The sequence below is a fragment of the Nelusetta ayraudi genome, unplaced genomic scaffold, assembly GCF_046127955.1.
Source record: "Nelusetta ayraudi isolate G7.1 ecotype Tasmania unplaced genomic scaffold, CSIRO-AGI_Nayr_v1 ptg000094l, whole genome shotgun sequence".
Classification (NCBI taxonomy): Eukaryota; Metazoa; Chordata; class Actinopteri; order Tetraodontiformes; family Monacanthidae; genus Nelusetta; species Nelusetta ayraudi.
Window position 1 is genome coordinate 2,088,425 of NW_027466144.1, and position 215,633 is coordinate 2,304,057.

Genomic DNA, 215,633 nt, shown 5'->3' on the forward strand with positions numbered 1-215,633 from the left:
TCCACGGGTTGAGAGCGAATCGGCGTTGAGGATGTGCGGCGCTGCTGCTCGGCGACGATAAGATGGCGTGAAATCCTGGAGCCTGCAGCCTGGTCGCTCACACCTCCGTCACCAGTGTTTGCTCCACGGTGCCTAAATTATAAGATTCTGAGATTATAATTACACTAAGATGCAAATATAAATAAATCGATGGCAAATTTAGCGGTGAATGCAGAAGAAACTCGACTCTGCTCTGCTCTACAAGCATCCACACTGTTAATATAGTGCTCCACTAGCACTCACACACACACACACACAAATACACACACACGCATGCCACTAATAGCTCTTCAGCCTTTGCTCTACTAATCTTGCCATCACGTCACCTGAGACGGCGTCACACCTCTGCCCCACTCGTCGCTCCGCTGTTCAAAGGAGCCACGTGCAAAATTCAGCTGATCGCACTTCCAAGTCAAAGGCAGTTTTGCTACGTGGAGAATCAGTGGTCACCCCCACCGCCCTCCCACCACACCGAAGCAGGAAGTGACGACCGCCCCAGTTGAGCCGCCTGCCCGCTCTCATGACTGTGTCATTAAACAACAAGAGTCGCGTTTAAAGGCCGATGCTCACGATAACACGTGGCCTCAAACTGTAATGTACAGGAAAGACACAAAGGACTTTGTCAAGCCGACTTTGTCCATGGCGCCGTTACAGGCCGCCGTCCGCTCGGCGGAAGCTCGGCCAATGAAATCGCTTTGCACGGATCTTATTTAAAGCGTCTTCATGTCAATGTTGAATTGATTAGTGTTTTTGTCGCGCTCCCAGTTTGCTCTAGTCCGCATCAGTCATGTGTGATTCACTGCGTCACACACGTGCCGCTCCTGCTGCTGCTGCTGCTGGTGGTGGTGCTGCTGCTGCTGCTGCTGGTGAAGCCTTATCTCAACTCCTGACCTCCTGTCGGATTTATCTAGCCGGCCCATACGGGGGTGCCTTCCTCTCAGTTGGGAGCCACTGCTTTGAGGTCACAGCAAGCGGGTGGAGAGCATTTGAATCCAGTCACTTTCAAATATGATCCGCTGGTGCACACAGAGACGGGTTCGAGTGCAGGTTCTTTATCGCAACGACGTTTCATCCACACAGAATTGCGTTTTGGCTCGTCTGGAGTTTGGAGTCGGACGCTCAGATGGGTGGGGGTGGGTTGGGGTGAACCGGTTGACCCCAAAAAAGGACGGACGTTTGTTTATTTGCGGCTTCGGCGGCGGCGGCTCATAAATTAGCGACCGCGTCACTTTCCTCTCAGTTATTCTTGGAGGGCAGCTGCGAAAACACGGATTGTGACGACGGAAGAACAGAAGCTGGAGGCAGCTGACACTCGGCAGAGGCTCTAATGGAGACACAGTGAGAGGAGGAGGTGGAGGAGGTGGAGGAGGAGGTTTGGTTGGTGCCACTGCTGACTTGCCACTGTGGGCCCAGCAGGCCCATCCTGGTCCTGATTAATGAAGCTGTCGGCAGCGACTCGCTGGGGAAGAGCAGAGCTGTTTTCCCATTCACTGAAGCTGCACACGTTTATTTGCCCACGACAGATGGGCCCCCCGGGGCCCCCCGGAGCCCGCAGGGCTCATTTGCGCTCGGCATCCTTCGTCTTAATCAGCGAACAGGTTCCCGAGCGCCGTCACCCGACCTACAGGTGACCTTAGCTTTTTATCTTCTTCCAAAAGCCGTCACTATGTGTTGGTTGTTGGCCTTCTGCAGAGTTCTTGGACGTTTCTGCCGCCAACAAGACGATGGTTTTGTCGAGCGAAGGGCCGAGGGGGGAAAAAAAGTTCGTTCATTTAGCGTTTTCTTGGTCACAATGTTTACCAGTGATTTTTTTTTTTTTTTTCATGATTGTCTTGTCGGGGAAATGAATCAAGCGCTTGTGCAATACTTGTAAATCTTATCGTCGGGTTCCTGCCAAATGAGGAAAAAAAACCCCAACCAGACTGAGAGGCGGTGGGGGGGGGAGAAAGCGCCTCGTCCTCGAAGTGCCCGTGACTTGGCGACGTCTCGTCAGCTTTTCAGTCACGCAGCAGCAGATTGTCTTCATTTTGTCCCGGAGCCACAATGAATCCTCAGCCGCCTCACTGCTGCCGGCGCCGATTTGAAACTCCCCGTTAATTGACACGAACGTGCAAATTGAAATCCCTTTGTTTCCCCCCCCTCACCCCTCACCCTCTCCCCCCCTTTTTTTTTTGGGGGGGGGGGTTCCATCGTTATCCTCGACGCTCCTCTGCGGCGTGACGCTGGACATTGTTTCCTCTTCCTGCTGATGGCTGTTGTTCTTTTCACTATCAGGGAGAAGCAGCGCGGGACTTGTTCAGTTGCTGCTGATTCACCACAGATTAGATTGCACACACACACACACACACACACACACACACACACACACACTCACTTGCACCCCCCCCAACCCCACGAGTGTGGGAATGCTACGGGCTCCAGATGAACGCCACGGGGGTGTTCTGACCGCAGAAAACTGTACTTATGAAACTCGCAACGTGAGACCTGAAACTGTTGCGACCGCCTCGGTCCGACTGGTGCTGGTCTCCCCCTTCTGGCCCGGGACGCTTCGCCCCTCAGCCCAGCCAGCAGCCAAACAGACGCCTTGTTGGGGGGAATTAGCGAGCTCTCGCAATGTAAACTGATTAAGGATTAAGGGTGAGAGAACGCAGCCCCACCCCACCCACCCACCCGTCCCCTCCCCACCGGGCGGCCACAGCTCTTACTGCTCTACAACTCTCGGTTCTGCAGGTTTCTCACCAGAAGAGAGAAGAGAGAAGAGCCGGTTCAGAAATGACAGGCATTTGATTTTCACACCTGCGACACACCCATATCTCACTGGCTCGTTGTGAGTAACAAGTTGCTAGTTGCCTTTTCAAGGAATCTTCTCACCCCGATCTGGAGCATGCCAGACCAGCAGAGCTTTTACTACATTGCTTAGATTGACTTGGAGCTGGACAAACGTGTACATGCATAGATAAATATAGATAAATAAACACATGAATAAATAGGATTTGGTAAAAGGTTAAAAAGGTTCAAATGTATGTTTGTATGGTGTAAAACCGTAACGTAGCGTAGCGTAACGTAGCGTAATTTAGCGTGACTTAGCATGACTTAGCATGACTTAACGTGATTTAACGTGACTTGACTTGTGAACATGAACATGAATTTTGAAAACGTTAAAACTGCCCTTGTGTTTTATTTCATTTCGTTCGACTACAGTGTATTTATCTTGAAAGGATATTTTTCTAGAGAAACTCCACCTAGTCATAGGTTTTGTAAACAGTTGGTGTGTGTGTATGTGTGCACAAAAGGGAGGGAAGAAAAAGAAAAAGAAACAATCTTTGCGTATTTTTGGCAGTTGACCTTTGCTTGTGTTTGTTTTTATCGGGAGCACTTGTGTGGTGTTTTACGACGCGGCTTTGCCACGCACAGAACTTTCATTCTCTAGTTGTAGGAGGAGCGAGTTGTTTGGCGCGCAATTTAAAACTTAAAATCAAAAAGGCAGCGTTCCCCAGCGCGAGCTCGCAGCTGATCAGACGAGTCGTGTCTTTGTCTGCGCAACGCCCCCGACGTGCTGTCCCAGCTCACCTCCGTTTAATCTCTTTGGAGCGGAGCCAACTCTAAATGCACAGATCGCCTCTTTTCACAGCAGACAGCAGCGTCAGCAAGTCGCCGCCGCGCTTCTCGGCTGAGCCCCCCGACAGAAACCCCCCAGCCCACTCCGGCAGGGTCACTGTCTCCCATGCCCTGAAAAGGAGGTTGGACCTCCTGGTGGAGCCGGCGCTGCAGCCGAGTGGCCTGCTACTCATCAGCCACTGGAGGTGTTTTGCCCAAAGCTTTTTCACTCATTTACCCCGCCGGCGTTAGCGCCGCCTTTTACATTAAACAAGCGAGGGGCCGACGTGTAAATATTTAGCCCCGGTTTGCGTTCGGAGGGGAGTTCAAAGCGAGCGAGACCCCGGCGGGGTCCGGATAAAATAAGCGGGATTAAAACGGCCGCGAAAGAAACTTCACGGAGAAAACCTGCAGCCGCCCGGCGGTTAATCGAAAACCCGTCCTTGATGTGGGACAGTGAGTTTCCCACCGCGGGTTGCTGATTAATGCGGCCGCGGCTCCACCATCCTGTGAAACTAGGTTAGGTATTGCTCAGGACCGCGCGTGGGAGGCCGATGTCGACGGTTTTGTGCCGTGACGACCTTGTGGTGGCGGTGGAGGACGGTCGCCGGGACGCTTCCTCCGCCGGAGTCATTAAGTAATCGGAGGAGACGGTCTGGCACCGGACCAGCACCACCGGCACTCACTCGCCCGTGCCACTGATTTTTACAGCGTTTGAAGCCATCCCGGGCCAATCGCAGCCGCGTGCCTGAACCAATCGGAGCGTCTCGGCCCCAACCAGTCGGCCCCAACCATCGTCTATCCAGTCTCTGCATTCATCGGCGCTGCACCCTGAAACGTTTTTTTCATAATGGACTCGGACCGACTACATTCTGCGAACAAATGAAACCCGACAGATTTATTTAGTCGCAGGGGGAAAGTGGACACAATTGAATGATTTGTATCCGTCACTCGGTTCACCGGTGGGTGATGAGGCGACGACGGGGGAACAACGTCAAAATGTGTCAGTTTACTGGGAAAAAAAAGGGGAAACGTCGCAGACAAAGATAATTCTCGGCTAGCGTTGGGCTGCAAATTACAAGTAGGCATGTTGGAAAAACCCTAAAAAGAAAAAGCCAGATGCCCTGATTTTCCGATTTTCTCTTCCGGGGAGGGATAACGCCGCCTTTCTGACCACAGGAAATAATCTCTTCTCCATCACAAGGCTGATGTGAGGCCTGTTTGTTCATTTATTGGATTTGCGAAGGGATGTTTGCTCATGACTGCGGGAGAGTGGTGGGGGGGAAAAAAAAGGAAAAAGAAGGATAAACGGGTCCTTGAATTCCGCAGATGCCGCTTGGAACATTCTGTCTTATGTCACTCTGGGGGGGTGAAGTCACATGCCGGCTCGGCCGTGTCACACGGCCATTCTTCACGCAAATGTTCCAACTTTTTCAGCGGAAGTCGTTCAAGTGCGGTGCTTTTTTTCTTCTCCTTCGTATCCGTCACGCTCATCCGGTGACGCGTATATTTCCAGAAAAGTCGTTCCGGATGCGAAACATCCGGCTGCGTCCGCATTCCCTGCTGTTAGCGGCGCTGGCAAGTAAAGGTCATCAGAGATGCTTATATTTCAACGTCTTGACCTCCTCCGTGCGTTGACCCTCTCAGGTTGGATTCTTCCAGGAAAGAGGTGAAGATGCACCTCCCTGTGTGTTGCCGACCTCGTTTCTGACTTTTGGCCGGCTGCTGCAAGACGCGAGAGATCAGTCAAGACCCCCCCCCCCACCCCTTCCCTTCCCTTCCCTTCCCTTTTCTTCCCTTCCTTTCTCTTCCCTTCTCCTCCCTTCCCTTCCTTTCCCATCCATCCATCATCGTGAGCACTGAGTGGCCAATGAAACACTTCCACTGTTTGGGGCAGTTAAAGCGCCACAGAGCCCCCGACGCTCGTCTTCTTTCACCGCCCCTTCAGAGAGAGAGAGAGAGAGAGGGAAGAGGACGGGTGAGCTTTCATTCTGCGTCTGCACCTGTCGATCCGGGCGTATCCATCTCGCCTGCTTTGCGTCTTGGATTTACGGCGCTCAGCTGGAGCGGCGACCTTTCACTCGGCCTCCGAGGGCGGGCGGCCGGCGGCAGCTGCCACTTTCAGGGCCTCCTGCTGCAAGGGGACATTGAGGAGAGGAAGCTCTATCTTTCCATCTCACTCCATCTCTCTCCATCTCCCTCTATCTCCCTCTATCTCTCCACCTTGAACCTCCAAACGGATCCATTTCTGCTTCTGCTGCCATCCTCCGTGTCTTCATTCACAGTCGATCAAAGGGAGGCAGCAGAACGTCCCGCAGCCTCTTCACATGTTGTGTGGTCCCTGGCAAGTCGACGCGCACGTTTGTGCACGGCTGCCAGCTGCGCCTGGAGGAGGGGGATCAGGGGGAGGGGGGCATTAGCAACGCTGACTCATTACAAGGGCGAGCTGTGCCACTTCATGTCTGGCTTTGGCACACAGAAAGAGAGTGTGTGAGCAGAAAATCTCCCGCTTTTGTGACTCTGTGTGTGTGTGTGTGTGTGTGTGTGTGTGTGTGTGTGTGTGTGTGTGTGTGTGTGTGTGTGTGTGTGTGTGTGTGTGTGTGTGTGTGTGTGTGTGTGTGTGTGTGTGTGTGTGCGCGTGCGTCTGTGTGTGTGACGGTTTGAGGAAGTGCCCCATTACTGGCCGACGGCTCCTCTCCCTCTGGAGCAGCTGTCGGTCAGTGTGTCACGGGGAAAATCTGCGGAACTGCGTGGCTCGGAAGGGAAAAAAAAAAGAAGGAGAAACATTTTTAAGCGCTGAGCTTCTCCTCCGCCGGCGACGTCCGGGAAAACTCTCCCATCGTGACGAATAGTCAGGATTCAAAACACGAGGCGACTTTTAAGGCAGTGTTTTTTTCAACCATTGAGCCACAGGCACATTTTTGACATTGAAAAGCATCCCAATGGCACAACACCAAAAAGAAATATTTTCAAAAAATGATATTTTCTAGTCGAATAATGATAATGTAGCCTCTTGATTCATCGGGAAACTGGGAAACCTTTAGATGAACGTGAAGCCGATGTCCTGGAAGGAAAATAGACTCACATTCCTTTTAAAGCCCAGTCACTCCGCAATGGAATTATATTATTTTCAGACCAATTAAAATGAAATTGGATCATTTTTCTGACGTTATTTGACGGTACACTCGTGTGCCGCGGCCCAGTGGTTGAGAAACACTCTTTTATAGTGTCGAGATCTCATCCTGGTGGTCAAAGCGAGGAGATTCCTGAGGGTGGTCGGGTGAGACGCCCGAAACAGGTTTTGGGGGGGGGTCAGAACCTTTGACCTCTTGGCACAATACCCCCCCACACGCCTTCACTCCCAGTCGGTGCATTCGTGAGCGAGGTTGCTCCCGGTTAATGAGCGTGTTGCCGATGAGAGACGGGTCACAGATCGCTGCCATTCCCGCTGGTTTCGCGTTACAGCGGCGGAGATGCGGAGCAGCTGGACGCCGCCAGGATTAGTAACTGGTGACTCAAAGGGGCTGACGTTGCTCCCATTCAGCGAGTCGCAGGCGGCTCCGCCGGGATCCTCGCCGGGGTTTTTTTTTTTTCCCCAAAGAAGGAGATTCATCCGGGGGTGACGGTCGGAGCGCCTGCAGCGGGTCCATTGTGTCATTTTTAGATGTCGGGATCACGTTGCCGCTACATCACCACAAAGTCAATCTTTTTTTTGTAGTCGTATTTTAAAGACGATTTTTGGGCAAATATTAAGGATATCAGGGCTTGGACCTTGGACCTGGTTCCCAGTGTTTTTTTTTTTAGCGATGTCAGGGTGAGTGTATCACACCTGATGTCACATGATGTGGGATTTCTCACAAAAATCGAAAAGTCATAGTGCATAAAATGTCATACATGCTCCCTGAACGCAGCAGCAGCAGCAGCAGCAGTTCGCTCGCCGTGTATAAATAGTGCGTGGAAGAAAGTACAGCACTCTGCCCGCTTTAGATACAAGTGTGAAGCGCCTCCCACCCCATCCACCCACCCACCCACCCACACACATACACACACACACACACACACACTCAAATAGCGTGAGATCACGTGAGCCGGCACGGTGCCAGAGTGGTTGGGTCGGTTACAGCCTCGCCCACATTCTTTTAATTTGCTGTCAGCCCCCTGGAAATACATTTCCTCTGATACGTGGCGTCCTCACTGGCTGGCCGGCCCAGTCGCTGGAGGAGTCGCCCTCAGTTCAGAAACTGCACGGTGCACCCTTGAATGCACCAAACTGGTGGCAACTCTGCAGCAGGGCTGGCTGCACAGTCCCCAGTTTTTGTCTTTCTTTCGGCGGGAAATGGACGGGTTTAGCCGTTTTACTACTAGAGATTCATTCATTCATTCATCCATCCATTCATCCATTCATCCATTCATCCATTCATTCATACAGTTGTCAGTATCTCAGGCTGTCTTCTTGTGGCTAGTCGGCCACCGACGCCTGAAAGCAGAAGTGTCCACAGCCTCGGGCTGATTTTAGCTTCACTTCAGAATTTCCTCCATTCGGCCTCAAACTTCACTGCAGCCGATGCAAAGTCCTGTTCCAGACTGGACAGTCCACTGGCGAGGGGAACCTCACAGGAAGTTGCTTGTGCATGTTGACAGTCCGGTACGGTCCAGTCCGTGTCTGCTCCACGTCGTTCGTCGGTCTTTAAATGAGAAGTTGCAAGTCACGTCTGTCTGCAAGCAGCAACGTTCTTCCTGCCGCAGCGGCAAGTCACGCGTCTCTCTGTTCTCTCCACTCTGCAGGCGCTGTTGCAAGTGGGGTGCGTGACCACCCCCCACCTCCTTAACCCCACCCACCCCACGTCGACCTCGTCGCCCTCCCGACTCCTCAGCACAGTTGAGCTGCCGGCGCCTGAAAGCTGATTGACGACGCAGACCTGAATGGGAAGAACGCAAAGGTGGAAGCAGTCAAGTGTTGGATTCTGTTTCACTGGGGGCCTGAATGAATCGCTCACACACACACACACAGGCACGCGCACAGTCACACACACACTACACAGGGTTCTTTTTCAGTACTATCCACTTCCTCTTCTGCTTCGACCCTGGCTGGGCCCCTGCGGTGGCGTCCTCTGCGGATGGGAAGTACCTAGTGTTACAACCGTCACGCTCGCGAGCTCACAGCGCGGCGGGACACTCGAACCCTCAGACGCTTTCACTGCGAGCAGGCAGTGACTTCTTAAGACACGGTGGAAACTCCAGAGAGATGGAATGTTCAGATTGTCACATTATAAAACCGTGACCAAAGCGATGCTCGGAAGGCTGGTTTCCTGGAGTGCAGAGTGCAGAGGGAAACCGACCTGAAGACGGCTGCATACTGAGAAGCCTATGAAGCGCACTGAGTGAATGTCATGGCGCCATTATCAACATTATTGTGGGATGACATCCGAAGATGAGTCGAGGCAGCGTCTTGGCCTTCGAGAACCAGGTTGCCTTTGATATTTCTGACTCAGCCTCACTCAGAATGTCATCAGTGGCTCATCAGTGAGGGGAAATGGGCTCACTTTTGGTCGAGTTTGATGGGAACCAATGTTTTTTTTTTTTTATGTCTCTCTTCTGTTGCCCTTTTACTTTACTTTTACTTTAAGGCCGTCTTCTGATTTGAGAGAAAGTCCAAACTAAATGGAAGTCGTCGCTTCTGAGAAAACCCTCTTACCCAGTCACAAAAAAAAAAATCAGAAATCCAGTCACATATCAACAGGGTGTATTTATATTGTGTTCATGTGTACGGATGTATTTTTAATTTTTATAAGAAGTGAGGGATTTTTTTTTTTTAATATATATATAGTTTCAAACGAAATGCTTCTGTCATTTCCATGTGTGTGATGTTGGCTGTGTACAGTGACACCGCGCTGACGAATGTTATGGGGAAAGCCTGAATAAATTTTACACTCTGCCGAGCGTGCCTCAGTTTGTATTCTCGCTTCTTTCTATGGTGAGCGTCCCACCAGCGCGTGGTGGAGTGCACTCATCACACTGAGCCGCCGTCCCTCCAAGTGATCCGCATCGCTGGCTGACTGTTTACAGCTGCAGAGAGCCATGGCCTGCGAGCTCTCCCCGCTGCTAAATGACCCACACATTGCAGCAGCAGCAGCAGTAGTTGTGAAATCCCAGCCTGCATCACTGCATCACTGCATCACAGCCCCCATCGCCTGCACCACCCGTGTCATCACACCTCATCTGGGACACCTGCCCTCTCACCAGTGTGTGTGTGTGTGTGTGTGTGTGTGTGTGTGTGTGTGTGTGTGTGTGTGTGTGTGTGTGTGTGTGTGTGTGTGTGTGTGTGTGTGTGTGTGTGTGTGTGTGTGTGTGTGTGTGTGTGTGTCGCTCTCTTTTTTTTTTTTTTTACTTTAACTTTTTTGTTACTCCGTTGGCAGACAAATCCCAGCTCGGGAATCCTCCTGGTCCTCGGGACCTTCGGCACTGGCTGTGACAGCAGCAGGTGGAGGAGTGTAGTGCCTTGCTCAAGGGTAGCGGCCCCTCACTTCCTCTCTGGCTGCTGTTCAGCAGCGGAGAACCTTTCAGATGTGGTCAGCTGGGAGGTTCTGCCTAATGGGCCGAACATCCCTCGGCCGTGTAGTCAAATTGCACCGAGTCCGGCCTTCACACTTCCTCAGAATGAACCTTACAATGATTCACGCCAGCCAGTATTATAGGCACAATGACACACAATCCCGACGTGCACCTCTGCCCGGGGTTTTCTCTTTCATGTGCTGCCAGAGTTCAGCCAGGGGGAAACGAGAGGAGGTTAAACAAACAGAAAATCTCATTAAAAACAAACCTCTTCAAACTCCCACCTGCTTTTTTTCTCTCTTCGGGCTGAAGAATGCGGCGCTGCGTTCGGCCCCCGCACGCACATTTTTCTACACCACTTCAGGTAATGAATGAACCGGGTCGGGAGGGGGCGGAGGGGAGATACCCAGCTGCCAGGAAACACACTCCCACACTGGTGAAGGATGACTGCCTTTCCCAGCGACGTGCCACCTTCTCGCATGGGAATGTTTAACGCACAACGGCACGAGGTTGGCACGCAGGCGCAGGTGCAGGCGCCGCACTCATTTACTCCCAGTCGGCGCCTCAGAGCAACGCTTAAAGAGTGAAAAATTATGTTTTCTTTTTGCGTGAATCGCATTTTGAGGAGGGAAATCACCTCCGCTGCCTCGCAGGGGTTTTGTTTTACCGCCTATTGAGTCCTGAAAATGGCGCGTTGACCTTTTCGAGACGCTCGTTATCTGATTGTGCACTTTCACACCCTCGCGCACCGACATCGTTCTGATTATGACCGTCAGATTCAAGTGTTTCTTTCATGAATGAACGACTTGGAAATTCACACCGGGTCGCCGAAGTTGATTCCCGTTTGCTGACTCGTGAAAAAGGCTGTAAACTGTTTGAGTCCTTTCCAGCTCATCGTCGCACATTCGTTCAGTCGTTCAGTTTTTCTCTGCATTTCCAGAAGAAATGAAAAAAAACCAGAACCTTCCAGTGCCCCGACGGTCTGACCCCGCCTCCGCCGGTCCGGCCTGGGTTCCCACCCACCGCCTTTTGATGTGGCGGCTCTTGTTTGTTCACCAGCGCCGGCCGTCTGCTCTCCTCCATTCAGCGGGCCGTCGCTTGCTAACCCCGCTCGCCCTCGCCGGGTCTCCGCCGGCATTGTTTGTGTTTCACGCCGGGGTCGAGGCGAGAAAACGTCGCGCGGCAGCGCTGCGGAGATCAGGTGCGACTCCTCGCGTTGGACGTTAAAAACGTGGTGAAAACAAACCAACAAACAACAACAAAAACCCACAGTGTGGTCGCAAAGTGCACAGGAAATGCTCAGGAGCGTGTGCAGCGTCTCCTGAGCAGAATGAACCATCCTGGGGTGCACGAACACGAACCCCGAGGAGCCTCATTAGGAAGTCGTGAAACACAGGCAGGCTTTGAAGCCTCAGCGGGGCAGAGGGTTCGAGACCCTCGACCCTGAATTTCAATGGCAGAGCGCCGCAGTGAAAAGCCTCTCCCTCCCTTGGAGACGTGTGAGAGTGGAGCGGTGGAACAGCCACCCAGCGGTGGATGAAACCGTGAGTCATTTGGCGAACTGAACTGAAAAACGGGGAGCCAAGAGTCGCAGCGCTGAGAGTCGATCTTGTTTTGCAGAAGCGTTTCCAGCCACGTCGGCCTGAGAAACGACCCAGGGGTGCGATTCGTCATCAAGGTGGATTTTTCAAGACAAAGGGGAATTTCTTAGTGAAAATTATTCAACTCTTGACTCATAACAGGTGCATTAGGAGGCGTCAGCTCAGCTCAACTGCAAACAATTAACTATTTACATCTGTTACAGAGAGCTTATGAAGTGGCGCAGTGATTTTTTTTTTTTAAAACAAACATTTTTCCTTCAGAGGGAGACAACATTCGACAGTTGGCAGGAGGAAAGCGAGCACACCACCAGTTCCTCTGCCACCAACACCGTAAGAGGAAGCTCCATTCAGAAATTTGCAGCCGTGGACGCGATGGTATCGAGCAGCGCCGCAGTCGGTTGTGCAGGTTGCAAATGCAAAGTTTTTTTCTTTTTCTCTTTTGCAAATCCAATCAGGCAGAATCAGTTCCTGCAAATGCAAAAAATGTGACTTCTATCTATTGACTGCGACACACCAGCACTTGTCGGAGCGAAACCCTAATTCTGGCTTCAAGATATCGCGACAGTCCACCTGCTACTACTTCTCATTGTGTTATTTCTGTCTGTATTTCTGAAAATAAACTTATGTCCAACTGAGGCTCTATCGAGGAACAGCATTTTTTTTCTTTTACGGCAGAAGGTCGTAGAGGATGAAAATAGTCGAGGTTCTTCAGCATCTTTCAAACTGAAGCAGCAGTGAGCCTCTTTATTTCCAGCATCGGGGCTACATTCACGTGCACGTTGCTGTGTTGCGCCTGCAGCTATACATTATTATCTGATTGAGGAAATGTTACACAGCCACCTTCACTGCAGATGTTATCTTACATCAGTTGTTTTTTTTCTCTTTCCCCCCCTCTAGTTTTCTCAGCGCTCAAAGACGCCGTATTTTCCGTGACTCCCTGAAGCGGAGAGAGCCCGCAGATTAAAAAGTGTCCAGACATGCTGCAGGTGAGCGAGTCGCGCTGCTTTCCCAGGCTCTGCATTTAAAAAAAAAAAAAAAAAAAAAAAAGAAGAAGAAGAAGTCGTCAGACATCTGTGGGAGGTCCCTGAGTGCCTGTAACTTGGCAGGAGTGCGATTTGAAAGTATGCCCCCCTTCTAGTCAAACACCGGCGCAGGCTGCTACTTGCTCCTGTCCGACTAATCTGCCCGCCCACGCATGGGAATGCTCTCTTCAGGAATCGCTCGCTCCTCCTTTTCCCAGCGCTCGCTCTCTCCCCACAACCCGTGATTGGAAGACGCTGTGAGGGAGTGTGGCTGCGGTGGTGGTGGTGGTGGTGGTGGTGGAGGTGGGGAGCAGCATTTTAAACGACACGTGTCGCAGTTGAAAGGTCAAAGTTGACCCCCTGTGCTGCCGGGAGGTCGGATCGAGTCGAGCCGAGCCGAGCCGCGGCGCTGCTGAATCAGGTTCTGTCAGGGCCGAGTGCGGCGAACGCAGCACGGAAAGTAGCGACTCGTGTTATTTAGCAGGAGCCTCCAGGTATTTGGAATGTGAAGGACGTGCGTGAGTGTGGTGGTGGAGGATCAGCACAGGCTTTGGCACGGGTGAAAGTTTTATATCACAATGACAATCGGAAACACGTTTGTTGCAATTGTAGGTTTTACACTGACAAGGAATTTGCTTTTGTGTAGCTGGCGCTTAAAAAAACAACAGCAATACAAAAATGTATGTACAGGAGATAAAATTCACAAATTACAAATTCACGAAATAGCAGAAATAACATATAATGTGCAACATCAGACCGTTGTGCAAAGAAATGTGCAAGAGCTGAGCAGCTGTGTCTCAGTTGGCAAAGTGGGCTGCGAATTGACGATTGAAAGGTTGACGGTTCAAATCCCGCCTCCAACTGTCCACAAGACACTGAACCCTGAAGCCTTGTTCAGACTGCCAGCCAGAATCCCATTTTCAGCCCGTCCACGTTGAAACCGGATGGCTGTTATGTCGTCTGAACAGTCACAAATCACATGAAATCCGATTTTTGCAAAACGGATGGAAAGCACCTTCAGGAGGTCGTTTCCAATGCCATTTGGACAGATGAGTCTCAGTCAGTGTGAACAGCTCCATAATTGCTCCCAGTGCGGCATGCAGCGCCACCCATTGGTGTGTGAGTGAATGGGTGAATGAGAGACCATTGTAAGGTGCTCTGGGGTGTGAAGGTGCTGGAAAGAGCTCTGCAAGTGCAGTCCATTTACCATCTCCTCTCCAAAAGCACCATCTCCACTTGGCCCAAGATTCAAAGTGCAACTGAAAGAGCGGAGCGGCATGCGGGCGGGCTGGCGGGCGGGCCGCTGTATGTGTTAACAGATGCCTCCGGCAGCGAGCAGGGCTGCAGCGAGGATGACACTTTCACTATCATGTGGCCGTCCAGTCATTCCACTCCAGAGGCGGAGAAAGAGAGGCGACTGCCTTCTGTGTAAAAATGTCCGACAGGTGATTGTTAGCTTGTTAGCTTTCAGAGGTGTCCTGTAAACAAATCAACCGCTACCTATCACGCGTGGCAGCCGACACACAAGCAGGTGCTGCTGCTGCTGCTGCCTGATTGGCTCCTTCACACCTGCAGACGATTGGGCCTCGTCAGTTGGCCTGCAGTGCCGGCTGCTCCTGGGCTTCTCGAGAGGACTTTTCGAGAAGCCTCGCCGCTGCATGCGGAAAGTGCACAGCGCATATGGGTATTGAAATTTTCACATTTGCTTCATCTGCCTTTTTTTTTTCTTTTCTTTTTTTTAATGTTCATTCGCCTTCGCTCTTTGAGTCACCGCTCTCTCTCTCTCTCTCTCTCTCTCTCTCTCTCTCTCTCTCTCCCTGCATGTAAAAGTGCAGAGTTGCCGTCAGACATCACACTGTCCCGCCGGCGGGGGCCCCCCTCTCCTCAACCGCACCCCTCCTCCCCCCTCCGCCTCTCCCCTGGCCGCCAGTCACCTCAGTGAACCCTGTGACTCGGCGCTGGTGGAGGAAGAGTCTGACTTCCCGCGGCTCGTCGTCCACTTATCAGAGAGGCACCCTTTAAATGTCAGCCCCCCCCTCCAGCCTTCAGAAAAAGAACAGTAATTGTTGTTGTTTATCCTATCGTGATTTTTTTTTTTTTTTTTACCCCCTCCGTTATCTCACCATCGACACCAAACGGCGTTCGCAGTTAGCAGCTGATCTGGCCCCTCCCCCCTCCCCAACCTCCCGCCTCCCAAAGTTATGCGCTCGCACCTCTGTTCTTTCCACGCTGCTGACAACAGGGAGCCGAGACGAGTGAATTACCTTCGGCGTTTACACAGATGCTGACATTTAGATCGGGGCCATGAGAACGGGGCTGCGAGCGGGCCGATCGGGTTGCAGCCTGCGAATCGTCCGCCCCACCTCCTCAACTCCGTTGCATTTTTTTGTTTTTCTTTTACAACTGGAGCGCATTGCGTGACGTTGCGATGGGCTGACTCAACAAGTCGTCTCATCTGGGTGGGGGGGCGGTGAAACTGCTGGGGTTTTTCCTTTTTTCTTTTTTTTGCTGGTGGTTAATAAGGTTGTGGGTTCGATTCCGGGCCTGGGCCCTTTCTGCATGTTCTCCCTTGGGTCTGCCTGGGTTCTCTCCAGGTTCCCCCGGCTTCCTCCCACAGTCCAAGAACACGCATGTGAGATGAACTGGAAAGTCTAAATTGTCCGTAGGCGTGTATGTGAGTGTGAATGGTTGTTTGTCTGGATGCGGCCCTGCGATGAAGCGGCAACTTGTCCAGGGTGTCACCCTGCCTTCACCCTATGACAGCTGGCTTGGCTCCAGCACACCCCCGTCACCCAGGGCTCAGGAAGAAGTGTCTTTGAAGCCCCACCAGGGTGTTCAGCTCTTTATTGAAATCACTCCTAAAACACTGGGAAAATGGTTGTAATACGGCTATTTTATGACTTGAGTAGTATTAATATAATTAATTAAAAAGCTTAACAGGCCTCTTATGGCCCCCGGGCCACAGTTTGCCCACACCTGCACCAGCTCCAAACGGGCGTCAGTTTTCCAGGGCTGGAAACCGAGTCGTTTTTGCCGCCTTTTTTTTTTTCATTTTTTGTTTGTTTTTGCAGCTCAAACAAATATAAATACGGCAGACGTGAGGTTGCACAAGAGGAAATTGCTTCAGCAGAGAAGGCGAGCATGCGTGTGCGTGTGCTCTTTGCTATATGTGATGCGGTGAGCCGCTTTACTCTGCGAGCTGTAAAAATATCTTGACCGGGTGGGGGGTGGGGGGGGGTGGGCTTGCATGTTTATCACCCAGCCGACACTTCTAGGAACGACGGTTGTCACGTCTTCGCAGAATGTCGAGCTTCTTTCTTCTTCTTCTCCTTTCTTCTTCTTCTTCTTCTTCTTCTGGACCCAAAGTTGAAGAACTGCAGAACTTTCCGAGAGCCCCTGCAGCTCGGAGGTTTTACACACCGGCCGGCGGCTCGGCGTGATAATCCAGAGGGCCGATACGCAGGATTAGCCTCAATTCATTAACAAAGGTGCATAAAATATGCATCAGCAAAAAAAAAAAGAAAGAAGAAAGAGAGAGAGAGAGGGAGAAGGAGAGAGAAGGAGAGGAGCGGCGCAGACCAATTTGTTTGAGAATAATTTCGGGGATATTAGTGTGGATTCTGTGTGAAGTCCCCTGAGATGGAGCCGCTCCAGTGGCTGTCAGCACTTTTAGGGAGATAATTTGGTGAAGCGCCGAGGGGAAAACCCCCCCCCCCCCCCCCCCCACCGCCGCAGCCCCCTCCCCCCCACCTCCAGACCCGTCTGACTGACCCCACCTCCCGCCCTCTCCCGCCGCCCGGGCCGAGGAGATCAGAATTGCAAATGCGAACCCAAACCCTGAATCACAATTATTAATGAGCGGCCGCTTTAAGTTTTCAGGGAGGGAAAGGAAAAGAAAACTGCAGAGACGCAGGAAAGATTTCAGATTTTTTTTTTTTTTGGGGGGGGGGGGGGGGGGGGAGATTTTTGTGAAGTGTGGAAGTAAAGTTGAGATTCACGCGTTGGCCGAACCCCGAGTGATGCTTTAGGATCGACGACTGCTCGTAACGTTGCAGCTTGTTAATGTTTTCAGGCACGATTTGGTGAGCAAAGCTTCAAAGTGACGTTACCACAAGACTTTTGGGAAAAGTGCAAAGTTCTTGGCCAGGAAGTTTTGTGTGTGTGTGTGTGTGTGTGTGTGTGTGTGTGTGTGTGTGTGTGTGTGTGTGTGTGTGGCGGCGGGGTCTTTTCTGGTCCTGCTCGCAGACGCATCTCCAGTAAATTCTCTGCGGCTTCTGTCGTTTTCATCTGAGTGGGCTGCTGTGACTCACTCACACTTAACCTACTTGCACTCTGTGGCTCAGTGAAACACAATCTTTTCTTTTCTTTTTTCTTTTTTTACACTGCACGTACATACATGCATTCGTGACGTCACATGGCCTCCTCATTTTGACACGTGCCCTTGACTTGTGACGACAACGAATAGTTCAAAACTTTCCCACTCGCACACACACACACACACACACACACACACACACACACACACACACACACGCACGCACACAGCTGGGTCCAAGTGTGTAATTTGTGTTCTGTTGTTCAGCACAAAGTTGCGCCTAAAATGAGCAGCAGTTCTAAAATGAATTCACTGCTTCTTCTTCTAGGATCAAGTTATTGGATAGCGTCGGGTTGGGGGGGCATGACGGTCTGTTGGGGGCGGGGGGGTCAACTAAATAGCATCTTTTGATGATTCAACGCTGTGTGAGTGTCCGCAGCCGCGACCTTGACCCCATGAAGGAGACGCCTTCATCGCTGACGCTGAATAAGCCGATTGTCCCCTTTGTGCCCGACGTCCGTCCGTCTGTTAAGAGCAGCGCCGTGCGCGAGGGTCACGGTCATGTGCCGCAGTGTGACGGACGGACGGACGGACGGACGGACGGCGAATGACTGCGACTGTGTGTCCTCCACCCCGCACCCCCCTCCCTCCCTCGCCGTGCACATGAAGGGCCCCACTGTGTCTCCGCCGTGCACGCAAGCGCGCATCTCATTACCGGGACTGAAATAACTGCACAGTTTTGGTGCTTTTTTTTTTTTTTTTTTTTTCTTTCCTTGAAGCCGTCTGCAAACTTGACCCCGTGACGTCATGTTGTTGTTACCCCCCCCTCGCTCGCACCCCACCCCCAACCCCGGGGGAGACACGGGTGGTGAGGCGGGTGGGTGGTTGGGTTTGGGAGTTAAGTCGCAAGGTGATAAGTGGTTGGCATATTAGTGTCACGGGTAGATTACTTCATGGGTCACCAAGGAACAGCTTGTGTTGCCCCCCCACCCCACCACCACCTCCAGCTGCAGCTTCTGTGTGGAGACACCAGCTGCGTTTCCACGACAGTTTTTTTGCAAAATAAAAGCGATATTTCTAAAATTTCAACACCGTACTGTTGCGATTTGCAGGTGTTTGCATTGAAGCCGTAACTCTGGTAAGATCTCGTCCCGCGAGACCTCACTTTGAGGAGGATGGAGGTTCAAAACATTTTGCGTTTTGGAGCAGCTATTTGACGTGAATTGGTCATGTGACCCCGTATGTCACGTCCAGTGATGTGCAGATGTCAGAAGTGTTTCCGTGACACTTTTGCGATACACCTCTATATCGATACGTCTGGAAAAACCACCACATGAGAGCCACAAAACCTTTTTGGCCATATTTGAGAGGTTTTTTTTTCCAAGTTCTGGTGTTTCCATGACCAGGTTTTTATTGCGGTATTTTCGTTTTGCGCAATTCTATGGGTCACGGAAACGCAGCTACTGTTTGGCTCTCTGCAAGCAGATATTTTTGGAAGACGATGACAAAAGGACGCCAAATGAGAAGCTCCGCCACCGCGAGGCAAAGATCACGGCCGCGGCGCAGGGAGAGGATCCAGAATGTTTGCAGCCGCGGTCCAATCGGACTTGGCGACACGGAGCGGAACAGAGAGGAGCTGACGGTAAAAAAAACACGTCACCGTCGCCCCCAAAGAAAAGGGCTGAGAGATGAGCGGCACCAGAAAAGGGCAAACCAACACGGAGGTTTAGGGAAGGTTTAGTCAGGAGGAGAAGAAGAAAGTCACCCAGTATTTGTTTAGATGGGAGCCTTTGAAGACTTGAAGTGACCGCAGAGACGAAGATGGAGAAGACATTTACATGCACGCTCCCCGAGGTCAATCATTAACGCGGCTCTGAGGGAGGACGTGCCCTTGGAGGCCCTCAGAAGGTCTGCAGGTCTGAGGGCCTGATAATCACCAGCGCCAACCCCCCCACACACACACCCCATGCTTTTGCATTTCTCAGTTCTTTTTGAAGCCTCGTCAAATATTCATGCCGGGGCACAGCCGCCACCCCCCCCCCCCCCCCCCAACTACCACCACCATCTTCCCGTCAGTCCGCTGAAGGTGTTTCAAGGCGCTTTTGATCAGAAAGCATCCAAGTCCAAGATGCGATCGGCCCTGACCCACCGTCTGTCAACCTGATTATGCAGAGTTGAAATAAAGCCCGAAATAAAAGGCAAAAAAAAGGGGGGGAAAAATCCTTAAATTATGTCCTGCATTAATAAAGAAACAGTCTGTTTGATAATTGCCTGTTAGAAAACAGCCTCTCAGGTCAAATATCCCCCTGGTGCTTCTGCTGTCAAAGGCTGCCGAAGACTCCACTGTCACTGGTGTTTGCAAAGACAAAAGGTCACTTCCACTGTCCACCAAAATTTAGGGTAAAAAAAAAAGCAAAACAATTCACGAAACGCATCTGCAGCGGAAACGGAAAATCTTGATGAATCGCTGCAAGCGTGGATGACAAATCACAAAAGGCGGCGGTGAATAATTAGCCACCGCTGGCATTAACATTCATGCATGAAAACAGCCGTTCGTCATACTGTACAAAACAAATATGATGCATCGTTGGTGGAAGATGAATACGTTTTCGTCCAATTTGTTGGGGGAAAAAAAACGCAATTTTTGTTTTTTTGTTTTTTTTGCCTCCGACACGAAACTAGCGGCATTTTGTTGCCGTAATGCAAATATTTCCTCACAGTTTCATTTGGGGTTTTTTGACTTGTTCTTATCAGATGAAACACGTGAAACTTGCGGTTCTTAAATGAGTTCAGTAATGTTTCCTCTGCTTCGGCAAAAAAACCCCTTTGACAGACGGCCACAGCTGCCCAATGGACCCCCAGCTCCCCCTCCACCCCCCCGCCACTAGCCCCGCCTGCCCTCCGCTGTCACAACATGGCAGTGGGCCCAACGTGCCCATTCACTAGTGGCTCCTCACTACCTGGGAGAGCTGCCAGGCCAGGAGGTGGACACGATGTGGACACACTTGGCGGCTGTGACATTTGACCCTTGCACTGCTGTGAGCAGCAGCAGCAGCAGCAGCAGCAGCCTTTTTAGGGCTCTCTCTCTCTCTCTCTCTCTCTCTCTCCCTCTCCCTGTGCAAAGGTCATGTCATTTATGGCGCCTAATCTGGATGATTTATCTTCAGCGACCCGCTGGTTGGCCGCCTGCTCTGATTGCGGCGAGATGTGTGACGAGTGCGTCCCAGAGACCGACTGCGGTTTGCAGTGGCTCTTCTTCTTCTTGTCAGGTGGTGGGGGTTGGCAGGTAGATAAGATGATCAGGGGGCCAGCTGAGCAGCAGATCAAGTAGCGTGGAGGGCGAATAGGTCGAGTCGTAAAGGCCCTCTCATTATTATGGTCTGTTGTCTCTCTCGGAGGGTGAAATCCAATTCCGCTTGTGCGTTAGTGTGTTCGGTTCCGTCGTGTCGTCTCCTCCCGTGGCCGCGTTCTTCTCCTCTTTCTGGGGAATGTCCATGCGAGAAGAATCCCATAACGCTGTCATCGCGGCACTGCGGACAGGAAGAACAGGAGCCCCGACCCCCTCCCCCCCAGCTCCCTCCAACCCACTTGACCTCCGACCCCCTCCACCCCCGCTGCTGTTGTTGCAAAATTCCTGTTCAGCTGTTTGCAAGAAGGATAAAAGTTGCTAAATTTGGTCGAGCGAGAAGTTTTTCAACGCGACAGTAGCTGCGTTTCCGTGACCCCTAAGCCTAAATACAACAAACGGTGATGGAAATATGGGAATATTTTTTACAAGTAATCAAAGGGAAAAATATAACAACCATTCTTGACAGCAAACAAACGGGACGAGATTTTACGAGAATTACGGCTTACGCGCTTCACACCGTTCAGTGGAAACAGCTGCAAATCTCAATTTTGCTTTGTCGAAATTTTAGAAATATCGCTTTTATTTTGCAAAAAACTCTCATGGAAACGCAGCTATTTGCTATTCGCTCTCAGTACTCCCCCCCCCCCCCCTCCAAATTCCCAGGAAAACATTCTGGCCTCCTTCCTCTCCCTAGAAACACCAGTGCACATGTACTGGACGTGTCCTCGCTGCTGCTGCTGCTGCTGCTGCTGCTGCTGCTGCTGCTGCTGCGGCTGCTGCGGCTGCTGCGGCTGCTGCGGCTGCTAGTGGCAGCGGCAGGTGCGCAGGGCCGGATTCTATGGCTGAGCAACGTATGCATGCAAGGCTGGACTGGGGCCAGAGATAGGAGGGTCCGGGGGAGGGTCAGAGGGGGGATGGCTTCACGTGTAACCGCTCCATGTGACGTACCTGTTATTGACACTGAGCGTTCGGCAGGGCTCCCGCCGGGCTGGTGGTGGGTTGGAGGTGGAGGTGGAGGGGACCCTTGAACTTGAGCGGCTGTGCCTGGGAGCAGCGGCGGAGGGCCGCAGGGTTCAGCGCCGTTAATGTTTAGCGCCTTTGATCTCTGCCGAGAAGTCGCATTCCGCGAATTCCTCACCGCCGCCTCTGCGAGCGGCGGCGGTTGGCTGTGAGTGGCCTGACAGTGGGCCGTTCGCACTTCCCGACACCCCCCCCCCCCCCCCCCCGAAACCTTTCTGTTTTTTTTTCAAACTGTCACCTTGGGAGACGGCGCTGCTTTCGGCCAGTCGGCGTGCGTTGCTCCTCGCCCAGCGTCTTTTCCCGAGAACTCGCCGCTGCCGTTGATTTATCTGAAAATCGTTTTTTTTCCGTTCACTGGTCTCCCCCCTCCGACCTCCCAAACGGCAAAAACACCCCAACCAAGTTGTGTATCAGTGGGCCCCGGTCAGTGTGACCCACTGCTTTGAGCTGTGTGCTGGCTGCACTGGTTGAGTGATATCATCGTTATCAGCCCCGAGCAGAAAACTCTTATCCGGGCCGACGCAATCATGCCAAGTCCACGCTTGGACTTTTACTGCCCACCGAGTGCTAACAGCCCCCCCCACCCCCTCTCCACCCACCCTCCTTTTAAAACCTTTTTAATGACATTAAAGTGATCAGGCCGCCGGGTGGCGTGAGGGGGGGGGAGGGGAGTTTAGTAATTTGCTTAAAATGTCTGCGGTGGCGGCGAGGATCCGTGGGGGAAGCATATTCTCCCAGATAGAAAGCCGCAGATGTCGCAGCAGAGACGACCAATTTATCCGAGGTATGAATAATACGCCGGCGAGCCGCAGTGATCTCAGCGCCGTAAAAAAGTTAAAAAAAACAAAACGCTGATTGATTGCGTGGAGGGTCCCCCCCCCTTCTCCCTCACCCCCCCCCCCCCCCCCCGCCCCCCCCCCCCCAGCCGTCTCATTGTTATTATTGTTGGAGCGCCGGGCTTAGGGAGGTTTACTGCCAGTGATTAACTAATGGAAGAGGAGGAGGGGGTGGGGCGGGGCGGGGGTGCTAATCCCAGGTGGGGAGTCAGACGCTCCAGCCCAACGCTGAGTCGGCGGCAGAGGCCTCGCTCACCTGGTACACGCTGTTCTTTGCTGCCATCTGTGCAGAAGAGGGCGGTACTGGAGGAGAGGGGAGGTCAAAGGTCGACCGTCTGACCCTGACGGAGAGGGACGCACTTGGAGGGGACGTCGACTTCACTTCACTTTCAGCTGTGGGTGGAGGTGGGGGGGACCATGCAGGAAGTAGCTTCGGCGGTAGCTTCAGCAGTAGCGACAGCGCCGCTCGTATTTGGCCTTTGATCTCTTGGGGGGGCGGGGGGGTAAAAAAACAAATCAAATCCTAAACAGAGAGAAGAAACGCCGCCGCTCTGTCACTGCCGACTTCCTTCCCGTCGCCCAAACCGGCTCCTGGCGCTGGAGCCAAGGGTTCAACTCGAGGAAGCGGCAGTCTGCCAGAGGAATAACCACCTCAGCGCCTCAGTGTCAAGGAACAAATGGTTGGGAGCGGCGCCCCCTGCGTGGCACCTCACCCCCCCCCCCGCTCCCTGCGCCATATGGTCGATTGTTTCCTGCGACCGCAGTCGTCACTCCAAATGAAAGCAGCATCTGAGCAAGAGGTGCGGGAGACCCCCACCTTCGCCCCCACTGGCGACCTGAGGGGGGGGGGGACATTCCCAACCTGCGAGCTGTGATTGGTAGAAAGTGACGGCCGCCGCTGAGGAGTGGGGGTGGGGGGGTATTGCTGAGGCTCCCGGTGACATCAGAGGATTGCTGCTTTAATCCTCTTTACTTACTGTACCCTGCCTGCAGCCTGCAGACCTCCGGGGCTGCACTGGATGCCCACCTCTGACATACAGCAGCAGCAGCAGCAGCAGTAGCAGCAGCTGCAAACTTTATGGTGGTTTCCGCCGTTCCTCCCCCCCTGCCCCCACCTCCCCGCCCCGCCTCCTCTTCCTGCGGCCCTCATAACTCACCTGCGCTCTCACCGTTCTGGGATGAAACCTGTAATTTTTCCGCCCCCCCTCCTCCCCCGACTCTAAACGGCCTTGAGAGGCAGTTGCACCCGCTGTTTATCTATCGAGTGGAGTGCAATAATGTTTTATTAGCGCTCGTTACAGTACCCACACCTGACTCCCCGCGGTGCGGACGGCTCAGCCACCCGCGCTTAATGACCCCTGGTATTTATCGCACCTGTCGGGTGAAAATCAAGAGAAGAGGAGCGCTTGTTTGTTGTCTCTTTCGACGAGGAACCTCTGGCCCTCTTCAGGGACAAACTGGCAGCACATCAGAGGGCGCCGCGGATTAGCTTAGCGTAGCACAGGGGAGCGAGAGCGGAGGAGGAGGAAAAGCTGAAATCGGACGAGAAAATCCTTTTTTTTTAAAATACAGATTTTCTTTCGGTATTTCTCAACGACGGAGGACGAGGCTTCGGAGCGATGCCGGTGTCGCTCGCATCTTTTTCACTGGTGCAGCAGCAAATTCAGTTTGCGCCCATCCAGCATTTGGAGACCTCTGCCAGTCGAGAGCAAACTGAGAGGAGCTGAGAGTGCCGGAGGGGCTTCAACACGCTTCCACCTGATTGGCTGTGCACGCCGAGTGGCATCAGAGCACAAGAGGTGCCATCCACCCATCCATCCACCCATCCATCCATCCATCCATCCATCCATCCATCCATCCATCCATCCATTCATCCATCCATCCATCCATCCATCAGGGCAGATTTCATGCAGCCAGCGTCTGAGAGATGTGAGAGTGGTGTTGGTGGAGTGGGAGGCTAGAGAGGGTGAGGGGTGGGGGGGTGGGGAGGGTTCTTAATTCTGCCTATTTGAGCTCTCAGTGCTGCAACACCACAGCAGCAGCAGCAGCAGCTGCCCAAATTCTCACAGTAGCAATTTCAAGGACGCCACAATGAATTACGCATCGGGAGAGGCGGCGTTTGGTGAAAAAAAAAAAATCTCTCCACCTAATCCGCCCAATCCCGTCCTCCTCGGCTAATTCCACCATATCTGCTACAATTCAGAAAAGGGTGGGGGACTGTGGGGGGGGGCGAAATTGCTGCACACCCGCATGCATCGGCTCATTCGCCAATTCCATGATCCTCTCTCTCTCTCTCTCACTCTCTCACTCTCTCTCTCTCTCTCTCTCTCTCTCTCTTCCTCTCTCTCTCTCTCTCTCTCTCTCTCACTCCCTTTCACAAAATGTTTTGGCGAACCCTCGCTGATCTGTCGTTCGCCTGAGCAATAATTAGGAGGCTTGGGGATTTAAAAAAGAAAAAAGTGGCGGCTCACGCTCGGATATAAAGCAACTCGAGCCGCCCCGCGCCCGTTGTTGTTGTTGTTGTTGCTGCAGCAGCAGCAGCAGCAGCAGTGGAGGTGCAGTGGTGGTTTTCGCTTTGGAAGGGTGGAAATCAAGAAGAGTGGAAGGAAAAGGGAAAGAGGTCAGCGGACATCGGGGGGGTGTGAGGTGTGTTTCGAGGAGATTAATATTACCAGAGTGTGGCGTGTGTGTGTGTGTGTGAATCAGCAGCCTGCCTGCGTTTGCTCCATCCTTCACCCTGCTCTTATCCCACAAGGCCTCCACCCGCCAGCGCCAGCGCCACCACCACCACCACTGCGTCTCATCTGCTGCCGTCTTATCAGGGGGGACGGCTCGTCAGGGACACACGTGCCAACGTTCTGACACTGACCGCGGGTCATTGAAATGCAAACACCAGAACACACTAAACCAAATGGGGTCGAAGAGCAGCAAATATTTGGCCAGGACCGACCCTTTTTTCTCCCCCACCCCCCACCTCCACCTCCACCTCCACCCACCTCCGAGCTGCACGGATGGAGCCGGGTGCCTGTTTCTGGTCGATGGAACAAGGTTTCGCCCAGATGGCCATTTGGCGCACAGGGGCCTTCATTTGAACAGTCCTTCAAATCAAATAAGAAGGCCGCACCGCTCTGCTGCTGGCGAGGAGACAGGAAGGGGGGGGGGGGGGGGGGGACGCAGGAGCTGAGACCTCCCCCAATCTCCCGTCATTAAAAATTGAAGATGAGGAAGGTCGGGGGTGGCGGTGGAGGGCACACGTACCGCCAGCAGATTGACGGTGATGAAAGGATTCATTATAAGAGCGATGAAAGAGAACGATGGAAGATGATTTAACCGCTTTACCTCATTCAGGGACAAGAGAGACAGAGGGAGGGAACTCGGCCAGCGGGAGAAGCAGAGAGCGGGAACTTGTGGTTTTTTTTTTTCCTTCTTTTTTTCTCTTTAGCTGAGCGAGACTGACGGGACATTAGCACCCTCTATCTTCCAAAAGTGCAAGAGAGTCCACGGAAGCACAAACCCACACCGGCCTGGCTGGGTTCACGGTGTCAGCGTCCTGAAGTTGAGCTGCAGGGAGCCTCGGTGCAGCCAAGCACCTGAGACAGCTGGGGAGGAGGCAGGGAGCCAAAATAGAGAAGCGCTCGGCTCATTCACACTGGCTGCCTTTCAATTACCCCTAAAAACGTCAATATCGCAATAAAAAAAACTGGTCATGGAAACACCGAAAAAGTTTTTCAGACATATCCAGAGGTAGAGGTACATCGCAAAAGTGTCATGGAAGCCCTTTTTTTTGAATGAGAGCTCGTTTGCCAGACGGGCCGAGAGAGTGGCGGCGGCAGGAGACGGCTTGTCGATGCGCGGCCTCCGGCTGCGAGCAATCAGCCAATCATCATCAGGTTCCAACTGGACGCATTAGAGAGCCGCAAGCCGCTGTCTTTCCAATTGCGCCACCTGCGGAATTACGGGTGGAATTTCACACTTCTTTATGTGTTGTCAAACAAACAGACAGACGATGATAATGCAGTCCCAACAACTGCAGCACAGCCTTTCCTAGCATCACATTGGATCAATGGGTTTCAGTGTTTATTTTATTTCCTCCAGCAACATCAGAGTGAGAAAAGCATCATTTTCAAAGCTCCACTGTGTTCACACCAGGCTGAGGATGAGGAGTATTGACGCGCGAGGGAGGGGAGGACTCTCTCTCTCTCCGTCATCAGGCCTTTCATAATAATAATAATAATAATAATAGTAATAAATGCAACGAATGCAATTGATCAGAATTGTAATGGCTCACCGCTGTTGTCCATCCAGTCGATAGCATGTTTTCCCCCTGGATGGAAAGTGATGGTGATGTCAGCGGCCTGTGACGTGTCCTTCCATCACCGAGACGGACCCCCCCCCCCACCCCCCTCACCTGCCCCCCCCCCCCCCCCCCCCCAGCGGGAAGCGAAGCTGCTTTTGACATTTATAGCGCCGTCCCTGACGCACTCGCTGTTTGCTCTTTGTTTTATTGAGCGCGATGAGTCAGTCTTTCCCTTCCATCGTCCGGCGGCTGGCCGGCCGGCCGGGTGGACGACTCCGTTGCCACGGTGACGCATCCAGCAGCGGCAGCAGCAGCCGCTGCAGTCGCCCAGGTGGTGGACGTGGCCAATGGGCCAGCGCAGGGCCGACGTTCTCATCTCCAGAGGAAATAGAGTTGCAAAAAAAGGTGGAAAAGAAAAGAAAAGAAAAGAAAAAAGTTTTGGACAAAGATTTCAAGGATCTTCCCTTTGGATCATCAAGAACTCCCTTCATGTTTCTGGGTCGATTTCCACCAACCCCTCCCCCCCCTTTTTTGTGAAAAACATTTTCAGTGTTCAATCATCTCTGACGCTGCAGCTGCTGACGTGCCAATAAAGTTCTCTCCGCTCTGTCATGAGCTCTTTTTGACTTCTCCACCCGCTGAATCGATCTGCCTGCGGCTTCATAAATCAGCATCACTTCACAGAGGCGGAGGAGGAAGAGCACCGCGGTATCGAGTGGCTCTTCTTTCTTTCCTTTTTCTTTTTTGCAAAACCTCTTTTTCTTTACCTCGCCGACTTTACACAATGGTCCACGGAAACAATAGAGAATTTGGAAGAAAAGCCAGATTTATGAATGCAGTTCAAGTGCATTCAGCTGTCAGAAGCCTTCCAGACAAGTAGACAAGGTGGAGATTGTTAAGCTCCAGGCTTAACATGAAGCATCTTTCAAAACAAAATTTTGCCGGCTTGTATGTTACTGCTTTCACAGTCAACCAGTCGTCGTGGTTCCACTTCTTCCTCGCTTTCACACACGATGCAGACTGTTTACGACCGAATCACATCGTTGAAGCAGGTGCAATTTAACATTTGTCCCGTACCATCAGACTGTCAGGTTTTTTTTTTTTTTTATATGAATAAACATAGCAGATTAGCCAATCAGAAGAGGGTTGTTTCTGTAATAACGCCTCATTGTTTTTCCCTCTTAAAAAAATGTTGTTGTCTAATTGAGGTTTGGCTGGGGGTGGGGGGGTGCTGTCATGAAATTCAGAACGCCCGGCGTTTAATGCCGGCGTTATCGGCGTGAAGCGAGTGCCAATCAGGATTTACGGAGCGCTCAGCAGCGTAAAACCATCCGGCGTATTGAGCTGCTAGCCGAGCGGAGCGGCGGCTCATCTGACAGACGCCACGCTTACGTTTCAACGTTTACACATCGGCGGCCCGCAGACAGACGTGCCGCTAACCTGGCTAGATGCTCTCGACACGACGCGGCCATGTGACCGCAGCAGTCACACTGTCCCGCTTTGTTCTGTCTTAAGGGTCTTCTTCTTCTCCCCTTTTGTCTGTAATGAATGGCAACATCTTGTGAGCCGGGGCGACACTAATTGCACTTTGTTCTCCGTGAAGATGCTCTTTAGCCACCTAATTGATTCCTGTTTTATTAGCCGTGCAGCTAGCCGACCACCACCAGAGGTTCCCCCATTATGAGCTCGAGGAAGTGTGACGGAGACGTTCTCTCGAATGACATCTTATTGGTTTGCTCTTCTACTCTTTGACTACGACTCCATCAGAGATTTTGAATATTTGCAGTTTCCAGCCACTGGAATGTTTGGATTTATGCATCTTTTTATAGGATGAAATGAGAGGACTTTGGTTTTTAAACTGTATGGGTTACACCGAGATGAATGCCCTTTGGTTTTATTAAATTAAAGAATAATCTTGGCTTTGCAATAAACCATGACGGAAAGTGACAAATCTATTTTTAAAAAAGAAAAAAAAAAAAAAACTTGTGGCAGCTTTTCCCCCAAGCCGCTAGCCAAACAGCTTGGTAGTGTTAGTTCTTTCTGACCATACCAGTCACCTGTGTGAAAAAAATCTTTTTGAATAGAAGCGGCTGGTGACAGCTGAACGAGTCACAACATGATTCTGAATCATCAAGCTAAACTAAAAACGTGGCTGTTTTTTTTTCACAATGGGGAAGTAAAGATAAAGTAAACTTGTTTGTTTTTTTTGTTTTGTTTTTTTAACTAATGGTGTTTTTTATCTGAACCGCACCGCCGACCACGGCCGGGCCGGCAGTCTGGCAGGAGCTGCAACAGGTGTGACAGTTGGTCCTGATTCATCACGGCCTGAGCTGAGTGAAAAGCCAGCAGCCAATGGCGGCCTCGGAAAAACGCCTGCTGGGAAGCAGGTGGGCGTCAGCTGCTCTCATACATCACAGCGCTAACAGCCTCTTCTGCAGACAGTTCCGCGCCGAAAGTGAAGGTGGGGGTGGGGGGTGAGGGGGGGCAGGGGTGCTTGAGGCCAAAAAAGGGGGAAAATGTCAATGGAAAAGAGAGTGGGGGCCTCACAGATCAAACTTAGTGGAGGGGGAGGAGGGGAGAAACAAGAGAGCGGGTGATGTAAGGAGAAAAAACCGGCTGCGAGTCAAAAACAAAAGAGTCAGCTGCTGGAGTCGTGCAGCAAACAGCTGGTGCCAAAAACAGAGCGGGAGGACAAAGTGGGTTCTGTTTGGACTGGAGCCGGGCCAGAGCCAAAACCAGAGCAGGCCGACGGGAAGATCATTATATAACCCAGAGGAGGAGGGGTGGGCGGGGGGGGGGGAGCGGTGCGCTTGACTCCCTAATGATACGGCTCACTTTTAAAAACCGATGTCAAAGGAGGAAAGAAAGAAAAAAGAGAGACGTCTATAAAAAAGTCTCGGACTGGACGGAGAATCGAGCCCTTTGTCTCCTGCAGCCTCCCACTGCAGCAGCGTCGGGCCCAGACTGACTCACGCTCGCACGCTTGCGTTCGACCGTATGGAAAGTTCTGCTAAGCAGGTAGCCGGTGGAAATAACGTTCAAACCCAGAGCCATTCCCTGTGATTCACTTACAGTCTGCGCAGGGCCAACGTTGTAGTTTCATTTCCTCCTCGTGCTTCCTCCCCCTCCAGGTTTCAAAAAAAAAAGAAAAAAAAAAATAAGAGAGAGAGAGACGGAGAGAAAAAAATTCCCTTTTTTGTTTGTCACGAGTGTCGCTCACACACAGGTGTGGTTTCGTGGAAATAATGCGAATAGAAAGAGTAACATATTTTTTGTGGCTTGTGACATATTTTTCAAAGGCTTTTTATAGATTGTTAGGGTTTTGTTTTGTAGATGTGTATGTTTTTTTTTTTTTTTTGAAAAACGGAAAGTGAAAGAGCCTGATAGGAGCAACGGCCGAGTGAAGAGGAAGTCTCAAAACGCACGTTGACTCTGTTTGATAAGAACGTCTGCTTGCTAGTGGTGAATATTTCCAGGTTCTCTGGTGGAACCCAAACTCCACCCTGACGCTCCTGTGATGTCACCCAGGTGTCTTCAAACCCACGTGGCCGCACAGAAAAGAGAGACGGCAGCTTCCAGCTTTGCCCTCCGTGAACTCTGTGCGAGTGTCGAGGGACGCGCTTTCCCTTTTTACCAGATATTTGACAGCGTGCCAGGCCTCCCCGGTTGTGCTGCCAAGTTTGGGAGACGGCAAATTGCACAGGAGCACCTCTCCGCAGCCTCGGCTGTGGGCATCGCAAAAACCAGAAAGCCATTGTTTCGCCCTCCTCGTGGTTCCAGGACGAATCCAAGGCCCTGATTTTGTGGCAATTAACTGGTTTGTACGTGTGACGACTGGAACGTCTCTTCCCTGCAGGAAGGGCTATTTCAGTGGTCTCTTCGGGGGGCAGGGGGGTTGGGTTTGGTGGGGGTTGGGTGGGGCTGAGCGGTGGGGCAATGAGCCAAATGGCAAAGTGGAGAATTACACAAGAAGGTTTTGAGAAGCTGGATGCTTTGTTGTGTGATTGGAGTTTTTAGGGTGGAGAGATCAGTGGCTGCTTTGTGCACGGAAGACTTTTACGAGGGCCCCCAACCCCCCCCCCCCCCACCCCACCCCCTTCTTCACCCCCAAGCCCTCAGGCACAGTTATCTGAGACGACTTGTGCTCATCGCACATTTATGCTGGACGGCCAGTTGACCTGCTCCGCTGCCCTGCGGCCATGTGGAGATTAATATGGAGATAACTCAGTTTAAGGGGGTGGAAAAAAACTGGAAGTTTGATGGAAAAATTCAGGGAATTGTGATTTTTTTTTTTTCTCTCTCTCTCTCTCTTTGGTCACAAGATGGTTCATGATGTATCGGCTGAGGGAAGCCGTGTTTACAAACTCAGAAGTGGAGCTTCATTGAGTTCCACCAGAGTGAGGGGACCCTGGAGCTCAGAGACCATAACTGAAAAATCTGCGATAGAAAGATTTGCAATGAATCGCATTTCAGGTCACAGTCGTCCTGTCAGCCGTTTTAAAGGCCTTTATTTTTGTATTGCGGTCTTGGGGAAAATTGCTTTTTGGGCCCATGGGATTTTTTTGCTGCAGTACCTCGAGTGGCCACTGGGGAAAATCAGCGCGGCAGTTCTGATAATACACCCATGAGGCTCACTGGTACTACTGCTTAGATGGAAAAAAAAAAAAACCAAAAGTTTATTCGGCGTACTTGCTGGGTGAGCGACTCCATTGAAGTGAGTGGGCCGCCATGTTGGCTGCAGGGGGGGGGGGGGCGTGGCCTCTACTTGCACCTCCTGGTAGCACACGGCGCCGAATCTGTTTGGGAGCCCAAATCTGCCGCCACCGAGCGACCAGCTGCTCCTCTGGCACCGGCCGGGCCCAGCATTCCCATCGCCATGGAGATAACCAGTCCTGCCAGTTACACAGAAGGCCTGGCGGCCGGCCGAGCGAGGCGGGCGTGCACGCGCCGAGCGTGACTGGATAATGTTGCTTTTGTGTCGCTGGAAGTCGGGCCGTGTGCGCCGTCGACTGCCAGAGAGCGAGAGAGAGACGGGAGTGGGGGTGGGGGGGTGGGGGGGTTGGGGAAGGTTGTTGATTAACTGCCATTACCAGCTGTTTGTCAGTCTGAGCCGGTTAAGTGTCCACGCACAGCCGGGGCTCTGCGTCTGTACACAGTGAGCAGCAGCAGCAGCAGCAGCCAAAGTCAACTGGAGCTCCGCCGCCGCCACCGTCCTTTCATCCAGCACTCCAGTTGTAGGATGTGAAGTCCTGCTGCACCTGGTTGCTCAAACAAAGGTTAGGAGTGAGCCAGGCCCTCATTTGACACTATTTTACTGTTTTATATGATATGAGATATCACTCTTATTGTTATGATGACGCCTAAACAAACCGCTGTATTGTTCATCCAGAGCACCTGATTGGCTCAGACTTTCCTTCGATTGAGTGATCAAAGGGCAGAAGCCCATATGATGGTGTTTTTGTTCCCATTTCCCCCATTTAGAAACACAGCAGTTCACACCAGTGTGGTGTGACTTCCTTTCTCCCATTTTTTTATGAATCCATCTGATTACTTTTTTTTATTTATAGAGGGAAGTGGGGAGGTGGAGGGATCCAGCACTGTGAAAACCAGCTGGCTGGGCGACACTGGATGCACTGGAATTGTTTCCACTACTCCTAGAATTGTGCGAAACCTAAATATCGCAATAGAAAACTGGAAAAACCTCTCAAATATGGCGAAAAGGTCTCAACGCTCTTATGAGGTGGTTTTTCATTGTACTTCAATTGCACTTTGTAGAAATATTGAAAATATGTCTTTTATTTTGCAAAAAAAAAACCATCGTGGAAACGCAGCTGCTTCCTGTCGTATTTTGTACTCGCCTCCTTCATCTCGGCCTCTGACCCTGACCTCCCCTCTGCACGCTGCCTAATTAGTCGTCATCACGATGATGGTCTACACCTGTTACCTTGTGTGCGCGCAGTGTCTCTGCACTTTCCTTTTGTCGTGTTCTGCCAAGTTGTCGTCGTCGACTGAGAATTTTTTTTCATTTCATTTTCACTTTATTGCACTTTGCATCCTTGTTGAGGCTGTCTTTCTGCTGCAGTTGAGTCCGCTCCTGCCTCGTGTCCTACGACACCGCGTACGTCAGGGAGGGGCCCCCCCCGTGTTTTGTCTCCATCCTGTTTTGGCAACGCTCGTTCCAACAACAAGATGTGAGCTCCGCTGTCACTTCACAAGAAAGGCATCTGGGAACAATCAAACGGCACGGCTACCCGATCCCATTAGTCATTTTCCAGTGGTTTCCCCTGCCAGCCCAGAGGAGGGTCGTTAAGGAACCGTGACACTTGCTGTTGTTGCTATCAGTGTGCGACTCAGTCGTTTTTAGGCAAACATGTTTTGTTTTGTTTTTTTTTTATCTCATTTTTATTCTTTGAAAGAGCCTTCAGCTCCAAGATGCCTTTGATAACTCTCGAGCTGTGAGAGAGCAGCGCACAAAAAAAAAAAAGGCACGTTTTTGAGATTAAAGACGAGACGTGCTATTGTTGTGCACGCTGCCTGCGCTGCTCATTACCTTTTCCTGTGTGTTTTCTGAGTACGTCTGAGGTCTTTCACCCTAACACGTCCTGTTACACGAGCCGGGGAAGGAAACCGCTGTGCATAGTGTTCAAACCAGGTGAAAGTGTGTGTGTGTGTGTGTGTGTGTGTGTGTGTGTGTGTGTGTGTGTGTGCGCGCGCACACGTGTGTGTGAGAGATGGTTCCATGACGTCACTGAGAGGCGGCAGGAAGGAGGCAGGAGGTGTGAGGGGGGGCGGGGGGGAATCATGAATGGATGCGGTGGTTTTCAGCTCTCAGCTCCTCGCCAGAGGATTTTAAGGGCGAGAACACACAGAGGGAATTGATCCATATGCCCGCTATCATAAAGCACACATTTCAATTGAAGCCAGGTCGCTCACCTCCCACTTTTCAATGTGATCCAGCTCACAACTGTTTGCCGCCGTGAGATTTCCGAGCCCCAGTCCAAAGTATGTATAGCCGCTGTTACGTAAGCAATCGTCTCCCTTTGCTGTTGTGACATAGCAGGAAGTTGCGAGATGCCCTACAAAAAAAAAAAAAAAAAAAAGCCGCAGAAGATCGTACAGGAAGCGAGTGTACGCCGAGTTCCTGGTAGAGCGATAAGAAGGGATGCAGTCGTAGCAACCGCCGCATCCGTGCAACCAGACAGAAGAAGAGGGAGGCTCATCCAATCAGTTTGCTGGTTTCTCTTTAGACGGATAAGCCACGCGGTTTATCAGCAACACCGGTGTCCACAGGAAGGGGTTTCTCAATAATCAGGTGAATAGAACGCAATGATTCTCAGGTGCAGCGTGATTTCCAGCCGCCTTGCTCCTCACATGTGATGATTGAAGGTGCCGCTGGTCAACAGTGGTCAGGCAGACACGCCGACAGATTGCAGTTTCTCCCCCCCGCAGGTATCGCCGAGGGACGGGAAACATCCTAAGCTGCAAACAAAGAGGAAGCGGACGTCAGCGAGATGAGTCAACGCTCGACAGATCGACAGGAGGCTCGTCTGCGACCCCGAGGACGGAGCCGCAGGAGGAGACCTGCTCGGCAATTTACACCCTGATTAGCGCCCATGCACGGAAATAATGACCTGCGTTTTTTCTTTTTTCTTTTTTTTTTTTTTACCAGTGCCACTCTCTCACTCTCTCTCCTCCTCTCCCTCTCTCGCCCCGCTAATCCCGGCCGCTGGCTTCAGGCCACGGCGGGAATGTGCGCTGCTCCGAGGTGGAGGAGGAGGAGGAGGAGGAGGAGGAGGAGGTGTAGGAGGAGGAGGAGGAGGAGAGGAGCCGCGTGCCCTCTCTCTCTCAGCTGCCTCCTAATCTTACCTCACAGTCACCACCTCTCTCCGACCTCTCGGCCCTCTGCCTGTGCGGTCCAGCCAATCTCTCTCTCTCTCTCTCTCTCTCTCTCTCTGTCTCTCTCTCTCTCTCTCTCTCTCCCTCTGTTTTTTCCGTTTTCTCCCCTCCCTGGTTCTCTCCTGCCCCCTAAAGAACAGAAGCTAGAACTATACTCCCACTAACCCTCCAACTGGTAGCGAAACGGCGTCCAACTCGGACAATCGGCAACTCCCCCCCCCACCCCCCCACCCCCCACCCCCCAGAACGCTATATGACAGGCTTTACATTACAGTAAACGGGTTTGACTGTAAGCCTTCCGCATTGTTGCGTGAAGATGATGGAAGAGGGAGAAAACGGCGCTTGGCAATCAAATATTACCGTCTTTGAAGCTCCTTGATTCACACGCATTCCTCTCCCAATGGGAGCTGTCACTTTGTGTGGACATTGTCCACCACTCAGAGTGCGTGTGTGTGTGTGGCTATAGGGAAGCGTCTGATGTCCACTCTGGGCCGCTCGTCTCTGATGTGAATGGGAAGACAATGAGACCCCCGGCGGCTCCCTCTCGCCGTGACCCGGCCGGGCTCTGATTTGCCTTGGCAAGGGGGACAGAGGCCCAAAACAAAGCGGAGGAGAGTCTCCAGCGACGGGGGCGCAGAGGTCAGGCCCGACGCCCCGACTTAACAGGGCCTGTCCTCCTGGTTTTGCTCCTCCCCTCCCCAAAAAAAAGAGGGAGGAAAACAGGGGGACGGGAGACAGAGGCTGCGGAGACAATGGGATAAAAGGGAGCTCCAAAGCCATTAAACTCCCAGGAAGTGATGGCCGTGAATGATGACAGAGCGTGAATGGGCGCCGCTGAGGTGGGAGCTGCGCTCCGTTAATGACCGTGGATGCTCCATTATGGCGGCCCCGGGAGGTGGCGATGAGGTGGGACATTTTCTCCCATTAAGGCCTCTCGCTCCGGCCCCCGGAACCCAGGAGAGACGCGAGCAGATTGATGCAGGGACCCCGACAACGGAGCGTCGTAGTCAAGACGGCACCGACCGAGACCGAGACATTAATTATCAAGACCAGAGAGCACCGAGATCGAGATCGAGATCGAGACCAAGGCTGAATATATCAAAGAGAAATGAGCAGTATCTGCTTTGAATTCAAGTTTGCTTCTTAATCAAACAGCAACATTTTCAAAACAAACAACTTTGCTTCATAAAGTTAAAAAATGATGAGCTGGGAGTAAGGGTGTGTGCCACTCTGGGTGTCACAAACGGAGCTTAAACGGCAGCAGTTGGATTCTTTTACATTATTATCGTGTTATTACAGTGTTGGCTGAGTCTCGACCGGTCTGGAGTCCGCCCGGTGTGAGGCCGAGACAAGACCCAGTCAAAATGCCTCCGAGACCCTTGGTCTGGAGTCCAAGACCAAGCTCGAGTACCACAACACTACGACAACGTGACAACACCGCTCCCCCTCACCCCCCCACCCCCTCTTCCTCCAAGAGGTCCGACGAGTCAGATTACTGTTTGCAGCCACGTCACGCCTTTCAAGGCCCACCGCAGAGGACACTTTGATTGATGGCGCGGTCCCTCTGTGGCACTGACGGCCGGGGCCAGAGTGCGCCCGAGCAGTTCGCGGCCCCGCTGATGGATGCTCTCCTGGGATTGGCTCTTTGTCCGACCCTCCTAAAGAGCCAGAGCGCACATCCACGGCATTCACGGCGGCGGCACACTCGTTGCCCTCTGTCGCAGGCAGGAAGAGCGAGCGGGGGGTTGGGGGGGGTGGAGGAAGTCAGACACACTCCTCCAGCAGTGATGAAGAACCAACTCATCACTCATCTTCTCTGCGCTGCGAGAAAAAAAGAAAAAAAAACCTCTGATTTTCACCGCACAGTTTAACATTCACAACTTTTCCGTGATGCACCAGAGGCCCTTTCATGTTGCGACACATCAGATGTCTGTTAGTGGGAATCATAAGCTGTTTTTGTCCGGCTGCCAGATGCTGCAGCTCGAGGCACGAGGGGTGAATCCCAAAATCTAAAAATAATAAATTCTTCTTTTCTTTTCTCCGCTGCCCCGCGTCACTGCGTATTAGCAATTAGTGTGAGTAAGTCCAGATTCTTGTCGAAATGCAGAAGCACGTCTAGACAATAATTACATTGCCAAAAATAGCAGGATTTCAGGAAGGGAGCCACGGCGTTGTTGTCGTACAGTGCGAGCACTTAAAATAATAATAATAAAAAAAAAAACTCCTCTGCTGGCTGCACATTGCTCAACGTCGCTGTCAGAGGGAGGATTTTGGCTTCTGTCTTTTTTCTTTTTTTGAGGGTTTCCCCCCCCCGTGCAGAAAAATGCAGAAGCCCAAAATAGGCATTCCACACGGCGAGGAATTGCTTGCTGCACGATATTCTATAGCAGCTTCTCTAAAGCTGCACGTGGCTCCACATCTCGGCTCCGGCAAAACTTCAAAACCGAGCGGAGGAATGTTCCCGACTCAGAGCGGACGTCGGGCCCGCGTGTGGATCGGGGTCAAGAAAACAACCGAGCGCAAACAAGTGCACGGCCTGCCGACACGGCGCTCCGTGTGCGGGCACGTTGGAAGGCCGCATGCACCTTCGGCAGCAGGCGGAGGAGGAGGAGGAGGAGGTGGAGGAGGTGGAGGAGGAGGAGGAGGAGGAGGAGGAGATGAGAGACGAGATGAGGGGATGAGGAGAGAGTTTCTTGGGGGGGGGGGGTTTAAACCTCCAGTTTACCCAGAGCGCATTCAACGTCTTTAACCCCCGCGGATCAACGAGCGGAGGGCGTGGCGGCGCCCTCTATTGACACAAGGATTTATCTGATCAAAGGCAGCGCGCTGAACCTCTGGCGGAGGGAGCGGCCGCCGTCTGCGGCCGAGGATCCCAGCTGCTGACAGAGTTAAACAGGCCGCGCTGGGAGCGAGCAGCGCCGCCCTGACTGCTAAATACCCAGCGCTCATATGCTAATGCCCGTATGCTAATGGCAATTAGCTGGTTTGTGTGTTGGTAGGGGTGGGGGGGGGGGGTGGCGTTAGCGGAGGCAGGAGAAGCAGTTGAAAGGTGGTGGTGGTGGGGGGGGGGTGTCGTTGTTTCACCTCCGGGACACCGAGGCGCAGCGTCGAGGTCGAAGCCTCGTCGGCAGCGAATCTCTTCGAGCAGCCCATCGATCAGTTGGTCAGACTGGAAATCTGCCTCGACTGCGACGCCCTTCTCCTCCAAGACCCTCGAGTCGGAGGAGAAAATACCAGCAAAACGCCCAAACATACACTAGCAGTTCAACGGTTTGGACACACACTAAGAATTTAATGTCTTTTCTTTCATTCTCACGTCTATTGACATTGCAGTTTCTCACTGAAGGCATCAAAACTACGTGTGAACACACAAGGAATTTATGTAGGAAACAATAAAAGTGTAAAAAAAGAAAAGTCAAACGTTTTATATTTCATTTCTTCAAAATAGCCTCCTGTCATGAAAAGCAAGTTCAGAGTTAACGTTTAAAGTTTTTCTTTGCTGTATGATTTCATATATCTTGCTCATGTATTTGATGCAGTGTAGAAAGTTGTAAAGATAAAAAAAAAAAGAAAATGCATGAGAAAGTGAATCCCAACTTTTGACAGCTAGTGTCAGGTTGCAAACGAGCACAAACGACACTTTGAGCGGCCGCGAGCGTCCCATCGATCGGGCCGATTGATCTCCGGGTCACCCGACTCGTTCATTGTGTCAATATTAGCGGGCGGGAAAAAAAACACCCAACGACGACGGCGACTTTCTTTTTTTAAAAGGCTGTTAACGTGTTAAAGCATCCTCGTTAATTAAAGTTGGGACTGGTCCTTTTGTCGCCGGCTCGCAGCCGCATCCATAATTCAATTTTGCCCTCCCCCCCCTCCGCCCTGCGGCTGGTGCCCTCGGACTCACATGTAATCACATTGGACTGACAAACAATTAGTCTGGTCTAATTTCCAGGATGGCACTGGTCCGGTTCTCACCTTTGAACCGCGGGCCTCGACACCAGTCAGAGCCGCTCGGCTGCGTCCGCCAGACGACGGCGCCGGGGTCGGTGGGGAGGTCGTGCGTGCGTTGATTGGCCGCTGATTAGTCGGGCGGGGGTGGGGCGGGGGCGGGGCAGGAGGTGGGGGAGGAGCAGTTTGAGTGCCGTGGATGTGCGTTCGTGATGACAACTTTTAGGTAGATTTAGTTTTCGTATTTGTCCATAAAAGACAAAGGTGGATGATAATGACATTATTATTGTTAATAATAATAATAATGATAATAATAATGATGATGATGATGAACGATGTGTTTATGTCACGAGGTCCGAGAGTGGACGCCTGCTGATTCAACACAAAGACGACGACGCGACGAGCTCGTCTGCAAAATTGTTTCATATTCATGTTACTTTCAATTATGCAAAGGCCCCAATTAGCTTGCGGCTGCTCGGCGCTAATCTCCCCTCCGCTCGTAGGTCAACGGCTTTGATTAGAGCCGAGCTCCGGTCGTGCCCACTGCGAGCGGCGCTCCCATCAACTCGGCTAATGGTGTGAGTTTCAAAGGCCGCGGCGTGACTCCGCCATGCAAATGAGCGAGTCCCTCGTGTCGTCCCTTGGAGAGAAAAAAAAAAAGAGAAACAATGCCTTCTGACCGCTCGTCCATTGTTGGCCCACGCTGACCTATTTTTTTTGAAAGCGGCGTTGTTTGTTGGCCGCTCCAATTAAGGGGCTTCATGTCACCTCGCCTCCTCGTAAACAGACACTCGGGTTTGCGTGATGGTTTAATTAGGCCGGCGGTAACTGGAGGAGAGCTTCCCTGGTTGTTGCTCCTCCCTTCGTAAAAAATTCTCAAACTCTTGCCTGTAATCTGCTGTAAGTGCGTTTAAAAAAAATTGCGGCGATGTGATTTACACGCACGCGTGATGTGTTTTTGCGGCGGCCGCGTTTTTATTAGATTCCCCACGTTGGCAGTTTCACAAATGGCGGCGTAACAAGATCCAAGCAATTTCCCCTCGTGGATCAATAAAGTTTTCTGACTGTGCGTAAACGTGATTCATGTTTTAGTCTTATCTGACTTTATATGAGCCTCAATATTTCAGCTCACGTCTCTCTGGTGTGAAAACAAATCAGCTAATAGCGCTTTGACAGCCGACCGAAGCGCAATGTTTGTTTTTGATGGGTTGGCGAAATGTTTTTTTTTTTTGTTGCATCCGTAGACGCTAATAAGTTCAAAAAAATCAAATGTAAAAAGCACCAATAACAAAAAAGCAGGAGCAAATCTGAGCCGAGTCCAGACATGTGCCGCAACATCGTCTGTGGAATTTAATGACATCATGTGCAGCTTCTCCGAGTCTCTGGGTTGCGTCGCCTTCTGAGAAAAATGCATTGATGCTGCAGTTGCACATCTGGACCGCAGCAGCAGCAGCAGCAGCTACTCATCTGTTTCTGGGGATTAGCATGAGGGCCGAGGGTTGGAGCCAAAGGAGAGACATTTCTTTGAAAGTAAAGAGGATAAGGGGGCTTCACCCTCAATTTAGCGCTGGCTCTCAGAGGGGGCTGCGCTGATGTAAGCGGATGGATGTGTGTCTACGTAAAAGGTCCTGCAGGCGGTGGGAACCCGCTGCCAAACTCAACTCGGATACTCAAAACAAGAAGGGTCGAGGCGGACGAGCAGCGCCGGAGAAAAAGCATTTTATAGCGAGCGCGTCCGTTTCAACTGAGATAAAAATCTGTTTGTGTTTTTTTTTTGCCTATCAACTTGAAATGTGACCTTTTGAAATTCAATACCACCAATAGGCAATTGTTTAGTTTTTTTTCTCTGAGTAGGAAACTGTATACTTCAGCTAATATCTATAAGTCGCTTAATCTGTTTGCAAAAGAACCCGTAAAGTGAAAGAATCATAATGACCTGGCAGTGACGACAGCAACGACTCGTTAGCTGCGTTTCCTTCACAGGTTTTTTGCAAAATAAAAGCGATATTTCTAAAATTGGGTGAGTCGGAGTTCCTCTTCTTTCTGTGTGCAGCAGCAGCACCCATCCCACTCTCTCTGTCCCCCCTACCCCCCCCCCCCATCCCCTCCCCCACCTCCACCCCAGCGGCTCCGCCCGCTTCCCAGCGTCTAATTCCATTTGACAGACAATGCTTGTGTAGGATGTGGCCCTCGCATGTTCAGTTCAAACAGCGCGGCTCTGAGAAGCGGCCCTGTGTGTGTGTGTGTGTGCATGCGTGCGTGCGTGCACGCCGGCTGACAGCTGATTGCTCCGCGCGCTTTAATCTGGTTAGGGATTTCCAAAAGTGCTGCGTCCACTCAGATGTGGAGATAGGAAGCGCCGCGCCGCCTTTGTGTGCAAAAATTTCAACACCCCCCCTCCACCACCACCACTCCCCCCCCACATACACACATACAACAAAAAAGGAGGGGGGGGGACAAAAGCCCCCACCCACACCCCCTGGTGATGTCATACCGCTGTCAGCAAGCAGGAAGGGGGCCAGGACAGGACGTTCTGTGACCGTAGCGCCTCACCCTGACCACCGTGACCTCCCCACCTCACCCCCGCCCACCAGTGTGGCGTTCAAGAGCAGCAATTATCGGCGGCGGCAGCAAGTCAAATACCTGCTGGCTGCACCTGCACCTTCCGCATCTTCCTCTCACTTCATATTTTATTCTTCCCGCATTTCAGCTCATTGACTTGTGAGTGTGAGTGGGGGGGGGGGGTGCAGTGTGCAGTCTGCAGCTGCCCGTCTTTATCACAACACAGTGTCCCGGCACATGTGACATATGATGCAGGCGTGTGCGGTTGTTTAATGGTGCACATGAACGGCTGCTTCTCCTTCCAGGAACTTGGACTCCACTTCTTCTCCCCCTCCTCTTCCTCCTCCTCCCCCTCCTCCTCCTCCTCCTTCCCCTTCTTGCATACGACACATTGACTTTTGCCCCACTCGTGGGTCTTTTTTAACTCGTGGCACTGAGGAACTCGTTGAGCCATCTCCGCATTCCAGAAAACAGCTTCATAAATCTCTCTGCTGTGTGTGTGTGTGTGTGTGTGTGTGTGTCTGTGTGTCTGTGCGTGTGTGTCTACATGTGTGCACGTGTTGTGCGCGCACAAAGAGCCGAGCGCGCCAAGCAAAATGCAAAGACGGACAGATGTGTCCTACGTTAGCTCGCTGCGCTGCGCAGCAACTCCTGTTTCCTCCGAGCTGATGATGTCGCTGACTTTTTTTTTACATTTATTTAGCTCATTTTTTTTTAGCTGGAGAGCGAATCTGGAGACTGTGCGTAATATTATGTTTCAGCACATAGCGCGCGCGCACACACACACACACACACACGCGCAGAGTGACAGCTATACAGGGATGGCAGATATCTTACACCTAGTTTCAGATATAGCCTACACATCCAAACGTTTGTGGGTATTTATGGCCGCGAGTCGTGAATGTTCATCAGAACATCAGAACAGCCCCTCCCCCCCGTCCCTCCGCTACACACACACACACACACACACACACACACACCCTCACACTTGCACACATTCTATTCCTACTGGAAAACGTGTCGGCCCTCGTGCTCTCCCGTTTAGGTCCGATCTGTTCCCTCACTATTGTAAATCACGTCGACGGTCACCGTCAGCAGGTCGGGGGTAGGGCGGGGGGGGGGGGGGGGGGGGGGTCTGTTTCCACGTAGCCGCCGCTGCCGACGCCGCTGCTGCCGCTGCTGCTGCTGCTGCTGCTGCTGCTGTGAAAATATGGAGGCTGACAGATCGAAAGACAAACATCCCATGGGGCCACAGGGCTCGGCTAGTGAATGACCCCGGTGTGTTTAACAGGCACTCAGACTATAGATCAGCAGCGGCGGCAGGGGAAGATTTAGTTTGGGCTGCCGCGGCTGAGTTTGTGCATGTGTGTGTGAGTTTGTGTGTGTGAGTTTGTGTGTTGCTGGCCGTCTACATCGGCAAAACTAGAAAGAAAAAACAGCAGCGCGAACAAAACGGGCCGTGTTCTGAGCGCAGGTCGTCCACAAGGGAAGTCTGATGTCTTCAGTTCCTCCCACAGCGACGGAGCGGAGAGCAAAGAGCAGCTGGAGATGAGCGAAGTCAACTGAAGTCAACCGAAACCTATTTAGCAGAGAATAGCACGACGACACAGAACGCACAATCAGTTGAGCAATAAAAGAAAACCTCCCTGGTGTCATCAGGTGTTTATTTTCCTTTCTCCTTCTCTGTGTTTACTAGCGTGGTCGATCAGAGAGGAAGTCTGACCAGATGAAGGAAGTTCAGATTCGAGCTGCCGCCGCCACTGTGGAAAGCCTGCGCACGTGTGAGCTCGCAGGAAGTCGAGACGCTGCCATGACGTGGGCGAGACAGACAGACTGACAGACCACCGACCGGTGAGAGCGTCCGCTGGCGAATGACTTCACGGCACCTCCAAGTCAGAGGAGCTAATGGGAAATCCATCGTGGGTAGATGGAAAAGAAAAAAAACCCTGAGTGGCCTCGACGCCTCCTGCGAGCGAGAGCCGAGCGTCAGAGGTGAGAAGGAGGAGAAGAAGAAGGTCCACTGTGGGCGTGTGAAAGCCCACCTGGAGGGAGCAAAGAGCAACACAGCGGTCGGGTGTTAACGCTTTAAATCCTGAGTTAGGAGGGCAGAGAAGAGCAGATAGATAGATAGATAGATATATAGATGGATAGATAGATATAGAGATGGATAGATAGATATATAGATATATAGATAGATAGATAGATAGATAGATAGATAGATAGATAGATAGATAGATAGATAGGCAGGCAGGCAGGCAGGCAGGCAGGCACCAACTTGGACTTCCAGATGGGTCAGTACATGTACAAGAGGAGAAGCAATGGTATTTACAACATCAACTTGAAGAGGATCTTTATTGATCTCCAGGAGAAATTTGCATCTGGGGCAGGGGTGGGCAAACTATGGCCCAGGGCCCATATGCAGCCCATTAAGCTTTTTTAATCTGGCCCGACGAACTTGAAGAAGTTTTATTAATATGAAGGAAGTCATAAAATGGCTGCTTTGCATCCTTTTTTCAGTGTTTCGAGAGAGATTTCAATAAAGAGCTATTTCATACTGTGGGGCTTCAAAGACACTGATTTTGTTGTCAGGCGTTAGTTCATTTTTAATAGACATTAAAGCAACATGTTTCCTACTTATCCCATGATGTATTTTTTTCCTCCTATGAGGTGGCTCACCAAAGCACTCCATCCATCTGCTGCTGCTCCGGCCCCCCCTAAGTTCTAGAACCCATTGTGGCCCCGCCAGTCAAAGAGTTTGCCCACCTTTGCTCTGGAGTGACCGTCTGGATTCAATGATGACGCACGTTAGTTTGATGCACGGAGACTAAGGAACCCTGCAGTAAGTGCCTTTCATTTGTTGCAGAGGGTAAATAAAACACCACCTAAGTAGTAAAAAAAAAACAAAAAAAAAACAATTAGACCCCCGAGCTGGAAGTCCATCATCTGTGGGAAGTCATGTGGCCGAGGTTGAAAGGCGGACCCCTGCGCTGCGCCGTCGGCCTCCTCAAAGGAGCCTGGGCGCTGAGAAAGTTGGGGCCGCGAGTTTCCCCCCCATAAATACGTGAATTCGGGCCCCCGTTAATGACGCCGCGAGTCGATCGGCCGCTTAATTTACAGGCGGCGCAGATCAAACGGGCCGCCGCGCGTCGCACCTTGGCTGCAGTGAATCGGGCGACCCCGCGACCTTCGCAGAGAGGTCCCGGAAGAGAGGAAAAGCCCCCGAGGGTGGGAGTAGGGGGGGGGGGGGCACTGGAGGTCCGTGCACAGTTTGGCTTCGTATGATGTTTGCGAGGGAGGCCAGTAAATCAGCCGGTGAGAAAATCTTGTGCACGGTAGCAGGCGGGACGGCGCAGCGGCGCACGTGACTCACAGATGCGTCTGCGCCGCATTAGCGTCCAGGCTCCGTCCAGCTTTAAGACTCGTGTAACATGGTTAACTGCGTGTGCAGTTTAGTGTTTCTGCGCCCCGAGCGCTGAGGGGTTCTAGGGGGGGGTGGGGGTGAATGTGATGTTGCAGTAAAAAAAATGACGTTAAAATCAATGAGATTAAATGTGCTGGGTTGTTTGGACAATAGAGCTGATTGGCTCTTTCATCCACATGTGGGAATTGAACCGACGCTTATTTTTGCTCTGGTTTGCCCTGTTGTGGACCAGGTTATTGTGCAACAGGTTCGGACCATTGAAGCGGGGGAGATGATGGAATATATTGCGTCCTGATCTTTGGAATTCTTCCTAAGGCCTCCGTCTCTGGAGGAATAATAAAACTCTTCTTATGGCAACTTTAATTTGGTGTCATGTCCAGCGTTTTGCAGGGCACCGCTTTCATAACGAGGCCGCTTTTATGAGCAGGTAAAGGGCTCCGGGTTCCCAGCGCTGCAACATATGAGGAGGATTTAGTCGGGCTCTTTTGTTCTCCACATGAAACGGCCGCGTTGTTAACGCGCCGGCCCCGAAGGCAGAGCCAGCTAGAAAAGTGCACGACAAGAGGTTGGAATCGCTGCCTCGTGCAGCAGTTTGATTTTACAGCAGCACCAGCAGCTCAATTGAAGACAGCGTTGGCACAGACGGTAAAAATACAAGCAAAGTGTGTCGGGTCGCGCTGCAGCCTGTCAGGACCTTTCAGCGGCGGGTCAAGCGGCTCGGCCCGATGAAGAAGTGAGGAGGCGCAGCAGCCTTTGAAGGCGGCGGAAGCAGCTTCAGTCATTATTGGGCCGTTTGTCCGCACGTCCTCCACTTTCCCCCGCAGTTTCTCTTTTTTTTTACCCCGTCGACTTGAATTGACAGTCAGCCGTCAACGCAGCACGCGACCTCTGCCTGACCTCCGCCTACTTTATAGGGGCGCACGCGGCCGTCCATTCTCTCCCCCCCCGGTGTCCATAAAGACATTATAACGACGGGCCTCTCGACGATGCTTAAAGAGAGGAAGAGAGGAGAAAAAACAGTGAAAGCCTCTTTGTGGATGTCAACCACCGTGTGTTTGTCTGCAGTTTTTTTTGTTGTTTCTTTTTTTTTTGATGGGGGTGAATGTGTCAGGGTCACAGTCAGGAGGTCTCTGCCCCCCCCCAGCCATGGAGCCCATTGTTCACGGACCCCCCTCTGAGTCATTGAGACACGCCGCTCTTCTCCTTTATGACGTGTAATTAGGTTGTTGTGCTTATTAACTCCCATTATGGCAGCGGCTTGGAGACGTCTGCACGCTGCCGGCGGCTGCTGGTGCTGCTGGTGCTGCTGGTGGCGGCACGGCCTCACACTCGGCCCGTAAATCCACCAACGAGCAGAATCGTTATTTTTGCGCCGCTGTACTTAGCCCGGTGTTTACGGCCTGGTGCACAAAACACAAAAACGCCCAGTTTCAGCGCTTGAACTACAAGCTGATGATTTGTTGTGCTGTTGTTCTGTAGTTTTGTTGTTTTTTGGAGTTCAATGACCCCTGACCTCTGACTTTGCTCTTCTGCTTGTTTCTAGCGTTGCTTCCATGGATGTGTAATAAGAACCGGCTACCGGATGCCGATTCTTCCCAGTGGTCACTCGAAGTACTGCAGCAAAAACATCCCATTGGTCCAAAAAGCCTTTTTCCCATAGACTGCAATACAAAAATAAAGGCCTTTCAAACAGGACGACTGTGACCTGAAACGCGATTCATAGCAAATCCTTCTATTGGTCTTTTAGTCATTTAAAGAAAATGATAAAGGCCAGAAAATCAGCAGAAAAGAGTTTATTCTGAGCTCGTTCTGATTGGCTGCGTCCTGAAGTGTCTGTAAGTGACCTTCTCCAGGATGGTTCTGATGAGTGAAATAGATCACGTGCGTTACAGAGTCATGCTTTTTTGGCATATGCGCTGGATGAGCAACTTCATTGAAATTGATGTGCCGCCGTCTTGCATTCTGGGGTCCTGGTTGTTGAGCCAGTGAGGATATTGGCTTTGCCCTCCGACAACAACGGTTCCGCAGGCTGAATTCACGCCATGTCCCGTCGACTCAGCGGGGCGAAGACGGCCGCTGACCTCGCTGGAAGCCCAGGAATGAGGAGCCGCCTGGCAGGTGAGGAGCTGAGCGCACGAGGGCCCCCGAATACGGCGTGACAGTTGCAGGGGAATGCGCGGCAGCCTTGACACACCCTGCGAGGCGGCGGTAACACGAGAGCGTCTGCTTATATAGTCCCACTCCATCCAGAACCTGCGTCCCGGATGGGACGGAGCTGGTTTTTTTAGATTTTGCGCCAAGTCGGAGCTGAATCGTGTCTCAGGGGAACACAGGAACAACTGAAGAGACATTTCAAAATAAAAGAACAGGAAACCAAAAAAGTCTTAATATCCATCAATGAAAGTCCTGTCCTGATAGATGTGAAAATACCAGCAGGGCATTCTGGGATTTGTTGTATTAGCGTACATATTCTGTATAATAGTGGCAGACCAGTTGTAGTAGTGATTTTGTATTGCCTTGCAGGCCAAATATCATCACACTGCCCGCCAAATTTGGCCCGCGGGCCAGAGTTCGACACCTGATGTTTTAAAGGATCAATGTTGTGACGTTCAAGTTGCGCAGCTCGTTGAAAGACGCGTGCGGCGGCGTGAACTTGTGCCCTTGAAAAAAATTGTCTTCTGCTCCTTTGCAGGATGAAAACGAAACAGAAGAAACAAACGTCTTGAGTTTCTGAAAGCAAGACATGGTGTTTCGAACCGAAGCCAGTCTCTCGGTGCGCCGTTGATCCGCTGCTGCTGTTGCTGCTGCTGCTGCTGCTGCTGCTGCACGCTGCTGCTTGAGTGTGAGTTTTCTTTCTTTCTTTCTTCTGTGAAAGGCCTCTTCTGGCAGGAAGAGGGAGATTGATGGTGACATCAGTGCAAACCACCGGGGCACTCTGGTGCCGTCTGATGGAAATACTGTTTAGTGTGGAAGAGGGCCGGGTTAAAAGGCTGCCGCCACCGAGGGAGTCGGGGACGTGGGCGTGGCAGCTCGACAACAAGCCCTCCTCAGTGTTTCGCAGACGGGCGCCGCCTCTTTTGACGGCGCTGATCTTTTGGTTTGCCGAGCGCCGTCCGTCCCCGAGGTTCAGGCCCTGCATGCTAATGTCAAGTGGAGGCTCCGCTTGATTGAGCAGCCTCCTCAAAACCCGCTGCAGATGTTGTCATTGACGCGCTTGTGCTGCCGGTGTCATTTGATGAGCAGATTTTTGGAATTAAAAATTCTTCTGTGATTTTTGCAGATTTTGCACGTTCAATGAACTAACAAATGGGTCTCAGAGATTGAAAGGATGGCACACATGGAAAAAAAAAAAACTCTTTTCCGACTCTTTTTTTCACGTATTCAAGGCGGCAGAATATTTCCTCCAAGGCGCTTTTGAAAATGTGGGCGGGGACAAATTAAGAGCCATTCTGGATCCTGCCACATGCCACTCACGGCCCGTATTTACACTGGGCTGCAGCTGTGGTCTGCTAGGGGGCACGTTCAAGGTTGTAATTTTCTCCTTTACCTCCCTTCAGCCCGGATTGTTATTGCAAATACATGAAGTCGTTGGGGCTTCAGAGCTGTGTGGGGTTTTTTTTTGTTTGTTTTTTTCACTCTGAGCTACTTAGCAGTCTTTCCTCACCGCCTGGACGTTTTGTATGACAACTACCATCCCTTCCTGTTTGCTCTATCAACTGGTGGTGACCGGCAGGGTCGAACCCAGCAACACATTTTGACTCTCGTCACACTTGCAATAAGCATTAATTTGGGTTTAAATTAGGGCTGTCAGTTCATTAAATTTTTTAATCGCGATTAATCGCATTAGTGTCTTGAGTTAACTTGCGATTAATCGCAAATTGGAAATTGTTTACCCTGCTCTATATGTAACTTAACAAGATATTTGACAGGTGTTTTGTATACTCTGTGTGTGTGTTTGTAGGTTTGTTCTGAAACTAGATACTGACAAATATAACGTACACGAACATACACAATTGTCAATTGCGGTATTTTATTTTTGAAAATAGCTTTTATTTTGAAAATCAACCAGATTCTCCTGTGTTTCTTTGAGTGACTTCCTGTCCAGCTTACTTGCAGATTGCTCGCGCACAAAACAGACCAGACGCCGAAACGATCGCTGCACGTTTCGTTAGCGCCTTAACTTCGACAGCTCGAGTTTAAATACATAAATTATATGTGGAGAGATATGGATTGATAAAGATTCATCTGTGCCATGCTTTTGCTTTACAGGACCACCCCTCCCCCACATCCCCTACATTCCCCCATCAGTCCATTACAGATGGAGGCCCTGGAGAGGTGGACAGACTGGGTAAAATGAGTCTGAAGCTCCAGGCGCTCTTATCTGTCTCACTCTGCCTCCTTAGCCCCGATAAGCCTGCACACATCAGCACTGGGGGGAAAAATAAGACCCCAAAAACCCCACTGATCATCAGTCGGTGCTCCCAAAAACTAGGGAACCAAACCGCCAGTGGGCCCAACGCACCTCAAGCAGCGTCCTGGCCGCCCCAGACAGACGCATCAAAGCGGCAGAGCGGATGAGGATTGATGGACTGTTACTGTCCTCACACTCCACCTGCCTGGCTGAGCAGCTCGCAGGGCAGCTGCCCACTGACCCGAGCGGGTCGCCGTCATGTGTTTTAGAGGTGAGTTCCCCGAGAGGTAAGAGTTTCTCCAGGATGACCCCCTTTAACCTCTCTCTCTCAGAGCTGGGCGTGGCCCTGCACAGTTTTGCCCATCTTGTTTATTTAGTTGAGTTGGAGCTATTTATCATTTGTGTTATATTTAATGGTTTTGTTTTGTTTGGCTTGATAAATACACCTTTGGTTTGATCATAATATTTAGCATTATTTGAGTTAATGTGAATGCTCATTAATACTTTTATTTTGGAGGTATTTTATAGCTCTGGAACACTCGGTTTTCTATGTATATTTGGGGCTGCTGGCATAGGGGGCAGCACTGGGAAGGGTTATGTTTTTTTTACCAGGGCAAGAGAAGTGGCTGCAGCCATTGTTTTCATTTGTTTCAAGTAGAAGAATAAATCTCCAAAAACCTTCAATTCTTCACCTGGACGACAGACGCTGTCGTATCCCTGCGTGAATTCACTCCCTCGGGGCCTTAGTGGTCGAAGGACAAAAGCAAAGACAAGGACAAATTATAACTACAGTTTTTAACGCTGCAAATGCAATGTGTGCGGGGCAAACGATTGGAGAACCGAGAACATTGATGACCCCAAATTTATTTTTGGTGCAAAATAACTAAGTTACAGATTTTTAAATATATATACTGTCTTGTAACAAGGCCACTAGGTCGGCTTCACTCATCTATATTAATGAAGGGAAAAACAGTGTTAAATATGGCCTGGCGGCTCCCGCTGCTCAGTTTGGCGCTGGCGCCCACGTCGTCCAGGCCAGCATCAGCCAGAAGGTCACAGCCTGCAACGGAGGCCGTGTTTAAAATATGCCCGTGTTCGGCCTAATGACCCACAGCACAATTAACACTCTGCGGCTCAGCGGGTCGGCGTGCGTACGCGGGGCCGCGTTTATTGGCCGTTGGCCCTCGGTATCCCCGGCGCACCCCGCCGCGGCCAGCTGATCATCTTCCAGATTGGAGCTGGAGGCTCTCCAGGCAGACACATGCACCGAGCAGCAGCAGCAGCAGCAGCAGCAGCAGCCACACGGCAGAGGCTGACACAAACTGCAGGGCTGTTTTAAACCTCACGTGATGGACGTTTAGTTGCTATGTATCTTCTCAGATTCATCAGGTAAAAAAAAAATCTATTTTCAGCATGAAGAAAATGCCTGAAACAGACTTGCAAGCTGGTGTTTTTATCCCAATGATCCCAGTATTGCTCCAGTATGGCTCATCTCGATCCCCTCAGCGTCGCTGCTGATGATTGTTCGGAGGCTTTAGATTTACAAGCACGTGTTTTATGCTTTTTTTTCGTTACCGCCAGTGCGTTGCAGTGCTCCTCATGACCCTCTCTCGTTTCTCCTTCCATGTTTTACAGTCACGACAGAGTCGAGCGGTGAAGTGGATGTGGCTGCTTTCAGAGAGGATGCTCTGCTTCCTCCTCAAGAGCACAAGAGCCGCGTGATGCTTAATTCCCTTTTGTCCTCTGTCGGCTTTGAGAAGTCGAACTGTTTACTTGTGAAAGACGGAGGAAGGGCAATTTGTAGTTTTGGAGAAGCACATTTTAGCTGCAGTGCACACACACACACACACACAGAGACCCGTCCCTGATGATTTGACCCCACTCAGCTGGCTTATCTAATCGCATGAAGCAAGACAGAAAAAAGCAGGAAAATTCCCCCAAGATCGCCGCGGCTCCGTTCACTTCTCCCTCTCGTGCTTCCAGAGTGCCGACGCCGAGCGTGCCAGGCCCGCCGAAGCAGGTGCACCTTGTCAAAGCCAGATTTCAGATCCGCCGTCTCCTAGCAACAGCACCAAAAGAGGAGCGCCACGGACTCGACGGTAGCTGACCAATGTTTTGGGGGGGTTTTTTGGTTGTTTTTTTTACCAAAATGTCCTCCGGCTGCTTTGTTTGACTGCTTTCGGTTGAAAACTAGGCCACCAGACTGAACTGGCCGTCGGCAAGCCACTCTGAAGTATTAATGAGTGGAGCACGGCGGTCGGTGCGATTAGCAGGTGATGAGCGAGTCGGGAGGCCGCTGAGTGAAACGTGTCCAGAGCTAATATCCTGCTGACCGCCTCCAGCCGGGCTGGTAATGGGCGCAGGGCGCTCGGCCACCACCGCACCGTTTACATTACATCTGTTGCGCACACCGACAGCCACAGTCGCAGCGCGCGCGCTAACACGGCCCAATTGAAAAAGGGCATTTTGGAAATAATGACAATTATTTCCAGCAGTTACAAAGCAGCAGTGCCAAAGGCATCGTCAAGGTGATTTATTTTTTAATTTGCCTTGATTTAAATCTAAAGTGGATAAAAGTCAACTAATATTAAAAAATTTAATTTTTTTCCAATGCGCTTTGAAAACATCGGTGAACTCTAGAGTGTGAAAAGTTCCTGTGTGTGTCGTGGAATGCTGTCCGTTGTGGCTCTGCCTTATTACAGAGTCCAGCGCTGGCTGTGAGTGCCTGCCTGCCTTCCCTTGTCATTGTGGGCCGTCCCGGCAGAGATTAGAGGCCAACGCTGCTGAATGGAGGCGAGAGGCACCGCTCTCCTTTTTTTTCTTCTTTTTTTTTTTTACCCCCCCTCTTTTTTTTCTTTCCCCCACTGGATGCTTTCACCCATCATGAATGAGTGTAATTCTGGGAAATGTGCCCCCGTGAACAGTGAAGGAAGCTCGTAAATCCTAGCGCAGCTCCTGAGGGGATCCGCCTTTGACAAACGACTTCCCACTGCGAGGAGAACGCGGCTCGCCGAGTGTCCCCCCCACCCGCACCCCTCACCCCAACACCACCCACTCCAGTTCCAGGGAGAGTGAAAGCCTGAGCTCCAGCGCCGGCACCGTGAAGGCCCCGGATTCATCCCTCGATTTCAATCTGAAAAGGAGGGTCAGTGAAAAGTGACGCTGCCGTGTCGTTTATCTGCAGCTCGCTGACAATGCGGTGGAGGGAGTCGCGTCGCTCCCTCCTAGCGGAGGAAGAGCGACGGCTGAAGAGGAGGAGAAGAAAAATATACACTGTGTTTGCAGTTTTAGAACGTGTTCACCTCCCAGGTTCAGGAAGCTGCTGATTGAGTGGCAATGACAGATGTTGTCGACTGTGGAGATGGTGAGGTGGTTCGGAGAGGCAACAGCTGAGGGCCTCGGCTCGGACACGGAGAAGGAAAACAGCCTCTGGGACCCCTGGTGCGAACACTCCGACTCTCCCTCCGAAGGAAGCCATTACCCAAATCTCCACAGAGTCCACAGAAAGCATGAGAGCATGCAGAGAAAAAAAAAAAAAGAAAGCAGCAACGGCGGCTCACACAAAGCACTTAGATACCAGCCGTGCAGCCTCAGAATAAACGAGGGGAAGAAGAAGAAAGAAAGAAAAACAACATCAACAGACGGGAGGCTTTGCGCTGCACCTGGCAAAGACCAAAAAAAAAAACGATGGCCAACCGCCGCACACTATCGCACTCTCTCGCCTCTCGCAGCAGTTGCACAAACAGATATCTTGCACTTTGCCAGGGGTCAGATTAGACAGCGCAGCGGCGCGGTATCGCGGGACGTTTGAGTCGAGGCGGGGGTTCCTCCTAGCGGCGCTCTCGGGGCTGAGTTCCAGAGTCGCTCAGGAATGCTAAAAGCTCTGAGACGTACTTCACGATCCGGCCATCAAACAGGGAAGCCGGACGGCACTCGAATGCTCGGCGCTTTCATCTTCCACTCTGCTGGTTAAGTAAGCTCGCAGTGAATGATGGGGACACTCCACGTAGGGGTAGGAGGAGTGGGGGGGTGGGGGTAGGGGGCACAAGTAGGAGCGCTCGATGCACAGGAGCAACAATTTAAGATGGGTTTTGCACTGGCGAAGCACGGAAATTATGTCTTTCTCTCTCTGTGAGTGAAGCCCTCCCTCGCTAGTGACGCTAAAACAGCCGTTTTCACACCTACAAACAGGGGCCTGCAGGTGGGGTGTGAGTGACCCCAGGGCTCCCCTGACACCCACCCATCCTGCCCACCTGCGCACAGTAACTCACCCGGGGTCAAGTCAGGCGCTCGGCTCTCCGTCAATGCTCTCGCTGCACAACATGACCTCCGGTGGCCACCGCCGCCGTGAGCTCACCAACCCCTCCCGCCCCCCAACTCCCTTCACCCCTCCACCACACACCCCCCACACCCATCCGAGAGCAGCAACATCTGTTTCCAGGTTGTATTTGCTGGATACAGACAGGAGCAGATTGCCGGGCTCCCACGGTGCTGCATGTTGAATGTCCTCGTCGGCTCGGTTACTCTTGCTCAGGATATATTAACATGAGGAAAAAAAAATCTTTATTAACTTTTCTCAATTACCACACAATTTTTTTTTTTTTTTCATTTTTGAGCAATCCCCCAGCTGCTCTGCTGATTTATGAAGAAAAAAATTTTTTGATCATTATTTTTGTCATTATTTTCTCTCTTTGTTAGATTTCTTCTGCATCCTGTGAACCACAAAGGACCAAATCTGCAAAAGGCCATCTGAACTGAAACAGACTGTGTGTCTCTCAAGGGGGCGCAGTCAAATTAGTTTTTTTTTTTTTTTTTTACGGATCTATGAAACAAAGATTTCCCAGAGAACTGCAACTTTTCAAATATCTCACCAACTCATGGGAACAAATGTGCGATGCAACTGCTTGTGTTGTTTCCCCTGCAGCTCTTCCATCAGAGACTGAAGCACTCGTGCACTGCACGTGCACTGAGCACACACTGTACACTGAATAAACATTTTCGACCACCTCGTTGTGTATTTCATCTTTTCACTTGATTTAAGTGACACTTCTTCTTGTCTTTGGCGCTTGTGAGCATTGGTGCCCAGGTCCCCAGTGACTAATGCGGATGAGGTCAGTTAAACGCACAGAACCATCGCGATCTGGATTACTTGACACACGACATGACACATGGCTGCAAACGCAGCACTATTCAGTTTATTGAGCATGCGTGTGCTTCAGCGCCCCTAGTGGTCAGTGGCAGAACGCTGAAACTGCGACGCCCACGCTGACGTAAAAAGGCGTGGTGACGCCATGAGGCAACGACTGGACGATCCGGGAAGAAACAAACAGCGGCAAACTAAACCTCCTGAAGGCTGAATGTTCGGAATTAACTGAGAAATTCTTAAGACGCAACAAGTGGACAAGTTTGGACTGTTGTCGTGACCCAGGAAGCGGCGGACGTGAAGAACTTTGCTCTGGGACGTAGGCCAGGTAAGAACACCAGCTGCCGCGCATCGCAATTAACGAGCCTCACCTCGCCTCGACGCAAATTTGCGTATTTTTCTTAAATGTCATTCGTAGGTAGCGCTCACTCGCAAGAGTATTCGCTGTGGTAGATGTGGGCCTCGGCAGTGAAATCGTCAGTAATATGTTGCGTACGTTTGTTAATTTCTGAGCAATCCGCTGACGGTGTCGAAGCACATGTGCAGCAGTTCGGCGAGGAAACTCGTTAAATTGAAGAGCAGTATGGACATTAAACTGGTGTTGTATCGCGCTCCAGTTGTTGTTGTTATTGGGCGACGAAGGAGGTTAAGCGAAAGTTAACACGCTGAAAAGACTGATATCGCCCCCTAGTGTGGGGGAGGTGGACGCGTTCCCGTCACTCGATTTTCTCAGCTGCACGTAAACTGGGACAAGGAGAGAAGACGGAATTATGTAGTCACTGACAAGACACCATTAAGCAACGTTTGACTTTATCTGAAACTTTTTCATGTTCCTGAAGCGAAGCACCGTAGATTTGTTTTTTCAGAAAGAGTGTTTTTTTTACGTATTAAATGTGAGAAATGTGGGTTTATTGAACCAAATTGGCAGGAAACAACACTGACGACGAGAAGTTGTTGTTAGCCTCCCTGACTCTTACTACTGAGATATTTTATATATACAGTGCTAGAAAAGGCTTTTGAACACTGCATGTATTTGTTGTTTTGCATTATGGAGCAGCCTCCAAATGCACTTTATAATAATAGTTTCTTTTCTTTTTTTTTCATGCGTGTCTGTTGCCAAACCTTTTGAAACGCACAAAAACATCAGTCGAATATTTAATGACAATGTCTGGTACTGAGTTAAATTTGAAGGATAGTCAATAGACAGAAATGTTGTTCCGTCCTCCATTTAAAGCTGTAGTGATTCAAATGTCCTGCAGTAACCAGGAAGAAAATCAAAACGTAAATAAATATATACATCTGTGCAGTTATCTAAATGGTTTCACAAAGTTATGCTTTTTATGGTGTGAAACAGTAGGGTCTTGGATATATATTTAATTTATATGGATACGTGTTGACATTGGCAATGTTTCTGATAGATTGTCTGTTGGTCTTTGTGTTCCCAGCATCCTCAACAGCCAGCTCTGCCTTTTTGGTGTGAATGAAAGAAATGTTTAATAATAATGCTGCTGAAGTTTGTTCTGTTCTTGTGTGGAAAAAAAAATATTCACATCTCAGAACATGACATGATTTAATTTGAGCTCAGGCTATAACCAGGAGTCCTTTGACTGAGAAAGACACTATTGTGACGTTACATTTTCACTGGTCTCTGGTCTGTACCAGAGGGCTTCGGGTTCCAACCACTCACAAGCTGGTCCAAACCTGTTTGGGTTTTTTGTTTGTTTGTTTTCAAGCTCCGTTACTGGTAGATATCACTGTGACATGCCAGAGAACATTTGGCCCCAGTCACTAAAGCAGCTGATCATAACCTGTGCCTTTAGCACCCCTAGTGGTGGAAACCACTGGCCTGTACCAGGGAGCTCTCAGGAGCTGGTTAGAAACAATATCTCTCACACTCCAAGTGGTATGAAGGGTCTACACCACTAGAGGTGTGAAAGATGCAGATTCTGACCAGCTTGTCAGGGCTTCCTCCCTCAGAGTCTTTTCTTTTGCAACCCTGGTGGGAGGGACAGCACACTTGTTCCTACTAACTGTGCACTTTAAGATTTGCCCACTTTTGCCTTATAAATAAAATCTATTATTATTATTATTATTATTATTATTATTATTATAACAACTAACAACTAAGTACTTATACTTCATTAATTAATTGCTACATTTACTTTGTTTCATTTTTGTTTATTTTGCCCATTGTTCCATCATTATGAAGTGATTCAAAACTTCTTATCTCCTGTCTCCTCTGCTGTTGAGACTTGGTGGAGGGACTCGGCGGATGAGTGGGTTCTGTAGCTGTCAGTCACTGGTTGCCTTTCTTTCCGACAATAAATGACCTACACAGAGATGTATGAATAATGGTTGATTTGTTTGTTCTCTTTCTTTGTTATTTCAAGCCTGTGTCTGTGCTGAATTGGTGCACTGAGGTTTGCTGCAGGATGTGGGGTTCCTTGTGGAGCTGCTGAAGAGATTTAAATGGTGAGACATCAGTCACTCACTCATTTCACTGCTCATGTTTTCAAGTTCAGTTTGTACCTCACATGATTCAATTTCTTTATGATGATAGTTTAATTTTCACTCACTTAAGCTGACTGACTGAAATATCTTATTTCAAGGTGCAGTGTGTAAAGTTTCTCAGGAAGCTTGTCTTACAGCGCGTTTAGTATTTAGGACACTGCCAGTTGGGTTTCCTTATAAAAATGGTAGTGCAAGGTGGCAGCTAACTAGAGGCAAGACCCTTGCTCTATGTATATTCTTATATATGTATGTTCTAATGGTCGGAAAAGCAAATTACTTATGAACGTATTTATGGGCAGTATGTCGAGCTTTTACCAGTATAAAAATCATAAGTCAAGCCAGATTTTACACACTGGACCTTAGTTACTTATTAAGTGATGTTAGCCACACTCATTTAAGTGACTTGCGTGCATAAGTATCTTATGTTCTTTTGACTTTTTTGTTAATTTGTAAGTTTGAATTTTTTTTTTTTAAAAAACAGTTCAGGAAGTTGGAACCTGCATCTTTAGTGCCCCTAGTGGTAGATACTATTGATCAGTGCCAGGAACCTTTCTTCCCAACTGCTGCAAAGCTGCTGAGAACCTGTGTTCTTAGTGCCCCTAGTGGTAGAAACTGCTGGTCTGAATACAAAACCTGCATCTTTTGCTCCTCTAGTGGCAGAAATCATTGATCAGTGCCAGGTAACTTTTGTTCCCAACTGTGTCAGAGCTGCTAACCTGTATCTTTTGCACCCCTAGTGGTGTGATTCTGACTGATTTGTTTGTTTTCTCTTCATCTTTTTTTTAGGTCATTATCCATGCTGGATTGGAGACAAATTGACTTTGGGCCTCCAACTGTGAAGCTTGTAACTTTAGCACCCCTTGTGGTTGAGACCGCTGGTCCACGCCATGGAGCACTGAACAGTTTGTGAGAACCCCTGTCCTTGGCCCCCCTAGTGGTAGACTTATGGTACCATGCCTTTGAGCTTTTCCTCCCAGCCACTGGCAAAACTGGTTATAACCTGTCTCTTTAGCACCCCTAGTGGTTCAGACCAGGTATCTGTGTCACGGAGCACAGTGGTCTCGACCACTAGGGGTGCTAACGATACAGGTCGTGATTAGCTTGACACTAGCAGGTACCCATTGGCTCTTTTGTTTGGACCCCTTGAAGAGTCTTTTATGTGAGTCATTTGCTGTTTAAAGTTCAATAAAGCTTTTGCACAATGTCAATAAGGTGTCAAACTCTCTGTTCCCTCTTCTGTCCAATAGAAAACTAGTATTTGCCAGGTCACGCCCACTTTTGCTACCATTTTGTGTAGAAATGGGCGTATCCATTAAAACCACGCCCACTTTGCAAAACGGTGTTGGAAAGCTGGGCGTGTCTTCCAAACCACGCCCAGCTTTATGCAAATATTTGCTAATTTATGTTAATTTCATCCCTGCCAAGTGCTGGTGTGGCAAAAGTGGGCCTGGTTATTGTGCACACAATGATTATGGAAAAAAGGTGGGCGTGGCATCAACAAAAAAAAAACTCATTTTTTTTGCACCCTCACCTACCGGGTCTGCCTGCAGTGCCCTCTACTGCCACCTTTTGACAGCAGTTCCAGTTGCATACTGGATGTGCCGTTTTGTCCCAGGTGGTCTCGCTCCTTGGCCCCGCCCCTTGGCCCCACTTCATTGTCCCAGGTGATCTCGCTCTCTGGCCCCGCCCCTTGGCCAGTTTCATTGTCCCAGGTGATCTCGCTCTCTGGCCCCGCCCCTTGGCCAGTTTCATTGTCCCAGGTGGTCTCGCTCTCTGGCCCCGCCCCTTGGCCAGTTTCATTGTCCCAGGTGGTCTCGCTCTCTGGCTCCCTGGCCAGTTGTTCAGGTCCGTGTTTCATCTGCTCTTGGTTCTGGATTCGAACCAGGTTCAGGCTGTACCAGGCTCGTCCACAGGTTCATATTAGCGGATTAACCATTACGCCACCAGAGCTCACAGGAGGAGTCGTTCTCAGGACGCCTTCATTTTTGGCCAGTGGACATTAAAAATAAAAAAAGCACCGCCTGAGGCTGGATTTGAACCGTCAGTCTTTGGCTTTGCAGCCAGATTTTTAAAGGTTGAGCTAAACGCTCAGTGAAAAGAGCAGTTCTCATTGCACATTTATCTTTCTTTTTTGGCCATCACACAGTTTCTTTTAAGTTTTGTAAAGTTAAGTAAAAATGTTTTCTTTTGTGTCATGTTTAACAGGATTTGGTGGAAAAAGTGACGATGGACTGTGGTCAGATTTGAACCAGCGACTCTGGCGTTCAGAGTCCACGTCTTAACCTCTGAGCTATTCTTCAGGTGTTTGCTTGGCTTCTCCTGGTGCTTTCATCCTGCTTCTTTGACCATTGCACTTTAAAACGTGTCACTGTCTGTCTTAAGATTTGAACCACCAACTTTGGGATTCAGAGTCTGTCTTTTAACCGCTGAGCTATCTGCCCTGAGTGCACGGCAACTTTCCTGGTGCTTTTATCCTTCTATTTCAGCCTTTGGATGGAAAAGAATCTTTGCCAGCTCCAGATTCGAACCAGTTCCCGGCTGTACCGCAGGCTCATCCACAGGTTACCTGGACTTACCTGGTACGCCACCAGAGCTCACAGGAGGAGCAGTTCTTGGTGCGCCTTTGTCCTTCGTTTTTGGCCAGTAGACATTAAAAAAAAAACACTGCTTGCTGCAGGATTTGAACCTGTGATCATTAGATTGTCAGCCCAGCTCTTAACCTCTGAGCTATATGTCATGAGCTTAATTTACATCAGTTGGATTTACAGCTATCTTGGTCAGCACCTTTCAACTGAAAAACAACCAACGGGCAAGTTCAAGCCGCAAGCAAATTCTCGAAATTGAAGGTTGAGATACAGGTCAAGTCCAGAGCAACAAAAAAAAATAATAATAATGAATGAAGTCCTTCAATTTGATAAGATTGAGAAATGCACCATCATTTGCACTTTCTGCAGTCCAGTTGGGTGACAAACGGCCCATCAGGCCAATGTGTTGCACGCTGCACCACAAGATAACAAGCAGAGGCGATGGGTGCGCTCGATAAGGGTGAAAAACTCTGATGTGGCAACACCGTCCGCGAGGAGGAGCGGGTTGTTTTCACAACATCACGGCACCGTGACGGGACCGTACGCGTGCAAGTGACGCACAAAACGTGTGCCCCCCCCACCCAAGGAAGCAAAATACATAAATAAATAAATAAGCAGGTGCATTTCATGACACTAAAATTGTTTCAGCGTCCTGTCAGATCTCTTGTGTGCTTGAAGGCAGCCGGGAGTCAAAGCACACACGTGGAAAAAACAAAGAAAGGAGGAGGTTCAGAGGGAGAACTGGTGTCCCCCCCCCCCCCCCCCATCAGGCACTGTCAATCAGAACCGACACGTTATTATCGTCACTCACCTGAAAGTGTGTGCCCTTTGTGACATCACAAAGAGAGTTGGGGTTCCATCGAGGTGGCACGGCGGTTGGAGCATCCTCGGCATCTGTCACCGAGATGTGTTGCTGTAAAGCAGCACGCGTGAGCAAGGGCTTCAAAGTTCAAAGCTGAAAAGACTCAAAGACTCAAAAAGAATCAGAGAAAGACTTGGAGAAGACTGGTGTCTATCTCTCTCTACTTGATTTTAATAATCTGAAGGGGTTTTTATAGCCATTTAAAAAATTATTTTAAGATCATAAATACCTCGTTGTTTGGTCACACATGATCCACAAAGGGCTTCCGAAAGGTCAGAGGTCAGATGTCCTGGGGAATATCATGAGTTAAGGACCCAAACAGTCATAAATAAATGAAAGCATTAATAACCATCGCAGGCACTTTAATGGACTGACAGTCAAGAGGGAGGATGATTTTCATGCTCATCCGGTGTGTGTGTGTGTGTGTGTGTGTGCGTGCATCAGCGGCTGTTGTCAGCAACTCCACCTTAGAAAAAAAAACAGGAAAACCTGAATCAAACGGAATGGAAACCACAAGCAGCATTTTATCTTCGTCCGGATGTGACGGACCAGACAGGATCAAACCCAAATATTGACCCGCCACGCTGCGCTTCCCATAAATTAAATTAAAATAAAAAAAAATTAAAAAAATGGGGCGGCTCTGTCGGGCGGACGGGTCAAGGAGACATTGTGGTCGTCTGGGCCAAAGCGAGGAGGAGGAGGAGGAAGACGAGGAGGAGGAAGAGAGCCGTCTGAGTCTGGCGTGAATAAAACATGTCATGGCATGTTGGTGGCGGCGGCGGCGGAGGCCTGCTGCATTATTCATGAGTGGGGAGGGTGCTACTCACCCCACCACCCAAACCCCACCCACACCCACCTCCCACCTCCAGGCTTCTGAGAGGATCAAACTCCCGGTAAGAATAACAGCGGGGAAATAAGAATCCAAGGCACATCTGTGTAGTGAAGGGGGGCGGGGCCAAGGATGTTCGACACGGCCCCCCCCCTCTCCGACCCTACCCCACTCCGACTCACCCCCCCCCCCCCACACTCCCAGACCCTGGAGACCTGCAGGCTTCTCCCATAAGAGCTGAATCAGTGTTTTCAGCCTCCTTGTGCAGAGGCGAGCGCAGAGCGAAATGTGTTCCAGTCAGCAGCTCCTCGCCTGGTGTCAGGGGGAGGACGACAGGCAGCCAGGCAGCCAGGCAGCCGGGCAGACAGACAGACAGGCAAAGCTGATGCGACTGCACCACCTGCAGGCTCATGACAACACTGTGTGTGTGTGTGTGTGTGTGTGTGTGTGTGTGTGTGTGTGTGTGTGTGTGTGCAGCAGACAGGTGTGAACAGATCCAAAAGAATCTCTGGCATGAGAGAGTTGTTGTTTTTTTGGGTTTTTTTTTTGTCTTTTATCAAGGAGCAATTAATTAATTAAAATTAAAATAATACATATATGTGCAAATTAATTCATGCAATAGTGCAAAAGCCAAAGACCAAACTAAATGGATGTATCAGATGATCTGAGTGAAGTACAAGAAACCCGGTTCTTTTGTTCTACGACACATCCTGCAGAACACCAACGAGGCCAATTAGTCTATTATTATGGGCTGTCACCAACCAGAGATCTCTAAAGTCAAGCAATAAATTCTCATCAGTTCATCCATCAATTCGCTGGTCAATGAAAAAAAAACAAGTTGTGCTGCTCCCACTTCTGACTATCGTCCTTTTTCTGCCCTCTCTGTCCTCCTTCCACCACTTTCAGATTCTGGCCGCCCGCCGATGATTTACCGCCTCACGTGCAAAAATATGCTCACCTCTGAAGTCTTTATTTAAGCCGGCTATCTATCTAAAGCGCCCTTTCTAGTAATGAAAGATAATCCCGGGGCCGGGTGCTGGCAGTGAGGGCGGGGCTGGGGACGGCGGGGGGAGGGGACCTCAGCCGACGGGAGCTCGGCTACAGTAACGGGAGCAGCTGGTGGAGTCAGCTGCACCCCCGCAGACACACACACACACACACACACACACACACACACACACACACACACACACACACACACACACACACACACACACACACACACAGACTGATTATTAGATCAATGGGAGCAGAGAATCCATCGAGGCCCTCTGGGGTTGAGAAGTGCTTTATATCCTGAATCCAGCTTGATTTATAATCTGAGACGCCGGCGTTTGAGGGTTTAATCGGTGACATTTTGAAAATCACGCCGTCATGTTGGAATCCCCCCCGCCCCCCTGCCACCTCCCCGCCCTCGCCCCTCTTTTTCTGTTCTGACATTTATTGGGTGTCACGAGATAAAAGCATCGCGGCCGTAAAATCTAAAGAAAAAGGGCGCATCAAACGCACTCCTTCTTCTTTCCGTTATCGTCCTCGAACACACTTTAACCGACTCGATCTGCTCTGTTGTGCCTGTGGAACTTCAGTGCAGAGCAAATCATATTATCATAAAAAATTCAGAGTGAGTTTTCTTTTCCATGTCACCTGGCTCTGCGGGTTCACACTCGGCTGAAGCCGAATGTCGTGCATTTGATGGGTGTTGCGTTTAGAAGTGACACATTTTCACTCTCGAGGGTCTCGAGTATTTTTCACGCCTTTGCACAAAGACTTCCTGTTACTGAGGGACCAAAGAAAGTTTTTTTGGTTTTTTTTCACATTTCCCCCATTTGGCCCAAAAAGAAGACTGACTTGGTGAGACCACACACCAGCGGCTTTCTCTCTTTCTCTTTACCCCCCCACCCCACCACCACCACCACCACACACACACACATTCACACGGGCCTCTTGACTTCACATGCTGTGCCACACAGTGGGATATTACGCAGTGACAGGATGGCTGCAGACGGCGGAGACACTGACCACAGTTGCACAGTCATCAGGCCTCCGAGCCGCAATTTATGGCGCGGCGGAGAAGACAGAAAACGGTCGCCTCCCTTCAGAACCTCCATCGAGAGGAAATTGCAAAAGACAGGAGAGATGCGGGGGAGGGGGGGCGGGGGTTGCATCAGAGCTGATAGTGGAAGTGGATGTGAAAAGAGAATCAGGCCACGCTTGTTGTGTCTGCCCCCCCCCCCCCCCGAATGGAAGTCGAGCGAAACGACGGGAAAGAAGCTCAAATAAAGGAGCCGTTCAGCCGCTAATTAAACGTACACTACATTACTCAGCAGTTAATCGCTGCGTTTTCCATGGCAGTTTTTTCTTTACAAAATAAAAGCGATATTTCTAAATTTTCGACAAAGTACAATTGAGATAGGCAGGTGTTTCCATTGAACGGTGTGAAGTGCATAAGCCGTCGTTCTCGTCCCGTGAGATTTGAAGAGAATCACGTTTTCTTTTGTTTGCGGTCAAGAATGGTTGTTTATATTTTCCTCTTTGATTAAAATGTCCCGTCTCTTCCTTCATCCAAACATAACGCGGCATTTTCACTTGAAGTGAACTGGCCTCGTGACCCCTACGGTGTACAGTCACCTCATGACTTGGTTGTGCGCGAGCTCTTATTTGTGGCTTTCGCTATCCAGCACTATTTGTTGGCGGTCAACAAAGAATTTATCGCGACAGGATTTCTTCTTACAACTTCCAACACTGAACATGACTTGCAAAGTAAATTGGTAAAGTCATTCGTAACAGCCAATATCAAGCTAGTTTTTCATGCCCCCCCCCCCTCGTTTTCAAGGACGTAGAATATTAGGAGAAAAACAACAGCGAGTTCAACGTCGCTACTCTGGAGGAAACTCGGCCGCTCTTTCATGGACTTGGCGGCGCTGATAAAGACCACCAGACGAAGATTACAGCCCCTCCGATGCCATGTAACACAATCCCGCATGAGCCGTTGATGTTTTGACACGACTGATTAACTAAGACTCCCCCGATTAAGGCAACGTACAGGAGGAAGTGGGATTGTGGGGGGAGGGGGCCGGGGGGTTGCATCTGTGCCAGTGTGCGGGTGTGTGTGTGTGTGTGTGTGTGTGTGTGGGGAGAGGGGGGGGGGGTCGTCGAAGAGGTCTCAGAGGGCGGCCGTTGTCTTTCTCGGAAAATAAGAAACAGTGAATTTGCTCTCTTGCACCCAAGAGACAGATGAGCAACGTGCCGGGGCCTTGCGGTTTCTGGACAGGGCGCGCTTCTCAGGCTGCCGGAGGGGGTTTTCACTGGAATAAAAGAAGAAACTCTTTATGCAGAACTAACTGACGGTTGTGCCACTTCACAGTCACACAGCAACAGCCGCCCCCCTCTCTCCTCACCCCCCGAAAAAAAAAAAAAAAAAATCAAACTGTCAAGCAACGTGAGAAAAGAGGGGCCCTCGGCACGAGGAGGGAAATTAGAAAAGAGGAAAAGTCAAAATGTTTGAAAAGTTGCACTTGTGACCACCGTACAGCCGTCATGTTCCACAAGTTCAGCTGCTTTTTTTTTTTTTTTGACCAAAGTGTGAGAGCACACGCAGGCCACGGTTCACAGTTCACAATTGAATTCAAAAACTGTGAATCAGCACGAGCAGTCGCAGGCGGGAGGGTCGCTGCGGCCCGGCTGAACCACGACAGCGTTGAACACATTCACCAATTCACCGGCTCAAAATGGGATAGAAAACACAGACTGGATGTTTTCAGTCGCTCGGAGCCACCGAAACATGGGTTGTTGTTTGCATCCTTGCAGCATCCAATCATTCTCCACCACAGCAGAGCCGCAAAGTGCGAAGGTGTTCATTGCAGTTGGCATGAATAATGTAAAAACAGCGTTTTCACAGAAGGAAGACGTGCCGTCAAGTCTCACACAGTGCACGGCGTCGCGTCCTCGCAGTCTGCACGCCTGCCTCGTCTGAACCGCGTAGCGGCGAGGATTTAATCTGTTGGAATTGATTAAGCGTAAATAAATTCTCTATAAAATCTAAAAAATAAACGCACCTCGGTGGAGTCGAGGGCGATTCAGAGGTAAGAGTGATACCGACAGGAGGCGGTGAAGCCTGCCGTCTGCCCCGCTTCAGTATTTCTGCAACAGTTCGCGCTCAGCTGAATGTATGTCGCCTATTTACATTTTGTTTGTGCAAACTCTCGACTTGGGGTGCCAGAGGTAGAAACTGGAGCACAAAGGCAGAGCGTTCGTCTCCAGACTAAAAAAAAAAAATAGACAAGAAAAATCACACTTGAGCTGGTGAGAGTGAGAGCGGGCTCAGCGTGGGCTCGGCGTGGCCACGCCTCAAAACTGCACACTTGCCACTCTGACTGAGGTGTGAAACACTCGCTGGCTCGCTGCCTCCTCAGGAACCAACTCGTATCAACTGGATGCTGGTTCCTGCGAGAACAGAACCGTAAAAGTCAGGCATGGACAAACTACGGCCTGGGGGCCATATGCGGCCCATTGAGCTTTTTAATCTGGCCCACCAAACTAGGAGAAACGATATGAATAGTCATGAAATCATAAAATAGCTGTATTTTGACATTTTTTGATTGAAGAGTCTTTTTCAATAAAGAGCTGAACACCGCTGGTTTTGTTGCTTTTGTTCATTTTCAATTGGCATTAAAGCATGCCTCTATCCATCTGCTGCTGCTCCAGCCCCTCTGTCAAATTTTAGAACCCATTGTAGCCCCACCAGTGGAAAGCTCTCCCATCCCTGGTCTAAGTGATGAGCCTGAGCACCTGGGAGCTGCATCGTCTGAGCAAAGTGCAGCACAGACGACAGGCAGCGTCTTCCTGGGCAAATCCCAGCCCAGGAATAAACACTTTACCAGCAGTCCACACCCACTGGTGCCCACCAGCCTCCTCCTCCTCCTCCTCCTCCTCCTCCTCCTCCACCGCTTCTTTCCTTCCCACTGTCTCCCGGCGCTGCGATGCTGCAGAGGACACGCCCATCCCACTCTGCAGCCTCTCGCTTTGACCCTGACAAGTTCTCCGGCGCACTGCCGATGGAGCTGCAGCTGAACAGGATGAACACAAGAGCCACAATGTCACATTTGGCAGGTTAAAAAAAAAAAAAGAGTTGTTATCTTATTACTTCATGTACAGCACTTCTGTCAACCGTTTTAAAATGTGCTCTAAAAATAAATTTGACTTGTTTGGATGTATGAATCATAATCTTTTCTTTGAGGAGAAAATATATATTATGTTTTTATCTAGAATATTTTCAATGCTTTTAACTGTTGTTATTAAAATATCAGGATTCAACAGCGTCTGGAATAAATTCAAGATGAATTTGTGGATCTTTGTCGAGATTTGAAAAATGGGACCGAACCTCCATCGACTGCTTGGCGCAGGTGGGCGGGGCCGCATCCATCCCTCCGGTGGAAGCGGGCGGAGCCACTTCATCTCTGCTCAGTGACTCCAGCAGATCACAGAGGAAAGCCAGACGAGACGTGTAGGAAACAACGTTCTCCTTTTTTAATTTCCAGCCATGACAAACACTGTCCGTTTACAGCAACGACTCCAAAAATGTCGGACTCATATTTCTCTCCCCCCCCCGAACCCCTCTGCACACGTCACAGTTTAAAATTTTCAACTGAAAAATGAACATTACAACCATGAAAAAGGGACATATGCACAAATTTAAAACCTATAAAAAATATAAAAGAACAGTACTCGTAAAATCTCATTTCACGTACCATTTCAATAACAAAAACATTTAACAATAATAACAACAATAATGCTGCACAACGGAGCAGACAAACTGAACTGAACCATTCGTTTTAAATAGAAGCAAAAGACATTTTCATCATGCAGAAGATGTAATATTAAATAACGAATCAAACAAAAATAATATATATACTTCTCGATATATATATATATAATATATCTCTCTCTCTATTTTTTTTCATTTATTTTTTTCTCATTTTCAAGTCAAAGCCCTCCTGTCCCTTAACTCAAGGAAAGCGAACATGTTCCAGAACAGCAGAGAAACCTCTTTGCTTTCGTTAGCTGCCACCGTGTCATGGCCTCTTCCTCGGAAACATTTACATCTCAGCAAAACATCTTTTTGGCACAGAAAAAGACGTTCATCATGGCAGTAGCATTTTGCAATAGAAAACAAAAGAAAACAATAAAAAGGTGTGGCAGAGTGGCAGCTCTTTAACCGTATTCAAAATAATAAGAACAATTCATTTAAGAACAACAAAAAAAAAAAAACAAGGGAACAAGTTCTGTGCACCAACATCAGTGGGGAGAGCGGCGTCTCCCCCAGCAGGGTGTGAGGCAAGCAGTTGTAGCAGCGGCGGCGGCGGCGGCGGCAATGGCGGCAGCTCGGTCCTACTGCAGCATGCTCTTGATAGTCTTGTTGGTCGATTCGTCATTCAGATGCTTGGTTGTGTACCTGTGGGGGACAACGAAGGCAACCTGAGTGCGTGCGGGCGCTGCCAGCGCATGATGAAATCTAGTCAAGTGCACACCGGAGCATCGCAGAGCGGGAAAAATGAATGAAAGTGAATTACAATGGTATTAAGGCCTCCTCTCTGGCAGTAGAGGCATGAGGGCACGGCACCAATCACAGTGTCTGACACTCAAATAAACAGATCAATCAATCAATCAATCAATCAATCAAGACATCCAGAGCGCAGGGCTGATAGACTAAACGCAGTGGAAACAACCTCAATTTATTATTCTCCTGTTTGTAATGAGACTCATTTCCCAAAAAATAAATCTATTTGATATTGAATGAAATACTTGCTATAAATACTACGAAGACGATGAACGAATCTCACATTTTAAAAGCATCGGGGCAGAAAATATCAAATAGAATCACCAATAAATAATGACCTAAAGCACCGCTGCACTGGCTAGTTCAGACTGGATCAATGTCACGTGACTGTTTGTGCCACTGGAATAATCTTAAATCAACCTAATCTCACGTTAAAAAAACAACAACAACAAAAAAAAAAAAAACATGAATCCTCAGTCACAGAAATCGCTTGACATCCGAATGCCTTCCCGTCACTGGCAGCCCCTCCTCCCCCTCTTCCCCCTCCTCTGCCTGCCTGGGGGGGCCGGCGCGGAGCCAGAGACGCGGACGTGAGGTCACGACAGCCGCAGCAGCTGTGAGCGCGGCGGCGGCGGCGGCGGCGGCAGCAGTGAGGGCGGCGGGATCGGGGACGAGGAAGAGGAGGACGGAGTGTCACAAGCAATCCCGCCTTCCCGCAGCGGCGCAGGCACCAAACCCGAGCGTGACCGGGATGAGTCAACGCCGCCCGCCGTCTGCCGCGCACGACTCACTCCAAATGTCGGCGGCGGCCGGAGGGCCCGGGGAAGCTGGCCTCGGCCGCCAGGTCGCCATCGCCTGAGCGCACGGCGGAGGAAGAGGAGAGAAAAAGCAAAGGCGGAGCCTCACCTGAGAGCGTTGAGGAGGCCTTCCACGCTGCTGGGAGGCTGCTCCTTCAGCACCTTGATGCAGCCTTTCATCTGCGGGCACAAAGGGAGACTGATGGTCGGTCCAGCACTCACCCGACTCGGTGTCAGTCAGCGGCTCGTACTCACGTCGATTTTGGAAGACTTTGCGAAGGCGCCCACGGGGTGCACGTAGTCGTAGAGGATGATGACGCCGACCATGACCCGCAGGCAGAAGGACACCGTCTCCTCGCTGGAGAAGCGGCTGCGGTACTCCCTGAGCGCGGGGGGGGGCAGACAAATCAGATGTTTTTCTCAATGAGAGTTCAGCCAGGGAGCAACGGTTTGAGGCTTCCTCAATCAAACTGAGGCGGGACTTCAATAAAATCATCAAATTATAAAAGCTGGTGAAGAGGCTTATAATTTGGTGAAAGAGAGTCTTTTGTCTGTAGTGGAGAGAGACATCCGGGTGCGTGGGTGCGTGTGTGGGTGGAGAGTTGGAGGGAGGGGTTGTTCTCTTGAATCTGGAACTGTGTAACTAAGAATTGATCCAAAAATGAAAATCATCAAATCCGTCAAGGTCAACATTTTCATGGTCATTTGTTGCTATTTTGCAGCAAAAACGCAGTTAAAACTGCCTCCAGTGCAGCATCCACTTTTCTCTTCTTCTTCTTCTTCTTCTTCTATGCTTTTTAAAAAGGCAGCTCGCTGCAGCTGCTGTTTGTTTTTCCCTCCCCGGTGCAGCTCAGGCGGTCGGCGGTGCTGAGACCAGCTGAAAACACGACGGCCTGCCTGCAGTTTTAACTGGTGAAGTGCGCGGCCACCCAGGGGCAGCAGGGTTGGACTCTCACTCACGGTGTTTCCAGCATGACTTTGCACACAGTGGCCATGGTACTCAAGCAGTCCGTCGTGTTCTCGATGGGCAGGTTCTTGTTCTGTCGGGTAAAGAAAGAAAGAGCAAGAGTGAGAATGGAGTTCGATCCGCTCCGGGCTCAGACGTCACTCCCGCCCGCCTCACCTCCGACACAAACTTGGTGGTGCCGTCGCTTAATGTCTTCAGCATGGGCGTGGCGTCGGCGTAGAACAGGGATATCCGGTTGGCCAGTTCGTTGTTGACCTCGTTCTCGCCCTCCGCCTGGAAACAATCGCAGAGAAAACACTTCTGATGATAAAACACTCCTTTGTTTTTGAACTGCACCAGAGCGACGCGTCTGCCCATTTATCAACTTTTATTTTTCAACGTCTGTGTGAACGGGACAGTAACTGACTGACTGACTGACTGAAGCTGCGTCTTCCTCTACTCGGGGTCGGAGCCGTGCGACTAATTTGGGATGAGCCTCCATCATCATCCTCCTCCTCCTCCTCCTCCTCCTCCTCCTCCTCCTGCACCGCCGCTCTCTAATTAGCGCCGCAGCTCCCGCTGTAGCTTTTTGTCTTCCTGTTGCGAAGAGGGCTCCCCTGCTCCCCTGCTCTCCTGCCACCCTCTGCCCGTCACCTCACCACCTTCCCACTGAAGCCGCCCGCACTCAGACGGGATCGGAGTATCTCCAGACTCTGACTGGAGGCCTTAATGGTCATCAGATGAGCGGAGGAGCGACACTCTTGGAGGAAAATGGGGCTGCTTGATACACAGAACGAAAAAAAATGCTGCAAACTCTGCCTCTGGGATTTCGTGAAACAGGTGGAGGCTCAAGTCTTTCGCGGCTTCAAGGCCGTGAAGCCAGAACGAGCAGCAATCCTCTGCGAGTTTGTCCCCTCGGGAAGCCGTTTAACAAACTAAATAATTATGCAAACCACCGCCAGCGCCAAAGCGTGGACTCGGTAGCCTCGTTACGGCGGCTGGAGCGTCTTTAATTAGTGGAGCCTGGGGGTGAGGGAGTGGGGGGGGGGCATGGTGTACTCACCGGCACGTTGTTGATCCGCATTCGGCTCAGAGTTCTCCTGTAATAGCTGAAGTCGTTCTGAATGGCAGGATTAGTCATCTGTTGGCAGGGAGGAAAGAAGAGCTTTTTAATGGAAGGAAGAGCATTTGTGTGCGTGTGTGTGTGTGTATGTTATGTGTGTATGGATGTATGCAGGTGGGCCAGCCTGCAGCAGGACATTCAGCCTGGGATCAAACATGATGGGAGGCTTCATTCACTCTCATTTTCTTTAGCGCTGGCCGACTGGACGGGCTCTAGCAGGTCCGTCCAGGTCGGCCAGCGGGCAAATGACACCGTCAAGCAGTTCACATCTTTACGTCTTGAAAACAAGAGCAAATCTATCAACGAAGACAAAATGAACATTTTTGGTCGAATTCATGGGAGGCTTCAGCCCACAAGCCAGAAACTCAGAGCTCAGTGGGGGCGGACACGACGGGAAAAGAGAAAGAGAGCGCAGCTAAGATGACATTTTCATTTGCTCAAGTGGATTTGAATTCCCTGACACTCAACCAAACCCCCGGGCCCAGCCAGGCCCCGCCCCCTCCCACCCTGTCAGGAGAAATTTGGCGCTTTTCGGGTTAAGGCCGGGCCTTTGCGTGGCCAGGCCCTCATTAGAACGAGGTGAGACGACGGAGATCCAACGCCTGCGCAGCTTCCCCCCCCAAAAAATAATGAAGCGTCCAGTTTCATCCCTGCAATGGAAGACGTCTCTCTTTGAAGCGCCAGCGCCAGCCGTCACCCGGCCAATTACCAACAATCGTGCGCCATCAACCACGACGATGGCGGACTGACGGACGGACGGTGGTCTAATCCCGCCACAATGGGGGCGGGTGCTCGCTGCGTGGCCACCGAGGGGAGGGGCCACCGCCGCCGCCACAGCACAAACACTTTAAACTAGGTCAGAAGCCCTCGCGCACGGGTGTGAAAGATTGATGAATGGGCCCGGCGTGCCACCTTGCACCCCCCCACCTACCAACCCTGCCAGTCTGGGCCAGTGGGCACTAATTGGGACGTGGCAGGGAGACGGCGCCCCCCGGGGGCTTCGGTCGGCTGTGTTTTTTTAAGTTTTGGTATGTAAGGAGTGGGGGGGGTCTCAGATCCCCCTGTCCATCCAGATGAGTGCACAAGTGGTTATATGTTTGACAATGGGCCACCGCTGAGCTCCCTGTGTGTGTGTGTGTGTGTGTGTGTGTGTGTGTGTGTGTGTGTGTGTATGTGTGTCTTCTTCTTCTTCTTCTCCTCCTCCTGGGGTTGTGTCTGAATGCAGGCTGGCTGGATCTTTCAAAGTTTCTCTAACGTTTGGGGGGGGCGGGGGGGGGGGGGGGGGGGGGAACCCAGCGCAACACAAAACCTGAGACCTGCCACATTCTGCTGGAGGCTGCTCTGCTCAGGGCAACAACAATTTGCAAGCCTGCCGTCCTCCCCCGGCCAAAGCCCTCATTAGCCATTCGACTGACACCGCCGCTCCTGTCCAAACAGCCGAGCAGGAGCGGGATTCTAATTAAATGCTAATCACGCTGCGGCGGCGGCTGGGCTTCAAATTGCACGGCGGCAGAAATCAATTCGGGGGGCATCAGCAGTTTGCAAGAAGGGGGGTCGAGAACTCGGCCTGCTCGCATTAACACTTCTTTCTTCTTCTTCTGTTTTCCTAAAGTGGTGGTGGTGGGGGTGCGGGGGGGAGGCGGGGGGCGGTCGTTACCTTGAGCTCGTCAAAGCGCAGCGTGAAGTGCAGGATCTCGGCGAACTGCTTGGCCAGCGCCTGCTCTCGCTCCAGGTGCTGAGTGGTGTTGTCGTAAGTCTCGCTGGTCAGAGATCCCAGCAGGCTGTGCAGCGCCGCCTCTGCATGGAGGTGCACAACCATGGATGTATTATCACAACTGGATACTTACTGGACTGGCGATATGGTGGCGTGCCAAATTTTTCTTTCCCCAGTGGCCACTCGAGGTACTGCAGAAAAAATCCCATGGGCCCAAAAAGCATTTTTCCATTTTTGCAATACAAAAATAAACGCCTTGAAAACGGCTGACGGGACGACTGTGACCTGAAACACGATTCATAGCAAATGCTTCTATTGTAGATTTTTCACTTGTGGTCTTTTAGTCCTGATAAAGGCCAGAAAATCAGCAGAAGAATTTATTCCCAACGTGACGTCACAACGTTGAACGTGCAGCTGCCTCAGCTCGCTCTGATTGGCCCGCATCCTGACGTGTCTGTAAGTGACGTTCTCCAGAACCATTCAGAACATGAGAGTTACAGAGGCATGATGGGAAGGGACACAACTGCACATGCTCTATGGGCCCATTAAGTCAAAAACTTTAGAGGGGGAGAACATGCAGCAAGTTCACAGGTTTTTCTTAGATTAAGCATTGCAAGGTTGGAACAACTACTTTTTTCTTATTATTAATTAAAGCAACTGCCGGATCGTGATGTCTAATGCTGGAATTCAGCAGAGCCTCACAGGATTAACTGTGGAGAAAAAAACGGCTCATGCAGCTCCGCAGCCGCCTACACAAACACTCGCTTTCGGCTTCATGCTTTCAAAAAAAAAAAAAAAAAAAAAACGACAAAAAGAAAAACAGCGCTTCACCAAGACCTCCCACGTTTGGACGGGGGACACAAGCAGGTCTTTGTGACATCACAAAGGGACGATTTCCAGACCGAACTGCATGCTTGGGCGCACACTTTCGGAAAAGCGGAGCGAGCGGTTGAAGACGGACGGGCTCTCTGCATATTTTCCAGAAGGGGGGAAAAAACTCATTGGTCAATTGAACTTTATGTATAATATGCAAGATTCATCCACTAATGTGCGTAACTTACTTTTTGTTTTGTTTTGTTTTGTTTTAACTAAAATGAGGTTGCAAGCTGAACTCATTCCGACGCTAAACTTCAGACTGTGCAACCACGGCCGAGGTTCCTCTTTGTGTTTGACGGCCGAGGACAATAAAAAACGGGTCTTAAACTGGACCACGGCGGGGATACGTGAGCGGTGCCCCGTGTCAGCCCGCACAAACATCCTGATTAGGACGGAGCAGGAGGAGGAGGAGGAAGAGGAGGAGGAAGAGGAGGATAATGGGGCGTCGGTGGCGCCCAAAAACGCCCGGAGGTCCTCGCTGGCTGTTTGGGGTTGTGGGGGGTTTCCTGCTCAGATGCAGATGAGACACGGGGGCTAATTATCTCATTGGCATGAAAAACGGGGGAGGGGAGGGCAGGGGGATTGGGGGGGGTCATTCAAACAGGATTACACTCATTGTTTTGACAGTAAGTAAATACAAAGCCTGTGCCACGGCTGGACATGGAATACCCTCAGACCCTCAGAGTGATCATTAGGAGGAGCAGCGGATGGAGAAATGTGAACATGGTGAACGTCCACCCGAGTGGCACGGCGGGGAAATAAAATATAGGCAGCTCGCTCAGACAGGCAATTTAAAACGTATTGGAATCTTGCAATTTATTCCTCGAGGTCGACTCCGGTTCAGAGCTCAGTCTAGACGCAGCAGAGACTCTCCGCGATGACATAACCTCCAGGAGATCAGCAGCTGATGCTGCAAAGCCCAGCACTTTGCACAGATTTACGCGGCTGAGCGTCCTTTGCGGTTCTTGTTGATTACATGTGACCATTAGTCTGTCAACGCAGCCCGGGGAAAAAAAATCTGGATTAGCAGCAGACGTGAGATGAACTGAGAGCGACTGGAGGAAGATGGACGGAGGTGCAGCAAACTTTACACGAGCCAGGAACACGACGAGCGAAGACGGAGCAGCTCCCAGGCCTTCAGAAAGGGGGCGCTGCAGTGTGCAAGAGCACAGCGCACGTCGGATCCCATCAGGTCACCGCCGAGGCGCGGCGCCACCGAGGAGGAGGAGGGGCCGGGGGACGGAACCAAGAGCCCAGGAAGACTGGGAGGCAAACCAGGATGACTAAACCAGACCGGTTAATATAATGATAATTACAATAATAATTATTATCATTACAATATTCCATATGGATTATGAGAAGCCGAGTGCCTTTTCTAAGAAAACTTGCACTCTGTTCAATAACCTAAATTTTCCATTACTGCTTCTCTTGCAAAGTAACATTCAGCAATGTCAATGCTGTAGGAAGTGAGCAAGTCTTGGGGAGGGACCTGAGGGTTGGTGGGGGTCTCAATGCTGGACCTTCATGTGGGGTCAAAAGGTGCGCAGGTGCTCCAGCGGCCGACAGAGATGAAGAAAAGCATTTCCTTTGCACAACACAATTACATAATCTCCCTTCATGATGTTTTCCGCCCTCGCTGCTGCTGCTGCTGCTGCTGCTGCTGCAGCGAAGGTCTCCTCGCTGTGGACGTTGGCCCAGCGCACGGCGGCTCCCGGAGCCCCGGAGTCCAGGCGGGGAAGTGGAGCAGCAGTCGTGGCTGGGAGGGAGGTGGCCTACTTTATTACATAACCACCGCTGCCGCCGCCGCCGTCGCTCCCATTGACTACCTTCTCCAAGCCCACTGGGATTACTCATTTGTAGGCGCCGAGGCATGGCAGACTCAGCTCCTCCTCCTCCTCCTCCCCCAAGCCCAGGCAAAGCCTCGGGGTCACAAGGAGGGAAGCGGCGGGCCCGCTGACTCCTCCCCCTTCGCCCCACCCTACCCTCCCCCGACGCTCGTGCTAATTAAACAACCTATAGCGGCGGCTCGGCGCAGAGGTCAGCGCGCAGTGCTACGCAAGCAACATGTTGAGCGATGCACGGCTGAGAGCGTTTTCAAGGCGCGTTTATGTAAGACTGGCGCGCGCGTGCCACTCGCACGAGTGTGCGTGCGTGCGTGCACGCCCGTCGCATGTCTGTTGACTTTTGCAGCTCAGCAGTCAATATCACGGATGCACATGCAAACAATTAAGGTCATGCGTGGCGGCTGTGTCTGCGCGGCGGCGCCGGCCTCTCAGAAAGACCTTTTAGCGCACGGGAGGACATCTGTCGGCCCCCGTGGTGGTGGTGGGGAGGAGGGTGCGGGGGTTGGACACCCAGTCGCGTAAGAAATAAAAACCAACACGTCCCAACGACGAAGGTTCCAGCAGGGTTGCGTACCTAGTCTCTGGGAGAACTCGTAGAATTTTTTCAGCTTCCCCACCAGGGGAACCACGGCCGCCCACGCCTGCTCCTGCAGCGCCTCGTCGCTTGGGTTCTGGATGGCCTAAGAGAACAGAGAGAAAAGATCAGTGGTCGAAATATTACACTCAAACAAACGTTTTCAGATTTTATCCCACATATTATTAATACAGAGCTGGGCGCTGGTCCGCTGACGTTAAATTAACGTTTCAAAGCTGTCGAAGCTCCTTCTGAAGTTTCTTTTTTCACCCTGAAATGCGCCACTTGAGACCGTGTCCGCTGAGGCGCGAGATTAAAAGGTTAGAAATCAAAGTCTGCAAGCAAACGGTTCATACAAAGTCACATTACAAGAGTTTCGCAGCTTTGAGCGAATCTCCAATTACGAGTATTGATGCTGTGGACTTCATGATTTTAATGGTCTGTGCGCGTTTGTCGCCTTCAAAAACACATCAACTGCATAAGTGTTTTCTTCAAGTTACATCTCACTGCTTGGATGCTTGGACACACAACGTGGCAGCATGAACTCTCTGCGGACGAGTGCAGCGCTCCCTCCCTCCCTTCCTCCCTGCCTGCGACAACTGGGCTCCCCGCATCTGGACCACCGAACTGGGATGTTTTTTCAGGGTGTACCTCTCTGATCTCCGCACCGGCTCCTTTGTACGCCTGCAGCTCATCCAGGATGCCCTTTGCATCCTTCAGCACCACGTCCACCTGCTCCCACACCTCCCGCTCTGCTTCTGTGGGCTGGGCGTCTGCAGGAAAAGGACAAAAACAAGAACAAAAAGGAGGTCAAGACGGGGCACATGTGACTGGAGCATAGTCCAGAATTTACCAGATAAAAGCCAACGATGGAAATTTAAATTTGCTGTTGCGAGAGAGAAAAGGAGAGATGTCTTTCTTTGGTTGCTTTCAAACATTGTTTTCTATTTATATCCATTTTAAAATTCTAATGAATGCAATAATGTAATGGCATCCTGGGATTTTAAATGAAGTTGTACCAGCTTTGAAACCAAATTCATCAGAAGAAAGCCCCAATACAAACAAATGCAGGTATTTGCTGTGATGTTCAGTTCGTCTCCAAAAAATGTTTTACCTAGAAACAGTGCGGTGCGTATGAGCCGCTGATTTCTCCAAAGGTGCAACTCTGTGAGTGTCTGGGTTTGCCAAATGTGAGAACACAAGTGCACAGGATCAAGCTGCGCTGAGGGCCTCGGGCTACCCAGCAGCTGAACTTAGCTGCTTTATATTTTGGGTAAGGGGTGTGTGTGTGTGAGTGTTGCAGCTCTCTTCTGATTGATATTCCACACACAGTTCGGTGTAGAAGAGGCAGGTTGAAGGAAAGTGCAGGGGCTTCAACAGCAGATTTGGGTTCTTTCGCCGCTGGGAAGAACAGAGGGTGCGCGCGTGTGTGTGTGTGTGTGTGTGTGTGTGTGTGTGTGAGTGTGAGTGTGAGTGTGTGCATTGCTGAGGTGAGAAGAGTCGGGGGTGCTGTGGGTGATGGGTGAGGCGCACCTCCGATCGATATTTAAAGAAGAAGCAATTATTAAAAAGGGAAACTCACTCTCGAAATCCAGGAAAAAATTGGGCTCCTGTTCCAGGTCTGTGCAAGTTAGAACTTTCAGTAGGTTCCCCATGTTGGAATACCTGCTGAGGGAAAACAGAGAGGAGGATTAAGAAAAAAAAAAATCAATAAATGAGGGGAAGGATTGGAGTGAGTAGGCGGCGGTGTATCCAAGTCACCTCACTCCTGTTGTGCTTCACTGCTCGGGTGTGTCAGTGTGTGTGTGTGTGTGTGTGTGTGTGTGCGTGTTTGTGTTTGTGTGCTCTGCCGTGGCCCAGATGTGCCCGCAGACACCATGACCGAGTTCTCCTTGGACACCCTTCCCTCAACATGTGTTTCCTGTGGCCATGCTCTCAACAAAACACATGCCAGCAGAGAGAGAGAAGGAGTCTCCAAAAATAAATCAAACGAAAAAAAAACCTCCTCCATCCTTTTTTGTTTTTCGTATTTTTTTCTGCTTTGTTGAGTTTCTTCCCGGCAACCGCGCAGGTTTTACGGGCGGCATGCAAAAGCGATCCGCTGAGCACACGCAGACGCGGGCGAGCCGCAACTTTGATGTCGGCGCGCGACAAATCTGCACGCAAAGACCTGCAAGGTGTGCGTCTGCATTGGTGATGACGATGAGGTTCGAGTCGTCGACGGGAGCAGAAGCACGTCGTCAATATTTAACGCGGCTTAGTAATGCATAAGTACCTTGCGTGCGGCAGAGTGAACCGGTCGCAAAATGCAGCGGCCGACAGACGAGACGGGACAAATGCACTACTGTGCAACGATATACGTGCACATACGGCTTGTTGTTGAATGGCTACCATAAAGGTTCTCATGCCGTCTGCAGCCCTCCACTATACACACACACACATTATAGACCAGGGGTGGGCAAACTTTTTGACTGGTGAGCAACAATGTGCTCTGGAATTTGACAAAGGGGGCCGGAGCAGCAGCAGATGGATGGAGTGATATAGATATACATCATGGGATGTGTAGAAAACATGTGCTTTAATGCCTATTGAAGCCCCAAGGTATTAAGGTCTTTATGGAAATGACTCTTAAAACACTGAAAAACTAATGAAATACAGCTATTTCAGGTCTTACTAACTATCAATACAATTTCTTCAAGTTCAACAGGCCGGATTAAAAAGTTTAACAGGCCGCATGTGGCCCCCGGGCCGTAGTTTGCCCCACGCCTGCTCTAGACCCTGTCCACCTGTACTTATCGTGCACCTCGGCTTTGACCTGCACAGGATGCGACAGACATGTGGAACCCTCTCCATCCTGGAAATCACACAGCTGATCCGTCTCTCGTGGGGGTGGGGGGGCCAAAGGTCAACAGGCATATGACAAATTGCAGCAGAGTCCGTCAGGGGCGACGCGTTTGACAACCACCTCCCTTACCCCCCACCCCACCCAATGGGGAAGATGAGTGATGGAGCTGCGGCTGGTGACAAGGCGTGTCACGCCGTGGCAGGTAATGCGTGCAGACAAGGGAGGTGGCGCCCAAAGAGCAGAGCAACGAGTCAGCAGTCGCAGGCCGAGCATGGCATGTAGCGGCTTTAAAATGCATGAATCGCAGCAGGGGGGCCGGGGTAGGGGGGCGAGCTGGGAGGGGGGAGAGTGCCAGTAGTAGTTTTGAAAAACCTTGACTGGGGTCGTGTCCTTGTTGAACTGGAGGTTGGAGACGATCGGCCAGTTTGTGACCCGACAGAGTAGAAATGTTGCAATTACACAGTACTAGCAAGCCATCAAAGAACTGTTACTAGTGTTCTTTATCAGTATAGAGTAATATAATATATAAAGACTAATAATATATAGAGAGTAATGAAATATAGAGTAATGAAATATGGAGTAATAATAGACAGACAGATAGATAGCAATGCTAATCATTATTATTGTTAGCGCTCATCCTTCCCACCACTAGTCAATGAATGACTGAAGGTCACCACAGGGACTTTAAAGTGGCCTTTCAATAAAAACCATTTGTTTTTCATTTTATTTCTTATAAAAAAATTGCATTTCCTGGCATCTATTTAGAGGCCTTTCATCCACATCATCCCATCATCCACATCTGCGATTGTGTTTGTCCGTTTGTCTGTTTGTCGGATCCGCGCGGCCGCTCCAGCCGACCACCTGCCCTGCACGGCCTCGTCTCATTAGCGCCCCCTAATGTGATGTGAAGGTCCAGGCGCTGGCTGTGGCTGCGCCGGGCAGCCGCCACCTTGCTGACTGTGGGAAGGCGGCACCTGCTCCGACCTCAAAGGAGGAGGAGGAGGAGGATGAGAGCGGTGGGTGCCTTCGCTGCCAACGGCGCCCTCTGTCGGCCGGGACCTCTCACGCCCTCTCGCCGCATGGCAGAGTCTCCGTGTGGACGCTGGCAGCCGTCGCAGGGCCGCAGCGGGCAACACGAAATGAGGTCATTTTAAGGACGGGGTGGGGGGGGAGAGAGAATTTGAGGATGGGCAGGGATTTGTTTGGCAGCGCATCACAGTCTGACAGAGAAACTTCAGCAGGGCAGATAAATGTGTTTATGATCAAAGACAGTCCTTTAAAAATGATTTCCTCCAAAAATATCGACACATCAGTTGTTGGCGAGCTCCCACTTTGAGGCATTTCATCATTTCTGATCATCATCTCGTTGGTTCCTTTATCTCAGACATAGACTCCTGACGTGTTTCGCTGTGTTCTTCCACCTTCATCAGAGCGTCACATGGTGCTGCTGTGTGACTCGTCTTTATCAGCTGATGTTTATTTGCTTATCAAGACGAGTCACACGCCAACGTCATGTGACACTCTTCACTGATGGAAGAACACACCACAACACGTCAGGTAAATACACCTTAAAAGCGATGTCTCATAGATTTTAAACTATATTCTTAAATGATATAGTGAAATTAGATATCACTAATATTTGTTGTTTATGTGACTGATCCTGTGTTGTTTATATTTTGAAACTCATAAAGACCATTCTTGATTGATTGTCTTATAACCTTTTTTTTTTTATCTTTAGTTTTATTCACTTCAGAAAAAAACGGTTTTATTTTAACCATTATTATTTTATTTATTTACTTAGTTTTTTTATATATTATTTTTTATATACGTATCATCACTATTATAGGGTTAGGGTTTACATATTTGTATGTATACTTCTATAGTTATCTTTGTAATTGTGACCTAGGTTGTTTAATGGTACAGTAATATTGTTGCAGGGACGGGGCTCTATTGGAGCAAGGGGAGTTATGATGCTTATATTTGTGATATTTCTGTTCAATTTTGCTTCTGAATGAAGTTACTTCATACACTATCTCTCTGTGAAGAAAAATCAATTAAAAAAAAAAAAAGACTTAAAAAAAAATCTTTGTCTGAGATAAAAGAACCAACGAGATCAGTTGTAAGAAAAGACAGAGTGAAGTTAATGAACTTAATTTAGTCACTTCTTCTGATGACAACATGAAAAGATAAGATTAAAAAGAAGAGGCTGCAGTGAGTGATTGAGTGAGTGAGTGGCTTCCTCATCCTATGGCAGCAGCCGGGCAGGGAAGAGGGACGCGAGGCGCCGTCTGCACAGATAATCTATCAGGGGGAGATTGAGAGGTTCCTGGGTCACACCCAGCCAGCGCCGCCACGTCCTGCCCACTGCAGAGCCCTGTTGTTATTTTGAACCCCCCCACCAGGCCATCGCGTGCTGGCGGCAAGAGAGGGTGGGTGGGGGAGGGGGGAGGTGAGGGAGGGGCCGCCTGCGAGGGGCCGGGGGGGGGGGGGGGTAGAATCTGACGAGCGGGAGCCCGCGCAGCCCTCTCATTGGACAAGCCGATCTACCCAACAGCTTCGCTGTATCCATGGAGGCAAAAAAAATTTTGGTGCCATTGAAAACACGGCGGGCCAGCCAATGGGAGGCGAGGAGCCGGGGCGAGGAGCGAGTAGCGTAGTAGTAACACTCGAGAAGCGCATGAATATATTAATACAGATGAGGTAATGCAGCAAAAACAGCAGATTAGCCGCGACGTGAAGTCAACTGGAGACGGTGGAGAATATTTAATTCCACGACTGGGCACTTTGTGATTAATCAGGGTTTATCTTTTTTTTTTTTTTTTTTTTTGCATAGCTCAGCAAATCCTTCTAATATTATTTAAATATAATTTAAATATTAAAAAGTAAACCAGGGAGCGCTAGAGTTGCAGTTCTAATGCAATGCGTGTTGTCCCTGTTTAGTTTGGCACAATTTGAGACAAATGATTGGATATCCTTGAATTACAATCTAATGGCATTTCATCACACAGATATTCTTTATTAGAGTAGATTTCCAGGCTGCACAGACAGCGGCACGGCTGAGGCTTGTTTTGCTGAAAAGGCACCATAACAGTGCCACGCCCATGCAGCAGCCTGACCTCTGCATGGCACCGCCTGCCGGTGCCTCCCTGCCCGGAGCAGGGCACCGCTCACACACGCCACTGCGGCAGCGTCAAAGAGAGGAAAAAAGAAAAACAGGGTGGGGTGGGGGTGCAGCAGCTCCACCGCTAGTGGGCAACCAGTGCGGAGGGGTAGGGGGCGGGAGGAAGGGGGCGCCGCTGACATTCCGCTACTCGGCCGCAGCGTGACGATCCACGTGCCCCGCTGCTTTTACTACGAGAGGGAGGGAGGAGAGAAAACGCAACGCCCTCCCCTCCCCCCGACGCGCCGTCACGTGGGCTCCGCCGTGGACAGGCTGAGAGCTCGCCCCGGGTGCGGAGGAGAGGGAGGGGGCTGTGCGATGGGGATTATGCGCGTGTGTGTACAAACAGGACAATCTTATTCGTATGTATCCACGACATTTAGATGAAGAAGGAGGGGGGAAAAAATTGTAGATGAATTTTCACAGATATTCTCGGGGTGGAGATGCCGACTGGGCGTAGTGGAGGAGGAGGAGTAGGCGTGTGCTCATGTGTGTCTGTGTGTGAGTACAAACAAGACGCAATCTTATTCTTATGTTTCAGCGACATTTAGTGGAAAAATGAGGGGGAAAATGAATTTTCAGAGATATTTTGAGGGTGGAGATGCCGACTGGGCGTCGAGGAGGAGGTGGGGGCGTGTGCTCATGTGTGCGTGCGTGTGTGTGTGTGTGTGTACAGGCGTCACACTGCAGCAGTGGGTGGGGCTCCGGCTCGGCTCAGCTTTAAACTTGACCTACATTCCCCGAGTGACACGCCACATCCCATTAGCCCAGCCGGGCGGAGCCGGGTGGAGCCGGGCGGAGCCGGGCCCGCCGGAGCTCCCTGACACTGGCTGGATACGACAGGCAGAAAATGGGGGAGCACTTCAACCCCCCAAAAGGGTGGGGTGGGGGGATGGCAGGCATGTACCCCCGCCCCCCAACACACACATGCACGCACAACCATCCTTCCCGCTCGCCCCCCCACACTTCCACCCTCCCATCACTCCCATCACTCCCATTCCGTCTCCTCCCAACCCTCTCCAGCTGACTAAACAGGTTTTTTTTTCTTCTTCTTTTAGGGGGGGGGGGGGGGGGGGGGGGGGGTCTTTTTGTTTATTTATGCGGGTGAACTCCACTACCTCGTAGCCACGCCCCTTCTCCTGTGTTATTGTACCCTGTGTAAACATCAGCTTACGCCCCCCCCTGTCCTCCGCCGCCGCCCTCCTTTAGCCAGATTTCGGGAAAATCATAACAAACCTCGCGGAGGAACGCGAGCGGCTGCACGTGACCCCTCGCTTCGCCGCTGCTTCCACCTGCCTTCACCTGGGAGACAAGAAAACCCAACCACAAGCTCTCGCCAATTAAAAAACAAAACAAAATGAGGACGGACGGAGGGAGAGAAACGCCGGGCGAAAGAGGCTGATGGTGCAGGAGGGGAGCAGATGAGAGGTGGGATGAAAGAGGGGACACCCGCCTCATCCACAGCTTAGAGCCCCCCCCCCCAGCATCCTCCTCTCTTTGGACAGTACCTGATGAAAGTTGGAAACCATGGCAACAGGCACGTACACAAGAGTCAGCTAAAAAAAAAAAAAGAAAGAAAGGGAGAAAAAAAATTAACGCCGGCTCCACTCGAAGGGAGCGCTGGCGCTCACATCCGGTCATTTGTCTGGGAAATCAAAAAAATATGTATCATTAAAAAATAAATAAAAAAATGTAAAAAAATAAAAAATCAAAAAAATATAAAAAAAAGATGAACTAATTGATGCATCAAAAGAAAAAAAAGCTGCAAGTATATTGTGAATAAACAAAGTCATTGGGTTCTAAAGCCACCACGGTGGTGGTGGTGTGTGTGTGTGTGTGTGTGTGTGTGTGTGTGTGTGTGTGTGTGTGTGTGTGTGTGTGTGAAGATCCGTCCACACCCTGCCTGCCCTTGGGAGTCCTCTCTGCTCTCTGCTCGTCATTTATTTGATTTTTTTTTTTTACATTTCTTTCCAGGGCATGACGGCGACGGCGGCAGCCTTCAGGGCAGCCGCTTCCTGCAAAACCCATTGCCCCACGCCGAGATTCAGATAAAACTGCCCCCCGAAACCATCATTATTCCTTTGACCTTTTGACTCGCGGTGACGTCGGTGAGTCACCGCGGCGTCCGCCAGCCTCCCTCCTTATGACAACACAGTGCAGTGTTCAGGGCCTCACTCGCAGCCTTGGCGATTATACTTCGAAAACAGCGATTAGAAAAATGCAGGAATAAAGTCAGTTGCAGTGTAGGGTTTTTTTGGGGGGATTTTTTTTTTCTGGCTCAGCACAGCTCTGCCAAAATTAGGGTGGGGCACCCAGAGCATTTTGGAAGGATGAGGCTTAACAGACTGAGGAGTGGCAGCGTGTTCAGTCTGTGAGTCAAGAGCGCCATCTGGGGGATGGAAACAGGATTGCTGGTCGGGCAGTGAATAGAGGAGAGGAGGGACCACTCCCAACCTTGTTGTTTGTTGTTGTTGTTGCCTCACACGCAGCCTTCATCAATGCTGAAATCCTCAAATTAATCAAGAAATCAAGCGACAGCAATTTGGACAATAAATCCACGTTTCAGAAGAAACCCCAGGGAAATTTGTCAATTTCCTGCAAAAACAACAAGAGGCATGTCTGATGCGAGAGCGCCACCCAGTGTTCACACAAAGTCCTTCAGAAAATAAACCTCTCGTTCTGCCAAAAAGGAAACGAAGCCATTTAGGCAACGAAAAAGTAACTTCAGTTTCAGAAGGAAGGAAAAAAACAACAAATGCTCATTGTTTAACATTCTGAGGGATTTGAGGACGGCAGCATGGTGTCTTTTACCTCCTGAGGCGACGCTGAGACACAATTATGTAACACTGTATACACTGTATCCAGTGTCTCACAGGGCAGGTTCCGCTGATGCTGAATTTCCACGTTCAAAATGCTCCAGAACCAAGGAGCCAGTTTGAAACGCCGACCTGCAGCCGTGCCATGCAGGCAGTGTGTGTGTGTGTGTGTGTGTGGGGGGGGGGGGGGGTTCTTCCACTGTAGTGACAATGTGACAGCCAGCGCAGAGCGACAGCAGCAGGCCGACGTGCTCCTGGAGGGGCGACCCGGGAAGGAAGCTGCGCGGCGGCCGCCGCATGAATAATAGACGGCCCGTCGGGAGGAGCCGGGAGCTTTTAGCTGACATAACAAACCACTCTGCACATCACACCCACTCAGACGGATCATCTCAAATGAGCCGCCTGGCGAGGGCCCGAGCGGCCGCCATATGCTGAGTCAGGACATGAGACATCAGCGGGGGAGGGGATTCATCGGGTATGCTGGTTATAAAGGCTGTGTACACACGGGTACAAAGGTGTACAAAGGTGTACACACCAAACCAACTCATCCCTCCAGGGGCGTTTGGAACAGCGGTGGGCAAAGTCTTGGCCTGGTGGGTCACAATGGGCTGTGAAATGTGACGGAGGGGGCCGGAGCAGCAGCAGATGGATGGAGTGTTTTGGTGAGCCCCCTCATAGGAGGAAATAATGTACCATGTGATAGGTAGAAAGCATGTACTTTAAGGTGTATTGAAAATAAACCACAGCAAAGTGACAACACAATTTGTGTCTTTGAAGCCTGATGCCATTTAGCTCTTTAAAACTATTTATCTATTTAAGACTTACTCACTATTCAGATCATTTCTTAAAGTTTGGCAGGCCGGATTAAAAAGCTTAACGGGCCACACATGGGCCCCCCCCCCCCACCGTAGTTTGCCCATGCCAGGTTTCAAAGGACTAAACAGCTGCACGAGGATCCCTGGCAACATTTGGCCTTCGATGCAGGTGAACTCCGCCAGCTGGGGGCGCTGTTGATCCAGCAGAGGCGAGATAAGCGTCACCTCGGGCTGCTCCCAAACACCTTCCAGTGGGCTTAGCGAGGCTAATCCATCCTGCAGGCACAGTCACGGCAGCCTGGGCACCGCAGCACCGACGAGGCTCCGCTCTCGGCGCAACAAAGAGGCAAAGTCTGCAGCTGCGTGCCGACTGAAATAGCAGCGCGGCGCTCGCAGGGGCTATTTCAGTGAGTGGATGGAGGCAAAGCTCCAGTGAGGTGCTACAGCAGGTTGACCCGGCACTGACACGGGCACGCTTGGAGACCTTGTGCACGAACCACCTGAGGATCAACCGTCAGGAAATAGAAAGAGAGAGAGAAAATGGCTCGGGGGTAGCCAATGGAGCGAGGGCGGGGTGTTCATGGTAACAATCTCCAAGGAGACAATGTGTGTGTGGGGAGCGGGGGGCACATCAGCTGACGGGAGGGTGCAGTTCTCCCTGAAAGCACAACTAGCTGAAGTCACCTCGGACCTGGTCTGACTTCCTCTTCTTGCGACTTGTGTCAGCAAGTGAAGGGAGCCGGCGGTCTGGAGGTTCTCAACTCTGGACCAGAGGGACACGCGTGTGTGTGTGTGTGTGTGTGTGTGTGTGTGATGACGACACGGCACAGTCACGGTACAATAATAGGCACGGATGCACCATAATGACAGGTCACCTCCAGCACGGTGCGCCGACCTACCGCAGCTCTGCAGCCGACTTGGGTTGTGTTCCACCACCACACACACCGGCTCCAACATAAAAAAAAAAGAAGCTGTAGCTGCATTAAGATGAGGAAACTTCACTTTTCCTTCAGTACAAACTAGAAAGAGAAAAAGTGACCAGGCAACTTAAATACGTCAATTTACACGACCAGTCAAAAGTTTGGACACACCTTCCCATGCAATTTCTTCTACTTTCTACACTACAGATAGATACTGAAGACATCGAATACATGAGCAAACTTTTGACTGCTAGTTTATGTTTTGCCTTGTTGAATTGTGATTCTTAAGAGTTTCAGAAGTGGCAGCATTGGTTCATTTTGAGCCACCTGGGCAACAGGGACCCGACTCCTAATGATAGTCACCTAAAAACGCCTCTTTTCTAGATTCTGGACCTTAAAAAAAAAAAAGTCACTTGGCCGACTTAACAGAAGGAACATTAGTGTGGAGTTTCCACCAGTGGAGAGAAAACACAGTTAGTGACTCAGCTGCTATTTATAGCTCATTTCTGCACTAATTTGCTTGAAACAATAGACGCCCCAAACTGGACGTTGCTTCGACAACACCGCTGCTCCGGTGCGGCCGGCGTGCGCTCATTCAAATCTGCCCTGAGCACATCACGCCCTGGAGCGGCTATAAATAGACCTGGAAAAACCTGAGATAAAGAGTCCCACCCTGCAGCGTGCAAGCTGACAAACGGTGATTTGTGCCATGCAGACGCGCAGCCTATTGACTTCAAGTAGATTCAGCTTCCCGTAATGAATGCATTCTGCCGTGGGACTCACAAGTGTTTCTGACCGGCGATACAAGCGTCTCTTTCTCGCGGACGTACCGGCAGTGGTGCTGCTGCTGGAGTGTCGGGGGCAGGGAGTCCCGGCCGGGCAGGTGTTCGCCGGGTCACTGTCCTCCAGCAGAGGTCAGCCTCTGAAACACAGGGCGGCATCATATGTACAAGTCTCCCATATTCTGTATATTGAGTCTGTATCCATCCATAGAACCCATATATTATATCTAACTGTATAGAATGTTCACAGCACCAAATCTGTGTATATATCAACTGTAAATGATTGTATTGCACTTCTGGTTCGACGCTAAACGGCATTTTGTTACCTTGTACTTGTACACGTAATGACAATAAAGTTAAACTGAACTGAAAAAGAGATTCACAACAGTTTTCTGCACAAGATGGCGCAGCAGCAGCAGCTCTGAGAGAAGAAAAATAACGCTGAACAAAAGAAAGAAATAGGGGAGGAAAAAAACACAACACACAACACTCACACCACTTCCGTTTGAGCAACACTTCCTCTGATTCACCTCGGGGCTCCCGGCCAGCTACAGCAGAAACTACAACGCGGCCGAGCTCGTCCCGCCGAGCCGCTTCGTCAAACTGCGAGCGGCTGAACAAATCCCCGGTTTGTCAGCTAAGACCTCACAGCGCAACAAACGCTCTTCACGTGTTGTGAAAGCCCAGTTTGTTGGTGTTAGGGTCGAGGTGGGTGCCGGGGGGGGGGTTAATGGAAACTCTTTCTTCAGCAACCTTTTCACAAATGCGCGGCTGTGGCGGGAGTGTTAGTCACGCACGGCTGTGATCAGACTACAAACGTGAAAACCTTCGCAGAGTGAGAGGACTGAGGACCAATGAAAGTAATTATTTTAAACGAAAGTCAACAAGTAGCATTCTTTGCATCTGGCGTCTGGTCTCGTTCCGGCTTCCAGCAGAGACTTTCCCCTCACCCCCCCCCCTTCGCACAAACTGACCACAGGAGCGACTCCCAGCGAGCCGCCGGGTCCTCCAGGGGCATTCTGGGTGACATCTGCGGCCCGGCCGGGCGTCTCGGGAGGCAGCCATGCATCACGGCTGCAGCTGGGGGCCGTGACATGAGGCCAGATCATCAGTTGAATAAGCACACGGGGTTATATGTGGGATACAGTCAGGCCGACGGCATGCGGAGGAGCTCGCAACTCGCCCGTCTGTCTATTTATTCATTCAGATTTTTTTTTTTTCTCCCGAAATGGCAGCCGTTTGTCTTTGCAGAGGTTCTCCGGTGGAACGGAGAAAGAGGCGTCGCCTTTTGTCCCGCTCGAAAGCGGTGTCATCACTTGTGCGACTAATCCCACCATCAGCTGACGGCTGATCTGATTATCTGCTATAAATTCTATTGGCCATTATCACTCAGCATCTCTTGCGCTTAAGCCGCTTAGAGCTGCTTAATCTCCCCGGTGCGCACCGCGGGCCTGGTCGCCCACCTTCGCCCCCGGCCGCATCTTTCCCACGTGTGTGTAACTTCAGGCCCGAGTGTTTCCTCCGAGGCCCGTAGAAGGACACGGAGCGTGACCTCCACAGGGCCCACCGGCGCTCAGCGTGACTCCATGCAAATGAGAATACGAGAGATAATCTGCTGAAAGTGGAAGTGCTGATTAACATTTACCCAGATTTGCTTTAAAAGATAAAAAAAAAAAGAAGCTCGTGCCAATACAGAAACCCTCAGATTCAGAGCGCTGATCTGCTATCGTTGCTGTTTAAACCACAGGAGCTGCGACAGCTTTTTCCAGAGGAGGCTTCCAACGCTCTGACCAAGTCAGTGTGAAATGTAATGAAGCAGTTAAGCAACCTAATTAAGACTTTTATTCAGCTAAAATAGGAAAAACCTATTTCAGTCACAGCGGTGTTGTTGTTGCTGAAAATATTACAATGCTCATGATTAGGCGAGTGACTCAGAGGAAAACCGTGACCGAGACCGTGGCGTGGTGGGAGGGGGCAGATTACGCAAAGGCGCGAGTGTGTGCGCGCAACCTTTGAGCCACAATTAAAGCGAAGGAAATGAAGGGAGGGCCAGGGTCAACTCCCGGCAGGCAGCCCCGACATCAAACGACGGCAAAAAGTCAAAGAAAGCAGGTCCGATAAATCTGAACTAGGGATGCAAATTATTGATTAATTCATTAATAACCTTAGCGATCGATTAACGATTAATTGATAAGCGGCGATTTTTCCTGAGAACCTAAATTTCACAATGAAAAATGTGTGAGGAACACATTATTCAACCCTTAGTTAATGTTGAGGGTCAAATTGTGGCCCATTTTTACATTCATTCAATTAATTGCTAATAATTGCTACTAATTTAATCAATTAAATTCTTAATCAACAATTATCGATAATCAATTAATTGTTAACATCCCTAATCTGAATTCAGGTTTCCTTCGAGTCGCACCAGTTGTGATCTGGTCACATTCAACTCCACCTGTTTCCATTCATTCACCAGGCCATTAGCAATAAAACAATACAGCACGAGTAAACGCATACAAACACACACTTCCTGTTGTTTTAAAGATGCATTTGCTTGGTTCTGATGCCCTCCTCCCTGAGCTGGACCGCACTGCAGCGCCTTTAAAAAACTATTTCTTGGGGGCTTTCACACTTGGCAGCGCCTCCTCTCTTTCTTCAGAATAACGTGCTCGACCACATGAAGGAGTCCACAGAAACGGGGCCGGCGTGCGTGGGCGGCGGATGCGGCTGATCAATAACTCTGCTTGTGCAGCGTGTCCTCTGTCACGCACACACCCGCTCCCATCGCCGATAAAGTCGCGTCCGTGAGGTGCAAAAAACGTGCCGCCATATTGCAACCTGCAAAAAAGTTGTGGCGTGGTCAGGAGCTTTCAACAACTCGGAAGGACGAGCGGTCGCTGCGTGGGATGCAGAGCTGCATGTTGCTTTTTTTTTTTTTTATTTATTCAAAGAGAAAAAATTTCTCGCGTGCTGATGGGCCATCTGTAGCCGCTCCCCTGCTCTCTGGTCTCATGTCTGCCGGCTGCAACACGCCGGAACGCGGTCGACGTCAGCGCGGGGGGGGGGGGGAAGAATAAATCTTGTTTCTTTTTCAGTTGACACTGTGTGACCGAATGCGATGCGTTCACGGTCCGCGTGGCAGTCAAAGGGGGAAATCCTTTCAGCCGTCCAGATTTTTCTCTTTTTTACTCCAAAGCCTGGAGGCGGGTTTCGTGTGCCTGTGGTGTGAAAGGAGTGGGGGTGGGGGCGCTAAGTGACAGCTTGGGACTCTATAGTGGCCCGAGGTATTAATAGAGACTCAGCGCCATTCAAAGTTCCATTTCTGTTGCCTGCTTTTTATTTCACACAGCGATGCTGCTTCATACGGGGAGCATCATTTGCAATAAATAAATAAATAAATAAATAGTGCCCTTTAAGCGAGCATTATGAGTTGGATGTGAGGAAGTGGAGAGCCGACCAGCCGGCCTGCGCCAAACCAACAAAGTGGGAAATAAATCCGTCCCGCGAGCCGCCGGCACCACTTGACTCGCACTCCTTCTCCCACTGGCTCCATAATGACGGACGGACGGGGGGGGGGGGATTTAAAGGGTTCTACCAACACCACCACTGAGTGACTCAGGCGCGTCGTCATCGCAGCCGCGCTCTGCAGACGGACGTGAGCAGACATGCAGATGTGACGGAAAGCCGAACAGCGCTCGTAAAACAGGCCGCTTGTTTGCGTCGTCGCTCTGAATCAACCGGCGAAAAGCTTCGACTTTCAGTCTCGTGGAGGCTCGACGAGGACGACGAGGGAGAAGCGACGCGTGTTTGAGCGACATCGACGTAGTGACGTGTTGACGTCGCGTGACCTGCGACGCTCAGACTTTCAAATGCACTGTGGAAACTATGTTTTTATGCATTGCTGTTCACACAGAAGAACAGCGAAGGCACCCTCACACCTTTGCTGCGTCCGGCGACACAGCGAGGTGTTGAGATTTCAATCCAAACAGTTGAGACAAAAACCTGCAGCGGCGATGGGTTCGAGCAGAAACGCTCGGCAGGTCAAACCACTCACGTGAACTTGATCCAAACAACTGGGCAAAAAGCATTAAGCCACAGGGAGGGATCGATGCCTTTCCATTGTGAGTACAGTGAAGTGAGAGAGAGAGAGAGAGAGAGAGGGGCACTCGGCCGGGCTGCCAGTTAGTCTATAGAACAGAGGGTGGACACACACACACACGTATGTACGATTTTTTTGAAACAGATTTCAATATTCTTTGTGTTTAGGTTCCGACTGTGCATCCAAAATAACTTCAGTAATATAGCAAAAACACGTAATAGTAACTGGGGATGCACAATGTGTTTTTTCAAGTCGATACCTTCCAGCTTTTCAAGACCGATACCGATAACCCATTTATGTTTATTTTGAAATCTAGATTCACCTGTAGTTTGTGCACACCTGGAAGTAAGAAAAAAGGAATCTAACAAATTTTTACCTGTAGATTTGTCCAATACAAATGTCAAGAGCTCACTACTTCATCAGACCTAGAATCAGTGTAACCCAAACCTAAAGCTGGCAGCTCGGTGGCGCTGGACGTGTCCAGGGTGGCAGCTTGCATGTGGACCTCTTGGTGACTTTGACACATTCCACAGAAGCTGACAATTCATCGGTGAGGGGGTGACACGTGTTCGTTGCACTCTCGAGGCGACCCGTCTTCGTCTGGCATCGCCTCTAAGGTGCCACAAACCAGATTTCACTTTCTTGTTGCAGCAGGGAGTCTTTTTCCCTGACTTGCACAAACCTAACTGCTGTCTGAATGTGACGCAACTCTAAATGAGGAAATATCAGCTGTTGTGTGCAACTCCCTCAGAAGACACGGCGCACACAACAAGTTGCACCACGTCCTTCCTACAGTGGAGCCTACTGCTGCTGCTGCTGCTGCCGCCACTGCCACTGCCACTGCAGCAGCAGCAGCACACACAGACAGACACACACACACACACACACACGTGTTAGCGACGCCGCTCTCCGGCACTTCACGCTGGAGGGGCTGAAAGGCGCATAGTTGCATTCCTCCCTCAAAGAAAACGGCAACACCGGGTGAAAGACGATACTTCCTTCTCTGAGAGTGAATACAGGCCGATGTGATGAAGACCGGTTTCAAAATAGGCCAAGCTCAGTAGCCTGCAGGCACGTTATTACAGATAGTAAAGCCGTGTCTGCAATAAAGGGCCCGCACTATTTCCTACTGAATCCAGGTTAAGTGACACAACACAGTAATATGCATGCCTGGACTTCCTATTGTGGACTTACGTACGAGTCTCAAGTCTGGTGCACCTAACTGGAGCAAGACTTGACCTCATTGGCATCAGCATTGACGGTTTGCCATTTAAAAAAAGGAGGAACACATAAAACTCAGCTGATATGACGCTGGGAAATGCCGATTTGTGCAGAGCGCGATGGCATCAGCTGCACAGCGGCCCAGTGGTGACGTGCCGGCGCCGCTTTGTAGTGGAGGGACAAAATTTTGGATCCCAATCAATTTAACTTGAGTCAGAGCCCATCAAATCTGGTTTCCAGGATCTCCCACTTCCACTTTCAGAACCAATGCAAAGGTTAAGCGCAAGGAAGGAAATGAAGAAAAACCACAAGTGGATGTATGCTGAGCTGTGTAAACATGTGATGTAGAGACCCAAAAACAAATGGAGAAGTGCAGGAATTTTCAGCAAAGTCACAGGCTGATGAAGGCGGGTGTGTGTGTGTGTGGGGGGGGGGATATGGCCCTGTAAAATTGATCGATGACATTGCTAACATTAAACAAAACAAAATAACTACTTTTCATGCAACAGTTAAAACGTAAATTATTCAGCACTATGACTGTGACATAGAGTTCACCAACAGTGGCAAAAACTGAGATCTCAGAGATTGAATGACGTGAATTGGTGGTGAATGTTCCCGTTTATACTTTTGAACACCATGCCACGTTTTGATGCAGGCGTACTTCTATGTTCCAGCAGTAGCATTTCCACTACGCTAATTAGCATTGTCCACCGAACCGACAGCAGCAAGCACAAAAATACGCAGAATCGGGGGAAGAATTAGAGGAGAAACCAGCTGTGGCCGTGCCAAATCCGCCACATGCATGTGACCCTTTCTTTAAAAGGCAGTCAGTCAGTCGGTCCATGAACGCATCACGCTGCATAACTGACTGCTAGCGAGCCAGCGCTCTTAATCCCTGTCATCGGGTTAGATTTACAGTGTTCCAGCCTCCCCGGATCTCCGCTGCGGACAGAGGCAGAAACACTGTTGACAAGCCGGGCACGAGTGATTACGGGTCAGGCGAGCGACATCAACACACACACAAAAAAAAACAACCAACAACAGGAAGATTAGCAGCCAGGCGGCGGCGGCGGAGCCCCAGCGTCGAACCTACCGAAGCCTGCCGTTGTTCGCAAATGGGGAAGTTAACGGTGTGTCGAGTCTGTGAGACCAAAGTGGGGCGCGAGCATTTCCCCCTGCTCAACCGAACTGTTTGGTTTTCACATAAACTTAGCGATGCGCGAGCTTTGTTCCACCGGATCCGTTAGATTGTTCACATTTTGATGAACGAGGAAAAAATTTAAAATTAAAAAAAAAAAAAAAACCTACACATACAAGACACATGGAGCTAAGAGCCAGAATGGCAACCGGTGGACAGCGACAGCGGTTAGTCGAGATGACAGGGTGGGGGAAATAAAAAATAAAAAAAAGAAGAAGTGAATTAGAATTTTATTTTTATGAAAATGTCCTTTACCTTAATACTCGGTGGAGGAACACGGGGAGTCGACGTGTGGACACCACGCTAGGGAGCCAGCCAGCGGTACAGCGGCGGCGGTACGGCGGCACTGGAAGGAGAAGAAAAGCGGTTTCGCCGTTTCCGGGTTAGTTATCGAGCGTCATCGCGACCGTCAGACCACGAGCGAAGGAAGGGGCGGGGGCGCAAGAGAGAGGAGGGGGAGTGTTCGGTTTGAGCCACTTCTCGCCGCGGAGGAAGCGGGTGGGGGGCGTTACACGCACCTCCCTCCCGTGCCGGAATAGAGACCCGCCCGGTTCATCCGACACCCGCCGAGCTCTCCTTGCGTCACCACCGCCGGGTGGACGTGACGCATCGATTTCCCCAGGCAGCCACCACAACGGCGATTTCTCCGTTTTAGTGAGGTTTTTTTTATTGAGGGCGGAGGTTCGTTGGCTGGTTGTTATCACTGATGGCTGTCGAGTCTGTCAGTTCTGTTGCAATAAAGCACTCTTATCAATATTCATTTGTACTGTATTACTTTGACTTTTTATGGTTTCCCGAACAAAACAATCTTATCAGGGTTAAACAGCAGGGATAGCGATTATTATCTCTTTTTTTTTTTTGCAGTATAAAACAGAAAACAGATTTCGCGTTCCTGCTTGATGTCTTTAAAGTATAATTGGATTAAGAAACGTTCAAAGTAAACGGCCATGCAAATTCCATATCATTCCCACGTTTTTGCCCTTGTGCGTTTTTCGTTGTCACAGAAAACTGCAAAGCCATGAGAGACACGATCTAATGAGGTCCTCATTTCACAGGTGTTTCATTACCTCCACTCACATTTAAACCCAGACCAACTGAAGGAGCTTTGGTTTTAATGAACTTCCTGCATGCCAGGAAGAGGTTAACGTGCACCTGAATGTATTTTGACCTCACTATAAGTGGACTATGGGGTTTCAGAGTTCATTCTGAAGCAATTATAAATATGTTTTACCACATGAGATTTGCAAGCATCTGTTAAACATCTAGGCATATTTTTGTTCTGCTCAAAGCTGTCAAGTATTCTTTCAACGTTACCTCTCCTTCAACATCTGTCACTGATTAGAGACAAATTCCCGACGCACCTGTCATCAATGTGGTCCTTATGACTAAGTGGAGCTTATAAAGTCACTGCGTGGGTGCAGGTTAGATTCAATTGCTAGAAAAACCCACCCCATACAACACTGCTATTTCCCAGCAAGCCTGAAATTTGCACCTCTACCCAGCAAAAAAAAAAAAAGCCCCTGACTTTCGACCATGGCAAAGGAGAAGACTCACATTAACGTGGTCATTATTGGCCACGTTGACAGCGGGAAGTCCACCACCACCGGCCACCTTGTCTACAAATGTGGCGGGATTGACCAGAGGAGGCTGGAGAAGTTTGAGAAAACTGCAGCGCAGGTGAGCAGGACTGCACTCCTATAATTCCCCAGAGTCCTGGACCTGTGCAGACACTTCCACCTGCTTCTGCTTCCACAGATGGGGAAGAGTTCCTTCAAGTTTGCCTGGGTGCTGGACAAGTTGAAGGCTGAGCGGGAGCGAGGGATCACCATCGACATTTCCCTGTTGAAATTCAACACTCAAAAATACACCATGACCGTCATTGATGCTCCTGGCCATCGGGACTTCATTAAAAATATGATTACTGGGACGTCACAGGTGAGCAGCCTGCAAGAATCACACCTCTAGTTGCACGCACTCCTGTTTCTCACCTTCTCGCTTTGATCTCTAGGCAGATGTTGCCCTCCTGGTGGTCTCCGCAGCCAAAGGGGAGTACGAGGCCGGCGTGTCGCGAAGCGGCCAGACCAGAGAGCACGCACTGCTGGCCTACACCCTGGGTGTGAAGCAGATCATCGTCTGTGTCAACAAGATGGACCTAACGGAGCCGCCTTACAGCCAGAAACGTTTTGACGAGGTGACGCGAGGCGTGAGCGGCTTCCTCAAAAAGATCGGATACGACCCTGCGACCGTGCCCTTTGTCCCCATCTCCGGCTGGACTGGAGAGAACATGATTACTGCGACGCAGAGGGTAAGATCAAAACTTGAAAAAATGTAACCACAAAAGTCACTGTGTATAAAACTGAGAATGTGTTGCAGATGCCCTGGTTCCAAGGCTGGAAGACCACGCGAAGAGAAGGGAATGCAAGTGGCCGGACTCTGCTTGAGGTGTTGGACTCCATTCAGCCACCAGTGCGCACAGTCAACAAGCCTCTGCGGTTACCTCTGCAGGACGTCTACAAAATTGGAGGTTAGGAAAAATCACCCTGAAGCTGATCTGGATCTGCGCTTGTTCACTTGTAACTTGAACTAAACTGGCATGATTACAAAATGAGGTTCAAGTGTGCTGCTGCACACTCAAACATGCGCTGGTGCAAAAGCCTGACAGACTAATGACCTCCAGACTTTTGACTTTTTTTTTTTCCCTTTCCTCCACTTGTTAGGCGTAGGAACCGTGCCGGTGGGCAAGATTGAAAGCGGCATCCTAAAACCCGGCATGACCCTGATGTTCTCGCCGGCCAAACTCACGGCCGAGGTCAAGTCCATTGAGATGCACCACCAGGGCCTGGAGACGGCCCTGCCGGGACACAATGTGGGCTTCAACATTAAGAACGTGGCGGTGAAGAACCTGCGGCGGGGCGACGTGGCCGGCAACGCTCAGCAAGATCCGCCTTCGGACGTCAGCAGCTTTGAAGCTCAGGTCTGTTCAGCGCAGCCAAACTGAAACTTTTTTTTTTTTTCCCCCCTCTGAGTTGATGTGCATTTTCTCCAACCTGTTTTCCAGGTGATCATCCTGAACCATCCAGGGAAGATCAGAGCAGGCTACTCTCCAGTCCTGGACTGCCACACCACTCACGTGACTTGTCGCTTTGCCGAGCTGAAGGAGAAGCTTCACCGTCGCACAGGCCAGAAGCTGGAGGACCAGCCGCAGGTGCTGCTGTCTGGAGACGCTGCCACAGTCACGCTGGTCCCCATCAAGCCCATGTGTGTGGAGAGCTTCTTCACCTACCCGCCTCTTGGTGAGTCTTCCAATTGGCTTTTTGTCACAATGCACAGATTTGATTTCAAGCGTGCTGAGCTTTGTTTGTTTTTTCCCCCACGCTCTCTCTTCTAGGACGCTTTGCTGCAAGAGACTTGAAGCAGACGGTGGCTGTTGGTGTCATCAAGTCAGTGAAAAAAGAACACGGGCCAAAACTTAAAGCCCAAGTGTGCAAATGAGTATATATATTTTTTTGTTTACCAGAATACTGGTATGACTAGAAGGCTTTTATTTTGTAAAAATGCAATTTGTGTTCACACAAAGTATTTACGTTGAAGTAAAGAGTCCTGGTTTTTTTTTTTAGTCTAAAAGAGGCTGAATGGAATGGACAAGTCTTTGGTTGAAATGTGACTTGAAGAAAATAAATAAGTCTGTTGAAAAGAACTTTTGTCACTGCTGTTTTGTTTTTCAATTGGCATATTGGCTCTGAATGTTTTCAAAGGGACAGAACCTGGTCTAAATTCTCTTTCAAGAAGGGTAACCACAAAATTGCCGGATGCATTTCATTTTTTTTTTTTAATTGCAGTGGATGCATTGACAAATGGTTTGTGCAGAATCTACACGTTGGCATTCAGACCTTGCAGCCACACTGCCAAAATAAGATGCAGTGGTTATGGCATTAAGCTGCTTGACTATAGTTGAAATTGCAGCTCAGAAATTGAGTTCCAAGAGATGCCGATGACACCGGCCCACAAAATGAGGAGACTGTTGGGTTGAAGTACAGCACTTTTAATGATACAATGGGTTGATGGGATTTGTCCCTTAACATTGGGAGGAACTGCAAGTCAGTGAGGACTAGGTGAAAATACATTGGCTGTCCAGCCGTTTACAAAGTCCACTTCTAAAATACGTCTCTGGCTCACAGGCAAACCTGGAAATGTACTGATCCAGTAACATGGAATGATATTACATGAGTCCAACCTAAAAAAACAAACAAAATTGACCAAACAAAAAAATTCAAGCTCATGATGTTTTTACAAGACAATAAATCGTGAGCACAGGTTAATGTCAAACACCTAGCCTGTCGGAAAATCAAGTTATTGCTAAGATGTCCTTGAGTTTCCTGTACTTGGTATTCAAATAGTGGCTTTTAAATACAGGAATACCCTCTGCGTGGTCCTGCTTTGATTTTAGTGGCTCTTCAAACCCTGAGGTGAGCGTCCTTGAATTGCAGCACTCCACTCAATTCCAGTCATTGTTACACCATGCACGGGGAATAGTCAACGAGAGCGCGCGGCGGCCGCCACCGCGTCGTCGAGCTCACACACGGGAAACGCACAGACGGTGAACAAAGTGTAACAAGGAGGAGCAAAATTAGTGACCTACAGTGAACCACAGGCTTTGATATTCCACCACACAGTAGCAGCAGGTTTTTCTATACTGTAAAACAACCATAATACATGTACACACAAAGCAAGCAAGAACAAGGAGTACACTTAATGGGATTTCTTTACTCTTTTTTTTTTTTTTTTTTTCTCTCTCTCATCGTCGTAAAGAGGAGGAAGAGACGCTTGGCCCCTTCAGTCAATCGCGGTGGTAAACAGGGATGCAAGACAAATAGTGACGTGACCTATTTCACATTCCATTTCTTAGCATTTTTGTCCTTTTTCCACAAATGCAGGCCGATAGTTACTCGAAGGCCGGCGGGAAATTAATAACACGGGTAAAACTGGAGCGCCGCCGTCCTCTCCCCCACCGCCCCAGTTGCTTCAGGCTCCGACAGGCAGAGAGCGCAAGAGAAAGGTACATGTTTTGTACAATAAAACATGTATGTACACTCACACACAAATATATATATTTACATACGTATATACACAGCAACAGCATGAACATAGACTTCAGGTAAGTGCTAAGGGTTTGTTTTTGTTTTTTCTTGTTTTGAGAGTGGCTTTCGTCGCAGCCGTGCTATAGGGTTAAGATAATACTGGTAAAGGAAGAATACACACATTCTTTGTACAGCGTGGAGCAGATATCCACGGCTTAGACCAGTCTCCTGGGGTTTCTTCTTCTTCTTTGTTCTTCTTGTTCTGGTTCTGGTTTTTCTTTGACCTTTAGGACGCTTGTCATGTGACAAGGGGTGAATGACGGCAGCTATTTACAGGAGGGGCCTCTCAGTGCGTCGAGAGGCGTAGTGCAAGTGTTTCCGGCTGTCAGTCACTCAGGATGTGCACGAAAGACATGGGGAAGACCCCTTTCCTTTCAGGTTCTCCTTCAATGTGTCCGATCTGGAGGTTGGGGGAGAGAGAGAGTGTGAGGAGAGGAGAGGAGAGGAGAGGAGGATGACTCAGCAGTGCAGCGTTCAGGGTCCCAGGTACTTACCCACCACTCCTGGTCCTCTTCTCCTGTGACTATGATCACCTCTCCCTCCACAAAGGTCAGTTCGTCGTCGTTGTCAGCCTGGCAGTCGTAGATGGTCTTCACCCGGCGGGCTTTGCTCTTGCCCTGGACACAGAGAGCAGCACAAACACTCTCCTCTTATTTTAGGCTGACAGACTTCATTGTCTGAAGGTCACAGAGAGTTATCTGGACATTTTCGCTGGACTCAATAGCAAATAATGCACTAGGGGTGAGGGTGAAAAACGGGCTCACAATCATTTTAAAGCAAAGTCACTCCACAATGGAATGTTATGTCATTTTTCACGCTGTACCAGTGTGTCGCGGCACAGTGGTTGAAAAACAGTAACTGACCGTATTGATCTTCCGAGGGAGGGGCACCGGCGTCTCTGCCATCCCAGCCGGGGTCCCATTGGTGTCCTCAGCAGCAGGCAGGGAGGGGGTCCCTACGTTAGCCTGCTGATTGGGCGACGGCGAGTCTACGGGCTGCGGCTGAGGCTGCGGCTGAGTCTGAGGGGGCGGCGGCGGCGGCGGCTGCGTCTGAGGCCGCTGCACCTCGGCAGGATGCGGCCTGGGGGCGGAGTCGGCCGAGCCCGGCTTGGGCGGGATGTCCGCCAGCTGAGGTTTGGGCGGCAGGTCTTTGAGCTGCGGTTTGGGCGGCAGGTCCCCCAGCTGAGGCTTGGGAGGGAGGTCGGAGAGCTGCGGCTTGGGCGGGAGTTCTCCGGGTTTGGGGGGGAGTTCCGACGGCTGCGGCTTGGGCGGCAGGTCGCCCAGCAGGGGTCGCTCCGACACGGGGGTCTTCGGCGGAGGGTCCGTGGCCGGGGGCGACTTCTGGAAGACCTCGGGAGGCTGGCTGGGCTTGTCCATAGACGGGTGGTGTATGGTGTCGATTTTCCGCAATGCCACTAGGGAGACACAAGGCAGAGTTGGTTATTTTATCCTTTTTCTTTATCCTTACACTGTTCAGACTTTAGATTGCTCATATTGTTTATACATACCTTTACATACACTTACTTGTGTCAATACTTACTTTTTTATCTTTTTAATAGCATTTTTCTTGTTTTACACATTTTAATTTATTTCGGTTTACACCAGGACCTCAGTTCTATTTTCATCCCACTAACGTGTAAGTAGCTATGTTGTTTACATGGACACAGATAATCAGAATAAAGCGCCAATCAGATTAAAAATACTCCATGTAAACACGACAATCGGAAGATTCTGATCCGATGCATTCGGAAAGAAATTTCATTCTGAAAGAGAGAGGTGGTTTATGCCGATCATTATTCCGAATGGCGTGCATGTACACATCCATTCGGATCCTTGCTGGTTGGGGTTAGGATTAGTTTGTGGAATCTTTGAAATAAAAAGGAAGCAGGCAGAGCGCGTACCTTTCTGAGGTAGTTTGGGAAGAACCCTCGGGCCGAGGGTCGACTTTGTGTTGCTCGAAGTGCTGCTGTGAAAAAGAGAGTTCAAGCTCAGCGTGAGACACTCTGAACCTTCTGCACCGCTTTGCCCTGAAAGTCCCAGTTTGGTACCTCTGCTGCTGAGGAATGCCTTCAAACTTGTTGGAAACCGGAGACATCTTGGTGATAGGCGGCGGCGTGGAGTCACTTCCTGGAAAATTGACATTAACGCGCGACAGGCAGATTATTGAGCACCGAGTCGGCGGGCAGGTGGGGGGCAGTTTGTGTTCATATCAATGTGGAAGTAAATCAACATGCATGTCATGGTTCAAATCAAAACAACGTGAGGGAGGCGAGAGTCCTCTGGCTGAGCTTTCCACACACACACACGCGTGAAACTGAGCTCGTGCAGTGGAAGTGTCGCCTGCTGAAGCTACTGGCGGGTGCGGCTGCGTGAGCGACAAGGTGACGCACAGGGGAAAAAAACCCACAGAAGACAAAACGATAAACGGCGGAGGAGCGGCACGATCATTCCCACCAAGACGTACGAGTGACAAGAGACGGCAGGTGCGGTGGCTGGAGGCGCGCGTGATTAGTGAAGACCTCCGTGAGTGCGAGTAAAAGCTCCTCGAGACGGTCGCTCCGTTAGAGACGTGATGAATAGATAAATAAGAAATGATTCAACATGCCTTTAAACTGCATATAAAAGATGGAAATGTAAGTATAGATTTTTGATTCAATCATCTCCGCAACCTTGACCTGATTTGACGTTTAGCCGTCAGGTCCTACAGTTTTCATTTTAACTTCAAGTTCGTCAGGTGGACAGAAAAAAAGAGAAAAAAATAAATAAAAAAGGAAAAGAAGAGAAAAAAAAAAATTCTCACTGTCTTGAGCAAAAGTTCCGATTCAACTGTCTCAGTAACCTCGTCCTGATTCGATATTTAACCATCAGGTCCTGCAGTTTTAATGTTAAGTTCATGCTCATCGGGTGGACGACGTCGAGGCCGGAGAATTTCCAGAAAATGCTTTTCTAGATTAAAGTCGTGGACCCCACAATATGGGGACACATCACAAAACATTTGGGTTTTTTTGGGGTCTTTGACGGCTGAGTGACTGAGTCTCACCCCCAGTTAAGCCCCCTTTACTGTGCGGACTGTGAGAGAGCGGGCTGGGAGGGTCAGACAGGGTGCGTTTGTGTCCAGGAGGTGGGGGCGGAGGCCTCTTCTTGGACAGGGTGGAGCTGCCTCCTGGGGTGAGTGCAGAGGGAGGGCCAGATGGGGGAGGAGCTGGAGAGACGATACATTCAACAACAACAACAACAAAAAAAGGTGTGAGGCCACGATGAGAAAAGTCATCCTGCAAAAACCCTCAGAGGAGGAGTAGGAGGAGGAGGAGGCAGTGAGAGATGGAGAGAGGAGGAGGAGCTGAGAGGAGGTGTTTGTTCCTGTCAGGAATAACACTAAGAGGAGGAGGAGGAGGAGACACAGATAAAACAAAATCCTGCCTGAACAAATACACAGACAGAAAACATCCACGGCGGGAAACACACACATTGATCAAAAAAGCAAAAGAAAAATCTCTCCCAACTCTATCTACTCAGATATTGTGTTTGTAGATGTGCCTGTTTGTGTTGACTGAGGCTGCTAAGCGTTGGCTCGCTCACTCGTTCGCTCACTCACTCACTCACTCACTCACTCGCTCGCTCGCCGGCGAAGCAGCGGGTATATTAGAGAAAGTAGAAGCAGCTAACAGAGAGCTCAGCCAGGGAGGAATCAGCTGGGGTGAAGAGTTTACAGCTCCAGGGTGGCTGCATGTATATGCAGGATTGCAGGCAAGGTAATATATGAGGCCTGCAGTGGCTTCAGAGTTAAACAAGACACACCACCACCCTGTAAGTCCGAGCTGCAAAGGTAAAAAAAAGAAACCAAAACCAAACTGAGGGGTAACTGTATATGAGGCATATAGCTGAGGAGGGAGGGGGGAGGAGGGGGGTAAACATAAAAAAACAGGATATTCACTGATGTATGGTCGAGTGCCAGCCAGTGTGGCGTAGTGCGAATGAGAGCCGAGGAATGCCAAGTGTGGAGCTGAAAGAATAGAGAAACAAAACAAGAGAAAGAAAAGAGAGCGAGATGAGGAGTGTGGGAGAGAGAGAGAGAGAACGGCAGCATGTCAAGTCTTCATAGAGAGAGAGAGAGAGAGAGAGAGAGAGAGAGAGAGAGAGAGACGTTCCCACACCTTCAAAGAATCAAAGAAAGGCAACAAGATGAACATCTTGTCAGTGGCGAGCAAAGGAAACATAAGGAAATAAACCATTTAAAGAAGGAAACAATGGAAAATAACCAAAGAGAAGGAAAAGCGGCGCAAAAGCCGGCACCTTGGAGGCGAGAGAGAGCAGCGAGAGAGTTTGCGTGGATCCTAGCGCCACTCAAGACTCTTCCAGGAATCAAATTTGAAACAAATCCCGCTTGATTCCAGGTGCAATTCTGAGACAAATAAGAGCCAGGGTGCTGCGGTGCGATGTGGCGCGTCGGGATGGAGGCTTTTTGCAGCATAAGCGAGACCCCGAGACCCCGAGACCGGTCTGCAGTCCCCTCGCAGGGCCAAGGAGTGTTATTGTTAATTACAAAGAGTGCAGAGGCAGCACGCCCACACTGCGCCGCTGTGTGTGTGTTTATCGTGTCGAGGCTAATAAATGAGGCGCGCAGCACTTCTTATTAGCCTCCGATGCTGCAGGTTGACTCTACAAGCAGCCTTAATGACACTGTGGCATCCCAGCGTCTCATCTGTCCACACGGTGCATTCCAATGCAGCTTGTCAAAACACATGTATGTGTGCATGTGTGTGTGTGTGTGTGTGTGTGTGTGTGTGTGTGTGTGTGTGTGTGCGCACATGATCATGACACAGCAGATGATTCTTCTGCATCTAATCCTGCATAAAACCAAAACTCAGGCTGCTTCATCATCACATCCGGACGTCAAAACTCAGAGCTAGCAGTCGCGACAATTCCTGAAATTGCTCCACCAAAGGCTGAAACGACAGAGCTGTCGGAGCAGGTGAGTCTGACCTTTGCCCTGGTTGCGGGGCGGCAGCGGCGGCCCGTCGGCCACGGGCGAGGAGGAGGAGAGGTCGGTGGAGGCGCTGTACATCTGGTTGGTGAAGGCGCTGTAGGAGAGGCGCTGCTGCTTGTCCCGCTGGCTGATGAAGCCCGGCAGGGAGAGCTTGTCGTGGGGGGAGAGGCTGGACGAGTGGCAGAAGCTCTGGGGCCTCGGCGAGCGGTCCTTCTTGATGGGGCTGGGCTGCAGGGGGCGGCGGGGGCGGGCAAAGGGCAAATAAAGGTCGAGTGAGGTCACGGTTCATCGATGGAAACTGTCGGGTTTATCCTTTTTTGCCGGGCCAATTCAAGCTGATGGTTTGACCACTAAATCCACCCCCCCCCACCGTGACCTCCGACCCCACTCCATACCTTATCGTCAAGGTCGTCGTCGCTCTCGTCCATCTCCTCCAGTCTGAGGCTCCACTCGTACTCCACATGGATGTGAGGGTTGAACTTCCCCTCAGCGGCTTGGACCAGCTGACAAGACACACACACACACAAATCACTAAACAAAGCTTCAAATTACTCAAATTCAGGACTTATGGTTCATACTTATGGTTGAAGGCCTAGAAAAAAAAACATTTGAGGTGTTTTGAGTTACATTTGAGCATCTATCTATCCAGGCTTGAATGAAGACATTGATTTCAGTCCTTTTTTGTCACCGTTTTAAAAAAAAAAAATTATTATTAAAGACACAGACATTTTATTTCTGTATTTAATTGTTTTTAATGGTTTCACAGCTGGTGGAGCCACCCACTGGTCATGATCTGTTCAATCCTGTTTCCTTTCTCCTCCCACCTACCCAGGTGATGGCAATCATCATATTTAGGAAGAATCTTTGTGCTGAGTGTTGCACCCTGATGAAGGCTTGACGCCGAAACGAGTGGGTTTTAAATTTTCTCCATGAGATAGGCATCTAAAGAAAGGCTTGTTATGATTCAAGAAGAGTGCCTTGATTTTTCTGTTTTTTGCTCCTCAAATTCAGACTTCAGAGAAAATAAATCGGCCACCAAACAAAACTTGCAGATTCTTTTAAGTGCAAGTTTTTTTTTTCCCCCTGCTGCTCTTGAAACTCTCTTTAGTGTGTGTGCATCCATGGAAGCGTTAATAACAACACATTAACAATTATTTCCACTTGACTCTCCCTCTCTCTCTCTTTCTCTCGCTCTCTCTCTCTCTCAGACAAATCTTCTAGACTGTCATCACGCTTTGCACTGTTGCATATTTTAAGAATCCAGCAATCCTCCGAGTCGGTCTCGTGTTTGAGCAGCGTTAGCCGCTAGTTGGCTGAGCGGTTCGGTCCATCTGGCTGCAAACAATCTTTCTTAAAAAAAAAAAATGTAAAAAAAACCTGCCGTCTTGGCACTGGGTGCACTTACTGCCTCCTCGCACTGTGTGTTCCTCAGTCGCCTGGCAACGTCCAGCGCCGTCTCTCCGTGCTGATTGGCTGAGAGGGGGAAGTGGGAAAAAAAGGACGGTCAGCCGGTCGGTTGCAGAGGGAGGGAAAAAAAAAAAGAAGAAAAAAGCGTGAACTGGCGGCCGCTCACTGATATCGGTGGCTGGTTTGCCCCTCAGCAGTAACTTGAGGCACTCGGGCTTCTCGTACATGCAGCAGTAATGCAGGGCCGTGTTCCCCCACTCGGTCTGCTTGTCCAGGTTACCGCTGGGTGGGAGGAGGGAAATAAGAGGGACACGTTGATGTTATTAAGGCGACATAAAGGCATTAAGAGCTTCATGTAACATCTTTACAGCAGGGACACAGCTGCTCTTGGATCTCTCAGACCAGTGCTTCGATTTAAAATTAAGGCTTTTTATATTGAAAGAAGAGTGCCATGGATTTTTCTTTTTGATATCTTTGTTTCCCCACCATGGAGAACCTTTGCCACATGTTTTGGATGAGCCTTCTGAGCACTCTGGACTTTCCTTTTTGTCTGAATTCACTGAATTGGTCTCAAAAAAATATATATATATTCCATTGTGTGTGAGTGACTGTGCTTCAAAACGCATGTACGCGTGTTTTCCTCCCAGGACATCAGCTTTATGTGCATTTAAACGGGCTCCCCAGGTTTCACACTGACTGAGTATAAATGAATTAAGAATCTAGATTGTCATTATTATGGGATTTTTTTCAATGTAAAAAATGTGTTATGGCTCAAAAAAGGTTGAGAAACGCTGTCGTAGACGGCAGGACGAATAAGAATAGATAAATACTTAAATAAATGTCTGGATTCATACATATATATGAAATGTTATAGATATATAACGAGGGGCTGAGTGTGACACCGCGCGAGCGCCGCATCCGGCTAATGAGACGCATGCCGCGGAGCCTCCGTGCGGCAGGAGCAGCGGTGGGTAAACAATTGAACAGAGGAATAAATTAAGGCAGCGGAGAAAAAGTGCTTGACCCATTTCTCTCTGCCTTGTGGGAACGCGAGCGGGCTCGGCGCTCCTCTGCTTTTCTTTTTTTTTTTTCCCCTCCGCTGCTTGGTAGAAGGAGCCAGACGACAGACACGGTCAGACAGTCTCGCAGATATTTTTGGGAATGGGAGACGGTTGGGGTGGGGGGAGGGGGGGGTGGGGTTAGAAAAAGGTTTGCTCCCACAATCGCTGGTCCACCTTCAGTAAAATGAAACAACAACAAAAGCCTGTTGACCCACACACTGCCTGTTGTTTCAGTAGTACTGCATTGACTGTCTCCTATTTAGTGTCATTGTCTGCCGGTTCCTGCTGCACACATGGATTTGCTGTATTTTACTCTAATTCTATGTCTCCTGTGTCCCTGTTTTTATACACTACGACCCTTGCGTCCTTTTTGTGTGTTTTTCATGGTTTTAAACATCAGGCTGGAGGACTGCGGTTGAAAATTAGCCTCTGGCTAAAATCAAATCAAATCAAATTTATTTATACAGCCCTTTACAGTGGCCTGAAAGGTACCCAAAAGTGCTTTGCAACAAAGCAAGAATACAGTGCATAATAGATGGAGAGACAAGAAAGTGCTGTGGAACAAAACGGGAACACAATACATAAAGCACAGGGGAGTGCCGCAATTCATGGATGCATGAACGTGCATTGTCCTCCTCAAATAAAAACAAAATGCATTTTAACAGTGGCATATTTCCCAGTATTCACCTGTTCTGCACGAGGAAGTCCACCAGGTGCAGCGAGGTCTGGTCAGCCGTCCGCACCGAGTAGTGCAGCGCAGTCTCTCCGGTTTCCTGCAGGGGGCCGTCAAACACAGCACAAGGCGGTGGTGATGATGAGAGCGTCTCCGGCAGCATCCATTCTGTATTCTCGGCCTTCTGCACTGCCGCCACTGCCGCCGCCGCCACCGCCGCCGCCTCCTCTTGCAGCGTTTTAAACAAGCCTCCGTAAACAAAATGGCCTCTTAAAATAATATTTCAGCAAGCTCGGTGCCGGGGTTTCTGTGTTTCTCTCTCTCTCTCTCTCCTCCACCACCGCCGCCAGCGCGGTTTCGGCTGTTCTGTGTGCACGAGCTGATCGGGCCGCTCTGGAAAAACCTAGCATTTAATTAATGGGAATTATGGATATGGCTGTGCAGCTGGCGTCTTTAGGGTCATGCAGTCGGTGGGGTGGGGTGGGTGGCTGGAGTGTTTGTTAATGTGCTGATGTAGTGACAGCAGTAAATCAGATATTGGTGAGTCAGGCTTGCGAGCGCAGACAGCAGCAGACAGCAGCAGCAGCAGCAGCAGCAGCAGCAGCAGCAGCAGCAGCAGCAGCAGCAGCAGCAGCAGCAGCAGCTCTCACCATCGCACATCCTCCTTTTATCCTGCTGCTGCGACGCCGATGTACACTTAATTTTTTATTAGAGAACCCAGCGTGTTCGCCTCGACCCATTTATGTCAGATTAAGTCTGATCACACATGTTGTTTACCGTGCGGCGTCTTCACCCCGGCAACGTTTATCTAACTTTCATTGCCTAAAGTGATGGAGGGGGAAAAAAAAAAAATAATAATAATAACGATGATAAAGGCTGAGGAAACAAAGGGAGGAGGAGGCTGAGTGGCAAAGCAGGGGATTACGGCGGCTGCAGATGTCATGGCGGGTAAATACGGGATCAGAATGAGATGTGACGTCTCCCATCTAGGAAGAACCTTAATATATGAGCCCCACTGGAACAAATGAACTCACACTCGACCAAAACTGTCGTTCAAATGCCGACTGATGGAGATTCACTTGGTCCATTTGGACCATTGGAATTCCTGCATTGAAGCCCCTTCCTCTTCAAAGTGAGTGCTGACAGTCAGAGGTGCCACTACAAGTGACTCACTCACTGGTAATATGCAAATCATTTCATCGTTAATCCATCAATAATGCATCGAGTAATGGAAAATGTCATTAAGCAGCGGCGGACGGCGAGCAAGGACCTGAATAATCCACAAGGTATTTTTTTTGTGCGTCAACAGAAAATGAGGCACTCACCTGCCCCACCTCTGGGAGCGGCTCCATTAGCTCCACCCCCTCGGCGTAGACCTGGATGAGGGCCAGCAGGTCCCTGGACTGGACTGCCTCGAACAGCTCGATCATCTTGGCGGCGGCCGACGTGCACGTCTTCCTGGCGTACTTGTGGTCGACGTACTTGGCGTTGATGAACTCTTTCCTCACCGTCCTGCCGGGCGGAGGAGGAGGAGGAGGAAGCACAAGAGGAAGAGGAAGAGGAGGAGGAAGCGGAGGTGGAGGTGGAAGAGGAGAGCGTCAGCGAGCGGCCTGGATGTTAGAAGCATTCAGAGGGTCCGACAGTACTCACATGTCACTGGATGGAGTGGGCTTGGGTGACGGGGTGGTGAGGTTCCCCTCCATGATCTCGTTGAAGCTGCTGTTCCCGACGTTCTTGGCCAGCTGAGCAGGAAGTGAGGGGGAGAAACGCGTGAATGAAATTGACACGTTTCCATGACAGGTTTTTGCAAAATAAAAGCGATATTTCTAAAATTACGACAACTGCGATTTGCAGGCGTTTCCATTGAATGGTGTGAAGCGCATGGGCCGTAATTATTGTCGTAATTCTCGAGAGCACAGCTTTGGTGTAAATGCGGAAAAAAAAGTGTTTCCATGACACTTTATACGTCTGAAAAAGCACCTCAAGAGAGCGTCAAAACCTTTTTGCCATATTTGAGAGGTTTTTCCAAGTTTAACTGTGTCCATGACCAGTTTTTTATTGTGATATTCAGGTTTTGCGCAATTCTAGGGCTGAAGGAAATGCAGCTAGTCGCGTGTCGCGGCGTCTATCGGACTCACCAAGAGTTCGGAGGTGCCCAGCTTGTCCAGCTCCATGGACTGGATGCGGGAGATGTGGACGCCCATCTCCCGGTGGATGCCGGAGCACTCGATGCAGGTCAGGATGCCCAGGTTGGTGGAGAGCCACTTGGGGTCTGCAAAGACAAAATACTGTTTTTAACTCTGAAGTCTTGACAAGGTTCAAGAGACAAAAAGCAGAGGAGGAGGATGAAGAAAGGCGAGAAGCCAGGATTCCACAAGAGAACCAGGATGGAGAGAAGCTGCTAAGTTGTAAAGTGGAACTACAACTACAACTACGCTTGAAAAAAAACAAAAACAACTCTGAAAGCTTTTCGTGGTGGACAAAATGTTTTCACTTCCCGTTCCAGGCGGTTTTTGGCAGGAGTTGAGCGAAACAGCGCAGCAGCAGCACATAGAGGAACACTTGGCAATTCAGGAAACAGGTTGAGAACATACAGACAACTGGCAAAACACTTATGGAAAATAGAATTTCCACTCATAAAACAACAACAACAAAAAATACACATTGGCCTCGAGTATCACGCAGCTGCGTCACACACACACACACACACACACACACACACACACACACACACACACACACACACACACACACACACACACACACACACACACACACACACAGGGGTCCCTGGAGAACGCAGTCGGCTGAGAAATTGCTTTCTCTATGTTTGATTTATTCCTGCATGACTGTGGGGGAACTGTGAGCCCTGGCGGCGGCGGCTATTACTCTGGCCAGGCAGGAACGCCGTTTGGCCCTCCATACATTGTCAGGCATAAAGCCCCCTTTATGAATGTGCAGCGACTGTCTTTGGGCTTATATAACCACTTTAACGGCGCACACAAAAGGAGACGGGCCCTCTGGCAGGAGCGGATTCTTTGTCGGCGCAGAGCCGTGCAGAAATGCACCACAACAGATTTAAACAGAGCAGGACGGATCAGAGGCAGAGCGCTTTGATGCTGCAAGGTGAATTCTTGCACGTTCTTCTGCAAACTACGAATTCACGAGACACTGCGTAATGAAATGCATGAATTGTAAACATGAAAAATGAATCACCCTGCTGCTAAAATTTATAACGCAGATGTTTAGTTGTTGTCTTTAGATGAAAGTCACTGAACTACAGGAGAAAGTCTAATGTGTTGCAGCCAAAGACTTCTAAAAAAATTACACATTTATAATTCATTTTACTGAATTTAATTTGATTCAATTCACATTTCTGTTTGCACACATAGCAATTTCTGGCATTATTTAAATTTTTACCAAAACAGAAGGAGGTCAATCGACATTAAACCACTGTTTTTTTGTTTTTTTAAAAAAAAGTCACCCCCTGACTTCATGTACGAGTCAACAGGAGACACGTGAGACCACTGGAGGACTGTCAGTGCACTCACATCACATCGCAGGGGCGGGGGGGGGGGGGGTGTAATAAAAAAAAAAGCAACAAAAAAAGCAGAGCTGATTGCATAACCTGCAGAGCGTGCAAGGCGGGAGTGCCGCAATGTTGCACGCTTTAAATTGTCCAGCGTCATCATCATCCCCTCACTGCGGGAGATTCAAGCCACAGAGGGTTGGAAGAATTGCCCGGATGTGTGCGTGTGCTGGCTGTGAGGCTGGGGATGCTCTTCTGTCTGAACTGATGAGTGAAACACCAGGCAGGCACGCAGGCAGGCAGGCGCCGGTGGGAAGCATCTGAGGCCGGCCCGACGCCCATGACTCATATGCAGGCAGGCAGGAGGCGGGCACACAGAGGCATTGTCAGTGTGCAAAGGGGGCCAGATGCTGGCGATAGGTCACAGGGGGCATGTAGAGCATGATGAGTCGCTGCACGCTGACCTCCATAGCTGCTTAATGCCAAAGCTTCAAATCTGCGCCTTAGAGAGGGAGATCCTGGGAGAATATTAAAGCGAGACGCCCGGCGCTGCTGCCCTCCCTCCATCATCTGGTGGGAGCAGCAGCGACCTTTCAATGTCACCGCAGTGCACCAACCTTTTCACGGGATGCGCACCGAGGAGAGCCGGAACGAGCAAGACATGTTTTCAATTCTACAAAAAAAAAAAAACAACCCAGAATTTTTCAACTGGCTCAGTCGTCCAAATCCTCCCGGAGGGCTTTGGTAGTCGTTTTATTTTATCTGACGGCTGAATTGATTCCATCTCGCAGCTGCACCACTTGTATCTGACTCCTGAGCTGATTCCATCCTACAGGAGCTTATTTTTAGCCGTACGCGGCGTGACGAGCCGAGCGGGCGGTTTCAATGTCAGAGGGCCGTGGAAACAAGACGAGACAAAACAAGACAACAAACTGATTTGATGGGAATCAGAGCTAAAATCCATCGCATGTAACCTGCTAGTCGGCCAAACTAGCGGCCGCTGCTAGAGGTCCTTCCTGCATGGAACCATGACCCCCTACAACAGTTCCCCACTGTGTGACAGAGAGCATTCGCCACATTATTCCTGGACTCAATGGCAAATGATGCACAAATGGTCTTTTGCACATCTGCTTTGGTTGTTTGTTGTACACAGGTTGATTTCAGTGTTTTTGTAACAAGTGTATAGTTTATGTTTTGTGCAGTTTTTTAAGTGCTGCAACAGCGTAGCACATCTATCTATCCATGTATCTACCTAGAAGAGAGGCGACATGACAGACGACCCCTCCCCTCTCACACCCACTAAGCCACTCCCCCTCCAACTGTGCAGATTGCAGCGGCCAGCGGAGCGGGCGTGTCTTACGTAACCATGTGACGCAATGGTGTTTCTCAAAGCTCAGAAATGCCCCTCCCTGCCCTCCCCCACCCTAAGAGCATAAAGTCCCATCAGTCGGCGTGTGTGTGTGTGTGTGTGTGTGTGTGTGTGTGTGTGTGTGTGTGTGTGTGTGTCAAGTGTCAGAGGCTCTGAATATCCAAGTCATTCCTGAGTGCTGAGTCGATGCTTCTTCCTTGTGTTGGTGTGTGTGTGCGTGCGTGTGTGTGTGTGCGTGTGTCAGGATCAGATTCTTACTGCCAACAACACACATTCTTTAAAGGAAACACACACGCACACGCACACACTGGGACACGCAGCTTGTCTGAAAGGCACCGCCGTTTCTTTCAAGGACAGGAAGTCGTCGTGCTGCTGTGACACGGAGGAAGGTTCTCAAGACGAGCGTGTTGCGATAAAGTGCAGCCTTCAGCCGCAGTGCAATCTCAACAGGCGTTGACAGAGACACGCACGCAGGCACGCACGCACGCACGCACACACATGCATACACACCTGCGGCCCCGCAGTCGCAGCAGACTTCGTTGCCCGGCATGCGCAGCACGTCCTCGATGATGGCTTTGGTCAGGTCCTCCAGGCCGTCCTCGCCGCCGCTGCTCTGCTCGCCGCGGAACGCCATGTTCAGCGCCTCCTCCTTGCTGTTGGTCAGCACCGATATCCAGCTGCAAACATCGGAGGCATGTCAGCGGTGTCAAATGGGACATTTGCTCTGGCTCGGGCTAAATGTTCAGAGTCCACTCTTTAGAATACTCCGTGAGTCGAGTGCGAGAAGGCTGCGTCAACTTGCGCTCTTTGTTCGAGGGGGATGATTCAGAAATTAGGAAATACTTTTGTCTTAATTACTATGATTCACATGCGTAAATATTTAGCCAGTCTTTCCCCGGCAGCCGACTCATCAGTTGCTCAACCAGGAATACAAACGAGACACAAAAAATAAGCAAAAGAAGAATCTTTGCAAAGCTAAGATGGTGAGTTGCAACACCAGACACTGTGTTTGTTGCAGGTGGAGTGCATCCGTTGGAAAAACGGCGACGCACGCAGTGGTCAGCGGGGTTGAGGTAAACAGGAAACACTAAAGCTGCATTTCTCTAACAGCCTCCTTTGTGACTTGAACGTCAGCACTTCCTCTCTCATTGTCTTTTCTGCAAAGCAGACGGGGGGAAGCCGCAGAGGCCCAGGCCGTCTGGGGGAGATGCAGACTTAGAAAAAAACCTCAACACCATGTTGGAGGCACGGCCAAAACATTGATGTATTTATTTTTGAATTTTTTGAGAGGGAGCGTGCTCGGAGCCCTAGCACGGTGCAGTAAATATTTAATTGAAAATCCCACAAAAGTCGCTGCGGCGAGAAGAGCGCGACTAGCTGCGTTTCCATTAGCCCTAGAATTACGCAAAAAAGAAAAAGCAACTAAATCTCGCAATAAAAAAAGTGGTCATGGAAAAACCTCTCAAATGTGGCTAAAAGGTTTTGACGCTCTCGTGAGGTGGTTTTTCAGACGCATCCATACAGAAGTATATCGCAAAAGTGTTGCGGGATCTCGTGGGTATATACTCCATAAACACAGTTATAAATGTTTTACTCCTAAGTAATAAGCTCATCTAGCGCATGCTTCATGGTCAGTGAACGTGTTAGCAGATGTTTTATAAAAACTCACAAATTTATTTTCTCATAGATTTTATAACTGTGTTTATAAACAACATACGAATGAATATTAATGTCAGAATGCTTATTAATGCTTTATTAATACTTAACTAATGCTTAATAACGTGTACTTATTAGAAAGTGTTGAATCAAGGTGAATCAAGTACATAATAGATGTCAGGAGCTGCAGGCTTTTCACTGGAGGTCACTGAGGAATTTTACTCACATGACAAACTCTTGTTCATCCTCGGCCTGGAAATGATATGTTCGGTTGTCTGGGGATGAAAAAAGAAAAGAAAAGAAAAGAAAATTGGTTTTATTGCCGGGAAACCAAAAGCTACAAACAGACACAGAAAGCATTTAGGATGTGGTAACACTTTGTGGAGTGAAGTGAGGCCAAACCTACGGGAAATAAGATCAAAGCACTTCCTGTCCTCGGGGCTGGGCTTGACCTGGCAGGTGAGCAGGTTGAGTTTGACCGGCTGCCGGTTGGACTGTGAACACACAGCAGAGCGAGGCGGCTCAACATTGTGGAAACACACACAAACACACAGACACACACACACACTGAGCCAATCAGACGATAAACGCGGCCGAGTGCTTCAGGAAGTGGATGAACTCTTGGACTGGACGCGCCGGCCAGCGAGCCCTCCGCTCTAATAAATGACTCGGCGTTGGCGCTCGGCCCGCCGGGCACCGACTCCTGCCGGCCAGCGGGGGGCGGCGGAGGGGCCGGGACACGTGCTAATGGTGGAGCTGGAGCAGGCCGGGATGAGCCTCGGAGCGCTGCTGGCAGGACGCCACCTCCGAGCGGAGTCACTGGGAGTTCAGCAACAAAGAGGAGCTGCATCGCCGGCGAAGTGCCACCTGACGTGGAGAAGATCACAGACTCCCAGGCGGCTGCGAGGTGACGGGCGGGTTCGGGGGGAGTTCAACATCACTTCTGACTTCAGAGGAGGGGAAAAAAGGCTGCACGAAGGTTCAGATCTCGATGCCGTAGCGGAAAAGCGAGAGGTGAGAGGAGCTCGCGTCACGTCAACCCTTCACATTATGCAACGACTAAACACCCTTCACATCCTCCGCGAGTGCCGACTTCATCAGCTATTATCGACTCTCTCATCCATTTCGCAGACTGGGCTCGGCGGAAGGCAGACAAAGAAACAAACATGGCACACCTGCATAATAGCGTTGCGGTCAAGGCCGCACCAACCGAGACCAAGACGTTCTCAAGACTAGAGAGCGTCTCAAGACAAGAGAGCTTCTCAAGACTAGAGAGCTTCGAGATCGAGACCATCTTCATCTTTTTTCAATTCTAGTTTGCTTCCAAATGGAAGCATACATCTTAATTCCCCTCTATGCAGAAGGTCTTGTGTTTTCAGCAATGGGAGGACGCTGCACTGATTACGAGCGGCTAATGAGACATCTGGCACTGCTTTGCCACAATTAGCTTAGCTTCCAGATTTGGCTTAGCGCTTCGGTGGAGTGGCTCTCTTTGTCCGAGGCTCAGTAGGAGGTTGTTGCTCAGATGAAAGTGTAACACAATTAATGAGGGCTTTTTTTTTTTCTCCCCCCTTTGGATTTTATATAGCAGACAAGGGGAGTGGGGGGAGGGGGAGGGGTTTCCGCACGGCAGCTGCACAACAGCGCAGACGCCGCCGCAGACGTGCCAAACATGTACGGTAACATTCACACTGGATCTGGGATGAGTCACCCAGGCAGCAGCAGCAGGCCCGACGCGGCGGGCGAGGGGGAGGGAGGCGGGGGAGAGGAGGGGTTGCCATGGCAACCCATCTATGTCAATTCCACTCCGCCAGCCTCCAGACTGAGGAAGCCCCGGCGCAGCATCCCCGCACCAGGCGCTCCTGCCTCAGCTCAGTGCCGGGGGTTTCGGGCTGTGTTTGTGTTTCAAGGCGGCTGTGCGAGCGCGTGTGTGTATTTTTGTGTGTGCGTTTGGCGTGCGCTCACTGTGGCATGAGAGATGGTGAGCATGCCGCCCTTCACTGAGCACTGCCTCCGCTGCCACACCTTCCTCAGCCTGCAGAAACGTAAAGAAGAAGGAGCGTTAGGAGGAGCGCCGCATGCTTTGAAATACATTGCTTGAATATTTGTTCTGTAAGGAGAAATTTAATCTTTTCTTTCTTCTCAACCTTTGGTCTCGATTGAGAACTCTGGATTTTATTTCTTATCATTTATTATACTCGTCCTGCAAGAATTACGTTTGCTTTAGCTTGTTAACGTTTGTCTGCTGCCAAGAATGCTTGTTATATTTTTCTCTTTGATGACTGAAAAAATATTCCGTCTCCTCCTCCGTCCAATCATAACACGCCATTTTCATTTTTTTTTTTTTTACACAGAAAGCAGTAAAGGGCGACGCATCCTCCGCAGCCTGATGGCTGAATGGGCGGCTCACCCGTCACTCTTCTTCAGGAGGTAGCCTTTCTTCTCGCAGCCAAACTCCTTGTTCCCCTGCAGCTGGTGCATGCTGTAGCCGCCCTGCTTGCTCTGCGAGTCCTGCACAGAGCCGCGAGCGCCGTTAAACACCGACCGAATGGCCACTGACGGACATCATGATGCCACACGGACACAAACGCACAACAGCGACAACAACAAAAGAAAACTCCTCCTGTAACATTAAATTAGGGGTTCTGCTCTCAAGAGGGGAGGGAATCGCTACAAAAGAAAGAAAAGAAAAGGACACGGCATGCTGTGCAACACTCCTACAGGGCCAAACCCAGCTAGCGTCATGCAGAGCATGCTCCACGTGCACCGACACTTACTCTTCTAGACTTGATTCCAGACAAGCAGTGGGCAAAGAAGGGAGATAACAGTGGAGAGGTGTGAAAGATCTAGCGCAGGTGCACGGCTCCGTGAGGGTGAAAGACTCAAGTCGTGTGTGTACGGTCGGCCGGTCGGCCAGCGCGACCGCGGCGGAACCTCCGGTCCAATTTGGAGGCGACCGCGCACACAAGAGTGTCTCATGCAAGAGCGCCGGCAGTGAGTGTCAAGAGTGCTGCGGCAGTTCTAGAACGGTTCTCCACTGAGCAACCAGTGAGGCACAACACTGGTCACCAGCAGAAGGCTGCCACACACTGGCTACCAGCATGGTACAGCACTGGACACTCGCTCTGCGCTGCAGGAGAGCAGCTGTAGCCAACCTGGCAGTGGCCAGAGTGCCAGAGCGCCAGAGTGTCAGAGTGAGAGTGTGGGTGTGGGGGAATCTGGACGCCACCTGGACGGAGTGACTCAGGATGGAACAATGGCCCTGTTTTAACTGGGTGAGTCCGAACTGGGGTAGTGTTTTTTTTAATTTTTTTTTATTTAGTTTTGGTAAAGTTTAATTTTAGACTGGGCGGTGTCTCGGCGTGGCCTCCCTACCTCCTTCTGGTCCAGCTGGAGGGAGGACTTGATGAGATCACGCAAGGCGGTCAGCTGCTTCTTCTCCTCGTCCTGAGTTTGCTTGATCTGAGCAGAACATCAAGATTCTTCAACATCAAGATTCATAACAACAAGTCGTCAAATTAGGACATTTCTGACAAAACAACAAACTTCATCAATGGTTTTGTGCCACATCTGCCTTTTTTCTCTTTCACAGTATCATTGCAGCAGTGAACATTGTGCAGCTTCAGGCACGAACTCGCTGCAGCAACTGCAAATAAGCCAATAGTGGTTGGCTATTACCGGAAAAAACAACATCTGCTTTAAATCAAAGGTCGTCTGATCACAGCAGAAGATGATCCGTGTACGAAATGACGCCATCTTTTTAATATTTTTTTTTACGAACAACGTCATTTAGTCCCACTTAGAAACAATTTGCAGCTCCTTTCAAGTCATCCGCTGGACAAGGGAGGGATTACAGCGGGCCCCTTCAAAGAGAAAAAACACAAGATGCATTTACATTGTAGAGGTCAGCCGCCAACTTCTCTATGTACTGCTTCAGCTTATCGGCTGTCTTCAAGCCGTCCTGGAAGAAACTGCAGAGCGGAGACAGAAGAGCACAGGTTGAACACGGCCGGCATCAGAATGAATTAACAGGGCGAGGCGACACTTTGGGAGAATTACTGCTTTTGCAAATGTCATTGCGCAACGGAGGCGGGGCGGACGGCAGAGGAATCGGCTCCCGGGCCGGTGCTTCACGTGCAGCAGATCTGCGGAGGCGGCCAGGACGTCCGGGAAGCCATTAGGGATCCGACGACGACGGCTGCAAATCACCGACGTTGGCTCCTCTCCAGCCGCACCCTCCTCCCCTCCCGCTCTCCGTTAATAGCATGCTCACTCCATCCACCTCCAGGTCTTCAACACTGGCTGCCTCCCTCAATGTGTGAACCAGGAGTTAGCGACCTTTTTGAACCAGACAGCTACTTCATAGCTGCTGAGTCATATGAAGGGCAACTAGTTTGCTAGCCTCTCCTGAAATTACACATCTTCTCAGTTAGCCTTTAGTTCTATATGATTACTAATGACACTGATCTACGTGAAGACAATGATCATGTTAATGACTTCTCAGTAATTATCAAAAATGACTGAACAACTTGGATTAAAATTGAATTTTAGATGGAGCTCAATGAGTTGTGCTATTTTTAGAGCAGGCTGCTCATGTGGTCTTTGAGGGGCTACCCAGTGTTGGTGACCCCTGGTGAAAACTACAAGTGTCAAACTCTGGCCCGCGGGCCAAATTTGGCTTAGCAGTGTAATTAAAACTAAACTATGAAAAAAAACAACCAAAAAAAGTCTTGCGAACATAACTATCAGTTTCTGCGAGGCAGGACCACGGCCAAATACCTCACAAGTGTAGTAGGATTGGGAGGGATTATTCGGGCGGCGACTTACTTGCACTGCGCGTGGTAATACTTGATCAGGTTCTGGAGGAGGTCCACTCCCTTCTTGGTCTTAATCTCGTTGACTTTGATCAGGTACTGCGGAGCAACGAGAGAAGGGCAGAGGTCAAGCGTGGAGAGGAGGAAGACGCGACGCCCGGTGAGCGTTTGAAGGGCTTTAATAGTCATAATCGCTCAGAGGTAAACACGTAAATACATAAATAAATAACTGAGGACGTCTGCGCTGTCAAGCAAAGGCTGTGAATTATGATAATCACGCCTGGGAACACAGACAAGGGGCACAGCGTTCGCCTCACACAGGGCACCAATAAACACGAGTTTGGCCTTGAACTGAATAAAGTTTCAAAACGCACGATGACGAGCGTGATTTCGCAACGTTTGTTTTTCTGCCTGCTCAGTCTGGCCGTCGCTGGACTCAAAAGCAAACCGCAAGTCCTCAGACGGCCACTCCCACCCCCTTCGCGCCCCCCTGCTGAAACAAACGAATCAAAGATAATCTGAGCTAATCCCGCTGTGTCCCAATCCACGGGGATTTGCCAGGAGTCGCGGCTGAAGAACCACTTTCAGCTGCTGCTGCTGCTGCTGCAGCGGAATTTAATCTACGGCACAAAAGCTCTGACGTCGACTCACTGTCTCGCACCCCCCCCTCACGTGCGTGGATGCACGCATCGGCGCCGCACGCATGAGTGGAAAAACACATGCGTGTGAACGTCGGTGCACGCAGGCGTGTGCAGACGTCCCCTTTTGTCTGCTGGCGAGGGCGACCGCCGGATTGGAGATTATCCACATTTTGTCTGAACGCCGTGCGGCCGCCGCAACACATGTGCAACGTTTTGGGCCCCTTTGTGTGTAAAAGAGCTGCATCGCCGCCACCGCCGCCATCATGCACCCTGCTGAGCGCTGTCGCTCTTCCTCGCTCGCTCCCTTTTCACCCTGGATGGCGTAGGATGGAAAGGGAGCAGACAGAGCATCCTGGTAATATTAGCGATTGGGTAACGTGGCGGCGAGAAGGAAGGGGAGATGGGGGAGATGGGGGGAGGCCGCGTGAGAGCGGAGAGAAATGAGGTTAAATGGGAGGTCCAGACGCAGATGCGCTGCAGCCACGACCACCACAACAGGCCTCTGCAGCGTTTCGCTGCCGTCACCGCCGCGTCCGCATGTTTTCAGCTGACGCCGTTCGTCAGTGGAACAGTCATGATCAAATTCATGCAAGGTTAAATTAAAATCTTGAAACTATGACTTGATTGATCTTGTCAAGACGCGTCATTCATATATATATATATATATGTATATATATATATATATATATATATATATATATATATATATTAAAAAAAAAGTCTACAATCAAAATGAATCTATTGTTCAAGATGAATTTTTCAGATTTTTTTCTGATCTGAAAGCAGAAAATTCGGATCATTTTCTGCTTTCGGAAACATTATGAGTTGAACTAAAATCTGATCTGCCGCAAGTTCTCTCATTGGTTTATCAAAACGCTGCTCAATATCCATGCAAAACAAACTGCTGATCTACTGGGGTTACCACACACACACACACACACACACACACACACACACACACACACACACACACACACACACACACACACACACACACACACACACACACACACACACACACAACCATCTCCAGAGTTTAAAGAGAAGGTTGCATGTTCAGATACGCACGGATATCGTCTACGGGAGTCATTAAAACAAGATAAAAATATATATTCCAGGCTCTCTGAATCCCCCACTTCTTTCCACCAGCTGGAGCTGCACATGTTTTGTTAGTTGAACGTTTAGGAATTCCTGCAAACAAAATTCTTTGTCATTTTAATTGAGCCCCGTGCGGTCGCCGACATTAAAACCACAAGCCTGAGCGCAGATGGACGGCAGAGAGGAGAGGAGAGCAGAGGAGAGGAGAGGAGGAATGCAGCGGGTTCCTGTTGTGAATAATTCACATAGCCGAGAGATTATGTAATTCGAGTGAAAAGAAAAAAAAAAAAAATCACAGGATAAAATATTGAACAACGCGTGGGCGCCGCCACCCACATCCAGAGAGGTTTTTTGGCAAAGTGGAGCAGAAGCTCCAACAGTTTGTTCTGATTCTCCCGGGCACAGCGAGAAGCTCGTGCTAGTTCTGCTCGTCAAATTCTCTTCAAACGTGCGACTCGGCCATTTATAATCGAGCTGTGAAACAACAGCGGCAGAAGACTGGAAACACGAGGAGGCAAACGTTTGTGGCGGTTAAAGTTTAAAGACAGAGTTTCAGGTGCAGACGACACGTGGAGCCGCACGAGCGTTTAAGCCACTCTGTAAATTATTCAAATCATCTTAGAGAGAGAGAGAGAGAGAGAGAGAGAATAAGAAGGCGAGCGGAGCCTAAAAACCTGGTTTAAATGCAGCAGCTGGAGGAGACTTTGCATACTGTGGGACTTTAATAAGCGGGTGGTGAAACCAAAAATACCGCTGCGCTGCGTGGGGGTTGCTACAGGTAGCAGAGAGAGGAGAGGAGCGGGAGCGGAAAGATAGATAGAGAGAAGAAAAGAGTGCGATCCAGGAAGACGAGTCTCTGTTTGTGGGTTTATCTGACATTCAGACTCCTGCAGGTTTCTCCCCGTCGACAGGGAGCAGTTTGGAGATCCCGCCGGCTGCACTGATGTCAATCTGTGAGGGTTTCCCCCACTTTTACAGAAACGGAAGGCAAATCTTTCGAGCTCGCGCGGAGAACTGCTGGTTTATCAGGCGACAGCCCACCAGTTTCCCAAGCAAACTGCTGCAGTTGTAATTACACATGTATTGAGCGCAGCGAGCGGCGGTACGGCACAGTTGCTCTGTGCGAGTCAGCAGCGAACCAACCACAAAACGTTTCCCTGGCTTTCTCGAACCCACCTCGCACATCTGGAGCTGGAAGAGGCGTCGCTCCTTCTCCATCTCCTCGGCGATTTCGGCCCCCGTGATCTCGGTGCGGATCATTCCGTGCTGCTTGGCGTGCTCGCGCTTCTCCTTCTCGATCTTTGTACTGTCGGGAGAGATGGAAGAGGCCGCTGAGGCGACGCCAACGGTTTCCCTGCACGTGATTGAACCGGTTCTGGTCCGGTGTCGGGTGCGATGCGAGGAACCAGGCGGTGCAAATGCAGTCTTGCCAGTCTACTTACAACTTTGCCTCGTAGTCCTTCCAGGCCTTGTCAAAGGGCTTCTTTATGTCCTGCAGGCGCGAGAAGGTCGGCCAGAGGTCAGATATTTGGACGGTCGCACGAGTGCCAGAAAATCCCGCCCTCTGCTCTCAACTTATGCCCTGGGAGGACAGCAGGCAGGCCAGGCCACGCCCCTCTTCATATACTCCCCACCCCATCCCCCAACACACACCCACACACACACATCAAAAGGTTCATGACCCAGTTATCCGCCGCTGGCCTCAAGCACAACACAGAGGCTGTGTTTACTTCTGCCAGATTTACAGTGGGATCTCACACACACACACACACACACACACACACACACACACACACACACACACACACACACACACACACACACACACACACACACACACACACAGGGGCTGTTTTGGAGTGCATCTTACCCCTTTCACGCCTTTCAGGTCACCCTTCAGCAGCGAGTCCAGGGTGAAGATCACATTGTGGCTCAGACTCTGGAGCTGAAGGACGGACAAAGAAGTCAAGGATTCAGGGAAACTTTATTGTCATGCCGACAACACATTCACACATGCAGAGGAACGAAATTTCGTACCTCTACTTTAACAAGTAGTTAAAGTACAAAATACAGAACTATGAATTAGGAACCTTTTAATTTGTGAAAAACTGTCATGGAAATGCAGCTAATGAGTAAATAATAACCATTGAGTGCAGCCATTTTTTTTTTTTTTTGAACGGAAAATCAGATCCATTCACACATTAATTATCCATGCAGCCATGGACTGAGGCTTTTGGCATCACTCCACTAGGTGGCAATAACGCCAGACACCTGAAGGGAGCAACGCGAGCGTTCCAGTTTGTTTCTCAGTGGGGGAAAACCCTAAAACAAGGGGAGCCATAAAGAGATGGGGGAGGGAGGGAGGAGGGAGAGAGTGTGAGCGGCTGCAGCTCTAACGGCCAGGATCAGCGAGGTCGTTAACAGCCACGCTGAGCATTTAAGTCGGCGTCCAGCCACGTCCAGACAAGCACGGCAGCGGCAGCGGCAGCGGCGGCGGTCACAAGGAGGTAAACAACGCTTAATGGCCGCTAATGTGCTTCCTAAGCGCTGGGCTTGCATTTGGCCCACGTCAGGATCAATCCCGCGCTGGCCGGCTGCTCCGAGCAGCCGCGGTGCAGGGAAACCATGACCGATTCTCCAAATAAATAAAAAAAAGGAGATAAAACGTTGACGGCACCGGGGGAGGGAGGGAGGGGGGGTGAGATCAGCCTCGGGAAGCGGAACATTTCAGCCGACAGCACCATAAAGAGCGTCCGGGACAGGCGCTATTCATCAACACTCATTCGTAGTGCATGCACGCACAGCAGCAGACCTCAGGGGGGAAATGATGAACGGTTGAAAAAAAAATAAAAAAAAATAAAAAATAGAAATAATGCGTAAACTCAAAATGGAAAAGAGTGAAGAGGGACGATGAACTCGTGTTCCTGCAGCCGGAACATAAAGCCGACAGGTTTTCTCCGGAGGTCTCCCGAGTGGACACACAAAGAAGGAAAAAATGTCTGGCGGTGCAGCCGAGGATATATTTATAGAGCGTAATCTCGCTTTCAGCCAAACAGGAAGTGACGGGGAAAGAGGTGGAATAATAGAAACAAAACAGCCACTGGGACGGAAACAGAGCGGGAGGACATCCAGGGGAGATAAGAGGAGGAAAAGGTTTTAGAAAGAGGTGCCGTCTGTCTGTCTGTCTGTCTGTCTGTCAGGCTGCAGGACACTTTGGACTACGTGGCTGCATGGTTACTATTGCATCAGCGTCGCCCTCAGCACAGCTCCTCCTGTCAAGACACCGCCAACCACTCGGCCGACTCGTAATCCCCATCTTACCTTTAAAGCCAAATCCTAAACCACTTACACACGAGTGCAGACAGGAAACACTGTGACCCCGCCCAACCCGCCCTCCCTCTGAGTCCGTCCCGGGTTGTGAACTACTCACCAGGTTCTTCAGCAGGGCCGACAGCTCCTTGGTAAGCGAGGAGAACTTGACGAAGGCCGTGCCCAGGTCGGGGTTGTCGCGGCTGATGAAGTTGCTGCCGAACTTGTCCAGAGCCTGAGCGAAGTTCTCCTCATTCTGGACGTGGTCTGTGTGGAGGAGGGACACAAATTACCCATTAATTCATGAATCAATAGTTGACTGACCTTATCGGTCGATTAACTCATGAATTGATAAGTGGCAAATTTTCCTGAGAACCTAAATTCCACAATGAAAAATGCATAGGGAACACAATATTTAACCCTTAAATAATGTTGAGGGTCCATTTTGACCCATTTTTACATTAGAGAACAGTAAAAACACCCTGAACGTTTGATACTGATATGAAACAGCTGAAAACGATGACGTGAAAAAAATTAAGTCTGTACATTTAACATGAAAGATGAACCTTTTCTGAACGTTTCACTGCACAATTACAGACAAGCTTTTCTCCATCGTGTCTCTTCCAGCTCTGTGATTGGCTGCCTTCCCCCCCCCTCCCCCCCCCCAAAAGTGACGTCAGACTGCGTCTCTCTAAAAGCCGAGCTGCTTTTTACTTTGTCAACCGGCTGTGTTTCCATTTTGTGTGTGTGAGTCCATGCATGTGTGTGTGCGTGTGCCTGTGTGTCCCTGCCACCACTTGTACTGCTGCAGCCAAAACAGAGCGTCCTCTGAACGCTGCCGCGGGGGTGGGGGGGTGGCGGGGTGGGGTGGGAGGTCCAGCCAGATAAAAGCCCAGGCAAAGTCTCTGCTTGTCCCTCCGTCTGCTCCAAAACAATCATTAGCGACTTTCGGTCTGGAGCCGCCGAGCGAGCGAGAGGCGGCGGCGAGTTTCAAAATCGTCCGAGATCTTTTCATCCCGACAGCGAAATAGTGAAGTGATCCCTGCTATGAAGAGTGGCTTCCGTCCGGCGCCCAGACGCTGAAATCACGGCCGCGTGACGTCGACTCGTGACTGATTGGCAGCGTCGTGCTGCAGCTGCTGCTGCTGGTGAAAGGAGCGATTTATCTGGACGTCAGAGCCGCACGTCCGTCCCCCAGGTTGAAGGAAGAGAGAGAGAGAGAGAAGGAGAGGAGACGGACAGGAAGTGGCTCCGCGGTGTTGCCTTAATGCGAGGAGGAATGCCGGGAGCGTCTTCGGGTCAGAGAGGCGCCCTGGAGAGCTCAACCATCCAGCAGCTAAAACGTATTTCAACCTTTTCACTGCTGATAAAACCGTCTTTCTGTTGATTGAACGAGTTTCTCGCTTCCCCTCTCGCTAGTTTGGCCGTTTCCCCACACAAAGGAAGTCAAAACATTCGGGCCCTTTAACGAAATTAGGAACAATTCTCTGACTCTGTTGTAGATTTGCACCAACAGCCATCTCATTTACATTCATTTATCTAATATCCTGCTGGAACATTTGATTCGCTTTTCTCACCGGGAGCAGCAATTTGGGGAACAAAAGAGGACTAAGGCCACAACACAAGAAGAAAAAAAAAATATGACAGAAAGGAGGTTTTTATTTAGGTTTTCATTTTGAGCTCTAAATTGAAATTTTGTGAATAAAGTCAAGTGTGTGACACTCTGTGTGTGTTCCCCGGGTCTTTAGGTTGTTAACACATCCATCACCTTCAAGCATTTCTAGGCCGGGTGAAATGAGCGCCGGGCAGCCTCACCTTGTCCTGAATTGTAAATGGCCTTCACGGATTTCTTCACCTTCTGCAGGGAGGTCCGGTCCTGGTCCAGCGCCTGGGAAAAGAGGAAGAAAACAACTTTTAAAGAGCCGTCAACGCACACGATGAAAACAACACAAAAAGAGGGATTTTATTTTATTAGCTTGTTTTTTCGCAATAACCTCGTGAAATAAAAAAAAAAAAAGCTGAAGCCAACTTCAATAACTGGCAGCATAAGGCCAGGGATGTTTGCTTAGGGGTTCAAAGCGTGCATACTTCACATAGCTAATGCAGACATGGGCTGACGATAAAGAGCCTGACCTGAATGTGGCATAAATCATTATCTCAGCGCTGCTGACTGCCGGAGCAAAGCCTTTGTCCTCTGGAACAGGCAAAACGCACAGGCGCCGGGTCTATGCTCGCGGTTTAAGTGCATCTAATAGGGCCATTATTCACCACAAAACATTTAAACGCTAAAAAAAAAAATCGAAAACTAAAAATAAAGACTTAGTGTAGTGAGTTATTAATCCTCATCTTCCTGCAGTTTTAGAGATGAATGCCCCGACTTCAGGCCCGGGGGAGTTAAAATAACGGGCAATACAAATGAGCGACTCCTCAGAATCTGATAAACTGTAGCACTCGAGGTTTTCTCATTTACAGACATAAGCAGAGCCACATTAGGAGCAGAATCACCGCCAAATCCAACTAAGGCCCCTTTGACCTCTGAACCCAATCTTTCAAACCGATTCCTGAAAGAGGAGAAAGAAGAAGAAAAACACATCCTCGAACCAGGAAAATTCATCAGCATAAACATCTCTGGCTTACAGCAGAGACTCCTGCAGCTCGCTGCCTGCCAGAGAAACCACGGAATCAATCTGGGGTTACCGCGCATCATTCAAACATGTGTTACAGGCCGCCTGCTGGAAGATTTAGGTTCCATTCCAAAGGATTCATGTCTGACTTTAAACTCCTTTACAGCCACGATGTCATCTCGAGCCTGCGCCACTGTTTGGGAATCAGTCCCCCCCCCCCGCCTTGCTTCATCTGTAATACTTCCAGTTCTCTATGTTTTATAAAACTATACATTCTTATTTCTAATTTGTAAAACTCCACACTTGGGATGTTAATTAATCGATTATCAATTAATTGGCGATTAAGAATTTAATCGATTAAATCAAATTAGTTGCAGTTAATTGAAAAAGTTTTCCATGGGTAGTTAATGTCATTTTAACAGTGTGGTGGCAGGAAACAGCAATTCACCTGTAGATATTTTTCATTGTGAAATGCAGGTTCTCAGAAAAAAAAAATTGGCGCTTTTAATCGTTAATGGATCGATAAGGTCAATCAACTCAATTCAATTCTAATTTGCATCCCTCCTCCACACCTCATTTATTTGAACAGCTCCAAACACGACAACAACGCACCTGAGCAGAACTGGAACCAGAACTCACGCCCCGCTTGTAATAGATCATGAACGGGGCAAAAAGCATCACCGTGCCAAGGTCGCTGGGTTAACGGCACACGCACGCACGCAAGCACAGAAGGCTAATTAAATTTCACAGGATAATGAAGCCGTCCTCGGCCACTGGTACACGGCTCTTCCCTAATTACGGCTTGTTGCTGTGGACTCTGCCCCGTCCTGCCCCGTCCTGTCCTGTCCTGTCCTGTCCTGTCCTGCGAGGCCCCTTTGATCCCACCGCCATGTATGGACAGACCCTTCCCTTGCACAATGCCTGGGGAAGAAAAACTCGAGGTTCCGTTATCTCCAACCAAGGTTCCGTCCGTGATGAAAGTCACCGGGAGCACGTGGGAGTCGCTCTCATAACTCTGTCGGCTGTGTTTACCCTGTAATCCCAGCTCCTCTGATCAACAACAGGCCTCGCTGCGTGAACACCAGGCAGAGTTGAGGGTTATTCCTCCGATCGCTATTATCATCATCATCATCATCATCATCAGCCCACGTTGGTGCGCAGAGAGTCGCAGGGTTACAACTCCAGCCGTTGCTTTGTTGATGAATGGAGCAACTTTCGGCATTATAACGGATGTTTGGGCCGTGCTTCCGTTTTCACTGGGCTGATATTCGCAGGGCTCTTCTGCTCCATCCGTGAGTTAAATCTGCGTTTATCATCGGCGATTATAACGGAAGGTCGTCTGGCGCGCTGATTAGGACGGAGGGAGGGCGAGGGGAAAAAAAAAAAGAGGGCGGGGGGTTGGGTGAGCGAGGCGGATTGACTTTTGCGGCCCTCATATTGGGAACAGCTGGCACGACACCCAGGGGGTGCGGGAGGGTGGAGGGTAGAGGGCGGAGGAGGGGTGGGGGGGTGGTCACCCATAATCCACTCTGTATGCGATCACGTGTTCAGCTGCGAGACGAGCAGAGTCAGCTGTGGCTCTGAGGTTGAGGAGAAGCTCAATGAGCAACTGCAAAGGAAATTTTGCGATTCTGTGAGACGCAGATGAGAAAAACGCCACACCTGAATGAGGGAACGCCGACCGACTTGAGGCATTCGGGTAGGCGGAGCAAACAAACGAGAAAAATAAAGTTAAGGGCCAAAGTGAGCGTGTCTTTCATTGGTCAGTGCAGCTGCCGCCGCTGAACGTCAGGTGGGGCTGATTGCAGGGGGCGGGGCCACAGGTGTGTTGATTAGCTGATTGAGGGCAGGTGTGGTCATGGCGGCCTGAGGGTCTGAACCAAAACTTCCAACGTGAATGAATTTAGGAGGAATTTAATTGAAACACAGAAGACGATGGATTTTTTTTGTTTTTTGTTATCGCCACAACAACAACAAAATAAACACCAGGAAATAAAGTGGAAAAATTCCCGACACCAGTGTGTGTCATTTCTCGCAATTTACAGCTTGTCAAAGACTCAGCGACGTCGCAACAGGTCACACAACAGTGCAACAACAACACGCAACAATGCAGCAACTGAAAGGGAAGGACCCCCTATATGCCCCACACTACACACACACACACACACACACACACACTCGGTGGTGGTGCCCAGCAGGTCGCAGCCTGGGACGAGGCTAATTGCTGGACGAAGTGAGTGGAGGTCGTCCGGCTGGACTCGCCGCTTCCTTCCTGCCCGAGGCCTTATCCCGCCGCTGCAGCAGCCCGGCCGCTTCCCCTGCAGCCGTCCTCTGACAGGAAGCAGGAAGTGGCCGGGCTTGTCGGTGTCCTGCCGACCCCCACCCCCACCACCGGAGGGCGACGGGGTCGGCGGCACTCGGTCTAATGACACCAAATGCTCTTCGCTGACAGCTGAGGGATGAACTCTCCTCGCTGGGAGTGTTTTTCTTTCACCTCTCTCCCTCCTTCCCTTCCTCCTCCTCCTCCCTTCTTTTTTCCCCCCCGATTTTTGCTCCCTGAACTCCTTGAATCTCTCCCTCCTCCTCCTCCTCCTCCTCCAGCCCCGAAGACTCCACAGGTGAGCGGCCAGAGAGGTGCAAAAGTTACAAATAAGATTACATAGGAGTTCAGCAGTATTAGTTTCTTCCTCGTATTTTCCTGTTCCCTACCTCCCTCTGATTCCCTGAACTTCTACCTGTTACTCACTCACTAAGTACTGAGGGAAATGAAAAGTGTATAGCTACAATTATAGTTACTGCAATTAAAATAGGCTCAATTTTCTAGGGGGTTGCCCTCATCTCATTTGTTCGCGGCGACCAGGCCGGGACAACAACTGAGCCAGTGTGGCCCAGACCAGGCCGGGACATCTCAGAATTGCTAATATGCTGATTTCACTGCCCCCCTCCCCACCAAGAAGAAAACAGGAAAGGGCACCGCTATCAAAGGGCTTCCTCAGAGGCAGGACGCGACGCTGAAAACATCTGCAGCAGCACTTTAAGACTCAAAGTTACCAAGAGGAGCAGCAGCAGCAGCACTTTTAAACGTTTTTTCTCTTCTTTTTTTAATTCCTCACCCCGAACCACATGTTGCGCTATTTATGTTTTGCCTTATCCGCATTTGTAATTACACGGAAGAAAAAAGCCGCTGCGAGAAACTCAAGTACACACACGCACGCACGCACACACACACACACGCACGCACGCACGCACGCACGCACGCACGCACGCACGCACGCACGCACGCACGCACGCACACACGCACACACACACACACACACACACACACACACACACACACACAAAGTGTTTACGGCACCTCGCAGACGTAAAGTTTGTCCACGCAGCGTCGGTGCCTGTTTGGGTTCCGACTGCATGTTGAGTCTATGTGGCATGAGTCAAGCAGGAAGGGCGGGGAGCCGTTTTCATTGGCAGGAAACAAATGCACATCCCTTTCTCCGGGCCGGCAGCCGGAGAGGCCTTCAGCTCTCGGAGAGAGGAATTGGGAGGGAAAAATGGGAGGATGCAGCAGTTTCCACAAGAACTCCGCCGGCATATTTTTCACACAGACACGTTGTGACGTGGAGTGAGTGCAGAAAGACAGACACAACAATAACTCGGAGATTGATGGAGCGTTGTACCAGTGATCGAGCAGCAGGATGTGACCTTTTGATGGATGGACGGCGGAGATTTTTTGCCTCTTTTGCCTTTTACAAAACCAGGAGTCGGTTACATTTTTGAATTCCTACTAGGAAACCTTGCCTGGCCTCGCTTAGATCAGTGTTTCTCAACTGATGGGTCGCAACCCACTTTTGGGTCATGCAGTTGTTCTGATTGGATTGTAGCTTCATGGGCAGTTTCCCTCTAAAATATATATATTTATAGAGAAAATGTTGCTCAAATCAATTCAATAATTTCAACAATTTATTTACGAGACGCGAGTGGCTGATACACGACCAGTCAGAAGTTTGGACGCACCTTCTCATGCCATTTTTTCTTTATCTTTACAACTTTCTACACTGCAGTTAGACACCGAAGACATCAAATATATGAGCAAGATATATGTAATCAAAGAATGTGTGTTCATACGTAGTTTTGATGCCTTCAGTGAGAAACACTGAACTTTTTCTTTTTTTTCTTTTTTTAATGACACGCTGCTGAACACGCAGCCTGTTATCAGCTCTAATGATCTTGGCAGTGGGTCGACCTGCCAGTGTTATCAGCCTCCGAGGGAAGTCGACAGAGGTCAGAGCGGACTCCATTAGTCCAGATGCTGCAGACAGCCAGCGCAGGAAGTGACACGCTTGCATGCATGCAACACGCAGCGGTGTTAGCAGCAGCAGCAGCAGCAGCAGCAGCAGCAGCAGCGGCTTCACTTTCACACATTACTTCGCGGCTTCTGCACAAAATCGCACCCACGCAGCGCAGTCTTGTTCGCACCTCGCAGTCAGGTATGTGTGGGGCCAAAACCCGGGTTTGCGCAACGTTCATCAGGCCGCCGAGGAGAATAGTGGGTGGAGCCTGAAGCTGATGAGGAGAACATGACGGCCGGCGTTGGGTTCCTGTGAGTCTCAATGGCAATTCGACAGCAGCCCACAGCGGAGGAAACAGAAAATACCAGCCCCCTCATAGTAAATACAATCAAACCCTCAGAAATGGGGCTGAGGCCACAGACAGTTTGATTCTGATGCTTTTTGTTGGTGTGAAACAATCTCAAAACCCTCATTTATCAGCAATCAAAGCATTTGGGCCAATAAAAAATCGATACTTTTAATGATTCAATAGACTGATCATCCGGTTGGCTTATCAACTGTTTCAAGAGACAGGCAGCGGCATGTGGTGGTGCTGCTGGTGGTGGAGGGGTGGATTCACAGATGTTTGGAGCTGTTCACACTGAGACGCATCTGTCTGGTTTCAATCCGCTTTGCAGAAATCGGATTTCATGCGATTTGTGACTGTTCAGACTACAAAAGAGCCATCCAGTTTCAATCTGGATGGGCTAAAAATCGGATTTAGGCCGGCAGTCTGAACGCGGCTTGAAAGCAGCGGCGCTCCAGTCAACAAGCCCAGTGACCGAAACCACCATTTAATAGGTCAAGATCACATAGTTTCACTGTTGTCACGTCGTTTATTCATTTTTTTCAAAACACGGTTTAAGCAAACACTTCCAGGGCCGGCCGCTGGCAGGGGGAGCGGGACTTTGAGCCAACAGGGCCGAGAGCGGGCCGATCAAACACGGGCTAAAATAAACTACTACACGCTGTTATCTTTCACTTATCGCTGATCTTCCGATAAGCCCCCCGCCGGCTTCGCTTCCTCACAAAAAAAACCCACCCCCGACAGCCGCCTGCGTCGTAATCTTTATGGCACGCAGCGGAAGAATGTGTCCGCCCCCCCCCAACTTCTTGTGATAAGCGAGTCACCGACGCTCCTTCCACTCACGAGTCCTTGGCCAAAGTCGCAGGCCGAGTGCGGAGCTTTACAACATTCCTTGGAGTCCCCCCCCCCTCCCCTCTCTGCTGCAGACGAGCTAGTCTCAAATTTCACACTTTATGGGACTCTGCCGGGTGACAGAGCAGCTATTCCAAAACCACAGGTGTATCCACTCCCACGCACACACACACACCATTTGGATGTTCAGCACCGATCTGAGCAACTGGGGGAGACAGACTTCGACTGTTGCGCAAAGACAAAAGGCTTCGTCCTCGCTGGGCAGGCGCCTTTCCATGTGGGGTTTTGCTGAAGGCTGCCGTCCGACAAGAAACAGGCATCCAGAGGAAAAAGGATGTAAACAACTTGTCAGCTCATGTGTCGGGTTTTTTTGGACAGGAAGCCTCAGCTGTGCCAGGAGAAGGTAGCATTGAAAGCCCGCCTCGGTTGTCCGCACGCACAAAAGACACTGATCCCATCCAAGGCCAGAGCGCCGCCGGAGCTGGAGAGCAGACAGAGAGGTTGGCCGCTGCCGTTTAGCCTTCAGGGCCGAGGCAGAGACGGCCAGTCCTCACTAGCTGCGTTTCCATCAGAGTTTTTCGCAAAATAAAAAGCGATATTTCTAAAATTTCAACAAAGTACAATTGCGAATTACAAAGATCGCACAGCGAACTCCGGAAATCAATGTACAATTTCAATACGGTGGCCAGTTTGTGCCCTGCGGCCGCCGAAGCCGCTCTTTTACGAGAAGAGCAGAAAAACAGGCCAGTTGCAGATAGATTTAGAATGTGAGACAGGAGGGAATTACGGATTTCAGGGAGAGAGAGAGAGAGAGAGAGAGAGAGAGAGAGAGAGAGAGAGAAGTGGTCTGAATGCATCGCACACAGCAAAGATTAAAATGTGTGTTGATGCTCAGAGAATTGAATCCTGCAGATACGTGTGAGGAGGACAGCTTCACAAAGATGTGAGCTCTGACCCACTCGCTCCTCCTGTGTGTGTGTGTGTGTGTGTGTGTGTGTGTGTGTGTGTGTGTGGGGGGGGGGGGGTGGATCAGAGTCTGGGCCGGGGGGCTAATCCGCTGCCGGCTAATAGCCCTTGATGATCTACACGGTGCAGCTGCGGCGGCGGCGGCGGCGGAGGGGAAGGTAGGCCAACAGCTGCGGCCCCTCCGTCCGTCTCATCATCACATTTCAGCCAACAGGCGGCAAAACAAGGCGGCAAAACAATCCATGACGCCGAGTCCAGACTCCCACTGTGGCAGCCGAGCCGAGTGGGAGGGGTTTACGGGGAGGGGAGATGGGGGGGGTGCTCAAGGAGGAGGAGGAGGAGGAGGAGGATGCTCTTTCATTGAATGCAAATCTGCCAGCCATCTGCATTCCAGCACAGCTTCCCTGACCGGCGCTCACATCTCCTGCGCACTTGAAGGCCACGTCTTTTGACCGAGCGCTAGCTCGGACGGTGTGATTCCTGACTGAAACTTCACGGTTACAGCAGCAATGGACAAGCGGGGGACCGAGACGCTTCAAAAGCGGTCTGGAGTCCGAGACCAACCAAGTAACACCAGAGATGGAAACAAGACATCAGCCCATGAATGACTGAAGCGGACTGTGGCGCTGAGCGGCTCGGACAGCCGGCGCTCACTTTTGTTATGCAAAGAGAAAACTTGTCTGCTTTGAATTATTCATCGGTCTGGCTTCACTTCCGGCCGGACAGGAAGTTCAAGGCCGCCGATCACACGGCGGCATTTGAGGAGAGCGCAACCAAACAGCAAATGGACGGGGGGGGAGGGAAACACGCTCCCAAATCCGAAGCACACAAGCGGCTCTCTGTTGCTCGGGCGGATGGCGAGTGCGACGGCAAAAAGTGGGGCGTCACATGACCGCGTGTCATCTGCGCTCTCTGGTGACCGTCTCTCACTTTTTTCACGCTCTTGCATCTTTCACGGGGGGGGGGGGGCGACAGTGCTGGTTTTTATCAAAGGCAAACAGAAAGTCTTCAGTGTCCCAGGACGCTTTCACAAAGACACACACAGCATGTTGTTGTGTCCTCGCCGGGTTCCTGCGGCACGTGGTGACTTTCTGCTTCCAGCTCTTTAGAGAAGACGGTGTATCTGTGTGTATGCATGCATGTGTGTGTGTGTGTGTGTGTGTGTGTGTGTGTGTGTGTGAGAGGGGTAATTGAGGTTGGTTCCCATTGGTCACGTCTGTAACTTTTCTCTTCATTCTTCAAGACATCTTGCCGATGGGGTTTTTCTGTTTTATTTCCTGGTTTCCAGTTTTTGTTTTTTTTTTTTGGTGGCGATAACAAAAAAAGACTCGCACTGCGTTTCCATGACCCCTAGACTTGCACAAAACCTAAATATCACTATAAAGAAACAGGTCATGGAAACACCTGAACTTCGAAAACTCACATGTCTGTGGCTAAAAGGTTTTTCAGAGGTATTGATAGTTAGGTATTCGCATTTACACATCAGCGGACGTGACGTACGGGGGTCACGTGACCAGTTCCCTTCTAGTGAAAACGTAAAATGCTGTGTACCTCCATCCTCCTCAAAATGAGGTCTCACTGGACGAGATTTGACGAAAATTACCGTTCAATGGAAAGGCCTACAAATCGCAACTGTACGTTGTTGAAATTTTAGAAATAGCGCTTTTATTTTGCGAAAAACTAATGGAAACGCAGCTACTGTCGCCTTTGGTGGTTCAATTAAATTCCTCCTAAATTCATTTGTGTTGGAAGTTTTGGCCTCGTTAACGACGATCAGACCCTCAGGCCGTCGTGACCACACCTGCTCTTAATCACCTAATCAGCACACCTGTGGCCCCGCCCGTGTGCGTGCAACCCCATTCTTTTTTGACCACGGGGCGCAAAAACCTCTGAACACAACTTTTGTATTTTCTTTTTTTCATCTGACCCCGGAACCTCTGGACGGTGATGCTGATTTTTTTTTTTCTTGACGTGGGCTGGTGGAAACGCTGCGTCTGTTCCCTGGCAACGGTCACGGGATCTTTTGCAATCTCAGAGAACAGCAGCGATGACTCCGGGCGATGACTCCCTACAGAAATACGCCGCGGTTCCCAACAAAACTATTTATGTATTTGTTAAAGAAAAAGTTGGCCGATCGGGAGGCCGAGGGCGTGGTGGGGGCCAGAGAGGCGAGCGGTTAGAAAGGAAGAAGGATGCGTCGGGGCCTGAGCCTACTGGGTCAAAGCTCCCGCTTACGCTTCAATAGCGCCACTGTGAAAAGTCAACATTTTTCTGTCCCGGCCCATGTGATGTGGCCAGAGAGGCGCGCTCAAAGGAATGCCGATGCGGCGAGGCTTTTTCCTTGCAGAGACGGCTCTCCGTGAGAGAGAAAGAGGGAGGGAGAGAGAGAGGGACAATGTCCGGCCCCGTGGGGGGAATGACGGTTTGTTCTAACCTTTAGCGGGGGAAAAAAACGACACACAAAAAAAAAAACACAAAACAGGCGGCTCTTCGTGGAATAACCTCTGACATTTCACGTCAAGCAGATGTCACGTTTGCTGCTGCGGGCAACAACACAATCACCTCGGTGGAGACGAGTTCTCACACAAAGACACAACATTCAAGTTGTCATTTTGGAACCTATTCGCGCTTTTTTCCAAGGCAGAATTTGTCGTCATCGGTGGTGTCAAACTCAAATACACAACGGTGCCGAAATTTTTTATGGTTTAAATTTGAACAGTGACCTTTTTCCACAAAGTCATAATATTATCCTTCAATGAACGTCCTGTCCTGATTGACGCGCCAAAATAGCAGCAGAGCATTCTGGGATTTGAAGTATCAGCGGTACATGTGCTGTGTAATACCGCGGGCCACCTCTAGTAGTGAGTTAATATTGCCTTGAGGGCCAAATATAAAGACACCAGAGTTAGACACCAACAGTCTGCGTTTCCTCTGCAGAGCGGCGCTGGTTAATAACTCACTTGCTCGCTTACCACACACTGTAGCACTGCACTTCCCGAAACAGTCAATCAGCCCACAAGTCAGTTGGGCTGTAGTACAAAAAACCCATATGAGGAACTCCTATTTTATAAAGTAAAATTATGAAATATGCACATCGTAGTTCATAAGTCTGCCCGCAGTGTGTCATTATATTCGGCCTACTAAATCAGTACTAGAGCCGGCCCACCAGTATTAAACAGCACATGTAACTGTTAATACTACCAATCCCAGAATGCTCTGCTGGTATTGTAGCAGACTCGAGCCATGTGACTTTTATAGATGACTTTGCTTGATGATCTTTGTTTTATTGACCACTTTCTCTTGCGCATCACGCCGGACCATCCAGCAAAGGAACCACAAGAGGATCCAAAATTTGAACATTTCTTTAAAATTTCACTCTTTCAAACTTTCATCGAACAACCTTTTTTTTTTTTTTTAACGAGACCTTTTTACGCAACCACCCTGAACTTGGAGAATACGGGTGAACGGCACGGCAGCAACCCTCTGCGCCCACACATGACACCCACAGAGATGTAAAAATAAAGTCAACAAACAATACAATGATGGCGCCTCGGTCCCAAGGTGGCGCGAAAAAAATAACCACACACACACACACAAAGCGGATGCTGACCTACCGCCCACACACACACACATACACACACACACAATGGCATCATCTCCTGTGTCTTAACACTCACAAGAGGGGAGAAAGAGGTTATTTCGAGGCTTCTTCTCTGAAACTAGTTTATTGTTCCCATCCCGGGAGTCAACAGTGAGCTCTGCTGTGGCGACCGCAGGTGAAAAGTTGCAGGACGGAGGCTGTTGAGTCATGAAAAACTCTGTACGTTTATGTAACAGAGGAGAAAAGGAGGGGAAAAAATCCATTAGTTTGTAAGCCTGAGTAAAACTAAACAAGACAGAACGTAGAAAAGACAGAGACTGAAATGGTACGAGTTCTCAAATTTGGCCTCCAGACAATGCAGCTCAACTGGGGCCAAACTGGGCTGCCGCGACGCGCGAGTGGAACACGCTAAATGGGTGAGCCGCCAGCCAGACAATGAAAGGAGAACAACGAGGTTAGAAACGGCCACCAATCTGCCGCAATGGGGGTTTTTCTGCTCCGTGTTTAAAAACCAAAACGGTAACAGAGAACCAGGAAGTGAAGGTCTGGTCCAGTGATGGGACGGGGGGGACTTTTGACTGGTGGAAAAAAAAAACTGTTTCCATGACACTTTTGCAATTATACCTCTATATCAATACGTCTGAAAAAGCCACCTCATGAGAGCATCAAAACCTTTGAGCCATATTTGAGAGTTTTTTTTCCAAGTTTAGGCGTTGAGGCCAGTTTTGTTATTGCAATATTTAGGATTCGCGCAATTCTAGGGCTACTGTAAACGCAGCGAGTGCTGTCGATGAAAGGCGACTCAAGGGCTCAACTCGACTGTATGTTTTAACACAGCGGTTAAGATGCCATGACAGCTTCTTCTCCACCCCCTCCTCCTCCTCCGCCTCCTTCACACGCCACCCGATGACTCTGAGTGAAATAACCCTGCGTGGGTCGGATGGATGGATCGCCACTCCCCTCACGTTACAGTGTGAATTATTCACGCCCAGCCCTCTGCATTATTTACTCGCGTCGACGTAGCAAGAAAAAAAGTAGTCGAGGATTGAGGAACCAGCTGAAATCCGAGACGTTTTAAAGGAGGGTTGGTGGTGGGGGGGGGGGGGGGGGCAGTTTTAAATTCTGTTTTGGGTGGAGGTGGGGGTTGGGTGGTGGGAGGGGGGTGAGGGGGGGGTGATGCAATGCAAGTGAGTTTTTGTCTATCTCAGGGAGGCTTCAACAGGGCAGGAACTCAGCTGCTGTCTGGTGGGTGTTTCCCCAGAGGATATCGCCGAGATACATGCACGCACACATACACACACACACACAGTTGTGCGTGTGTGGGAGAGACAGCGGGCAGAAAAGAAAGAAAGAAAGAAAGAAAGAAAGAAAGAAGGGGAAAAAAAACTCTAGGAGCTACTGAAGGCCCAGCGCACATGGCGGGCCCTTTTCCGACAGATGTTTTTCGTTTGTGCTCTCGCTCTCTCTCGCTCTCTCTCTCTCCTCGGGTTGGGGGGCGTTGCAGAGCCAGGGAGGTGATTCATGATGTGAGCCTTCTCCTTGTTACAGTTCGCCAGACACAAAATTCTGCTCCGGGTTCGAGAGTAAACATGGCCCCTGATTCTGTTTGGAGGCAGATCTATTGTCATCTGGCAGGACGGCTATTGGAGTTCCTTCTAAATCAGGCATGGGCAAACTACGGCCCGCGGCCCATATGCGGCCCGTTAAGCTTTTGAATCCGGTCCGCCTAACTTGAAAAAGAAATTATGATACGATTGCTTCGGTTCATTTGCAATCGACAGTAAAGCCTATTTTCTGCATTTCCCATGATATATTTTTTGGGTCACCAAAACACTCCATCCATCTGCTGCTGCTCCGGCCCCCTCTGTTAAATTTTAGATCTCCTCATGGGCCCACTAGTCAAAGGGTTTTTACCCGCCGCTGCTCTAAATCCTAAAATATAAACCCGGCAGCGGTTCCAGTCTGGCTGATTCTTATGTTTTGCGTATAATCTTGGAGCTGCTCTTTGAGTTCCACAACAACCCTCAGTTAGCCGCTGCAAAGCGGTCCAATTGAGGAGTGCAGGATGGAGCTTGATGCTTTAATGACCGAAGAGACTTGTTGCTGGGAGCCGTTCACTGCGTCGTGGTCCAGGGAGGGAATTCAGGCCGAGGTTTTGGACCTCGGCGAAAGGTGCGCGCGCTCGCCAACCTGGTTCGATGGCCCCATTTAATCATAGTGGGAGGGACGCTGGAGGAAGGCAGCAGCAGTGGGGGCGGGGACGTGGGAAACACACACACACACACACACACACACACACACACACACACACACACACACACACACACACACACACACACACACTATCCCACCTGCCTGGCCTGATTACACTCCCAGCCGAGTGATCGAAGGTGACGTGCCCTCACACAGGCCCACTTTGGGTGTGTGTACGTGCCGTGTTATACCATGGAAAAAAAAACAAAAAAAAACAGGCTTGATCTCCATGATAATGCTGATGCAGATCTGACGAGACTCTCCCTTCACTCACTCACTGTCTCACACTTGCATGTCGACAGCTCAGGCTCGGGCCCTGGCAGCCCGCTGGCTCGTTCGCTCGCTCTTCTCCAGAGCTGCGCGTTATGTAACAGCCAACGCAAGAGAGCTGCAGGCCTGAGTGCACTGCACATCCTCCTGCACAGCCCACACTCTTCCAAAGACATCCACCACCCCCTCCATTATTATCACTCCTGCGGATCTGCTTAGAGTGCACACACACAAACGCAAACACGGACCGTCAGCAGCAGCAAGCAGGAGAATAAAAGCACAAACACAGTGTGCAGTGGCAGAAGATAATGTGGCCTGGGAGCAGGATTCTGATCAACAGGTGCAATTATTTTTTTAATTACTTGGCCGTGAAATGAATCAGAATTTTTTTTTTAAAATTTGCACTATCAGAAAATGTTGACAACCAATTGCATTTAGTGTAACTGCCTGAGGCTTTATATATTTCATTCAACCAGATGTGATACACACACCTACATTTCATTGTACATACACATATGCATTTAGCTGTTTATGCACACACACACGCGCACGCACACACACACACACACACACACACACACACACACACAATCCAATGCAAGCATCCATCCATCCATCAGGGCCTGGCACCGTGGCCTTACCTCCTCCAGCACACTGACTGTGTTCCTGCAGCTCTGCAGTCGGGTGGTGAAGCTGGACGTGGTGGGGGAATTGTAATCCTCTGTCGTCTCCGAGAGAAACTCGGACACCGATATTTGATCCGGCATCCTTTGACCGGGGACGAGGGGGTGAATGCTCAGAAAGACAAAACCATGTACGATTAAAAAGAAGAAAAAAAAAAGAAAAGAAAGCAAATGAAAGGAGGGGGAGAGTCCTGGGGGAGCACAACTAGCCAGATGATTAAGACGTGTCTTCTGCTGCTGCTGCTGCTGCTGCTTCTTCTTCTTCTTCTTCCCCTGGTGGCTTCTCAAATGACTTCACGGATCCCCAGAGGCCACAGGAGGAGGGAACTGGGCTGAAAATTCTGCGGGTTGAGCCCCGTCGGCAAAGCCTCGCTCCTTTCGAAGGATGTCTTCAGGAAAAGGAAAAAAAAGAAAAGAAAAGAAAAAAAAAGGCACGCGTTTGTAATAAATAGTGTCGCTAAACTAGGCGTCGGAGGGGAAAAGCAGCAGCGTTCGGAATAGCGGATGCCCTCATTATGCGCTACAGATGTTCAACAAACCCCCCGCTCGTCGTCAGAAAAACACCCAGCTCGCCGTTAGCAGCCACGGCCTGAGATTTATCATAGTCCTGCCGCTCCGCCGAGATGGTGTCGAAGTGTTAGCGGGCTTTCTACTGCTTCCGTCCGTCCGCCGTAGTTGCTATGGGTTGGTTGTTTTTTTTTTCGTGCTAAAACGTTCGCTGCCGCAGACTCGCTCGCTGGCTGCCACTCTCTCCTCTCCTGCTCGCCTCGGCTGCGCTGCTCGGGCTTTGCGGAGCTTTCCGTCGAGCTAACTACGACGTGAAAGTTCCATTTCCGGTTGTGGTCGTGACAAGAAAGGAAGTCCTGCCGTGGCCAGCCGAAACTGTTTTGAATCCGTTCACATGAACTCCGTTTCATACATTGTTTTCTGAATGTGCGAATTATAGGTCGTTTTAACTTTGAGAACTATATTTGTTTCAGAGACAAAATATTTGACATATGTGTATGTTGACGGCAAAGCTGCTAGTTGTAACTCTCCAGAGTGAAATTGAGATTAAATGTTAACAATTTAACAAATTTCAACAGTGAATCAGATTAAAATATGTGATTTCCTAATAACTACTACAAGAAAAAACTCAGTCTTGTTACTTCTGCCCAGTCCTGTTAGTCACCAAATATAGCCACATAGCATCTATGTGCCTGTGGTCACAGAACAGTGTTGTGGTGAAGCGAAAAAAAAAAAAGGTTTTCCTAAAGGGTGACACAGTAGCACAGTGATTAGCGCTGTTGCCTCACAGCAAGAAGGCGCGGGTTTTATTCCGGGCCTGGGGTCTTTCTGTGTGGAGTCTGCATGGCTTCTCTCCGGGTATTCCAGTTTCCTCCCACATTCCAAAAACATGTGAGGTGAATTGGGAACTCTAAATTGAATGTAGGTGTGTGTGTGAGAGTGAATGGTTGTTTTTCTCTCTATGTGGCCCTGCAATGAACCTGCCCTCGCCCTATGACAGCTGGGATAGGCTCCAAAAGACCCCCGTAACCCTGAGTGCTGAAGAAAGCAGTGATAGGCGATTTATGGATGAATAGTATTTCTAAAATAATCACATAACATCTAAAAACAACAATCAAGTAACAGGACTGAGTGAAAACTGTGGAACATGACTAAAAGGTATTATTTGACTAAAATATTTTGGGACTTTCTTTCAATTAAATGTATGCAACGCAGAGATGGGAAATACCAAATTAAACACTGGGGACGAGCCAGAAATGTGTATGTACATAAAAGACACTGATTTGGTTGAATCCCTCTTCCATCTTTATAGCGTCCACAAATTCTACATGAAAGTGATTTTATTTTGAAAACAAATCTAACAAGTTCCTGGTATTTTGCCTGTACGAGTGGCAACTTGACGCATATCTTCTCCCACCCACCTCGCCTGGTTGAAGGGGCTTAGGAACTACTCTGCGCATGCGTTGTTGGTTTTTTCGGAATCTGTTCGTAGTCATTACCATTTCGTTTTGTGGGCTTATATGAACATGCGCTGATAAAACGGGGAACATTTGGTTGGAATGGGCTTTAACTTGCCTCCCCGACTGTAAAGATTTTATTTTTCGTTTAGCACTTTACATCCTCTGTAAAAGGAGTTTCCATTGTGATTGGACGATGTCTTAGTCTCACACGAGACCCCCAAAACACGTAATTGCGTTTTCACGGTTTTTTATTTTTATTTTATTGGAATTCAGATTAAATACGAAGACACGATTTCGTCAAACTGCACTCTTGATTCACTGAAGAGTGGCAGGTATTTTACAAGTAAGCATTATATGTGTTATTGCATCGCTTTAATACACATAAATACAAGGTGATACGTTTTTTTTTGTTGTGAGTCATCAGATATATTTAGAAAGCAAATACTTGGCGCACAGCGGTCTGATATTAAAACTATTTGCCTTGCTCGGCCAAAAACCTTCTGTGACGGTCGTTGCAAAACATGCAGCGCCATCATGCGGTTAATCTTGTGTAGTTCGTCTGAAGGACCCTCACCAGCGGTTCTGTACATATCCCCTTTATATTATTACTGCTGAATAGATAGTGTACACGCAAGAATTAGCATATCGTATATTTGGAAAACAAAGCATTTTAAAATAGCGAATATCCTGGCTGTGTTTAGTGGTATGTGGTGTTTTACTTTAAAACACTGACCAGCGGAAGCTCGGTTCTTGTTTCTCGGTGACGTAACTGTACCTTGTGCACTGCTAGCGAAGAAGCTAACGCTGGCTGGTGCTGTAGCCTGTAGGTGCTTGGTTGGTGAGCCATTAGACGTGACAGTGACCATCTGTGAGGGGATTTGTGCCACTTTAAGCAACCAAAACGCAGGTGACGAAGCAAGTGTCGCCGTCCGGAATCAGGAATTAGTCAGTCAGTCATCTGTCGGGAAACAGCGCGCTGTCCTCAACAACCACAAGCAGCAACCAAAGTCCACACTTCATGGCTGAAGGAAACACAGGTAAACACGCACGTCGGTCAATTTTGTGAAGAAACGACACTGTATCACCAATAAATTATAATCAAAAGGTTTGAATATATTCAACCCGGTCGTTGGACTGTCATCCCAACGTAGTTCTTGTAATTACAAGAGCGCGTGTGGGAAGTTAGCGCTCCAGTAGTTAGCATTAGCAGTCATAAACTTTGAGATATGTTCGTTTCTTCACAAGTTCGAGTACAATGATCTCCCTCACAGTTTTCAAAACATCTTTACTTTCTCTTCAGATGTACACTCTTACAGTTCTAGACACAGTCATATTAATAATCTACCTTTACCGTTTAGCCGTGCTACACATCATCAATTGAACTTGTCTTACACAGGCCCTATGCTCTGGCGCAGTTTACCTCCCCCCTTTAAGATATTTACTGATAATAAATTGTGAATTTTGTTTACATTATCCGTTACTTGCCAAGTAATTATCTGCAATTTCTTTCTCTCTTTTATTTATCCAACATTGATTATTTGTACGTTGTCTCCTTATTCTTTTTAAAAAATGTATTTGTTAGCCTCATCAATTTAAGTTGACTGTTGTCCGCATACATTTGTTCGCACATTAGTGTGATTTGGCTGTGTGCTATGAACATGGTACGACATCAAGACCGCTTGTATTTACCTCGCACTCACACCCATGATGTTCTTTCTTCCTGTAGACCCAAGTTACGTAAACCTAGACGAGTCACATCAAAAATCGCATGCACACAAACCCAGAAGAGGCCGGTTCAGACACGGCAATGATGGAAACCTGGGTTCTCAACAGTACGGGCACTTTAACCAGGGCTTCAGATCTCCATTCAGCCACGATGGTTCAAATTACGCAGGGCATCATCATCCTCACCACCAGGACGAGAATCTATCCAGAAGGCGAGGCCGAGGTCGAGGGAGGAGGGAAGGGAACAGGGGTATGAATGGGAGCTCCTCCTTCCAAACACCTGGTGAGGAGTACGGCAAGTATAAAGCGGACCGGCCCTGGGAAGGACCCGATGCAACAAGCTGGCGAAGAGATACTGACAGAAATGTGGAACAAACCAACGAAGAGCAGGATGGGCAGCCTAAAAAGCCCAGAAAATACAGCCAGGAGCAGAGAGCGAGGCGTCCAAATGAGAGAGGACCTCGCCTAAAAGAGGATAACACGACAGATGAAGGTCAGAGGTCAAACCATGCCCCACCGGACGCAAGGGAAAGGACTCACAGGAAGAGAGAAGAAGGAGCAGACCTCCAGTATGACGAGCAGTGGAGGAAACGCCCTGAGGTCAAGCGCCGGCAGGGACCAATCAAACCAGCCAAACCGCTGTCTCAGGAGGAGAGGAGCCCAGACATGGAGGCTGGTGGTGGGCAGGAGTCTGGCCATGGCTTCCATGATGCCTTCAGAACTGGTCGAGGCTCAGGTCGCCACACGAGCTCCCAGCCCAGAGGAGGCAGGAGGACACATCCTCAAAGCCAAAGGCCAGGCCAGAGGAACTGGGACAAGGTGCCAGAGAGCAAAGAGACACAGACAGGTCAGACTCAAACTGCCTTCAAAATGTTACAGTTCAAGTTCTGGAGCCAATGGAAATATTTTCAAGTGACTGTTTGACTTTTGGCCTGACTTGTGACCCCCTTTGGTCCGCAGGGTGTCTGATTGAACAGCTGTCAGAGGAGAAGTACGAGTGCATGGTGTGCTGTGACATCATCCGCCACATGGCCCCGGTGTGGAGCTGCCAGAGCTGCTTCCACGTCTTCCACCTCAACTGCATCAAGAAATGGGCTCGATCCCCGGCCTCCCAGGCTGACGGTACGACCGGTGCAGTTTATAATACTTAAGCCGCTACTGTTGTCATTGTGGTTAAACAGTGTCACGGTCCCAGACTCGGTGATGCATTGAGCCGGGCCGTCCAACAATGTGCTGTTAGCTGTGGCCCCACTCACAAAAAGACTCAGGACTGCTGCATCAACAGTTAACTTGGCTGCACTGCTGCCAAAGGCCGCTGTTAATGGCTTTTGATGATTATGTGTGTGCTAGGGCTGGGCGATTTTGGATAAAAATAAAATCCCCATTTTTTTTTCTCTGAAAAGTCGATTTTCGATTTTGTTTTGGTAAAACTACAAAAGGCAATGGAATAAATGATTTCAAACATTTTACCTTTATTTTTAAAGAAAAATAGCAAGCAACTGAAAGATACTGTAAATCCTCCTTTTCACATTTTGTAGAGGCGCATAGCCCGGAAGCATGCGAGAGGGAACTCGATTTTAAGATTTTCTTGTTTCTTTCTTTTTCTTTTTTTTTAACATGGTCTTGACTAATAAATCCGATTTCGATTTAAAATCGATTAATTGCACAGGCCTAGTGTGTCCCGCTGAATCAAATTGTGTTTGTCAGATTCCAATGAAGGCTGGCGATGTCCGGCCTGTCAGAACGTCGCCCTGAAACACCCCACCTGCTACACCTGCTTCTGTGGTGAGTCATTCTTTCATTCACCGTATTGAATGTGTCATGTTGGGTTCGATCGGCTTAATATGTGTTTTTTCTTTCCCGTCAAATATTTACATTGGCATGGTTGGCAGGCAAAGTGACCAACCCAGAGTGGCAACGCAGTGAGATTCCCCACAGCTGCGGCAACATGTGCGGCAAGAAAAGGAGCGGTCTCGACTGCAACCACCCCTGCAACATGTGAGTCACTCCCTGAGTGTGCTTAAAGTGCCTCGCATGGTTTTTATTTATCTATTTGTTTAATCTCAAGTGTCGCGATAACTTTGTTCACTTTTCGCCCAGTTTGTGTCACCCTGGACCTTGTCCCCAGTGCCCTGCTTTCATAACAAAATCCTGCGTATGTGGGAAAATCAGGTAATCGGCGTCCAGTCACATGAGGTCTCGACAGTACAAATAGATGTGTTCATCTCAGTGTGTGACACTCACTCACTCCTATGTGAATGATCTAATCCCGTCGTTGCAGTCAGCCGGTGCGCTGTGGCCAGGGAGCCGTGCTGCAGTGTGACAAGGAGTGCGGTGCCCTGCTCAACTGCGCTGAACACACCTGTGCGCAGGTGTGCCACAGCGGGGCCTGTCAGCCCTGCCAGCTGCAGGTTCAGCAGAGTGAGTCGCAGTTTGACGCACGACACCCTCCTGACGGATGCAAATGTGAGGTTTTCCTCCCGCAGCCTGCTCACGAACCTTCGTTTGGCTTTCCTCAGCGTGCTACTGCGGCGTGACGACTCGTCAGGTCCTGTGCGGCACGGATAGAGATGCACTCGACGGGTCGGGACACTTCTGCTGTGAGAAAACATGCGGAAAGTAAGTCCACGTATCAGTAGTATCCATCTGTGCATGTAACACAGCGCCTTGGACGCTGTTCCCATCCCAACAACAGCTGACTTTCCATCACAGTTTCTCGCAAAATAAAAGTGATACTTCTAAAGTTTCAACAGAGGTAATTGCAATTAGCAGGTGTCTCCATTGAATGGCGTGAAGCTCATAAACCGTAATTCTCGTAAAATGGAAATGCAGTTACTGACTCTCCGTGCCCTCGCTTCAGGATGTTGAACTGCGGAGCTCACAGCTGCCCGCAGCTCTGCCACCGCGGCCAGTGTCAGCCCTGCTCGCGCTCGCCCAGCCTGGTGAAGACGTGTCCCTGTGGCCAGACACCGCTGGCCAAGCTCATGGAGCTGGGCTACAGCGAGCGCCAGAGCTGCTCGGATCCCATCCCTTCCTGCGGGAAGACGTGCAACAAACCTCTGGCCTGTGGCTCCAGTGGTAAGTTACACCCATGGATGTATTTTAAGAACTGGATACCATATGGCAGCACATCGATTTTATATTCCCCAGTGGCCACTTGGGGTACTGCAGCAAAAAAAAATCCCATAGGTCCAAAAAGCATTTTCCCATAGACCGCAATACAAAAATTGGTCAAATAGATCATGTGACTTACAGAGGCATGATGGGAAGCTATGATGGGAACTGTGCTTGCAAGTTTGTTTCTTTTTTTCACCCCAACTTCCTGTTTCATTAGTTTTTTTTCTTTGTTTTGCACATGTAATCTCGTGCTTGTCTCGTTAAAAAGTCAAGCCGCTAACCTTAGGAAACTCTTTATCTCAATCCCGAGACAATGAATCTGTTGATGTTGCGTTGCTCAGACAGGAAGTGCGTTATGATGAAGCACGCAGGCATTGTTTTCCCAGCGTTACAGGACAGAACAGACAAATGTTATTTCAGACTCGATTCATCTGTGTGAGAAGCTGTGCCATGAAGGAAGCTGCGGGCCCTGCTCCCTGACCTCCACTATCAGATGCAGATGTGGCTCCAAGACCATGGCAAGTTGAAATACCAGCAGTGTGCTGTGTTTTTCTTGGTCAGTGTCGATTCTCATTCCATTCCAAAGCATTTAAACAAACTTTTTTTTGTTCTCTTTTCAGGAGGTTCCGTGTGCTACAATCCAAACAGAGGGTGAGATTTCTGATGAAATTACAACAAAATTAAAATCACTGTCTGCCTTTGTTTACTTTACTTACATTCCTTTACCTGTTTGCGTTCCAGCCGAGCTGGTCTTTGCTTGTGAGAGGCGCTGCAACAAGAAACGCTCCTGCGGCCGGCACAAGTGTGGCGAGCTGTGTTGCGTGGTATGTATCTAATGTGTGTTGTTGTATTTTGTGTCATTGCAGATTAAAGACTGCAGATCAGGTAATGCACAAGACAAAACGTACACACTACCAGTCAAAAGTTTGGACACACCCTCTCATGCAATTTTCTTTTTATCTTTACTACTTTCAGCACTGCAGATAGATACTGAAGACATCAAATATATGAGCAAGATGTATGTAATTATGCAGCAAAGAAATTATTTATGAAAGCTGGCTATTTTGAAGAATTTCAATATAAAACGTGTTTGAGTTATATTATCATTTTTTTGTTTTCTACAAAATTCCATGTGTGTTCATATGTAGTTTTGATGCCTTCAGTGACAAACTGCAATGTCAATAGTCATTAAATTCATAGGGTGTGTCCAAACTTTTGACTGCTAGTGTATATTAGGAACCTTGAGATCCAGTCAAAGCTCGAACCCTGGGACAGAACTTGTGTGTGTTTCCTGCTGTTCTTTCGTCCCTCCAGAATGTGGAGCACAAGTGCCTCATGATCTGCGGCTACAAGCTGAGCTGCGGCCTCCACCGCTGCCAGGAGACTTGCCATCGTGGAAACTGTGACCCCTGCTGGCAGTCCAGTGAGTCCCTGAAGTCGCCCTCCTACAATTCCATGCTGTCCATGCTTTTCTATTTCTGTATTTATGTCCAGTCATTCATTTTAGTGTAAAAGTGTGACACTGCTTGTGTTTGATTTGCAGGCTTCGATGAGCTGACGTGCCACTGTGGCCTCACTGTGCTGTACCCGCCCATCGCTTGTGGCACAAAGCCCCCAGAATGCAAGAACATCTGCACGCGAAGACACGAGTGTGAGCACGCAGGTGAGCCCACATTGTTCGGTCTCTACTTAAGAATTTCTTTAAAAAGAAATGATTTCATCGTCATTGATTTACCTCCGTTTCATTCAGTGCTTCACAACTGCCACGGTGAAGAGAAGTGCCCCCCCTGCACCCACCTCATCCAGAAATGGTGCATGGGAAAGCACGAGGTAACACTCGCTCGACACATCGACTCGTCGGCGTTCCTTCCCTCCCCATGTCTCACTCGTCATCGTCCCTCTTTTGCAGCAACGCAGCAACATCCCCTGTCACCTGCAAGACATTTCCTGCGGCCTGACGTGCAACAAGACCTTGCCCTGCGGCGACCACCGCTGCAGGAGGATCTGCCACCGCGCCGAGTGTGTGGGAGAGGGCGGCTGCCGACAGCCCTGCGTGCGGCCTCGGCCCGACTGCGGCCATCCGTGCTCAGCGCCCTGCCACCAGGGCAGCGCCTGCCCACGCTCCTCCTGCAGTGCCAAGGTAGAAGAGAGCAGGAAGCTGCTGCGGCGTCTGCCCGCTGAAATCACAGATGAGCTGCAAAGATTTCAATGAAATGCAAGCATTAAAAACATAACATAACCAATTCCTATTCCCGGGTCTTCTATCTTTCTGTCTTCCCAGGTGGCTTTGCAGTGTGACTGTGGTCGGAGAAAAGAGACTGTGATCTGCTCTGAAGCTGCCAGTTCACACCAGAAGTAAGTGTTGCCGCCTCAGCGTTAAGAAACCTCTCTTTTTAGAGTAATTGAAACATCACTGGATCTCTCAATGTCAGGTACGCAGCCATCGCGATGGCCAGCAAGCTGTCTGACATGCAGCTCGGCGAATCCATGGATATGGGCCCACTGCTGACCAAGAAGGAGATGAAGCAGGCCAGGTAGTCGATGGCTTGTGATTATTCTTATTATTTCTGAAAGTGTGTCTTTGCTGTGGTTTTACTAGATCAAAGGGAGTCATTTTGTGGCTAAAAGCTAGGACAAATGATCAAGGATATTTTTGTAAGGATATTCTTATATTTTTGAATAATCAATAATTCTAAGTCTTTGGTGTTTTCTCAGGTTTGAGTGTGACCAGGAGTGTGCCACCCTGGAGAGAAACCGACGTTTGGCCGAGGCGCTGCAGATCAACACGGCGTCTGACCCCTTCAACGCCCGAGCCACTTCAGTGTACAGTGACAGCCTCAAGGAGGACGCCAGGTCTGTCTTTTACACTTATTTTATCCTCATTATTCATTGTGCAATTTGATGTACATTGTCTTGTCTTCCCGCTGTTTCAGGAAAGACCTGAAGTTTGTCACTGAGGTTGAAGGAGAGATCAGGAACCTCGTGGAACTCGCTAATAAGGTGACAGAGCTCATGATCAGCTGACTATTTGGTCAAACTCTGGTGCAGTGCGCCCTCTGTTGGAGTAAAGAAAATCCATCCTCCTGAAAGTAGGGTCTCGCATGACGAGATTTTAAGAGAATTTCGGCTTATGCGCTTCACACCATTCAGTGGAAACACCTGCAAATCACAATTGTGTTTTGTCGAAATTTTAGAAATACCACTTTTAGTTTGTGAAACACTGTCATGGAAATGCAGCTTTTGGCCCTTCACCACACAGATTTCTCTCTAACCGATGTCCAACGCTGACATCCTCAGGGGAAACAGCCAAAGAGGAGCCACTGTTTCCAGGCCATGAACAGAGAACACCGCAGGATCATCCATGAGCTGGCTGAGGTCTACGGCGTGGAGAGCATGAGCTACGACAGCGAGCCCAAACGCAATGTGGTCATCACAGCCCAAAAGTAGGACTTAATTTTATTTATTTAATTATTTATTTTTTTTATTTTGAATGAAACTCCATTCTAATCACAAGTGTGGTCCTCAGGGGAAAGGCAGCCTGTCCAAGCTCAGCGCTGACATCGCTGATTGAGCGCGAGACATCCACGAGGGCCCCGCCTCCCATCGCTCACATCAAACAGCAGAGCAGCAAGTAAGTATTCTGAGCAGCACCAACTTCAGCCAAACAGGACACACATTTATACAGCTTAAATATGTTTTTTCTATCTTTTCATGCCTAAGTATGACTATATGGTTTTGATTTTTCTTCTAGGGTCACCGGTGGAAGCACTTGGTCCAAGATGGTCAAAGAAGAGCCTGTGATAGATTATTTTGATGTTCAGGACTAGGCCAAAAAAATACCACAGTCCTCAGGATTTGTTCACACACACCATTGCACTTGCATAAAAAACAACCTCTTCCAGCGTTTTCCTCAAAGATTAATTAAAGATACCCATTTTATTCATTATGAATGGAAATAAATAAATAAATGACTGAATGAAAGCAAATGTCTTCAGCCTCCTCTGAAAAATGCGACGGAAATGTCACTGAATTGCACATAATAATGTTGATCAAGCCTGGCACATATTCAATAGAGCAATCATTTGTGAAAGCTTCCAATCCAGTTTTCTCTGCGTCTTTTGTCTGCGTCCAACTCAAAACAAAGCGCCGTCCTTTTTTCACAGCAGCTCCTATACCAACAGCAGATGCCGTTGAGCAGTGTGAGCCCCCTGCTTTAAAATTCCCACCGTGTCCCAGAAGCCTTCTCAAGCCATTGGGTCCATCTTTTGTTCTCTCCGCTGGTGCGGAGCCAAGGGTTCAGTCGTGATTTGAGTCTGTGGATGACTCTTGAGTCGGCTGCACATTCACAATAAAAATGTACACTACAAGTCAAAGGTTTGGACACACCTTCTCATGCATTTTCTTTTGTTTCTTATTTTTACAACTTTCTAGACCGCAATACGTTAAATAACTCCAAATGTGCTTTTTATGAAAGCTGGCTATTTTGAAGAATTTAAATATAAAACTTGTTTGAGTTATTTTTACACGTTTATTGTTTCCTACATAATTCCATGTGTGTTCATACCTAGTTTTGTTGCCTTCAGTGAGAAACTGCAATGTCGATATGTATATTGTAGAGAATCATGAGTCATGTGAATCAAAGAAAGGGGTGTGTCGAAACTTTTGACTGGCAGTGTGTGTTCGTCCTGTCGTGCTGCATTTAGTCGTCAAGGAGGGAGAAGTGTCAGTGCTGTAGTGGACGTGAAACTTACGCGAACACCGTTGATTTAAATATTGCTTAGCTTTTAGCTACATTTCTATGGCTATTTGTGCACCTGTTAGCTCAAGTTGGAGAGGGAGGGAGACATTGAACTCCCGCACGTCCACGCCAGGCGTCCACACGTATAATTTGTTTTTCGTGCCGTTGAAGCGGTTATGTTCACGTCAAGACAATATTTAAAAACTCCGGGGGGGAAAAACGGTAGCATTTGTTGCAAAGGGTAGGTATTAATAGTTTAGTCAGTTGTAGGAACACATACGTGCGCATGAAGGGCTAACTCGGTGTCCACTTTGCGAGACAATCTTGATGAGGACAATTGAACATAGCAACAGAAACTATGGCCAGGGAGTTACATACATAAAATGTTTTGGTTTTTTTTTTTAATCATTATTATTATTATTATTATTATTTACAGATTGCACTATAGAAAACATTGTAGAGAGCACATAGACTAGTTATTCGATGCATCGCATTTGTAAATACCACGAATTACATCTTAGAGACCAAACTACACGCGTTAGATGGTAATTTTTTTTTATAATTATTTTAAAACTATTTTTCTTCCCGTTCTAGCGCAATAAATTACACGAAGAAGACACTTCCGCCTGAGACTTCCGGTGTACCTACACCGTATGGCAGCGCCGTGTTGTTGCAGTTGGGTCCCTCTCAAAGTAAGTCACATGTGTAGTTTGAATGTGCTGTAAATGTGGGATCATTTAACAGAAAGCCGTAAGGAGTTGTGTTATGTTAATGTTACGACAACAATGACGACGGTGGTATTCAGTCCGGTAACATCAATGTAAACTTTATGCTAGCTTGAATCCTTGCAAAACGAACGAAGTTTACTCTCACATTTTTCTTGATGGTATAACATATATCGCCGAAGATTTTTTTTTTTTTTCTAAGTCTGAAATTGTTAAGTAAAAATATTTTAGCACGCCCAGTTGTTAGTTAATTGATTATAACTATGAAGCTAGAATAATTATATTTAGTATATATATTTTAGTAACGTTATGTCATGATGAAATTGATCAGCTTAAATGAAATATTACATTTAAATTACACTGTGCCAATCTTAAAGTTTAAATGTGTAACCTTATCTCCACAGTAGCGCTATTTTTAATGGTCCCCTCTTTTTGTTTATTAAGTGGCTTTAAAAAGTATAGGAAAAAAAACCTCATACAGTATCCTATCATTTTCGACTGAGGTCTTTAAAAAAACACTCATGTTATTATGGCCTCACTTAATTCTGTGGAATCATCTTAAAAATGTTTGATCTTACCAATTGGGCTCTCTTATTTTCCAGATGCATATATCAATACAAGAAGGAAGGTCTCTGCCAGAGTTGCAAAGATGCAGCACCTGCTGCGACCAGTACCACTGCCCATTCTGCACGTCCTCAATGTTCAAACCCACTTACCAGGGCAAGGTGAAAAAACACATGAAGGGCCATTTCAAAAGAGCAGTGTCACATGAAGGTAAAGTATGCATTCAGCATTTTGTGCGAGTCACAGTATAGATCAGTTTCGTTTGGATGGAACCAAACAAATCATTCCGTGACCTATTGTAGCAGAAGATTTCCTCAGTTGTTGCAAAATTGTTCTGTTATAGGGTATACCATTCTCAGATGTGGCCTACAGTGTAAATCTCAACTGCACTACCACTGCGTCCACTGCCAGAGAATAGTGTTGCGCAGAGAAGGCTTCATGAAACACCTTCGTGTTTGCAAGAATAAGCGCTCTGCTGTGACGGCCAGCGCTACTGTGGCTCAGGTGCACCACCCTTGGCCTTGTTGGTTTGTTTTGTGTTTTTGTTGTTTACATGGATATATTAAAAACAGGTGAATGTGCAGATGTGCAAGATAGGGATACTCCTAATGACTATTTTAATGGTTTTAATTGTCGACAATAGAATTCATTGTCAACTATGTTCATGATTGTTTTTTGTCTACGAATCTTTGCAGCCTTAGTCCAAGAATGTGTTGAATGTTATCAAACTTGTGAAATATTTTGTTTTTCTTCCCAGTAGCAGTCACTGAATATATATATTTTTTGCCTCTGTGTCACACAGAGAACTGGAGGCGGTGATGATGCTGACAAAGAACCAGATAAAGATGAGCAGCACAGCTCCCTGCCAGTGGTCAGCACAAGCTTTTCCCCTCCCTCCCTTGTAGATTCCAGTCAATCCCTTCATCAAAAAATGGAAGTAGCTCCAAAACGTGAAAGACAGAACCCCACAGAGGCAAGATTTTCAGTTGCCCACTCTACCAACTGCAGAGATGAGGATGAACTATTTCTGCTCAGCCTTCTCCCATCCATGAAGAGGCTTACCGTGAAAAAAAGAACGGAGGTGCGGCTGAAATTCCAGCAAGTTCTTTATGCTGCAGAGTTTGAGATCGAAGAGACTTGGAAGACATTTTAAGAGACTATATTTGTCAAGTAGTCCTGCGATGAAGTGGCAAATTGTCCAGGGGGTTCCCTGCCTTCACCCCTTGACTCCTGAAAGAGGCCCCAGCAGACCCCGGTGGCCCTCAGTGCAGGAGGAAGTGGGCGTAGAAGATGGATGGTTGGATATTTTACAAGTTGTTTGTTGTTTTGATTATTTAAACATTGACTGTTTAAATAAATTTAAGAATGTAACAAAAATACTGTACAATGTTTTGCTATTTATCTTTATTCCATCTGACCAGTGTAAAAAAAAAAAAAAAAAAAAAAAAGTTTACCTATGAGTTTCACTGAAGTAAAAGTTCATGTCATTTTTAATGAACAGAAAACATAGTAGTTACGCCTGTCAGTTTTTGCCTGCGTGTTGTAATGGTTGCTTGACGGGAGCGAGACCATCAGCAAAGTGAACATCTTCCAACTGGGAGAATAGGGTCCATTGGATGCCTCTGGGTCTGTCAACTGTGGTGTTGGTGGCGATCCAGTCTATGATGACAAGGAAGAGGATGGAAGAGATGTTGCCCCTGTCTCACTCCCGACTGTACAGGAAACCACTCAGAGAGGCTATGTCCCATGATGACACTGCACTAAAACTGTTCGTAGAATGATTTTATGATGGATATTATCTCAGATGGTATCCCAAAGGAATGCAGTATCTTAGTACCTGTCTAAGTCTGGTGTCAATGGCTGTCTCCTTCCTGTTGAGAAGGAGAAAAATTAGCTTGGAATTTGTAGGGAGCGTGTGTGTTTAGGGACCTGTCCAAATTGGTTGTGTAAATCCCCCCCCTTTTTTTTTAAATTCGCAGTCATAACTTTGCGTCATTGTCACATTAAACACACTGCGGCACATCACAGGGTGAGGAGCAGCGGCGGGTGGAGAAGTAGTTGAAGTGAACGGCCAGAGAAAGGTTTGTGAGGCAGCACCAAGCAGGTGAGCAAGCACACAAAATTAGAATTTATTTCACATTCAATAAAATAAAAAAAACACTGTTTACAAGCTAACAATATTTTCAAGAAAATCCTTAAAAAAAAAAAAAAAAAAGTATACATTAAAATACGAATATCTACATCAGCTAATACCACTACATTTCAACCAATAATGTGACTAGAGTGATCACTGTAGGTCCCATAGTATAGCCAATACTTTGTCCTGTTTCCTTCAACTCTATCCATGTCAGGTAAGGACATTGAGGCATTTAGAATAGAATAGAACTTTATTCGTCCCCCATGGGAGAAATTCACGTTGTTGCAGCAGCAATGGAACACAAGACAGAACAGTGTCAATGTTTGTCTGCCAGTTGAAACAACACAATCAACAGTAATAAGAAAGATTTCTTCTTTTTTTTTTTAAAGAAAAGAAGAAAAAGCTAATAAATAGAATAACATGAACATTATTATTATTTAATTGTTATTTTATCAGTTCCTATCTGGAGCATCTATTTATACAGCTCATGTTTTTTTTAAACGTCTTCCTCTGAGACTTGCAGGGCATCATAATTTAATGAAACTGACTTTATAATACTCTCAACTTGTGTTGTCAGGTCTTGCATTCCAAAAAGAGAGTGAATCCCATGAGGTGGTCCTGTTACCCCAGTGATTCAGTTCTTTTGTGCTGCTAGCTGCTGCTGCTGCTGCTGCCTCTTGTGGCTTCAGTAAAACAGGTCTCAGTGCAGCGCCGGTAAAAGTCAGTCTTTGTTCTGAGAGTCAGCATGTTTATGCAAGATGCGTGAAAACACAACGGTGATAATCTGTCATCACCACTTGCGCTACGCTTTGGGTTTAATTCGCACCGGATGTGCATCGCCTTAAAAAAAAAAAAATTTATATACCAACGACAACAACAACCAAAAAAAAAAAAAAACCCCACTCGCTCAGGAGAATAATTTGATGACACTCCCTGCCACGGGTAATTTTTCATTATATCGACCCTCCAGCAGAGACCGCGCCTGCGCTCCTCGCTCCCCCTTTTCCCGAACGAGGCTTCACCAATCGTGGCTGCGCTTCCATCCCCGGCTCGGCGCCTCACAGGCCACTGCTAATAAGTCGCTTTCGCCGTCCGGCGCTAATGGGGAAGTGAGACTGAGACGCCGCCGTCTGAGGGGCCGTGAGGAAGTTGAGGGAGTGCAGCAGCAGCGGCAGCAGCAGCAGCAGCGGAGGAGGAAGAGGAGGAGGAGGAAGAGGAAGAAGAGGTGGACTACAAGAACAAGCTTCTGTGTGCGCCGCGCCGGAACTGGACCGCTCCAACCGAGACACGTCCTACAGTTGCAGTTGTTGAGGGGGGAAAAAAACAAAAAACAAAACCCCAACACAAAACAACAGTGATGGAGAGAAAGGTATGGATGCGTTTGCTACCTCGTGATATATTAGCACCTTGCTTGTTTAATTTCGATATTTATTTTTTGGGGGGATTTTGGTATTTTTTGCAATCCCCACATCACTTTACCTCACGCCGCCTGCGCCGCCGCTCGCATCCACCATTGAAACTCAATATATTTTGTGCACCCTGCGGGCTGCCGGATTAGTGCGCACACCGTAGTTTCCCCCCGCGCCTCTCGCGCGCCTCCCTCCACCTCGTCCCTCGCATTGTTGTGATTATTTTTTTTATGCCTCTTGTTGGAAGAGAATCATTGTTGCAGATGGCATGGGTTCTCCACCGGCTCTGGTTCCGAGTCGCACGGGTGCATACATCAGTAATGGGGGGGTGGGTGGGTGGGATGGAGGATGTGGTGGTGGATATTTAGGGGGACTGTAGCCTAGTCTGTCTGTCTGTCTGTCTGTCTGCCTGCATCAGCACACCGCGCACTGTACAGTTGCAGCAGCCCAGACCTCCACCTCCTCCACCACCACCACTCCCCGTTTTCCAGCCGACGCAGACACCAGCGCGGCTTGTTAACCTTGACTCGTGTGGGAATCAGACACTTGAGGAGTCATGTAGACCAGAGGGCCCTCCGGGGGGGAAGAGATGCGCATCGGAGGGAGAGGAAGCCCGTGTTTGAGCAGAGGTCCGGTCTTTAGTTTCATTCTCTATCCTCTGACACACTGACACACACACACACACACACACACACATGCAGGCATGCAGGCAGGCATGCAGGCATGCATTGCACACCTTTAATTTAAAAGCCATCCCTCCTCTTCCCTCCATCCGCGTGGTTCACTACTCTGAACTACTGTGCCTTGTTTTGGGGCCCATTTCCAAACCCGAATATTATGCAAGTGTGTGTGTGTGTGTGTGTGTGTGTGTGTGTGTGTGTGTGTGTGTGTGTGTTGACTCTTGCAGGGAAAGTTTCCCTGTGTTAATCTGCCGCTGCCAGACTTTGGGCACACACACACACACACACACACACACACACACACACAGCAGGAGCATTAGCAGAGGAATTTGGGGTGGTGCAGACTTTTGCTGATCCAAAAGGAAAATCCAACCCCCCCCTCCTCCCCCACCCCTTTTAATATTCCATCTGCAGCTGCAACAAAATAGTGCACACTGCAGCCAAAACCTGTTTGATTTGATTGTTTGTAGAGATTTAAAGTCTTTGCATACAATCCGCCGAACTGTGTATGGAGCAAATAGTTAGCTTTTTTTTTTTTTTTTAATAAAAAAAAAATGGATGAATTGCATGCAGGGTTTTGTCATGTATTTTAAATATGAAGCAACGTAACTTGTCTTGGAACTGTTTTATTAATTTCATTCAGAGCCATGATTTTAAAACAACACATTCCCTAATTCATGTGCCTGGTAATACACCTGCTCATGTCCACTATTGGAGCTAAGAGTTGAGCCGGTAGGGCTTATGTATGTGTATGAATCTCCTGGACTAACTCCTGAGTCATTAGGAAGAGCTCAACTATACCAAAGTCAGACATTTACAAAGCTCTCCTGTTGTTCTTTGAACTATTTGGTTTTTCTTTGTTACCAATTTACGTTTCTCTCTCTTTTTTCATAAGATGAAGAAAAGTAAAACGTTCATCAACCCAATTCCACAGTGAGAATAGATGTCGATTCTGAAAATGTATCCTTGCATAGTGACTGTAAATTAGTCCTCTCTTGAAAATTGTTGGTTTCATTTGCAAGACCTTTGAATAATGTTGAACTTTCCACCGTGAAAAGAACCCCTCCCTCCTCCTCCTCTACACGTTCAAATTTCCATACAATGGCGCTTGAATATCCTGCCTGGTCTGTGTTTGTGCGCTCGGCTTGGTCGGAAGCTTTTGAACTGTGTTTTAAAATTGTGGCACGGACGCCGTGTTGTTTTCCCAGCCTGGCGGTTTATTTTCCGTCAATGTGGTCGATTCTTGAGAGGAGCGCGATACGGAAGGGGTGCTACCTCTGCAGGGGGAGAGAAAAAAAGAGAGAAAAAAAAAAACCCACAGGTCTAAAATAGCTCGTTTCGATCCCTCGCCTTCCCTGGCCGAGCTGCTGGCACAGATATTTCCAACGGCACAAAGAGAAGGCGAGCCGTCCCATCAGTATGCGAGGTACCGTCACGGCTCCTGAGGTCTGATGGAGGATCTGAGGATCAGCTCCTTTTACAGTCTGATGAATGCTTGACCTGGCTTTTTATGGAGAGCTGCACTGGAGAGCACCACTCTTCACACACACACACACACACACACACACACACACACACACACACGCAGCTAATCCGCGGTCACTCTGCTCAGTGGTGTTTGAAATTTAGTTTGGGAGACTCATCAAGGTCGATCAATGTTTCGCTGAGGTTTTCAGCGCCAGAGTTTTTCCAGAAGCGTTTTTCTTCTTTGTGCCGAGAGGCAGATCAGAAAGACTGATAGCTCCGACTCTTTTGGGGTTGTTTTTCTTTTTCCTTCCCCGGGTTTGTACGTCACCCAATTAAATGTTGACTCTGTCTTTTGTGTTTCGCATTATTTTGTGAATGGACAATGGGGACACTTCCTTCACTTCTGGCTGGCTGGGAATGTGCTGAGGCGACGGCCAAAACAAATGAGCTTTACAGGAAAGCCCTCCTGTTTTCGCTCAATTTTAAAGCTTGAAGCGTTGTCAGCACCGAGTAGATGGTTTGTCCATTGTTGATGTGGGCCACGATTGGTCTGGCAATAGCTGAACTGTGCTGCTTTTCATGCAGGCGAAAACGCGTTCAACTTTTCGGATGAAAAGATCATCTTCCCTGTTAAAGATGTAGGATATTTGATAGGAATCGATTGGAGGTGATATACGACTCATTTATCCTCGTTGACCAAAGCAGATCAGATTGGTCAATAAGCTCCAGTGTATTTAGAGGAATAGAAACAAGTGAAACCATTTGGAATTCATTTAAAATGACAGAAGGTTTTAAAAGATTTTAAAAGCAGCGTATCTGCAGTTTCATCAATGGCGTGGTTGAGTTAGAGCGTTGGAGTGAGTCTCATTAAGAAGTACGAGATAGACATTAAAGTAATTGAGCTGTGAGATGTGGATATAGCATGCTGCCTCTGTCATATTTCCAAATGTCAAGCGCAGTCGGCGACACTGCGGGAGAGCTTGGAAAAAATGTGAAATCCATAAACGCAAGTGCACTCTGTCAACTCTGCCATCAGATAATAGATTTATCAGATTTTTACTGGAGCGCTCGCAACCTAATTAACATTTCATTACCGAGCAGCTTGGCTCTCTGAAGTCGAACAATGCTGCCTCATCAGTAGCAACCGTCCTCTTTGGCTTTTTTTTTTTTTTGTGTGTGTGCATATTTACACCTCTTCATATTGTAGAGTTGCGTGTCTGAGGAGATGTTGCCGTCTTCTCTCAGACTCAGCGTTTGTGTCTGCTGCTGTTACACGAACGGGTTAGTTGACCTGAATTCATCTTTGCACTCGATACGGCAGAGTCTAAACTCATTCTACTGATGGGTAGAAAGCAGTGCGACTGAATTTGACTAAAGAAATATATATGTGTATATATATATGTGTATATATATACACACACATATATACACATATATATGTATATATATATATATATATTATATGTATATATATGTGTATATATATATATGTGTATATATATATATATATATATATATATATATATATATATATATATATATATATATACACACACACACCAGGTACATATTTGGTAACTAGGAAGTGTTGGGATGCTTTTTTTCCGACGCTGAAATGGAATTCAGTGATTTTAGAGTTAGATGTCTTTTGCATTTTTTTTTTTATCTTTTACTTTTATACTTGTGTGTTTAAAAATTTACAATCTTTGGCCTTGTATTTTATTATATAACCGTGTATAACGAGAGACCAAACCAGGTGCTTGTTCCAAAGCTTTACAAGTGTGCCTACTTGTGCGTGTGTGTTTGCTTATTGACGGAATCTTTCTGCAACCGCAGGGTCGGATGCATCATCCGACCCTGCGCTGGCGGTCGCTCGCTCGTGTCTTGCGTCTAACGGGAGCGGCAGCGGAGAAGCGAGCTGCTCTCCTTCTCCCTGCGCCTCCTCCGCAGGCCTGTGTGCACGGCGACGGGCCTCCACATTCCAAATCCTGCCCTCGTTCTGTCGCCTCGCCGTCCTGTCCTGCGCGGCCAGAGCGCTGCTGAAAGATTCGGGCTAACGCTCTGCTCGGGATGCAAGAAGAGGGACGGAGGGACGGAGGGACGGACGGAGGGAGGGAGGGACTTTTTCTGCTGTGGCTTTTGTAGGACTCATTAGTGGGTAGCGTTTTTCCGCTAAAACGCTCGCTTCAAAGCGGCCGGCTCCAAGCCGACGAGCACGGCCCGCCGAATCCGTTGGAAGAAAAATGAAAAGAAAATTGTCGGATTTCTTTTCGACTGCTTTGCCCACCAGCTGTTGCTCCAGTTTCAAAGTCGCTGCAGAGCGCCCCGCTCGCACCTGATTGGCTGTCGGCCGTGGGTGCGGGGGCAGATTACCTCGTCGTCATGGCTACAGCAAACAGGAAATGCCCTGCAGCAGGTAGCGCTTCGGGCCCTGTTCCAGTGTGTCGCTGGCTGGCTGGCTGGCTGGCTGGCTGGCTGGCTGGCTGGCTGGCTGGCTGGCTGGCTGCTCGCGAGGGAAAACTTGCCTCATTAATGTTGCTCCATCTTTCCATCTGCTCCCACAATGCCTGCCTTTTCTCTCCCTTTTTCTTTTTTTCTCTTTTTTTTTTTTTTATTGGGAAGCAGCCGAGCAGCTGAACCGTGAATGGTGCCCGGATAGAGATGCTTTGTCCACCAAACGAGTCCCCGGAATCCAACACCGAACCCAAAACTCTGTTTCTCGAGTGCTTAGCGGCGGCGCTGTGAGACCCCCGTGCGCTTTATTCCCCCTTCGCTGTATTGTGCCGGCTCACTTTGATCGCAAATACCGGCAGATGCCCCATTATTTTCGGCTGCCATTTAGGTTCCCCTTCAGTGCACATGCCGAGCTGCACGAGATCAGGCCTCTGCAATGTACTTCTCTGCTCCCTAATCCCTCCACCTCCCCTCTCCCCTCTCCCCTCAGCGGAGGTCGGGTACATTCTCTTTGATGGTGCCTGATGCCCGTTGAGGAGATTTTTTGGAGAGTTGTGGCCCTTCAAGCAGGCTTGAGCCAGGTTATTGTGTTAGCTCTTAAAGCGGAGAAAGGGCAACAAAAAAAAAAAGGAAAAAAATAATAAAGGGGCCCAGCAGCAGGAGAGGATCCGACTCACTCGAGGTTTTGTGTCTCCCTCCAGTGGAGCCTGTTTGTCTTAAACCAGAATCCTGATAAAGGAAAACCTGTGGTTTTTGCAAGATGGGCATTACTGTCTGTTAAAAACTGTATCGCACCGTAATGTTTGTACGCACAGTTTGTCTCTTTGTGTGTGTGTGTGTGTGTGTTGTTTTTTTTTTAATGGAAGTGGAGTGCATTGTACACTGGGTTGCATTGTGCACACAAATCCCATTTCACGCAGCATAGCTGGGAGAGAAGCGGTGGTGCAGCAGCACCGTCGTGTTGGAGAGTGCAGTTCGGGAGAAGCAGCCGGACTGCATGCATTAATCATGAGGCTGCTGGCATGGACTCTTTGTTTCCCTCCGGTGGCCACAGAAGGTATTGCTGAATTGGACAAAGATAAATAGACGGATTGATGAACTGAACCAGGCAAAGAAAATGTGTGCAGAAAATTGAGTGTGCAGGATGGGAGAGCAGACTGCTGTGTGTCTGATGGTGACTGGTCATCCATGTCACTGCACCACCTCTGCAAACAGTGACCCCTCTGTCTGTCTGTCTGTCTCTGTGTGTGGCTGCTCCCTCTGTTGGTCGGCAGTAATACTGCTGGTGCTCTCTCGCCCCCCCCCCCCCTTCCAAGTCCCCCCAACCTCCCCCACTGTCTGCAACACAACCATTTGGTGAGGCTGACTGGCTCCGGTTGGGGCGACTGTTGGGGGTCCAGCAGGGGGTACTCCTGCGCTCAAGACCCCCCACTCTTTTGCAGCGACCGAGCCGTCGGATCCCTTTGTTATGGCTGTCAGAGCCGCGCTGTCGCTGTCGAGCGTGGCCCAGTGTGAGGAGGAGCTCGGATCAATAGCTCGGAGGACAAGAAGCAAACACTCGGGCGTCTCTGACTTATGAAAAATGACAAGCCGCGGTCATGCGTTGCGTAATAACAGGGATAATTTTAGAAAGGATTTTTTTTTTTTTTTTTTTTTTTTAATAAAAGGGCGTCGTTGGATGTCGATGGATTTTATTTTGGTTGTTCCAGAGGTTTGAAGAGGGAGGAAGACGAGTTGTTCGGGATTTGTAAGTTGAGGCCCTTTCCCCTGAAGACGCAATTACTGACCGGCAGTGTGCTCATTTCAACAGCAGGTGTCACCACCAAGCAAACTAATTTCACAGGCTGCCGGCTCTGGCCAGTAAATTGAGGGGACGCCGCCGCCTGCCGCTGCTGCCACTGCTGCCGCTTCTGCTGCTGCTGCCACTTCTGCCACTGCTGCCGCTGCTGCCACTGCTGCCGCTGCTGCCACTGCTGCCACTGCTGCCACTGGCCTCCCAATGAGTCGAGCAAGTCACACTGCACAGGAGCCTCTCACTGTGGATCGCATCCTCCTTGCTTTTCTAAAACCTCATTGTTAGAATATTGTGACTACGTGTTAAGATGCAGGACCCCCCACCCCCACCCCCACCCCCCGCTCCACCCCCCCTCCCGACCCACCACCACCAGCCCCTCCACACTTGCTTGTTTTTACACCGAGTGGAAGACAGGAAGAGGAAACAATAAGGATGGGGGAAATGGGGGGGTGGGGGGGGGGTGACAACTTGCCTTCAGATGTCCCTCAACGCCACCTTAACCCCCCCCCGAATCTGCCCCACTTCACCTCCTTTGTCATTCAAATAACCTCATGAATATTTCACTGCCATGATCTGAGGCCTGGGTGACGGCAGGCAGGCAGGAAGATGTGAAAGAGTCCTTTAATAATCTGCCTCCCTCTCCTCCTTTTTTTTTTTTTGGGCCGGACCTGGTTAACGTACAGTCGGCCGTGAGGAGGAATAATATCCCGAGCCGCTGCTCACTCCGCGTCAGTCACCTGCGTCGTTTAGCTCCTTTTTCAGTTTTGTCCGTTTTCATTTTCTTTCTTTTCATTCATCCCTCGTGGAGGAAACTCAGCTTTGCAGTCCACCATCAGCTCGCTTGACCCCCACCCCCGCGTTGTCGGCCCCTCTGGGCTTAACTAGTGGGTGAAAGGTAAAGCGGCTAACGAGGGGAGTGGCGCCCGCTGCAGTGCAGTGCAGTGCAGTGCAGTGCAGTGCAGGGTGGCGGCTCGGGGGGGGCGACTCATAACCTTTGAGTGCACCCTGACGCTGACGGAGGAGGAACACAGGAAGTGAAGGTGCTCTTGACGTGGCCCTCGTCTCTCTGTCAAGTGGCCTCTGAGCACATTGAGCCCCCCCCCCCACCACCACCACCACCACCACCACCCCACCCACTCTGTGCTCTCGGAGAGCAAACACAGCGATTATTATTATTGTTGTATTAATCCCCGATGACTGAAGAGCTTCCAGTCGAGGAAATACCTCCTCCTCCTCCTCCTCCTCCTCCTCTTCTTTTGTCATCATCATCATCATTGCTGCTGCGTAATGTTTCCTTCATATATGGCAGCTTGCGTGTGTGTGTGTGTGTGTGTGTGTGTGTCTGTGCGTGTGTGCATTTGTGCAGCCTGGCCCCTTTAAGAGCCTGATGTCCTTTTTTATTTGAGAATGAGTTGAGCACTCGAAGCTGTGCCTGTGTGTACTGTATGTGTGTGTGTGTGTATGTGTGTGAGTGTGTGTGCGCTGACCGTGGCCCTCTGGGTTGGTCACTAGGGGAAAGGGGGGGGAGGAGAGTGGAGGAGGGGGGGGGGGGGGAGGGGAATGGCTGACGGAGTCAGTAACCTTCCCAGCCCCCGTTCGGACCAAACAGCGAGGCTGGCTGCACCGCATGCCCTTATCTACCAATGGAATGCAACAGCTGTGCTGTGTGTGTGTGTGTGTGTGTGTGTGTGTGTGTGTGTGTGGAGGGGGGTGGTTTTGGGGGGGGGGTTCGGGCATCGAGTGGGTTGGCTGAAACCCCCCTGAAAGACCCCCCCTGCGCCGCCTCCCCCTCCACCACCACCACCTCCATTCCCACCTCCGAGCGACGTGCCGGGCTCCTGAAAGGCAGCTCAACTAAAAAAAAAAAAAAAAAAAAAAAGTGAGCGAGACACACACAGCGAGCGCCTCGGCAGGGCTGCCGCACATTCAAAATAGAGTCGGAGGGGAGGGAAGAGAGAGAGAGAGAGAGAGAGAGAGAGAGAAGGAGAGTCAGGGACAGGCAGTGCTGAAAAGGAGAGCACAAAGAGAAGGAAAGTGGAGCAGGGGAGGGGAACAGGAGGCTGGGTGAAGGGAGAGGGAAAGACAAAAGAAGGAGAGGGGAGACGTAGCGGAGTGAGCGGGAGTGAGCGGAGGGGAGCGAGCAAATGGCCACGGAGGAGACGGCGGGGGGAGCCAGGAAAGCCACCAAGAGCAAACTGTTTGAGTTCCTGGTCCATGGAGTGGTGAGTGGCGCTGTCCGTCATTCCTGGGGAAACGAGGGGAGCTCGGCGGCTCTGGCATGCATCTGAGTGTGTGTGCGCGTGTGTGCGCGCTGCGCGCGTGTGTGTGTGTGTATAAGTCGGTGCAGCAGCAGCGGCGGCGGTGGCGGCGGTCTGTGTGTGAGAGATAGCTGGGCAAAGCTGGCCATGTGAAGGTTATTTCCAGCCTCCGTCCCCCCTCCACCCCTCACTCCCTCTGCTGGATCCCCCCCCCGCCCGCCTGCCTGCCTGCCTGCCTGCCTGCCTGCCTGCTAGGAGGCGGCTGGAAGTGGAGCAGCATGGAGGGGATGGATGCAGCGGAGCAGCGGCAGGAGGAGGAGGAGGTGGAGGAAGGGATGGATGGATGAGGAGCTACGAGAGAACACAGAGGGGGGAAGAGGAAAGAAAAGACTATTGTAGCAGCAGCAGCAGCAGCAGCAGCAGCAGCAGCAGCAGCCAGCTCCCCTTTCGGCTAATATTGGAGCTTCTCTGGGAGTCACAGACAGAGAGAGGAGGGAGGCAGGGGGGAGGGTGGCGGGGGGGGGGGGGGGGGGGAGAGACGAGTCCACTCACAACAACACAGCCGGTTAGTCGCTTTTCCAGGCAGCGTGGCGGTGACGGCGGCGGCGGCGGCGGCGGCGGCGGCGCTCCGGCTGGACGACGGGGCTTTGAACCTGTGAGGTCACGAGGCGACAGCTAACGTAGTAACAGGAGAGAAAAAGAAAAAGAAAAAAAAAAAAAAACTGAAAAGAAAGCAGAAGAAGCGGCGTCGCTCGGACGGAGGTGGCCGAGGGCAGATGGCCGTTCGGCCGGGTGGTGGAAATGAGCGGCGAAACAATCGGCCCCATTCATGTGCAGCCAGCGTGAAAATGTCAAGTCAAGTGTTGCTCACGGTTAGAGGTTAGGCAACTATTAACATAAGTCCCATCCACTCGCGTTCTCGTCCCCGAGAGGGTGTGTGTGGGGGGGGGTCACTCACGCTTCCTGTTGGGGGGGGGGGGGGGGGGGGGGGGTCGTTTCTTTTTCTCTTCAGATGCGTGCGACCTCTTTTTAACGATGGGACACAAGTTGCGTTGATTGTTGCACCAAGAAACGACTCGACTGGCTGATTCTCTCGCATTTGTGAATATGCACAAAAAGATCCATCACAGCTTTTATTTAAAGGTCAGGGTGACGGAAGAAGCGACTCAATACAAAAAAAAAAAAAACACATACTCTCAAATTGGATTTTTTTTTTTTTGCCTGAAGACGCTTTTGGAGCCATGATACATATTGTCTCGGATTGGATATTTTAATATGACAGTGGTTTTTTGGGAAAAAAAAAAGGCCGACTCAGCTCAAAGATGAAGTCGATCATCAGAGACTTAAAGAGAAAAATATCGCAACCACTCTTGACAGCAAGCAGCTGAAATAGCTGCTCCTCAACGCAAAACCTTTTGTACGTTTTGCAAAGTGGCGTCTCGCCGGAGGAGATTGTACGGCTTGCGCGCTTCACACCATTCAATGGGAAGCGCGTGCAAATTGTACTTTGTAATATCGCTTGTGTTTTTTACGAAAAAAAAAACTGTCACTGAAACGCAGCTAGCGTCATTTAGCAGTCTAATGACTTGTGGGGACGAAGCTGTTCCTCAGCCTGCTCCTGCGGGCCGAGAGGATCTTGTATCCCTGCACCCTTTTGGACCTGAGCGTCGACCAACGGCCTCGTACTAAATCAATGGGATGCGTGTATATTCCCGCCTGACGGCTGACAGCCGAGACGAGGCAGGAAGCGAGCGAGAGAGCGAGCGAGAGAGCGAGAGAGAGAGCGAGCGGACGGCCGGATGGGAAAGACACACTGGAGCAGCAGGAATGTTGTCGTTTACGGTGGTCGGGTTTCTCCTCAGAGCCACTTCCAGAGGCCTGAGCAGACCCCTGTGTGGTCCTCGGCCCCTGTTTGGAAGTTTGCTCGGGAGAACGCACACGCACACGCACACGCACACGCACACACACACACACACACACACACACACACGGAGACAACCGTTTCAAAGTTGAGGATGACTTGGGAATGTCTTTGCTCTCCTCAGGACACCGAGCGTGTCTGTAGCAGGCAGAAGGTCCTGCAGGTCGGCTTGTCATCCGTTAGCCCTCTGTTTGCAGCCCTCTGTGAGAAAGGGCTGATTTTCACGAGTGTGCGTGCGTCTGAAACTTTCTTTTGGCCATTTTTCTTTGCGTCGACCCTGGTAGTTGTCAGAAGGAACCTGTTGTAGCGTCGTCAATGTTCCACACCAGAGTGAGGTGAGCCGTCAGACTGGAGGAAACAATGGAGCTGGGTGCTGCAGGGTGGGGGGGGGGTTGATTGATGAGCCTGATGAGCGTGCGTCCTCTCAACAGACCAATTAACCTTGATGAGGCTTCAGGCTGCTCCTCGCCAAATATTTCCTCCCCCCCCCCCCCCCCCCCGGTCCTCCTCCCCCTCTCGTCCTCCTCCACCACCACCACCACCACACTTTTAAGATGGAAAATTGGCTTCTCGGGCTCTGCGTACGTTGCAGAAAGCAGAAATATTTATACCAGCTCGTGGGTGAGGGGACTCTCATCTCTCCACCCAAACCACCACAAACGGGCGAATTAACAAAGTTAAACACAAGGAGGCGTCGGCCTGGCGTCTATACGCCTGGCGCTGTTGTGGTTTGGAGAAGGTCGCCGTGTTCCTGCCTCCCAGCAGCAGCAGCAGGTTTGTTGTGGGGACGAGTGTTTGGCTGAGGTCTCGGACCACCGTCCTCCCTACCGCTGCCTTACTGCTCTAGTGTGTGTGTGTGTGTGTGTGTGTGTGTGTGTGTGTGTGTGTGTGCGTGTGCGTGTGCGTGTGTGTGTGTGTGTGTGTGTGCGCGCAGGTCAGCCAGGGCCATGGCGATGAAAAAAAAGCCTTTCAGTGCTCTGCATGGGAAGCCTTGATCAGAGAAAAAAAAAAACCAATATGACACACTTGGTTTGTCGTCTGTTTTGTGTGTCTGTTTTGTTGTTGTTGGTGGTGGTGGTGTACAAGGCAAACGGCAGACGGCCACGCACACACGCACCTTGGAGACACGAGCTGCGTTTCCCATTTCCCCTAGAATTGCGCGAAACCTAAATATCACAGTAAAAAACTGGTCACGGAAACGCCTAAACTTGGAAAAACCTCTCAGAATATTGCTGAAAAGGTTTTTTCAGACGTATTGATATAGAGGTATGTTGCAAAAGCGTCGTGGAAACACTGTTTTTCGCATTGACACGTCAGCGGACGTAAGAAAATCTCGTCCGGCAAGGTTGTTTTTACGAGAATTACGGCTCACTCGCTTCACACCATTCAATGGAAACAGCTGCAAATCGCAATTGCACTTTGTCGAAATTTGAGAAATATCGCTTTGACTTTGTGAAAAACTGTCATGGAAACGCAGCTACAGTCTGAAATTCAAAAGTTGTCTCCTCTTTCTCATCATCGTCTCAACTGAGCCACTGCAACTCTTTGGGTTTTCGACTCTCTCTGATTTGTGTTTTTTATGTGTGTGTGTGTGTGTCTGCTACCACATAAACTTTCCAATGAGTAAACAAACAATCGCGAGTTTATCACCCCCCCCCTCCCACCCCGCCATAATTTCAGGCCTCCTCCGATCGTGAGCGTTCGGGGCGACCGCAGATCAGCTTTGTGCGTTTGAGCCGCTCGTGGCTTCGCTTCGACCTTCCTCCCTGCGCTCCTCTCACATATCCGTCCACGGGGGATCGGATTCGATTGGAGCGCTGGAGCCGGGTTCAGCTGGTCAGATTGCAGAGCCCGCCCCCGCTGCAAGCATATCAAAAGGCGGTGGCACGTTTTAAAAGCCGCCGCCTTTTCTCTTGATCTTGATTAGAAAAGTTCTCCCTGTCCTTCCTGGACGCAGCAGAGGATAAAGGGCGCAGACGGGTGGCAAAGTGATAACCTTTAAGCTGCATGCAGTGGCCTCCCACAACCCCCCCGCCATATGTTTTCTTTTTTTTATCCCCTTCCGTCGGGAAGACCATTACCCTCTTACCCCCTAAAAACAACCCCTCCCCCACCGGCCAGCCAACAACCCCCCCGGCTCGAGTGACAGCAGCGTCTGCTCGGCCTTATCGCGCCATCGCCGCCTGCTGCCTGCTCGCCGTTTCAAAGGGCACGGAATACGTCAGCCTTTATTCCAGGGGTGTCGCACTCAAACACACAGCGGGCCCAAAGTGTAAAACTCGGACAAAGTCTCGGCCCAGCGTCGATGCTCATTGAGAAAATCTTCCTCCGGATAGAACAGTGAGCCTTTTCATATGGAAACCAAGCAAGTTTTGCTTCAACGCTGAATATGGAACAAAGCAAAGCTTACTACTGCACAATAGATAACTGGATGTGGCACACATGCAACATTGAAGTTCAAATTAAAAACTCATCAAAACAAATAAAATGTCAACGAAAATCCTGCGTCTTTTTTAGTTTGGATTTAGATTTCAGCAGTAATCTTTTTCCACGGGCGACTCATACATTTAAAAGTAAAATAACAATAAACCACTGAAGTCATAATAGTATCCTTCAATGAACGTCCTGTCCTGATTGAGCAGAGCATTCTGGGATTTGCAGTCTTAGTACATGTGTTGTATAATAATACCAGTGGGCCGGCTCTACTGTATTTCGGGTTTACACTTGTGATTTTGTATTGGCTTGTGGGCCAAATGTAGTGACACCGCTGGCCAAATTTGGCCCGCGGGCCAGAGCTTGACACCTATGCTTTATTCAGTCCCGCGGCCCGTCTCCCCCCCCCCCCCCCACCCCCCCCACCCCCTTTCCCGAGCTATTTCGTCTCGCCTGAGACGCGAGAGGCGCGTCGGGGGCTCCGCTTTGATCGCCAGCTCTTCCTATTTTTACGACCCGTTTATTGCCTTCATTCGTTTGTTTGCGCAGGTTTGGCTACCGCCTGTTTGTTTTTTGTAACACAGTCTAAAGATCAGATTTGAAGTGCAAACAGTGTGATTTCTTTTTTCCCGTTCATTTATTTATTCAGAGCAAAAAAGAGAGAAAGGCAAATAAAATCCCCCGCTGCGTGAAAGGTTATGAAACTTTGGATGGATGTATCCTTCAACCGTCCTTGTCTCGCCCGCATTTACCTATTATGTTACAAATTGTAGTTGCCACTCGCTCTGCGCCTGTTTTTTTTTTTTTTTCTTTCTTTCCTTTTTGAAAAAAAGAAAAACTCTTTCCGTGCAAGGTGAAATATTTGGCACATTGAGTAACGGCTGCGCAGGGACTACAAGGTTTGACTGAAGGTTTGAGTTCTCTTTGAGAGGCGTCTTTCATGACGCGCCGTCCCAACGAGACGAGCTGTCTCGGCCGGCTTTGTGCGCCTTTATTTTCTGAATCCTGTATTTTGGGATCAATTCCCGGTCACTTTAGTGTTTCAGAGTGAAATTAGAATTGGATCCTTTTGTCCAACGCTTCCCTCCTTCAGGCGTCGTCGTTTCGCTACTTGAAACCTACCGCACGTCAACGAGCTCGGGGGAGGGGATTGGGGGGGGGGGGTTTTTTGCTTTTGTAAAAACGATTTTGTTCAAAAAAATCCAGGGCCCGCCGTCATACACTGCGTGCTTCAGTGACAACAGTTCATCCATAAGGGCCGAGTGTGTGAAATCAGATTTAAGCTTTGACAAAACCGTGTTTACGTCCAAGCAGCAAAGACTGGTCAGTCACGTGGCTGTGTGATAGTATAAATACATCTTGGATGAAGCCTCATAATTAAAATGACTCTGAGTCACTGTATCTTTGCTCAGGTCCTAAATAGAGAGAGAGTCTCTCCACTAGCAGTCACAGCCGTACATAGCCGGCCACGTTAGCCTTAGCATGACACAGCTTTGTAGAAGTAGATGCTCTGCAACCATGTGGCTCTTCTGAAACAGTGAAAGTATAAAAACGAGCAACGTTGCGCTGAGATTAATCGATTAATTGATTTTAAATCAGAATCAGATTTATTAGTCGAGACGATGTGAAAAAAAAGGAAAATCTTAAAATTGATTTTCCTCTTGTGTGCATCCGGGCTGTGCGCCAACCGAGCCGAGGCGAGCCAGTGGAAACATGCCCTCATTTTACAACCTGTGAAAGTTTTGCACTTTATTCATTCATCGGTGTTCAAGATGATAGAAAAACCTTTTATTTTGAAAGTGATGTTTGGGGAAAGACAGTTGAGGTTGTTCCTTTATCCACAGGGGCATTCATTTGTGTTTGGTTCTTCAGTTTTCACTTTTTTCCCAAATAAGGGAACGTCATCTTTGTGTGTGAAGAACCTGCTCATTTTCAAGTGATGTTTTGTGAAAGTGAGGTTCTCACTTCATTGATCCCAATGGATTCATCTTTGTTTGGTCAGGGAGACTGTAAATGTTGTCACTTTACTGAACCCAAGGAGGATTTGCAGTGTCTTTCATTATGATAGGGGAATACAACAATAGGGAAATTTGTTTCCTATTTTTCTTATAAATAAATCATTCATTCCAATGTCTTTTGTCGTCGAAATTGAAATCAGAAATCAAGTTTTCAGAGAATTTGTTTTTTATTTTGGATTGTGTTTTTGTTCAAAGTCGCCCAGCCCAAACTTTGCTCTGATATTTTGTCACATTCTTATCCCAACAAATGTTTCTCCACAAAAATACAGTTGTTTTCTTTGTGAATCTGCTTCGCTGTCTCTGGTTGAGGCATTTTGACAAAGCAGCTGCCACTTAGTTGATCTTTACCGTCTTCTAGCTATTGGCAACTTGATTTGGTTTGATTCCTGTGGAGGGCGGGGCCTCTCTGCATTGAGCTGGCATCTGTTCCTGGTGTGTGTGTGTGTGTGTGTATGTGTGTGTGTGTGTCATCAGCTCTGTGCTCCAGTTTCTCCGTACTTACATGTAAAGTAAACACTCACTCAAAGTTGGAGTTGTCAGGCCGATTCGGCTCAGATCTTTTCCTTTTCCTTTTTTTTCTTTTTTTTAACCAGAACGCCCTGACGAACAAGGGAGCCGGTAGTTCCCCCCGCTAGTTATGTCTTATTCACGTCGTGTAGGTGGTCCGAGGGCTCCGCGCCGATTCAAAGGAATTCTTCCACTGGAGCAAACCACAGTTTGGTTTCACGTTCTAAACTGAGGCGGGTGGCAGCTGTTGCCATGGGAGTGACAGGCACAGGTGAGAGCTCGCCCAGTTGTTCCCAGGCGTCACCACCACACTGTGTGCATTGTTTAGGCGGAAGGAACGGCTCTCAAAGTGTGTGTGCGTGTGCGCACATTTGTGTGTGTGTGTCAGCTGAACTCTGTGTTTGCTTGTTTTGCAGTCGAGATAAAGAAAAGAAATGAATGAATGAATGAATGACTGTCAATAAAGCCTTGCTTATCGCCTGACTCGTCTTTGCTTTTGTAATTTGCAACTCAGCGTTCTTAAATAAGAAATAGTAATAACAATAATAATAATAATAATAATAATAATAATAACACAGACATGGATCAGCGCACGACTGTCAGCTTTTTTCCTCATTATGACAAACACTGAATGATTTGGGTCTGACTGAAGTGGTTCTGGCTGTTTTGTATGTTTTGTACAGTTTGTGCTCTGTGACTCCTTTTTTTGGTTTTGGGATGATGATTCTTCACCTCCCAGTTCCTTAAATAGTAAAAAAAAAAGAAAAAAAAAAAAGACTCAGACACACACACACACACACACACACACACACACACATACACACACACACACACACACGTGTAATCTGCTTGTGTGCAAGAGCTTTAAAGAAATGTTTTCAAGTATTCCTTGGTGAACTGCGTTCAAGGAGACGATCCTCACTGCTGCAGTCTCGTTTTGGGATTTGGACGCATTGATAATATCTCCTTATTTTTCCATCTCCACTGTGATGTCATGCGTCCTTTATTATTTTTATAGGTGCCTGCTCGTCTCTCTGAGTAAGGAGAGTCAGGGGACGGTGGTCTCAGCGTGTGACGCCTCTGCTCTCTCCCCCCCTCTCTCCTCCCCGCAGCGTCCCGGCATGCCGTCTGGTGCGAGGATGCCCCACCAGGGGGCCCCCATGGGTCCGCCCGGCCCGCCGTACGGGGGCAGCCAGGCGGTCCGACCCGGCCTGCCGTCCCCGGTGATGGAGCCCAGCCGCAAGAGGCCCGCGCCCTCCCAGCAGGCCCAGCAGCAGCAGCAGCAGCAGCAACAGCAGCAGCAGCAGCAGCAGCAGGCCGTGCAGAGCCGGGCCAGGAAGTGAGTCTCACACAGCCACATGCACACACACGCATGCACATGCACACGCACACGCACATGCACATGCATGCATGGCTTGTGTACCAAACTCATCTTTTGCATGTCGTTGAGTCAACGCTGACGCCTGTGTGTGGACACTGTGAACATGAATACGCAGGACAGTTTCAAACATCTAATGATAAACATTAAATATATATATATATGTATATATATATATATATATATATATATATATATATATATATATTTAATGTTTATCATAATGTTTATGTGTATTAGGGCTGTCAGTCGATTAACAAGATATTTATTGTGTGGAAATATTCTATTTTTATTTTCATTGGAACATTTCAAAATAATTACATACTTAAACTATGTGTGTGTGTGTGTGTGTTTGTATGTTTGTTTCATCTCTCTTGCACTCTGATACTAGATACTGACATATATATGTATATAACGTACACAAATATGATCACATTTGTCAGTCACGGTATTTTATTTTGAAAACTGCTTTTGCTCTTGCTTCTTTGACTGACTTCCTGTCTCGCTTGACGCGTTCGCTCGCTGCCTCTCAGCTCCCAGTTCACTTTTAACTGGCCTCCGTTTTTACACCTTTCACTCACACTGCCTGCCTCTGTTTCATGCATCCGCCTGCTAAGTCTTTGTCTATGGTCACGTGTGTGTGTGTGTGTGTGTGTGTGTGTGTGTGTGTGTGTGTGTGTGTGTGTGTGTGTGTGTGTGTGTGTGTGTGTGTGTGTGTGTGTGTGTGTGATTGCATCCATTCAACACTGGCTTTGCCTCATTGTCACTCCATCCACTGCCTGCTGCTGTTCGACCCTCGTGTACAAACAGTCCGATCAGCAGGATCGGGGACGCACACACACACCTGCACCCGGCAGACTGATATCTACCAGGAGGTGTGTGTGTGTGTGTGTGTGTGTGTGTGTGTGTGTGTGTGTGTGTGTGTGGGGGGGGGGGGGGCGCAGGTGCCGGTCATTAGAAAGAGGATCGATGGGCACAATCAGCCGAGGTCTCTTTGTCTGCTTCTCTGGGCGTCGGCGGTGCCATTGATCCGCTTTGCAATTAAAACACTCTTGTTGCAGCGTGTCGGGGCTTCGACCCCGGAAAAAAAGTGGCGAGGGGCGTGGCTTAGCGCGGGGGTCACGTGACCAGCGACCCATTCAGCTCTCTCCCCTCCCCTCCCCTCCCCTCCCCTCCTCTCCTCTCCTCTCCTCTCCGCGTCCTCTGGCAAACAAAAGTCGAGGCTCCGGCTTCCCGCTCGGATCCGTCACGACCCTCCAGATGAGGAGCGGCCACCTGCGTCTGCAGTGTCATTGAGACCTTCTGGCCGCAGATACGCTCTGGAAAAACAGGCTTGAGTCTTGAATATTCGAGGCTTCGTCCTCAGAAGTACACGAGCAGTCAAAAGTCTTTTCTTTCGTTCTCATCGCTATTGACGTTGCAGTTTCTCACTGAAGGCATCGAAACTACGCATGAACGCGCGTGGAATTATGGAGGACACAATAAAAGTGTCAAATAACTCAGACATTTTATATTGAAATTCTGTGTCCAAAACTGAGACGGTAAAAATGAAAAAATTGTCAAGGGCATGGAAGTTTTTGGAGCCTCGTCTTATCGGATGAAGAGCCAAAGTCACTACGTCTCCTTAAAAGGAAATAAAGGAAAAGAAAAAAAAGGACAAACGGGGTGATTCCAGTGAAATGGAAACTTTCTCAGTGTCGGTCAGTCGTGACTTTGAGGGGAAATTCTTTCATCTCCGAAAATATTTATTTACGGACAACACAGAGCCGAGACCACCGATCACCCACCACACCACCTTCACCAGAGCCTTGTTCATCCAGCCGGTGTGCGTGTGTGTGTGCGTGTGTGTGTGTGCGTGTGTGTACATGTGTGTGTGTCTCTGAGGCCTGCACGGACACTGTCGCCACACACAAAATCTGTCCGGGGTCCTTACGGCAACGCTATTAGGACAAACTACATCGCAGTCGGATAGATAGGTAGATCTGCAAACATGTGTATATCTGTCTCTATATAATCATATTATATCTATCTATCTACATATCTATCTATCTATCTATCTATCAATCTATCTATCGTTCGTTCGTTCGGTCTTACGTTCGTTCGACTGCGATGTAGTTTGTCCCAATAGAGTTGCCGTATGTGACGTCGTCGGCAGTCGCCGGACCCCCTGGACGGATCTTGGAGCCCGGACAGATTTCGTACCTACACCTGCACTCTTTTGTCTTCTTGTAGGTTTCTTCCTGTGTGTTTCTAGAGTTCTGCACCTACTAACAGAGCCCCAACACACACACACACACACACACACACACACGCACGCACGCACGCACGCACGCACACGGCGAGGCGGTGCGAGCGCAGGCTGGTGTTTGCTGCTACCCCACTGAGTGTCTGTCCACCTTCCCCTCACCCCCACCTTACCAACGCTCTAATCGGCCAACCTTCGGACCCCAACCCCCCACCCCCCACCGATTCTTAGGAAGCCAGTGGGATTCCCCGGAGCCAATGAGATGCCGGCGAGGCAGATGGACTTGCGAGAGCCCCAATCAGATCCCACGCTCGGATCAAAGTAGGACTCTCTACTCCTCCGCTGCATGTCCGTTTCTCTCTTTTCTGCGTTTGATGACTGACTGGCCTGAACTGAAGCCCCCCCCCCTCCCCCTCACCCGAACCTGAGCCGCCCCCTCTCTGTGAATAGCCGTGGCCACTGGTAGTGTCCAGGAAGCCCTTTGCAACGTAGCGCGGTGCATGCAGGAGCGACTGGAGCATGGCATGATGGGAACAGTAGGACGTAGAATCCAGTTTCTCTCCCATTCAAACGCCGACTGCGCTGCTGTGATGCCGGTTTCTGTGTCGGTTTTTTTTTTGTTCTCTCTTTGCAGTGCCCCCCCCCCGCCACCCCCAAATACCCCCCCCCCTCCCCCGGACCCCCCTGACTTGCAGCGGCCTCCTTCCAGCAGTCGGCATGCTGATGTAACCCACAGCCTCACGGAGCGATACGGCGCTCCGTTGCTGGAAATGTCTCGACGCTGCAAAAATTTTTTAAATAAAACAAGGGGGTGGGGGGGGGAGGGATTCTTGAAGGCAAGACAAAATCTGCAAAACCATTTTTTTTGGGGGGGGGGGGGGAATGGAGGGGAATCCAGTTACCGTCTGCACGTTGCAAATCATGTTGAATATCTGCATTTCACTTCATTCTCTGTGAAATAAAGTGAAAAGCAAAACGGGTGCCAAACAATTCCGCAGCCGCCAGTCAGCGCGACGTTAGCGAGAGCGGCCTGGAGATAGATGAGAAATTCAGCGTCGGGCCGCTTTCGGTATGTACGTCTGAAGCTTTTCCTGGCCAGTCATATGCTGCTGGTTAAATCTGTCCAAGAAGAGAGAAAAAAAAAAACTGTGCAAAAATGAAAAGATGTGGGTTTTTTTGCGGGAAATGAAGTGCCAGACTATTTCTTGGCGGGGAGCTGCAGCGAGCGAGCGAGAGAGTGAGTGAGTGAGTGAGTGAGTGAGTGAGTGAGCGGGCCGATGGAAAAGAAAGTAAAAAAAACCACAAGTTGTGATTTATACGCTCCAGCTTTTTCTATTAGCAGACAAAATGTTATGCATGAGCGTCGCGGCCCTGACTCTGCATCGCCGGTGAGCTTTCTTACATTTGATCCCCAGGCTGAAAAAATGTTTAAAAATCATAATAAAAAAAGCTTTTCCCGTTATCTCTCTGCTCTCCCGGTGCTTAAACGTTGCGCGCAGACACACGAGCGGATGCATAAAGACCTGTGAAGGTAATTAAACTGGAGGGTCTGTGTAATTAGGAGCCTGCAAAGTCATGTCTCCTTCGCAGACGCCGGGGTGCAGTTATTACAGTGTAACAAGGCCGCAGCTCATCGTCTCTCCCGCCCAACGTGAGCATGCTAACGCAGGCGTGGGCAGACTACAGCCGTTGAAGCTTTTTTTTTTACTCAGTAAGTCATAAAATAGCTGCATTTCAGGCATTTTTTCAGTCTTCATTTCATTCATTTTCAATAAAGAGCTGAATATCGTGGGGCTTCAAAGACACTGATTTCGTTGTAACTTTGCTTTTGTTCACGTTTCCTACTGATCCCATGACATATTTTTCCTCCTATGAGGCGGCTCACCAAACCACTCCGTCCATCTGCCGCTGCTCCGGCCCCCTCTGTCGAGTTGTAGAGCCCACTGTGGCCCCACCAGTCAAACAGTTGGCCCACTCCTGTGCTAACGTCTTGATTCAGTGCTCTTATTTCTTTGCAGCCGTAGTGTCACCTCCGTCTTCTCGGCCAGCTCGTCCTGTCCTGACCGCTTGCATGACCGCTCGTGCGCACACACACACACACACACACACACACACACACACACACACACACACACACACCTGTCTGCATACGTGAGCAGCAGCAGAAGAGAGAATCCGACGTGTTGGATGTCGATATGTTACAGCAGCACGGTATCGCCATTGGTCAGCGCAGTGCAGGATACACTGGAATTCATGAATGAAAATTCTCCAACACACACACAAATCCAAAGTCAAACACAGTTGTGTGTGTGTGTGTGTGTGTGTGTGTGTGTGTGTGTGTGTGTGTGTGTGTGTGTGTGTGTGTGTGTGTGTGTGTGTGTGTGCGTGCGTGCTGATGTGGGATGTGACACTTTGTCTTTTTTGGCTCGGCGGAGCCTCTCACTCTTCTGGCCAGGTGGACGCCTGCGTATTTTTTTGCACACACACACCCATACTCACACATGCGTGCGCACATTCAGTCCACACACACACACACACACACACACACGCAGCTGGGATGCTGGGGTGCTGGATGTGGCCCAGCATTTTAGCAGATGGCCTGGGTGCTACGCTATCAGTCACCATAGTAACATGCTCTCTTTTTTTCCCTCTTTCTCTCTGTCTTTCTCTCCCCCTCTCCAGTGCTAAGAGAAGGAAAATGGCAGACAAGATTCTTCCGCAAAGGGTGAGGCTGCACATTTTTTATTTTTTTTTTACTTTTGTGTCGCCGCCGTGTTTTGTCTGCGAGCGCGCGCACTTGTTTTTCAAACGCTTGCAGAACGGAGCGATCCCGCCGCCGGCTCTCTCGGAAGGCGCTTCAGGGCCAGATGATCGCGTTGTCGTTTCCAAATGAGTCGGGTGGGGGGGGGGGGGGTTGAAACCAGGGCGTTGTTTTTTCTTTTTAGTCATTTCATCGCTGGTACGATGGGTCGCTGATTTAAATCGACAGGACGTAAGAGAGGTGCAACTAGAGGTAGAAGTAGAAGGTGGAGGACTCGGCCACAGGTGAGTCGCTGGCTGATTAGTCATTTTCATTTAAAAAATTTTTCATCCCATCATCCCAGTTTAAGGCCCCTCTGCCACCTCATCATCACCCGATGCACTAAAGGTCCGCAGTGTCTTCAAAGAAATCTCATCCCTCCGCCGTAGACGAGGGTTGGGTGGGCGGGGAAGGGTGGGGGGGCGGGGGGGTGGCAGTCGTCACGGTTCGAGGGCGCCGCTCGGCCGTTAACGAGTCGGGGGTGGCGGTCCGGCGTCTGCCGCCGTCGCTCTCCTGCCTGCCTGGCACCTCCGCCCGGTGAAACGGCGGGGAGACGCAGATAAGGGGAGGAAGGAGAGGGAACAATGGGAGGCAGCCGGTTAGAAAGATTCAGGGAGGAGCGACGAAGAAGGAGGGAGCCTGTGTGTGTGTGTGTGTGTGTGTGTGTGTGTGTGTGTGTGTGTGTGTGTGTGTGTGTGTGTGTGTGTGTGTGCGAGCAGGGGAGCGAGCACAGTTTGGTAAATAAGCTGCAGCCCTCCATGCTCCGAGGACTTTCATCAGTATGGTAATGTCTGCCGCTCGGGCTGCTCGGCTGCACTGCTGACTGCATCTCATTTTTTCACACACCCCCCCCCGCTCCCCCCCGAGAAGACGCCGACCGCCTCTCTTTAACCGCAGCAGGCCGAGCGGTTGGCCGACCGTCCGGCTGCGCTCAGTTTCTTCCCCTCTGTGTCTGTCAGACACAGACTTGATAGACTGAGCACCGACTTCACACAGGCGTCCAATCAGAGTCGTGGAAAAGTCGGAGCCCAGTTTGTGATTTTTGTGCCGTTTTGGCCGGGACGGAGATGGATGAGATGCAGCATGGCTGGTTCCTTCCTGGGCAGCAGCAGCAGCAGCAGCAGCAGCAGCAGCAGCAGCAGCAGGACTCGTCAGTGTGTAACTGCTGCTGAGCTGCTGAGGGTTTAAAGTGGTGCCTAACGGTGAACAAAAACCTCACAATCAAGTCAGGACGTGATTCTTTTTTTTTTTCCTGCTCAGCTCTTGCAACATGGCAGGTGGACCAACCTGCTCTGATTGGCTGATGAAAAATCTGTCCTCAGCACCAGTCTACCCGTGCAGTTTTTCACATTATTTTTTTCAGAGATTTTGGATTCACGGGTCAGACGGACTGATGAATCTATTTGGTATCTTGATAAATACATAAATACTGGGGAAAAAAGCCTTCACTAGTGGTTGCACCCTGATCCACCTACAATACTGGAGTGGATCAGCAGAGTAAATGAGCATCTACCTTATGGAAAAGACGACCTTCTCCCTTCACCTTCAGAAAGGCACTTTTATAAACGCTTAAAACTAACAGACCTGAAAAATCTGCGCTCGTGACCTTTTGCGCTGCGGCACGTCGGCGTGCCAGATTTTAACAGCAGACTCTTTGCCGCAGATCCGCGAGCTGGTCCCGGAGTCCCAGGCCTACATGGACCTCCTGGCGTTTGAGCGCAAACTGGACCAGACCATCATGCGCAAGCGTGTGGACATCCAGGAGGCGCTGAAGAGGCCGATGAAGGTATTGAGCCTGCAGTGCACGCACCGCACCTCAAGGTGTCAGTCCAACAAGGGGATGGGGGGGGGGGGGGGGGGGTTTCCATCGGTCGCTTTTGAAAATGTGGGATTTTATTGAATTGCAACGTCTCGTTTTGCCATTGCACAGCGTCCTGTTCTGATCCGCTCTTCCTCCGCTTGAACTGTGCTTTCCCCCCCATGTTGTCGTGTCAGCAGCAAAAGCGTAAACTGAGACTTTACATATCCAACACCTTCAACCCCGCCAGACCCGACGCCGACGACTCGGACGGCAGCATCGCATCGTGGGAGCTGCGGGTGGAGGGGAAGCTGCTGGACGATGTGAGTCTCTGCCTGATGCCCAAAGTGGAAAAACGAAAGAGCCCCAGACCTCTGTCAGTTTTGACGTGTATAAAAATAAAGTGCAGAGAGGGAATTGGCTGTGAATATGAAGGTTCAAGTCATGAGTCTAAGTGTTGAGCAGGTCCTCGGCGTGAAAACCATCCCGTGCGTCGAAGCATAAGCAAAAGACTGAGAGAAAAAGACAGAAGAAAACAATCCTGATGCAGTTCTCGGCAGTCAAGGCCGCGATGAAACGGCACAAGAAAGCAAAGACGTTTCAAACGGGGGGTTGGGGGGGGGGGGGGGGGATAAATATCTGCGGCTCTGTCGACTCTCTCTGCGGATATTTCAGGACACCTAATGCTGCTGATTTCACCGCAGAAACTCATTTTCTTTTTGTTCATTTTGTTTTGTCTTTTGGCCGTCTCACAGCCCGGCAAGCAGAAGAAGAAGTTCTCCTCGTTCTTTAAGAGCCTGGTGATCGAGCTGGACAAGGACCTGTACGGTCCCGACAACCACCTGGTCGAGGTCAGTTCACACCCTGCTGCGCCTTTCTGTTGCTTTTTCATAGCAATTCCACCTCGCGCGACACTTTTATATTCCGTTTGTCAGAGTAAGTGGTGTGCATCCGGCTTTCCGCGTCTGCTCATCACAGCGTAGTTCAGCGTTTCTGCTCAATTGAACTGAATTCGCTCATTCCGACAGATAGAGATATTTCATTCATACGCTGCTAGATCACTTTTGTTATGATTACTTTTTTATTAATCAATGATTTTATTCATTCGTATTCATTATGTATATGTTATTATATGACTTTTTTTTAATTATGCGTGAACTGTCCCTGGCTTTTCCTTCACGCTACGTTCCAGTCTTAACCCACAGAGACAAACAGTTCCTCTTCATTTTCACGGACAGGTCGGCCATTGGCCAGCGTCTTTTCAACCTGCGACAACTCGATTAGAAAATTACAAAGAGAAATAACAATTTTGTGCCGAGTGCAAATCAGTGATTCACGCCGCCGAGCGATTCGTCCAGGGTCGCCCAGAGCAATTTTTTCATTGCGCGGTCGAAAATTGAAAAATTGCTTGGTTTTTATTATTTTTTGCGATTTGTCGCGGGCTCGAATCACCCCGGTGAACCTTCTCCTTTATTACCTCCGCATTAGGTTAATACGAAAGAAAATAGACGGACAGATTGGACCGCCATCTGTCCTCAGTGAATTGCTTCTTTATGCCGACATAAATGACGAGTCTTTTCAATGCTTCCCTTTTTTTTCCCCGCAAGAATTTTGCAGCCCGCAGGTTTGAGAGAAGCTCGGGGCTTTTAAAGCTCGTCATTAGCTGTCCTTCACTTTGCGTCTTCACCCAAAACTATTTGGTTTAAAATCCACTTTGAGACTTTTTGCGGCGCGCAGGGGAAATTATGACTGGCCAAGGTCCCTCCTCTAAAGAGGCTGTTTTAACAAGGCACGCAGGTGCTGGGTTTTTAATGATTTTTCCATCGCTGGAGAAAAATACAAAAAGTTCCCCTCTACCTTGAGTCACAATCAGTGCCTCATCCACTCTCACGCCAGCCGGTGATTGGGCGGAGGATGAAACTCGACATTGTTGCCGCCCGCTGGACTGAGGACGGCGGTTTTTAGGCGTTCAGTCCTTTTACTCACCAACCGGTTGGATTAAAGCAGAGCTGGGCAAATTCTTTGACTGGTGGGGCTACATATATAAGTGGAAAACATGTGCTTTAATGTCAATTGAAAATGAACAAAAGCAGTTACGACAAAAGATCTGTATTTGAAGCCCCACAATATTTAGCTCTTTGTTGAAATGACTCTTAAAACACTGAAAAAATTCATTAAATACAGCAATTTTATGTTTATTTATTTTTACTTTCTATTAACATAATTTCTTCTAGTCATTAGATGGCATTAGAACATTTATCGGGCCGTCTATGGCCCCCCGGGCCATATTTTGCCCATGCCTTGATTAAAGTCGAGGTGTGTCGCTGCTAAAATGCAAGGATTCTCATGTTAGCGGTTGCAGGATTGTCTCAATGTGGGCAGATGTTCAGCAGTCCTGAGTTTCACACCACTCAGCTCATTGTCAACCTTCCTGTGCGATTGTCTCGCTACACTCAGCGAGCCTCGGTTTTAGCTAAAAACAAAGGAGATAAAGAAGAAGAAGTAGCAACTCCCCCCTAACATCAAGGTTGAGGGATGCAGGTGCACTCAAGGTCATAGTTTTGCACATTTCTTTCCAAAGAAATCTGAAGCCGTCAACTGGCTGAGGTGTTGCGCACCACCTTTTTTTTTTCTCCCCTGCAATGTGGATCAATGCAGCAACAGTCTAATTCGGAATATCAGGAACAAAGACAGACAGAAATGCAAGTTAAACAGTCGTTCCGTGGGTGAGGGAGGATCTAGTGAAGTTTGTCATCAGGGGCTCGAGACGTTTGTGCATGGGAGACACCTTCTCTCCTTCTTCTAACCTGCGTCCAACTCACATGAGGACGTTGCAGCGGTCGGGCCGAGTGTCGTGGATCAGCTCTGCTTCGTCGTCGTTGTGAGAATGTGAAGTTTTGAATGAGTTGCCGAGTTGATGAGTTCTATGCTGATTGACGCACCAAAATACCAGCAGAGCATTCTGGGAATTGTAGTATTAGCGGTTACATGCGCTGTGTAATAGTGGCAGGCCACCTCTGGCAGTGATTTAGTGTTGCCTGATGGCCCAAATGTAATGACACTGTGGGCCAAATTTGGCCCGCGGGCCAGTGTTTGACACCTAGGTTCTCCTTCCTGTCTCGGAGGAGCGTGACAGATTATTCAGATTTCTCAGCTGCCTTTAAAAAAAAAAAAAAAATCCCAAACTGACTCTGCTGCTGCTGCTGTTGTCTGGCTGCGCTTCCAGTGGCACCGCACGCCCACCACCCAGGAGACGGACGGCTTCCAGGTGAAGCGGCCGGGAGACGTCAGCGTGCGCTGCACTCTGCTGCTGATGCTGGACTACCAGGTGAGCACGGAGTGGGTCGGGGGAGGCAGCGGAAGCGAGGTCTCTGTAGCGGTTCCGTCTGAGCGAATCCAGCGACAACCTGCGAGCCGCGGCCTCTGCGATAAGCAGCCGTCCGTGCAAACACCGTGTCAGACGCCCTCGTCAGACGCCCGACATCCGCCGCAGGGGCCGAGGGAGACGCGATAGGAGAGTCGGCTCTGGCGTGGGAGGCTGGTTTTTCCAAACGCGTTGTAATGCGATTACGCCTCGTCTCCGTCTCCGTCTCCGTCTCCGCAGCCCCCCCAGTTTAAGCTGGACCCTCGCCTGGCGCGCCTGCTCGGCATTCACACTCAGACCCGCTCCTGCATCATCCAGGCCCTCTGGCAGTACATCAAGACCAACAAGCTGCAGGACTCCCATGACAAGGAGTACATCAACTGTGACAAGTACTTCCAGCAGGTACCGAGGAGTCGCTCCGCACATCACACACGGCTTTGGCATGAATATTAACGCAGGAAGCAGGAGTGTCGCTGCCGCTGCTGCGCTCTGTCACTTCCAGGTTGCGTTTGGCGCCTGGTTCCCACTTCTTCTTGGATTAAATCGGCGCATTTTCACTGATGTTTTCTCTGCCGGTGTGGAAGGAACGCTCCTCTCAGAAGCTTTGAGGGTGTTTTTCTCACAGATTGTTTCTCGCCGTTTTGTCCCGGTTAGATCTTTGACTGCCCCCGACTGAAGTTCTCTGAGATCCCTCAGCGTCTCACCAACCTGCTCCTCCCGCCAGACCCCATCGTCATCAACCACGTCATCAGGTAGGGTCCGGAAAAAAATATGTATCTATATATATATATATGTATATATATATATATATATATACATGTGTATATATATATATATATATATATATATATATATATATATACATATATATACATATATATATATATATATATATATATATACATATATATATATATATATGTATATATATATATATATATATATATATGTATATGTATATATATATATATATATATATATATATATATATATGTATACATTTATATATATATATATATATATATATATATAAATATATATATATATATATATATATGTGTGTATATATATGTATATATATATATATATATTCATATACATATATACGTATATGAAGATATATACATATATATGTTTAAATATAGTGGCAGCCATCAGTGTGAAAGCAATTATGGAAGGATTTAACTATACTGTTAAATCAATAATAATAACAATACTAATAATAATAATGACAAATCCAAAGATAATGCTTGTGGTCAAAAAATAACCCATCCAAACATTCTCTCCCGCTCAGCGTGGACCCCAACGACCAGAAGAAGACGGCCTGCTACGACATTGACGTGGAGGTGGAAGACCCCCTGAAGAGCCAGATGAGCAGCTTCCTCCTGTCCACCGCCAACCAGCAGGAAATCGCCTCGCTGGACAACAAGGTGGGATCTCTCGCGCTCACTCGCACAATGTCGCCGTCTCCCACCGTTTTGGTGCAACTTTATTTCTGTGTATTTCTTGATTGAGACAAACAAGAAATTGTCTTTGTCGGTTTTTCGCATTACTTGTTTTTTTTCTGAACGCACTGTCTGTCGCTGCTCCTCTATCCAGATCCACGAGACCATCGAGTCCATCAACCAGCTGAAGATCCAGAGGGACTTCATGCTCAGCTTCTCCAGAGATCCCAAGGGCTACATCCAGGACTGGCTCAAGTCCCAGAGCCGCGACCTCAAGGTTCGTTGCTATTATCTGACCGGGTCACACAGCCACTTCCTCCTGTGCAGGGGTGGGCAAACTCTTTGACTGGTGGGCCACAATGGGTTCTAGAATTTGACAGAGGGGCCGGAGCAGCAGCAGATGGATGGAAGGTTTTGGTGACCCACCTCATAGGAGAGAAAAATATATCACAGAAAAAATGTGTTATTTGAAAATGAACAAAAGCGTTACATCAAAATATTTGTCTTTGAAGCTCCAGAGTGTTTAGCTCTTTATTGCAATGACTCTGAAATCACTGAAGAAATGTAGCAATTTTCTGACTTACTTCCTCCTAATATCACTTGACCTCACAATGTCTGCAGCTGATGACAGACGTGGTGGGGAACCCCGAGGAGGAGCGGAGGGCGGCCTTCTACCACGAGCCCTGGTCCCAGGAGGCCGTCAGCCGCTACATCTACTGCAAGGTGAGGACTCCTCACTGCGCACTGTAGCTGTGTTTCCAATGAAAGCTTTTCGCAAAATAAAAGTGATATTTCTGAAATTTCGACAAAGTGAAATTGCGATTTGCCGGGGTCACGTGACCCCGTACGTCACGTCCGCTGACGTGTAAATGCGAGAAAAGTATTTGCAAAGTTCAGGTGTTTCCATGACCAGTTTTATTTATTGCGATATTTAGGTTTCGTGCAATTCCAGGGGTGATGGAAACGCAGCTTGTGTTTATGCTTGTCTCTATGTTTTGTACTAATTCCTCTTTTGCCTGCGTTTTCCCAGATCCAACAGAGGAGGCAGGAGCTGGAGCAGGCCTTGGCTGTGCGCAACACCTAAGCAAAGAGCCCGCTGGCATCTGTGCATCGGAGCTGTGCACGTGTGTCTGCGCGCGTGCGTGCGTGTGTCAAAAAAAAAAAAGAAAGTGTTTTGAGCTGCAGAGAGGAGGTTTCAATTTCAATCCTCACTGCAGCAGCGACATGCATGTCGGTGGACGTCGTTATTATTGGACACGTGAATCTGCAGAGCAGAGAGGCAGAGAGCAAAACATGTTCTCCCCCTCTCTGCTTGTACATAGTCAAAACACGACGGGAAAGAGTGTGCACACACACATGCACAAGCGCGCACACACACACACACACACACACACACACTCTCAAGTTTCCTGACAGAAGTGTAACACAAAGTAGTGCAGTGTCACGGTGAATCCTAGCAGGGCTTTGGATGAGACTTCATCTTTTATGTTTACCAGACAGTTTTTAGTTGTTGCTTTTTTTTTTTAATTAATTGTGTGGATTTTTTTTTTTCTCGTTTTGTCGACATATTCATTACACCAGCAAATCCATGCATGGTTGGAGTGCGACACTGGGGGGAGGGGTTGGGTCTTAAACAGTATTGGCTAAGTGAAGTATTAGCGCCACGCTAACAGCTCTGCGTCTGTTTGCAGCGAGAGCAGATTCGCTTCCCCTCACATAGCAAAAAAGGGGTCGACGAAACGACTTCTTTCTTCGCCGCCTCTTCTCCGTGTTGGTGTTTCAAAAGTTTCACAAGAGTGTTACCAAAGGTTACAAAAAGTAGTAGAAGTAGAAGCAGGAGGGGGAAAAAAAAATAACACTGAGACAGAAGTGGGCACAAAATTCCCTGCCTGGGTTCAACTTCACAAAAATGAAAAGTATGAATGAATTAAATGACCTCGCTTGAACAAATCCAAAACAGTTTTTGGTCCGTTAGCAGAATCATTTTCTCAATCCCAGGCCCGGAGTATTGTTTCCACTTCTCAGAGTTTCAAACATGCTTTTTTTTTTTTTTCTTCAACAGAGATGTGAATGTAAATATGTTTGGGGTTTTTTTTGCCCCTGAGAGGGTCAAGTGTACAGACAGACTGTGTGTGTGTTTGTTTTTGTTTGTTTTTGAGGAGGGGGAGGGGTCGCTGAGTTTGGGATTAGGGGGCAGGAATGTGAGCGTTCCTCTGTGGACTATCTGGGGGTTATTTTGGGTGCGCCCCCGCCGCTATCGTGGGAGCTGCGACGGAGAGAGAGAGAGAGAGAAGGCTGAGTCTCGCTCCCTCCGAGTCTCGCTCACTGTAACTGGCACGACACGGCCTGCGCCAATCTCATTTTACACGTTTTTTTTTTTTTTTTTTAGAGCAACAACAACAACATGTGACTTGTCTGTATATGTTGTCACGTCAGACTGAATTTCTACCAGTTTACGGCATCTAAGCTGGAAGCTATTTTTCTGGTTTGATTTGCACTGTGCTCTAATTCTTTTGAACTGAACCAGACTCTCAATGTCATTGGCGAGACCCTCCGTTTGTTTTGTTTATTTAATTAATCTTAATTTTTATTTTATTTTTTTTTTTTTTTACTATTTTTATTATTTTTTAAAGGGCAGTTGGGTGATTTCACGTTGACCTATGCATGCTCCATGGACGTTTATCCATACATCAGACAAAAAAAAAAATGTGTGTGTAAATACATTTAAAGAAAAATGACCCAAAATAGTGTGATGAGAAGTCCTGTTGAAAATGCCTTCTGGAAAACTTTTTTGCCAAAAATGATATTGCCCTACCAGCAACTAACTCTAGGTATGTGTGTGCGTGTGTGTTTTCGTTTTCTTTTGTTTTGTTTGTTTTTCCAGAACTGTGTTTTTGTTACTAAATTATACGAACTGCACTCATTAGATGAGAAGAAGTACTCGTTCGGTAGTATGTTAGTCCTGTGTCCGACCTGGAATTAAAAAAAAAAAAACACACAAAAAAACAACAAAAAAACAAAACAACTGTCTTCGTATGTGGCCGCGGCGAATAGTCGCTGGGTCGCTGGCGCCCTCTTGCGGACGGGACTAGGAACTGCAACTCTCGGCTCCGCTCCGCTCCGGTGAAAACGACTGAACTACTGCGTCTCCTGTCACTCAGTCACTGCAACCTCCACCGACTCTGACACACTGCTGACACGTCTGTCTGTCTGTCTCACTCACTCCTCCCCGCTGCATGTCTTTGTGAAGATGCTCTCTCACTCTCTCTCTCTCTCTCTCTCTCTCTCTCTCTCTCTCTCTCTCTCCCTCTCCCTGTTTACAGCGTCACCGAGCTTGTACGTTGTAGTTACTGTATAGACACCTGTTACAAATGAGCAATCTGGTTGACGAGTCACCCTACAAGTAATAAAGACGGATAAAGCGGGGAGGAAGCAATGAGCAAAAACCAGAAAAAGGGAAAACAGCTGTGACACTGCGAGACAGCCTGGATGTAAATAAAGAAGCGCTTGCCAAAGTTTGTAAATGCCATCATGTTGTGAGTGTCTTTCTTTCTCCCTCCCTCCCTCCCTCCATTTCTTCTTCTTCTTCTTCTTCTTCTTCTTCTTCTTCTTCCCCCCGTTTACACCACATATACAAGTTCTTTGAGTAAAAGGAGAATGATATGACCAGAACATATCTAATAGCCTACTGCAAGGTACAAGTGTGGAGCAGTCCTTTTTTTTTTAATCCATTTTGAAATTAAAAATCTAAAACTTGTTGGAGTTATTTCACACTTTTTTTCTTTTTGTTTCATTCATATTCCATACGTGTTCACTCATGGTTTTGATGCCTAGAGGGACAATCTAGAATGTAAATAGTCATGAAAATGAAAGAAAAACCATTCAATCAGAAGTATGTGTCCAAACTTTTGACCGGTAGTGTATACACATTATATTTGAGGAATGGGGGGGGGGGGGGTGACCTTTTCAACGGGGAAAAAAATAAGATTTTTTTCACCCATTTTGCACCAACTAAAAGGCAGTTAGTTACGGACAAATGGCAAAGTTAAGATCAAACAAAATGGAGGAATCCTTCCAAATTTGGTCCAGCAGTTCACATTCCTCTATTATTACTCCACTAATACAACCGACTGAATACAACCCCTGTCTGCTTTGCTGAGGTGTTGCTTTGTGCCCGAGCTCACTCTGTATGTGAAGGGTGAGGTTGGGAAGGGTGAGGTGGCAGCAGACAGACAGGCTCTTCATTGTTTCCAGTGCAGCCAGCGAGCCAGCGGACGGTGTTTCCGCCGCTTCCCGACCCCAGAAAGAGCCTCTTTGACTCGGCATCCACGGGGACGGCTCGGCGGTGGTGGGAGGGGGAAGCAGCGGAGCCATTCAGCTCATTGGCTCCTCTCAGCCAGCCACGCCATGGCAGACCTTGGCGAGGTGTGTGTGTGTGTGTGTGTGTGTTGTTAATGGGGATTCCGACTCTTTTAAGAGAAACAGTTCTTTTGGCTCGGCTGCCTAAAAAGAGCCGGCTCTTTTGGCTAGCAAGCGGCTCCTTCGATTCTTTTTGTTGCTGAGAGTACTTTATGACCAAATGATGCGCTAAAGTTAATGTTCATGATATCAGGAATATTAAATGTGTTTTACACACTCAACACAAGTGGAAGAACACATCAGCACACCATTCAATTCATCCCATTTCTAATATTGAATTATTTATTTATTTTTACATTTCTCTATGCCAGTCTTCCGGTTCGGCTCCTGGGAAAAAAAATCAACTGTTCCCACTCAGGAGCCGGTTCGGTCATGAACAACCCATCACTAGTGTGTGTGTGTGTGTGTGTGTGTGTGTGTTTCTGAGGTCTGGGGGAGGCCCAGGCCGGTGTGGTGGTGGTGGAGAATCATCACTTGCTGGCTTCATGCGAGGAGACGAGGCTGCTTCGTCTTACGTCGGAACAAACTGTTCACTGGCGCTGCAAGTTGAAGCTCCAGGGTGGATCCTTGTGCAGTGGGTGCAAGTGCTGCCATGACAACTCCCTCGTCTCTCCTTCCTACCTCAGCCCCGCCGAGCCCGGCTGAAAGTCAATGGATCGGGTTCTAACTGTTCCTGGAAAGTTGTTCTTTCTTTTTATTGTGCGCAACGATGCCGAGATACGAACAAAACGAGGCACTCTGAGCAGAAATATCCATCTTTAATACATTTAAAGATACAAAAGAAAAAAACAGTGAATAAAGAAAAGGCAGCAGACAAAACAGCGGCACGGTGTTTCCAGTATTATTAAAAAAAAAAAAAATTACGATTAAATGGCTCAAGTCTTCTTCCATGACTTATAGTGACTCACAATAAAGACCTTTGTTCTTTTAGAATTCCAGGATGTTTCTTGTTTCGTTCAGTTTATTTTGCAGTAGAAGTCCTGCTGACTTACGACTCTGACTCAGCACTTTTCTGGACACGTCAGGAGTCCCGACGCCCTCATCAGTCCCCAGCTGAGGAACGTTCCGATCCGGTGGAATTTCAAATGTCAGATGCGGCACAGTGCGTCCTTCTTTTTCCTCCCAATGTGCAAAGCATTATTCCAGCGAAGAAATATGGACCTTTTTTGCGTCTAATTAACTGGTGACCTTTCTTCCTTTTTGTCGCGGCGGCAGTGTGTTCGACGCCCTTGAATACCGCCGCCCCCTCCCCCCTCAGGTGCTGTTGGCCTGCTCCTGCTCGAAGAGCGCCATGGCGAGGTTCGAGCGCGAGCCCAGCCCCTCCAGGTTGCTGAGCACGCAGCGGTGGTACACGTCCTCGCTGAAGCGCGGGTTGCACGCCCGCCGCGCGTGCTTCTGCACCAGCACCGGCTCCACCGCGCGGAAGACGTGCAGGCCCGAGTAGCGCACGAAGATGTCGTACACGTCCATGCTCTCCAGCAGCTCCTCGTTGTCCAGGATGTCGGCCGCCATCTTGGTGCGCGCCGTCATGTAGTCCGAGTTGTAGAAGCAGGCCTCGTCGAAGACGTGCCGGTCGAAGTGGCCGTCCCGCAGCGACTCGGCGCCGCCGCCGAAGGAGGATGCAGCAGCGCCGCCAGCGCCGGCGGAGGGCTGCTGCTCGCCGCCACCGCCAGCGCCGCCGCCGCCTCCCCGGGACACCACGGCCGGGCTGAACTCCTGGAAGTGGACGGGGAAGAAGACCTGCCAGTTGCTGATGGCGTTCATGCGGCAGCGGTTGAGGAAGTCGCCGTTGACCTCGGTGCCGGCGCCGGCCAGGAAGAAGAGCGTGTCCACCGGGTGCTTCTTGGAGATGATGTCCATCAGCTTGACCTGCGACGGCACCTCCGTCTTCACGCTGATCCAGGGGATCTTCACGTCGCCGTAGCGCCGCTCCACCTCGCCGATCATGGCCTTGGCGCCGGCGAACACGTCGGCCTGGCTGACGCGCTGCGCGTCGAACGGGTCGTAGACGAAGAGGAAGGTGAGCAGCGCGTTGTCGCGGGCGTCCAGCGCGTTGCTGGCGTAGGCGTCCAGGAAGGCGCCCACCAGGTCGCGCTCGGCCGCCGTGACGGGCAGGATGACCTGCACGCGCGTGGCCTCCGTCACGTACGGCATGGGGATGATCTCCACGGCGCTGAGCGGCCGCAGCAGGCTGACCCGCTTGGCGATCACCTGGCTGCGGTCCTTCTGCGTGGACGCCTCCAGCGCCAGGTCCAGCACGTACTCCATGCCCCGCGTGGGGTCGAAGCGCCGGTAGCCGTTGAGCAGACGGCGCTTGCGGAAGCGCAGCTGCGGCTGGTAGCGCTCGTTGAGGCGCTCCAGCGCCACCTCCAGCACGGCGCCCACGTCGGCGTGGTCGGCGCCGCGCATCTCGCACTTGGGGGAGCCGTCGGCGCACGAGTAGATGTGCTCCTCGGTGAAGTACTCCCAGTTGAGCACCTCGAAGCGGGTGCGGGGCTTGAAGGGCGCGTTGATGCCCACGGGCCACGTGACTCCGCCCCTCCCCTCCGGCGTCAGCTCGCTCAGGTTGTTGATCTGCAACTGGGGGGGAAAAGCGCACGTGAAAGTCAGGGATGTAACGTGCACTGGTGAGGCCTCACGAGCAGAAGCTTCGAACTACAGAAGCTCCCTATTCATCTATTTATTCATTCTTTTAAGCATTCATTTGTAAAAGAAAAGAACAATTAAAAAATTTAAAATTTTTGTTCGTTTTTTTAGTTCATCTTGTTGCATAAACCGATTCCTTTCAAAAGGGGATACAAAATATCGATTTATTCATTAATCGTTAGTTGATAAACCTTATTGATCGATTAATGAAAAAAATGTCAATTAATTGCGACTAATTCAATTTCATCGATTAAATTCTGAATTGATAATTAATCAATAATCGATTCATCTTTAACATCCCTACTTTTCAAATCTTTCCCTCTTCTATCTGATCTTGTTCGGCAGCGGCCGTCCCCGACCCGACACCCACATACCTGCAGCTGCTGGATCTGCAGGTAGGTCCACTCCAGCTCGATCTGGCTGAAGCGCTTGTGCAGGCGGTACATGAGGTTGGGCTCCGACACCGGGTGCACGGTGAAGGCGCTCTTGAACTGGGTGCTGTCCTCGCGCTCAGGGTCGGCGTTCTTGCCCAGCTCGAAGTAGCGGTACGTCATATCCTGTGGAGGCGGGACGGGACGTTTTTAGGGATGCATGAATGCCGATACGAGTATCGGGCATCGGTACCGACACCGGGTTTGAGTACTCAAACCCGGTGGTGGTCAGAGGGGCCGTTTGGCGCTTTCTGCCCCAGGGCAGCTGTGGCTACACATGTAGCTTACTAGCACCAGTGTGAATGAATAATGGGTTCAATGTAAAGCGATTTGGGTGCCTTGCAAAGCGCTACATAAATCCAATCCATTCTTCTTCTTCTACTCCTTTGGTGAAAAAGTGGTATTGGTGCATCCCTACGTTCTTTCTTTCCCCTTTTCATTTTCTCTTTTACCTGATGCACCTCCACGCAGCTGAGGCCCAGGTAGTCGATGATGCAGCGGCCCAGCCACTCGTCGGGCCTGACGCTCAGGATGTCGTTGCGGCAGGTGTCGAGGTGCGGCTGCAGGCGGGCCAGCAGGCTGCGCGACAGCAGGTAGCCGTAGCCGCCGTGGCAGTAGCGCGCCTTCTCCTCGCCGCCGATGAACTCCTCGGCCCGGCCCATGTACAGGTCCTGGCCGGCGCTCAGGTGGCCCACCAGCTCCTGCAGCCGGTCGGCCTGCATGTAGGCGTCGTCCTGGGCCAGCAGGAACCAGTCGTAGTCGCCGCCGTGCTGGTGGAGGTGGCGCACCGTCTCGTACATGAGCCAGACGGGCCGGTCGTCGCCGTGGGCCACCACCGTCATGCCGTGGGGCATCTTGGCGCTGCGCAGGCCCGTGAAGAAGAAGGTGCGGTGGAAGTGGTGGGCCACGGTGCGGTTGACGGCCACGGCCAGCGTGTTGAGGTTGGCGCGGGAGGTCAGCACGCCGACGAGCAGCCGCTCGCGGATGCCCAGCTCGGTGTGTATGTACCGAGTTCTGGAGAAGTGGACGAGACGTGTGGAGGTTGAGAGACAGCAAGGGTGATTTTTGGTGGGTTCTATCCCATGAAATCATAGAACAAAGCTCTGAACGCACTGCAGGGGGCACATTTAACACAGAGGAACCATTTCGAAGGAGGACAAAGTCTGAGATTGCTGTTATCTGTGCCTAATCTGTCTAATCCCCCATCTAAAGGCCATTTATGGTGTGCTTTTAACTAATAACACAGGGGATTTAAATGTAAATCTATTAGGTAAGTAATTAAAAGCCATAAACTCCTCTCTTATCAGTCTCCTTTCATCCTCTAGTGGTTGTGATGTGCTTGTTTATTGTCCTTTATCCTGTTCTACAGCACTATTGCAACTCGGCGCTCGTTTAAAAAGGCGCTGAACAAAGAAAGTGGATTGAGTTAAAGCGCATCAGTTTAGAAACAGAAGAATCGGATTTGATTATCTTGCCTCTTTCAAATGTGGCTCTTAATTGAGCAAAAGTATCACTGACTTGCATAAGCAGAATACAATACTGAGGTTTTTCCTCCAACGTTAAGACTTTAGCCGAAAAGTCGGAGAACTTGTGGGTCCAACACTCACCGGAGCACCTTCTTGTGAGCTTTGTTGGGGTCTTTGTGGTAGGGCACGATGCGTGGCTGGAAATCCTCATCCAGGGCTCCATCCCTCGGGTCCCTGTGGCCATCCCTGCCCAGGAAGAGCCTCCTGCTGCCCAGCTCGTCTCCGCAGCCGTCGTCGGCATCGCCCTGCGTCCAGGACACCATCAAAAGGCTGAGGCTGCAGCCCAGAGACAGGCCCAGGATGAGGGGCAAAGCAGGCCTGAACACGGCCAAAAAGGACGAGAGGCGCATGTCTGACAGCTCCGCGAGGCTGCTCTTCTTCTTCTTCTTTTTCTTCTTCCCTATTGGGAAATAAATAACGACCTACGCCAGCTCCTCGACTGATTCGCATAAAAAAAAACGTCTTATTGTCGCTCTCATAAACTATCCGACTGTTTTCTGCAACGTTTTCAGAAAATCATAAAGTTTCCATCATTTAAAAAAAAAAAAAAAAAAAAAAAAAGTTGCCACCGCAGTGCGTCCAGCTGGAAGAGCAAGTCCAAAACAAACAACAACGAGGAAAACCCCCTGATCATTGACACGTTACCGAGCGTCAAAACTCAACTTATTCCAACTTGCAAGCCTTCATAATGCGTTTTTTTTTTTTTTTTAAATAGAAAACACACCTCTGCGTGTCTTTGCTATCTGCTGATTTCGGTTACGTGCCCCTTTGCCATCACAACGATTGCGTATTCATGGCCGTTTGGAGCTCATGTGTAAATTTTTCCTCCCCACTCACATCAGTTGGGCTAGCACCGGAGCTAACTCACACAGCCAGACGTCAAACGTCGCGTCTCAGTCCTGAGCTGCTGAGGTCGACGAGGTCACCGATCGATTTTTTTTTTCCTCCCCTTTCCTCTTCTTTTTCTTTTTCTTTTTTTTTTTTTAGCGGGATGACTCGAGATTTCGGAGCTCGACTCGACTCTAGGACGCCAGGAGGAAAAGGCGAGCTAGCAGGCTAACGCCGCAAATGTTACGGTGCAGATCCGTCGCTCCTTCAACCGCGTCCCGCAGCAGCAGCCGCCGCAGCAGCGGCAACACCGACTCGGTGGGAGAGTAGATCCCATTTTCGTCCCAAAACCCATCTGTTCGTCGGCCGAAAGTGTCACGATCGGTCGCGCATATGCCGTTCGCTTTTAGTTTCTCGACTTCCTCAACAGGAAGGAGGGGGAAAAAAAGGTAGTGACACAAGCGAAGTCTGTCTCGGCTCACGCACTCATCATCGCTGACGACGCCGTAGGCTGCTGCTGCTGCTGCAGCAGCATCACCTCGGTGGGCTGACTCACCAAACCCCTGAACGAACCTCCCCAGGAAAAGGGACGTCGTTGACACACGAGAACACACACACGAGAATAGTTGCTTGTAATTTTCACTTTATGATGTGACAAATTTGCATTTGTGACATTTATTGGCACTTTTTTTTTATTTCGTCCTCATCCTCCACGTAATGCATCAATGAACTTTAACGTCGTGTTATGAAGCGCATTGCTGCCACACTTTACGTGACCAACTAGCACGTTATTTCGTGATCACTGTCACGTTATTGCGAAACTAACGTAAAAACGTGATAGCTTCCCGTTTTTATGTGAAACGTGAATTATGACGAAATAATGTGAGATTTCCCTCTTTTTTTTTTTTTTTAAATATAATTTTCACGTTATAACGTGAAACTATCACGCGATTATTACGTGATTATTTTTCACGAAATGACGTGAAACTACCGGGTTATTTCCTTATAATAAGGCGAACCTAACGTAAAAACTGGATATTTTCCCGTTTTTACGTCAAACGTGATATTATCACGAAATAATGTGAGTTTCCAGTTTGAAAGGGACAATTTTCACTTTATAACGTGAAACTATCACGTCATTTCGTGAAACCTCCACATTTTCATGGAATAATTTCCACGAAACAACTTAAAACTTTCATGTTGTTACGTAAACATTATCACGAGATAACGTGATATTGTTCACGTAATGTGTAATTAATTTTTATTTATTTATTTATTTATTTATTTTTTTAGATATATCGAGTTAACTAACTGTTCCATTGTAACTACACTTTTTGGCATCCATTGGTGGGAGCGACGAGCGGTAAAAGGACATTTTACTGCAGTCTCCCGAGAAGGGGCGGCCTCCTTCGCTGTCGCCGCCCTCTTTGACCATAAATGGTCCGTCTGGTGGTTCCAACAACCGGCTCCATCCATCGATTCACCCGGCGAAAAAGTGGACACGACACGCTGGTGGTGTGCTGTGCTGTGCTGTACTCGCAAGGACCGCCGTTTCGTCTGTAAGGTAAAGGAGATTTCCCTCGCGTTTCACAATGAATGTCTAAATGGACACCGCATTGTCGTGTCAGTCCATTAGCTGCCGTTCCCGTGAAGTGTTAAACAAAATGCCAAATTAACCCAGAATGTGCTTTAGCTATAGTTCGGCCTTGTAGCTTTCGCGGCGGTTCAAGGCCTTCAGGCCCTAGTTAGCAGTTAGCAGGCTAACGGTTTTGACATGAGGTAGCTTTGATAGGTTTATTTAGCTTTAATTCCAATGGCAGTCCTTTGACGCCACAATTTTGCGTTATTCCTCTTACGTCGTAATGTGTGGTCATTGTTGTTGACACTAGGTGAAACGAGAGAATGTTTTATACGGAAAAGCCGACTGAGCTAGCGCTAGCAGCAGCCGGGCTACCGAGTGCTAATGAGAGGAAGCCAACGTGCGAGCCGGTGAGGGTCTCGACGATCTCGCAATCTTTTTTTCTTGGTAGCGCTTACACAATGAAGATCGTCGTCTCGAAGGTGAAAATTACGTAATGTCATCTATGGTGATTGTAAGCAGCCCGATTTACTGGAAAATTAACGGGCCGCAGGCCAGCGGCACGCCGGTGGTTCATTACCGGCACATTGTGTATTTTATAATTAGGCGTTTCCGTTCTGTGCGTCCCTTTCTCTTCTTGTTAGACCGCATGTACCTTGTACCCATTCCACGTTTATTAAACCGATGTAATGAAATCATTGTCTATATTATATCAAATAATATGTGTATATTCACCCGTTTAAAAACAAAACAAAACTAATGAAGCCTATTACAGTAGGAAGCCAATGTAACAGCCACTGGGCGTGGGACTCTCCAAACACCGTGTAGAATTCACTGTGCCTTTTATCTCCTTTGCTTTATGATGGCTTGCATTTGTAATGGTGCGAGGAGAAGGGGACTGTGCGCAAACTGTCCTTGTGAGAACTTCTCATGTGAGAAATCCCACGTTAATGGGACAGGGTGATTTCTCAACCTGTTAATCTGTTGAGAGGGATTACATTTGCTGAATGCGCTCCTCATTTTCAGTGAACGCCTCACGAGACCATGCCATCCGACTTGGCCAAGAAGAAGGCGGCAAAGAAGAAGGAGGCTGCTAAAGCTCGCCAGCGTACCAAGAAGACTGATGAGTTCGAGGAGGACGATCAAGCAGAGGCCCAGACTAATGGAGCGGAGAGCAACGGTGAGAACCACTAGTTGAGTTTTCTTGCCCTTTCACTAACAGGTGACGGCCCTTAGATCGGCTCTAAAGCTGCTTCTTTTTTTAAATCAATTGGCAGGTATCGCGACCTTGACCCAGGAGCTCGATGAATTCGAGCTGGCCAAATCTGAGGCGCGAGCGGTGACGGGCGTGCTCGCCTCGCACCCCAACAGCACTGACGTCCACATTAGCAGCCTGTCGCTCACCTTCCACGGTCAGGAGCTCCTTGCAGACACAAGCCTAGAGCTCAACTCGGGCAGGCGATATGGGCTCATTGGCCTCAACGGCACAGGTACACAGTCCTTCACAGGAGAACTTCCTTTTTTTTTTTTTTTAATCCTGTCGAATTTTGGCCTGTTTTTGTCACTGCAGTCTTGAAAGTTTGAACTAAACTTGTTTTCTTGTGTTTCAGGAAAGTCCATGCTGCTGTCAGCCATCGGGCACCGCGAGGTCCCCATCCCGGAGCACATCGATATCTACCACTTGACTCGAGAGATGGCGCCCAGTGAAAAGACCGCGCTGCAGTGCGTCATGGAGGTGGACCAGGAGAGGATAATGCTGGAGAAGGAGGCAGAGAGGCTCGCTGCTGTGGACTGTAAGTCAAATTGAACCAATCGTGACAAGTACAGTGTGATAGTGCGACTGTGCCAAGGAAAGTTGTTTTGTGTTTTTTTTTTAATTTTTAATTTAAAAAAAAAAAATCTTTTTCCTCTTCCTTGCGTAGCTGAATGCGAGAAGCTGATGGAGCTGTACGAGCGTCTGGAGGAGCTGGATGCAGACAAGGCGGCGGTGCGAGCCTCTCGCATCCTCCACGGTTTGGGCTTCAGCGCTGCCATGCAGCAGAAGAAGCTGAAGGACTTCAGTGGAGGCTGGAGGATGCGCGTCGCTCTGGCCAGGTACAGCCCTGCCGGCTCTCTGCAATACATTAACTGCAACTTAAACGACATTTGTTGATCACTGTCACTGTCTTTTCCATTAGGGCCCTTTTTATCAAGCCTTTCATGTTGTTACTGGACGAACCCACGAACCACTTGGACCTGGACGCCTGTGTGTGGCTGGAGGAGGAGCTCAAAACGTAAGATCACATCCTGCCGCGCCACTGATGTCGGTGCAAACTGTCAGTTTGTCTCATGACCTCCCTCACGTTTCAGATTCAAGCGAATCCTCGTCCTCATATCACACTCGCAAGACTTCCTGAATGGTGTGTGCACCAACATCATGCACCTACATCAGAGGAAACTCAAATACTACACGGTAAGAAGTTGCAGTGTTTTCACACCACCCTTTGTGATGTCATGAAGCCATGAGGACCATTAAAAAACCTTGTGGTTGTTTTCAGGGTAACTATGACCAGTACGTGAAGACCAGGGAGGAGCTGGAAGAGAACCAGATGAAACGCTTCAACTGGGAACAGGACCAGATCGCACACATGAAGGTGAAGAAGACTCAGATGACGATGTGTTATGATGATCATGTGCTTTACCGCTCTTGTGTTATTTGTTTATTGATTCTTTATTGTTCTGTCCTCCTAGAATTACATCGCCAGGTTCGGTCATGGCTCTGCAAAGCTGGCTCGACAGGCACAGAGCAAAGAGAAAACTCTGCAGAAGATGGTGGCGTCCGGTTTGACTGAAAAAGTTGTGAATGACAAGGTGGGCTTTGAATGCACCTGCAGTATGCTTGTGTATGCGTGTTGTCATTGTCTTAACACTGTAGGTATGATGGGAACCCAACCCATGACTCACTCCTGCCTCTGTCTTCCACAGACTCTGTCATTTTATTTTCCTCCCTGTGGGAAGATTCCCCCTCCTGTTATCATGGTTCAGAACGTGAGCTTCAAGTACAGTGATGACACAGTAAGTGGAGTGAGCGGCGCGGCACTGACGGAGCTAACTTCACACAGACGAGCACCTCTGAGTCTCACCCCTATCCTTGTCCTTGTCGCCTCCCCTCCAGCCGCACATTTACAAAAACCTGGAGTTTGGTATCGACTTGGATACGCGAGTGGCTCTGGTGGGCCCCAACGGAGCAGGGAAGTCCACCCTGCTGAAGCTGCTGATGGGAGAGGTACGACGACAGGCTACTGTATACCTGTCGCCACAAAAAGTGGGTGCATGGAAGTATTCATGTGTCTTTTTTGTGTGTCTGCAGCTCCTGCCCTGTGACGGCATGATCCGCAAAAATTCTCACGTCAAGATTGGCAGATATCATCAGGTACAACACAGGTTTTGTTTCCTGCATATAAATGAACGAACACGTCTGTGTGTCTGTGTGCTAGAATATCCTCATCTGATTTCCTCGATGTCCTGTTTTGATCACAGCATCTGACGGAGCAGCTGGAGCTCGACCTGTCTCCTCTGGAGTACATGATGAAGTGTTTCCCAGACATCAAGGAAAAAGAGGAGATGAGGAAGATTATCGGTCGCTACGGATTGACCGGTAAACAGCAGGTAGGTCTTGGTCCGAAGCAATTCAGACTTCCAAATGAAGGGAAAGCAAACTGAACGTCCTCTGTGCCGCTCAGGTGAGTCCCATCAGGAACCTGTCGGACGGTCAGAAGTGCCGCGTGTGCTTCGCCTGGCTGGCCTGGCAGAACCCTCACATGCTGTTCCTCGATGAGCCCACCAATCACTTGGACATCGAGACCATCGACGCGCTGGCCGAGGCCATCAACGAGTTTGATGGGGGCGTGATGCTCGTCAGCCACGACTTCAGGCTAATTCAGCAAGTACGTATTTCACCTGCGTCTCGCAAACACCGGAAACGCTGAGTTTTCCCTCGCACGAGCTTCATTTCCACCTTTCTGTTTTCCCAGGTTGCTCAGGAGATCTGGGTGTGTGAGCATCAAGCCATCACCAAGTGGAACAGAGACATCCTGGCGTACAAAGAGCACTTGAAATCCAGGATTGAGAAGCAGGCGCATGACATCTAATTCAAACACGGCAGTTCGGACCATTCCTTTCCCTTTCTTTGCATCACGGATTCAAGCTGAAAGCTTCCGAGAGGACGCGCAGGAAACGTCCCTCGAAACAAACAAAAAATCGCCTGTGCATCTATTCGGACACGTCTTGTACACGTCGTATCGTATTTCACTTTGAGTTTGGCGGAGTAACACTGCGCCGCACCCGACCCTCAGCCTTCGACCTCAGGCTGCACTCCGATTGGCTCGTCCACCTGAAGCATCTTATTGCATTTTTTTCAAATGCATTCCATTGTGCTTCTACGTAGGAAAAGGATTTTTCGGAATATTCTGTTTTGTTCCATCTACACAACAGCTTTTTAGGTCATATTTTCTCATATTTAAGTCGACTCTTTCTTTCTGTATTAAAAAAAAAAAGGGCAGTTCTGCCTTATTTAACAATGTAATGCAATAAGGGTTTGTCTGAATAAACAGAACATTAAAACATCCACTAGTTTGAGAGAGAGCTTTATTTATCTTACAATACAGTGAATACAGGAGTAGAGCGCTTGCATCCAAAAAAATTAAACGTTTCTAAGTGGGAAAATAAATTTTACATCTCTTGTAAACAAGCGTCACTTGCGGATTGAAGATCTTCCATAAGAAGAACATTAGATGGCTACGCTTTCCAAATAGTCACTAACCTCATTCTGAACAAAGGAAGTTAAGTCACTCATGAACTCGATGCATCTCCAGAGTGCCTCTTGGAAAAACGGAGGAAAATGGTGGGTGATGTGATGTCAATTCTATATTTTTACAGTAAAGCTGAGGCAGTCTTTATCTTGTGTAGCTCTGTTTCAATTAATAGGGGTCATATTTGTAGAAACTAAACATTCCACGCTACACTACTGGGTACTAGGCCTCCTTTTTAAACTTTGAATGGGGAATAAAAAAAAAAAAAACTAATGTCGTGTTCGTCCTGCAACTGCAGGTAGTTGCAGCCTATGGCTATACCGTTCTAGCTGCGTCAGTAAATACAGATTGCTAATAATGCATGTAAACGTTAGAAATGCTTTTCGTCTTTCAAAACCTCTTAGACTTTGCTTGCCTGATTAGCGGCGCCAGTCCAAACAGTGCAGGTCGCAGGAGTGTTCCGAATGTGTTCAGAGCAGAGAGGTACAAACGGGCCGCGCTCACTCCGCCTCCCACTCCAGATCGGAGACGTCGTCCAGCGGGATGACGCGAGTGTTGGTGGCGCGCACGCAGCAGATGTTGCTGAGGCCCAGCAGGCCCGTGATGCCCGCCAGGCTCACGCCGGTGCCGTCCAGGTTCAGGTGAGTGAGATGCATGTGTTTCAAGAACTTGATGCCTGAAGGGAGGGGAAAGGATGAATAGAGACGGTTTGGATTCTGTTGCAATTTGAGCCGAGGGTCAAACGAGCTGCCGATGTGTTTCCATGACACTTCGAGAGCGTCAAAACCTTTTAGCTATATTCAAGAGGTTTTTCAAAGTTTGGCCGTTTCCAGTTCGGCGCTCACCTTGGTCTGTGATGCGGGTGCGGCTGAGGTTCAGTTTGACCAGCTGACTGCAGTGGACGATGCCTCTCCTGATCACCGTGTCCCCCACCTGAGTGCTGGCGAGACCCAGCACCTGCACAAGCCAGAGAACACAGTGATCCAATGATCACAGTTAGCATTAGCCTCCAGCTAACTGTCTGCAGCCCCTCTGGGAGCCTTGCTTTTGACCCGTCGAGCCTGTGACGCTGCCAAAAGTAAACCCGACCCGAAGCGTCTTTAAAAAGCAAAACGAGTTAATCAAGTTAACGAGATCAAATGTAATGCAGCTTGATCTTGAGAATTAGTGAGCCGAGCGACGTCCTCTGCAACCCCCAGAGTCGGCAGAAATGACAGCGCGGGTTTTTCCAAAGTAAATGTTGTGCGGACTCTGTGTTTATGATAATTGGGGGGGTGGGGGGGTAATTGCTCCATCATTTCCTAAGCTGTGAGGCCATCCCAGACGTGACTGTAGAAGCCTGTTTCTGCCAAGGTAAGGGGGAAAAAAGTCTTAAAGTTGTTACATTGTGAAACCCATCTCATCCGCCTGGCCTGCTCTTTGAAAAACAATGATTTTATCCCAGAATGAAAGGTGTTTTCCCCCCCTAGACAGCTCCTAATTATTTGAAGAAACCCAGTCATTTGGAAACATGATGTCACACGAGTGTCTCGCCTCGCTCCCCCCCCCCACCCGCTGATGAGTTTATAATACACCTGTAAGTATTTATTTCAATTGACCTGCAGCTGTGGCAGATGTTTAATGAGTTGGGCCACTCCTCTGCTGGTGACGGCTGTCCGGTCCAGGCAGAGCTCCTGCAGGTCCAGCATGGCCAGCAGGGACGGGAGGCCGGCGTCTGTCACCTGTGTGTTGCTGAGCGACAACTTCTTCAACCTGGAAAAGACAAAGTCAACAACTCTGTTAATATTACTCCCGATTCACAGCAAAACGGCTGTGGCCATTAACCCGCGTTCTATGGCAGCAGGTAGAATCGTTCAGGCAGGAAGTGGATGATTGGAAAACACGCTGGATCCGGTTCATTTTCATCATAACGGATATATTATGCTGGATTTTGTTATTATATGGGCGGTATTTTACTGTGAAACGTCAACGTGACGTATCGGCTTCAACACTTTGTTATTTCAACACAAATAATGGAGCAGATTTCACATTAAATCTGAAACTATAATGAAAAAAATGCATGGATACTTTATTTACATGCATTTCGTATGAGACCAGCCAGTTGGGTTTATAATTTTTTTTCTTTTTAACACAGTTTGGACAGGCAAAAGAGTTTTGTTTCACTGTTGTTTTCTTTAAATACAAGCCAAACTACCGGGGTTGTCGCGCGCGCGAACGTGCACTCGTGGCGTGAACCCATCGAGCCGAAAGTGAGAGAGGCCAAAGTGTGACGTGGCTGACCTGGTCATGCAGGAGAGCTGGCTGACTCCCTGGTCGGTCACCTGGGTGTAGTCTGTGAGGTCCAGCCCAGATAGCAGAGCCAGTCTGGAGAGGAAGGCCAAGCCGCTGTCCGTCACCGAGTGGCGCCCGGGGAGGGTCAGCTGGGTCAACCTCAGACCTGGGAAACAAGAGTTCAACCTCAGACATAACATCCAGTATTTGCCCATCTGAAAGGGTTCTGGGTCCACACCTGAGACGATGCGCAGGGCCTCGTCGCCGCTGGCCACGGGGATCCCCCCCAGGCTGAGCGAGGACAGGGCCTGGTGCGACGCCAGCAGCTCCAGGGAACCTTCCGTCACCTCCGTCCCGTCCAGAGTGAGCGTCTGCAGGCTGCAGAGCCGAGCCAGCGCCGACACGTCCCGCACCTGGCGGCGAACCGAGCCGTCAGAAAAGGAACGACAGCCCGGCGTGAGAGACGTGACCGAGCGGCGCCACTACCTTGGTCTGCTTGATGTTCAGGAGGCGGAGCTGCGGCACAGCCTGCGGCAGCACGGCCAGCGTGGCTTCCGTCACCGCCGTCTGGTTGAGGCTGAGCTGAGACAGACAGGACGGAGCCGACTGCAGGTAGGCCACCATGCCGGCGTCCGTCACTTTGGTCTGGTCCAGGGAGAGGAAGCACAGGTGCTTCAGACCTGGTCGGGGAGAGGAAGAAGAGGGAGGAGGAGGAGGAGGAGTTGAAAGGAAGTGTTGCCAGCGGCAGTGAGCATCTTTTATTCAGTGTGCGGGGAGTCTGACCAGCAATATACTGCAAACAGGAGTCGGTCAGTTTGCTACAGAAGGCCAGGTTGAGGTGCTGCAGTTTGACCAGGCTGGAGAGCACCGACAGCCCCGAGTCTGAGCGGAGGAAACGTCCACAATCAAAAAAACAATCCACTCAAACAACAAGAGCGTATTCGGACTCCGTCTCGGCGTCTCGGCAGTACCGGTGATGAGCGGCGAGTTGACCAGACTCAGGTGCTTGAGGGTGGCGAAGGCCCGCAGCTGTCGCAGCAGCTCGTTGGTGGAGTACGGGTAGCAGTTGAGGACAAACTTCTGCAGCGGGCAGCCGAAGAAGAACTCCAGCGTGCGCGGCCGCAGCAGCCTTTCCTGGGACATGTGCTGGAGCAGGTGCTCCACCAGCTCTGGGGTGAGGCCCGCCAGGCTGCTGCTGTACTGCATGCTGGGAGCTGCAGCCGCCGTGGGCGGGGGGAGAGAGTGAGAGAGTGAGAGAGTGAGAGAGTGAGACAAGAGAGTAAACAACACGGCAATTAGGGCCGTCGGTGTGTCTGGGGTAGTGTTGTAGTCAAGACAACTTCATAATGTCCTTTCTTTCAGTCTCTCATTGCAGTTTCTCACTGAAGGCATCAAGGGAGAAAAAAAAATCCTGAACTCAGTACCGGTCATGAGGCGGAGGGTGGCGCTGGTGGCCAAGGCACAGAGGGAGCTGACGCCGGGGGACTTGAAGGGTCTTTTGGGGGGTGACGGGAGTCCCTGGGAGGCAGGCGGGTCGTCCTGGCGGGCGGCTCTCTGGAGACGCTCCACCGCAGCCAGACCGGCCGCCATGGGCGCCACCTGACCTGCTTCCTCATCCACCATTGGTGCGTCTTCGTCCACAGCCTCCCTGAAACACACACATGCATATGCGCATCTTTTTTTTCTTCCTCTTTTTAAAAAAAAAATCATTTTCAGGTACATGTTTCATCCAGGATAATTCCATTTTTTTGGCCAAGCTAAAAAACAAACAAACTCTGAGTCACTGTGAGTCAGAACAGGACAGAGAGGCAGACAAACAGGAAACTGGGAACCTGCAAATCTCCCTGAGGTTTTTTTTCCTTCTCTTCTGCCACGGCGTCAAACTTTTTCCTATGCAACAAAAATGCATATCCAAGTGGCTGAAAAGCACCGCACAAAGAGGCCGAGTGGCACTGTGCTGATGCAGGAAACAGCCAGTGGCCTTGTGTGCACAGTTCTTCACAAGAAGTTCTATTCACAGCACACAAATGCGAAGTAGCACCTATGAAAAGTCTATTCACAAGCCGCAGTGGACACTTATTGTGGCTTTTAATCAATCTTGCGCACCAACTCTCCACTGTTCTTCTGTTCTGTTCTGCTCAGTGGCTCGACACCCACCTGAGTCGGTTGCCTTGCTCTGGCCAGCTGTGCCTCGGCCCGAAGTCTCCTCTCAGCCTGTTCTCCGGGAAGAAAGGCAGCCTCGGCATTCCTGGGGGAGTTACACAAGAGACGACCATCAGGGTAAAGTCGTTGACATGGAAAAATAGGACTTTTCTTTCAACAAAAGCAAGACTTTCTGCAGGCTTCATGGCAAGAAATCAGAAAAACAAATACGAACGTTCAAAAGATTGAGCATCCCGCTTTCTGTCCGTCGCTCTTACCTTTAAATACTACCAACATTTCCGACTCTGTGATTTCAATCCAACTACCTCCAAACGATGCCTGGTGGGTCTGAGGAAATTTCAGCACGCTACATCACAACCACATGCGATAAGGAGCCTGACATGATTGGCCGATCGGCCGCGGCGGTTTTAAGCTCTCTGGGCCTCGGCCACGCTGACCCCGTTTGCTGTATATATTCACAGAAAAGGGCATTCACCCACACGTTGCGTAATCCCTAATCTCCAGCGTAAAAAAAAATAAATAAAAAAAATGGCACACATAACTTGGGTAGTGGGTCTGACGCGCTGAGGGAGGGAGCCGGGGGAAATTATGCAATGTACAGTGTAAGACTGCACAGAGAGGGGAGCCAACACTGGGTCAAAGGGCAGATGGAACAACAGGCAAGGTACCGTTTAGCACGTCAAGTGGCTCCTCCTCCTCTTCTGGTTGCGGTTCCTCCTCGTCCTCGATGCCACCGGCTGCGTCCGCATCGCCGGGAACCAACCTCTGACCTCTTCCTGTTCAAAGAAATGAATACGATATTCCCATATTGCTCTACTGGCTGCGTTCAGACTGCAGGCAAATCTAATTCAAATCAGATTCCTTCTCAAATCCGATCAGATCTGACAGTCAAAACCCATCAGTGTGTTTGGAGACGCATCTGTCAAAATGCCATTTGAAACAAACGCCCCTTTGAAGGTGGTTTCAAAAATCGGATTTCATGTGATTTGTGACTGTTCAGACTACAAAAGAGCCATCCGGTTTCAGTCTGGATTGGCTAAAACTCTGATTTTGGCTGGCAGTCTGCACGCGGCTATTGATTCTCCTGATGTCGTTACGACGTGTCTCTTTCAATCTTACCCCAGAAATGGGACGACCCAGACAGTGCGTGGCCGGCTCCAGGGATCCCTGCATAGTTCATTGCTTCTTCCCACAGCTGGTTGGGCAGCAGAGGGGGTGGAGCCAGGTCCAGTCCGGCGGGCACCTCTGGGACGGGCGCGCATGGGGGCGCTTCATTCTGTCCAGCCGCAGGAGCTGCTGCTGCTGCTGCTGCTGCTGGTGCTGCTGCTGCTGCTGGTAGTGCTGCTGGTGGTGGCTCTGCAGGACTGAGAACATCCTGAGGGGTCTCTGGTGGAGTGGTCTGAATACACAAAGCTGCGTTAGGTGTGAGGCCGAGAGAGAGCAGGGAGCAGGCGAGCTCTGCCTCCCCGAAGCGTCTCCGGGGGAAGCCCTGGAGGAGGGAGAAAGGAGGCAGGGAAGGGTGACGTCCACTGATGTGCTCCACCACGCTTCGCAAAGGAGCGTCGGCCGGGAAGCGCTCACGCACGGACTCACCGGAGGGCAGCCGGATCTGCGTGCAAGGAGGGGGAGCAAAAGGTCAGCCTCGCACCCGACTCACCCAGATCAAATTGCACCCCCAACACCTCACCATGAGGATGCAGTTATTGTCCACATTGGTCTGAACTTTGCCTCCGAGCCTCTGGCCCTGAGGGCCGGGAGGAGACGTCTCTGCCGGGCTGCCCTGCATCCTCTCCTGCTGGCTCCTCCGGTCCTCGGCGATCCGCTTCAGCACCAACTCCCGCTCCTGGAAGTTTGGCATGCGCAACAAGGTGAGACGGGAGCTCCGTTGTCGGGTCGGCTAGTGAAACAGTGCGACAGCGCGACAACCGACCTGCTTCTTTTGCCGCCTCTCTGCCCTGGCCTCCTGCGCGACGCGCTGCCGCTGCTGCTCTTCAAAGTCACTCTTGTCCTGTTTGATTCGAGACTCGATGGGTGGCGGCTCTGGAGACAAACTGCCTGAGTTTGACGGTTTCAGCACCAGAGAAGGAGATGCTGCCAAAAGAAGGGGTCACATTTTATTTCTGTTATTAGTTCACACTTCTCTGGGACATTGTGGACAACACAGGACAGTGGAAGGCAAAGGTGTCAAAATCTGGCCCGCGAAGCAAACTGAAATCACGACTAGAGCCGGCCCGCTGCTATTATACAGCACATGTACCGCTAATACTACAAATCCCAGAATGCTCTGCTGGTATTTTACCACATCAATCAGACAGGACGTTCATTGAAGCATATTATGAAGACTTCATTGGTTTATTGTTGTTATTTTATTTGTAAATGTATGACTAGCCTGTGGAAAAAGGTGACTGTTGAAATTTAAATTTAGAAGGCTGCAAACAAAGAGCCAGACAATTAATTTACGTTTTTATTTATTTATTTTAATTTCTATTTTGCCACATGAAGTTATTTATTGTCTAGTATTAAACTTTGCTTTGCTCCACATTCAGGTTGAAGCAAAACTTGTTTAGGTCCATAAAAAGGTTCACTGTTATATCTGCAGGAAGATCTTTTACCAAAATACCAAATACCGAAAGTTTGACATTTTGGCCCCACTGTGTATTTGAGTTTGGTGCAAGGCAAAGTTCTTGCTGCTGTACCTCCATGTGTCCCTGAAGTGCTGGGCGTTTCTTTGGGTGGGTTGAAGGCGGAAAATGCCGAGTCAGCAGACTGGGATGACTGCTTAACCAGAGTATGATGCGGGTACTGGCCCTGTAAAAGCCTAACAGGGAGGCAGGAGAGCTCAGCATCAACAGCGGTGGTCTTTTACAACCTGGAAAGTCTCTTTTAGGTTTAAATTAGCTTGAAGACAATTTTGAATCACTCACCACTCGGCTGCATCCGGAACTGAGAGATGTCCAGCCTGGACAGCTGCCTGGATTTGCTCTTCGGTGAAGCCCATCTCACTGAGGGTGAGGAAAAACTCCCCAATAGTCTGCAAAATGAAGGGAAATTGGAAGAAGAAAAAAAGTCCAATGAACATGTTGCTTCTGGTTTCAAATGAAGTTGCACTACTGCTTGTGTAAAAACAATACCGGATGGTGTAATGGTTGAGAGTCCCCCACCCACTTGTAAATAGTTCATTTAAAGTGCACAGTCTGTCCATGCAGTTTGAAAATATGCTACTTGTTGCGCAAATGATGCTAATTAAGAGTACACTGTGTTCTTCTAAAAAAAGTAATCATTTACATCATGTTAAATTTGGGTTTGAATCTTTATTGTATTGAATGGAAGTTTGACAATCCAACATAGGAATTATTCAGTCATAAAACTTTCATTGGTGTATTTTTTATGTTTTTTTTTTATTTATTTTAAACAAAACGGAATTATCAAGTCGTTCAATTCAGAATGAGGTTCATTATCACCAAGTTTTCACAGAATAAAAACAAGGAATTTGACTTGGTAAAAATAGCATTTTTTTTTTAATTCTCTGAACACTTAATTAACAAAAAAAATAGCTATTTTAGACGTTTCCGTCATTTATAAAAAACTGACGCCTTAAATTGAAATTGATCATGATTGCAAACCACACGGACACAAAAGCACCGTTATGGAAACGATACTAATGTTTTGGCTTGGAATCTTGCACATCGTGTCGTATCCAACTCGCCGTGACTGACGCCTGCTCTCGCTTTAATCTTTTCTATCGCCCAAAGTTTGCTTGTTTAATGACTATGCAAATTTAGCAGCGCAAATGTGTGGTAAAAACGAAAGAACAAAACAAACGAAAGGGAAAAGTAAATGTTTAGCGGCTAGCGCTGGGGTTTGTTGTTGTGCCTCGGCTCCTGTGCGGGTTGTCAACAAACAAGGCAGCAGCAGCTGCTGCTGGTGACGGATAGCCAGCAAGGCGTCTGCGCTAAACCAGCTGCTAACGCTAACGCTGAAGTGCTACTATTGCCGTGTCGTGCATCTTACCGGGGACGCCGCGGAACTCATGTCGCTGCGGCTCTGCTGGCTCTGCTGTGTCCCGAAACGCTATGATAAAAAGAAACTTAAGTTGACTTCCGGGTCTCGGCCGGTCAAGCCCTGCTATGCTATGCTATGCTAGCCCAGAACTGACCTCTCCACCTGCTCCCTCCCTTCGGTCAGGTGATTGACAGAATGTGAGCAGGACGGAAGCCTATCAGGGACAGAGGTGTGGTGACGACTCTCCACGTGCCTGCCGAGAATTGACCACGCCTGGCCGGTCGGGAGCGCGCACGTCCGAGGCCGGAAACTACGGAACGGACGAGCCCGTTATATTTTGAGTCATTTTTCAAAAGTAGACGGTAGCCTACCAGGCACGGCCAAACTATGGCTCGGGGACCATTTGCGGCCCGCCGAACTTGAAACTATATTAACGAACCTTTTTCATGTTTTAGGCTACTTTTTAAAAACAAAAAAAACAAAAAACAAACTGCATTTCATTCGTTTAATTTTCAGTGTTTAGAGTCACTTCAACAAAGAGGACGTCAAAAACATGTTTTGTGGTAATACTTTTGTTCATTTTCAATAGACGTTGAAGCACCATGTTTTCTACATATCACATGATATGTTGTTTTCTCCTATGAGGTGGGTCACCAAAACACTCCATCCATCCAACAAACAGGTGAATTTCTATAGGGTTAGTGGCAGCGAGTCACCACTAGGGGCAACCGTGTTCCTAACCGAGATGTGTGCAATTCATGCGCATAACTGTCGAAATGAAGAATTTAATTTTACCAACAAATGAAGGGCTCATAAAAAAAATAATTAGGGCATTAAATAGGCAAACATTTACCTTCATGTTATCGATAATAAAAACACACGAAAACAATATTTTAGAACCCAGCTGATGATGTGATGTTGCTGCTTCTTCGGTCAATTAGCCACTTGACTGACTCATTGTGCTGAACGATTCCGTATAACGCTGGACTCGGCAACGGACAGCCTCCCACTAGTTCGGACCAACAAGGGCTAAAACGTACGGATGATATCCGCTATTTTCTAATTTGTGTCGCCGGACAATCGTAACGGAACGACGCCCCGTCATCGGCAGAAATATGATTCATCACGTACGCAAGCGCAACATTTAGCTCGATGCGACAAGTTGTAGGTAATCCTGACGCACAGCCAGAGGCGCTTCACCCTTGCCTTCAAAATAAAGGCATACAACATCACTCGGAGGAAGATTACGCCAATGTAACCCCACTGTTCGGTGTCTGAATGTACACTGTCCATTAAAAGTTTGTCATTTATTAAACTCAAGTTCTATAACGCAAAAGCCCAGCACCATCTTCCCTGACGTTAGCTTTGACATTTTAACGTGACAGATTTATACCGGAAGTGGACGTATCCGCAATAAAATTTTGACGCCGGCTGATCGAAGCAAGTCGCACAGAGTTTGAGGTGAGTGGCGGACACCGGTAAGTGATTGAGCCCTTAATTTCTCCCGAGACGTGAAGCCGTGAATGAATTGACCCTTTGTTGAGCCGAGCTGTCGGTTTGGAGCGTTGACAATTTGCGCGCCCCTTTCCCTCCCAACCTCAGACTTGTTTCCCCCGTGAAGGAGGAGGAGGAGAGGCGGCATTGACAGCCAAGCTGCCACACATGCACTGCGAGTATCCGTCGGAGGATGATTGCGCTGTGTTCCTCGGTTGTGTCAACTTGCTCGAACCGGGAGGACACGGATGAGTAAAACAGTAGCGAACACCCACATGTCTCCCGTGGTTTAGTCTTACAATTTTTGTATTCACTTCACTTATTTATTTATTGCTGAGAGGTGAGTGTGTAGACAATGGACGGTGTAGTGCTGTTGCTGCTGCAGCAACACGCGACAGGAGAGCTAGCGGTCACTCCTCCTCTTCCTCCTCCTGGCACCGAGATGGTCACCGTGGCTCCGGGGAGTCTGGAGACTCATGGCGCGATTCGACCGAGCGCTTCTCCCAACCAGAAATAACAACTCATATTTCTAAAACAATGTTAATCAAATCTTTAAACCGCTGGTTGGGGGGCGGGGAAGACCCTCGTATATCTCTCATAGTCTTAAATTACCAACGATATTTTTGCTGTTTACAGTCGAGGAGGTCAGCACTCGGAAAATGGTTCGCTGAAAGGTTCTCGTTTGACATTAAAAAAAAAAAAAGTTAGAAAAACACTTTTTTTTAAAAAAATTGTTGGTATATACAGTATATATAAATACACACCCCTGCTGCCATTATGTGTCTGTTTATGCTGTTTATACAGACATTAAGTGCAGTATTTCTCTGACCTATAAATTTTATTATTCCATCATTCTACCGCCAGACATTTTATATTTTTTATATTTTTTTTAAAAGTTATACAAAGTCGTAGGGAAACAAGCCGGGAAACAACATTTCATTGTCGAAGGAACCACTGCTGTTTCTTTTTTGCAAAGGCAATAAAGAAAGTCTAAGACTAAGTCTACGTTTAACGGTTGGTCTTTTCTGTATGTGAAGCTTCTTGTTGGAATTTCCGATCATGCAACCTACAAAGTGAGGCAATGGGCCAAAACAAGCTGACGTCTTAGTCACTTGTTCATCCACTTGTTTCATCATTATTTCCTGCCCAGTGTGTCATATATAGATAAAACAGATTAAAGGAAATGTCTATGCACCTCCACCCACTTCTGCTTTGTCTCGCAAGGTGGACCAACTGAGCGTCTGTCTAATCGCTGTTCAATAGATGAACAATTGATTGATCATTTGAGCCACTAATCTGCTAATGACCTGTCCAGCTGCCGGCGCTGTCGCGTGGAGGATGGCGATCCCATCCGTCACATGACTAATAGATGTCGGGACGCGGCCTCTGGCAGGATGTTGGGAAGGATGCGTCTCGCCTGCAGACCAGCCAGGGTCGTCTGGACGGACGCACGTTGGCAGATTGGAGGAGGTGTTGTGGGTCTGACTGCTCAGCTCGATGAAAGGCCTCAGCGTGACCTTCTTTCTCGTCCTTGCATAACCTGCACAACGCTTGCAAGGTCGCATGCAAAGTGAGATTTGAAATGTTTGCATCGTCGTTGACCTTGGCCCTCTCTCGGATTCCTTTTGTCGACTGACCGCGGAGCTGCGTTCCAGCGACTCCAGGCAGTCCCACCTCAGCTTTTGTTTTCGCTCCTGCCTCGCTGGAGTTTGTCGTGCAGACTTTTTGGCAAACTGATCTTTGACAACAGCCCCGGCTTTTCGTGCGGCGGCGACAAAGCGCCAATGGTCGGGTGAAGGCTCACCGCATTCCTGTCTGGAATTGCTTGGTCATGCAGAAGACAGTGGAGGCAAAGACGCAGATAACTTGGATTTAATTTTTTTTTGTCGCAGCATCTCATTTGTGTGTTTCGGTCGACCGTTGCTCTCTGAAATGAAAGATTTTTCCAAGTGTCAAGCTGTTCAAAGTGACTTTTCAAACGAGGAGGAAACCAAGAAGGAAGTGTAGAGAGTGATGAAAAGCCCCAGCTGCTTAAAGAGATCAGGGATGCTGCAGTTTGTCAGGTCTGAATGACTGCATTGTGTTGAATGGAGTGTTGTCTGGCCACGTTGCAAATCTTCGAAGTTTTTATTTGTTTAGCATTAAGCACTTTGGCAATATATTTTAGAAAAATGCGCCAGGGCTACCGCCCTTTAAAACCCCTGTAAGCTGTCTGTACTTTGTAGCCTCAGCGCAGCCTCTATTTATACCCTCAACATCACAACAGACGATGAGGCATCCTCGCCGCCCCTCCCTTTTTCTCATCATTTCCCTGGAGGGTACCAGTTTGAGTTCTCATCCATTTCCTCCTTCTTTCCAGAGTCAAGTCAAAATAAGTCATCAAATTGGTCGTTTCCCAGGGAGTGAAGAAATGGCTGAATTGTGTTTTGGGCCCTCGGTCCGACATTGGCTCTTTGTTTGGGTTCTGGGAGCACAACAGATATTTTATTCCCGTCCTCGTCTGTGTGTCGGACGGATAAATACAGTCATTACAAGTGCAGCGAGTAAAAGCCCTGCAATTAACCATGTTTTTTTGTGTGAACACGGCTCTACCTTTTTGTGCATTCAAGGCAGAGTCCTTTTATGCAGTTTTAATAAGAACGGGCCGCGCCCTGACCCCAGCGAGGCCGGGTCGGCCCTCTTCTTCCTGGGAGGCCTGCGCGACAAACCTCTGAATGTCGTGCCATCGCAGAGAATATTGAATGTCGGTGGCGCATATTAGTTTTATGTGTTAGACATCTGAGCACTCAACACTTCGGCTTGCACTTTAGTACGGCCGACTATAAACCAGCACGCTGTCAGTGGCTTCGTTTGTCTTTTACACGTTTGTTGTAAAGTGAATTGATCAAGCCGCCTTGTACTCTGCCCTTGACTCCTTTATTCTATCCTTGCAAGGGCATTAAAGTTAATCCCAGCACAGCCTTAACTACACGCCCCTAAAGCACCTTTTTATTGGAGATGCTAGAGGAGATTGTGCAAGATTCCCAACCTGAAGTCTGAGCGATCCAGTTGCCTTTTTATGAAAAAATTATTTTTCTTCATCACAAGGAAATTGTTTTTCAGAACCTGTAGATACTTGAGGGCAAGTTAGAATTTTAATTATTTATCTAATAATAATAAATAAGTTTCAAATGACGCTGTATGTGTTTTCCATTTTGCATGGTGCACATAAATTAAAACACTACTTTTCTTGCTTGATTGGTCAGTAAAGTTCCTTTTTTTCCACTCAATGACATTGTCCAGGGCTTTGCTGGCCGACTTTAGCAGCCTCTTCAATCCATCTTCACCCACAAAACAGGTGCCCTCTCAGCTTGGAGTGCAGTCACTACTGGCGGGATAAAGAACCAACAAAAAAAAACAGAAGCTGGGCATGCATCGCTTGAGTGCAGCTGTTCGCTGCATGGGCCTGAAAGGGCTTCCAGTGTCTCTAGTGCACATAACGAAGGACGGCCTGGCCCGTAATGCTGAGCGGTGGGATCGGGTTGGGCCTGGAAAGACGTCGGAAGAGTCGGAACGCGGCCCAGGGACTTCCACACCGGCCGGCTATTTTCGGCACGGACGCTGGAAGTGCGGCGCAGGCGCAGCAGCCAGATCCCCATAGAGATCCATAAACAGGGCAGCTGTCGGCGGGTGCGCTGCTGCCCAGAGGTCAGCCGACGGTGCAGAGTTTTGAAAACGCTCACGTGGACGTGCAGGTTTTTTTTTTCCCTCCAGCGCTCGTACTTCTTCTTACGCCGTTTCTGCTTCAGGTAAACGACTCGTCCTCGGTTCCGCTTCTGAGCTTTTTTTAATCTTTTTTAATTCGTATGAATATGTTCAGGTGGACTTGAGGGCAGCGGAGATTGACAGGAAGTTGGAGGGAGAGTTTCCTGTTTTTTTGTCGCACTGGAGATTGGTCTCGGTCTCCAGGCCACTTTTTAAGGGTCTCGGACTCTGAGGCATTTTTACTGATGAAGCAAAGTTGTTTTTTTTGGGGGGGGGGGGTTTGGAAAATGGTTCAAAATAGTTGGCAAAGGAGCGAAATGTGAAAGAAAATGATTAAAAGATACCTTGCTGAAAAGAGATTTTGCAGTTTAATTTAGAAGCAAACTTGAATACTGGCCATTTGTTTCTGTTTTGTTGGTATTTTTCTTTGATATATATAAAGTCTTGGTCTTGAACCCCAAATCTCTTGGTCTGGTCTCGATCTCGATGCTCTGTAGTCTTGATAATGCCTTGGTCTCAGCTGGCGCGGTCTTGACTACAACACTAGTTTCCTGTTTTGCATGAAAGCTGGGAGCGACAAGTAACAACAATTTATTTCTTCACAATAAATTCCCAGTATGTTTTTTTTCGTGCTTTAATTTATCGCAATAGTTTGAAGTCTTTTTTTTAATTTATTTATTTTTACTCAAAACCCAAAAGATTTTGCGTATGATGTGTCTTTTTTTCCCACCCCGGAAAACTGACACGTCTCACTCCTGCCGGCCCGTCAACTTCCAGAAAGAGGACGTTGTTTCTGTTTGGTCAAGGCCGACGAGCGCGTCGGTGAGAGTTGCTCAGGGCCGATGGGGAGGGGGGGGGGGGGAGAACAAAAAAATAAAACGTCGTTCATCGGCCTTGGACGCATGAGGTCACACCTCTTTATATAGCCGTGCGCGGTGGATAATGCTATTATCAGTGCAGCGCCGGGATTGAGGAAGGCCCCCGCAACGCTTCGAGGTGGACCTTCCACTCCTGTTGCTTTTTTACGCCCCTCCCCCCTCCCCAAACTCCCATAAGACACGCATGTGACTCCACAATGGGCCACAACCCTGCGGACAAACAATATTAACGCACGTATACACATGAACGCACACACACACACACACACACAGACTCTCACACACTACTCTGGAGGCCGGGTCTTTCTTTTAGCCCTAAGGCTCATATAAGCCGATGAGGAATGCGGCTCTCGATGATTTGTCCAGCAGCGGGTCAGCAACTTGTTTAGATCCGGGGGGGCCGTTCTCCTCGCTCGCTCGCTCGCTGCAAAAACACAATTAATCTTTGGCTCTTGTGACTTTAGGTGAGATTAATTTCGTAATAGCGTAGATTCCTCCCGTGACGTAACAAGTTAACTTTAATTCGTGCGGCGAATCGAGCTCGACTCCCCCCCCCTCACACACACACACACACACACTGCGGAGCTGCTGAGGGATTTTTCACCAGCGTTAATAGATCAGAATTCTAATTGGGAGAAAAATCACAAATCCGCCGCCGCCAAGCGTCGGTTGATGATTAAAGACGATTTATATTTGGCAGCATATCACCATTTATCATCCCTTTCATACACAGAACACACAGAGATGAAATAAACATCCTGCTCGTATTTATAAACACACAGCACATTAACGTTATTCAACCTTCCGACTGAAAAAGGTCGCAAAGTCGCCGGCGCCGGCAAACTTTACTAGAGCACATTTCTACACAACGATTTCATGGTAAACATTAGGGGGACATGACTGAAAAGGTAGCTGTGCTCCAGTTTTACCTCCTTGCGTCATTTCAACGCCCAGGTGCTCGTCATAAAGTTGCTCAAAATAAAAATCCAATGTTGTCGTCGCCTCGTTTATTGTTTGTCTGAATTAAATTTAGACCTTTAAAAGCGGAATTCTGTCGGCTAGAAATGCCGTTTAGCTGCCGCAGTAAAGTCTTTAAGGTTCAAACACCTGACGCTGGCCCGGGTGATGCTCGCCGCGTTTCATTGGTCGACCTAGCTTCCGCAGCTGTGGTGGGCGGGGCTTAGACGGCTGCCAAATGGAGTTCACAAATATCCTGTCAGTCAGACGACCTCCAGACACGAGCACAGGCCATCCTCTCAGCTCGCTGGTG

General features: G+C 49.4%; 8 protein-coding genes and 2 long non-coding RNA genes across 27 annotated transcripts; 6 read left to right on the top strand and 4 right to left on the bottom strand.

Moving 5' to 3' along the window:
- The first annotated feature begins 33,183 nt into the window (after positions 1 to 33,183).
- Positions 33,184 to 53,875, top strand: LOC142902413 (uncharacterized). 2 transcript variants are annotated; one of them, XR_012929083.1, is made up of 4 exons: positions 33,184 to 33,280; positions 42,731 to 42,885; positions 48,725 to 49,137; positions 50,502 to 53,875. It is a non-coding gene; the product is annotated as an uncharacterized LOC142902413 (long non-coding RNA). The 2 variants fall into 2 exon arrangements; XR_012929084.1 differs by lacking the exons at positions 33,184 to 33,280; positions 42,731 to 42,885 and adding an exon at positions 46,177 to 46,573.
- A 261-nt stretch (positions 53,876 to 54,136) lies between these two features.
- On the top strand, positions 54,137 to 57,961 carry LOC142902504 (uncharacterized). Its single transcript, XR_012929105.1, has 3 exons — positions 54,137 to 54,337; positions 56,400 to 56,481; positions 57,307 to 57,961. It is a non-coding gene; the product is annotated as an uncharacterized LOC142902504 (long non-coding RNA).
- Positions 57,962 to 66,302: 8,341 nt separating this feature from the next.
- On the bottom strand, positions 66,303 to 93,814 carry fam49bb (family with sequence similarity 49 member Bb). Of its 3 annotated transcripts, XM_076047513.1 has the most exons (13): positions 93,601 to 93,814; positions 93,338 to 93,428; positions 86,613 to 86,704; positions 76,809 to 76,894; positions 75,878 to 75,999; positions 75,227 to 75,332; positions 71,876 to 72,015; positions 70,159 to 70,236; positions 69,273 to 69,389; positions 69,110 to 69,189; positions 68,405 to 68,531; positions 68,259 to 68,329; positions 66,303 to 67,247 (listed from the first exon to the last, which is right to left on the bottom strand). In XM_076047513.1, exons 4-13 carry the CDS (start codon positions 76,879 to 76,881, stop codon positions 67,184 to 67,186), a joined length of 978 nt encoding a protein of 325 aa, XP_075903628.1. In that variant the 5' UTR covers positions 76,882 to 76,894; positions 86,613 to 86,704; positions 93,338 to 93,428; positions 93,601 to 93,814; the 3' UTR covers positions 66,303 to 67,183. The 3 variants fall into 3 exon arrangements, with proteins under 3 accessions (XP_075903628.1, XP_075903629.1, XP_075903627.1); XM_076047514.1 differs by lacking the exon at positions 93,601 to 93,814 and having other exon boundaries at positions 76,809 to 76,891; positions 93,338 to 93,491; XM_076047512.1 differs by lacking the exon at positions 93,601 to 93,814 and having other exon boundaries at positions 93,338 to 93,491.
- Positions 93,815 to 94,278: 464 nt separating this feature from the next.
- On the top strand, positions 94,279 to 96,668 carry eef1a1l3 (eukaryotic translation elongation factor 1 alpha 1, like 3). The gene is made up of 7 exons (XM_076047658.1): positions 94,279 to 94,759; positions 94,838 to 95,017; positions 95,091 to 95,387; positions 95,456 to 95,606; positions 95,800 to 96,056; positions 96,141 to 96,375; positions 96,471 to 96,668. Exons 1-7 carry the CDS (start codon positions 94,616 to 94,618, stop codon positions 96,572 to 96,574), a joined length of 1,368 nt encoding a protein of 455 aa, XP_075903773.1. The 5' UTR covers positions 94,279 to 94,615; the 3' UTR covers positions 96,575 to 96,668.
- A 440-nt stretch (positions 96,669 to 97,108) lies between these two features.
- Positions 97,109 to 139,439, bottom strand: asap1b (ArfGAP with SH3 domain, ankyrin repeat and PH domain 1b). 6 transcript variants are annotated; one of them, XM_076047650.1, is made up of 28 exons: positions 138,606 to 139,439; positions 124,579 to 124,651; positions 122,885 to 123,030; positions 121,325 to 121,399; positions 120,897 to 120,946; positions 120,631 to 120,760; positions 117,729 to 117,814; positions 116,797 to 116,872; positions 116,277 to 116,363; positions 115,312 to 115,412; positions 114,867 to 114,936; positions 113,308 to 113,395; positions 113,128 to 113,176; positions 111,756 to 111,922; positions 108,486 to 108,619; positions 107,998 to 108,089; positions 107,673 to 107,859; positions 106,362 to 106,447; positions 104,780 to 104,895; positions 104,612 to 104,679; positions 103,602 to 103,709; positions 103,203 to 103,434; positions 101,260 to 101,421; positions 100,268 to 100,346; positions 100,121 to 100,182; positions 99,084 to 99,634; positions 98,715 to 98,837; positions 97,109 to 98,620 (listed from the first exon to the last, which is right to left on the bottom strand). In XM_076047650.1, the coding sequence occupies exons 1-28, from the start codon at positions 138,729 to 138,731 to the stop codon at positions 98,546 to 98,548; spliced, it is 3,399 nt and encodes a 1,132-aa protein (XP_075903765.1). In that variant the 5' UTR covers positions 138,732 to 139,439; the 3' UTR covers positions 97,109 to 98,545. The 6 variants fall into 6 exon arrangements, with proteins under 6 accessions (XP_075903765.1, XP_075903767.1, XP_075903766.1 ...); XM_076047652.1 differs by lacking the exon at positions 101,260 to 101,421 and adding an exon at positions 102,154 to 102,222; XM_076047651.1 differs by lacking the exon at positions 101,260 to 101,421 and adding an exon at positions 102,154 to 102,222 and having other exon boundaries at positions 100,121 to 100,185.
- A 1,856-nt stretch (positions 139,440 to 141,295) lies between these two features.
- Positions 141,296 to 149,829, top strand: nfx1 (nuclear transcription factor, X-box binding 1). 2 transcript variants are annotated; one of them, XM_076047656.1, is made up of 23 exons: positions 141,301 to 141,651; positions 142,341 to 143,186; positions 143,300 to 143,461; positions 144,047 to 144,124; positions 144,232 to 144,337; positions 144,440 to 144,511; positions 144,621 to 144,760; positions 144,859 to 144,958; positions 145,200 to 145,417; positions 145,877 to 145,974; positions 146,077 to 146,107; positions 146,198 to 146,280; positions 146,771 to 146,879; positions 147,000 to 147,119; positions 147,207 to 147,286; positions 147,366 to 147,596; positions 147,738 to 147,811; positions 147,889 to 147,990; positions 148,172 to 148,309; positions 148,390 to 148,456; positions 148,754 to 148,899; positions 148,983 to 149,087; positions 149,208 to 149,829. In XM_076047656.1, exons 1-23 carry the CDS (start codon positions 141,633 to 141,635, stop codon positions 149,281 to 149,283), a joined length of 3,201 nt encoding a protein of 1,066 aa, XP_075903771.1. In that variant the 5' UTR covers positions 141,301 to 141,632; the 3' UTR covers positions 149,284 to 149,829. The 2 variants fall into 2 exon arrangements, with proteins under 2 accessions (XP_075903772.1, XP_075903771.1); XM_076047657.1 differs by lacking the exons at positions 148,983 to 149,087; positions 149,208 to 149,829 and having other exon boundaries at positions 141,296 to 141,651; positions 148,716 to 148,893.
- Positions 149,830 to 153,445: 3,616 nt separating this feature from the next.
- smarcd3b (SWI/SNF related BAF chromatin remodeling complex subunit D3b) lies at positions 153,446 to 187,121 on the top strand. Of its 7 annotated transcripts, none has more exons than XM_076047498.1 (15): positions 153,446 to 153,587; positions 154,198 to 154,989; positions 171,675 to 171,901; positions 174,417 to 174,506; positions 176,868 to 176,910; positions 178,649 to 178,771; positions 178,981 to 179,106; positions 179,539 to 179,634; positions 182,010 to 182,111; positions 182,388 to 182,549; positions 182,802 to 182,899; positions 183,442 to 183,577; positions 183,747 to 183,869; positions 184,214 to 184,315; positions 184,623 to 187,121. In XM_076047498.1, the coding sequence occupies exons 2-15, from the start codon at positions 154,978 to 154,980 to the stop codon at positions 184,674 to 184,676; spliced, it is 1,494 nt and encodes a 497-aa protein (XP_075903613.1). In that variant the 5' UTR covers positions 153,446 to 153,587; positions 154,198 to 154,977; the 3' UTR covers positions 184,677 to 187,121. The 7 variants fall into 7 exon arrangements, with proteins under 7 accessions (XP_075903613.1, XP_075903615.1, XP_075903614.1 ...); XM_076047500.1 differs by having other exon boundaries at positions 153,447 to 153,587; positions 154,591 to 154,989; XM_076047499.1 differs by lacking the exon at positions 153,446 to 153,587 and having other exon boundaries at positions 153,837 to 154,334; positions 154,591 to 154,989.
- Positions 187,122 to 188,986: 1,865 nt separating this feature from the next.
- chpf2 (chondroitin polymerizing factor 2) lies at positions 188,987 to 193,880 on the bottom strand. The gene is made up of 4 exons (XM_076047674.1): positions 192,696 to 193,880; positions 191,541 to 192,102; positions 191,032 to 191,214; positions 188,987 to 190,591 (listed from the first exon to the last, which is right to left on the bottom strand). The coding sequence occupies exons 1-4, from the start codon at positions 192,962 to 192,964 to the stop codon at positions 189,266 to 189,268; spliced, it is 2,340 nt and encodes a 779-aa protein (XP_075903789.1). The 5' UTR covers positions 192,965 to 193,880; the 3' UTR covers positions 188,987 to 189,265.
- Positions 193,881 to 194,823: 943 nt separating this feature from the next.
- Positions 194,824 to 199,629, top strand: abcf2b (ATP-binding cassette, sub-family F (GCN20), member 2b). Its single transcript, XM_076047678.1, has 15 exons — positions 194,824 to 195,006; positions 196,048 to 196,201; positions 196,299 to 196,511; positions 196,632 to 196,814; positions 196,944 to 197,115; positions 197,199 to 197,294; positions 197,371 to 197,473; positions 197,559 to 197,654; positions 197,752 to 197,871; positions 197,986 to 198,075; positions 198,176 to 198,286; positions 198,371 to 198,433; positions 198,541 to 198,669; positions 198,744 to 198,947; positions 199,035 to 199,629. Exons 2-15 carry the CDS (start codon positions 196,066 to 196,068, stop codon positions 199,149 to 199,151), a joined length of 1,833 nt encoding a protein of 610 aa, XP_075903793.1. The 5' UTR covers positions 194,824 to 195,006; positions 196,048 to 196,065; the 3' UTR covers positions 199,152 to 199,629.
- A 1-nt stretch (position 199,630) lies between these two features.
- On the bottom strand, positions 199,631 to 208,479 carry LOC142902529 (uncharacterized). Of its 3 annotated transcripts, none has more exons than XM_076047677.1 (18): positions 208,257 to 208,479; positions 207,170 to 207,276; positions 206,942 to 207,063; positions 206,176 to 206,336; positions 205,933 to 206,088; positions 205,611 to 205,854; positions 205,365 to 205,574; positions 204,914 to 205,021; positions 204,240 to 204,330; positions 203,507 to 203,730; positions 203,054 to 203,296; positions 202,866 to 202,964; positions 202,569 to 202,762; positions 202,321 to 202,495; positions 202,092 to 202,248; positions 201,410 to 201,563; positions 200,657 to 200,768; positions 199,631 to 200,487 (listed from the first exon to the last, which is right to left on the bottom strand). In XM_076047677.1, exons 1-18 carry the CDS (start codon positions 208,275 to 208,277, stop codon positions 200,312 to 200,314), a joined length of 2,754 nt encoding a protein of 917 aa, XP_075903792.1. In that variant the 5' UTR covers positions 208,278 to 208,479; the 3' UTR covers positions 199,631 to 200,311. The 3 variants fall into 3 exon arrangements, with proteins under 3 accessions (XP_075903792.1, XP_075903791.1, XP_075903790.1); XM_076047676.1 differs by having other exon boundaries at positions 205,365 to 205,577; XM_076047675.1 differs by having other exon boundaries at positions 205,365 to 205,854.
- Positions 208,480 to 215,633: the final 7,154 nt, after the last annotated feature.

Bases quoted from the DNA above. Each gene is read 5' to 3' on its own strand.
- smarcd3b (XM_076047496.1), top strand. From the start codon at position 163,570: ATGGCCACGGAGGAGACGGCGGGGGGAGCCAGGAAAGCCACCAAGAGC. The intron at 179,107-179,538 runs GTGAGTCTCTGC...GCCGTCTCACAG, and splicing joins AGGGGAAGCTGCTGGACGAT to CCCGGCAAGCAGAAGAAGAA. The intron at 182,550-182,801 runs GTACCGAGGAGT...TGTCCCGGTTAG, and splicing joins GTGACAAGTACTTCCAGCAG to ATCTTTGACTGCCCCCGACT.
- abcf2b (XM_076047678.1), top strand. From the start codon at position 196,066: ATGCCATCCGACTTGGCCAAGAAGAAGGCGGCAAAGAAGAAGGAGGCT. The intron at 197,474-197,558 runs GTAAGAAGTTGC...GGTTGTTTTCAG, and splicing joins GGAAACTCAAATACTACACG to GGTAACTATGACCAGTACGT. The intron at 198,434-198,540 runs GTACAACACAGG...TTTTGATCACAG, and splicing joins AGATTGGCAGATATCATCAG to CATCTGACGGAGCAGCTGGA.
- nfx1 (XM_076047656.1), top strand. The intron at 144,338-144,439 runs GTGAGTCACTCC...CTTTTCGCCCAG, and splicing joins TGCAACCACCCCTGCAACAT to TTTGTGTCACCCTGGACCTT. The intron at 145,418-145,876 runs GTAAGTTACACC...ATGTTATTTCAG, and splicing joins TCTGGCCTGTGGCTCCAGTG to ACTCGATTCATCTGTGTGAG.
- fam49bb (XM_076047513.1), bottom strand. From the start codon at position 76,881: ATGGGGAACCTACTGAAAGTTCTAACTTGCACAGACCTGGAACAGGAG. The intron at 75,333-75,877 runs GTACACCCTGAA...CTGTTCTCTTAG, and splicing joins CCGGTGCGGAGATCAGAGAG to GCCATCCAGAACCCAAGCGA. The intron at 68,330-68,404 runs GTGAGTACGAGC...TTGTGCCCGCAG, and splicing joins CAAAGTCTTCCAAAATCGAC to ATGAAAGGCTGCATCAAGGT.
- asap1b (XM_076047649.1), bottom strand. From the start codon at position 138,731: ATGCCGGATCAAATATCGGTGTCCGAGTTTCTCTCGGAGACGACAGAG. The intron at 113,177-113,307 runs GTAGGTTTGGCC...TTTCATCCCCAG, and splicing joins GTGCTTTGATCTTATTTCCC to ACAACCGAACATATCATTTC. The intron at 104,896-106,361 runs GTGAATACTGGG...CCTCCCACCCAG, and splicing joins GACTTCCTCGTGCAGAACAG to CGGTAACCTGGACAAGCAGA.
- eef1a1l3 (XM_076047658.1), top strand. From the start codon at position 94,616: ATGGCAAAGGAGAAGACTCACATTAACGTGGTCATTATTGGCCACGTT. The intron at 95,018-95,090 runs GTGAGCAGCCTG...TTTGATCTCTAG, and splicing joins TGATTACTGGGACGTCACAG to GCAGATGTTGCCCTCCTGGT. The intron at 95,607-95,799 runs GTTAGGAAAAAT...TCCACTTGTTAG, and splicing joins GGACGTCTACAAAATTGGAG to GCGTAGGAACCGTGCCGGTG.
- chpf2 (XM_076047674.1), bottom strand. From the start codon at position 192,964: ATGCGCCTCTCGTCCTTTTTGGCCGTGTTCAGGCCTGCTTTGCCCCTC. The intron at 192,103-192,695 runs GTGAGTGTTGGA...CCACTTCTCCAG, and splicing joins GCTCACAAGAAGGTGCTCCG to AACTCGGTACATACACACCG. The intron at 191,215-191,540 runs GTAAAAGAGAAA...CCGCCTCCACAG, and splicing joins GCTGCGTGGAGGTGCATCAG to GATATGACGTACCGCTACTT.
- LOC142902529 (XM_076047675.1), bottom strand. From the start codon at position 208,277: ATGAGTTCCGCGGCGTCCCCG. The intron at 207,064-207,169 runs GTGAGTGATTCA...CCTCCCTGTTAG, and splicing joins GTTCCGGATGCAGCCGAGTG to GCTTTTACAGGGCCAGTACC. The intron at 206,089-206,175 runs GTCGGTTGTCGC...CCAAACTTCCAG, and splicing joins AGAGGCGGCAAAAGAAGCAG to GAGCGGGAGTTGGTGCTGAA.